This window comes from Somniosus microcephalus, chromosome 25, assembly GCF_052327205.1.
Source record: "Somniosus microcephalus isolate GS21.2 chromosome 25, FLI_Smic_1.0, whole genome shotgun sequence".
Taxonomy (NCBI): domain Eukaryota; kingdom Metazoa; phylum Chordata; class Chondrichthyes; order Squaliformes; family Somniosidae; genus Somniosus; species Somniosus microcephalus.
In genome coordinates, this window is record NC_141011.1 from 29,642,635 (window position 1) to 29,848,960 (window position 206,326).

The 206,326-nt window shown below is 46.0% G+C and overlaps 3 protein-coding genes across 8 annotated transcripts; all 3 read right to left on the minus strand.

Annotated features, from left to right (window-relative positions):
- Positions 1 to 24,453: 24,453 nt before the first annotated feature.
- Positions 24,454 to 87,936, minus strand: ano11 (anoctamin 11). Of its 2 annotated transcripts, none has more exons than XM_085967023.1 (23): positions 87,381 to 87,936; positions 85,232 to 85,328; positions 78,002 to 78,183; positions 75,869 to 75,976; positions 74,921 to 75,057; positions 72,080 to 72,137; positions 70,376 to 70,486; positions 69,955 to 70,120; positions 69,006 to 69,096; positions 59,319 to 59,415; positions 57,644 to 57,787; positions 55,849 to 55,986; positions 50,599 to 50,697; positions 48,004 to 48,106; positions 47,045 to 47,156; positions 45,436 to 45,490; positions 44,472 to 44,569; positions 41,845 to 41,981; positions 37,044 to 37,249; positions 36,041 to 36,183; positions 34,423 to 34,513; positions 33,710 to 33,844; positions 24,454 to 30,249 (listed from the first exon to the last, which is right to left on the minus strand). In XM_085967023.1, exons 1-23 carry the CDS (start codon positions 87,510 to 87,512, stop codon positions 30,223 to 30,225), a joined length of 2,667 nt encoding a protein of 888 aa, XP_085823149.1. In that variant the 5' UTR covers positions 87,513 to 87,936; the 3' UTR covers positions 24,454 to 30,222. The 2 variants fall into 2 exon arrangements, with proteins under 2 accessions (XP_085823149.1, XP_085823148.1); XM_085967022.1 differs by having other exon boundaries at positions 33,685 to 33,844.
- Positions 87,937 to 96,374: 8,438 nt separating this feature from the next.
- Positions 96,375 to 120,989, minus strand: cplane2 (ciliogenesis and planar polarity effector 2). 3 transcript variants are annotated; one of them, XM_085967026.1, is made up of 7 exons: positions 120,725 to 120,987; positions 119,787 to 119,984; positions 107,592 to 107,751; positions 105,544 to 105,696; positions 103,017 to 103,141; positions 99,617 to 99,753; positions 96,375 to 98,820 (listed from the first exon to the last, which is right to left on the minus strand). In XM_085967026.1, the coding sequence occupies exons 3-7, from the start codon at positions 107,701 to 107,703 to the stop codon at positions 98,580 to 98,582; spliced, it is 768 nt and encodes a 255-aa protein (XP_085823152.1). In that variant the 5' UTR covers positions 107,704 to 107,751; positions 119,787 to 119,984; positions 120,725 to 120,987; the 3' UTR covers positions 96,375 to 98,579. The 3 variants fall into 3 exon arrangements, with proteins under 3 accessions (XP_085823152.1, XP_085823150.1, XP_085823153.1); XM_085967024.1 differs by lacking the exon at positions 119,787 to 119,984; XM_085967027.1 differs by lacking the exons at positions 105,544 to 105,696; positions 119,787 to 119,984 and having other exon boundaries at positions 120,725 to 120,989.
- Positions 120,990 to 128,572: 7,583 nt separating this feature from the next.
- Positions 128,573 to 182,755, minus strand: fbxo42 (F-box protein 42). Of its 3 annotated transcripts, XM_085967032.1 has the most exons (10): positions 182,553 to 182,755; positions 177,176 to 177,433; positions 175,536 to 175,652; positions 171,966 to 172,100; positions 159,147 to 159,300; positions 152,830 to 152,940; positions 151,688 to 151,784; positions 149,880 to 149,936; positions 148,552 to 148,668; positions 137,633 to 145,545 (listed from the first exon to the last, which is right to left on the minus strand). In XM_085967032.1, exons 2-10 carry the CDS (start codon positions 177,420 to 177,422, stop codon positions 144,409 to 144,411), a joined length of 2,172 nt encoding a protein of 723 aa, XP_085823158.1. In that variant the 5' UTR covers positions 177,423 to 177,433; positions 182,553 to 182,755; the 3' UTR covers positions 137,633 to 144,408. The 3 variants fall into 3 exon arrangements, with proteins under 3 accessions (XP_085823159.1, XP_085823158.1, XP_085823160.1); XM_085967033.1 differs by lacking the exon at positions 171,966 to 172,100 and having other exon boundaries at positions 128,573 to 145,545; XM_085967034.1 differs by lacking the exons at positions 171,966 to 172,100; positions 175,536 to 175,652.
- Positions 182,756 to 206,326: the final 23,571 nt, after the last annotated feature.

Genomic DNA, 206,326 nt, shown 5'->3' on the forward strand with positions numbered 1-206,326 from the left:
TTTAACGTCTCATCCAAAGGACGGCACCTCTGACAATGCAGCACTCCCTCGGTACTGCACTGAAGTGTCAGCCTAGATTATCTGCTCAAGTCTCTGGAGTAGGGATAGGAACCACAACTTTCTGACTCGGAGGCAGAATGCTACTAACTGAGCCAAGTTAGCACATAGCAGCCGTGAGTAGCACTGTCATAAGCCATGGGGGTGTGATTTTTATTTGATTCCGTCCCATAACAACAAGCTGCAGCAGGAGATAGCCAAGGGCCAATTCTCACAAGTTTGATCCTGGCAGTTGCTAGCCGCACAAAAATTCTTCAAGTAATTGCGCTTGGGTATCAAGATGCAACTTGGAGATTTTCCACAGCCTAATTAATGGAGGCTTCAACAATCCTGGTCTAGCAAACAATTGGTAACTCTGTTTAAGTGTCTTCTGACAAGGGACAAGTGATGAAAGTGTCTGGGAGAGGGGAACAGTTGGGTAATGCGGTGTTGCTGGTTATTTCTAGTAGATTTTTGTGGTTTGATGCAGAGTAGCTGAGGTGTAGCTGCTCTTGTGTTCCTGTTATCAACATGGAGGCTGGGCTTCAGCATCAGCAGCTCCTCAGCTTCTGCTGGAGTCACGGGCCTGAAGTGGACTGGCAGCTCTGGCATAGCTCTGCCCTGCTGTAGAGGTGGGCCTCGAGCAGAACATTAACCTTCTTCACTTAATCCGCTGGCCTCCACCACGTTCAACCGCACCGAGGTCAGGAGCAAGAGGTAGGTTTACCTGCGGCCTGTCGCACGGGGCTGCAATATCCCCTCACTGGACAGGTACGGGTTTGTAGAACAGGGACACTGCAATGGTGACCAGTAGGACTGAATTTTCTTGAGGATCTTCTCTCTCAGCAGAATTTTCAGCTCCTTTCCCTGTCTGTTGTGTTTGACCCAGTGTAGCTCAAATGCAATTATTAAACCAAGGAGCTGATGACTGTAAGACGGGTGGGCAATATCACTGTTGGTCTTTATAGAGTTACTGACCTGATTCCAGCACTGAAGTTTCCCCCACTTATCTGCTTGATGCCCAGTTCTATCTATATTCGGCTGCAGTAACTCAGTCCCAAATTGCCCAACAGGTGAGGAGTCAACTCTTGTTCCTCCTAAGCTGCAAACACATCATCCTATTTGCTCTTTTACTCCCCACTGTGTTGAAATCAAGACTCATTGCACCATCTACTATTCTAACTCATTCTTTCCCAGGAGCTCAAGACTGTGGAATTTCTTACCTCCTTCAGACTTCCAATCCTCCTACAAGCCTCTAGCCAAGCTGTTCCAGTACAGCTACAACACTGGCATCTATCCAACAATGTGGAAAACTGCCCAGGTATGTTCTGTCCACAAAAAGCAGGACAAATCCAACCCAGCCAATTACTGCCCCATCAGTCTACTCTCAATCATCAGCAAAGTGATGGAAGGTGTCATCGATAGTGCTATCAAGCGGCACTTACTCACAAATAACCTGCTCACTGATGCCCAGTTTGGGTTCCGCCAAGACCACTCAGCTCCCGATCTCATTACAGCCTTGGTCCAAACATGGACAAAGGAGCTGAATTCCAGAGGTGAGGTGAGAGTGACTGCCCTTGACATCAAGGCAGCATTTGACCGAGTGTGGCATCAAGGAGCCCTAGTAAAACTGAAGTCAATGGGAATCAGGGGGAAAATGCTCCACTGGCTGGAGTCATACCTAGCACAAAGGAATATGGTTGTGGTGATTGAAAGTCAATCATCACAGCCACAGGACATCGCTGCAGGAGTTCCTCGGGGCAGTGTCCTAAGCCCAACCATCTTCAGCTGCTTTACCAATGACCTTCCCTCCAACATAAGGTCAGAAATGGGGATGTTCGCTGATGACTGCAAAGTGTTCAGCGCCATTCACAACTCCACAGATAATGAAGCAGTCCATGCCCGCATGCAACAAGACCTGGACGACGTTCAGGCTTGGGCTGATAAGTGGCAGGTAACATTCACGCCACAGAAGTGCCAGGCAATGACTATCTCCAACAAGCGAGAGTCTAACCACCTCCCCTTGACATTCAACAGCATTACCATCGCCGAATCCCCCACCATCAACATCCTGGGCGTCAGCATTGACCAGAAACTTAACTGGACCAGCCACATAAATACCGTGGCAACAAGAGCAGGTCAGAGGCTGGGTATTCTGCGGCGTGTCTCATCTCCTGATTTCCCAAAGCCTTGTAGGTGCACAAGTCAGGAGTGTGATGGAATACTCTCCACTTGCCTGGATGAGTGCAGCTGCAACAACACTCAAGAAGCTCGACACCATCCAGGACAAAGCAGCCCATTTGATTGGCACCCATCCACCACCTTAAGCATTCACTCCCTCCACCACCAGTGTACCATGGCTGCAGTGTGTACCATCTACAAGATGTACTGCAGTAACTCGCCAAGGCTTCTTCGGCAGCACCTCCCAAACCCACAACCTGTTCCACCTAGAAGGACAAGGGCAGCAGGCACATGGGAACACCACCACCTCCAAGTTCCCCTCCAAGTCACCCACCATCCTGACTTAGAAGTATATCACCGATCCTTCATCGTCGCTGGGTCAAAATCCTGGAACTCACTACCTAACAGCACTGTGGGAGTACCTTCACCACACGGACTCCAGCGGTTCAAGAGGGTGGCTCACCACCACCTTCTCAAGGGCAACTAGGGATGGGCAATAAATGCTGGCCTTGCCAGCAACGCCCACATCCCATAAACGAATTTTTTTTAAATCCAGACCGCTTCAAATTCAAGATGGCCTCACCTTCTGTCCTATTCTTTTTAATGTGGTGCTTTCCTGTTCGTTTTGATCCTTTACCCTATGTTTCTCAATTAAATTTAACATTCTTGAGGGCATTTCCGGAAGAAGAGTACGGTACTTTCAACAATGCAACACAAGTAACAAGGGTGAGGAACAACAGACAATGGATCTGAGAGCGTGCGAGTGTGTGTGAGAGAGTTTGTGTGAGAGAGAATGGGGTCGATTTTCCTGGAGCCGTCAGGCGGGGTTTCAGGCGTGTGGGGAGGGAAAATCCCGAATTCGGGGGTCCCGACACCATCCTGCCCAAAACCCGCCTCCGCGTAAGTTTCACAGGAGGCGGGTACCCGCCCCGCACTGGGACCCGCCAACCCGAGGTGGGAAGGGATTAGTGCCAATTAACAGGCAGTTTTTAGCCTAATCCCTATTTTGAGGGGTGTCGTGTGGGATTCCCACGTGTGGCTCCAAACCACACCAGGTTAGAGCAGGCGGGCCGTCGGGTTGAAGGACTTGGAGGGGTCGCGATGTCGGTGTTCAGGTGAGTGATGGGTGCATGAGTGCAAAGGTAAGTGTGTTTGGTGTGTCTAAAGAAGTTTAAATTACCTGTACTTACCTTAACAGCCTTTCCTCCTTTAGGTTTCGGGAGTCCATCACTCAGCCGGCACTGAAAGCAAAATGGCTGTGAGCTGTCAAAAGTGACAGCCTTCAGCTTTTAGTGCCGGTGAGAGTTCTAACTGAGTCTGTGTAGAAGGACTCAGGTTAGAAGTCAGACTGTCAGTGTTTGACAGCTTCAAACAGCTGTGAAACACTGATATTTCATCTGCCAAGACCTCTTGACAGATGAAATTTCAGTCTGTGACATCACCTGTTGCTGGGTGGCCCTTAATTGGCCTGCTGAGCCCGCTGGGCGGGCTCAACAAGGTCAATCAAGGGAAAATCGCGTGGATTGGCTGGACGTTGATGTAGGCGGGACTAAAACCCGAAAGTTGTAGTCCCGCCTCCTTCCCGACAGCTTAATGAAAATCGACCCCAATGTGTGTAAGTGAATACATGAGACTGCGAGCAAGTGCGTTAGAGAACGTGAGTGTATGTGAGAGAATGAGAGTAGGAGATAGTGTGAGACAATGTTAGAGTGTGAGTGAATGCATGAGCAAGTGTGTGAGTCTGAGAGTATGTTAGCATGAGTGAGAAAGTGAGAGTCTGAGAATACGTGTGAGAGTGTGACAGAGTGAGAGAGTGAGTGAGAAAGTATGAAATACAACAATGCAATACAACACAATACACTGCGTAATGGCATTTCTGCATTCACAATTTTATTCATCTGCACAGTGAATTTGGGCAGCAGCTAAATGAAGTACTGATAACGCACTACTGCTTGTAGAATTAATTCCACATGTGGAAAATGATATGTGTATTGCTGAACAGAGGGCACCTTCCTGAGGGTCAGACGCAGTGTCACAGTAATGAGTGAGTGAGGAACGCCACACTCAATCTGATCAGTGATGTTTACACGGGGAGGGGATCTTGGTGCTGCCATGGAGGAGCTTAAACCCACTCTTCCTCAGTTCTTGAGCTGTTAGGGTGTGATGTGGGGGTCTGGGTACACGACTACAGTACCAACCTATGGATTGCAAGCCTCATCCCTAGTCTCCCAGGTAATTATAACACAGCAGCTACCACTCTTCAAATCTCTGGTTATTTTCTTTCATGGCATCCTATATTTTGTAACAACTCCATTCATCCTTATCAAAACCGCTGCTGATTTGTGTGATGCTGAGTAACATTGAGTAACCTAATACTGACAGTATGTAATAGTGAGTCATTCTTACTAACCCCAACAACACCCAGCAATACTGTAGACTATGAAGTGACCCCTCACCTAACAGCAGGGCAAAACCTCCCACAGGACGCTAAAACATTTGGATGGACATTAGATCTTCTTATGATCTGAATGAACTCAATCTATTATAACCCCCACTCCCAAGAATGGAAAGGTAGTGCAACATATAAATGTATGTGAAGGTTGGACATATCGTATAATGCAGGGATAATCTTAATGGAAGGTTCATGGATTTGAGTTGATTTAAATAGTGTTTGTAGACTAAAAAGTACATTACTGAAAGTAACATCTAAGACCTGATTAAAAAGCACACTTTGTGTAAGTGCCTGGATTTTTTCTAGTTCCTGGGAGTTGATATTAAATAGCAGAGAGATGCCTGTCCTCCTCATACAGGCCTCAACAGGCAGCCAACAGATTAACGTCTGTTGTCTGGGTACCAGCCAAACTCTTTACATCATCACATGACAAACAGGAAGAGCCAGGGCAGAGCTGTTTAAACAGATAGCGGCAACGCGGACTTGGCTGATCCCTCTTGATGGCACCATGGTCTCAACCGAAGCCATGGTCCCATCAATCGGTCCTTGAAACAGGGGCTGCTGAAAACGGCCTCTCTGAATGGGTGATCTGATGTTTCTTAGTGTTGCTAAGCTACCATTATAATGTTAAGTCAGGTAAGTCACACCTGTGAAGTCCCTTGGGACGTTTTCCTATGTTAACAGCGCTATATAAATGCAAGTTCTTTTGTTATGAACACAGGAAAACAGAAGTAGTTGGGGGTGTGGCTTTGTTGAGCATGCTATCAGTTTCCAGCTGTCTAAACATTGTAAGAGTTTGAATATCGGGGCAATAGAAACCATAGAATCATCCACATCCTGGGATGGCTAATGGTTAAAGAAAGAAAGACTTGCATTTCTATAGCGCCATTCACGACCACCGAACATCCCAAGGTGCTTTACAGCCAATGAAGTACTTTTGAAGTGGATTCACTGTTGTAATGTGGGAAATGAGGCAGCCAATTTGCGCACAGCAAGTTCCCACAAACAGCAATGACCAGATAATCTGTTTTTGTTATGTTGGTTGAGGGATAAATATTGGCCAGGACACCAGGGATAACTCCCCTGCTCTTCTTCGAAATAGTGCCATGGGATCTTTTACGTCCAAATGAGAGAGCAGACAGGGCCTCGGTTTAACATCTCATCCGAAAGACGGCACCTCCGACAGTGCAGCACTCTCTCAGCACTGCACTGGAGTGTCAGACTAGATTTGTGTGCTCAAGTCCCTGGAGTGGGACTTGAACCCACAACCTTCCGACTCAGAGGCGAGAGTGCTACCCACTGAGCCACAGCAGGGCCTTGCAGCCTCAGAAATTCCGTGTTTGTTTTAAAATGCCTGCCATTCAACTCCCCAGTGGCTCAGCGGATAAATGCGTCACCTGTGGTACTCGCCAGACAGGCCACGAAGGTCCCAGGTTCCACCTCTGGTCTCTGGTCGATTGAAGGCGGGGTGACAGTTGGGCACTTCTAAAGGTGGGAAGGAGAAAAATTAGCCAAGGTTTCCACTTTTGATCATTATAAAGTGCCTGCTCCTGGAAAGTGCGTGTATGTGGATGTCAGGTGAGACCAGGATCAGGCTGAGCTGTGATGCCTCTTGTGGTAAAATATTCTGCTGGCATTCACTGTGCAGGCTCACATGGGAAGAATCCTAATTTAGGTGAGGTACCAGAGAGAATGAAAATTCTCATCCTCGTGTTCAAATCCCTCCACAGCCTCACCCCTCCCCATCTCTGTAATCTCCTCCAGCCCTACAACCCCCCCACCCCCAAAGATCTCTGTGGTTCTCCAACTCTGGACTCTTACGCATCCCCCCACTCCATTGGCGGCTGTGCCTTCAGCTGTTTAGGCCCTAAGCTCTGAATTCCCCCTAAACCTCTCCACCTCTCTCCCCTTCTTTAAGATCCTCCTTAAAACCTATCTCTTTGATTAAGCTTTTAGTTGCCCATCTCCTAATATCTCCATTTCTCGGTGTCAGTTTCTGTCCGATTACACTGTGAAGTCACTTGGGACAATTTCCTACGTTAAAGGCGCTATATAAATGCAAGTTGTTTTTGTTGTTGTGAGCACAGAGAACAGGAGTAGTTGGAGGAAGCTGCAGAAGTTTGAGTTTGTAGAGTGCACTATCTGGCTGATTCTTGCAGAGATCCCCAATTTACAAATAGATTGTACCCGTCCAGCCCTTGCAGCTTATCTGGGCTCACAAAGGCTGTGACAGGTGATAGTTCAGAGTTCTATGGAAATCAGAAGATCTTGTGAGCAGCCAGAAACAACATCAACCTTCAACTGGATCTCTCAAAGTCTGGCTGCTGAATGCCAGCACAATCTTCTCTTCTTAGGCAGTCCCTCGGAACCGAGGATGACTTGCTTCCACATTAAAAATGAGTTCGTAGGTGACTGATGAGTCCAATGCGGGACCTACAGTCTCTGTCACAGGTGGGGCAGACAGTGGTTGAAGGGGCGGGTTGGTGGGGTGCTTGGGTTGACGTGCGCTCCTTCCGCTGTTTGCGCTTGGCACAATAGGGCAGTGTTCACTCCCATAAGTAGCTGGAAGTAAATAACGATCTACGATCCATTCAGAGCAAATGTGAACCCCATTTCTACACTAGTCCTTCTAAGATAGGCAAGTTTGCAAATGCTCTACAAAGAGGGACAGTGGAGCATGACTGGGTGATGTGCTTATAAAGGTTTTGGTCTGTTTCCTAAGACTTTGCTTTGTTCTTCCCTAGTTAAGTACCCTGACTGAATGAATCTTAATACAAGACACTTACTTAACATGGTCAGTAAATAGTCACTGGGGTAACTCATCTCTGCTCACACTCACTCGCACTCACACCCATCATAATGAAGTGTTTCGAGAGACTGGTCCTGGCTCACATCAAAGCCAGTGTTCCCGCCTCTCTTGACCAACACCAGTTTGCCTATCGTGCAAACAGATCAACGGAGGATGCAATCACAACTGCTCTACACTCGGCACTGAATCACTTAGATGGTAAGGAGACCTACATCAGAATGCTGTTCATAGACTACAGCTCAGCATTCAACACTATCGTCCCCAACAAGCTGGCCTCCAAACTCTTGGCCTGAACACTTCCCTCTGCAACTGGACCCTGGACTTCCTAACAAACAGACCCCAGTCTGTCAAATTAGGTAACCACACCTCCCCCCCCCCCCCCCGACCCTGAACACAGGGGCCCCACAAGGATGTGTGCTGAGCCCCCTCCTCTACTCCCTCTTCACCCACGACTGTGTGGCTGTTCATGGTTCCAACACCATCATCAAGTTTGCGGATGATACCACGGTAGTAGGCCAGATCACCAACAACGATGAGTCAGCCTACAGGGAGGAGGTCCAGCATCTCGTGAAGTGGTGCGCCAATAACAACCTGGCCCTTAACACCAAGAAAACCAAAGAAATCATTGTGGACTTCAGGAAGTCTAAAGGCAGAAATCACACCCCCGTCCACATCAATGGGGCTGTGGTGGAAAGGGTGGACAGCTTTAAGTTCCTCGGAGTCCACATCACGGAAGACCTCTCCTGGTCCCTCAATACCTCCTCTCTGGTGAAGAAGGCCCAGCAGTGCCTATATTTCCTAAGGAGGCTGAAGGGATGTAACCTGTCACCCCTGATCCTCTCTAACTTTTACCGCTGCACAATAGAGAGCATCCTGACAAACTGTATCACAGTATGGTATGGCAGCTGTAGCTACTATGACCGGAAAGCCCTGCAGCGGGTAGTCAAAACTGCCCAACGCATTACCGGCACCCGGCTACCAACCATAGAGCACATATACCAGAAACGCTGTTTACGGAGGTCACGGACCATCATCAAAGACTCTACCCACCCCAGCCACAGTCTGTTCGCCCTCCTGCCATCTGGGAGATGCTACAGGTGCATTCGCACCCGAACGACCAGATTTAGGAACAGCTTCTTTCCCAGGGCTGTCATCCTACTGAACTCCACAAATAAACTCTAAAGCCTGCACATCTGCCAATGCACTTTATTATGTTTATGTTAATGTATTACAAGCCAAATGTATGTTGAATGTTTAAATGTCTTAATCTAAATGTACACTCTCGGGAGCCGCAAGCCTACATTTCGTTGTACTGCACTTGTGCACTAACAATGACAATAAAAGTTGATTTGATTTGACAGCAGCGGAAGTTGTGCTCACAAAGAAACACTTCCCCTCCCAAATACACTTTATACATAAAGTACTACATTTTAGATAAGACATTAACATTTAATGCTCTTATTTACTTTGTGACTGTAGATTAATTCTGACATCTGATGTGACATGACCCAAACCATTGTATACTTGCCGTGACACAGGGCCAAACCTTGCACTCGGTGATACAACAATACAACAACAACTTGTATTCATATAGCACCTTTAATGTAGTAAAACATCCCAAGACGCTGCACAGCAGTATGATAGGACAAAACATTTGACACCGCGCCACATAAGGAAAAATTAGGGCAGAGGACCAAAAGCTTGGTCAAAGTGGTAGGTTTTAAGGAGCGTCTTAAAGGAGGAAAGAGAGGCGGAGAGGTTTAGGGAGGGAATTCCAGGGCTTAGGGCCTAGGCAACAGAAGACACAGCCACCAATGGTTGAGCGATTATAATCAGGGATGCTCAAGAGGGCAGAATTAGAGGAGCGCAGATATCTCGGCAGGGGGGGGGGGGGTTGTGGGGCTGGAGGAGATAACAGAGATAGGAAGGGGCGAGGCCATGGAGGGATTTGGAAACAAGGATGAGAATTTTGAAATCAAGGCTTTGCTTAACCGGGAGCCAATGTAGGTCAGCGAGCACAGGGGTGATGGGTGAACCGGACCTGGTATGAATTAGGACACGGGCAGCCGAGTTTTGGATGACGTCAAGTTTACGTAGAGTGGAATGTGGGAGGCCAGCCAGAAGTGCATTGGAATAGTCAAGTCCAGAGGTAACAAAGGCATGGATGAGGGTTTCAGCAGCAGATGAGCTGAGGCAAGGGCGGAGTTGGGCGATGTTACGGAGGTGGAAATAGACAGCCTTAGTTATGCTGCGGATGTGTGGTCGGAAGCTCACTTCAGGATCAAATATGACACCAAAGTTGCGTAGTGTGTGGTTCAGCCTCAGACAGATGTTAGGGAGAGGGATGGAGTCAGTGGCTAGGGAACGGAGTTTGTGGCGGGGACCGAAAACAATGGCTTCGGTCTTCCCAATATTTAATTGGAGAAAATTTCTGCTCATCCAGACAAGCAGTCTGAAAATTTAGAGACCGTAGAGGGGTCGGGAGAAGTGGCAGTGAGGTAGAGCTGGGTGTCATCAGCGTACATGTGGAAACGGACGCCGTGTTTTCAGATGATGACGCCAATGGGCAACATACTGGTGAAAAGCTATTTGGATTCACACCAACTGCTGCTTTTCATAGCAGTAACGTCAATGCTAGAGCTGGACTGCCATTACTTCTGGTTATAGCAAACTGGGTGAGGCCATTCACAACTGTTGGGGGATTACAGTGTGCCCTTTGTGACACTCAATATCACCAAACTGGACAATGACACACTAAAGGGAGATGATTGTATATCGCCAATGAACCTAAAGGATAGACACAAATATCAAAAGATTGTGGATGGTTAAATCATTGCTTCAAGGATATTTCTGACTTTGAGCAGAACACTTCTCCAAAGAGGGTTCTTGATCTCAGGTCTACATAACAACATAAGAAATAGGAGCAGGAGTCGGCCCCTCCAGCCTGCTCCGCCATTCAATAAGATCATGGCTGATCTTTTACCTCAACTCCACCTTCCTGCCCAATCCCCATATCCCTCGATTCCCTTAATATCCAAAAATCTATCGATCTCTGTCTTGAATATACTCAACAACTGAGGCTCCACAGCCCTCTGGGGTAGAGAATTCCAAAAGTTCACCACCTCGCAGTGAAGATATTTCTCCTCATCTCAGTCCTAAATGGCCGACCCCTTATTCTGAGACTGTGACCCCTGGTTCTAGACTCCCCAGCCAGGGGAATCATCCTCCCTGCATCTACCCTGTCAAGCCCTGTAAGAATTTTGTATGTTTCAATTAGATCATCTCTCATTCTTCTAAACTCTAGAAAATATAGGCCTAGTCTACTCAATCTCTCCTCATAGGACAATCCCCCCATCCCAGTAATCAGTCTGGTGAACCTTCGTTGCACTCCCTCTATGGTAAGTATATCCTTCCTTAGGTAAGGAGACCAAAACTGTACACAGTACTCCAGGTGTGGTCTCACCAGGGCCCTATATAATTGTAGCAAGAGGTCTTTACTCCTATACTCAAATCCTCTTTTAATAAAGGCCAATATACCATTTGCTTTCTTAATTGCTTGCTGTACCTGCATGTTAACTTTCAGTGATTCGTGTACAAGGACACCCAGGTCTCTCTGAACACCAACATTTCCCAATCTCTCACTATTTAAAAAATATTTTCCTTTCTATTTTTCCTACCAAAGTGGATAACTTCACATTTCTCCACATTATATTCCATTTGCCACGTTCTTGCCCACTCATTTAGCCTGTCTATATCCCCTTGAAGCCGTTTTGCAATCTCCTCACAACTTACATTCCCACCTAGCTTTGTATCATCAGCAAACTTGGATATTTTACATTTGGCCCCTCATCCAAATCATTGATATAGATTGTGAATAGCTGAGGCCCAAGCACTGATCCTTGCGGTACCCCACTAGTTACAGCCTGCCAACCAAAAATGACCTGTTTATTCCTACTCTCTGTTTTCTGTCCGGTAACCAATCCATGCTAGTATATTACCCCCAATCCCATGAGCCCTAATTTTGTTTAATAATCTCTTGTGTGGCATCTTATCAAATGCCTTAGTACACAGAGTACTGCATACAGTTCTGGTCACCATATTATAAAAAGGATATAGAGGCACTGGAGAGGGTGCAGAGAAGATTTACAAGGGTGATACCAGAAATGTGAGGATATACATATCAGGAAAGGATGAACAGGCTGGGTCTCTTTTCTCTTGAAAAAAGGCTGAGGGGTGACCTGATAGAGGTCTTTAAAATTATGAAAGGTTTTGATAGAGTGGATACAGAGAGAATGTTTCCACTTGTGGGGAAGAGCATAACTAGAGGCTATCAATATAAGATAGTCACCAAGAAATCCAATAGGGAATTCAGAAGAAACTTCTTTACCCAAAGAGTGGTGAGAATGTGGAACATTCTACCACAGGGAGTGGTTGAAGCGAATAGTATAGATGCATTTAAGGGGAGGCTAGACAAGCATATGAGGGAGAAGGGAATAGAGGGTTATGCTGATAGATTTAGATGAGGAAAGACGGGAGGAGGCTCGTGTGGAGCATAAACGCCGGCATGGACTGGTTGGGCCGAATGGCCTGTTTCTGTGCCGTATATCCGATGTAATCCTATGCCTTCTAAAAATCCAACTACACCACATCCACTGGTTCCCCCTTATCTATTCTGCTAGTTACAACCTCAAAAACAGATTTGTCAAACATGATTTCCCCTTTCATAAATCCGTGTTGAGTCTGCCCAATCCTATTATTATTTTCTAAGTGCCCTGTTACCATGACCTTAATAATAGATTCTAGCATTTTTCCGACTACTGATGTCAGGCTAACTGGTCTGTAGTTTCCCGTTTTCTCTCTCCCTCCTTTCTTAATTAGTGGGGTTACATTTGCTACCTTCCAATCGGCGGGAACCGTTCCAGAATCTATAGAATTTTGGAAAATAACAACCAATGTACCCAACATCTCTCTAGCCACCTCTTTCAAAACCCGAGGATGTAGGCCATCAGGTCATCACAGCCTATTCTGAATCTATCTTTGTCTTGTTTTGCACACTTTGTACAAAAATAATAAATTGCAGGACAACGGAGTATTATAGTTTAAACTCTTTTAATGAAGCATCAGGTCTGTAAGCTTTCTCAATCAATCCAGCACCGTATGGACAAGATGGAGTCCGGACCCCTGGGTCTTCTAAACAATAGCAGTCCTTACAGATGCCTGTAGGCCAATGACAACTCAGCATGTGATCACGTGAATATAATAGGTATTCCTTACAGATGCCTGCGGGCCAATGATAAATCAATATGCAAATGTTACATCCCTTTTCTTTTAAAAGAAAAATGTTATGCATTACTTTTGAACCTTTCTTCTACATAATGTTCTCAGTAGCATCAACATATAAGTAAACTCAACATTTAACTAGCACTGAAAACATCTCAACGTTTCAATAACGATGTAGTTTTTTTTAGGGCAGCGATCCGCCTACACCCTTTGACAGTTCACAAGTCAAGGATAACTCTAGGCTTGACCTCTCGTCGGAATTATGGTGTTGTTCCTTGGTGTTCAGGAGGTGCCTGCGATTGCGGCGGTACACCTGTGCTTCTGGGGTGCAGACGTGATACGATCGCTCAGTGTTAGCTGGCTGGATGACGACTGCTGGCTTCCAGTAGTCATGCTCCTGGATTCTGACGGATTCTCCATTGTGTAGCGGCAGCAGTAGTCTAGCTGACCTGTCATAGTATCTCTTTTGGTGTTGCTGTCTCTGTACACGTTTTGCATGCACTTGCTTGCAGCCGACGGCCTGTCTGGGATACGGTGAGGTATCATGGGCTCTTTGACATTTGATGGGTGGCGTTCTAGACAAATGGAACATTTTTCGACAATGTCTTCAATGTGTTTGCACATTCCGGGCCAAAACATAATGTCACGTGCTCTTTGTTTGCATTTTTCCATGCCCATATGTCCAGCATAAATTTTTGTCAACATCTCCTCTGAGACTGGTAGGAATGATGATTTTCTCTCCTTTGAAGATAATTCCATTGATTTGTGACAGTTCGTCTCTGTGGTGCCAGAATTCAGATATGCTCTGAGGGCATTTCCTCCTTTCCTCAGGCCATCCTTCATGTATGACTTTGCTCAACAGTGTGAGTTGTGCATCTTTCTCTGTTCCTGCTCGGATCTCCTTCAGCTTTGAGTCACTCACAGGTAAGCTGTTGTATACCATGTGCACCTGCACATCCATGCCTTCACTGAGGCTGCTGCCCTGGTAGCTAAGAGACTTTCTGGAGAGTGTGTCTGCGACAGGAATTTCTTTGCCTGGACGGTGAATGATTGTGAAGTCATACTTCTGTAGCTGAAGGATCATTCTCTGTAGCCTTGGTGGGGCTGCGGCTAGTGGTTTCTTCATGATTGACTCGAGGGGTTGTGGTCGGATTCCACAATGACTTGTCGGCCATAGATGTACTGGTGGAAACGCTTACATCCAAACAGAATTGCATACAGCTCTCTCGATTTGAGCATAGCTGATTTCACTGTCTGAGAGAGATCTGGAAGCGTAGCCGATGGGCTTTCTTTCTTGCAGTAATACTGCACCTAGTCCGTACTTTGACGCGTCTACTTGTAGTCTGAGCTCTTTGTTGGGGTCGAAGTAGGCAAGAACTGGTCCTGGTTCTCTGGTGATTAGGTCTTTCATTTTCTGAAATGCTGTGTCGTGTTGTTTGTCCCACAGGAACTCATTGGATTGTTTGAGCAACTGACGCATGGGTGCGTTGATTTCGGAGAGGCTCGGGGCAAATTTGGCTAAGTAGTTAACCATGCCTAGTACTGTCTCTAGCTCTGCGTGGTTCTTCAGCGGCTCCATCTTCTTGATGGCGGAGATTTTCTCTGGATCCGGCTTAATGCCATCAGTTGAGAGGTGATGCCCGAAATAACTGATCTCGGTGGATCCGGATACCTTTCTCCCGTGAACTTTGTAGCATCGCACGGAGGTTCCTATCATGTTCCTCTCTATTCCTGCCATAGATGAGGATGTCATCTACGATTGCGACTACTACGTCGAGGCCTTCATAGGTTTCGTCGATTTTCCGCTGGAATTCATCCTGAGCTGAGAGAAGACCAAATGGTAAACGCAGAAATCGGTAGCGTCCAAATGGTGTGTTGAACGTTGTTAGCTTAGATGACTCTTCCGTGAGCTTGATATTCCAGTATCCCGATCGTGCGTCCATTACACTGAAGTAACGTGCTCCCACTAGCTTGGGTGTGATGTCATCTAGCGTTGGTAGAGGGTAGTGAGGGCATTTGATAGCCTTGTTCAAATCTCTGGGGTCGAGACAGACTCTGAGCTTGCCTGTACATGGTTTCTCAACCACTACTAACGCGTTGAGCCACTCTGTCGGCTCTGTTTCCCGGACGATGATTTCTGTATTCTCCATGCTCTGTAGCTCCTCCTTCAGGCAACTACATAGAGCAAGGGGTATCCTTCTCAGTGGGCAAACCACAGTGGTTGCTGCTGGGTCAAGGTGAATAGTGCACTCACCTGGGAATAGTCCGATTCCTTTGAAAACGTCAGCAAACTCCGCCATGACTGTCTGCTTCTCAATTGGTGCTGTCAATGATAGCACTAGCTTGATGAGGTCCATGTCTAAACATGCCTTTAGACCTAGCACTGGAGGTGCTTGAGTGTCAACAATGTAAAAGTTCAACTTCATGTCGCTTTCTTTGTACTTGCATTTCATCACGCATGTGCCTTTTACATTGAGCTTCTCACCCCCATAGCCGGTCAGTCTGCGTGAGGTGGGCTGTAGCTCACACGCATCCTTCAAGCTCTGATACTCACTCAGAGGAATTACATTAACCTGAGATCCAGTGTCTAGTTTAAACTTAAGCTCTTTGCCCTGTTTGCCTATCTCAATATCGGCAAAGGCTTGCTCAGTCTCTGAAATTTGTTTTTTCTGTGACACAGAATCAATAAACAGTTCCTCTGCATTTGGCTCTCTATCTGGCATTTGGCTGTCACTCACTGTGTGTACTGCTTTTCCGAAAACAGTCTTGCAAACTTTAGCAAAGTGGTTCTGTTTACCACATTTAGTACATTGCCTTCCTTTGACAGGGCAGTACTCCTTTTCTCCATGCCAGTTGTTTCCACAATATCCACAGTTTTTGAAGCATTTTATGTCTGTGTCGCCCATTTTTAGAACTCTCGCTGTTCTTTCTGTTCTGAAACACGCTCTCTGGGCAGTGTTCTTTGGTGTGTGTCTATTAACTGTGTGCACTGTCTGTTCACTCGAGCTGTTCGTGGCGCTGGTTATGGTTTTCAACTGTGCTTGGGCTATCTTGTGCGATCTAGCTATGTCCATAGCTTTGTCCAGCGTTAGCCCGGACCCAACATTCAAAAGTTTCTCTCTCACTTTAGCTGAATGTATTCCAAACACGATGCGGTCTCTGACCATCTCATCTTTATTTGCATATTCACAGTCTTTTACCAGCAGTTTTAACTCAGTCACGAACTGTTCAAACGACTCACTAGCTCCTTGTACTTTCTTCTGAAACTTGTACCTAGCGAATATCATTTTTGTCTTGGGCATCACATATGATTCAAAACGGTCAAAATAACTTTTCAGTACCTTTGCTTCATCCGCGGTGAGAGACCATGTGTTAAAAATGTCTCTCCCTTTTTCTTCGATCCACAGGAGTAGGTAACTGCATCTTTCTTCCTCCCCTTTGCTTTTCAGTGGACCCGAAAACATCAACTCCACGTGTTGCTTGAACTTGCTCCATTCTCTAGGTAAGTTCAAAGATTCCCAATTCATTCGAGGTAAGGGAGCTCCAACGATGTCCATTTCAAATCCCTGTTCTGACACCATGTCTTGTTTTGCACACTTTGTACAAAAATAATAAATTGCAGGACAACAGAGTATTACAGTTTAAACTCTTTTAATGAAGCATCAGGTCTGTAAGCTTTCTCAATCAATCCAGCACCGTATTTGAAAACATATTTGAAAGTTCTTTATCTGAATGCACGCAGCATTCGTAACAAAATTGACGAGTTGACGGTGCAAATAACTACACATGGGTATGATCTGGTGGCCATTACGGAAACAGGGCTGCAAGATAATCATGAATGGGAACTAAACATACAAGGGTATTTGACAATTAGGAAGGACAGACAGGAAGGAAAGGGAGGTGGGGTTGCTATGTTAATCAAGGATGGAATCCCTGCAATAGTCAGAAATGATACTGGGTCAAAGGATCAGGATAGTGAAACAGTTTGGGTGGAGATAAGGAATAATAAGGGGAAAAAGTCACTAGTGGGCGTAGTCTATAGGCCTCCTAACAGTTGCAACTCTGTTGGTCGGAGTATAAATCAGGAAATAGTTGGGGCTTGTAATAAGGGAACAGCTATAATCATGGGGTATTTTAACTTTCATATTGACTGGACTAATCAAATTGGGCATGGCAGCATTGAGGAAGAGTTTATAGAGTGTATTAGGGACGGGTTCCTTGAGCAGTATGTAACTGAACCAACCAGGGGGCAGGCAATCTTCGATCTGGTCCTGTGTAATGAGACAGGATTAATAAAAAATGTCCTAGTAAAGGATCCCCTTGGAATGAGTGACCATAATATGGTTGAATTCCAAATTCAGTTTGAGGGTGAGAGAGTTGGATCTCAAACCAGCGTACTAAGCTTAAATAAAGGAGACTGTGAAGGTATGAGAGTAGAATTGACTAAAGTGGACTGGGAAAACAGATTAAAGTGTAAGACGGTACAAGAGCAGTGGTCTACATTCAAGGAGATATTTCGCATCTTTCAAGATAAATATATTCCACTGAGGAAAAAGGGGAGTAAAAGAAAAGACAGCCATCCGTGGCTTAGTAAAGTAATAAAGGATAGTATTCGACTGAAAACAAGGGCATATAAATTAGCCAAATCTAGTGGGAGGATAGAAGATTGGGAAGCATTTAAAAGCCAGCAAACAATAACTAAAAGATTAATTAAGAAAGGGAAGATAGATTATGAAAGTAAACTAGCAAAAAATATAAAAACAGATAGCAAGAGTTTCTACAGCTATATAAAAAGAAAAAGGATGGCTAAAGTGAACGTTGGTCCCTTACAGGATGGGACTGGGAAACTAGTGGTGAGGAACATGGAGATGGCAAAGACGCTGAACAAATATTTTGTATCAGTCTTTACAGTAGAGGACACTAAAAATATCCCAACACTGGACAAACAGGGGGCAATGGGGGGGGGGGGGGGAGGAGCTAAAGACGATTAAAATCACTAAGGAGATGGTACTCAGTAAAATAATGGGACTTAAGGCGGATAAATCCCCCGGACCTGATGGCCTACATCCTAGGGTCTTGAGAGAAGTGGCGGTAGGGATTGTGGATGCATTGGTGATCATTTTCCAGAACTCCCTGGACTCAGGAAAGGTCCCGGCAGATTGGAAAACTGCTAATGTAACACCCTTATTTACGAAGGGAAGTAGGCAAAAAGCTGGAAACTATAGACCAGTTAGCCTAACATCTGTGGTTGGCAAAATGTTGGAGTCCATTATTAAGGAAACAGTAACAGAGCATTTGGATAAACATAATTTAATAGGACAGTCAGCATGGTTTTACGAAGGGGAAGTCATGTTTGACAAATTTGCTCGAATTCTTTGAGGATGTAACATACAGGGTGCATAAAGGGGAACTAGTGGATGTAGTGTATTTGGACTTCCAAAAGGCATTTGACAAGGTTCCACACAAAAGATTACTGATCAAGTTAAAAAATCACAGGATTGGGGGTAATATACTGGCATGGGTGGAAGATTGGCTATCTAACAGAAAACAAAGAGTTGGGATAAATGGTTCGTTCTCGGGCTGGCAATCAGTAACTAGTGGTGTTCCGCAGAGGTCAGTGCTGGGACCCCAACTCTTTACAATCTATATTAACAATTTGGAGGAAGGGACCGAGTGCAACATATCCAAGTTTGCCGACAATACAAAGATGGGAGGGAAAGCAATGAGTGAGGAGGACATAAAAAACCTGCAAAAGGACATAGACAGGCTAAGTGAGTGGGCAGAGATTTGGCAGATGCAATATAATGTTGGAAAGTGTGAGGTTATGCACTTTGGCAGAAAAAATCAAAGAGCAAGTCATTATCTAAATGGAGAGAAACTGCAAAGTGCTACAGTACAAAGGGATCTGGGGGTCCTGGTGCATGAAACACAAAAAGTTAGTATGCAGGTGCAGCAGGTGATCAGGAAGGCCAATGGAATCTTGGCTTTTATTGCAAGGGGGATGGAGTATAAAAACAGGGAAGTCTTGCTGCAGTTATACAGGGTATTGGTGAGGCCACACCTGGAATACTGCATGCAGTTTTGGTTTCCATATTTAAGAAAAGATATACTTGCTCTCGAGGCGGTTCAGAGAAGGTTCACTCGGTTGATTCCAGAGATGAGGGGGTTGACGTATGAGGAAAGGTTGAGTAGGTTGGGACTCTACTCATTGGAGTTCAGAAGAATGAGAGGCGATCTTATCGAAACATATAAGATTGTGAGGGGGCTTGATCGGGTGGATGCGGTAAGGATGTTTCCACTGATGGGTGAGATTAGAACTAGGGGGCATAATCTTAGAATAAGGGGCTACCCTTTCAAAACTGAGATGAGGAGAAACTTCTTCACTCAGCGGGTAGTAAATCTATGGAATTTGCTACCCCAGAGAGCTGTGGAAGCTGCAACATTAAATAAATTTAAAATGGAGATAGACATTTTCCTAGCAGATAAGGGAATTAGGGGTTACGGGGAGAGGGCAGGGAAGTGGACGTGAGTCTAGATTCAGATCAGCCATGATCCTATTGAATGGCGGAGCAGGCCCGAGGGGCCGTATGGCCTACTCCTGCTCCTATTTCTTATGTTCTTATGTTCTTATGGACAAGATGGAGTCTGGACCCCTGGGTCTTCTAAACAATAGCAGTCCTTACAGATGCCTGCAGGCCAATGACAACTCAGAATGTGATCACATGTGAATATAATAGGTATTCCTTACAGATGCCTGCGGGCCAATGATAAATCAATATGCAAATGTTACAATCTTCACCCAACATTTACCTCTTGCAGGAGTCACCGAATAATGATCTGCAAAAGGAAATTAAGCTGATTTTTTTCCTATTCTTAGCCCAGAGACATTGAAGCCAATTCGAGATCCCTCAGCCCCCTGCCCCCACTGCTGATCAGCTGATTCAGTTTAGGCCAGGGTTTAACCTGGGACCTTCTGGCCTGTATGGTCCACCACACACCAGGTGGTGGAAAACTCGCCGAGCCATCGGGGGAGCATTGCTTGACCTTTAATATTCCCTTCCTGTATAGAAGAGACAGAACCTGTGCAGACCTGCCTGCAGCACAGGCTGTAAAACCGACAGCTGCACCACACCTGACACAACACATTCCTGGAAGAATTTGCCACTCCTGCTCCATTTTGTACTGAACACTGTATTAAACGCTCTGCTTCTGGGGATGGCTGACAGCAGCAACCTTGTTAAACGCAAATCAGACTCTCGAATTCCATTCTAAGATGTGTGCTGGCTTCACACTGGATTGCCCTGGACTCATTTCTGCTGTGACGAGAATTTAATTAGGGCTCAATCTTAAGCAGAATTCTCTAGAATTGCACTGCAAACAATGATTCGTACACAGCCTGTTCCCATCAATCCTCCAAGCGGCAAAGCACAACTTGCAGCCAGCTATTTTGACAATGTTACAGATTTAAATGCAACAAACTGCAACAGTCAACGGGATACTGACACACGCTGGTGAACACTCACCCAGACCCTCACACACTGTACAACACCCGGACCCTCGCACACTGTACAACACCCAGACCCTCACACACTGTACAACACCCGGACCCTCACACACTGTACACGCGGACCCTCGCACACTGTACAACACCCGGACCCTCGCACACCGTACAACACCCGGACCCTCGCACACTGTACAACACCCGGACCCTCGCACACTGTACAACACCCGGACCCTCGCACACTGTACAACACCCGGACCCTCGCACACTGTACAACACCCGGACCCTCGCACACTGTACAACACCCGGACCCTCACACACTGTACACGCGGACCCTCACACACTGTACAACACCCGGACCCTCACACACTGTACAACACCCGGACCCTCACACACTGTACAACACCCGGACCCTCACACACTGTACACCCGGACCCTCACACACTGTACACCACTCGGACCCACACACACTGAACACCCGGACCCTCTCACACTGTACAACACCCGGACCCTCACACACTGTACAACACCCGGACCCTCACACGCTGTACACCTGGACCCTCACACGCTGTACCACACCCGGACCCTCACACGCTGTACAACACCCGGACCCTCACACGCTGTACAACACCCGGACCCTCACACGCTGTACAACACCCGGACCCTCACACGCTGTACAACACCCGGACCCTCACACGCTGTACAACACCCGGACCCTCACACGCTGTACAACACCCGGACCCTCACACGCTGTACAACACCCGGACCCTCACACGCTGTACAACACCCGGACCCTCACACGCTGTACAACACCCGGACCCTCACACGCTGTACAACACCCAGACCCTCACACGCTGTACAACACCCGGACCCTCACACACTGTAGTACACCCATACCCTCACACACTGTACACCCGGACCCTCACACACTGTACACCCGGACCCTCACACACTGTACACCCGGACCCTCACACACTGTACACCCGGACCCTCACACACTGTACACCCGGACCCTCACACACTGTACAACACCCGGACCCTCACATACTGTACAACAGCCGGACCCTCACATACTGTACAACAGCCGGACCCTCACACACGGTACAACACCCGGACCCTCACACACTATACAACAGCCGGACCCTCACACACTGTACAACACCCGGACCCTCACACACTGTACAGCATTCATCGAGACCCTGACACACTGGTGAACACTCACACTGGCGATCATTACCAGTACCTTCAAACACTCACCAGTACTCTCACACACTATGAGCATTCGCCACTGGTCAGTGCGCGAAGCTGCTGTTTTTCTTGTTAAGGATGAAATCTTGCTGTGGATGAAATGTCAAGGGTTCCACACTGCAACTTCCTGATATGCACAGCCAATGGACAAAGCTCCCTGCCAGTAGCACACACTAGTAAAATTGGCCCTTATATGTGTTTGTGTGCCTCACAAGTGGGGATAATCAAGCTCTAAAATAGTTTCCAAGTATACTGTAAACCAAAATAGCTGCTTGGAGATGGTTTGGCTGTTTTAGAGGACTGAGAGCTTTGATGAAGAATTCATCAAGTTAAAGGCTATCTTTGAACAAGAATGGGGGTTTGAAATGCTACTTTAATGGTAAGCATCTCAGATAGGAATGTTGTTTGCAACTAGAGTGTTGATTGTGGCACTAGCCCCCCAAAACCATAGGCCATTGCTTGATTGTGCTGGGTCACATATCAACTAAGTGCCTTAGCACCATAGGTCCAGAGAAGTTTACAGCACAGACCAAGGCTATTCAGCTCATTGCGCCTGTACTGGCTCTTTGCTAAAGCAATCCAAAACTAATTCCACTGCAATGCTCTCTCCCCACAGCCCGAAATCTTCCTCTGCTTCAAATATTGATCTACTCTTCCTTGAAATAGTTCAATGGCCTCTAACTCAAATTACTTTCATGACAAAGCATTCCATGCTCCAACTCTCTATGCAAACCTCCCTCATCAACCTCTTGGTGACAATTTTAAATTGATAACCCCTCATCACTGACTCCCCAAGTAGGAGAGATAAGCCTTTCCATAGACGCTCTATCAAAACCCTTCATTATATTAAAAAACCTCTACTAAATCTCCTCGTGGCATTCTCTGCTCCGGTGGAAATAATTCCAGTAAATCAAGTCTCTCCTAATAACTATAGTTTCTCATCCCTGGGACCAATTAGTGAATCTATGCTGTGTGCACGCTATGGCTCTAATGCTTTTTTTATAATGGGCCCCCCCCCCCCACACTATGGCTCTAATGTTTTTTCTATAATGCCCCCCCCCCCCACCCCCCAAGACCACACAAATGTATTATATTTCTTTGCTCTTGTACTCAATGCTCCTATTTATAAAACTCAAAATGCTATGGGCCTTATTATGGCTTACCATTAAAGTAGCATTTCAAACCCCCATTCTTGTTCAAAGATAGCCTTTAACTTGATGAATTCTTCATCAAAGCTCTCAGTCCTCTAAAACAGCCAAACCATCTCCAAGCAGCTATTTTGGTTTACAGTACACTCGCTTTCAAGGAATTATGTTTTTGCTCCCCCATTTTCCTCTCTTCAACCAGATCCTTCAGTGTATACTCCCATTCCTTGTTTTCCCTTCCAAAATGTATTACCTCACACTTTTCTGAATTAAATTATATCTTCCACCTGTCTGTCCACTCTGGTAGCCAGTCTATGTACTCCTGAAGTCTTTTACCATCCTCCTCACTTTCTGCCAAAACCTTTACTTTGCTGTGTCATCAGCAAGTTTCAGTATCTCACGCCTTAGGCCCAAGTCCAAATCATTGATATATATCAAGAACAAAAGTGGATCCAGGACTCACCCAGGGTGTACACCACTTCAAACCCATCTCCAATTTGAGGAATATCCAGTTATCCTAATTTTCTGTCCATCAACAGATTTTCAATACATGCTGCTACATCCCCTCTTGCATTATACACCTGAATTTTTGTAATAAGACATCCTGTGAGACACTTTCTGAAAATCCATATACACCACATCTATTGCATTGTCTTTATCTATACAATCAGTTGACTGTGTTAGCCTGTAATCTTGTCACTTCCATCTATTCAGATGTGTGCACTTTTGACTTTCAAACTACTGAGTAAACGTGTTGGACTGGGGTGAGACACTACTGTTGCTTCAGTGCTCGATGTAATCAAGTTGGGTCAGCAATACTATCTTCAAAGAAATTGTCTGAATTTCAAAGGAAACAATGTCCCTTTAACTGAAGTGCTCAGCAGTTTCTGTTCATTGTTACTGTTATAGATATGGAAGATGGAAAGAGCTGTGTGAGCAGCACTTACATACTTACTATCAGAGACTATTGTCCAGACTGATGGACAACAGGCTTGGTTGAATAGCTAACACAATTATTTGTAGAGCAACTTACTGATCATGCTGTAACTGGAGTATTGTGTCCAATTCTGGGCACTGCTCTTCAGGAAGGATATGAAGGCCTTAGAGAGGGTACAGAAAAGATTTACAAGAATGGTTCCAGGGATGAGGGAGTTCAGTTACGTGGATAGACTGGAGAAGCTGAGGATGTTCTCCTTAGAGCAGAGAAGGTTGAGAGGAGATTTGATAGAGGTGTTCAAAACCATGAGGGGTCTGGACAGAGTAGATAGAGAGAAACTGTTCCCATTGGTGGAAGGGTCGAGAACCAGAGAACACAGATTTAAGGTGATTGGCAGAAAAACTTTTTTACTCAGCGAGTGGTTAGGATCTGGAATGCACTGCAGGGCTACAGGGAAAGGGCCCGGGAGTGGGACTAGCTGAAGTGCTCTTGCAGAGAGCCGGCATGGGCTCGACGGGCTGAATGGCCTCTTTCTGTGCTGTAACCACTCTATGATTCTATTCTATCCACCCACAGTTTTGCTTCCGTGAACCATTTTATTTGTAAATACGAGATGCTTATGACATTCGCCTTGTCACCTCAGAAGACAATTAGACCACTGCGTAAAGTCTAAAACTACTTGCCCAGATAAAATACACAAAAGCAAAAAAAAATCTGTAAGATGCTACGAAGTATAAAACTTATTGACGGAATTAGATTCAATCTACAAGAGCTAATGTACCTTTTCAGAAAGTTGTTTCGTTCAGTCGCTTGGCAAGTACAGGAAACTCTTTCGTATCCGGCACCAACGGGACCGGGATGGTGCCGGTTGATTAAAAATTCCAGATAATGGAGAGGTATATCTACCGAGGCTATTTTTAACAAACAAAAATTTAAAAAAATCAAGAAATGTGCAGTATAATTGGGTACTCACCTACAGAATGTTGTGTTAAATGGATGGTGGAAGATGCTTGATTAAGTACAGTAATGCCAGTTGAGGGTAATCCATAACTCTTTAATTACTTAACAGTAAAACAAAACTTATAAACGACTGTATACTGTAGTTTTCGGAGTGAGAATTTTGCCGGTTATTAGAGAATTCCGGATATTTAGGTGCCGTTTAAACGAGAGTTTCCTGTCACAGCTCATTTGAATGAAAAAGTCAAGTTTCTCTTCCCTTGCCTCTGGTCTTTTGGGATGATGGGTCACATGCACTCACAGAGCCGGGATACCTGCAGCACTAAAAACCAACAGACACAAATGTGATACTTATCCTGTGGAACTTCTTTCTTGAAAAACCAAATATAAACAGTTTTAGTGGTAGTGGCTTGTAACTGCAGGCCTCTTTTGCATATTTTCTCCTCTGTCCCCTCCCCCAGCTGATTCTCAACTTGATCAAAATGAGAAATTACAGCTTCATTTTGTCAAACTGTATACATTAACATTTCAAACATGCTCTACCAGCATCGAAGCAATTTTATCTCACTTGATTTCCGAACACATAGCTTGCCCCGTTACTTCCTGACTGATGCTCCCTGCCGTCTGTTTGAGCTGAATAAAGAGAAAGCAACCTTTCTTTAAATACTAGTAAGATTAAAAAACATATAAAATTAAAGCAGAAATTCCTGTGCTCGTCACAATCATCTCATTGCACAGCTTGGTTTGCTATCTGTATTTCATCTTTTCTCAGCATTTGAACCTAAATTATATTTATTTTGTTCTTTGTATTGTGCTTGTCTTCACTCCAGTGTTGAGCGTATTGCTGTATCTCCCGAATAAGACAGAAATTTTGGGACTCTCAATTATTAATGAATTTTTAATATCCACCAGGAGGGCTAGGAACCCCCCTCCACTAATAAAGGTTCCGCTGTAAAGATTAAAAGTGGCATAGCTCTGTCAACATGAGTGTAATAAAGCCTCGGTATTGCACATGACAAAAATGCTGCAAAAAAAAGGAAAGAAAATTAAGCATTTTTGTCAAAGATTTAGCTTGGTATGGGGTTTTTTAAAATTCTGTTGTGGTACATTAAGGTTAAAAACCAACTTCACTCTTAGAAATCATTTACCAGCTTACTTCGATACAATATTGCAATTATTGTTCAGTAGGTTAGCAAGGAGTTTGCTTCAAGGAGAAGCCGATTCACTCAATTCAAATACAAGCGTGCTATGCTATTTGTTCCTATGTGTCTGACTGGTAGTTTTTTGAATTTAACAGACACTTATTCAAATTCTGCTTAGCTCTGGATACTGTTTCAAGGAGACTTATCAGCTGGCCTTTCTCAAATCACTGAGGTTGAACAGGGGACTATGAGGAAACGTTGTGGACTGGAACCACAAAATAGGATAAGCCAGATAACTTCCATAATTGGTGAGGAAAGGATTTTTTTAAAATCTGCATAAAAAAGTAAACACAGTTATAGTTTTAGCACTAGGTGAACCATTTTTTATTTTCAACTATACAAGTTCAAAAATGTAACAATTACTGTAAATGGTATGTTTTTGCTATTATCCATTTAATAAACCTATTAGGTATTAAAAGACCCAAACAAGGTCTAGTGTAGAGTTATTCTGCAGCTTCTGAAGATGATGAGAATCCCATGGAGGTACGAGATAGAATCAGTAGCTGAAGGAATAAAAAAAAAGGTTCATGCGATTAATTTTACCCAGACATCAGGGCAAGTGAAATAGTCTCATGGATGTAGGAAGTGCAGGTATCCCTGCTCTGTGAGTGCATGTGTCCAATCTATACTACGTGTAACAGTTCAACCCAAAAGACCACTAGCAAGGAAAGAGAAAGCGAACTTTTTCCATTCAAATGAGCTGAAACTTATGAGAACAGACTGAAATACAGAAACCAAAAATATCTAGAATAAAAAGGGCAAAACAAGTCAAAAATGTAACAGTTATCTCAGAGCATCTGCACATACTAGGTCAAAACAGGGAGAATTACAGAATAAAATGTGCTGCCCAATGATATATGAACACTGTTGGTCCTGCAATTCATGAAGATCCAAGGGGCCTAGAAGTGCGGAATAAATAAGGCAACTCGTCTCAAATAAATTAACTCAAGTGAACAAGTCTGTTGGTCTGAACCAGTTTATTCGACCAAAATAAATATGTCCAGGCCAATCTGTATCTGCAATCTAAACACTTCTGGGAACCAAATATACAACAGATACAAACCAGTTTAGCAGAGAGTGTTTTATGCATAGTGTGATTTGTAGCTATTTAGAACACAAGTTTCAGAACAAAAGGCACCAACAACTGTGGCTACATTAAAGAGGCAAAAGAACCACATCTAAACATCTTTGTGACTCTTTCTCAGGACTGTTGGAGGACAATTTATTCACGTGATTTGTCCTAAGGCTTCTGTCCGAGTGGATTTGCAATAATAATGAGTTGCCTTTTTTCCTTAAAGGATGCATAAATCATGCAAAATGGCCTGTTTATCATGATCCTCAAGTTAGTGTTGCGGCCGAAGATGTAAAGGTCAGACCAGGAATTTAGAGGAGGGAGACTTGAAGTAAGGAGCTGCAAAGAGGTCAAGATGATGCTTGTGGGCAGAATAAAGATGCTCACAACAGTGGTCACCCATTTTGTGTTTGGTTTCTCCAATGTAGAGCAGGCCGTACCACGGGCATTACACAGTATACTAGACTGGAGGAAGTATTTGTAATCCCTGATTTACATCAAGGGTTAGGGGAATCTCAGCTCTCGACAGGGACATATTTTTCAGCGGATACAACCATAATTTTCATTAGTTCAGTAACATCTCCTAAAACGCGGGCATTCTATTAGCAATCATAGGAGCAGGAGTAGGCCATTGAGCCCCTCGAGCCTATTCTGCCATTCAATGAGATCATGGCTGATCTGCGATCTAACTCCATATACTGTACCCGACTTTGGCCCATATCCCTTAATACCTTTGGTTAACAAAATTCTATCAATCTCAGATTTAAAATTAACAATTGATCTAGCATCAGTCCCTCTTTCTCCCACTTAATGGACTGACATTACTGAGAATGTGTCAGTTTAAGTGAATTGGTAGTACTCTCATCTCGGAGTCAGAAGATTATGGGTTCAAGCTCCACTCCAGGACCTGCACACAGAAGCTAGCCTAACATTCCCGTGTAGTACTGACGGAGTGCTGCATTGCCAGAGGTTCCACCTTTTAGATCAGATATTAAACCAAAATCCCATCTGCCAGTGGTTTAGGCGCAAATATCCCATAGCACTATTCGAAGAAGTGCAGGAAGTTCTCTGTGTGTCTTGGTCAACATTCCTCCCGCAACCAACACCAAAACAGATTAGCTGGTCTTCATTTCATTTGCTATTTGTGGGACCCTGCTGTATGCAAATTAGCTGCTGCGTTACAACAATAGTGCCTGCACTTCAAAAGTAATTAATTGGTTGTGAAGTGCTTTGGGACATTCTGATGATCTGATAAGACACTGCATAAAAGCCTGCACACCATACAACTTGCATTTATATAGCACCTTTAACACAGTAAAACATCACAAGGTGCTTCACAGGAGCGATTATCAAACAAAATTTGGCATTGAGTCACATGCGATATTAGGACAGGTGACCAAAAGCTTGGTTTTAAGGAGTGTCTTAAAGGAGGAGAGAGAGGTAGAGGGGCGGAATTCCAGAGCTTAAGGCCTAGGCAGCTGAAGGCACGGTCGCCAATGGTGGAGAGACTGCGCAAAATATCAGCAAACTTACCATATGACAGACCTAAATGCAGAAACTCAATCTAAACACCAGAGTTCAGAAGCAATATGTGACGCGATTGAAGAAAATAAAGCTTACTCTACCCCAGCAGAAGGGCGGAACATGTGACATGACGGTTATTGCTGAAGTGTCCATGGCAATCTCTTCATAGTACAGAAATGTGCGAGTCTTTTGTACTGAAATTTAAACATAGAAGATGTCCTAGAAAGAGGGTATGTGTACCTATGTATGAAAGTGTACATGTATGGATATATGTACAGTATAAATATTTTTAATTTTGAGTTAAAGTCAGAGATGGTGCAGTATATTCCGATTTCAACACAGTGAACATGTAGGATGAGAAAGTGCATGTCGGAGGGAAGATTTATAGCTCAGTTGGAACAAGAGAGGAAAATTCAGATGAGCACTGACCGTAGTAGTTTTGATAAAATAGAGAGAGACAAGAAAGGTTGCAATGGCTGGAGGGCAGAGGGGAGGGAGTCAGACGACGAGCCTCGGACGTGTTTTAGATTACACATCATTACTAGGTATCGGAATCTCCACCCAAAAAAATGCAGCGAAAACCAGGATCCAACTATACAAATTATGTAGGGTTGTTTGGGTCCACATTCTTTATGGAACAATTCTTCAACGTTTGTGATTGATGTTCAGTAATGAGGCAAAGTAGCAGTGATATATATTTGAATAGTTTGAGCCTCTTCCTGTTGTCATGTGTCCAAGAGGGGCACGGCTGTGCTGCTTTCTTGCTTGACTTGTAGATACCAGCCCAGCAAGGCTCAAACAAGACTTACTGCTGAACGGAAAGTTCAAGTAGTTGGCAGCACTTTCAATTACATCTGTGCACAGTCCAAGAGTGTGATTAAGCTTTTAATGACTGCATCTGTCTATTTTGGGGCAGGGCATTTAGAGGAGGGAGTGGGAGGGAGAGTCTTTTTGTTGTTGGGGTGGAGTCTGTGTCCTCACGGTGTCTGACCAGCTCGAAGATGCAGCCCGATTGCTCACCTTACTGTTATTGTTTACATGGATCCTAAACTAAACAGACAAAAGACTTCAGTCAATAGCAAACAAGCCCTGCCCAATCCATCTCTAGTCAAATCAGGCCCTGGTCATGGTTTCTATAAATTATGTTTGTACACATCAGCAGCATCCTTGGCTATATTGTCTTTTCAGGTATTTTCACATTATTTTTGTAAATGTGCTTGAAGTTCAGCGTGGACATAAGTTAGATCCCTTGGAAAGAATTGCTAGTACAAGGTGGGGCTTTGAGGATCTCCATCCTTCCTGGGAGTCAATGACTAGAACATTTCTGGTTCTAAGTCATGATCAGGGCTCAAAGGTTTAAGGATGAATTGGCAAAAAATTTACATATCTGATGCAACACTGTCCCTTTGGGGGTAGTTAGTTTGGTTGATAATTGTGGGTGGTGGCATTGTTTACTCGTCAATGGATGACACAAAGGGAGAGCAAATCAATCTGGACCTGGATAAGTTCAGGACAGTAAAGAGAGAGAGCCACTGTGTCAGGGGAAGGGAAATCACACAACATAGCCTGCAGATGAAACAGAAGTATTTGCAATCTTTAGTGGGGCGAGGGGTCAAGCCTGACCCTTTTATCCGTCGCGGATACGGAGGCGCTGCACAGCCATGCACGGGCAGCTGGTTAGGGTACAACATGCCACATCTGCAGCAGACACCAAACCAAAAGCATTGACTTGTCGGAGCGAATCAACATCGTCATCATCCTGCGGCTTCATCTCCACGCCCACCACGGTGGGAACACTTTGGCGGCTGGCTGTATAATAGGGGATTCAGCCAGCGAGCTCCTTCTTCCTGGGACAGGGCCAAGCTGCCACTTGCTGGCTTACGGTGCTGCAGGATATACCACTTCCTGTGGAGATATAATCAGTGAAATTAGAGCAAGAACTAGAAAGGAGGTGAGCACAGTTTGTTATTCCTGTCTCTCTGTTTTATCCATAGCAATGTGGCCATTGCCCATCCAAATTTTCCTCTATTGTTCCTTAAGCTGTAAATATGCCCTCTTACATACTCTCTCACCTCCCTGCATTCTCACGGTGTTGAAATTAAGACACATTACACCATCCCTTACTGTAACTCATACTACAGGAAACTGTTTTTTAATCCGGCACGGACGGGACCGACGTGGTGCCGGTTCATCAAAAATTCCGGATAACCGAACACTATAGTAAAAGATACGGAGCTGAGAGCTCCGTATAAAGCAACAAACCCAGCTTCAGAACAATGGGAACAAGTTGCAAGCGTCTCTGTAGCTTAGCAACAGCTGCAGCCACGCGCTTGCACAGCAACAAATGGAGTAATAAAAGTTACCTGAACCTACTCCTGAATTTTGCCGGTTAACCGAGATTTCCGGTTATTTAGGTGCCGGTAAATCGAAAGTTTCCTGTATTTAACTCCATACCTCCCTCAGTCTACCCTTCCTCCTAAAAGCTACAGGCTTTTAAAACCCAAGATTGGGGTCAACCACTCACTATTTGCTGATTTACCGTGCCTCATCACCGACTGTTTTTAAGCTTGCTGACGGCCTACACGATCAGCCTTGGCCTCTCGCTGAGGTTTCTCAACTTAGAAAAGTCAGTATGGAGGTTAGACGTGGAGATGGAAACAGCCTCCCTCAGCAGAGGCCAAAGCATTCAAGACTCCCACAGTCAAACCGTGCTAATCTCAGACTCAAAGGGCCCGTTCTCTGTTACAAGCATTTCATTCCTGTTAATTATTGGGGTTGAATCCAGGTTCAGTGCAGATTTCCGTATATAAAAATTAAGTTTTATTATAGCTTTAATTTAACTGCAGAAAACAAACAAACACTGTTACTCACAGCCCATAAGCTACATAATGGTACAAGTACAGCCAGGAATGAGGACGGGAGCAACACCTTGCACTTATATAGCACCTTTAATGTCAAAAAATGTTCCAAGGCACTTCACAGAGACTTCATCAAAACAAAGAAGATATTAGGAGGGGTGACCAAAAGCTTGGTGAAAGAGGTGGGTTTTAAGGAGAGGATTAGAGACACATGGGCAGTGTTAGACTGTCACTCTGTCACACACACACACGCACACACTTCAGAATACATTAGAACAATTGTGGGACTCACTCTCCTCTGTGAGAGGCAGAAAATTTTAAAATACGACAGTAACTTGCTCAGCACCTTAAACTTTCACTTTTATTGTCAATTTGCTTTCACACACCTCACTCTTTTCGACTCACACTGGAGAACCGTTCTGTGGCACTGGCCACTCTCTGGTCCCTCGTTATGGGCTGGATATTGACATGGAGGAGGGGAGGGAGCCGGGGACTGCTTTGAGGTCAGGAAACCCGGAAGAGCGGGTTTCCCGCAGGTCCTGCGGAATTTAACCGCAGGACCTGATTAGCAATTTTTATCTCCGTTTCCTGGCCACAGCCAGCCAGATTGAGAGGCTGGCTGGCTGTCGAGTGGGTAGGCCTTCGGCACCAGGCCGCAGCCGGGGAGCAGAGAGGAGGTAGGGAGGGAGGGTTCGGAAAGGCCGGGGGGAGGAAGATCGAAGGCCAGAGGCAAGATCAGAGGCTGGATCGAGGGGGGGGGGGGGGGGGAATCAGAGGCCCATGGAGGAGATCAGAAGGGTTGGGGATGGGGGAGGGGTGATCAGAAGAGTCGGAAGGGTTGGGGCTGCCCGATCGCGGGTGGGGGGAAGCGGTTGGTGAAGCAGGTAAACTGGACCCAGCAGGTAAGTGGAAAGGCAATTACCTTCTGGATCCAGCAGGCCTCGCCTCCCTTTAGCCGTGGGTTTCCAGAGACCCGGAAAACTCGGTCAGCCAGGGTTAAATTTAAAATTGTGGTTAAATATGATACACGCAGCCTTATTATATTTAAGCTGCCGCCTGGGAATGGGTTGGCTGCCCGCCCCCATTAAAACCGGAAGTGGGCAGGCTGGAATTCAGATTAACATTTTACCATCCCACCTCTTTTTTTTAAATTCGTTTATGGGATGTGGGCGTCGCTGGCAAGGCCAGCATTTATTGCCCATCCCTAATTGCCCTCGAGAAGGTGGTGGTGAGCCGTCTTCTTGAACAGCTGCAGTCCATGCGGTGAAGGTACTCCCACAGTGCTGTTAGGGAGGGAGTTCCAGGATTTTTACGATGAAGGATTGGCGATATACTTCCAAGTCAGGATGATGTGTGGCTTGGAGGGGAACTTGGAGGTGGTGGTGCTCCCATGTGCCTGCTGCCCTTGTCCTTTTAGGTGGAAGAGGTCACGGGTTTGGGAGGTGCTGCCGAAGAAGTCTTGGTGAGTTGCTGCAGTCCATCTTGTAGATGGTACACACTGCAGCCACGGTATGCCGGTGGTGGAGGGAGTGAATGTTTAAGGTGATGGATGGGGTGCCAATCAAGCGGGCTGCTTTGTCCTGGATGGTGTCGAGCTTCTTGAGCTTCCTGACCCAAACCCACCCACTTTTGGGGGCTAAATTCCCCCCCTTGTGTTAGACTGAGCCTGGTCCTGTCCTCACCCGACATGCCACATGTGGGGGGTGATTTTCATCTTTCTGCCACCTGCTTTACACCATGAGCGGCACAGTAGCAAAACGAAAATAGTAAATATCAACTAACGGCCAGCTCCCTGATCGAGGCCCGCCAGATGCCTTAATTTAGGTGGCTAGCGCGCCCAACTGGAAACAAGGAGGAGCTTCATTAGTCCATGACGTCTTTAGGAGCCCAAAGCCATTTTCAACATCACCAACAAGGCAGTAACCAGTGGTCATCCCGCCCATTACTCATGGGGGTTAAAGGGCAAGAAACGGCCTGGAAGCAAGAGTGGGAAGATTATTCATTTATTGATTTGGCAGTTTTGAGCCTTCAGGATTACCTGAATTGCCCTCTATTTCCCTTTCTAAAAGTCCTCAGCTGCTTAAATGATGCCATCAGTTGCCCCTCCACCCCCACCCATCCCATGGACCTATCCAGCTCTCCCCTGACCGAGGTACAATATAGAAATCCTAGATGAACTCCAGGGGTCCACTGGTTGCAAACACACTTGCTGAGGGAGACACAGAATCCTTGCTTGCTTACTGTGGGAACCAGGATCACAACCTGCTGTTAATTAATTAATAATACTTGGACGTTACGGGCACTTGGGCCAATGACGATGCTGCAGGACCCACTCCTTCATGTGTGCATCATTTATAGGCCATGTTGCTGTGCATCATATCAGATGGTTTACTGACTTTTATTACGGTCTCTCATATGAGGTAAACACCCTTGTTTGATCGTTTGCTGCCTCTAGCTGACACACGGCTACATCCCCACTAACCTGGAGAAGCCGAATGCTGACTCACCGACAGATAAACATCCTGGTTATCTGCTAACGCCTGCTTCGCCAGATACCGCTCCCGCTTCATCTTCACCTCGAGGGATTCTGGGATATCCGGTACCATCCAGTCAATTGCACGGAGAATGAAAAACACCACATGCTGCAGGGCCGAAACATAGCGATTCAGTGACAGAAGCTACACCGATGCTGCAACAGAAGCAATAGCGTCTAGTCGGCTTAGGGGAGAGCTACCAGGAAGTGATATCAATATACTGTGGAGGAGTATCCGAGCAGAGCCGACAAGGGAAGGGCATTAGAATAGATAGAGCTTGATGGCCGGCGTGGACACGATGGGCCGAAGGGCCTCTTTCTGTGCTGTATAACTCTATGACTATGGCATCTGAGGAGTGTCTACTGGGGAGCGGCGTCATCAACAGAAGGGGAATGGCAGAATATGATCCATACACAGGGGAATTTAAAACAAATTAACAATCAGAGGTATATTTCTGGTTTGCTAGGAACACTGAAGAATTATCTTATTGAATATTTTCAAACCTTTGCATTTCAGAACAGTGACTGATCTGTGCACTGGTCTGTGATGAGGTGACTGTACCCTGACTGAGATACACATAAAAGGACCCAACAGGTCCATTGGGCAGCAAAAGAAGAAGACTGCAGCTATGGAACACAAGTAAATGGTTCTTTTACTGAAATGACTGCATCTTGTTACTGCGTTACCTCAAAGACGATGATGAATCCGAGTCGAACAGCCAGCAGCTTCCAGTAGAACAGTGTGAGATTCCCATCTGGATCACGGAACGCTTTGTACCTGTCATTACATAGAATCACATAGAAATTACAACACAGACACAGGCCATTTGGCCCAAGCAGTTCGTGGTGTTTGTGCTCCACGGGCAGTAGTCTTAATCCCACATGTTCCAATATCCCTTGACTCCACCCCCCTCCCCCCTTTCCTTCAACCATCTGTCTAACTTATTCTTCAACGTTAACATGGTTTCTGCTTTAATCACTAACTCTGATGGTGCATTCCACAGCCTCACAACCCTTTGTGTAAAAAGGTTTCTCGTCCTCTCTGTCCTCCGAAATCTCTTACATTTAATCTTATATCTATGTCCCCATGTTCCAGACCCCTCAATCATTGGAAGCAGTCTGTTTCTATCTACTCTGTCCCTTCCCTTCAAAACTTTCAACATCTCTATCAAATCACCATTAATCTCCTCTGTTCTAATGAAAACAGTCTTTCTTCGTATTTGTATTTCCTCATCCTAGGCAACATCCTAGTGAATCTGTGCTGTACCCTCTCTATTGCCGCAGACTTCCTTCCTACATCATGCAGTCCAAAACTGCACACAGTACTCCAACTGTGGTCATACTAAGATTCCCCATCACATTTGACTTGTATTCAATACATCTTGACATAAAACTCCATTAGCTTTTTTTAATGGGCTTTTCAACTTGAGTTGCTGCTTTTAATGTCTTGTAAAACTGAATCCCATAACATCAATCAATAACCTCTTAAATTGATTATTAGACCTTGGATTAATAATAATCAAAATAGAGTCAGGGTGGGGAGAGAAGGAGAGACTTGTAGCATGTTCCCCCTTTACCTGCAGCCCTCAGGAGATTTGCCTCTCGCTGTGTCGCCGAGTCTCCATTCACAGCCTGGCCAGCTGTGGGATGTTGACCAAGCTGGATTCAGTGCTGTTTCCTGTCCTAATCTTGCTGCTTCTTTACCAACTTCATGCTCACCTCTCCCACAATTCCCTGTTTCTGCCCTGCCCACCGCACTAAGACTGCCAGGTCAAAGTCACCAAAGATATTCTCAGTGACTACAACTGTGTCATGTTAGCCCTCCCTGACCTCTCTGTGGTGTTTGACATGGTCGATTACGCCACCTTCTTCCAGAACCTATCCTCCAAGGTCCACCTCCGCGGCGCTGCCCGAGCTTCGCTCCACTCCTACAGTCCAAATGCAGCCAGAACATCTCCAGCCATGGCTTCTCCTCTTACAGATTGCGGTCACCTCCTGAATGCCCCAGGTTCCATCCTTGGCACACTCCTGTTCCTCCCGGCACCACAAAAAGAAAGAACTTACCTCCGATCCAGGAAACTGGCCTGGTGCCATGGGCAGATGTCTCACCCCAACCATCCTGGGGTGGCTTACATAGATAGATAGATAGGGGCTTGAGGGAAACCCAGCCCCCAGTCTCCAAGACATCCAACACTTCACAGTTCACGGGAAACTGCCAAAACTCACACCCTGCTGGATGTTGAGTGAAACCCACCTGCACTTTCTGTCCCATCAGTAACACTCAAGTATCCCAAGTTAGTCTCACCTGCATAGTGTGTAGTTGCTGTTAACATAGCTGTAGGGCGAGTACGCCAGCGTAAAGTTTACGTATCCATCCAGGTTACCGTTGTGTTCATACTGATAGAGCAGGCGGGGCAGGAATTCAGATGTGAATGCAATCAGGAAAGCCTGGGGGAGGAAAGGAAAGGAACACAGACAGAATTAAATGGTAGAAGGGCAATGTGAAGAAAAATGTCGCATATTGTACAAGCTCATACACAAACCGGGTATACAGAGTATACACACAGCACGAGACAGATTCTTTCCAAAGTATCTGAAATGTTTCACCTTAAGTTGGCCATCTTCGAGATCCTTTTACCTACAAGATAGACTCTAGCATTAAGATTCATACTCTCACTAATTTCACTAATCAGTCTCTAGCATTGGTACTCACAGTCTTACTAATGCTATCACTGAGCTCACAGTCACATGAATGTTCCTCGCCTCACTAGTGCTGCCAATGCTTTTAGGGAGGGGATTTTCTCTATTATCTTTAGCAAAATTTGTTATAAACAAATTTAAGATCACACTACAAATTCTAGTGATATGGTTACTGGGTCTCATCAATGCTTCTAGCTTCACTTATAGTGCTCACTGTTAAGGCAGTGAGTCGTACAGACCAGGAGGATCCCAGCATTGGCTGTAAAGCGCTTTGGGACGCCAAGAGGTCATGAAAGGTGCTATAGAAATGTAAGTCTTTCTTTCTTTTTAACTCCTGTTGAAAATGCTTGTGTGTGCACACTATGGGAAGACAGGATTGGGCATGCCCACAGTGAAATACCCTGCCAACACTCACTGACTAAGTTTATAAAGAATGGCCACTTGGATGAGCTATCAGAGGTCAGTGAGTGCCCATAGAACTGTACCCCAGCAACAGTAACACCTTCAGGAGAGAAGGGGAAAAAAAGGGTGGGGAGGGGGTTGGAGGGGACACTGATACACACTGGGTTACCAATACAGACGGACTGATCCAGTTCTCTGTTACTCACATTAATAATGACCGAGAGCTGGGCCAGTGCTTCGAGGATGTTGAGCCAGACTCCGATGTTCTGAGCGCGTTCAGCCACTGGTCTCCGGTATTCACACACAAACTTCTGGGCATCCAGACGAATCTCCACCCAGTTGTTGAGCATAGCAAAGAGAGGAGCCAGTGGAAAGGCAGCCACAAAGATAGTGATGAACCCAAATTGTAGGACTGGCAAGAGGAAGAATGGTAGAGAATCAGGAACCTCAGATCTCTGTGTATTACTGCCATCCCCTATACCTCCCGGACGCTCACTGTGCATCACTGAAAAGTTGTGAATTTTTTTGCACGAGTTAGTAAAGTAAATTCTAGCACTATTTTTATTTTAATCGCATGGCATTCAAATAGCCAATCACCCATTATAATCACCATGACGATCATACCATCACCTGTTTGCAGTGTGTTACACACAGTAATATGTCTGCGCTCACTCGGAGATCGAACTCCAAACCATTGTCAACACCTTCACCGAAGCATACTAGAGCATGGGCCTTACACTAAACATCCGTAAGACAAAGGTCCTCTACCAACCTGCCCCCGCCACACAGTACTGCCCCCCCGATTATCAAAATCCATGACAAGGCCTTGGACAACGTGGACCACTTTCCATACCTCGGGAACCTACTGTCAACAAGGGCAGACGTCGACGACGAAGTCCAACACCGCCTTCAGAGTGCCAGTGCAGCCTTCGGTCGCCTGAGAAGAGAGTGTTTGAAGACCAGGACCTCAAACCCGGCACTAAGCTCATGGTCTACAGAGCAGCAGTGATACCCGCCCTGCTGTATGCCTCAGACATGGACCATGTACAGCAGGCACCTCAAAGCACTGGAGAGGTACCACCAACGCTGCCGCCGCAAGATCCTGCAAATCCATTGGCAGGATAGGCGCACCAATGTCAGTGTTCTTGCGCAGGCCAACATCCCCAGCATCGAAGCTTTGACCACGCCCAATCAGCTCCAATGGACGGGTCACATTGTCCGCATGCCCGATACGAGACTCCCAAAACAAGCGCTCTACTCGGAGCTCCGACACGACAAGAGAGCCCCAGGTGGGCAGAGGAAACGCTTCAAGGACACCCTCAAAGCCTCCTTGAAAAAGTGTAACATCCCCATCGACACCTGGGAATCCCTGGCCCAAGACCGCACAAAGTGGAGGAGAAGCATCTGGGAAGGCGCCGAACACCTCGAGTCTCTTCGCCGGAGCAAGCAGAAGCCAAGCGCAGGCAGCGCACGTCAACCCAAGCACCCCACCCACCCGCCCCTTCAACCACCGTCTGCCCCACCTGTGACAGAGACTGTGGGGTCGATTTTAACTCAGCCGTGAGGCGGGCTTTGAGGCGTGTGGGGGGTTAAATTCGCAAAAACTGGGGTTCCCGACCCCGAGCCATTTTAACCCAGGCGTGTCTGATGGTCCCGAATCAGTCCCGCCTCCAACAGGCCCATATGGTCTTTAAGGCCCTTAATCAGCAATAATTGGCATTTATAATCCCATTTTAACAGGCCCTTGCATTTTTAACCCTTTTCCCACGTAAAACATGCCTGGTGGGGATCACGCCTGTGAAACCTGGCGTGAGCACTATTTGCTTGCTGACTATCAGCTGCAGGTCAACCATTAAAGAGGAGATTTGATCAGTCATCATTTGCAGGTGGCAGGACTTTGTTGTTTCAGGCCTGGGGCAACTTTTACCAGGCTTAACCACACCTGTGGAAGGTTGGAGCCTCACACACATCTCCAGTGTGACCTCCTGGGAAACCCCGCTCGCCACCTTCACTCAGCGCTTCCTCAATGGAGGCATATACCAGAAGCATGGGAGCCATTTATTTCCTTCCCTTCTGGGCATTAGATGAGCTCGAACACCAGCCGCGGCACCAGCAGAACCATGAGCAACAGCAGCAGCAACAGGAGCGCCAGGCTGCTGCTCACCCACCTGAAGCTGCACAGGCCAGAAGGGGCCAGCACTTGGAAGTGGCTTGAGAGCACCTTGCTGCACATCAGGGGGCCATGGGGACCCGTATCTGCACTGGCAGTCCTACTCAGAAGGACTTCCATGAAGGTCTGGTTTCTCTGTTCAATAGATGCCCATCGCTCCTCAAGAGATGTCATTCTATTATGAGCACTCACCATGTTTTCCATACCCTGGCGACTTATCTCCTCCATGGAGGTTGCCATCCTTTCTATGGTGATGCGTTCATGCGCCAATGACTCCACAGAGGCTCTGCTCATGTTCGCTATGGACTCCTCCATTCGCTCCATACTCACATCGACCCTGGAGACAAAACCTGCCAGAGACTCCTGCATCTGTTCCTGGAGTTCCAGCCCCGCTGATCTTATGGATGGACCCAGAGGCAGAGGGTCGACATGCAGCTGAGCCGAGTTGGCAGAGTCCTGCGCCCTCCGACTAGGACTCTCCACTGCCGTCCCTGTCTCCACAATCTGCTGATGCTCACTTGTGAGCTGTGATACACCAGGTGACAACACTACTCTATGTCCCAAAGGTCCCACCAAGGTGTGAGTGTCTGCGCTGGTGCTGGGTACGCTGAATTCTGCTGACGCTGCGCCCTCAGAGGTTGCAGATTCCTCTGAGGAGTCTGGAAGCTCAGGCTCTTCCTCCTGGACAGTGGGGACGGGGGCTCTCGATGGTCCTGTGGGGGAGTAAAGGAAAGAGTTAGAGATGTGAGGTCAAGGTTACATGCACATTGCATATTGCAGATGATCATAGGTCCATCTGTTATAGCTTCAGAATCATTATCAGTGACTCATGCAATGTCAATGAGAGAGATGGAAAACTATTCCGTCACCAGCTTCCTGTGATGCACCCGTCTGTCCGTCCCCCACTTGCGCCTCATCCTCCAGTCCTACGATCTCCAGGACCGCCTCCTCCCAGGGGGTGAGGTGGGCTACTGAGGGTGGCCCTCCTCCTGTCCTCGCTCGTTCTCTTTTCCTGCAATGAGGGAGACAAGTGGAGGTTGAGTGAGAATGAAGGAGTGAGTTTAGAGAATCCATAGCATAGATGCTTAGAAGGAGACAAAGATGGAGTGAGGTGGCAAGACCTGTGTGTTGTCATAGCATCAGAGTGATAGGGAGTGTGAGGGCTGCATAGTTGAATAGTTGGGTGAATGTGAGCATAGAGAGAGAGGGAATGGGTAAGGGTGCATGGATGTCAGTGTCAAGTGGGATGTGGAGGAAGAGATTGCTAAAGCTGAGTGCTGGTGAGGAGAGGCAATGGAGATCAGATTGAAAGTGATGGGAACTTCATACTCACTTTTCCAGTGTGCTGAAGGTCATGAAATCTCTTCCTGCACTGTATCCAGGTTCTGCGGGTAGCCGATAAGGAGTTGACCTCCTCTGCCACTTGCAGCCATGCAGCCTTTGTCTGCTGGGGAGGCATCTTCCTCCCTGATGAAGGGAAGAGCACCTCCTTGTGAGCTCTTGCTCCCTCCATGAAAGCCTGCAGGGCAACGTCGTCAAAACAGGGTGCAGACCTCAGTCTTTTTCTTGCCATTCTGCTTCCAGCTCAGTGTATCAGCAAATGCCAAAAGGTTGGCAGCCTGCAGAAGAAGCAAGGCTTGTTGCAGACCCTAAATGCAGCAACAATAATGACGTCATATTATGCGACTTTCTGACTGGAAATACTCATTTGCCAAGGGTTCCCACACGTTGGAAATCAATTGGCCAATTGAGTTAAAATTGCATCAATCTCACACACCCATTTAGATTCGTGTGGGAAACACCAAATTCGGGGAACCTGACAATTCCCCGCACCCGAGTTAAAATCGACCCCTGTAGGTCCCACATTGGACTCATCAGGCACCTGCAAACTTATTTTTAATGTGGAAGCAAGTGATCCTCGGTTCCGAGGGACTGCCTAAGAAGAGGACACAGTAATATAACATACTGGGGATTTGGATGATTATAACCTGCGCAACATTCTCCCCAAAGTTGATGATGTCACCTCAACCCCTCTATGTGTGCCCTGCTTGTACAGCACCCCGTATTATTCTGCATAGCACATCACATTATGCACTGTGCACCACTTGATATCAGGGAAAACCCACAGGACATCACTGGCTGTCATTGGTTATCACTGGCTATCATGGCAGGTGATCGGAACCATTCAGAAAGCGACACTTTCATTCTCTCCAGATCTTTTTATTAACATTGTAATACTCGGGCGACAAATCGCACCGCATGGAGTAAGTGTAGAAATTTGCTGGATCGGTTACAGAATGTGACACTGTGCCAAATCACTGCTACTGGTTATCACTGGATATTCTATTATTACCATCTTTGGATATTAGCATTCACTGGTTATCATTATTACTCGGTATTGTTGAATATAACTGGGTATCGCTAGACATAACTAGCTACCAGCAGATGTCACTAGACATCACTCGCTGTCACTGGATATCAATATGACTGGATATTACTGAATACCATTATCACTGATCACATGATCTTATTGAATGGCGGAGCAGGCTCGAGGGGCCGAATGGCCTGCTCCTGCTTATGTCTTATGTCCACTGGAAATCACAGAGAGACTGAATATCACTATCATTGGACATTACGAGCTATCACTTTCACTGTATATCACTCCTATGCTGTTTCAATGGTATTTACCAAATAATGTACATCTAATTAAATTACATTTGCAGCTGTAATATTCTCGGTGAAAAAATGTGTGTAATTCTTTTTATATTTACAGTATTTATGAATACTATTAAGATGTGAACAGTCCAAGAGGTAAAAAGCTTGCTCCATTCACTCACCCATTTCCAGATATTCTTCAAACAGCCCCTCACAATCGATGAGTTCGTAGTCGTCCTCCCATCGCTTGGGCTCCTGACAGATCTGGGAGCCCCTGATAATGGCCAGTTTCCGCTTCTGCCACCAGGCCTTCAGTTTCCTGACAAATGCATGCAACAACAGAACTCAGAGTCACTTGCACTGCCCCTCCTAGCTGCATAAAGGTGAGCTAAGATTGTGGGTTACAGAATGTTGCATCACTAGTGAGCTTGGATTGGTTGCAAAAGGCCCATGACCTCATCACCAGACTGTCACAGCTCACTGCCTCAATGGGTAAGATGCCTCTGTGACTAGGCTAGATAGCGTTTCTTCCTGAAGACTAATAAATACTTTAGAACATCCCCACTTCTGACCTTATGATGGAGGGAAGGTCATTGATGAAGCAGCTGAAGATGGTTGGGCCTAGGACATTGCCCTGAGGGGTTCCTGCAGCGATGTCCTGGGGCGGAAGTGATTGACCTCCAACAACCACAACCATCTTCCTTTGTGCTAGGTATGACTCCAGCCAGTTGAGAGTTTTCCCCCCGATTCCCATTGACTTCAGTTTTACTGGGGCTCCTTGATGCCACTCGGTCAAATGTTGTCTTAATGTCAAGGGCAGTCACTCTCACCTCACCCCTGGAATTCAGCTCGTTTGTCCATGTTTGGACCAAGGCTGTAATGAGGTCTGGAGCCGAGTGGTCCTGGAGGAACCCAAACTGAGCATCGATGAGCAGGTTATTGGTGAGTAAGTGCTGCTTGATAGCACTGTCGACGACACCTTCCATCACTTTGCTAATGATTGAGAGTAGACTGATGGGGCAGTAATCGGGCGGATTGGATTTGTCCTGCTTTTTGTGGACGGGACATACCTGGGCAGTTTTCCACATAGTCGGATAGATGCCAGTGTTGTAGCTGTACTGGAACAGCTTGGCTAGAGGCGCGGCCAGTTCTGGAGCACATGTCTTCAGCACGACAGCCGGGATGTTGTCGGGGCCCATAGCCTTTGCTGTATCCAGTGCGCTCAGCCGTTTCTTGATATCACGTGGAGTGAATTGAATTGGCTGAAGACTGGCTTCTGTGATGATGGGGACCTCAGGAGGAGGCCTATATGGATCATCCTCTCCGCACTTCTGGCTGAAGTTGGTTGCAAATGCTTCAGCTTTGTCTTTTGCACTCACGTGCTGGGCTCTGCCATCTTTGAAGATGGGGATACATAGAAACATAGAAGATAGGAGCAGGAGTAGGCTATTCGGCCCCTCGAGCCTGTTCCACCATTTAATGAGATCATGGCTGATCATCCAAATTCAGTACCCTGTCCCTGCTTTCTCCCCATATCCCTTGATCCCTTTAGCCTTAAGAAATATATCTAACTCCTTTTTGAATATATTTAATGAATTGGCCTCAACTGCCTTGTGTGGTAGAGAATTCCACAGGTTCACCACTCTCTGGGTGAAGAAATTCCTCCTCATCTCAGTCCTAAATGGCTTACCCCTTAACCTTAGACTGTGACCCCTGGTTCTGGACTCCCCCGCCATCGGGAACATCCTTCCTGCATCTAGTCTGTCTAGTCCTGTTAGAATTTTATACGTTTCAATGAGATCCCCTCTCATTCTTCTAAACTGTAGTGAATATAAGCCTAATTGACCCAATTTCTCCTCCTACGTCATTCCTGCCATCCCAGGTATCAGTCTGGTGAATATTCGCTGCACTCTCTCCATGGCAAGAACATCTTTCCTCAGATAAGGTGACCAAAACTGCACACGATACTCAAGGTGTGGTCTCACCAAGGCCCTATACAACTGCAGCAAGACATCCTTGCTCCTGTACTCGAATCCTCTCGCTATGAAGGCCAACATACCATTTGCCTTCTTAACCACCTGCTGCACCTGCATGCTTACCTTCAGCAACTGGTGCACAAGGACACCCAGGTCTCGTTGCACTATCCCTTTTCCCAATCTATTGCCATTCAGATAATAATCTGTCTGATATTCATGGAGCCTCCTCCTCCCGTTAATTGTTTAATTGTCCACCACCATTCACGTGGCATGACTGCAGAGCTTTGATCTGATCCGTTGATTGTGGGAATCACTTAGCTCTGTTTCCGCTATGCTGCAGCTTCCCCGGGTTGGCACCTCATTTTTAGGTACGCCTGGTGCTACTCCCGTCATGCTCTTCAGCACTCCTCATTGAACCAGGGTTGGTCCTTGACTTTATGGTAATGGTAGAGTGAAGGATATGCTGGGCCATGAGGTTATAGATTGTGGTGGAATACAATTCTGCTGCTGCTGATGATGATGGACATTGATGTTCCCCACCCAGAGTACATTCTGTGCCCTTGCATTCTGTGATGGGAGGAGTCTGAGACATTGGCTGAAAGGTATGATTTTGTGAATATGACTAGTCTGTGGGACAGAGTAATTTATTTAATTAACTGAATTTAAATTCCCCAGCTGCCATGGTGGGATCTGAACTCACGTCTCTGGATCATTAGTCCAGGCCTCTGGATTACTAGTCCAGTAACATAACCACTATGCTACCGTTCCTCTTCCTCTCAGGTTATTCCTGGCCAGATGTTGTGTGTGACAAGGAATCGGAAATGCCTACTTACGGGATGACAAACTCCTGAATGTTGCTGATTATCTGTTTCCCCACCATGATGATGAAAAGTTGCTGGGCAAGTTCGATCAGACACCCTCCTGGGCCGCACTGTTGGAATCAAACAGAACAAGTCAATTCACACACACTGCAGTCTCTGTCAGGATGAAATATTACAACAGGCAGCTAGGAGAGAGAGAGGGAGAGGTGAGGAGCAGTGGTATGGAGCGACCAGGACAGGTAAAGTAATAATGAGCCACCTCCACAATTATTTTCCCAATGAATAAATGGCAAGAACCAAAAACAGCATCAACTGGAGGCTTCACTACATCTATCCTAAAGACAGAGGACAGTGCTTGACCCTGGGGATTCAGTGCTCTGGGAAAAAATAAGAATCTTCTCACTCAGTGCTCCGATGGACCACCCCCATGCCCCTCCCCCCCACAATCCACGTTCCTTTCTGCCTGCTTCAGAATCTCCTCCCGGCTGTTGGAGATGCATTCATTATGCAGCATTTCTCCCTGCTGTTCTCACCCTCACAGTAAAAGAGATCCAGGGCATGCTATTGGGAGACAGGGCTATCCTAGCCTCCCTTACACTTTCAAGCTAGTCTTAGCTACAAATAGAAAAAGGAAAAAAAATGCAAATGCTGCAATGAAAGCAGAAAATGCTGGAGATATAGAAAAGATCAGTCAGTCTTTGAAAAAGAAATGGCAGCTTAATGTTTTAGGTGTGAATGCACATCAGTGAGAAAAACAGGGAAAACCAGGACACAGTCTCTTCATTTCAGTATATGGACCACTGCGATGATCACGCAAGATCTAGGAATGGGAGCGGGAAGTGTGTGAGCGGGGAGCGGGTGAGCGCGTGAGCGAGTGTCTCTCTATGGAACAATTTACCCACACAGTCACTACCTCAGAAAAGGAGGGAAAATTTGGGGAAAAGAAATGGCCCTTTCCAGATGGTCCTGTACTTACATCCTCGTTCCTCATCCCAAACAGCTTGCCATAATGTCCCGGGTAACCCACAAACCTTAGGAAAAACAGACAAGAAATTCTTAGAAAGAAACTTTCCACTCTCAGTCCTGAGCAACAACAACTTGCATTCATTTATATAGCACCTTTAATGTAGAAAAAGAGTCCAAGGCGCTTCACAGAGGCGTAATCAGATAACAATGTCACCGAGTCGTAGGGCTAGAGGAGATGACAAAGATAGGGAGCAGCAAGACCATGAAGGGATTTAAACATGAGGATGAAAATTTTAAATTGGAGGCTTAGGGGGACTGGGAGACTGGCCGGGAGAGCATTGGAATAGTTGAGTCTGGAGGCAACAAAGACACAGATGAGAGTTTGATCAGCAGTTGGTCTGAGATAGGGGCAGAGGCGGACAATGTGGAAGTAGGCGGTCTTTGTAATATGGGCTTGGTAGCTCAGCTTGGGGTCGAATAGGATATTGAGGTTGTGAACAGACTGTTTCAACCTAAGACAGTGGCTGGAAAGAGGAATGGAATCAGTGACAAGGATTTAGAGTTTGTGGCAAGGGCCAAAGACGATTGCTTCAGTCTTCCCAATGTTTTAATGGGAGGAAATTGCATCTCACCCAAGACTGAATGTCAGACCAGCAGTCTAACAGTGCAAAGACAATGAAGGGGTTGAGAGATCGAACTGGGTGTCGAAGCTGACCTCATGTCTTCAGATAATGTCACCAAACGGCATCATGTTTATGAGGAAGAGCAGGATGGCAAGAATACCTTCTTGGCATCTCCAGAGGTATCAGTGTGGGGTGGGAAGAGAAGCCCATTGCTGCAGATGCTCTGGCTACAATTTAATAGGTAAGAGAGGAACCAAGTGAAGGTAATTCCATTGAGCTGGACAATGAAGGAGAGGGATGGTGTGGTCAACCATGTCAAAGGCAGCAGAGAGGTCAAGGAGGAAAAATGCACCATAGTCACAGAGGATGTAATTTGTGACTTTGATTAGGGCTGTTTCAGTAGTTTAACAGGAGTGGAAACCTGACTGGATAAATTCAAACACGGAGTTGCAGGAAAGATGTGATGTCATGTACCCCAAAACCATTATAAGGGTGGCTTTAAGTTAGAACTGCAAATATATTACTGAGTACTTTGGTGCTTTTTGTAATGAGAAACCAAGGTGAAGGGAGAGAGAAATTTGGGTTTTAAAACCATGTTGATTGTAGGGGGAAGTGAAGAACGAGTGAGATAAGGGATGCCACCATTTTCAGATACTGGGTTAGAGTGAATTATAGTAAGAGATAGTGTGATGAGACTTGATTTCAATACAGTGAGGATGGAGGAAGGACATATAGGAAATATCTCCATATTTGGAGCTTAGGAGGAGCAGAAATATTGATCAATGCATCCCCACATTGCAACGGTGTTTTCACTAGGGGCTGGACCCTCAGATATTGATACATATGTCCAAATCTTTCTTTACTATCTGTATCTATCTGCTTTGCAAATTCCCCACTTTTGTTTTTAATATAGTGACGTGCTTGGAAAATTGTCTCCAAGGATCATTAACATTCTCAACTGAACTCTAAAACTACGTATTTCTATTTTTGACTCACCTGCCTTTGACAAATGCCACGTAGAACGGGGAGGAGTAGAAGTTCACAAACTGGAACACAAACACTTTAAAGGTGAAAGCATCGTCGAACTGCGTCTGCGTGCGGTGCATCTCTGCACAAGACAGAAAAACAAGTATCAATGTGTAGTCTGGGAGCAAGAATGAGCATGTGTGCACATGTGTGTAGGACAACTAGTGCATATAAATACATGCACAGACACACAGAGAGAGTCATACACCCAGTGTGTACACAAACAGCCAATATACATTCTGACTCACACTATTACACACCCAGTTTATGCACACATACATTCAGGCCTGCAATCACACATAGCCTGACCACACTCTGACACACCACGGGGCTACAATATAAATATGATTTGCTACTCTTATATAGCAGAGTATGTAATTATACAGACTTCGTGTTTAATCGGCGGCAATGCTCAGTCATTTTCAGGCCAGGGTCAGAGGGCATTTTGAGTTTGTTGCAGAGTGGCTTCAACATGTTTATACTGGCCCTGTACAAACATACTGATGTTCTACATTTGACACTTGTGCAAACTCAACTGCCCTTGTTTCAGTAAACTGACCTTTTCAAATCACTTGTAAAAGCTTAATTTGTGTCAAATTATTCCACTTATGCAAATGCACATGTTTCGATTCCATGTGCTCCATCCTTGGGGCTTCCCAAAGATCAGGGCTGTGTTTCCTATTTTAGTGCACTTTAAACTATTGGTGTATTCCATTGGAAACTGGTCACAATCTAGATTGAAACTGGATAGAATGGCGTCAACTGGGATCTATAATGGACATCAAAGGGACCAAAAGCCTCTGTGTCTGGGTTGAATCTGACTTTGGTCTTAGAGCTGACAGACAGGGGGCAGAGCCATCAGCTTCTTTACACTAGATGAGGGTTGACTCCAGATTCACTGTGCTGGTGACCGGTGATCGTTTCCTTACCCCATCTGGTGAGTTTTTCTGCCAGTGAAGTGTAGATCTGGCCCATCAGCAGGATGAGTACAAGGTTTACCATGGAGCTGCTGATGTTTGCGATGTTTCCAGCCTGTTAGGGATTAACGTAATGCATTGAGTACAGCCCCAACAATTGGAACATGTGTAATATAACAACTAAACATGAGGACTGATCGCCTGGATGAGGAACCAGAAGGCTGCCGTCACCTGTGGAACTGTACCCCAACAACTGTTAGTGCCTTCGGGAGGAGGAGGAGAGAAAATTGGATCTTGATGATGTGTACGAGGGGCTTCCCTGGTGGTCTAACCAGCACATACTTGCTGCTGCAATATTTGAAGTCCCCCCTCACCGCTAAAGATTTAAGAAGATTCAGGATCTTCTGCATGGAAATATAATCTGGATATCATGAATCGAGAGCTGCCATCACTGGAGAAATGTCAGAAGTGACATTTATCATTAGCAATAGTGACACAGATTACAAACCAATTTAAAGAAAGAAAAGAAAAAGACTTGCATTTATATAGCGCCTTTCACGACCACCGGACGTCTCAAAGTGCTTTACAGCCGATGAAGTACTTTTGAAATGTAGTCACTGTTGTAATGTGGGAAACGCAACAGCCAATTGTGCACAGCAAGCTCCCACAAAAAGTAATGTGATAATGACCAGATAATCTGTTGCTTTTGTTATGTTGATTGAGGAATAAATATTGGCCAGGGCATATTACATTTACAAGTTACACGCATTAAAAAATGTTACATACTTAAAACAAACTGAGTTAGTGACCACCTGACCTCAAGAGGTTAATCTTCAACCAGTTCTCCACTACAGATCTGCACCTTTAATATTGAAGCCATGTGCTTCACCCAAAGGCAGGGCATTTCCACTGTCTAATCTACCACCACAGCTGGCTTGTATTTGTAGCTTCCTCACTCAAGTGGTACACGCTCCCTGTTCCCCAACGCACTCAATTCAGAATTCTTGTATTCATCTCGCCTCATTTTATCTCTGAAATCTCCTACAGCCCTGTTTCCCCCCTGAACACCCTGTTCCTCTGACTCTGACCGTCTGTGCATCTTCCTTCCATTTGCCAAACCACCAGTAGTGGCATTCTTCAGTTGCCTCAGTCCTTCCCTAATCTCTCTCTCCACATTTAAAAATTTCCTCAAAATCCACCTCTTCAGCCTAACCTTCAGTCATACCTCCAAATTTCTTTCTTCCTAGTTCAGTAACTGTTTTCATTATGCTTATTTGTGAGACATTGTTTACCTGAATAGTACAATATAAGTGGAAGTTGTCACTGTTAGTGCTGGGAAATGGAGCATTTTCCATTTCAAACACCCAGCGCCAGCCTCAGTCATTTTCAGGTCAGGTACAGCATGGATTAAATGCACAATAGAGCGCCCTCTACACTGCCCCATCAAACACTCTGGGCTGGATTTTCATTGAGGAAGCATGTAGGAGGCGGGACTACAACTTTCGGGGTTGTAGTCCCGCCTCCATCGAGTTGTGGACAACCTACGCGATTTTCACTTGATTGATCTTGTTGAGCCCGCCCAGCGGGCTCAGCAGGCCAATTAAGGGCCACCCGGCAACAGGTGACATCACAGACAGACATTTCATCTGTCAAGAGCTTTTGACAGATGAAATATTAGCGTTTCACAGCTCTTTGAAGCTGTCAAACACTGACAATCTGTACACCAAGTTAATTCCTTCCTCTCAGGATGATTTAGAGATCTCTCCGGAACAGAAAGCTGAATGCTGCAGATTTTGACAGATCGCGGCCATTCTGCTTTCTGTGCCGGTGAAATGAGGGACTCCCAAGACCTGAAGGAAGGAAGGCTGTAAAGGTAAGTACATGGAAGTAAAATTTCTTTAAACACTTTACACACACCAAACACACTTACTTCTGCACTCATGCACCCATCACTCACCTGAACATCTCGACCCCTCCAAGCCCTTCATCCCGACGCTAACTTGGCATGGTTTGGAGCTGTCGGGAATCCCACACTTCACCAATAAAAATAGGGATTAGGCTAAAAGCTGCCCGTTAACTACCTGTTAACAGGCAGTTAATTGGCACTAATCCCCTTCCCGCCTCGGGGAGGTGGGTCCCAGCGCGGGTCGGGTACCTGCCTCCTTTGAAACTGGCATGGAGGCGGGTTGGGGGCAGGATGGGTTCGTGCCCCCCGATTTCAAGATTTTAACCCCCCACACGCCTCCAATCCCGCCTCAATGAAAATCCTGCCCTCCCAGTCAGGTGCAGCACTGTTACATGCAGAGTAAAACTCCCTCAACACTACCTGAACAATGTGCCTTTGCCTCAGTATCAGTAGAGCGTCTACTATTACACCAGTATGACATTTTCCATTTCTCACATCCAATGTTTCCAAATTGTAAATTACTGCTGTTAGGAGCAGTGGTCACTAGGAACTTGATTTTAGGTTAAAGACAATACAATATGATAAATTGTGTTTGGCTCCTGTAGCAGAGCTTCATGCACACGGGAACGTGAACATTGGCCTTAATTATTTAAAACAGCGCAACAGCAGTTAATACACAGGGTGGGTTACCCTTCTCTCACCTGGGTCATTAGAATGGCGTTGCCTGTGTGGTACATCATCATACTGATAATCCCACGGTACATGATCACTGTCACCAGGAAAATCATCACTACAAACAGCTGGGCAGGGCAGGAAATATGTGAAATGGAAAGAGTGATAATCGAGGGCAGAATCAAGGGATAGGAAGAGAAAGAACGGGAGAACAGCAACAGAGGAGATATAAAATAAAGAGAATGAGAAATGGAAGAACAAGAAAGACAAAAAGGAAGTTGCAAAAAGAATGAAAGTGTGAATGAGAAAAGAGTGGAAAGGAGAAAGAAAAAGCCAAAAAGGAGTGAAGAAGAGAATAGAAATAACGATTAGTATTTCATCAAAACTATTGGCATTTCATCAAAATTATTAGAAGCAATAAATCCCAGCCCAATTAAACCAGCAGAGCCCAACAAGCCTCCAACACTCCCCATTAAACCAATACAGCTGAACACACCCACTAATCCCATTAAACCAGCACAGCCCAATACCCCTCAGCATCCTCCAATAAACCAGCACAACCCATTACCCCCCTTTAACTAGGTATGTTCTTTCCCAACAGTGGAAATACAATGTGAAAACTTTCCTATGCCCAGCACGGTCTTAATCTTAATGAGCACCAAACAGGTCAGATTACACATCTTTTGCATGGGATCCTGTGTGCTGGGCATTAGAAACTATCACAATTCAATTGTCAAGAGCATGTGCAGCATAGGAGTGAATAAAACAACTAAAGCAAGCTCTACCTTCCATTTTAACATTCCGAGCCTGGAATTATTCATATTTAGGGGTGTCAGTTGAGGCATTTACTTTACGTACTGATGCTGGTGCCTGTCCCATCTTTGGTTCAGTGAGGTGGCTCTGCTGCCAGCAGTTCAGGGACTGAAGGCTGGTGTGGGAGAAATGGGTTTTGCTTCCTGGGACACTGGCACCAGTACTGGGGCAGGAGGGAGCTGTTCCGTTGGGACGGGCTTCACTTGGCCAGTGCTGGGACTAGAGTCCTGGCGGATCATATAACTAGGGCTGTAGAGAGGGCTTTAAACTAACTAGTGGGGGGGAGGTTCCTAGAGAGCAAATAATAAAAATGACAACAGAGAAGGTCATAGGCTTAGGTAGCAGTGGGGAAATTAAAAACCAGAGCGTGTCAGGAAGGGGCAGAAGGCATGGAGTAAAAGGTAAAGTAATAAAAAGGGCAAAAGCAGGAACTAAGTGTCACAAAACATATTTGAAAGTTCTCTATCTGAATGCACGTAGCATTCGTAACAAAATAGACGAGTTAATGGCACAAATAACTACATATGGGTATGATCTTGTGGCCATTACAGAAACATGGCTGCAGGGTGACAATGCCTGGGAATTAAACATACCAGGTTATTTAACGATCAGGAAGGACAGGTAGGAAGGAAGGGGAGGTGAGGTGGCTATGTTAATAAAGGAAGGAATCACTGTAATACAGAGAAATGATATTGGGTCAAAAGATCAGGATAATGAAACAGTTTGGGTGGAGGTAAGGAATAATAAGGGGAAAAAAAACATTAGTGGGCGTAGTCTATAGGCCTCCGAACAGTTGCAACTCTGTTGGACGGAGTATCAATCAGGAAATAGTTGAGGCTTGTAATAAGGGAACATCTATAATTATGGGGGATTTTAACTATCATATTAATTGGACAAATCAAATTGGGCAGGGCTGCCTTGAGGATGAGTTCATTGAGTGTATTAGGGATGGGTTTCTTGAGCAGTATGTAACTGAACCGACCAGGGGGCAAGCAACCTTAGATCTGGTCCTGTGTAACGAGACAGGATTAATTAAAAATGTCCTAGTAAAGGATCCCCTTGGAATGAGTGACCATAACATGGTTGAATTCCATATTCAATTAGAGGGTGAGAAGGTTGGATCTCAAACAAGCGTGCTAAGCTTGAATAAAGGAGACTATGAAGGTATGAGAGCGGAATTGAGTAGAGTGGATTGGGAAAATAGATTAAAGGGTAAGACGATACATGATCAGTGGTGTACATTTAAGGAGTTATTTTACAACTTCCAAAAAATATATATTCCGAGAAGAAAAGGGTGTAAAAGAAAAGACAGCCATCCGTGGCTAAGTAAAGAAATTAAGGATAGTATTCGACTAAAAACAAGGGCATATAAGGTAGCCAAATCTAGTGGGAGGATAGAGGATTGGGAAAACTTTAAAAGACAGCAAAAAATAACAAAAAGATTGATTAAGAAAGGGAAGATAGATTATGAAAGTAAATTAGCAAAAAATATAAAAACAGATAGTAAGGCCTAGAAATTGGGTTTTGGCTTAGCCAGGGCTTTAGCGCCGGAAGTTAGTGCCGGCGCTAAGTCCCCCTGCGCGCGCCAAAAATTCAGTAGCGCCGCGCCCAAACGGCTGCCGGCGCTACTGAAGGGTCTTAGCGCCTGGAAAAGGGCGCTAACTGCCGTTTAGCGCCGCAATTCCGGCGCTGCGGCACCCGATGCGGTGCGGCAGGCTGGGGAAGTGCAGGCCTCCTCCTTCCGTTAAGGAGGAGCTGCCTGCACCCGGCCGCGGCCCGCGCAAATCTGTTTAAGAACGAGCCCGGCACCTCGGACAAGTGCCGGGCTTGCATCTGTTCCGGGGGGGGGGGAGAAGTCCGGGGAGGGAGCTGTGGGCAGGCGGCCGGCGGGAAAGCAGCCGGCCACCGCGGGGCCTTTAATGCGCCGGCGCAAACACATGTTGGACTCTGTTGCCAGAGTCTTAGTTGCGGCTGCCACGGGCGAGGCGGCCGCAACTGAATTTCGGCGCTGGGGCCCGTCGGCATGGCAACCGGGACGCTGCGCACACCGATGACGTCATCGGTGCCGGCGCAGCGCTACCGGTGCAACGCCGCTTTAGGGCCCCAGGGAATTTTTCAACTGGCCATAACTCTGGCGCTAGTCCCTCTAGCGCCTCAAAAGCGGCGCTAAGGCTAGTGAATTTCTAGGCCTAAGAGCTTTTATGGTTATATAAAAAGAAAAAGGGTGGCTAAAGTAAATGTTGGTCCCTTAGAGGATGAGACCGGGAAATTAATGGTGGGAAATATGGAGATGGCAAAAACACTGAATGAATATTTTGTATCAGTCTTTACAGTAGAGGACACCAAGAATATCCCAACACTGGACAAACAGGGGGCTATAGGGGGGGGAGGAGCTAAACACGATCAAAATCACTAAGGAAGTGGTACTCGGTAAAATAATGGGACTCAAGGCGGATAAATCACCTGGACCTGATGGCTTACATCCTAGGGTCTTGAGGGAAGTGGCGGTAGGGATTGTGGATGCATTGGTAAGAATTTTCCAAAACTCCCTGGACTCAGCAAAGGTCCCGGCAGACTGGAAAACTGTTAATGTAACACCCTTATTTAAAAAGGGCAGTAGACAGAAGGCTGGAAACTATAGACCGGTTAGCCTAACATCTGTGGTAGGTAAAATTTTGGAGTCCATTATTAAGGAGACAGTAACAGGACATTTGGATAATCATAATTTAATAGGACAAAGTCAGCATGGTTTTATGAAGGGGAAGTCATGTTTGACAAATTTGCTGGAGTTCTTTGAGGAAGTAACATATAGGGTGGATAAAGGGGAACCAGTGGACGTAGTGTATTTAGACTTCCAAAAGGCATTTGACAAGGTGCCACACAAAAGATTATTGCTTAAGATAAAAAATCACGGGATTGGGGGTAATATTCTGGCATGGATAGAGGATTGGCTATCTAACAGAAGGCAGAGAGTTGGGATAAATGGTTCATTCTCAGAATGGCAATCAGTAACAAGTGGTGTTCCGCAGGGGTCGGTGCTGGGTCCCCAACTCTTTACAATCTATATTAACGATTTGGAGGAGGGGACCGAGTGTAACATATCAAAGTTTGCAGATGATACTAAGATGGGAGGGAAAGTAGTGAGTGAGGAGGACATAAAAAACCTGCAAGGGGACATAGACAGGCTAAGTAAGTGGGCAGAGATTTGGCAGATGGAATACAATACTGGAAAGTGTGAGGTTATGCACTTTGGCAGGAAAAATCGTAGAGCAAGCTATTATCTTAATGGCAAGAAACTGGAAAGTACTGAAGTACAAAAGGATCTGGGGGTCCTGGTGCACGAAACTCAAAAGGTTAGTATGCAGGTGCAGCAAGTGATTAAGAAGGCCAATGGAATGTTGGCTTTCATTGCTAGGGGGATAGAATATAAAAATAGGGATGTATTGCTTCAGTTGTACAAGGTATTGGTGAGACCGCACCTGGAATACTGCATACAGTTTTGGTGTCCATACTTAAGAAAAGACATACTTGCTCTCGAGTCAGTACAAAGAAGGTTCACTCGGTTAATCCCGGGGATGAGGGGATGGACATATGAGGAGAGGTTGAGTAGATTGGGACTCTACTCATTGGAGTTCAGAAGAATGAGAGGCGATCTTATTGAAACATATAAGATTGTGAAGGGGTTGGATCGGGTGGATGCGGGGAGGATGTTCCCGATGATGGGTGAAACTAGAACTAGGGGGCATAGTCTTAGAATAAGGGGCTGCTCTTTCAAAACTGAGATGAGGAGGAACTACTTCACTCAGAGGGTGGTAGGTCCATGGAATATGCTGCCCCAAAAAGCTGTAGAAGCTACATCATTACATAAATTTAAAACAGAAATAGACAGTTTCCTAGAAGTAAAGGGAATTAAGGGTTACGGGGAGCGGGCAGGAATTTGGGCATGAGTCTAGGTTCGGATCGGACATGGCCCTGTGGGTAGCGGAGCGGGCCCAGGGGCCGTGTAGCCTGATCCTGCTCCTATTTCGTGTGTCTAATTATGTTAGATTCAGGAGATGGTTCTGTGATAGTAGATTGGCGGTTAGGATCAGATCAGCCATGATCTTATTAAATGGCGGAGCAGGCTCGAGGGGCCGATTGGCCTACTCCTGCTCCTATTTCTTATGTTCTTATGTTCTTAAAATCCACCTCTGCTAGAACAACAATGGAAATATGTGTGGCAGACAGCATGGGCCGCCTCTATTTTATCTCTGTGCGAGTGGGCTGCCTGCTTGGCCTGCCCATATTTTCACAAGTCTTCTCTGTGCAGACTTTCCCCAGCAATTGCAGAAGGACTGTAGTCAGAAATGAAAGTCACAATTCTTGGCTTTGAAACAACTGCCCATGAATCGGAGTCTGGACCCCAGGTTCTAAGAGGCAGGAGCACCCAAAGGTCCAATTCTTTTCGATAAAATCTGAACTCTTACCATAATTATAATAACCATGGACCCTGTGATGATCCGGGACATGCGGTCTTTCTCAGGGAAATACGGCTCCTTGACCCCTGTGATTGGATTCTGTTCCATTGTTGGTGCCATTGCTGCAAACTCAGGTCTGGGACGTTCCTGCAGGAAAAGAGCTTCTGTTACAGAGCAGATCCGAGTGCTGGCCTTAACCCCCTCTGATACCTGGTAATGTCGTCCTTCATTTCACCCTGTTGTTAACACCCAGCGCCATTACTGTACACAAGCGTTGAAAAGAATGGTTCAACAATTGGTTTAGGGGGGAATCACTGATGGCCCAAACCATGACATTTTTTTAGCAAAACCTTTGCCGCCAAGTAGAACAAAGCCAAACAGCAACTATTCAAAGTCAAGCATCTACTTTCCAACTGTACGGGACCACATGGGAGAGATGCCTCTGACACCCAACTCTTCTTTCTTACATTGGAACCACTAGTGGAGACAGTCACCCACACAAACAACAGCCTTTCATCCTCCCTCAACACATCAGTATCACAGCTCCTGGACCTGTCCTCCTCTTCTTTCGTATGGTAGTAGCAAAGCAAATCAAATGTCAATATCTAAGTCAGGTATCCAGGCCAAAGCTTCCGGTGTAACAGCGTGGAGATCTTGTAGGCTGCCTGTGAATTTCCTCTGAGGGCAGCGCTCAATGATGTGCTCCAGGGTCTGATTAGGAGCTCCACAGTCGCATGATGGAGATGCTTTAATCTTCCATCTGTGGAGAAGGAGGCAGCATCTACCATGACCGGTTCTGAGGCAGTTGATGGTTGTCCACTGTTTGCGAGGAAGGTTTGATCCTTCAAGTTGTACTGTGGGGTCCTCTATAAGGAATCCATTCAGTATGTCACAGTTCGTCCAAGCATTTTGCCATCGGTTATCAAGGCTGAGGGGAGATCGCTGAAGGGCTTCGGCGACGGTCCAAAATGGCCTCCTAGATTTGAGACGGGTTGGTGGTAGGTTGTTCAAGTCAGCCTGGATCGGCATGTCTTTGTTGGGGTAGCGGTGTATTCTCTGGAGTCTGTATATTTGCAGCGTAGGTGTGGTGGTTCGATGTTTGCAAGCATGGGCAGCCAAGGTGTTGGTGCCGATAAAAGCGTACTGATGATAATTCTCATAGTAGAATTCAGCTGGACATCAACGGATTTAATATGCGGACTTGATAGCCATGTCCTTGCTAGATATATTGTAAATTGGCAAAAATCTGAAATTATGCCATTTTGTCCCCATTGCCTTCTTGATATCATTCAGCACCTTCTATTCAGATGGGCTAGAAATGCCCTGAGTATCTGGGGCTCATGATTATACTTGCAGAGGTTGGTTGGGTCAGTATCTCCAGGATGTAATGCTCAGCATAGATGTGTGTCAGTGCGTTGCCCCAGAGTACATCAGTTGTCTATAGCTGCTCAGAGAATCAACTATTTCATTAACACAATATCACTGTCCACTCCTTCTGCTTATTATGATTTTACACAATGTTTTTGATTTTATTTAGAATGAGACTGTAACAGTGCCCGGAGACATGATGGCTACCCAAACCACTATCCACAAGCCTCGAGCACCGTCCTTCCACTGGGATTGCTTTCGTGTCAGCTCCATATCATTTCAGAAGATATGAAAAATTATCTGAGATTTTACTATCAGTGGAAATGTTGAATGTGATTTGCCTTTAAAGGGAGAATTAAGCTTTCAAGGATCTTGATGTAAACAACAGGTCTGGTCTGGACTTACAGGATGAATCATATGTAATTTTTAGTCTCACCTCCTCCTCCTCAAAGTTTATGCAGTCCCAGTGATGTGCCAGAGTGGCATTCTTACGCTTCCAATACTCCAGGAAGGTTACTGCCCAGAAAGACATGAAGATGCTGAAGAAGACTGTGCCAGGATGGTCAAAGAGGTAACCCAGCTGCAGAGCACAGAGGTAATGAGACAACAACAGACAAGTCAGAGCTGTGGGGTTTCCCATTAGGAATGCAAATCTTTAAGAAATGGATCTTGCGGTCATTATTGAATTATGTTCTATTAATTAATAGAGGTCAGAACTATCAGGAAAGGCTGAACAGGCTGGGGTTCTTTTCTCTAGAAAAGAGAAGGCTGAGGGGTGACCTGATAGAGGGCTTTAAAATTATGAAGGGGCTGGATAGGGGGTGTCCAAAACTAGGGGTTATAAAGATAAGATAATTATTAATGAAGTCAATAAGAAATTCAGGAGAAACTTCTTTACCCAGAATCAGGTTAGAATGCTGAACTTGTTATCACAGGGAGTAATTGCGGCGAGTAACACAGATGCATTTAAGGGGAAGCTAGATAAACACATGAGGGAGAAAGGAATAGAAGGTTATGTTGCTAGGGTGTGATGAAGCAGGGTGGGAGGAGGCTTGTGTGGAGCATAAACACTGGCATAGACCAGTTGGGCCGAATGGCCCGTTTTCTGTGCAGTAATTTCTATGTAAAGAAAAACTTACATTATATAGCGCCTTTCACAACTACCAGACGTCTCAAAGTGCTTTACAGCCAATGAAGTATATTTGAAGTGGAGTCACTGTTGTAATGTGGGAAACGTGGCAGCCAATTTGCGCACAGCAAGCTCCCACAAACAGCAAGGTGATAATGACCAGATAATCTGTTTTTTTGTTATGTTGGTTGAGGGATAAATATTGGCCAGGACACCAGGGACAACTCCCCTGCTCTTCTTCGAAATAGTGCCATGGGATCTTTTACGTCCAACTGAGAGAGCAGACAGGGCCTCGGTTTAACGTCTCATCCGAAAGACGGCACCTCCGACAGTACAGCACTCCCTCACCACTGCACTGGAGTGTCAGCCTAGCTTTATGTGCTCAAGTCACCTAAAGGGTTTGAAGACCTGTCAGTGTTTAATGGGTTCACAATCTGCATTGGTGAAACAAAGGGGTGGTAATGAGTGAGTGACAAACTTCCTTCATGTTCGCTTTTTCTGTCCTCTCTCCTCCTTAGTATGAAGTGAGAGAGAACTCCAGTGGCAGGCAACAGCCAGCACTTCCATGTAGCAATGGTGAGTCCACTCCTGTTGAGAGAGAGAATCTGTAGTTACACAGATAGGGCAGTCCTGTGGGACCTAGATGGATTTAGGTCACAGCTCAGCCATGATCTCATTGGTTGGCGAACAGGCTCGAGGGGCTAAACGGCCTACTCCTGTTCTTATGTGGGCCATTTATTCATCACCAGACTGTCCTCAGGCAGCAATTTGTGATATCACTACAGCATGGATACTCCATGGACACAGATGTAAAAAGCTGTGGGACCCACACCAGCAATAAGATATTAAAGAATGCTGGAACCAAAGGACTCTAAATACAGTTGACCTAATGTAGACACAAAAGCAAGTAGCTACACAACCACAGGCACCAATTAAATAAACACATACACGCAAATAATAACCACAGTTTTAAAAGACTTACTTCAGCCATGGAACAGATCTCCGAAATATTCCAGGTGTCACAGGTGTCACAGAGAGGACACATGAGGTACTGGTTGCTGATATTACAAATCTCTTCTCTGCAAGAAGTAAAACACATAGTCAATGTACAGGTCTGTGTGCACAGTCTCTCTGTCACACTACACGTATCTTCTGCACAGGTTTTAATCAACAGGGTTGGTAATTGGTTACATGGGCTGAATGCCTTCTCTCTTCCCCCACATTAATTGCTCCTCCCAAGATTTCTTTCAACCTTTCCCGAAGACAATGAATCATTCTGGGGTACAGTTTCACAGCAGCCACCCTTGGGTACCTCACTCAAATGGCCAATCTGCCATGTGCAAGATTAAATAGTGAGAGTGGGTTAACTTGACCATGGTGGACATTCAGCCACATCCAAACCCAACCTCACCCGATATGTATTACGCACACATGCACACACTTTCCAACTGGGATTGCCAGCTAGTGATCAGGAGCAGGAACCGGGCCTGGTATTCACCTCCCGGGCCCAGGACCATTGAGGACAATTGTAGCATCCGCATTTTTCTGCCCTTAATGAGGTCAGCTAACTCAGCACAAACTGGGGATCGGATCCTGGAGCCTTTCCTGGTCTGTTTGACTCAGTTCCATTCTGGGCAGTGCACTTGTCCACTGAGTTACCAGGCACAGCTTTCTTACATTCTTATTCTATTTGCCCGATGTTGTCCCAAAGTTTTCCATGTCTGGTAATCCAGCACACCTGAATCTTGTCTCCGATACTCTATACTTAATTATATAACCTTTCTGGTGTTACCATATTTGCTAATTTTGCAAGCCAATATGTGCTGCTTTCCATTTCCCAACAGTAAACCTGTTCGCCAACCAATGAGATCATGGCTGAGCTGTGGTTAGCACTGTTGCCTCACAGCGCCAGGGACCCGGGTTCGAATCCAGCCTCGGGTGACTGTCTGTGTGGAGTTTGCACATTCTCCCTGTGTTTGCGTGGGTTTCCTCCGGGTGCTCCGGTTTCCTCCCACAGTCCAAAGATGTGCGGGTTAGGTTGATTGGCTATGATAAATTGACCCTTAGTGTTAGGGGGATTAAATATGTGGGGCTACAGGGATAGGGTGGGATATGTGTTGGTGCAGGCTCGATGGGCCGAAATGGCCTCTATCTGCACTGTGGGGTTTCTGTGATTCTGTGATTCTAAATGCGGTTTGCATTCATCTGCTCCTTTAAGCTTTTTATTAATTAGTTAATTAATTAAAAAAATTACAACATCTAATAACACAATTCACTACATCCTCCTCAATTCTATAAGAGCGCATTTCAAGTCTAGAGGAATTTTATCAAAAGCTTTCTGAAAACATTAATATACAAATTCCACCACACTACCATCATTCATCGACTCAAGTCACATATTCAAACTATATAAAATAAATTTCTTATGGTGCCTTTATTCTCACTAAATTTCTTTTATTGGGAACGGTTGCATAGTGGTAATGTCACTGGGCTAGTAATCCAGAGGCCTGAACTAAGGATGCAGGAGACGTGAATTCAAATCCCACCACGGCAGCTGGGGAATTTAAATTCAATTAATTAAATAAATCTGGAATAAAAAGCTAGTAACCATGAAACTATCGGATTGTCGTAAAAACCCATCTGGTTCACTAATGTCCTTTAGGGAAGGAAATCTGCCGTCCTTACCTGGTCTGGCCTATATGTGACTCCAGACCCACAGCAATGTGGTTGACTCTTAACTGCCCTCTGAAATGGCCTAGCAAGTCACTCAGTTGTAACTTGATGCGCTATCAATTACTCAAAAGACTGAGGTTAAGCGAGTAACTAACAGGCTTTTATTAACAAGAGAATGAAGGTGTGCCTCGAGTGGTCGACCAGTCCAGAATACAGAGGGACTATGGAGCAGTCACCTTTATAACTGGACTCGTGGGAGGAGTCAGCCGAGGCATGTACAGACATGTACACAGTGGAATACAAACACCTACACAGGCAGGTATAACAGTGGTTTACCACATTCACCCCTTGTTTAAAAATGAGTCCGGCGGGGTGAAGTGTATTAAAAGTTTGTGTATTGGAGTCTCTCCGGAGGTCTTGTCTGCCGCTGTGATCAACGTGGCGACGGCAGGGGTAGTGAAGCTTCCGGCGTCGAGTCCCGCGTAGGCTGGGGCACTGGTGTGTAGTCCTCGTGGGTGTCGAGCGGGTCGCGGGGCCCAGGCGTGCCGTCTGCTGGGGTTGGATATTGGATCGTGGGGGGGGGGGGGGTGGTAGTGGGTAGTGGGTTACTGGGGCCCCCGAGGGTGCGAGGTCTCGTATGGAGACTGTGTCCTCCCGCCCGTCCGGGTACGCAATGTAAGCATACTGGGGGTTGGCGTGGAGGAGGTCAACCCTCTCGACCAGGGGGTCCGTTTTATGGGTCCTCACGTGTCTTCTCAGTAGGACCGGCCCTGGGGACGTCAGTCATGGCGGTAGCGATGTCCCCGATGTGGACTTCCTTGGGAAGACAAACATTTTCTCATGAGGGGTGGCGTTAGTGGCAGTGCAGAGCAGTGACCGAATAGAGTGGAGCGCATCGGGGAGCACATCCTGCCAGCGGGAGGTCGGAAGGCCCCTAGACTTTAAGGCTAGGAGGGCGGCCTTCCAAACTGTCGCATTCTCTCTTTCCACCTGTCCGTTCCCCCGGGGGTTGTAACTGGTGGTCCTGCTTGTGGCAATACCCCTAGCGAGCAGGTACTGGCGGAGTTCGTCGCTCATAAACGATGAGCCCCGGTCGCTATGGATATAGCTGGGGAAACCGAACAGGGTGAAGAGGTCGTTCAGACATTTAATGACCGTGGCACTGGTCATGTCCGGGCAGGGGATGGCGAACGGGAAACGGGAGTACTCATCAATAATGTTGAGGAAGTACACATTGCGGTCGGAGGAGGGGAGAGGCCCTTTAAAATCAACGCTCAGGCGCTCGAAGGGGCGAGTGGCTTTTATCAGGTGAGCCCTGTCTGGTCTATAAAAGTGCGGTTTGCACTCAGCGCAGGCTTGGCAGTTCCTGGTCATGGTCCTGACCTCCTCAATGGAGTAAGGCAGGTTGCGGGCCTTGATGAAGTGGAAGAACCTGGTGACCCCCGGGTGGCAGAGGTCATTGTGGAGGGCCCGCAGTCTATCGATCTGCGCGCTGGCGCAGGTGCCACGCGATAGAGCATCCGGGGGTTCATTGAGCTTCCTGGGCCGGTACAAGATCTCGTAATTGTAGGTGGAAAGTTCGATTCTCCACCTCAAGATCTTGTCGTTTTTGATTTTGCCCCTCTGCTTGTTGTTAAACATAAAAGCAACTGAACGCTGGTCAGTGAGCAGGGTAAGTCGTTTTCCGGCCAGGTAGTGCCTCCAATGACGCACAGCCTCCACAATAGCCTGGGCCTCCTTCTCAACAGCGGAGTGTCTGGTCTCCGGGCCCTGGAGGGTTCGTGAAAAGAAGGCCACGGGTCTCCCCGCCTGATTAAGGGTAGCGGCCAGGGCAAAGTCGGACGCGTCGCTTTCCACCTGGAAGGGGATGGATTCGTCCACTGCGTGCATGGTGGCTTTGGCAATGTCTTCCTTGATACGGTGGAAGGCTAAGCGGGCCTCTGCCGTCAAGGGAAAAGAGGTGGACTTGATCAGCGGACGGGCCTTGTCCGCATAGTAGGGGACCCACTGGGCGTAATAGGAGAAAAACCCTAGGCACCTCTTCAGGGCCTTGAGGCAGTGGGGGTTCCATAAGGGGACACATCCGGTCGGGGTCGGGACCGATGACTCCGTGTTCCACAACACAGCCAAGGATGGCGAGGCGGCTTGTGCGGAATATGCACTTCTCCTTGTTATACGTCAGGTTCAGGAGTTGGGCGGTGCAGAGGAATTTTTCGAGGTTTGCGTCATGGTCCTGCAAGTCATGGCCGCAGATGGTCACATTGTCCAGATATGGGAAAGTGGCCTGCAACGCATTTTGATCGACCATCCGGTCCATCTCCCTTTGGAAGACGGAGACCCCGTTGGTGACGCCAAAGGGAACCCTAAGGAAGTGATAGAGGCGGCCGTTTGCCTCAAAGGCAGTATACTGGCGGTCCTCAGGGCGGATAGGGAGCTGGTGGTATGCTGATTTCAGGTCAATGGTCGAGAAGACGCGGTACTGCGCGATCTGGTTGACCATATCAGCTATGCGGGGGAGTGGGTAAGCGTCCAGCAGGGTGTAGCGATTTATTGTCTGGCTGTAGTCGATGACCAGGCGCTGCTTCTCGCTGGTCTTAACGACCACAACCTGGGCTCACCAGGGGCTGGTGCTGCCCTCAATAATCCCCTCCTTCAGGAGCCGCTCCACTTCGGTTTTAATGAAAACCCTGTCCCCGGCACTGTATCGCCTGCTCTTTGTGGCGATGGGCTTACAGTCGGGGGTGAGGTTAGCGAACAGTGGGGAGGGGGGGGGTGACTCTGAGTGTGGAGAGGTTTCACCTGGTGCGCGGCGGGCAATTTGGAAGCTGCTGGCTGCGGACTGTGAGTGGGGGGAGGGGTCCACCGTACGCCATCGTAACACTTTTAAGGTGGCACTGAAAATCTAACCCCAGTAGAACGGCAGCGCAGAGGTGGGGCAGGACCAGAAGTTTAAAATTATCGTACACAGTCCCGTCTACTAAGAGTGTCACCACGCAGTAGCCGCCAATGTCCGCCGACTGGGACTCGGAGGCCATAGAAATCCGCTGGTGCGCAGGCAGGACTGGGAGAGAGCAACGCCGCACCGTGTCGGGGTGGATGAAGCTCTCCGTGCTCCCAGAGTCAAAAAGGCAGGTTGTTTCGTGACCATTTACCTTAATGTCCATTGTGGACTGGGCCAGTTGGTGCGGTCTCGCTTGGTCCAGCGTAACGGAGGCCAGCGTAGGGGTCGGTGTGTCGCTGCGGGTATCAGATGAGGCGGTGTTGGGGGCCTGCTGCGTCCCGGCTGGCGTCCAAGATGGCGGCGTCCATGATCCCCATGTGGCTGGAGGTGTCCAAAGTGGCTGCTGTTCCGGTGGTTCGCACATGGCTGGGGAGGCCCAAGATGGTGGCCGCACGGCCCACACGCGGCACTGCTAGGGTTCGGGGTGGCTTTGGCCCTGCAGACGCTGGCGTAGTGTCCCTTCTTCCCGCAGCCCGAGCAGATCGCATTTTTCGCCGGGCAGCGCGCTCTGGGGTGTTTGGCCTGGCCACAGAAGTAGCATTTCTGGCCTTGGGACACTGCTGCGGTAGTTGGGCCGTTGCTGGGATGTGGCTGGGGTGGCACGGCGCTATGAGACGGTCCTACCGTGTCCCAGGCTGTCGTTCCCCGCGGCGTCCACGGTGCAGAGGAGTAGGCATCCAAGCCCCGGTAGGCTGTGTCCAATGATAGTGCGAGTTCAGAGGCCTTGTTGAGGTCGAGGTCACTCTGCTCCAACAGTCGCTGTCGGGTGTAATTGGACCTGTGGCCCGCTACAAAAGCGTCCCGGATAAGTTCCTGTGTGTACACGGCGGCCTTTACATCCTTACAACCACAGGCCCGGCCAAGCACAGACAGTGCCTGAAGGTATTCCTCGGTCGACTCCCCAGGAGGTGCCTGGCGTACACCTCGTTCACTGGGCGCGTGTACTGGTCCTTGAGGAGCTTGAGAGCAGCCGTGTACGAGGTCGCGTCCTGGATGACCGAGTACGCTCGGTGGTTCACTTTGGAAGTCAGGACATCCAGTTTGTCCTCATCCGATTTGACCGTTGCAGCGGAGGCGATCAGGAATCTTTCAAAGCACCTAAGCCAGTGAGCAAACTTGGTGGATGCGTCCGCCTCCCGATGGTCTAAGTCCAGGCATGCTGGTGTGAGGATCTTCTCCATTATAAAAAATCTTGTTAATAAAATTGATGCGCTATCAATTACTCAAAAGACTGAGGTTAAGCGAGTAACTAACAGGCTTTTATTAACAAGAGAATGAAGGTGTGCCTCGAGTGGTCGACCAGTCCAGAATACAGAGGGACTATGGAGCAGTCACCTTTATAACTGGACTCGTGGGAGGAGTCAGCCGAGGCATGTACAGACATGTACACAGTGGAATACAAACACCCACACAGGCAGGTAGAACAGTGGTTTACCACATAACTAACCGCCACAAAACAAAATAATAAGAATGAAACCGGACGGACCACCCGGCATCAACCTCGGCAATGGCTACAGACATGACAACGGCACACCCAGCCCAGTCGACCCTGCAAATTCCTCCTCACCAACATCTGGGGACTTGTGCCAAAATTGGGAGAGCCGTCCCACAGACTAGTCAACAGCCTGGCATAGTCATACTCACTGAATCATATCTATCAGCCAATGTCCCAAACTTCTCCATCACCATCCCTGGGTATGTCCTGTCCCACCGGCAGGACAGACCCACCAGGGTTGGCGGCACAGTGGTATACAGTTGGGAAGGAGTGGCCCTGGGAGTCCTCAAGATTGACTCCAGACCCCATGAAGTCTCATGGCTTCAGGTCTAGCATGGGCAAGGAAACCTCCTGCTGATTACCAACTACTGCCCTCCCTCAGCTGATGAATCAGTACTCCTCCATGTTGAACACCACTTAGAAGAAGCACGGAGAGTAGCAAAGGCACAGAATGTACACTGGGTCTTCAATGTCCATCACCAAGACTGGCTCGGTAGCACCTGTCGCAGATACATTGGTCCATGACAGTATTGGTAGCAGTGACGACCGCACAGTCACACACTGAGGACACCCTCTATCGTGCTAAATGGGATAGATTCAGAACAGATCTAGCAGCTCAAAACTGGGCATCCAGGAGGCGTTGTGGGCCATCAGCAGCAGCAGAATTGTATTCCACCACAATCTGCAACCTCATGGCCTGGCATATCCTTCACTCTACTATTACCATCAAGCCAGGGGACCAACCCTGGTTCAATAAGGAGTGCAGAAGAGCATGCCAGGAGCAGCACCAGGCATACCTAAAAATGAGGTGCCAACCTGGGGAAGCTGCAACACAGGACTACATGCATGCTAACCAGCGGGCTAAACGATCCCACAATCAATGGATCAGATCAAAGCTCTGCAGTCCTGCCACATCCAGTCGCGAATGATGGTGGACCATTAAACAACTAACGGGAGGAGGAGACTCCATGAATATCCCCATTCTCAATGATGGTGGAGCTCAGCACATGAATGCAAAAGACAAGGCTGAAGCATTTGCAACCATCTTCAGCCAGAAGTGCAGAGTGGATGATCCATATCGGCCTATTCCTGAGGTCCCCAACATCACAGAAGCCAGTCTTCAGCCAATTCAATTCACTCCACGCGATATCAAGAAACAGCTGAGCGCACTGGATACAGCAAAGGCTATGGGCCCCGACAACATCCCAGCTATCGTGCTGAAGACTTGTACTCCAGAACTAGCCGTGCCTCTAGCCAAGCTGTTCCAGTACAGCTACAACACTGGCATCTATCCGACAATGTGGAAAACTGCCCAGGTATGTCCTGCCCAGAAAAAGCAGGACAAATCCAATCCGGCCAATTACCGCCCCATCAGTCTACTCTCAATCATCAGCAAAGTGATGAAAGGTGTCATCGACAGTGCTATCAAGCAGCACTTACTCACCAATAACCTGCACACTGATGCCCAGTTTAGGTTCCACCAAAACCATGGTGAGAGATATGGAGATCGGGCGGGAAAGTGGAGCTGAGGTCGATGATCAGCCATGATCTTATTAAATGGCGGAGCAGGCTCGAGGGGCCGTATGGCCAACTCCTGCTCTTACTTCGTATGTTCTTATGACCACGTGGCTACCGACCTCATTACAGCCTTGGTCCAAACATGGACAAAAGAGCTGAATTCCAGAGGTGAGGTGAGAGTGACTGCCCTAGACATCAAGGCAGCATTTGACCGAGTGTGGCATCAAGGAGCCCGAGTAAAACTGAAGTCAACGGGAATCGGGGGGGGAAATCTCTCCACTGGCTGGAGTCATACCTAGCACAAAGGAAGATGGTTGTGGTGGTTGAAGGTAAATCATCACAGCCCCAGGACATTGCTGTAGGAGTTCCTCAGGACAGTGTCCTAGGCCCAACCATCTTCAGCTGCTTCATCAATGACCTTCCCTCCGACATAAGGTCAGAAATGGGGATGTTCGCTGATGACTGCACAGTGTTTAGTGCCATTCACAACTCCTCAGATAATGAAGCAGTCCATGCCCGCTGCAACAAGACCTGGACAATGTTTAGGCTTGGGCTGATAAGTGGCAGGTAACATTCACGCCACAGAGGTGCCAGGCAATGACTATCTCCAACAAGCGAGAGTCTAACCACCTCCCCTTGACATTCAATGGCATCACCATTGCCGAATCCCCCACCATCAACATCCTGGGGGTCACCATTGACCAGAAACTTAACTGGACCAGCCACATAAATAATGTAGTAACAAAAGCAGGTCAGAGGCTGGGTATTCTGTGGCAAGTGTCTTACCTCCTGACTCCCCAAAGCCTTTCCACCATCTACAAGGCACAAGTAAGAAGTGTGATGGAATACACTCCACTTGCCTGGATGAGTGCAGCTCCAACAACACTCAAGAAGCTCGACACCACCCAGGACAAAGCAGCCCGCTTGATTAGCGCCTCATCCACCACCTTAAACATTCACTCCCTCCACCACCGGTGTACCATGGCTACAGTGTGTACCAGGGCTTCTTCGGCAGCACCTCCCAAACGTGCAACCTCTTCCACATAGAAGGACAAGGGCAGCAGGCGCATGGGAACACCACCACCTCCAAGTTCCCCTCCAAGTCACACACCATCTTGACTTGGAAGTATATTGTCGCTAGGTCAAAATCCTGAAACTCCCTCCCTAACAGCACTGTGGGAGTACCTTCACCTCACGGACTGCAGCAGTTCAAGGCGGCAGCAAACCACCACCTTCTCAAGGGCAATTAGGGATGGGCAATAAATGGTGGCCTTGCCAGCGACGCCCACATCCCATAAACAAATTTTTTTTAAAAGGCTCTTCCATCAGAATCAACTCTAATATTTATCTAATTAAAGATGCTAAGTTGTAAGTTATAGAGCCTTGCTTTTGACCTTCTTAAGAGTTTGTGTCACATTTGCTATCTTCTGCTGCTTTCAAATTAAATCTCTGTCTGATAAGCTCCACCACATTTACGTCTCTCCACCATCTCTACTTCTCATTTCCATTAGTATCTCAGATGTTTTTACGTCAGTGTTTTATCTGCTGCTATTCATTAATCATCACTCTCATGAAATCACATGGATCCCCAAAGTACGTATCAGAGTACAAAAAGTACTGAAATGTTATGCCATAGAAATGATTGTGAAAAAAGTTATTAAAAAATTCTCCCGGCCTGACAGCCTTCTAACTATCTCACCTCTCATAAACTTAAGGGGTCCTACATGTTCCTTCACACTTCATGTACTATGAACACACCCAAAATACCCAGGTGTTCTATCAGAATAGTGATACCTGGGATATCTTGGTTTAATTCAAGGCATCCATAGGCCAGAGCCCTAGCATGTTATACGTTATGTTATATCAGGGTTGATATAACATCAGCTTGTGAAAGTTGTTCTTTCCAGTAAATGGGAGGCTGTTTTGTCTGGTAACTACATAGAGTTTGGTAGTTGTGTAGCTCCTGCAGCTCAGTGACTTACGCTGGCTTGTTCGTATTCATTGACATCAGTCCAGAGATGAAAACAAACGTCCCAACTAGAGCGGCAGGGAGAAGCCAAGCGGTGTAAAAACCTGCAGAGAAAGAGGTAAAAGGTTTCATGTACATTTTAAAATGTGGCAAACTTCCCAAGTGCTCCGATCATCAGTTGGATTATTTTGTGTCATAACATGGCCAGGTGCTGGTGGTCAATACAACCAGAGGAAATCTGTCCAGTTACCAATGGTGCGCCGTCTGCCCCACAATTTCAACATATGAATTCTGCCAATGCTTTCGGGAGAAAGAAAAGTCACAAAGACTACAGAGACTCCAGTGACTAAAATGATCCATGTGGTCTCTGGGATACAAGAAACACAAGGCAGACTCAGGCCTTATCCCTCAATCCTTTCTTACCAAATCTCCCAATCTCTACTCACCATATCCGTCAATTCCTTCTCCCTCAATCCCTTCTCTCCAAAAATACATCTAATCGTCTCCCGGCCACTTCAATGGCCTCCCCCTTGGGTGAAAAGGTTCTATCTGCCTTCCCTTCTTAATTTTACCTTCTTAATTTTCAACCTCTCTCTCTCTGCAGTTGATGCAAATATTAACTGAATGATGCAGATCTATGAAAATGCGCATTGATGACAGGTTCGATAATGCTTAGCTTCCATAACAAAGTAGCAATACCTGGCAGGAGTTTGTTGTGTTTGTAGTGTATGGTTTCAGAAATATTACCTTGATTCAAATTACCTTGCTTAACTCTATTATATAAAGTGAAGCCTGCTGAACCAGGCCTGATTACATTTATTGTTGCAATTGCATCCAGCATAGGCCTGGCCCAGATAAGAACACAGAGGAGAAGCAGTATTGGACCCATTGTTATAGCTGTATAACTCTTGACTGTTTCTTAGTCATTCCTTACACAAGGAACCAGAGAACAAGGAACTCACCCAGCCAAGCAAAGTAAATGGCAATCTTTTCTCCAAAGTACTCTCGGATATGATCAAGTGGTTGATATTTACACCAATTGGACCAACGAGCCCAGTACTTAAACAGACATTGTCTTGGATTCAGATCTTCTGGAGGTACTTCATACTCTGGCAACTCATATGGGCCCTACAGACAGCACAAGATACACCAACAGATGTCAGTACAAAAAGAGAGCATGAGTATTGAGAGAGATCATACAGAGGCTATCAGTACAGAAAGCGACAGAGAGAGAGCAAGAACTAGCTGTGGAAGAAATGACCAGACTTCGATCCAGCCTGCAGTTGACGGGCAGCCACTCGCTGGGGGACTGACACATAGTCCCCATTTTGTCACTCAAAATATATTTGAAATATAGATTTCCGTTATCCCAGTGCCTCTTACCTCATGGAGCGGGAAGGCAGAAGCAAAGATTCTTTCATTTAGCAAGCGATCAATCCCAATTTCTGCTCTTTTCCTTTTTCCGTATACTGTTTTGGCTAGAATTTCATACACCTGAAACCCAGAAAGATCCAGTGACTCACAAAACCTACGTTCGCATCTTACCCCAGAACAGCACCCCTACCCCATGCCCCTCTGACATCTCAATGCAACCCTCGCAAATATTCTACCAAATGTCCACAGCCACATTATTTCCCTTCCTAACACTCCACCCAACAACCCTAAACAACTCCACCCTATCCAATACCCCATTCAACACCTCCAAAAAACATCCTACCCAGGACTACCACCCAAGCCCAACCATTCAGGACTCATACTCACCACACCCACCCAACACCACCCAACACCTGCAGCCCATACTCTCAGTACCCAACTGCTCAGCACCTGACCATTCCCTTTCACATCACCTCACTGTTCCATTCATATGCCACATCCACCCTTAACTGCACACTAAACCCCTCAATCCCTCACTCACTCACCTTTACCACCTCCTCCAACCAACTCACTAATGCATTGCACATCCCTCTCATTGTCTGACCTCTGCGCTGTCACACCTACTTACCCTCAATTATTCTGTCTCGAGCTAAAATGAATTTCAGACAGAAATACTGTAGTTTCAAAAATGCAACAGCACAAGAGTTCTTAGGAACAGAAGGTGGCCCGTGGGTTCATCCTTTTTCAATAGATCAACCCCACCTACCCACTTTCTCACCATCCCTCAGTTCTTTTCCTGTCCACAAGCATATCTCTTGAACCCATTCATGCTGTCCACTTCAACGCCCCTGGCAACTTACTACACAACTCAACTTCCCTTCGGCACATTGCAGATTGTCAGACTCCACATACTGTTATGGCCTTAAGAGGGTACAGAAGAAAGTAACAAAGGCAATTCTAGTTAACCGGAATTTAAGTTATAGGGAGATGTGAAGGAAGTTGGGAATAAAAACAGAAATGCTGGAAGTACATAGAAGTTCAGTCAGTGGCTATAAAGAGGAAAGAGATTTTATGCCATTGTGAGGTGAAAATTCCTTTAGGCCCATTCTGGGGCCTGAAATGGGTGCTGCACATGGAGCCTGCCCCCCAACCAGGAGGCCAGAGGCCGGCCTGAAATTGGGCCGCTGGCTTCATTCATATTATTTCTGAGAGCTGCCGGCATTTGCCGTACCTCCGCAGCTCACGCACTTTAAGAAAATTACTATTTGGCCATTTGCCACAGTGGCAGTGGTCTGAAGGTATGGGGTGGGGGGGAGATGCAGAGCGGCAATGGAGGAGGAGGCTGAGAGTACTGTAGAATCGGGGGACCGTTCCTGCTCCTCCTGGCTCCACAACAATGATTTTTAAATTTATTTTTACCAAAAAAACTTAGCAGCCACTGAAGAAGCTCGGCTCGTCGCTATCCTATTTCAGCACGGGAGAAGAGGACATTTTGAGGTGGCCTCAATGAAGGGTCTGACAAAGGTGCACCAGGCAAAGAATTCAAATAAATAAGTTCCCAGGGAAGATGAATATAAATGGGTTCATGAGACAACTGATGCATTTCTAGACAGAAAAGGATTCAGGGATATAGTGAGAAGGTGGTGTCCATCTGTTAGATTATTGGGGCTAACATTGCACATTCACATTCACATATTTCAAAACAAGACTTACAATCCGGTGCCGCTGTGTGTTAGTAAAGTACGCCTCGTGGTTATTGCTTCCCAAAAACCTATAACAATAAAAAGAAACGTAATTATGTCTTTAACTGAAGTGTTATCTATTATCAAAGTCTCAACAGGAACACTGTGTACACGACACTGACATCGTCACATCAGGAAACCACCAATTCAAATTGGTTTTCATGACACTCTCTACTTCATAGGCTCCAACTTGTGGAGACATTGGGGAAAGCAGAATTGAGGTGCAGCCCGTGTGCACAAGCCAAGTCATTGGCTGAGAGCTGCTGTCCGGTTGCAATCTTTAACCAGTACCCTTCGTAAAACACAGTGGAGAACAGACTAAAGGGCCTCAAAGCTGTAGCACCCAAAGAGATCAGAGGCAATTCCCTGGCTCTTCCTCCCCAGCCTGTGTGGCCTCCAAACTTCCACCATCCCATAGTGTCAGTCCTACTTCTCTATTTCTCTCACACACACCTCGGGGACAACCACCTCGACCTCATTCTGACTCACATTCTTGGCAGCTGGATTTATACACTACGGTGTGCAGTTGTCAATGAGGAACTAGCAAAATTAATGGGACTAAAAGTCGACAAATCCCAAGGGCCGGATGACCTACATCCTAGGGTTTTGAAAGAGGTGGCCATTGGAATAGTGGACGCATTGGTTGTCATCTTCCAAAATTCTATAGATTCTGGAATGGTTCCTGCAGATTGGGGGATAGCAAATGTAACCCCGCTATTTAAGAAAGGAGGGAGAGAGAAAACGGGGAACTACAGACCTGTTAGCCTCACACCAGTAGTTGGGAAAATGCTGGAATCTATTATAAAGGATGCAATAATTGGGCACTTAGAAACTAATAGTAAGAAACTAATAGTAAGATTGGGCAGAGTCAACATGGATTTATGAAAGGGAAATCCTGTTTAACAAACCTATTGGAGTTCTTTGAGGATGTAACTAGTGGAGTAGACAAAGGGGAACTGGTAGATGTGGTGTATCTGGATTTTCAGAAGGCCTTCGAGAAGGTCCCACACAAGAGGTTGGTGAACAAAGTTAGGGCACATGGAATTGGGGGTAATATACTAGCATGGATTGAGAATTGGTTAACAGACAGAAAACAAAGGGTAGGGATAAACGGGTCTTTTTCAAGATGGCAGGCTGTGACTACTGGGGTACCGCAAGAATCGGTGCTTGGGCCCCAGCTATTCACAATCTATATCAATGATTTGGATGAGGGGATTAAATGTAACATTTCCAAATTTGCTGATGATACAAAGCTAGGTGGCAGTGTCAGTTGCGAAGAGGATGTGAAGAGGCTTCAAGGGGATCTCGACAGGCTCAGTGAGTGGGCGAGAACATGGCAGATGGATTATAATGTGGATAAATGTGAAGTTATCCACTTTGGTAGAAAAAGCAGAAAGGCAGAGTATTTCCTAAATGGTGAAAGATTGGGGAATGCAGATGCTCAAAGGGACCTGGGTGTCCTTGTACATGAGTCACTGAAAGTGACTGTGCAGGTGCAGCAAGCCATTAGGAAGGCAAATGGTATGTTGGCCTTCATTACAAGAGGATTTGAGTACAGGAGTAAAGAAGCCTTACTCCAATTATATAGGGCCTTGGTAAGACCACACCTGGAGTACTGTGTACAATTTTGGTCTCCTTACCTAAAGAAGGATATACTTGTCATAGAGGGAGTGCAACGAAGGTTCACGAGATTGATTCCTGGGATGGCGGGACTGTCGTATGAGAAGAGATTGAGTAAACAAGGCCTGTATTCTCTTGAATTCAGAAGAATGAGAGGGGCTCTCATTGAAGCATACACAATTATTACAGGGCTTGATAGGATGGATGCTGAGAGAATGTTTCCCTTAGCTGGGGAGTCTAGAACCAGGGGCCACAGCCTCAGGATAAAGGGTAGGCCATTCAGGACAGAGATGAGAAGAAATTTCTTCACACAGAGGGTGGTGAATCTTTGGAATTCTCTACCCCAGAGGGCTGTGGAGGCTCAGTCATTGGGTATTCAAAACAGAAGTCGATAGATTTCTGACGAGTAAGGGCATCAAGGGATATGGCGATAGGGCCGGTGAATGGAGTTGAGGCAGAAGATCAGCCATGATCTCACTGAATGGCAGAGCAGGCTCGAAGGGCCGAACGGCCTACTCCTGCTCCTATTTCTTATGTTCTTATGAACATTTTTTCAAAGCTATCAAAATTTTGGTTTTTGTTATGTAATAAATTGCTTGGAGGTAGGGCCCACAAAAACTGGCCTCACCCCCAGGGCAAACACAAGACAGTCCACTCCTAAACCTCTGCAGAAGCTGCTCTGGAGCCAGTCACTGAAGTACATGAGGGTGGCTGGACTGACTCAACCTCTTGCTGGAGGAGAAAAGGGTTAATGCTCCACTTGGTTTCTCTCCATGATTGCACAGCTGAGATTGGCAATTCATTCCAAGTGCAAGTTTCTAGTCCAAGTGTTAATTCTACGGCTCTTTGTACTACCACTTGGTGAGCACACGTACACTATGAAGAGGAACATATCAACCCATCATAATACCAATCCCAAGGACCCGCTCCCCTCAAATTATATCGCGCACACACACTGAAAGTAGACCTATACTGACAAATCCTTGACTGATGAGAAACCGTCTTAGCAACTACAGATTCTGCTGCAAGTAAATAAATCAGTTCCACCTCCTGGTGGTCATTGCCAATATCCATCATGTGTGCCGCTCCTCTGGCTTCCCTAGTCAGCTGTATTACAGGTTCCATGGTGCACAGAGAGAATGACGTGTCAGTGATTCCCTCGAAAAAAAGGAGCATTCCCCCGATGACTTACTTGTCCAGCTTGGATTTGCGGAAGGCACAGGTGTAGTAATCCACTGGCCTGTTGGGGACATGCTCGGACAGGACGTTCGGGATACTGAGCTTCCTCAGGATTTCCTCAGACGAATTCATGCAGGGATTGGGCTGTGCCTGTAGATTAAATGGAAAACGCTGAGCTCGTGGCTCAGCCAAGATGCACAGAAAACAAACATAACATAGCAGCTGGATAACTGAAATGGCCAAACAGGAGCATGACTGCAAAACAAAAGGCGGAGGTAGCCAGCACAGAAAGCACAGATGTGCAGTGATGTGGACTAAAGAGGCCGCAGACTCGGAGAGTAACCAGACAGTTTGGGAACTACAGGAAACTTTGTGCTATCTGGCACTGACGGGACTGAGCTGTTGCCGTCCCATCAAAACTGCCGGACAAACCAGCGCTAATGTTGAAACATACGGAGATTTTGAGCTCCGTATCTGGCAACAAACCCTGCAACAGCTTCAAAACAGTCGGCCGTACCTTGCAAGCGTCTCTGTAGCTTAGCAACAGCTTCAGCGAGACCTTGCAGAGCCTGACTGGTGAAAAAAAAGCAACGAAAAGAAAAAAAACCTAACGAAACGGCTCCTGATTTTTGCCGGTGGCTCGAGCATTCCGGACAGTTAACCTCCGGATAAACCAAAGTTTCCTGTGCACCATTTATTTTATGAGGGGGGAAAAGAGATAAAAGAAACTAACGGATTTAAACACCCCATCTGCCGTTTTTAGCATGCTTGTTAATGAGCTTGCATAAACTGCTCTCTACTGTAAGGTCAGCAAACTCAACTTAGACCTCAGCTGAAAGCTGCCGCCTTCCGGATCTGTGTGGCTCATTTCGAGATCCCATTGTGTTCTTATAAAACGTGTCTGTGAAATGTTGGTGATTGAAAGTGTTTTTGTGATATGAATGTAAAGTCCCCTACTGACCTGCAGAGGAGCCCTCATACACAACTCTTCTGCGTAATACACCAGCACATCCCAGGGGGCGCTCAGCTTCAAGTAATGGATGCTCTTCTTCTCACTGACGGTCTCATCCTAGGAGACAATTACATGAAATACCAGTAGGCTATTAACCACATGGATATCAGCTAAAGCACGTAAACCCTCACACATCGGGGGCCATTTTGCCAGCCCTGGGGAGGTGGGTCTGCCGGGAAAATGGCAGAAATTGGGAGCGGGTACCGAACCCGCCTCCGTGCCAGCTTCCCAAGTAGTCAACAGGCAGTTAAGAGGCTTATCCCCATTTTACCAAGACAAGTGCGGGCTTCCCGACGTCAGGAAACCCCGCCAGGGTCAGCGAAGCGAGCCTGCGGGGGTGAGAGGGATCGAAAAGTCCGCTGTGGAGGTGAGTGATTGGTGCAAGTGTGGAGAGGTAAGTATGGGAGGTGAGTGAAACGTGTTAGAAAAAGTTTCCTTACCTTTGTTTCTTCCTGCAGGCTTCAACCATTGGGGTTCTGGAGGCTCCTCATCTCCAGGGCAGAGATGACAGAATGGCTGCTGCATTCTCCGATGCAACAGCAATCTGATTTCTGCTCAGGAAAGAGGTTTGGTGAGTCTTGAGTACAAGGACTCACCAAAGAACAGAGACTGTCAGTGTGACAGCTTCTCAAAGCTGTCAAACAATGACAATTCATCGGTCAAAGATTTGTGTCAGATGAAACGTCATATGCTGACGTTCTCTGCCACCGGCTTTCCCTTAATTGGCCTGCTAAGCCCGCAGGGCGGGCTTAACTAGGTCAATCAAGAGAAAATAGCATGGGTTGGCTGGACGTTGTTGGGGGCGGGACTGAAACCCGACAACCAGCAGTCCCGCCCCAACGTGCCCCCATTGATAACATTCCCCCCATAGTGTTCCCTAAATCAGACACCCATCAGACACAGAGAAGCCCGTCAAACACAAGAGCATTCACACTGCCACCAAATGGGCCTCACACACTAGGAACCTGTTACAGTCACATTGCCCTGGGCCAAGTATACAGGCAACACAGAATATAAGGGTAAAGTCACCGATCCACACTCCAATGGGGAGCTACAATCAGAATCATAGAATAGAATCATGGAATCTTACCGCACAGGAGGCCATTCAGCCCTTCATGCCTGTGCCGGCTCTTTGAAAGAGCGACCAATTTAGTTCCACAACCCAGCTTTTTTCCCATAACCCTACAAATCAGTTCTCTTCAAGTACATGTCCAATTGACTTTTGAAAGTTCCTATGGAATCGGATTCCACCACACTTTCAGGTAGTGCGTTCCAGATATTAACAACCCTCTGTGTGAAGAAATTTCTACTCATTTGCCCTCTAGTTATTTTTCCAATTATTTTAAATCAATGTCCTCTGGTTACCGACCCATTCAAGGGGAGTGCGGGATGGAGAATTACCACTTCACTGTTGTGGCCATATCTCCAGCCCATCTCTCTTTGAGCACTTCGCCCCACTGGGACTGTGCGATCATTGAGTTTACCCAATCATTTGTAACCACGTCACTGGAGAATAGATTGGGGACTTGCTGGAGAATCGAACTCATGCTCCCACCAGGTAACTCCATGTCGTCATTTTTTAATAATAGCAACACTCCATATAAACTATCTAGATATGTACTTTAAAAGGAACTACCATCAGAAACGCAAGTGCATCAAATCATAAACAAAAGCAGTTTGATTTAACACTAGGTACTGCACACTGAGTCTAACTGCCTTCTGAACTAGATTCTCAACCTTGTTTCAGAGAGCTCTGGTGGCTCTCTCGCTGAAGGAACAGTGGGGTTACATTTACCTTCCACTCCCAGCAGTGTTGCATTCCCTGTCCTGCAGATGCTGAGGCCAGTCTGTTTCATTCCCCATTGACAAATCAGCTGTTTCGCCTGGTGGGGGGTTTTTTTGGAACAGTTTTTTTTTTTAAATCAGGAGGTATTCCTTGGGCCATTTGAAATTAGAAAGCGAGTTGGATTGGGCCTTTGGGCTGAACATCCCAGAACTAGAGTACTGCTGCTAATCTCCTGACAACTGTACCATGCACTCCTCTGGGAACAGGATGTTACTGCCAGTTGGGAATTCCCTCACCTTCTCCATCAAGAGCCCCACATTCTGCAAATTCTTCACAAATTTGTTCCTCCATTTCTCGTGTTTGTTGAACACATTCATTTTTGCCGTGTCTTTCTCTTCTTTTTCCATTTCCTGATATGTGCACCTCACCTTCTGCTTTTTTGGCTTTGTTTTTTTCACCTCCCATATCAGCACAAAATCTGAAATGAAGAAAATCACAGTGAGAGACATGTTAAACACGTGCTCATCAGCTGATGAATGCAGACCATGAACTGGGCACCTGTCGCTAGACCACTCTGCTCTGATCCATCTCATCCACAACTGCTAATCTGACCGTGGTAAGGAATCCCTAGCAATGACTTTTCAGGTCTTGCATTTACAGCCATCAGTATCTGCGAAGAGCTACTGACAATGTTCCTGGGGATTTACCGACAGTATCCCTGGGGAATTACTGACAATATCCCATGGGATTTACTGAGCGTATTCCTGGGGATTTACTGACAGTATTGTTGTGTCTGTGTGTTGATAGAGACACTGAAGACAGGAGTTGGTTTGATAGGTGTTTACTAAACAAAGTCTGGAGGGGAACTAACGGATACAACACAATACTCAGGCGTATATAGCCCGAGTGGCCATTACCGGCATTACAGTACACATGGGGCTCTTAAAGGCACATACACTACAATTCCTCCCCTTTTAGCTAACCAGTACATAATATTTTAAGTAATTATTAATTACATGTTACAAGAAAAATAATCTATACATTGCTGCAGTTAATTAATTATAAGTCAGTCTCTCTGGAGGCTTCCTGACTCGGTCCGGATAACGCCTCGGTGGTGTAGTAGTTTCTGGTGGTGTAGTAGGTTCTTTTGGCAAGGCTGATTCAGCTTGAATGCCAGTGTCGGGTTCATCGGGTTCCAGTATCACTGGATCGGAGGTAGATATAGGTATCTCTACTTCATCGTTAGGCGTATAGAGTTGTGGTGTAGCTTGTCCCTTTTCGGATGACTCTATGATTTGGTCAGCATGGCGCCTTATTATGCTTTCTCCGATGTCCACGGTATACATCAGCAGTCCTAGTCGTGTGCAGATAGTTCCAAGCTGCCATTTCTCGGTACGGTAGTCCCGGGCCAAAACTTGTTGACCTATCTGGAAGGTTCTAGTTGGCCTTTCATTCATGCCTTGAAATTGCCGGTTCTCCACGTCCCTTCGGATGTTGGGCTTGATCAAATCCAGCCGGCATCTTAGGCTTCTATTGAAGAACATCATGGCGGGAGTTTGGTTTGTAACCATATGTGTTGCATTCCTGTATGCGAACAAGAAGTTATCCACCTTGTGCTGAAGTTTTATGTCTTCATTACCCATGGCCTTTATGGCCTTCTTGAAGGTTTGGACAAACCTTTCAGCCAATCCATTGGTGGCGGGATGGTATGGGGCGGACGTGTAGTGCTTAACCCCATTGTTTTTTAAGAACTTCTGGAATTCTTCGGACACAAATTGCGGTCCATTATCAGAACAGATCTGTTCCGGCAGCCCATTCCTGGCAAATATGGTCCTTAATATTGTGATGGTTTTTTCCGTGGTGGTGGAGGACATCTTGATTACCTCCGGCCACTTGGAGTGTGCATCAACCGCGATTAAGAACATTGAGTCTATAAATGGACCAGCAAAGTCGATGTGTACCCTTTGCCAGGGAGATGAGGGCCACTCCCATGGATGTAGAGGGGCTTGGGGTGGAGCGTTTTGGACCTTCTGGCATCCTAGGCAGCTCTTGGTCATTTCTTCGATGTCTCCATCGATACCTGGCCACCATACAAACGCTCTGGCTAGGTTCTTCATTTTCACTCCACCCAGATGCCCCTCGTGAAGCTCCTTTAGCACTTTATCCTGGAGTTTGGGTGGAATCACCACTCTGGATCCACACATCAAGGTTCCTCGGCACACTGACAGCTGTTCTCTTCTTTGCGAGAATGCTGGCAACAGTGGTTCGCCATGTGCTGGCCATCCCTTCACCGTTAAGTCGTAGACTCGTGAGAGTCGGGTCATTTCTCGTTTCCTTTTCAATGGCAGAATTTGTTACTGGTAGACATTCCACTATGGTTGAGTGGAACATCTCCACTGGGTCTACTGTAGGTGCCTCTTCTACCATTGGCAACGGTAGGCACGATAAACCGTCAGCATTCCCATGCTGTTTTGATCCTTTGTATTCTATGTTGTATTGGTGTGCCCCTAGAAAAAGGGACCACCTCTGTAGCCTTTGCGCTGTCATAATGGGAACACCCTTTTTAGGGTTGAATATGGAGATGAGGGGTTGATGGTCAGTCAACAAGGTAAATTTTTGTCCGTGTAGGTAATGGTTGAATTTCTTCACTCCCCATACCAGGCTGAGTGCTTCCCTGTCGATTTGGGCATAGTTACGCTCAGCTGAGTTCAATGAGCGTGACGCAAAAGCTATCGGCCGTTCCGAGCCATCAGGTAATTTATGCGATAAAACTGCTCCGATGCCATAAGGGGATGCATCGCACGCCAGTCTGATTGGCAGTGATGGGTTGTAATGAGCCAAAACTTCTTTGGACGTGATCAAGTCTTTGCATTTATGGAAGGCACGTTTACAGTCTTCGCTCCATTTCCAAATTACTCCTGTTTGTAGCAGTTCATTAAGAGGGTGTAGAAGAGTTGATAAGTTCGGTAAAAATTTATGATAGTAATTTATTAATCCCAGGAACGACCTTAATTGTGAAACATTTTCAGGTGCTGGGGCTTTTATGACCGCTTCAATTTTTTCAGGTGACTTATGCAACCCTTCCTTATTAATTATGTGGCCACAATATATTTGATTTTGGAAAAATTCGCACTTGGGGCGATTTGCTCGTAGGCCCCGTTCTCTCAGCCTAGTGAGCACCTGCTCCAAATTGGCAAGGTGCTCGTTGTCGTTTTCTCCTGTTACAAGGATGTCGTCTAGGTAGCATTGAGTCCCCGGAATCCCTTGGAGGACTTGCTCCATAGCTCTTTGCCAGATAGCTGGAGCGGATGCTACTCCGAAAACCAGTCGATTGTACTGGTACAGACCTTTGTGTGTATTTATCGTGAGATATTTTTTAGAGGCCTCTTCAACCTCCATCTGTAGATATGCCTGTGCCAAGTCAATTTTGGTGAAACGTTTCCCTCCGGATAGTGAGGCGAAAATATCTTCTATCCTCGGAAGAGGATACTGTACCGTGTGAAGGACCGGGTTTACAGTCAGCTTGAAGTCTCCACAGATGCGAATTTTTCTCTGTTCTTCAGATTTATCATTCTTCAATGCTTTCTTCATGACTGGGACGATGGGTGTTGCCCACTCGCTCCAATCTATTTTAGATAATACGCCTGCCTTTTCCAAATTCTCCAGCTCTGCCTCGACTGCTGGACGAATTGCGTATGGCACCGGTCTTGCCTTAAAAAACTTGGGAATTGCTGCATCTTCCACTTTTATTGAGGCGGTGATGCCTTTCAAGGTTCCTAGTTTCTCTTGAAACACTTCCTTGGCGTTGGCCAAGATGTCTTTTAATCGTTCAGGTATGACGTCATCATCATTTTTTTCCTTACTGGTCACCGTCAGTGCCTGAATGGAGTGCCAGTCTAAACGTATTTTCCTGATCCATTCACGTCCCAACAGCGGTGGACCACCATCTTGTAGAACGTATAAATACAACTTCTGTATTTCCTTGCCGTTGTATACAACAGGCACCCTTATTTTTCCTTTGGGGTATACTTTCTGCCCCGTATATGTTTTCAAGATAATGGATGTGTCTTTTAAAGGTATATGCGGAAATAGCCGCTCGTAATCCCGTCGACTTATGACGGTCAGAGCTGATCCTGTATCTAGCTCCATTTTAACTGGGGACCCTGCTATTGTAAGGGTAACCCAAATGGTCTGGTAATCTTCTTTGGCAATTACATTATGTAATTTGAGAGAGCTTAGTCTCTTGTTCCCGGAGTCGCTATCGCTCTTCTGGTCTTCGGAGCTACTGTCCGTCATCATTTGTACCTTTCTGTGCTTTTCCTTATTGATTTTTTTCCTGTTAGTGGATTTTTTGTTTCCAGATCGGCATACACGTGTAATGTGTCCCATCTTTCCGCATTGCCTGCATGCTTTGTCCTTGAACCAGCAGTCCCTCTGGTCATGGGTGGATCTGCCGCAGCGATAACATCTCTCGAAACCCCGTGTCATTTCATGGGTGCCGAAGTCCTGTGGCTTTTGCTGTATCTCTGCAGCTCCTCTTGCACTGAAAGCCTTGTCCAGTGTTAAATCTTTCTCAGAAAATAGCCTTTTTTGTGTTCCTACACTTAGGAGGCCGCAGACGAATTTGTCTCGTAGAGAATCTGCCAGTCCTGCCTCGAATTGGCAGTGTAGGGTATCAACAATCCCCTTAAAATTCTTGTCCATCGGTTCGGCTGGAGTGATTATGTTTCGTAACAGCTTGTATGTCTTTGCGCCCATTAGATTTAGAAGTACTGAAGCTTTTTTTTCATCTTCTATTCCATTTGCGGTGCAATATACCTCCACTCTTTCCACATATGTGGTCCAATCCTCTATCTCGTTATCAAAAGCATCAATATTGCCAGAATTAGGCATCTTAGAAAAGATATGGCGCTTCCCGCGCTTTTCTTTCTTTTCTGCAGAAAAGATATGGCGCTTCCCGCGCTTTCCCGCCGCTCCTGCCGATGACAACGCTGTTTCCCGCGGTTTCCGTTCTTTTTTATTTATTTATTTATTTACAGTTGGAGACTCGTTCCCGCCGGACTCTCTCTCTAGGTCTGAACGTCGACCTGCTTGCAGCGCCGGCCGTCTCCCGAGTGCTCCCTCCCCGTCTGTTACTGCTTGCCTCCGCTTTCGCTGCTTGGCCCAGCTGTAGAGCCAGCCGCTGGAGCCCCAGCCTGACGCCCAGGAAGGATTACCGCAGTACCTGCCACCAGCTTGGCCAGCTGGTGAAACAACAGCTTCTTTCACTTCTTGATTCTTCTGGACGCCAGAGGAATCGATGTCCTTGAGGTGCTGCCGAATTGTAGGTAAGTCCGTTTCCACTTCGTCGCCACTGTTGTGTCTGTGTGTTGATAGAGACACTGAAGACAGGAGTTGGTTTGATAGGTGTTTACTAAACAAAGTCTGGAGGGGAACTAACGGATGCAACACAATACTCAGGCTTATATAGCCCGAGTGGCCATTACCGGCATTACAGTACACATGGGGCTCTTAAAGGCACATACACTACAATTATCCCATGAGATTTACTGACTGTATCCCATGGGAATTATTGACAGTATCCCATGGGATTTACTGACCGTATCCCATGGGATTTACTGAGAGTATCCCTGGAGATTTATTGAATCTGGCCTGTGCAATTTTGGGACACTTTGCTTAGGCCCCAAATCTAGTCCATCACAAGACTTTCACATCCGCCCATCTCACCCCCAATGTACCTAAACCCTCATTCATGCCTTTGTCATCAACAGACTCAACTCTTCCAATACCCTCCTTGCCAGCCTCCCAGGCTCCACCCTCCATAAACTCTAAATTGATCCAGAATGCCACTTCCACACAAAGTCCGTCTCCTCTACTAACTTTGCCCTGGCCAAACTCCATTGGCTCCCTATGCCCCAGCACATCAACTTCCAAAATCCTCATCCTCATCTTCAAATCTCTCTGCCGCCTTGCCCCTTTCCAGCTTTGCAACCTTCTTGAGCACTACAACCCTACCTGCACCCTCCACTCTTCCATCTCTAGCTTACTGTGCAGTCACCCCTCCCTTAGCTGCAACATCAGTGGTATAACCTTCAGCCATCTTTCCCCTACACACTGGAACTCAGCCTAAACCCATCCCCCTTGCTACATCTCTCTACACCTTCAAAATCCTCTTTATAACCGACCTCTTTCACTGCATCTTTGGTCACCTCCCCTCGTCCCCTCCTGCACCTGCTTGGGTCTGACCCCCAATTTTGACACACCTCGAGATGTTTTGCTTTGCTACATAAATACAAGTTTCTAATGTTGAAGAACCCCCAAGAGCTGCAGTTTGACATTCTGTATCAAACCGAAAAAGTCTTCACAGAACGCCAGCTCTGAATCCCATCAAACTGGATCAGACTCTAAGTCAGTGCTACTCTTTCCCTTGAGTGTATCACATCTTTCAGAAACATCTCAAAGTGCTTCACATACAATGAATTACTTTGAAGTGTAGTGTTATATAGATAAAAAATGTCAGTCATTTTGTACACAGCAGGACCCCACAAACAGCAATGAGATTAAAACTAGTTTGGTGGTGTTGTTTTGAGGGAGGAACGTTAGCTAGGACACTAGAAAAACTTCCTCCTCACCTTTGAACAGTGCCATGGAATTTTTAACATCCATCTGAACCACTGGAACTGTCTCATTCAAAGGGAGTCACCTCTGACAATGCAGCACTCCCTCAGTACAACACAGTAGTATATGTACTCGAGTCTCAGAGTGGGACTTCAATGCACACCCTTCAGAATGAAAAGTGCTCCCAACGGAGTCATGCTGACAGTAGGCAAAGATAAGGACCTCAATGACATAGCTATCTGCTGTTATATTCTAAATTGTGCTTCTTGTGCAACGGAAGAGGTTTTCTCATCTACATAACAGCAGTTACTGCACTTTCTTCGTAATCCACTGCATGTGATACATTTTGAGATGATTCCGAGATGTGATGATAAGTGCAAGTCTTTTTTTTTTTAAAACATGTGGTGACTTTCCACGGGGGTTCTTCCGCTTGCCCGCTATTTTTCCAGGGTTTCCGTGGCTCTTCCCCCGAAGTTACAGCGGACAAGCACGAGAACACTTGCGAAAAATTCACCAGCCTGACATAACCAACTGTGTGTCAGCACACCCTGCTGGACACAGAGAGCTCTGTTTCTGGATAAACTCCATTTCCCTGCAAAACCTGGCTGCCAGGAACCAGTGTCATTGGGCATAAATTTCCATCTGTTTCAGGCATGCACACTGACCTGAGGTAAGGCAACCTTTACTTGAATACATAGCAAGCCCACACCAACAAGGCATACTGCCCTGAGATATAAAATGCGCATATTCAACCACCATGTTTATTGTTTCCATGATGGTAATTCAAAGAATTAGGGCATTAAAAAAAAGACTGAAGAAAGGAGCAGCGTTGGGGACTGAAAATGAAATGTATGAATCCAGACACAGTGACAAACAGGATAGGACTGAGACAGAATTGAAGTTTTTACCAATTTTCGTTGTCCCATCCCTGAAATAGTTCCCTCTGCAGTCAGGGCTGTAACCATTATTGGAATTAATATACAAGTCGTCTTCATCCACGTCACCCTGCAACACAACAGCACAGATGGGATTAATCACTTAACACAGCAACCAACATGGGTACAAACCAGCAAGCACAGATATCAGCCAGTGAGAACATGTATTAAGCAAGCAAGCACTGGTGCTAACTAGCCAGCACAGGTATTAACGAGCAAGATTTTGCACTAACCAGTGAGGTTGGCATTAACCAGTGAACACAGGTATTATAGCCAGCTAGTATAGGAATTAACCAGTGAGGATGGCATTAACCAGTTAACATGAGCAGTAACCAGCAAGCAGAGTCATTTATATAGCAAGCACCAGCATTAATCAGCAAACTTCTACACTAAGCAGTGAACACAGGCGTTAACCACTGAGCATAGGCATCGCCAGTGAGCATGGGCATTAACCAATGAACCAGGGTGGTTATGGGGACAGTGCCCTTAGCCTCAGTGTCCAGGGGTTAGAGGAAGGAGGGAGGAAATCAAGCCAGGTTCCTGATTGCTAATCAATGACGCGTGCTGGAAAATCCATGTTAATGTCGGGTGAAGACGTGACTGGGCTCGGCTGCAATGTTCTCCAGCCAAATACCCTCGTGTCTACTTAGTCGAGATACAGGGGGTGGGGGGTGGTGGCGGGGTGGGCTGGTACCTGTGGAACTGTACCCCAACAGGTGCCAATGCCTACAGGAGAGGAGTGAGGAAAAAACGACAGCAGGTTGATCTGCGCCAGAGATTTCTCCACAATGACCATAAATGCTGCCCACCTCTCATCAGACGAGACACACACACACACTGGCTGAACTGCCAAATGATCTTCAACCAAAGTAAGTGACCTGGAAAGGAATCTTTAGGCAGAGGCAAACATGGCCTTTGGATAGAGGCTGAGAGAGCTGGAGTGATGAGATGTTAGGACATAGTAATGAGGCCTTTGGATAGAGGCTGAGAGAGCTGGAGTGATGAGGCGTTAGGACAGAGGCAGAAAGAGTTACAGTGGCGAGGGCTGGGACAGAGGCAAGGGAATTGAACATTTTAAAAAAGTCAAATATATAATATATAGCGCCTTTCATGACCTCAGGACGTCCCAAAGTGCTTTACAGTCAATTAAGTACTTTAGAAGTTTAGTTAATGTTGTAATGTAAGAAATGCTGCAGCCAATTTGCGCACAGCAATGTGATAATGACCAGATAATCAGTTTTAGTGATGTTGGTTGAGGGATAGATATTGGCCAGGACACAGGGGGGAGAACTCCCCTGCTCTTCTTCGAAATAGTGCCATGGGGTCTTTTATGTCCACCTGAGAGGGCAGATAAGACCGCGGTTTAACGTCTCAACTGAAAGACGGCACCTCCAACAGTGCAGCACTCCCTCAGTACTGCACTGGACTGTCAGCTAGATTTTGTGCTCAAGTCTCTGGAGTGGAACTTGAACTCACAACCTCAGAGGCAAGAGGCCTACCACTGAGCCACGGCCCATGGCTAGAGGGCCCAGACAGTCTTGTGATTGAGGATCAATTTAAAAGGTCTCTCCAGCACTTATGTTGATGTCAAGCAGGATGGGCTGCTGCCCTGTGTCTGCCATTGAGGTGCTGACAGAGGTCAAAGAGGGAGAACCAGGTTATATATGGAACAATAGAAAAGTGCTGACTGCATAGAGTGTGCAAGCTGGTGAATTCTATTCAAGGGAATCTGGGGAGGGGAGGCATCTTGTAAATTAACTGCAATTTAAAAAAAGATTTTTTTTTACAAACGTAACAAAATCTCAAGGGAGCATCACGTGCAAATAACAGGAATGTTTAAAATAATTCATATTTTAAATTTTTTCCTGAGCTGTGCTGAACACATTACTGAAACAGCAGCACTAGCAAGGATCTGCTATTTCTCCTCTATAGGATCAAAGTTATTGCATTGAAATAAATTACTTTACACGAATGTAGTTAATTAGCTCTGATTTTTTTTTTAAGAAGGTAAAGCAACCTTTTTCGATTCGAAAGTTGTGTACGCAGATGCATTTGTAAGGCCAAGAAACAGGACACTGTTAGCAGAATTATAATTAGTACTGGAATAAACAAGGTAACTTACATAGACAGTAGAGCGGTAGCCCCCATTCTGAACACTTCCGTACGTGTCCATCAAAACCCGGGATGCATCCTTCTCCAAATACATTAACACATTCCGATCCTCCCGAGTCTCAAAGCTCTCGCTCTGTAGCATCTTCCAGTCTCACAGCACATCAAACATGGCCGTAGGAGCAAAACTGTGAAACACGCAGACCCTTTCTAATGCCTCCAGTCAGTGAGGAGAACTTCAGCTCTTTTATTGAAATGAGGCCTCAGCATTTTACAGCCGCAAACCAGGGGATGTGGATCAATGCAACAGTGGATTCCTTTGCTGCTCATACAGATGTGCTGTGCACAGGCGTAATGAACTGCATTAAATCTTCAGCACTCCCATTTATATTGTTTAATAAAAACAGCTCTCTGGGGCTCTCCGCACCTTCAGATTCTGATGCAGTTCTGCATTTAAAATTTAGCTTACGCAATGCTGCCCTCCCTCCCCAATCTGCGCAAATACAAAATATTCTGGGACAGTCGTTTCGTGGGCACTGATTAAATATTAATAACATAATGTAAATATGCAGCACAGAGTGGAGGAGGAGACACAATGGAGTTAAGGAAAAGGCTGCCTTCTGCAAAGAGTCAACACAAGGCAGATGCAATATTGTATTTCCCTTTATTGTGTGTGACTGACATCCCTAATATTACATACTATCTGCCATTTAAACCTGCTAAAAAAAAAACTATTCAGATTTTACTTCTCAGTGTCACATACACATAGCCTGAAACAGAGACACTTCTATAGACATGCACAATTTCACAGAAACACAGTCACACATAAAAATACACACTCAGACACTCCCAGGTCTCCATACTCGCTGTAATTTGCTGTGGGGTACCTATTACTTCATGTTTAACTTACTCGCAGGGTTCATTATTCTCTGTGTAACACACCTAAGTTTCCATGACACTCTGTATAACTCGTTCTGTGGTGTCTATCACTCGCTGTTTAACTTGTCACTTTCTGTGTAACCCGCTTCCGGATGTCCATCACTTGCTGTGTAATTCACCCCTGGGTGTCCATCACTTGCTGTGTAACTCACCCCTGGATGTCCATCACGTGCTGTGTAACTCACCCCTGGATGTCCATCACTTGCTGCGTAACTCACCCCTGGATGTCCATCACTTGCTGCGTAACTCACCCCTGGATGTCCATCACTTGCTGCGTAACTCACCCCTGGATGTCCATCACTTGCTGCGTAACTCACCCCTGGATGTCCATCACTTGCTGTGTAATTCACCCCTGGATGTCCATCACTTGCTGTGTAACTCACCCCTGGATGTCCATCACTTGCTGTGTAACTCACCCCTGGATGTCCATCACGTGCTGTGTAACTCACCCCTGGATGTCCATCACTTGCTGCGTAACTCACCCCTGGATGTCCATCACGTGCTGTGTAACTCACCCCTGGATGTCCATCACGTGCTGTGTAACTCACCCCTGGATGTCCATCACTTGCTGCGTAATTCACCCCTGGATGTCCATCACTTGCTGTGTAACTCACCCCTGGATGTCCATCACGTGCTGTGTAACTCACCCCTGGATGTCCATCACTTGCTGTGTAACTCACCCCTGGATGTCCATCACGTGCTGTGTAACTCACCCCTGGATGTCCATCACGTGCTGTGTAACTCACCCCTGGATGTCCATCACTTGCTGCGTAACTCACCCCTGGATGTCCATCACGTGCTGTGTAACTCACCCCTGGATGTCCATCACGTGCTGTGTAACTCACCCCTGGATGTCCATCATGTGCTGTGTAATTCACCCCTGGATGTCCATCACGTGCTGTGTAACACACCCCTGGATGTCCATCACTTGCTGCGTAACTCACCCCTGGATGTCCATCACGTGCTGTGTAACGCACCCATGGCTGTCTATCATTTTCTGTGTGACAATTTCTGTGTATGACCGATGATTAAAAATGATGTCTTTTTTGTTTATATTCATATAAAGCCACAAATGTGAACGGACTCTCATATTTTTTCATCAATCAATTTTCTATTCATGTGATCAGTTTGTGTTTATATATTTATATAAAATCTGTCGAACAATATGCAAGCTTGAGTCAGTGCCTTCAGAAAAAGTGAAAGTTGGTGTCAAAGGTTACTAATGTTTTCTGCAAAGGTGACGCAGCCTCTCGCATGCTAGTGCTTGTTGTGTGTGCGTTGCTATCCAGGTGTGTGTAATTCCGAACAAGGACCCCTCAGTATTGTGCTGGAGTGTCAGCCTAGATTTTGTGCTCAAGTCCTGGAGTGGGACTTGAACGCACAACCTTCTAACTGCAGGGAATCAAATCAAAATCACCTAAAATTCAAAAGTAGTGATATTCACATTCATATGATTTTTACCACCTCCAGTTGTGTCCCCTTCTCTCCTGAAGGTGTGGACTGTTGCCTGGAGATAGGTCCAGGGGTACTCTGCAGTATCTCAATCAAGTGGCTATTCTTCATGTGTGAGCCTTATTTGACACTGGGGGAGGGGGACATCACAGCTGAGCCTGATCATGTCTTGATATAATTTCCATCAGGAACTACTGGATAGGAAGAACTGGCTGATTTTTCCTCTCCCTTGGCTGGGAACACAAAGGTCGATTCAATCACTCAGCAGCTGCCCCGATTGAGATACGCTGACTCAGCAGACTGTGGGATAGATCCTGGGACCTTCCTGGTCTGTGGGGCTCATTATCTCATTGAGCAGTACAATTACCTTCTGAGCCACAGCCTCTACATTTAATTATGCACTTTGGTATTATGATTTGCGTAATTAAGGAAATTAATCTATGTAAAGAGAGTGTTAGGGTCCACTGAGGAGACCAGTGAGCAGAGGCAAGGTTACAGTAGATGGTGTTATGTTAAAAACACTAAGAAAACAGAAGAAGAACTCCATCTACTCCTTTTGAGATAAAAATTCGGGTCTCCACGGGTGAGTACGCACGGTGTACTCACCCGTAGGCCCGATGGAAGTGCCGGTGTCCTGCATGCACGGGAAACTGGCACTTCCGTTCCTCTGAAAGCAGGGGTTCAGAGGTCGAACGCGTGCGCGGGAGAGGCTGCGCGTGCGCATCAAACTTAGGTGTGTTTTTTTTTTAAACAGGTTTTCCCGTGAGGGCAAGTCTGCAGAATTTACACATATAAAAAGCAGGCGTAAGGCCTGCTTTTTACAAGGTAAGTGGTGAATTAATTAAAATTAAAACATTTTTTCCACAGGTTTATTATTTTTAAATACTTTAAAGCAAGGTAAGTTTATTTTTAGCCCCATTAGAATATAAAATTATTTTTTTCAAAAATTTAAATTGTTTAAAAAGGTTATTTTGTGGGAGACTACAGTCTCCCGCGTAAAGAAATAGGTCTTTACTCCAACTCTCACAATACAGTACTGAATTCGTAAAGCCCGCGAGCCTCTGATGACTCACGGATTGGTCACCTGCTGGAACCTGATTGGTTTTCCTTCTCAGCAGCAGGCAAGTCTGAACATGCCTTATTCCTCTCAGCTTGCAACTGTCTTGTGGGGGGAGGGGAATACAGCAGTTAAAAGGGGATTATACAGGTTTATCTACATACACACAGTGTTTCCCCAATGTGGCAACGCCACATACGCCCCCCCAGAATCCTCGTTAACTGTAAAAGTCAGTCTCTGCGGAGGTTTGACCAAACGGCCGTAGCGGCTGTAGTAGCCATCTGGCGTGTGAGGAGGGCTGTCTGGGAGGTCGGCCGGTTGGTTCGTCGGCTGATCTGGCGGCTGGTCTGCCGGTGGGCTGGCTGGACAGGCTGCCGGCGAAGGTGGGGCGGCGGCCGGGAAGTAAGGTTCTGGCGTGTCTTGGTCCTCTTGTGGGGCTGCCGCCAACGCGGGAGGTCTGCCCCACTGTGGGGGAAGAGCCGGACGAAACGGGAAGCTGAGGTCCAGGTGCGCCGGTTTGAGGCGGTCTACTGAAATAAGGTCCGGCTTCCCGCCGACGTCGATAAGAAAAGCTTTGTCCCCCGTCTCCAATACTGAGAAGGGGCCGGTGTATGGTGCCTGCAGCGGGCCTCTGTGTGCGTCCCGGCGCACGAAGCCGAACTCCGCATGTCGTAAGTCCCGAGGCATGTAGGACGGCTGCGGGCCGTGTTGCGAAGTGGGCACTGGACGGAATTGCTGGGCCGCGTCCTGGTGCAGGGAAACCGGTCTGGCGGCTGACCACGGCTCCGTTGTCAGGGGGAGGAAGTCGCCTGGTACTCTGAGCGGTTGGCCGTAGACCATCTCGGCCGCGGAGGCGCAGAGGTCCTCTTTGGGCGCGGTGCGCAATCCCAGGAGGACCCAGGGTAGTTTGTCGATCCAGCTGGTGTCGGCCAGGCTGGCGCGGAGGGAGGCTTTCAAGGAACGATGAAAGCGCTCGCAGAGCCCGTTGGCCTGCGGGTGGTAGGCTGTTGTCCTGTGCAACTTGGTGCCGAGGCCGGCGGTGATGGCATTCCACAAGTGGGAGGTGAACTGGGGGCCTCTGTCCGAGGATATGTCGGTCGGCACGCCGAACCGGGCCACCCATGTCGAGACGAATGCTCGCGCGATGTCGATCGTGGTGGTGGAGGCGAGGGGAACCGCCTCGGGCCATCTGGTGGTGTGGTCGACGATCGTGAGCAGGTGTGTGAAACCGTGCGACAGCGGCAAGGGGCCTACCAGATCGACGTGGACGTGGTCGAAACGCCTCTCTGGCACCGGGAAACACTCCAATGGCGCCTTGGTGTGCTGCTGGACCTTAGCGCGCTGACACGCCACGCATGTGTTGGTCCAGTCTCTCATATCCTTGTGGAGTCCAGGCCAGACGAACTTGGCGGACATGAGTTTCTGAGACGCACGCATCCCTGGATGCGAGAGGCCGTGGATGATGTCGAAAACTCGCTTGCGCCAGGCGGATGGGACGACTGGCCTAGGCGAGGGGACTGAGACGTCGCACAGGAGGGTTGTGCCGGCTGCGTGGAAGTGGATGTCGGCCAGTGAGGTTGACGTCCTGAGGGCCTGGATCTCCGCGTCGGCAGCCTGGTCGCTCGCCATGCTGGCGTAGTCGACGCCCAGGTGCACTGCGTGGAGCGAGGGTCTTGAGAGGCAGTCGGCCACCAAATTGTCCTTGCCGGCGACGTGGCGGATGTCCGTGGTGAACTCCGAGATGAAGTTGAGTTGGCGCTGTTGGCGCGCGGACCAGGGTTCGGTTACTTTGGCCATGGCGAAAGTGAGCGGCTTGTGGTCCACGAATGCGGTGAACGGCCGGCCTTCCAGGAGGAAACAGAAGTGCCGGATTGCCAGGAACAGGGCCAGGAGCTCTCTGTCGAACGTGCTGTAGGCCTGCTCGTTCTTGCGCAGCTGTCGGCTGAAAAATGCCAGTGGCTGCCACGCGCCTTCGACCCACTGTTGCTGGACAGCGCCGACGGCATAATCCGAGGCGTCCGTGATGAGGGCGGTCTTGGCGCCCGGGATGGAGTGGGCCAGTAGTGTGGCGTTGGCCAAGGCGCTTGCCATCTCGCTGGACCAGGTGAGTTGCTCTTTGCCCGTTTTGCCCCGGTGGCTTCGTAGAGGGGGCGCATGAGTGAGGCGGCCTTGGGCACGAAACGGTGATAGAAATTGACCATCCCCAAAAATTCCTGCAGCGCCTTGACCGAGGTGGGCTGGGGAAAGTCCGCCACCGCCTGCACCTTGGAAGGTAGGGGAATGGCTCCCCTTGGCGAGATTCTGTGGCCGAGAAAGTCAATTTGGGCTGCTCCGAACTGGCATTTGGCCGGGTTGACGATTAGCCTGTGTTGGCTGAGGCGCTGGAAAAGAGGGCGCAAATGCGCGATGTGCTCGGCCTTGCTGGTGCTGGCCACGAGGATATCGTCCAGATAGACGAACAGGGAGCTCAGGTCCTGTAGGACGGAATCCATGAGCCGTTGGAAGGCCTGTGCGGCGTTCTTGAGCCCGAAGGGCATGCGCAGGAACTCGAACAGTCTGAAGGGGGGTGATGACCGCCGTCTTCTGGACGTCTGCGTGGTGGACGGGGACCTGATGGTAGCCGCGAATCAGGTCGACCTTGGAAAAGACAGACTTTCCTGCTAGGTGTGCCGAGAAGTCTTGGATGTGCGGAATGGGGTATCTATCGGGCGTGGTGGCGTCGTTGAGCCGTCTATAGTCGCCGCAGGGGCGCCAGCCACCGCCCGGCTTGGGCACAATGTGGAGGGGGGACGACCAGGGGCTGTTCGAGCGGCGGATGATGCCCAGTTTCTCCATCGTGGCGAATTCTTCCTTGGCCACCGCCATCTTGGCTGGGTCCAGGCGTCTGGCTTGGGCGAACACTGGTGGTCCCGTAGTGGCGATGTGGTGCTCGACACCATGCTTGGCTGCCGCGGCTGAGAAGGTCGGTTGTGAGAGCCTCGGGAAATCTGCGAGTAGGCGGGCATAGTCGTCATCCGCCGGGGCAGAGCAGGACCCGACGAGGGCCGGGCTGTTGCTCTGCTGGCAGGCCAGTGAAGCGAAAGTTGCTGCGTCGATCAGGCGCCTGTCACGGACGTCGACCAGGAGTCCGTGGGCGCAAAGAAAATCGGCGCCCAGCAAGGGATGTGCCACCGAGGCCGTCACGAAATCCCACGTAAATCGCTGGCCGTTGAAACAAACCTCGGCCCGTCGCTTTCCAAAAGTAGCGATGGCTGCGCCATTTGCCGCCACGAGGGGTGGGCCGCTGCAGCCTGCCTGGATGTCGAGCTGGGAGGCAGGAATTATGCTGCATTGGGCTCCGGTGTCGCAAAGGAATCTGCGCCCTGAAAGGGAGTCGGTTATGTACAGCAGTTTACCTGCGGTGCCGATGGCCATCGTGGCGGCGGGGGTGCGGTCGAGCGGGCCTAGACGGCGGCGCGGGGCTGGCACGTTGGGCCGGGCGGCCATCTTGGTTTTATCAAAAGAGCAGGGTGCTCTGCAGCGTTGGGCCTTGTGGCCGAAACGCGCGTGGTAGCAGCACAGTTCTGCGGCCTGGCATGGCGGCGCGCACTCGGTGGTGTCGGGGAGCCTCGCGGCTGCACAGCCGAGTTGGGCGACGGCGAAGACTTTGTCCGCGGCGGCTGCCAGTTGTACGCAGTCCGTGATCGGGGACCCCGCGAGGGCAGTCTGTACCTGCTGAAGAAGCAGGCTGAGGAAAAGGGCCCGAAACAAGAAGCACTGCGCTTCAGAGCCCAGGAACGCAAGCATCCGGCTCATCAACTGGGTTGGGGTAGAGTCGCCGAGGCCTGGTAGTGAAAGAAGCCTACGGGCCCTCTCCTCCCCGGACAGGCCGTAAGCTTGCAGCAAGCGGCCCTTAATGGTTGAGTACTTGCCGGTCTGTGGTGGGTTCCCCAGCAGGTCGAGAACTTCGGCGGCGGTGGAGCTTGCTAGTGCTGAGACTACGTGGAGGTACCTTTCTTCATCGTCTTGAACCCTGCGAAGGGTGAATTGGGCCTCCGTGTGCGCGAACCAAGCTGGTGCTTGGTGTTCCCAGAAGGTGGGGAGCTTCAAGGGCGCGGCGCCGGCCGACATCGGGCTGCTGCTGGTTGCCGTCGGGTCGTTGCTGGCCTCTGTAGGGCTACGTGAGTCGGGGGCTTCGGCCGCCGACATTCGGGGTCACCAATGTGGGAGACTACAGTCTCCCGCGTAAAGAAATAGGCAACACAGCGACCTACAAGAAATAGGTCTTTACTCCAACTCTCACAATACAGTACTGAATTCGTAAAGCCTGCGAACCTATGATGACTCACGGATTGGTCACCTGCTGGAACCTGATTGGTTTTCCTTCTCTCAGCAGCAGGCAAGTCTGAACATGCCTTATTCCTCTCAGCTTGCAACTGTCTTGCAGGGGGGAGGGGAATACAGCAGTTAAAAGGGGATTATACAGGTTTATCTACATACACACAGTGTTTCCCCAATGTGGCAACGCCACAATTTCATGTAATTTATAGTTTATTTAAAAATTTAAATTTATTTGAAGGTTTAGTGCTATTTTGGGGCTGTAGTATTTATAAGTCTTGACAGCACTTCCTGTCAAGACTTATGAATGGAGCATTCCCTGCTCCGATTGGCTGCCCCTGGCCCACGTGATCCCAGGGGACGCACCGAACTAACTGCGCTCCTGGGATACACAAGCACTGTGCGCCGGCAGCTGGACCAGGCCCCGGATCGGAATTCCATGGGGCCCTACAGCTCAACGGCCGGCGCGCAAAGTAAGTGCAGGTCGGGGGCTTGCACCCGCGGGAAGCCCCCGACCCGAATTTCTGGGCCATCTCTGTTTCTTGAGCTATAGAGACTAGGAATGTCCCTGAATAGTGGATGAGGATGGGATTGGGCTCAGTTTTGATGAGGCTCACATGAAAAATGGCCACTTGGCTGAGAACGACCATTGCCTGTGGAATGATATCCCACTAAGGAAAGGAACACCGTCAAGAAAGGGGAAAAAACTCCTAATGTTAATTAGAAAATGAGAAACATTTGATATTATTGGGCTAGAACAGAATTAGCACATTTAGTAGAAATCTCATGCAATGAATCTTCTTTTCATGAAATTCCTTGCCTCAAGATTGCACAAGTGAAATACTGAGGTTGTGTTTGTCAATTTATATATTCCTCCCTTCATTTCCCATGTGGACAGGTACAGAATTGGAACTGTTCAGTGAAAGAAAATATTTGGAATTCAGAGGGTGAAGCAATAGCCCATTTAAATAAATATTATTAACCAAAATGTTTCCTTAAGCAAATTAAATCTCAGTACACGAGTCCTTTAATTCTGACTCTCTGGGGCCCGATATTCATCTCCAGCTTAAATAGGGGGAACAGGACAACTGCCCTGCCCGGCTAACGACATCAGTAGGCCAAATCAATTTTCATGGTTGAGTGTCATTAGCATTGAATAGGTGGGGCAATCGCACTGATTATAGGCAGCTTGTCCATTTGGGAGGGTGGGAAAGCCAGAGGCGCAGACACTGATCATGGGCGTGGGGGTGGGGTGGGGGTGGGGAAGGGCAGCTTATTTCAGTATCAGAGAAATTTATTGAGCAAACCCGGCAGCAAGGAGTTGAAGTCAAGGAAGCCTTAAGGCTCAAAATTTCCAAAAGTATCAATGAAAAATGAGACAGACCTGCTTCTGGCTTTTCCTTACAGCAACTACTGATCCCTTTATGGAGCAATGGAAATGGGTATCTCCTGACCTGTACTGTCCATAATTTGTGAGCAGGTTGAGGAAGTAGTGCTGGCAGTAACATAAAATTGATGACTGAGTGACATAAAATTGCATTAACCGTCATCTGATCCCTTTTTAAATATAATCATTAGATCCCTGTCTGCAGCTCCACAGCACTGATCCCCTTTTAAATATAATCATTAGATCCCGGTCTGCAGCTCCACAGCACTAGAAACTGTTTCCTGCATGTGACTTGCAATTGATCCCTTCTCAAATATTTGTAAAGCAAATTAAATTGAATCGTAAAGCTCCAGCTAGAAAGTATAATGAGAGATTAAATATCATGCAACATATGCCACTCTGCAGTGTTCATTTAAAGCTATCTGTTATCCAATGGTTAATGCCCACACTGCAATGTACATGAGGCTGCAAAGCAGCTGTTGGGTGATAAAATACTAATATGAAAATCTATTACAATAAGGACAATTAACTTCTGTGCTGCAGGAATTGAAAGCCTTTATTGCGCTGTTCATGCTCATTGCATTGACTCAGATCTCAAGCAGATTGTCCCACTAACATCCTGTACTTACAACTACTTGGCTGCATGTCATTTCCATGTACAGTTGTAGCCAGAAGCCCTCGGCTGTGTCTTCACCACACAACCGCAATACCTTTCCATTATCTAGCATGCTGTGTTGTCATTGGAATTCACTGTCAAATCTTTTGGTTAAAATCAGTAACATTTCAAGCATCCCTGACTGCCTAATGGGTAAATGAAACATTGGTGCAATACTGACCTATACAGACCAGGAACAGCACAGGTTGGAACCTGGTCTGTGTTGAGCTAGCCGATCCGAGCCTGGGCACAACTGGCCTTTGTTGCTGGGCTAGGGAGTGGGGAGAAATAAAATCAGCCAATATAATCACTCCTGACTGCTATGAAGTGCTATCAATGTGTGGACATTGGGCAAGTACAAGATCAGGTTTGACTGTGATGCCCTTCATAGTTGAACACCCTACCAACACTCAGTAGTCAGGCTCCCACAGGAAGAAGGGTTAGTTGGGTGAGTTATGGGCAGTTTGCTACTGTGGCACCATTCCCCGACAAGAGCCGGTACCCTCAGGAGCAAAGGGGAGAAATGGAACCAAAAATAAATAAATTTCAGCTAGGATCCATAGATCCTTATCCTTGAAAAGCAGTCTCCCTTTCACTAATCTATTTTACTTTATTTGTATTTTTGTAGTGATCTGCACACTCAGGTCTCTGATAATTGCTGTGCACCCCTGGGTTATGCTAATTACTGATCTGGAAATCAGGAATAAAGGCCAGAGGCAATACCATTAGCAGCTATGTGTTGCCGACTGACTAAGACGGTTCATACCTTGGGACACCCATCTCACACGCCATTATAAAAATGTTGCACTTCCATGCAGATGGTGTGAGGATTGCCAGATTGTCCAGAGATTGCAATCTTTACTGCTAGCTGGTTGGTTTTTTAAATTACAGAACTCCTGTCAAACGTTGCGCTTTTAAACTGGGCTTCACGGGTCTGTAGCTTGCCAATGACTGTACCAAGCTGCATATGAACTCAACCCATCCAAAAATGTGGCTTGGTAGGAAATTGAACGGAAATAAAGAGTACCCCTCTTCTAGTCATGGCAGTGCACTCTGCAGTTGGCAGCTGGCTATGTGTTGTAGGCTGACTAAGACGGCTCAGAGTGGCAACATTCATCCAAGCTGAACAGATTTTTAGTCATGTTGTTGCACGGAGGTGAAACACTTCTCTTCCCAGACTTCTTTTTGAATGTTACCAGCTGAGAGAATGGAGGAAACTTTCACACACATGAGCACTGGCTGCCAATCATGGAACTGCAGGAGTAGGAGCAAGGCAATGGCTGCGGTACCAACCAAACACATCTAGCCTAGTGTTTACAGGTCACTACCTTCAAGTAGACATAGTTTAAGAAGAGTGCGCTCCAGGGGAGAGGCTGTAGTCATCTCAGCAAGGGCTGAAAGGCTCTCAACGGCGGTGTGGTGCAGGGACAAGTCCTGCTGTCACTTGGTCTTGGTACCAGAGCTGTTCAGCCATTCCATTCAGCATGTGCTCTACCTCCAGCAGCCCTGCCTTACCATCAAGAGTCTTTCCATCTGACAACCGTGGACCATTGACGCTCTTTATTTTAAAGACAGGCAGATGCCATGTCTGCTGGAAATCACAAAGTTCCCTCTCAGTGACATCTGTGTGCATGTATTGGTCAAATCTGTTCACATTCAGTTAGAGAAAATGAGTAGATATTAAGTGATATTCTCATACATCAACAGAAACTATCAAAGATATATTTACTTTTCCCTACGATTCTGTGGGTCACAGTGCCGTTACAGTCCAGAAGCTGCTCAAAACCATTATGAAACAGTGAGTTCCCTTCAAGAAGAAAAAGAAACAGAAAAGGCGTTGAAATCTTACAGCAGTGGCAGTAGGGGGTGTTACAATTGGCTCCAGTACAACCAGGCTATGGGGGGGGGGGGGGGAAATTCAGCCAGGATTCCTATTCCTGATTGCTATCCAGTGTCCCTTGCTGGAAAAACAAGTGTGTGGGCATTGGGTTAGGACAAGATGAGGCTTAGCTGTGATGCTTCCAGTCAAGTAGCCTGATGACACTCTTAAGCTCGCATGTCAGGAATGGCCATTTAAGTGAGCAGGACTGCTGGTTACCAGCAAGTGTTGGTTTTTTTTTTTTTTTTTTAAGGGGGGGGGGCGCGGTAGCAAAAAAGAACTGGAAAATAAAACCTTTATTTTAATGTGCAACTATTCTCCTGTCTTAGGTCAAAGTGCAGAGATTTGAAATTTAGTAAAAGATTTAAAAATCCTTCAACGACTGATTAGAGCATACAGGAAACACAAGTAGGTTAAAAACTTTCACAGATTAAAATCAATAAAACATTTGATAAATAGTAATTGCGACTTGCTACATAATCTGAGACACATCAAGGTTTTTCAAATATCAGCAGTCAGCTGAAGGAGTTAAAATCTGAAATGCTTTGGTAATTAAAGGATACTTTGTGCCAATAACAATTTTAACAATCTTCTCAGAATTATTCATGATGCGTGACATTTGGCTGGGTAAATCGTCGAATGATGATCGATCAGTGAAGGAGAAAAGGAACAAGATGGCATCAGCCTTGTCCTTGCAGGCCTGAGGGGAATAAAATAAATGATTCAAGGACTGCTCACAACAAACAGTACATGTGATGGTCTATTCAATCTCAGTCATTACCTTGATATCCCACTTTTATATGACTGTACAAGGGCTGCAACATTATAACTAAAACAAAAACGCAGTGACTTCTGTTCGTAAGGGAGGGAGTTACGATTTTTTTTTTTAAACTGGGCAACCCAGGTGAAGAGTCAAGGTCCACAGGTTGAAAAGATTAGGAGGGAAGTTGAGGTGCTACAGCATCACTGCTGGTGGAAGGATGCAATTACATAGGAGCTGGAGTCGGCCATTCAGTTCCTCGAGCCTGTTCTGATGGCATGTCAAGCTTATAGGTAGTTTCCATGATAAAAGTGGGCAGAGGAATTTATAAAAATAAAGGACAGAATTTGTGACTTTAAAATGGGGACTAAATTACATTAGTGTGCCTGGTCCAATTATCGCCCATCCTCTAACTCCACTTCAGCTGAAAACTACATTTGGCCTCGATTCCCTGTGCGCAGCACTACCGAGGTCAGTTAATATATTAAAAATCTTGCAAGAAGTACAACCTTCCTGTTCATAAATCTTTTGTCCTGTTGCCACAACTTCTGGTCATGCTTTTCCATCAATATTTATTATAAATTGCACAAGTTCTTTTAAGCTGCATACAGAGTGTTAAAGGTTAGACATTGAGGTATAAATTGGGTACACATTTAATTAGGGAAAAGAAGAAACAGCAGAATGCTGACTGGGTTATTCAAATCAGCCCACGTGTAAGGCTTTTAAAGATTTAATGATGCATGAAAACTATGGCTAATTTGTTGGCATTCTGAATCAGAATGTGATGATTTTCCTTGTTCTGTTTGGGACACCAATGACTTTGGCAGCTCTGTACAAGTGTGTTGTTTGTCCCCTGCTGCTTACACAATGTACAAGTTATATGGAGCAGGTTGCTGCTTGTAGTATTACAAAAGTTGCTGATAGCACAAGCTACATGGATGGAGTAAGAAATGCCAGATGGGTTTTTATGCAAGAATCGACCAGAGTTCTTCAACGAAATAACAGAGAGGGTTGATGAAGGTAGTGCAGTTGATGTTGTGTATATGGATTTTCAGATGGCATTGATAACGAAAAGAAAGACTTACATTTATATAGTGCCTTTCACGATTATCGGACATCTCAAAGCGCTTTATGGCCAATGAAGTACAATAAAGTGCTACATAACAGCTGTGTTAGCAAAATTGAAGCCCATGTGAATAAAGGGACAGTGGCAGCGTGGATACAAAACTGGTTAAGAGACAGAAAGCAGAGAAGTGGTGAACAATTATTTATCAGACTAGAGGGAAATATACAGTAGTGTCCCCCAGGGATCTGTATTAGAACTACTGCTCCTTTTGATATATATATTAGTGACCTGGACTGGGTATAGGGGGCATCATTTCATAGTTTGCAGCTGACATAAAGCTTGGAAATGTAGTAAACAGTAAGGAGTATAGTAGCAGATTTCAGGAGGATGTAGACAGGCGGGTGAAATGGGCAGACACATGGCAGATGAAATTTAATGCAGAGAAGTTTGAAGTGATGCATTTTAGAAAGAAAATAGAGGCGCAATATAAACTAAATGGTACAATTTTAAAGGAGGTGCAGGAACAGAGATACCTGGGGGTTCACATACACAAATCTTTGAAGTTGTCAAGACAAGTGGATAAGGCTGTTAAAAAAGCACACTGAATCATTGGCTTTATAAATAGAGGCACAGAGTACAAAAGCAAGGAAGTTATGGTAAACCGTTTAAAAATTGCTGGTTAGGCCTCAGCTAGAGTACGGTGTCCAATTCTGGGCAACACACTTTAGGATGCATGTCAAGGCATGGAGAGGGTGTAAGGAAGATTTACTAGAATGGTACCAGGGATGAGGGACCTCAGTTACACAGAGAGATCAGTGAAGCTAAGATTGTTCTCCTTAAAGCAGAGAAGATTAAGGGCAATTTAATGGAGGTGTTCAAAATGATGAGAGGTTTCGATGAGTAGATAAACTGCTTCCACTGATAACCAGAGGACACAGATTTAAGATAATTGGCAAAAAAGCCACAGGGGAAATGAGGAGAAATTGTTTTACTCAGCAAGTTGTTAGGATCTGGAATGCACTGCCTGAAAGGGTGGTGGAAGCAGATTCAACAGTAACTTTCCAAACGGAATTGGATATATACTTGAAAAGGAGAAATGTGCAGGGCTATGGGGAAAGAGCAAGGGTGTGGGGCTAATTGGATAGCTTTTTAAACAACTGGTACAGATACAATGGACTGAATGGCCTCCTTCTGTGCTGCATGATTCACTGAGTATATAACAAGCCAACAGAAGGCTGGTGAAGCAACCTGGGCTGACTCTCCTTATAATTTCATCATCTCCTCATTTAAGAGGCGGCAACTGGCCCCACCGCTGAAATTGGTGTATTAGATCAGTATATGTGGGGAATTGTAGGCACAAATCCATATTCTGAAACAAAGAGTTATGGTTACAAGATATTATGCCTTAAAAAAATTAAATTCTCCCCTTTCAAAGCTGCTGACCCCTGGTAGTGTATGAGTTCCCCAGGCACCAAACACCTCCAAGATACAGCCAATATCTTGACCGAGCTTCATGCATGAATCTATACCGTGAATGTTGGGAGGCTTTTCAACTGTGTGAGGCAGTCATGGCCACGTCTGATCCTGTTCTCATCCATCACTACACATATGCACTTTTCAGCAGGCGTCACTGAATTGCAATTAGCAGTGAGAAACTGATTAAACCTCTTCCTAGCCCAGCAATGCTATGACCAATGTGGAGCCCCAATTGCCAGCCATGCTGAGATCAGCTGATTCAACACAAACCAGGAATCAACCCTGGGATCACACCAGAGATGCCTTTATCCACTAAGCTTTTGGGGACAATATTACAATTCTTATTAGTACAATGGCACCCAAAGGAGACGTCTGTGCTGGTGGGTTTCAGAAGCCAACCACTGAAAGAGAAGATTATGCAGACTGGGTGGGGAAGTGAAAGAGATTAGCATCTCACAATACAACTCAGACCCATAAAATGAGACAATTATTTACTGACATGGGGAAGGAAGGGGATCTCCGAGAATACATTTCAAGTTGCCGAGTTATTTCTTTGTTGTTGTTTGGCAATCGCTTGTCCTTTTTGTGCATGAAATGAGGAATGCACCTACAGGATTCAGTCTATACATTTCTTTATACAACGCCTTTGATGCTTTCTTACAGCAAGAATGTGGTCAAACTTCTTCAACGAGGCCTCACCGCAGTCCCAGAACTGAAAACGAAACATGATCACTCGGCCGCTCTCCACCAGCTTTCCTGGCCAATAAACTGTCCTTGTCTGAATTCCTGCATTTAAGAAAATCATTAGACTTTATCTTAAAAAAAAGCACAGATGCAATCCTTCAGTAGAATCCCAAATGTTGTGCCACTTTACTGATTTTATAAAGTCTCTCAAAAAAATCCAGGGCATAGTACTGTATAGATACATCAACATAGCCAGTACAACACAGTACATTCAGTCAGTACATTGCTGTATACATAGAAACATAGAAGATAGGAGCAGGAGTAGGCCATTCGGCCCCTCGAGCCTGCTCCGCCATTTAATGAGATCATGGCTGATCATCCAAATTCAGTACCCTGTCCCTGCTTTCTCCCCATATCCCTTGATCCCTTTAGCCTTAAGAAATATATCTAACTCCTTCTTGAATATATTTAATGAATTGGCCTCAACTGCCTTCTGTGGTAGAGAATTCCACAGGTTCACCACTCTCTGGGTGAAGAAATTCCTCCTCATTTCTGTCCTAAATTGCTTACCCCTTATCCTTAGTCTGTGACCCCTGGTTCTGGACTCCCCCGCCATCGGGAACATCCTTCCTGCATCTAGTCTGTCTAGTCCTGTTAGAATTTTATAAGTTTCAATGAGATCCCCTCTCATTCTTCTAAACTCCAGCGAGTGTAAGCCCAATCAACCCAATCTCTCCTCATACGTCATTCCTGCCATCTCAGGTATCAGTCTGGTGAATCTTCGCTGCACTCCCTCCATGGCAAGAACATCCTTCCTCAGATAAGACGACCAAAACTGCACACAATACTCAAGGTGTGGTCTCACCAAGGCCCTGTACAACTGCAGCAAGACATCCTTGCTCCTGTACTTGAATCCTCTCTCTATGAAGGCCAACATATAATTTGCCTTCTTAACCACCTGCTGCACCTGCATGCTTACCTTCAGCGACTGGTGCACAAGGACACCCAGGTCTCGTTGCACTTCCCCTTCTCCCAATCTATTGCCATTCAGATAATTATCTGCCTTCCTGTTTTTGCCACCAAAGTGGATAACCTCGCATTTATCCACATTATACTGCATCTGCCATATCACCCAACCTGTCCAAATCATACTGGAGTTTCTCGGCATCCTCCTCACAGCACACACGCCCACCCAGCTTTGTGTCGTCTGCAAACTTGGAGATATTACATCTAGTTCTCTCGTCTAGATCATTAATATATATTGTGAATAGCTGGGGTCCTAGCACCGATCCCTGTGGTACCCCACTAGTCACTGCCTGCCACTCGGAGAAAGACCCGTTTATTCCAACTCTGCTTCATGTCTGCCAACCAGTTCTCTATCCAAGTCAGTACCTTACCCCCAATCCCATGTGTTATGTTCATTAATAACTAGACATTCTTATTATGAACACAGCTAGCTTTTGCTAGACCTTTTATTGAGCACATGTGGACTAGTTACTGTATCTGTGGAGGCTTCCATCTTGACTGCTGCCTTGTGGGTAGCCTAGTGCCTCATGGGTAATGTAGTCTTAATATCATACAGCTGGGTAGTGTAGTCTTATACATACAGCTATATACAGCTCTATGGCTCCACCTAGTGTCCACTATAGAATGACATGTTATTGATCGTTACACCATGTGCTTTAACTTTACACGCTAATCTCTTATGCGGGACCTTATCGAAAGTCTTTTGAAAGTCCAAATACACCACATCCACTGGTTCTCCCTCATCTATTCTACCAGTTACATCCTCAAAAAATTCCAGTAGATTAGTGAAGCACGATTTGCCTTTTGTAAATCCATGTTGACTTTGTCCGATCCTGTCACTGTTTTCCAAGTGCTCTGCTATTACATCTTTTATAATGGACTCTAGCATTTTCCCCACTACCGATGTCAGGCTTACCGGTCTATAATGCCCCGTTTTCTCTCTACCACCTTTTTTGAATAGTGGGGTTACATTAGCTACCCTCCAATCTATGGGAACTGTTCCAGAGTCTATAGAATTTTGGAAGATGACCAACAATGCATCTACTATTTCTAGGGCCACTTCCTTAAGTACCCTAGGATGTAGATTATCAGGCCCTGGGGATTTATCGGCCTTCAATCCCGTCACTTTCCCTAACACCATTTCCCTACAAATACTGATTTCATTCAGTTCCTCCCTCTCATTAGACCCTCTGTTCCCCGACATCTCTGGGAGGTTATTTGTGTCCTCCTTTGTGAAGATAGAACCAAAGTATGTATTTAATTGGTCTGCCATTTCTTCCCCATTATAAATTCCTCTGATTCTGACTGCACATTGCTGTATACTGACAAGTACACAGCCAGTACAATACAGTACTGTGTACACATGCATGTGCAACACAATGCTACATCCACACACACATACACAGCCAGTACAGCTATGTATATACACACTCACACATATAGCCAGTATGGACTCAATGATATACATATAGCTTCACCTGTGGTCTCATGATGCACGCTGGAGATTTCTAAACCGGCGAACTTAGCAATTGCTGCTGTTTTTCCTACTCCACTCTTCCCAGACAGAAAGATCTTGTAACTGGCAGTGTCAGGTGCAGCCTGTGGGGGGAGCACTGGCCGCTCAAGCAATCCTGGGTGCAAACACATTTATATCAAAGTGTTACCAGGTTGACATGAACTGAACTGATTCCTTGAGCTGGCATGAGATGATTCTAAAATAACAACAGAAAATGCTGGAAAAACTCAGCAGGTCAGGCAACATCCGTGGAGAGAAATTTGAGTTGACGTTTCGGGTTTGACCCTTCTTCAAAACTGGAGAGAAAAGGAACTAGATCGAAGGCAGGGCTGCGATCGGACAAAAGAATAAAAGAACCAAAAGAAGTAAAAGAGATTAGAAGCTAGACGAGATGGTAATATGCTGGGATTAGGTGTAAAGTGTACTGGCAGGGCAAAAGATAGCTGCCAGGTGTGAGAGAGAAACAAAAGGAAAGGGGGGGGGGGGGGGAGGAAAGGAGTGGAAAAATATAAGTGAAAATGAAATAGGGGCCGAGGTTATGATCTGAAATTGTTGAACTCGATATTGAGACCGGAAGGCTGCAGAGTGCCTAATCGGAAGATGAGGTGCTGTTCCTCGAGTTTACGTTGAGCTTCCATGGAACAGTACAAGAGGCCAAGGACGGTGAGGTCCGAGTGGGAATGGAGCGGTGAATTGAAATGACAGGCGACCGGAAGCTCGGGGTCACCCTTACGGACTGAACGGAGGTGTTCCGCAAAGCGGTCACCCAATCTGCGTTTGGTCTCCCCAATGTAGAGGAGACCGCATCGTGAGCAGCGAATACAGTATACTAGATTGCGAGAAGTACAAGTAAATCGCTGTTTCACCTGGAAGGGGTGTTTGGGGCCCTGGACAGTGGGGAGGGGGGAGGTATAGGGGCAGGTGTTACATCTCCTCCGCTTGCACGGGAAGGTGCCAGGCGAAGGGGAAGGGCTGTTTGGGGTGATAGAGGAGTGGACTAGGGTGTCTCGGAGAGAGCGGTCCCTGCGGAATGCTGAAAGGGGAGGGGAGGGGAAGATACGTTTGGTGGTGGGATCACTTTGGAGGTAGCGGAAATGCCAGAGGATGATCCGTTGAATGTGGAGGCTGGTGGGGTGAAAGGTGAGGACAAGGGGAACCCTATCGTGGTTCCGGGAGGGAGGGGCAGGGGTGAGGGCAGAGGTGCGGGAGATAGAACTGACACGGTCGAGGGCAGTGTCAACCACGGTAGAGGGGAATCCTCGGTTGCGGAAAAAGGAAGACATGTCTGAAGCACTGGTGTGGAAGGTGGCATCGTCGGAGCAGATACGGCGGAGGCGGAGAAACTGGGAGAATGGAATAGAGTCCTTACAGGAAGCGGGGTGGGAGGAAGTGTAGTCCAGGTAGCTGTGGGAGTCAGTGGGCTTGTAGTAAATATTGGTCGATAACCTATCCCCAGAGATGGAGACGGATGATTCTAGCCTGGGCTACGTCAACCCACACTTTTGAACATTAAACTTCAATTACTCAAATTTTCCCAAACTTGAACCATCATAAGGACACCAGTTCCTACAGATGTGTTCAACCAATACAAACAGCAATGACACACCTAATGAACTGAAGAGCCCGTGTCAATTCCAGAATAAACACACCAACAGGATCTGAACAGATAGATGCAATATGCCTACAACACAGTAGACTAAACCAGCTGTTTGTGTACTGCACTGTGCTCCTACCCACTCTATAGATGTGTCAGCTTCTCCTCTTGCCTAAGAAAATGCAGTGAGGATATGAAAGTATGCTAGGCAGTAAACACCACCCTCCCTGGGTAAAGGAAGCTGTGGACAGGAATTAAACAGACTAAATCCCTGAACAGGGCAGTCTTGATGGACCAGCTGGTCTTTTCCTGCCATTTTTCCCCCCCAAGTTTGTATAAAAGAGATAGTAGTTAAGAGATATGCCTGTGCTCTGTGACCTCGATTTCAGATTTGAGGATGATAAATCTTTACTTACCAAACACTTTCCTCTTGTTCCTGCGCAAGATGCTGGCCAGATATTCCCGGCCCTCCGCAGAGTTGAGCCAATTGGCTGTTACTAGAGATCCTGATTTCACAAGAACTGCCATTTCTTGGGCATGGAGTTCAAGAACAGCCAATTCCCATCAGTCAGCAAGCTGTGAAAAATTAAACAAATTCTGTTTTTTAAAAACTACATTTCTGGATGTCTGCATCTCAAAAATGTAAACCCCAGGGACTGGGTGGAGCAGTGGGTTGGAGGTTGATCGGTCATGTCTTGGATCAGAGTTTAAGTCTAGCCTAAACTAATGTGATGGCAGTCTGTTCCACGTGCTGGTTGGAAGAGTCCTGCGTGAAATGAGTTTGCGCAGTTTCGTATGGGCACGAGTCCAAAGCACAAAGCTACCCATCGCTCAGCACCAATTGGCAATCCCAGAGTGACCGCAGGGATTGTAACATACTTACAGGTCAGGTCTTTGGAGCGCTCTTTGAATTTTATCCCGGTCCCAAACACCTTAGCCACTGTTCTTTTAATATTGTCAAGAAGGTTTATAAATAGTGAAAACAAAAGTATAAAAAATGAGCCAGTTGAACGTCTCGGAGACTCCCCTTGTGGAATAAACAAACGCCTCATGACTCTAGGACTCACCCTAGCCCGGAACCAGTGCGCTACTGTCATCAGTGCGTACGCCCCAACACTGGAAGCCACAGACGAGACCAAAGAGGAATTCTACTCCAGCCTTGAACAATCCCTGTCCCGAGTCCCAACGGGCGACAAGCTGATCCTCCTTGGCGACTTTAATGCCAGAGTTGGAAAGGACACAGACCTCTGGGGAGCTGTGATCGGCAGAGAGCGGGTAAGGAAAGCCAACTCCAACAGTACCCTCCTCCTGACAAAATGCTTAGAATATGGCCTTGTGATAACCAACACCTTGTTCTGTCAGAGAGACAAGTACAAGGCTTCATGGCAACGCCCTCGCTCCAAGCACTGGCATCTGCTGGACTACAGTCCGATTCGGGAGAATATATAATGGAGAATAAGGAAATGGCAGACCAATTGAACTCATACTTTGGTTCTGTATTCACAAAGGAGGACACAAATAACCTCCCAGGAATATCGGCAAACATAGGGACTAATGAGAGGGAGGAGCTGACAGAAATTAGTATCTCTAGGGATATGGTGTTGGGTAAGTTGAGGGGACTGAAGGCCGACAAATCCCCGGGGCCTGATAAACTACATCCTAGGGTACTTAAGGAGGTGGCCCTGGAGATAGCAGATGCTCTAAGGATCATCTTCCGGAACTCCATTGACTCGGGAACAGTACCCGTGGATTGGAGGGTAGCTAATGTTACCCCAATATTTAAAAAGGGGGGTAGAGAGAAAGCAGGGAATTATAGACCAGTAAGCCTTACATCGGTTGTGGGCAAAATGCTAGAGTCCATTATTAAGGATAAAATAGCGGAGCACTTGACAAATGGGGAAAGGATCGGACAGAGTCAACATGGATTTACAAAGGGTAAATCGTGTTTGACTAATCTGCTGGAATTTTTTGAGGAAGTAACTGGTAAAATAGATGGGGGAGAGCCAGTGGATGTGGTGTACCTTGACTTCCAGAAAGCCTTCGATAAGGTTCCACACAAAAGATTATCATGCAAAATTAAGGCTCATGGAATTGGGGGCAAAGTATTAACGTGGATAGAGAACTGGCTGGCGGATAGAAAACAGAGAGTTGGAATAAACGGCTCGTTTTCGGAGTGGCAGGCAGTGACCAGCGGGGTGCCGCAAGGATCTGTCCTGGGACCCTAGCTGTTCACAATATATATAAATGATCTGGATCAGGGAATTGGATGCAATATTTCCAAATTCGCTGACGACACTAAACTAGGAGGAGGGGTGGGCTCTGATGAGGATGTCAGGAGGCTACAGTGCGATTTGGACAGGTTGGGGGAATGGGCGGATACGTGGCAGATGCACTATAATGTGGATAAATGCGAGGTTATCCACTTTGGGGGTAAAAACAGGAGGGTAGATTATTATCTAAATGGCAATAGATTGGGAGATGGGGAAGTGCAGAGGGACCTGGGTGTTCTTGTGCACCAGTCACTGAAGGAGAGCATGCAGGTGCAACAGGCGATTAAGAAGGCAAATGGTATGTTGGCCTTCATATCAAGGGGGTTCGAGTATAGGAATAGGGATACCTTACTACAGCTGTACAAGGTGCTGGTGAGACCGCATCTGGAGTATTGTGTACAGTTTTGGTCGCCCCATCTGCGGAAGGATGTTCTTGCCATGGAAAGAGTGCAACGGCGATTCACCAGGCTGATACCTGGAATGGCGGGAATGACCTACGAAGAGAGATTAAATAGTTTGGGCTTGTACTCACTGGAGTTTAGAAGATTGAGAGGGGATCTCATCGAAACATATAAAATTATGGCAGGCCTGGACAGGCTGAATTCAGAGAGAATGTTTCCAATGGCCGGGGAGCACAGAACCAGGGGCCACAGTCTAAAAATAGCGGGCAAATCATTTAAAACAGAGATGAGGAAGAATTTCTTCACTCAAAGAGTGGTGAGCCTGTGGAATTCCCTGCCACAGAGGGCTGTGAAGGCTAATTCAATAAATATTTTCAAGAGAGAATTGGATATATTTCTGAAGGCTAAGGGGATTAAGGGTTACGGAGAAAAGGCGGGGACGGGGTACTGAACTGGTAAGATCAGCTATGATCTCAGACGAAGATCAGCCATGATCTCATTGAATGGCGGAGCAGGCTCGAAGGGCCGAATGGCCTACTCCTGTTCCTATCTCTATGTTTCTATGTTTACATCATCGTCCGAGCGAGGGGCCCCAAGGACGTCCACATCACCCGCGCTATGACAGGAGCCGACGACTGCTGGACAGACCACCGCCTAATCCGCTCGGTCATCTCCATCAACGTAGCCCCAAAACAGCAGCGGCAACAGAAGCAATGCCGCAGGAAAATCAACGCTGGGGCACTCAAAGACCCTGCTAAGAAAGCCCTATTCAGCCTGCGCCTCACAACCAACCTGACGACTCCCAGTGATTCAGAGACACAGAGTGTCCACAGCGCCTGGTCTGCACTCAAGGCCTCCATAATCAGCACCTGTGAAGAGACGCTCGGTCACTCGACCAGGAAACACCAAGACTGGTTTGACGAGAATGACCAGGAGATTCAGGAGCCGATAAGCCGCAAGCGCAAGGCATTCCTGATCTGGAATCAGCAACAGAACTCGAGAACAAGAAAGCAGCTCTACAGGCGCCTGAAGGCCGAGGTCCAACAAAAAACTCTAAAGAACAGATGGTGGGTAGAGAGAGTGCAGGAGTTCCAGCAGCTAGCCGACAACCACGACGGACATGGGTTCTTTAGCGCAGTCAAGACCATCTAAGGTCCAAGCACCCAAGGTCCTACCCCACTGCGGGCCAAGAACGGAGAAATACTCATCAAGGACAGAGTCAGTGCCCGCTGGAAGGAGCACTTCGAAGATCTCCTTAACTGAGACTCTGTCTTCAACGCGAGTGTCTTCAACTCCATCCCGTAGCATGCTACCCGCCACCACCTCAGCATAACCCCAGCCCGGCATGAGGTTGAAAAGGCCATCCGGCAACTGAAGAACAACAAGGCCTCAGGAGCAGATAGAATCCCCACCGAGGCGCTAAAACATGGCGGAGAAGCACTATTGGCGCGAATACATTAACTAATTTCTCTTATTTGGAAGGAGGAGAGCATGCCAGGGGATCTCAGAGACACCATAATCGTGACCATCTTCAAGAAAGGTGACAAGTCCGATTGCGATAATTACAGAGGAGTCTCTCTGCTGTCTGCCACAGGGAAAGTAATCGTAAGAATCCTCCTCAATCGCCTTCTCCCAGTGGCTGAAGAGCTCCGCCCAGAGTCGCAATGCGGATTCCGCCCACTAAGGGGCACAATGGACATGATCTTCACCATGCGCCAACTACAAGAGAAATGCAGAGAACAGCACCAATCGCTGTACATGGCCTTCTTTGACCTCACAAAAGGCCTTCGACACCGTCAACCGTGAGGGATTATGGAGTGTCCTCCTCAAATTCGGCTGCCCTCAAAAGTTTGTCACCATCCTCCGTCTGCTTCACGACGACATGCAAACCGTAATCCTGACCAACGGATCCACCACAGACCCAAATCACGTACGGACCGTGGTCAAGCAAGGCTGTGTCATCGCACCAATGCTCTTCTCGATCTTCCTTGCTGCAATGCTCCATCTCACCCTCAGTACGCTTCCTGCTGGAGTGGAGCTAATTTACAGAACAAACGGGAAACTGTTCAACCTCCGTTGCCTCCAGTCCAGACCCAAGGTCATCCCATCCTCTGTTATCGAATTACAGTATGCAGACGATGCTTGCGTCTGCGCACTCTGAGGCCGAACTCCAAACCATCGTCAACACCTTCACTGAAGCGTACAAGAGCACGGGCCTTACACTAAACATCCGTAAGACAAAGGTCCTCTACCAACCTGCCCCCGCCACACAGTACTGCCCCCCCAATTATCAAAATCCACGACAAGGCCTTGGACAACGTGGACCACTTTCCATACCTCGGGAGCCTACTGTCAACAAGGGCAGACGTCGATGACGAGGTCCTACACCGCCTTCAGAGTGCCAGTGCAGCCTTCGGTCACCTGAGGAAGAGAGTGTTTGAAGACCAGGACCTCAAACCCAGCACCAAGCTTATGGTCTGCAGAGCAGTAGTGATACCTGCCCTCCTGTATGCTTCAGAGACATGGACCATGTACAGCAGGCACCTCAAAGCACTGGAGAGGTATCACCAATGCTGCCTCCGCAAGATCCTGCAAATCCATTGGCAGGATAGGCGTACTAACGTCAGTGTTCTCGCTCAGGCCAACATCCCCAGCATCGAAGCTTTGACCATGCTCGATCAGCTCCGATGGACGGGTCACATTGTCCGCATGCCCGACACAAGACTCCCAAAACAAGCACTCTACTCGGAGCTCCGACACGGCAAGAGAGCCCCAGGTGGGCAGAAGAAACTCTTCAAGGACACCCTCAAAGCCTCCTTGAAAAAGTGCAACATCCCCACCGACACCTGGGAATCCCTGGCCCAAGACCGCACAAAGTGAAGCATCCAGGAAGGCGTCGAACACCTCAAGTCTCTTCGCCGGGCGCAAGCGGAAGCCAAGCGCAAACAGCAGAAGGAGCGCACGTCAACCCAAGCACCCCACCCACCCGCCCCTTCAACCACCGTCTGCCCCACCTGTGACAGAGACTGTAGGTCCCACATTGGACTCATCAGTCACCTGCAAATTCATTTTTAGTGTGGTAGCAAGTCATCCTCGATTCCAAGGGACTACCCAAGAAGAAGAAATAGTGAACAGCAGAGGTTCTGGTGCCAATTGCTGGGGTCTCCGCTGGTCACAGCTGCCCTAGTAGAACTGCCACTGATCATTATCCTTTGTTCCAGATGAGGTGATTTATTATCCAATTTGCAAATTGCATTTTTACCCTTTTTAACCCCAAAAGCTTTCCCTTTGGCACAAATCACAAGTAAGGCACCTCACCAAGATCTCCGACATCTACCACATTTAATTCTGTTACATCCTACTGGATCTTCAGGTCAGCTCTGTGTTTTGGGCTCCTCTGATGGCTTTGTGGGCAAATGCACCACCTGATGCAACAATAAACCAGAAGGCCCCAGGTTGGATCCCTGGTATGGCAATCACAGGATGAGCAGCAACTGGAATGATAACGTTTGACCTGTGTCCCTGGGCTAAGGAAAGTGGAGAAGGGAAATCAGTCTGGGTTTCTTCTCCTAATCACTATTCAGTGACCCTTGTTGGAAAGTGCACCTGCACAGACATCGGCTGAGGTCAGACTCGGTCAAAGCTGTCTTCCATTGTAAAATTGCCTGCTGATATACTGTTCGGGCATATACATGAAGGATTGATACTTGGCGATACCTCGGCAAGAGTCAGTGTCTTCAGGAGAGGAGGAAAGAAAATTTGAGTAAAAAAATAAAGTGTGGTCCTTTAATTTCCTCCCTCCATCCCATAGTGTAGTGGAACATTGGACTGGCAGTGTAAATTTGGGCTGGTCAATGAGAAAGACACAAGAAACTGTGCAAGGTGCTGGAAGGCACAGGGAGAAACAAAAGTAGAATAACTTACATTTATATAGCACCTTTAATATAGGAAAACATCCCAAGGGGCTTCACAGAAGTGTAATCAGACAAAAATTGGCACGGAGCCAAAGGAGGAGATAGAAGGTGGGGGCGACTAAAATCTTGGTCAGTGGTAGGTTTAAAGGAGGGTCTTAAAGGAAGAGGCACAGAGGGGTTTAGGGAGGGAAATACAGAGCTTGGGGCCTATCCAGTTGAAAGTACAGCTGCCAATGGTAGGGCGAAGGGAGGAGGGACATGCAAGAGGCAAGAGTTGCAGGAATGCAAATTCATGGTGGTTTGTGGAGCTGGAGAAGGTTAGAGATAGGGAGGGTGCGAGGCCACGAAGGAATTTAAACACAAGGATGACAATTTTTTTAAATGATGGCATTGTCGACCAGGAGCCAATGTAGGTCAGCGAGCACAGGGATGATGGGTGACCGGGTTAGGATATGGGCAGCTCAGCTTTGGATGAGCTTCAGTTTATACTGGATAGAGGATGGAAGGCCAGTCTGAAGAACATTGGAATAGTGCAGTCTGGAGGTGACAAAAGCATGGCTGAGGGTTTCAGTAGCAGATGGGCTGAGGCAGGGGCAAAGATGGAAGTAGGCGACCTTTGTGATGGAGAAGATATGGCTTGGGTCAAATAGGACGCAGAGGTTGTGAACATTCTGGTTCAGCCCGAGACAGTAGCTAGGGAAGGGAACGGAATACAAAACTGTAAGATAGCAGTGGACTCAGCAAGGAAGAAGATAAACTCAATGGAGGGGAGATGTGAGAGAGAACATAGATATAAAATAGAAATGTAATCAAGACAAACAAAATCAAGAAAATGTGAACTAAAAAGTAAATGTCACACAAGAACAAGCATTTAAAGTAGTTTCAGCAGTGACACCAATTATTTATAATGAATGCGTGGAAACACAGGTATGAGCCACCTAGTGTCATCACTTCCTTTCAACCCTCAATACCAGCTCCCTTATGTAAAGTCTGTAGGTATTATGGCGAATTAATACACAGACTACAAGAGTAACTTTAACAGGACTTTACTATTCGAAGGCCAGGGCGAATCTGCCCAATAAATCCTGACACAGCACTTATATACCGGTGTGGTCACCGTCGGTATTACAGTATACAGCAGCCAAGATAAAGTAGTGCCACACCTAAAATAGTTCTCTTAAAGGTGGACAGTTACATACAATAGTTCTCTTAAAGGTAGAACAGTTACATACACTACAATCCTCCCTTTTTAGCTTACAACATACTTATTCCCCATTAACATAACATATATACAACTTATGCAAAACAGTTCACAGATTCACTCTCTCTGGAGGCTTCCTGACTCTGTCCGGATAACGCCTCGGTGGTGTAGTAGTTTTCGGCGGGGTAGTAGGTTCTTCTGGCAAGGTCGATTCGGCTTGAAGGACAGCGTCAGGTTCATCTCATTCCAGTATTACCAGATCGGAGGTAGGTGCTCTGGGTATCTCTGCTTCAACATTAGCCGTGTAAGGTTGTGGAGTAGGTTGGTCCTTTGTGGATGACCCTATGATCTGGTCAACATGGCGCCTTATTATGCTGTCACCAATGTCCACGGTATACATCAGCGGCCCTAGCCTTTTCCCAATAGTTCCAGGCTGCCATTTCGTTCCAGGCTGCCATTTCTCGGTACGGTAGTCCCGGGCCAAAACTTGTTGACCTATCTGAAAGGATCTAGTTGGCCTTTCATTCATGCCCTGAAATTGCCGGTTCTCTACGTCCCTTCTGACGTTTGGCTTAATCAAATCCAGCCGGCATCTTAGTCTTCTATTGAAAAACATCATGGCGGGAGTTTGGTTTGTGACCGCATGTGTTGCATTCCTGTACGCCAACAAGAAGTTATCTACCTTATGTTGTAGGTTGATGTCTTCATTACCCATGGCCTTCTTGAAGGTCTGGACAAACCTTTCAGCTAATCCATTGGTGGCGGGATGGTATGGGGCTGACGTGTAGTGCTTGACCCCATTCCTTTTTAAGAACTTCCTGAATTCTTCGGACACAAATTGCGGTCCATTATCAGAACAGATCTGTTCCGGCAGCCCATTCCTGGCAAATATGGTCCTTAATACTGTGATGGTTTTTTCCGTGGTGGTGGAGGACATCTCGATTACCTCCGGCCACTTGGAGTGTGCATCCACCGCGATTAGAAACATTGAGTCCATAAATGGACCAGCAAAGTCGACGTGTACCCTTTGCCAAGGAGATGAGGGCCACTCCCATGGATGCAGAGTAGCTTGTGGTGGCGCGTTTTGGACCTTCTGGCATCCTAGACAGCTCTTGGTTATTTCTTCGATGTCTCCATCAATACCTGGCCACCACACAAACGCTCTTGCTAGGTTCTTCATTTTCACTCCACCCAGATGCCCCTCGTGAAGCTCCTTTAGCACCTTCTGCTGAAGTTTGGGTGGAATCACCACTCTAGATCCACACATCAAGGTTCCTCGGCACACTGACAGCTGTTCTTTTCTTTGCGAAAATGCGGGCAGCGTTGGTTCGCCATGTGCTGGCCATCCCTCCACTGTTAAATCGTAGACTCGTGAGAGAGTCGGGTCATTTCTTGTTTCATTTTCGATCATCGAATTTGTTACTGGTAGACATTCCACTATGGATGAGTGGAACATCTCTACCGGGTCCACTGTAGCCGCCTCTTCTACTACTGGCAACGGTAGGCGCGATAACCCATCAGCATTTCCATGCTGTTTGGACCTTTTGTATTCGATGTCATATTGGTGTGCCCCAAGTAACACGGACCACCTCTGTAGCCTTTGCGCTGTCATAGTGGAAACGGCCTTGTTCAGGTTGAATATGGACACCAACGGCTGGTGGTCTGTCAGTAATGTGAACTTCTTGCCCTGCAGGTAATGATTGAATTTCTTTACTCCCCACACAAGGCTGAGGGCCTCCCTATCTATCTGAGCATAATTTCGCTCAGCGGAGGTCAATGATCGGGACGCAAATGCGACTGGCCTTTCCGAGCCATTTGGTAACTTGTGTGAAAGTACTGCTCCAATTCCATAAGGGGAAGCATCACAAGCTAGACAAAGAGGTAACGTTGGATTGAAATGAGCCAACACTTCCTCAGAGGTAATCAACGCCTTGCTTCTGCGAAAGGCCTTCTTACAGTCCTCGCTCCACTTCCATGGTACTTCTTTCCGCAACAGAGCATTCAGCGGATGCAGCACCGTGGATAGATTTGGCAGAAACTTGTGGTAATAATTAATCAACCCCAGAAACGATCTCAACTGTGATACATTTTCCGGAGCGGGGGCCTTCACGACAGCTTCTATCTTGTCAGGTGACTTGTGCAGCCCCTCTTGGCCAATGACATGACCGCAGTACGAGATCAGTTTCTGGAAGAACTCGCATTTCTGGCGATTAACTCGAAGGCCATATTCCTTTAACCTGGTGAGCACCAGTTTCAAATTTGTGAGGTGTTCCTCCTCGTCTTCTCCCGTAATCAGGATATCGTCCAAGTAACACTGCGTGCTTGGAATACCCTGTAAGACCTGCTCCATGGCCCTCTGCCAAATTGCTGGAGCCGAAGCTACTCCAAAAACCAGTCTATTATAACGATACAAGCCTCTGTGCGTGTTGATTGAGAGATACTGGCGCGACTCTTCCTCGACTTCCATTTGTAAGTATGCTTGTGCCAGGTCTATCTTGGTGAAGTGTTTCCCGCCAGACAATGAAGCAAAGATATCCTCAATCCGCGGAAGCGGGTATTGTGCCGTGTGAAGCACCGGATTAACTGTGATCTTGAAGTCTCCACAGATGCGGACCTTCCCCGGTCCCCCTGGCTTGTTACTTGATGAAGACTTCATGACGGGCACAATGGGCGTGGCCCACTCACTCCAGTCCACCTTAGACAGTACCCCTGAACGTTCAAGCTCTTCCAATTCTGCCTCCACAGCAGGTCGTATCGCGTAAGGTACCGATCTGGCTTTGAAAAATTTAGGGCTTGCATGTTCTGCAATCTTGATTTTTGCTTTAATTCCTCTCAGCGTTCCCAGTCCTTGCTGGAATACCTCTTTAGCTTTGTCCAATATTCTGGACAACCGTTCAGGTTTGACATCTTCCTTTCCGGAATCTACCGTCATTGTGTTTAGTGAATGCCAGTCTATCTTTATTTTCCTGATCCACTCCCGTCCCAGAAGTGGTGGACCTCCCTTGGGCAGCACATACATGTCCATCCCTTGGTGATCTTTGTCCTTGTATCTCACCTTGACTTCTATCTTTCCGATGGGGTATACTCTGTGCCCCGTGTATGTCTGCAATACTATCTCCGTATCCCGTAGGGGAATATGTTTGAATAACTTTTTGTAATCTTGCTTATTCATGACCGTCAACGCCGATCCGGTGTCCACTTCCATCTTCACTTGGACTTTTGCAATCTGTAGTGTGACCCAGATAGTTTGTCGGTCAGCTTCTTTACTCACATTGTGAATCCTCAGACTACCCAGTTCCTTGCTGTTGGAGTCTGAGTCCGAATTCTGTTCATCTGGACTCTTCCCAGTCACCTTATGTACCTTTCTGTACTTCTTCTGCGGTGACTTATTATTGCTGGTCTTCTTTCCTGACCGGCATACCTTAGCTATGTGACCAAGCTTGCCACATTTTCTACATTCCTGGTTTTTAACCCAGCATTGGTTCTGGTCGTGTGTTGTCTTCCCACAACGATAGCATTTCGTTGTACCCGAAGTCATTTGATCCACACTGAGTACCGCTGTCTTCCGCTGCATTTCCGCCGTGCCTCTCGCTGCAGCTTCGTGCGATGCTGCAATAAGGACAGCCTTATCAAGTGTAAGATCGTTCTCTTCGAGCAGTCGTTTTTGTGTTCCTTCCTTCGACATCCCACACACGAACTTGTCTCTCAGTGCCTCTGTCAGATTTACCCCAAACTGACAGTATTTTGCTAGCCTACGCAGTTCAACCAGGTACTCCGCGTTGCTTTCCTCTTTTCGTTGCGTTCTCACGTAAAATTTTGATTGTTCCGCTAACATCAGCGGTGCGGGGTTAAAATGATCCTTCAGGACAGCAACAATATTAGCGAAAGACTGATCCGCCGGTTTAGCTGGTGATAGAAGATGCTTCAATAACCCGTATGTCTTCGCACCCATTGAGTTTAGGAAGGTTAGAGCTTTGTCATAATTTGCTATCTTATTGACCTTACAATATATCTCGATGCGTTCTACATACGTGGCCCAATCTTCCACATCGGAATCGAAACCGTTGATGTTACTACGCTTAGGCATCTTCACACTCTTCCTGAGAACAACAACGAAATATTTCTTTAACTTTTTTTTTTCAAAATGGCGGTTTCCCGCGCTTGTCTTCTTTCCCCGCCCACTGGCGGCTTCCCGCGTTTCTTCCCCTGGCGGGAGGGGTAAGCTTTTCCCTCGGGCGGCGACCGCTGGCTTTCGGGGTTCGCAGCCTGCGCGTCGGCTTCAGTGCGTTCCTTGTTCCCTTTTCTCGGCAGGGCAACCGGCGCTGGGTACAACCCGTTGACGGCGAAGTTTCAGCCGCTGGGCTGGATCTCGCTCAGTCTCCCTCGCTCGGGCTCTGTCTCTCCCGCTCGCTCGGGCTCTGTCTCTCCCTCAGCGGCTTCCAATCGCGCCTCCCAGCCCTCTCGCAGTCCGGTGCTTTCCTCCCCGGCTGCGGCTGAGTTCCCCGCGGTTTATTTATTTTTATATCTTCCCGCGCCTTACGATCCCGGTCGCAGCGCTTCGTGGCCTCGGTCGCTGCCCGGCCTTTTTCGCCGGTCGCGGTCTAGCTGTCTCACGACGCCGTTGCGTCTCCCAGCCCGCTTGTACCGCGGCTTCCGTGCTCCACGCTGCCCCAGTCTCAGCGCCTCTGGGCCCGACTTCTGTCCGGCTCCTTTCCCCCGACCGTGGTCGAGTTCACCGCCCTTATCCTCCGTTTATTTTTTTTATTTTCCCTTTACTCACAGTCACCGTGGCCGACTTGCTTCTCGTGCTGATCGGCTCACTCACCACTGTGGCAGAAGGGACAATCAGTGCCTGTTGCTGATGGAAGGCTTCGTGTCTGAATTCTTCCTTCTTCCTTGCTCTGCAGACTCGAGTTTTCTCTCAGCGGAACGACGAGGGCGGGTGCCTCTTCTCGACGCTCGTTAACTGCTTCGGAAGTATTGTTGCCGCAGGGTAAGATCGAACTCGTCGCCACTGTAAAGTCTGTAGGTATTATGGCGAATTAATACACAGACTACAAGAGTAACTTTAACAGGACTTTACTATTCGAAGGTCAGAGCGAATCTGCCCAATAAATCCTGACACAGCACTTATATACCGGTGTGGTCACCGTCGGTATTACAGTATACAGCAGCCAAGATAAAGTAGTGCCACACCTAAAATAGTTCTCTTAAAGGTGGACAGTTACATACAATAGTTCTCTTAAAGGTAGAACAGTTACATACACTACACCTTACAGTGCTACCCTTGTAACCCCTGCTCCAGCAGCAGTTCCTTTTCTCTCTAGCCCCTCAGTGCCAGCCCTTTTACACTCTATCCTTGTGCCAATTCCTACCCTCTACCCACATCACCAGCCCCGTTACCCTCTGCCCACATCACCAGCCCCGTTACCCTCAGTCCCTCAGTCCCACAGCACCAGCCCCGTTACCCTCAGTCCCTCAGTCCCACAGCACCAGCCCCGTTACCCTCAGTCCCACAGCACCAGCCCCGTGTCCCTCAGTCCCACAGCACCAGCCCCGTTACCCTCAGTCCCACAGCACCAGCCCCGTTACCCTCAGTCCCACAGCACCAGCCCCGTTACCCTCAGTCCCACAGCACCAGCCCCGTTACCCTCAGTCCCACAGCACCAGCCCCGTTACCCTCTGCCCCACAGCCCCATTATCCTCACTCCCACAGCACCAGCCCCGACCCCACATATTGTTGATAAATTGTGTTGGACTCACAGTTTCCGTGCCGCGGCCCGGTTGAGGTAGTGTTTGTGTGCGAGGTAGTTGGTCCTGCCTGTGCCGAATTGATGCGCCTCTCACTGACCGGCCAGCGAAAGCCCAGGCCTCCCCATCGCATCTCCATGGCAGCGCCTCGCGCCCATCGTCGGAGCCTCCGTTGACGTCACGGCGCAGAGCGGTTCCCGCGTGCGTGCGTACGTACGTACGCGGTTTCCATAAAAACCCAAGCGGGCACGACAGCAATCTGCACCTAGGCCTGCTACCTTAGTCCTTAAAATGGTATTTAAAGCAAATTATTTCCCCTAAGATCTCCGCATGTCAATTCATCCAAACCAGAGCTCTTTATTTTTATTCCAAGGCAAATCATTCTCAGAATAAAAACAGCAAGAAAAAACAGGAACTTGCATTGAGGCAGCGCCTCTCCAGTCCTCAGGACGAAGAAACCAATGGATTGCCTTGGAAATGTGGTTGTTCTGTTGGCAAACGTGGCAGCCTTGCGCCAAACATAAGAAATAGGAGCAGGAGTAGGCCAATCGGCCCCTCGAGCCTGCTCCACCATTCAATAAGATCATGGCTGATCTGATCCTAACCTCAAATCTTCTATCACTCTGCATCCACCCGAACCCATGTGATCTCCCGGGAGAGGTGAAAAACCAGATAAAGACCCAATGGCCAATTTGGGAGAAAAAAATCTGGGAAATTCCTCTCCGACCCATCTAGGCGATCGAAATTCTTCCAGGAGATCACTCTGTCCCTATATTTTCTACAGTACTTACCTTCTGTAAAGGCGATCTCCACCCCAGCCAGGAACAGGAATAAAACCATCTCCTGAAATCTAACACAGAATTAGAACACAGTAGGAGCAGAACAAGGCTACACGGCCCCTGGGCCCACTCCACTACCCACAGGGCCATGACCATTCCGAACCTAGACTCATGTCCAATTTCCTGCCCGCTCCCCGTATCCCTTAATTCCCTTTACTTCTAGGAAACTATCTATTTCTGTTTTAAATTTATTTAATGATGTAGCTTCCACAGCTTTCTGGGGCAGCAAATTCCACAAACCTACCACCCTCTGAGTGAAGAAGTTTCTCCTCATCTCAGTTTTGAATGAGCAGCCCCTTATTTTAAGATTATGCCCCCTAGTTCTAGTTTCACCCATCATTGGGAACATCCTCACCGCATCCACCCGATCAAGCCCCTTCACAATCTTATATGTTTCAATAAGATCGCCTCTCATTCTTCTGAACTCCAATGAGTAGAGTCCCAATCTACTCAACCTCTCCTCATATGACCACCCCCTCATCCCCGGGATTAACCGAGTGAACCTTCTTTGTACTGACTCGAGAGCAAGTATGTCTTTTCTTAAGTATGGACACCAAAACTGTATGCAGTATTCCAGGTGCGGTCTCACCAATACCTTGTACAACTGCAGCAATACCTCCCTGTTTTTATATTCCATCCCCCTAGCAATAAAAGCCAACATTCCATTGGCCTTCTTAATCACTTGCTGCACCTGCATACTAACTTTTTGAGTTTCGTGCACCAGGACCCCCAGATCCCTTTGCACTACAGTACTTTCCAGTTTCTTGCCATTAAGATAATAACTTGCTCTATGATTTTTCCTGCCAAAGTGCATAACCTCACACTTTCCAGTATTGTATTCCATCTGCCAAATCTCTGCCCACTTACTTAGCCTGTCTATGTCCCTTTGCAGGTTTTTTATGTCCTCCTCACTCACTACTTTCCGTCCCATCTTTGTATCATCTGCAAACTTTGATATGTTACACTCGGTCCCCTCCTCCAAATCGTTAATATAGATTGTAAAGAGTTGGGGACCCAGCACTGACCCCTGCGGAACACCACTAGTTACTGGTTGCCAATCTGAGAACGAACCATTTATCCCAACTCTCTGCTTTCTGTTAGAGAGCCAATCCTCCACCCACGCCAGAATATTACCCCCAATCCCGTGATTTTTTATCTTGAGCAATAATCTTTTGTGTGGCACCTTGTCAAATGCCTTTTGGAAGTCTAAATACACTACGTCCACTGGTTCCCCTTTATCCACCCTGTATGTTACTTCCTCAAAAAACTCAAGCAAATTTGTCAAACATGATTTCCCCTTCATGAAACCATGCTGAGTTTGTCCTATTAAATTATGTTTATCCAAATGTCCCGTTACTGTCTCCTTAATAATGGACTCTAACATTTTACCAACCACAGATGTTAGGCTAACAGGTCTATAGTTTCCAGCCTTCTGCCTACTACCCTTTTTAAATAAGGGTGTTACATTAGCAGTTTTCCAATCTGCCGGGACCTTTGCTGAGTCCAGTGAGTTTTGGAAAATTATTACCAATGCATCCACAATCCCTACCGCTACTTCCCTCAAGACCCTAGGGTGCAAGCCATCAGGTCCAGGGGATTTATCCGCCTTGAGTCCCATTATTTTACCAAGTACCACTTCCTTAGTGATTTTAATTGTATTTAGTTCCTCCCCCCCTAGAGCCCCCTGTTTGTCCAGTGTTGGGATATTCTTAGTGTCCTCTACTGTAAAGACTGATACAAAATAATTGTTCAGTGTTTTTGCCATCTCCATGTTTCCCACCATTAATTTCCCGGTCTCATCCTCTAAGGGACCAACATTTACTTTACCCACCCTTTTTCTTTTTTTCCCACAAACAGTAATGAGTTAAATTACCAATTTATTATTCCGTTGGTTGCGGAATAAATGTTGGTCAGGACCAGGAAAACCCTGTTCTTTGAAAAGTGCCACTTTTACATCCACCTGAACAGTTGGCCTGGTTACTATCTCACCTCCAACAATGCAGTACACTCCTTCAATTGAAGTGTCGGCCTCAATTTTTTTGCTCAAATCCTAGAGTGGGACTTTAACCCATGACCTTCTAACTCACAGAAGAGCTACCACTGAAAGCAGCTGACCAGAATAGAGAGTTTTAGAAATATTTTCTAATTCCAGTTCCAGTTTTGGAGAATCAAAGATCAAGTTGTTGGTTTAGTTATGGACAGCTTATTTAAGCATTAACCCATGGCTTCCTCAATGGCTTTGTTGGTATGTGCACAGGTAACTGGTTCTCAGCTGGGTTAACAGTTTGAGCACCACCGTTGGCTTTAGTTAGAGAGGGGGAAATTAATTAATTAATTCCACTGCTCAAAAATGCATATGTATGGGGCATCAGATGTATAGGATCAGGCTCGTCTGGGTTCCCCATGCTCCCAGTCGAATACTCAATACAGGGTATGAGTGTTATAGTGAGAGGTCAGATGTATATCATAGTGTTGGAATGAGGAATGCAGGGTATATCAGAGACTATCTCCATACCCTGATCATCAATTCCATCCCTCTCCCGATCGCTGTCTGAGGCTGAACCAGGCTGTTTGCAACTTCAGCGTCCTACTCGACCCTGAGCTGAGTTTCCCTGAGGTGGAGAGTAAGGAGGGAATTTCAGAGCTTAGGGCCTAGGTAGCTGAAGGCACGGCCACAATGGTGGAGCGATTAAAATTGGGGCTACGCAAGAGGCCAGAATTGGAAGTGTGCAGAGATCTCGGAGGGTTATAGGGCTGGAGGAGGTTACCGAGATAGGGAGGGACGAGGCTATGGAGAGATTTGAAAACAAGGATAAGAATTTTAAAATTGAGACGTTGCCAGACCGGGAGCCAATGTAGGTCAACAAGCATAGTGGTGATGGGTGAACGGGACTTGGTGCAGGTTAGGACATAGGCAGCAAAGTTTTGGATGAACTTAAGTTTATGTAGGGTGGAAGATGGGAGGCCGACCAGGAGAACGTTGGCATCATCAAGTTTAGAGGTAACAAAGGCATGGATGAGTGTTTCAGCAGCAGATGAGCTGAGGCAGGGGCAGAGATGGGTGATGTCATGGAAATGGAAATAGGCAGTCTTGGTGATGGAGCGGATATGGGGTCGGAAGCTCATCTCGGGGTCAAATACGACACCAAGGTTGCAAACAGTCTGGTTCAGCCTCAGACAGTTGCCAGGGAGAGGGATGGAGTCAGTGGCTACGGAATGGAGTTTGTGGCGGGGACCAAAGACAATGGCTTTGGTCTTCCCAATATTTAGCTGGAGGAGATTTCTGCTCATCCAATACTGGATGTCGGACAAGCAGTGTGACAAATTAGAGACAGTAGAGGGGTCAAAAGAGGTGGTAGTGAGGTAGAGCTGGGTGTCGTCAGCGTACATGTGGAACCTGACGTGTTTTTGGATGATGTCACCGAGGGGCAGCATGTAGATGAGAAATAGGATGGGGCCAAGGATAGATCCTTGGGAGACTCCAGAGGTAATGGTGCGGGAGCGGGAAGAGAAGCCATTTCAGGTGATTCTCTGGCTACGACTGGGTAGATAAGAATGAAACCAGGCGAGTGCAGTCCCACCCAGCTGGATGACGGAGAGGTATTGGAGGAGGATGGTGTGGTCAACCGTGTCAGAGGCTGAAGACAGGTCGAGAAGGACAAGGAGGGATAGTTTACCTTTGTCACAGTCACATAGGATGTCATTTGTTACTTTGGTAAGGGCCATTCCAGTACTGTGCAGTGGCGGAAACCTGATTGGAGGGATTCAAACATGGAGTTGTGGGAAAGATGGGCACGAATTTGGGAGATGACAGCACATTCAAGGACTTTAGAGAGGAAGGGGAGGTTGGAGTTTGCAAGGACAGAGGGGTCAAGGGTGGGTTTCTTGAGGAGTGATGATGGCAGATTTGAAGTGGAGTCAGACATTACCTGAGGAGAGGGAACCGTAAACAACAGCAGCGAACAAAGGGGCCAGGAAGAGAAGTTGGGTGGTCAGCAGTTTTGTGGGAATAGGGTTGAGGGAGCAGGAGGTGGGTCTCATGGACAAGATGAGCTCAGAGAGGGCATGAAGGGAGATAGGAGAGAAACTAGAGAAAGATGGGAGTTCAGGGCTAGGGCGAGGGGAACCTTAGGGGAAGGGAGGGAAGCGGCAGAGGCAGATGAACGGATGGTCTCAATCTTGGTGATGAAGAAGTCCATGAGCTCCTTGCACTTGTTGTTGGAAGTGAGGGTGGAGGAGGCAGGGGAGAGGGGTTTAAGAAGACGGTTTGTAGTGGGGAAGAGAAGCCGGGGGTTATCTTTGCATTCCAGGATGAACCTGGAATAGTGAGCAGTTTTGGCAGAGCAGAGCAGCTCCCGATAGTGCTTTATGTGGTCCAGCCAGTTCTGGCAATGAAAGGCTAAACCAGTTATCCCCCATAAACATTCAAGTCTGCCTCCCTTGGACTTATGGGAGCAGAGATGAGGGGCCTTACCAAGGGAACGACCAGGGTGAGGGAGAGTAATGGTTTTAACGGGGACAAGGGCATCAAAGGTGGATGTGAGTGTGTGATTGAACAGATCGGAAGCTGCAGAAATGTCATGGAGGGCCAAAGGCTAGACAGGTGGGAATTTGAAAGTGCAGTTTTAAGTGCCTTGGGGGAAGAGTTATTTCCAGGGCTAGACACAGAAGGAAGTGGGCTTGGGAGGGGGAAGGGGGATGTGGGTGGAGAGCGATACGAGGAAGTGATTAGAGATGGCCTTATCTGTGATTGATACAATGTGAATAGCGAGGCCACGTGAGGTGGCAAGGTGAAGGGGGTGGTTGTGAATATGGGTTGGGGAGTTTACATGGAGGGAGAGATTAAGGGAGGATAAGAGGGCTGTGAACTCAGAGGAGAGCATGATGAGTTGAGATAGAGGTTGAAATCATTGTGGATGAGAAGTTGCTCAGTGCAGAGGCTGAAGGAGGAAAGCAGTGAAGATATCTCAGTGAGAAATTTGGTGAGGTACATAGGTGGGCGGTAGAGAACGAGGATTTTAAATGAGAGGCAAGAGGGGTGGAACAAACCCTTGGCTATGCCTTCATCATCTCGACTCGACAATCCCAATGTTCTCCACCATCAGTAAATTTCAGCTCATTCAAAACTGTATCCTATCCTGCACCATCCCACTCACCCATCACCCGTGTCCTCGCTGACCTACATTGCCTCTCGGTCCCCCAAGCCTCAAATTTAAAATTCTCAACCTTGTTTCAATCCCTTCATGGCCTTGCCCCTCTCAATCTCTGTAACCTCTACCAGCTCTACCCCACCAGAACTCACTGTTCCTCTGACTCTGGCCTCTTGTGGATTCCCCATCCCGTTGTCCGACCCCATTGGCAAACGTACCTTCAACCCCTCTGGAATTCCCTCCCTAAACCCCTTCTTTAAGACCCACCTTAAAACCCACCTCTTTTGCTCGCCTCCTAATATCTCCCTTAGCTTGGCGCTCATTTTTTTCTTATGCCTCTGAAGTGCCTTGAGGCGTTTCTATGCTAAAGGCATTATATAAATGCAAGTGTTTTTTGTTGTTACAGTGAGAAGTGTGGGGTACAAAGAATGTGTAGTCAGTGGGTATTTTACATTTTAAGTTTGCAGCAATAAGGCACCAGACTCTGACAACACAGATGGGCATGTGTGTTGTGAGGAGGATGCCGAGAAACTCCAGTATGATTTGGACAGGTTGGGTGATTGGGCAGATGCATGGCAGATGCAGTATAATGTGGATAAATGCGAGGTTATCCACTTTGGTGGCAAAAACAGGAAGGCAGATTATTATCTGAACGGCAATAGATTGGGAGAAGGGGAAATGCAACAAGACCTGGGTGTCCTTGTGCACCAGTCGCTGAAGGTAAGCATGCAGGTGCAGTAGGCGGTTAAGAAGGCAAATGGTATGTTGGCCTTCATAGCGAGAGAATTTGAGTACAGGAGCAAGGATGTCTTGCTGCAGTTGTACAGGGCCTTGGTGAGACCACACCTTGAGTATTGTGTGCAGTTTTGGTCATCTTATCTGAGGAAGGATGTTCTTGCCATGGAGGGAGTGCAGCGAAGATTCACCAGACTGATACCTGGGATGGCAGGAATGACGTATGAGGAGAGATTGGGTCGATTGGGCTTATATTCGCTGGAGTTTAGAAGAATGAGAGGAGATCTCATTGAAACTTATAAAATTCTAACAGGACTAGACAGACTAGATGCAGGAAGGATGTTCCCGATGGCAGGGGGAGTCCAGAACCAGGGGTCACAGTCTAAAGATAAGGGGTAAGCCAATATAGGACAGAGATGAGGAGGAATTTCTTCACCCAGAGAGTGGTGAACCTGTGAAATTCTCTACCACAGGAGGCAGTTGAGGCCAATTCATTAAATATATTCAGGAAGGAGTTAGATATATTTTTTAAGGCTAAAGGGATCAAGAGATATGGAGAGAAAGCAGGGACAGGGTACTGAATTTGGATGATCAGCCATGATCTCATTAAATGGCGGAGCAGGCTCGAGGGGCCGAATGGCCTACTCCTGCTCCTATCTTCTATGTTTCTATGTAACACATTTCCCAGCTTCTACCATCTCCTATCACTAGTGATTTTGTCAGTCGGCAGCACTCGACAACCAGCTTTAGAGCCAACTACTCCAATACAATTGAGGTGACACTCCAGGCGTCCCACGAGTTAAATGCCCTGAATTTGACCACATCGCATAAACTATTGGGTAGGACTTGGCATCTATCTGAAGTTTGACAATCTGTGTCTGGTAGTTATTTGTACTTTATTCTGCTCTTCCTACATGCTCCTATTCTTGATTCTGTCTTGCTCTTGGTAAACAAGTTGTTCGTCAGCTTGTAATGTTGAATTGTTGTGGTGTATTACAGTAAGCTGCATGGTATATTTAAGTGGCGTTATGAGAGGCATGGGCATGTTGGACATTGTTACACTGACAGATCAAGGCAATTGTTTTTTTTAGAAAAAGTAAAAAGTAGTAATGAAAACACAAGCAGCTGATATTTAAAAAAAAAAATGAAAAGATTTTAATGAAAGAAACAGCTTCTCTGTACCAAGATCTGGTCAGCACTTTACAGACACTGTAACACAGGACAGATACAAACTGAAGTCTCAACACTGGTCACATTGACTCCACTCATGATGTAGGTAACAAACACCTAATTGCAAAAACTTCAAGTAAATTCGGAATGGCCTTTTTTTTCCCCAAATAGAAAAAAAAATGGTTAGTGCACATTTAAATACAAACATTACAAAGCCCTGGAGTCTATCACTACTCTAACATCTTACCTTGGTCAAGTCAAATAAGAAAAATTAAAATCCAACAATTTCTGGCCTTTGTATTTGGACATTTAAACAATTTTCAATACTTGGAACAAAAGAAATCTGAATTTCTGTTCATATTTAGACTCCATGTGTACCTAATATGAGAGGACAAAGAACAGACAGGAAGTATCCTTCACATTACCCACTACCAAATGTTAAATTTATACGGTGAATCAGGGCACATTGATCCTTATAATACCCAACATTTGTACTGTGGGAACATCGGTGGAAACAAAGAATTTGAACACTGTGTTTGCCTGAATTGAAGTATCTTATTCTAGTGCTAATTCAAGTGGCATCATCCCCTTCAGCGCAGTACACACAAGCACTGCAGGTCAGCTAGGGGTGGGTTTGACTGTTCTAATCATATCAAATCTATCATTTCAGAGGTATTTATTTATAAGATATTGACGTTCAGAATTGTGTTGAAACAAAAGTAATGTTTTTGCATATTTTATAATCAAGGCTGTGATATCAACCTGTGATCTGTTCTGTACAGTGTGCAGGATATAGTCAGTCTGAGTTTATGAAACATTTCACCAGACACAATCCCAGATTATCACCAAAGGCACCTGATCACTTGCTGGTCTTGATTTTGCAGGCTCTTGGAGCCTGGATACAGTAAAATGGTTTGATTAGCAGTGTCTGCCCTGGTGAGCAAACCGCCACCATCACCAGTGTTTACTAATAAAATCCAGCTTGGATTTACTTCTGTCCAGATTTACAGTACTGTGTGCTCCAGAATTTCAGGCTGGGGGAGTGCATCATTGCCAGAGGTACTGTCCTTCAGATGAAACATTAAACCAAAGCCCCATCTGGCTGGCGCAGTGGTTTAGGCACAAAAAGATCCCATAACCCTATTCAAAGAGCTGGGTATTTTCCGCAGTATCCTAGGCAACGTATATCCCCTCAGCCAGCATACCAAAATCGTATTAACTGGTTATTCATCTCTGTTGTTTGAGAGAACATGCTGTGTACAAAACGGCTGCCACATTTGCCTACATAACAACAGTCATTGCACTTCAAAGTAGTTTATTGTACGTGAAGCATTTTGAAATGTTGGTGAGGTGTGATAAGGCGCTATGTAAATCGTGTTCAGTCCACAAGCGTGGTCATGAGCTTCTGGTTGCTGCCACGCTAATTCTCCATTCAGACCTCTCTGCCCGTGGCCTCTGACACTGTTCCATGACGCTCAACGTAAGCTTGAGGAAAAGCAACTCCACTTTCTACTAGGCACTTTACAGCCTTCCGGCCTTAACACTGAGCTTAACAACTTTAGATCTTGACCACAGTTCCCATTTTCTCTCAGATAGTAGGGTGCTGGTAATGGAGGATGGCTACTCCAGAACCACTGTGAGTGGAGGTGGTGTGGACACCCTATTGGTACTCGGCCAGCAGGGTGGTCCGCACCCCTGGGGTCTACCTGCCCCTCTTCCGCCATATTCCTGGGCCACAGCAATCCTCTTCGCTTTGTCAGGTTCTCTGTGCTTCCCTCCTGCTTTTATTCTGCTGTAACAATTTACACCTCCTCTGGACCCATCTTTTGTTTCTATACTTGTCCCATTATCATCTCCTTTTGCCTTGCACCATCGTGTCATTTAATCACTCCTGTCCTATCACAGACCTTTCCCCGTTGTTCTTTCCCTGCCCTCCTTTTCCCCTGGCTCTGTACTTGCTTAAAAGCTGTTCACCTCGAACATGAATTCCAGTTTTGTTGAAAGGTCATCGACCAAAAAATCTGTTTCTCTCTCCACAGATGCGGAGTGTTTCCAGCATTTTTTGATTTTACTTCAGATTTCCACCTTCTGCAGTATTTTGCTTTTGTATTACGTAAATACAAATGTCTTTCTTTCTCACTTCACAGTAAACCTAGTAATGGACATACACACTTATCTTCTCCCAGTTCACTCAGCTGGAGTGAGATTCACTCACTCTGGGTAGATTTTTATGTATCTCACTCTTGAAAATAAACCCAGCTATGTCTTTCCACCGATTAGTGATCTGTCTCACTCTTTTTGATCATGTCCTGGCCAATATTTATCCCTCACTCAACTTAACAAAAACAGATTATCTGGTCATTATCACACTGCTGTTTGTGGGAGCTTGCTGTGTGCAAATTGGCTGCTGTGTTTCCTACATTACAACAGTGACTCCAGTTCAAAAAGTACTTCCTTGGTTGTAAAGTGCTTTGGGATGTCCAGTGGTCGTGAAAGGCACAAAATAAATGCAAGTCTGTCTTTCTTTCTTTATGGGGCAGGGACTCTCTCCTACTGTAACAGAGGCATTTCTTGGGATGGGCACAGTCAGTGTCAGAAACATGCTCCATAAACTGAAATAAAAACAGAAAATGCTGGAAATATTCAGCAGGTCATCGACCTGAAACGTTAACTCTGTTTCTCTCTCCACAGATGCTGCCTGACCTGCTGAGTATTTCCAGCATTTTCTGTTTTTATTTCAGATTTCCAGCATCTGCAGTATTTTGCTTCTCCATAAACTGAATCCTGATATTAAATTCCAAAATCTTTTGATGTTCATTAGAGAAGGTACATCAGAAATAGCCATGTAATAGGAAGAGGCTGCACTGATCAATGAGTATTAATCTCCAATTGTATAGTCATAGAATGTTCCAGCACAGAAACAGGCCACGTGGCCCATCAAGTCTCTGCTGGACATTTTTTTGCACAAGTCACCTAGTCTAATCTGTCTCTTGCTTGATTTCCATACCTTTAATATTCATTTTTCAAGCAACAATAAACAGCCATTTGAACAAGTTTATGGATTCTGCTTCAATAGTTTGTGACAGAGAATCCCAGATTCTGTAATTGTGTACAGGACTTTTTCTAATCTCCCCTTTCATTCTTTTTGTAAGAATTTAAAAATTTGTGCCTCTCGTTACTGTCTCGCCGACCAGCGAAAACCTGGTAATAACCTGTCATTATTTACCCCATTATAACTTTTATTGCTGTTTTTCAGTGTTTTCTTCTATTTTCTCCCCTCCTCTTCAGATAGTGCCTGTCCGCTGATAGCTCACCCAACTCAAGTGTGAACTTCGACAATGCGTGTTGGCAGGTTGTTTAGGCTGTGAAGAGGATCACCGCTGAGCTCCACACACACTTTCCAATAGAGGGTTCCTTACACCAGGAACACTGTCAATTGTAGTATCACAGGCTACCCCACCACTGCTTGGTTAACTCAGCAGAGACCAGGTATCGAACCTGGCACCTTCTGGTCTGTGTGGTATTGTGCTATAGTGGGTGGTGCCTTTAGCCAGCAGGCCACTGGATAAGCTTTCTGGTTGACAGTATTTCCTGTGCACATATATGTGTGACGTGATGAGTTATTTCTGGAAACACTCAATAGGTCAGCCTGATGAGGGTTCAGTCCCAGTTTTTCTGTTTTTAACAGATGCCGATAGACATGTTCTCTATTTCCAACATTTTCCGTTTGTGTTTCAGATTGCCAGCTTTTTCTTTTTAATTATTCTGTTTTTCTGTAATGTCCTTCAGTGTCAACGAGACACCTTTTGATGAGATTTTTCAAACAATTATGTAATTAATTGTCCAACAGGTTTTATAAATAGGGAAATAGAGTAGTAAAGCAGAGATAAAGCTAACCAATACAAATCACTGATAGAATATTGTGTCTAGTTTTGGGCACCCTACTTTAGGAAGGATAAAGGTCATGGAGAGAGTACAGAAGATATTTATTAAGATGATACAAAGGATTAGAGGCTTTAGCTATGAGGAAAGACTAGAGAAACTGTGAATCTTTTCACTAGAACATTGAGAGTAAGAGGAGATCCGATAGGTGTTCAAAATTGAGTGGTTTCGCTAAGGTAAATTGGACAAATCTATTTCCACTGGGCGCTGAGTCAGTAACTAAAGGGTGTGAATTTAAGATTATCTCTTAAAAGAACAAACAGGTTAGAAGGATTTATTTTGGAGGGTTGTCAGGACATAGATATTCTACTAGAAATTTAAATGGACCAGCCACATCAACTCTGTGGCTACAAGAGCACGGCAGAGACTGGGTACTCTGCAATTAGTGTCTCACCTCCTGACCTTTCAAAGCCTCTTCACCATCTGCAGGGCTCAAATCAGTGTGATGGAATACTCATCACTTACCTGGATGGGTGCAGCTGCAACACTCAAGAAGCTCAACACCATCCAGGAAAAAACTGTTTACTTGATCGGCGACCCTGTCACCGATCCCAACATCCACCACTGGTGCACTGTTGTTGCAGTATGTACTATCTACAGGATGCACTATGGCAACTCACCAAGCTTACTTGGATAGCTCCTCCCAGCCTGTGACCTCTACCATCAGAAAAGATAATAGCAGCAATATCAAGTTAAGGACTTCAGTGATTCAAGACGGTGGCCTACCAACACTGTTGCAAGGCAATTAGGGAAGGGTAATAAATGTGATCTTGCCAGAACCACCCACATGCCGTGAACAAATAAAAGTAAATGAAACAATGGTGGAAACAGAGCCCATAATAATTTTTTTTTTTTTTTATATAAAGTGCATAAATATTTCAAAAAGAAAAATTGAAAAGGGTGTGGGGAAAGGGCAGCAGAATGGGACTAAGTTCTTTCAGAGAGCCGGCACAGGTGTGATGAACTGAACATCCTCTGTATTGTAAAATGTTGTGGTTCTAGATTAGGAACTAATCAATAGCACCGATATAAAGCATTTTAGAAGAATCAGTTACTCTTAAAAGAATGAACACGTTATTGGGGATCCCAGAATATTCAAATTCAACAACATTTTTCACGAATTAGTTAGCTCAGACACACACTAACGTGGGCAACTTGTATCTTACACTTCACACCATTCGAGTGTAAATAACAGTAAAAAGTAAGCAAGGCACCTCATGTCAGCTGTTCCTCTGTTCATCAATGAGTCTGATGAGTGAGGTACTTAAACTGCATAAATTGCCAGTTAAAAGCGTACATCCTTCACATTTGCCAAACTTTTTTTCATCTTTACTATTACAACTACGAGGAGGTAGTATGAGGAGAGAATCTCAAAAATATATTAAAGTATTGTACAAATTTATCAATGAAATAGCAGAGGCCCTAGGGTTCCATTGAAAGGGCAGGTGTCCTGGAGATTGACGAATATAATACCCATTTTCAAAGAGAGACAGACCTAACCCAGGCAATTACAGGCCAGTTAACTTAACATCTGTGGTAGAAAACATTATGCTATTTCTTTGCCCATTTCCCTCAGGATTCTTGGATGTGTCCAGTCAGGTCATGGCACCTTGTTTAGATCGACTAACTTCTCTAATACTTTCCTTTTATTTTTGATAATATCACTCATCTTGCTTTTAACCAATTCAGGGTGTACTTCTTCCCCGATATTCTCTTTTGTAAACAAGTACTTTGCTTTTAAGTATACCTACCAATCTCAACTTGTTCTCTACTAACAATATCCTCTCTCCTCAGGAACCCCATCTCACATTTAATTATTCTCAAGAAAATAGTCAACAGCTGTGTCGAGAGAAAATGAACAGAAAAAGATGATAGAATACACTGATGACACAACTGGAAATCTGACAAGTGTATTTGTCTGCTGTCAAGTTTTGTATCACAGCTTATCCAACTCCCTTCCTTTCTCAAACTGGCCATGTTTTACCAACAGAGCCTTTCAATGAATGAAGTATTATGAAAAAGACAGTCAATCACCAAACTCAATCCACTCCCTGTAATCCACCCGCATTAGGTCTAGTTGAGCCTCAACTCAATTACCTGAGTCGAAGCTGCATCAGACTTTCAGGTTTCTTAGAACAATCATTTTTTGATAGAAATTGTGTGAAATCACTATACACAATATGTGATTTACAACCCAATTCCTACGCCTACTTTGTCCATATAATTTTTGAACAGTGAACTCAGAATTTCTAAAACCAATATTTAAGCTGCCAATTCCATTTTTACATGGTTAGAGCTAAGGAAGTCAACCTATCAAAAAACTTCCCAGTGCCATTCATTACAAAGATATTCACAAAGAAAGTCGCCTTTAGGGAGATGCTGTTTGTGGATTCCCACCCTTGATCTCTGCTCTTCTGGTGGTTTCTGATTTTGTGATGGCAAGAATGGGAGGTCAGCTTCCTCACCACCTACATATGCAGCAGCAGCAGAATGTAGTGACAAATGCTGGACCTGGAACCTTGGCAGTACAGCAGATAGTTGCTGCATGGGACCAGCTCCTGCTTGTGATTCCCATTCTCAGTTCTTTTTTAATCAGGACAGGTTCAGCTGGCGTACCTCAGCATGGCCAATGTCCAAGAGCGTGTTACATGCAGTCTTCTCAGCTGGGGAACGGTGTGGTGCATGGAATTCGGTGAAAGTTAAGATGGAGCTTCAGTTGTGCATTATTTCCTTGCTGTCATTATTAACAAATTAAACCAAAATACTCTTGTCAAATGACAGAGATTTGATGTAGAATGCAATATTGTTTAACTTGCTGCAACAAAGTTAATCCCATATGATGCACTGATGTATGTTGAGTTCAGTGGTCCAAAGCTAGTACAAGATCAAGCAAGCTAGAAGAGTTGACTTTATTCCTAGCTTTTAAGCACCCTTAAGATCAGAAAGGATGTTGGTGAGGCAGCGAGGAATTTGTCCTGCTATGACATTAACAGACTATCTAAGGAGATTGCCTTAGTTCCATCAGCTGAACATGAAGTTACCAGTTTTCAGAAGTTGCGTCTAGCTAGCCCCACTTGAGGGAAAAGGTTCCTGCTGCTACTCAATGTGTACTCAGGTGGGTACATTTTCATTGTACTCAATAAGCCTACACTATGGAATAGTGACTGAGTGCTGGCTGTTGCTGCCATATTTATGGAAGCGCACAAATGGCCTAGCCTGAGCTCATCTGCCCAGGGAACAAACATTCTAGTTAGGGATTTGTTAATCATCAGTGTTTCTTGTTGTAAGGCTTGAAGTATGGCTAGCCCCCAAGAAGTGTGACATGAGCTCCCATGAATATCAGGTTTTGCATTAGCTGTAGCAGAGATTTTCTCATTTGTTAGAATAAATGGAGGACCTGCTCAAAAACACGAGATGTTTAGATAGGTAGATTTAGGTTGGTTTCAAAGTCCTGAAGCTCTTAATGCCAGGCAGTTAAAATGGAAACTCCTGGAACATGAGTATCCAAAAAAAAAACTCTATGCATAGCTTCTGATGTATATGGAACTGCAGTAACTTGCCATGGTTTCCCTTTATTGTATTCTTGATGTGTATGGCTTCCAGCCAATCTACCAGGCACACTGCTTGCTTGTATGTTCTGCAATTGCATAAGGTTCAGGGTCAGTCTGTAACCTCCAACATAGTGGTAGTAATAGCCTATTTTACAGCCCGAGAAAGAAGCAAAACATGTGATTTTAGAGTATCAAGTCAATTCTGGAGGTTAACTGATCTTATCAAATGGTTTGAGGGAATTGTCCACAAAACAATCCAACTGCATGATCTCTTCAACAAGGGCATCAACTGTGATGCAGTCTGCTGGTTGCAGAACATGATAACTTCTTTAAAATCTCATTGTATCTTAACAGGATTTCCCAGTACTGAAGAATTATTTTAATTAAGTCTATACATCTACAGGGAGATCAGAGGTTCAATGAAGATAACTCAACTGGTTGCTTAAATGGACAAACTAAGTTGTCTGTAGGCAGTCTGTGGCTTTCCTTCAAATCAGATTCATGACCTGATCTTGCATTAACTCTCAAACAAGCCTCCCTTCAGAGATGGCTTTGACATAGGCTGAAGATTCAGGACAAACTGCTTAGATTGAGATCAATGATGAAATGCCAAACAATTACCGATGTAACTGAAGAAATCTCAGATCAAAACTATCAAAATCACTTGTTTGTATAAAGCTTTGGCTGGGGTTGAACCTCTGGAAAAAGCATCAACTCAAGAAAAGCAAAACCTGACCTTCTGGGAAAAGGCTCCATTGTTTCAGTCCTGGGCATCAGGAACCATCATGATTGTACTCTGCCAATTACGGTATGCCATCTGCCGACAGGTGTAATATAAGGCAGCTTCTCAAACGTTCCTCAATATGAAAGGACATCAAGCCCCTTATACCCTAGAGGTTGGCCAAAGTCAATTTACTATTCCACTCAACTTTCAACAAGCAGCTAAAGATTACTTGATAATTGGGAAAAACTGGAGTAGCTTGGAGCAGATATAAACATTGTGGGAGGTGTAGGGTCACATCCAAAATTAAATATCAACGGGTCAGTCACCATGATCTCCACCTTTCTATCTCATCATTTGTGGCAGGTAATCATAGGACACACATTCATCTGCTAAGTATCATCTTGATGCTTTATTCCCACCCCCTCCCCATCTCATCTCATCTCAGTGATGACCCTCGTTGGGTTACAGGTTCCACAAGGGCTAGACATCCTCCAGTAACTTACCCAAATAGCCATTCATCATATGCGAGCCTAGGTATTGTGTGTTGGCAGGCTATTTAATCATGAAGGGTATCCCAACTTACACACACACGCACTTTCCATCAGAGGTCACTGCATAGCAACAGGAGCAAGAACCTGGTTGCTTGCCCCTCTAGGCCCATGCTGGCATTCCTATTGCTAATCTGGCTGAGATCAGTTAACAGACCAGGAATTGAACCTTGGACCTTCCTGGCTGTGTGGCTCAGATGCACATGGTATTATGACTACCCAAACAGGTCAGTACTCTGCTCAGCAGCAATAATAATTCCATTCTTTCTTTAAACAATGTCTTTTAATTAAAGGTTGGTTCAAACAGTTTTACAAAACACCTCCATTACACTCTAATTCATGGACTCAGGCAACACACCTGCTCAGCCCATAACACAAGCTACTGTTGCATCTGTGTAGGAATGCTGTGCAGATTTCACACATTAGAGAGGAAAGCTTCTGATATAAACAGAAGTTATTCTGACGGGGAGAAACCTGGTTTAAGTACAGCTTCCCAAAGCTGATTCAATCACCTGTATTCCTCACAACAGTCATTTCAGCACAAAAGCAAGTTGTACAAAATTCTACTGGCTCTCTCATTAAATTGACTGTTGTCGGAATTTGTCCAGGTCATTTTCAAACTTTCTCCTTCCACTGAAAAAGCTTGGATTTCAAATTTAGAATCTTAATACAAGAGTGCAGAATGCCAATTGTGTTTTAAACACCAACACCATTTTGTAAAAATATAAATGTGTCGAGTTTGTACCTAAGCATTGCTCTAGTGCCTGGCAATCTGTGGGGAGGGGGGTAGGGGAGAAAGGAGGGAATCTCGATCGTAACTGCAGCACCAGCTTCGGCTATTTAATCAAACCACTGGAGAAAGCTAGATAGCATTAAGGAGGTTGCTGCAAATCATTTTGGTTACTTTGGAAAGAATTGATGACAGATCAAACAGATGCTTTAGAACCAGACATAAGAGACACGGCCAGGAAAACACAAAAAGAGTCAGAGAGAGATCGGGAACAATTTGCAGCAATAGTGCAGCTATAAAGACCCAGCGTAAGACCCTTCACAGCTGCCCCAAAAGTTTATATCTTTATATTTCAGCAGGTGGCAGCAGCAGCCCCCTTGTGTCAGTGCCTGATGACCTGGCTGTTGCCGTCAGGAAACCTGCTCTGCCTCACTTGCCCAGCAGCTCCGCTGAAATCGCAGGGATTCCCTCCTTTCAAATTAATTTTACAATTCATACTTACACAAACATTCTGCATGGAAAATAGAGCAGTGGTTTGTCCACGGCAAGTCCAGAATTCCTGCTCTACACAAACTGCCAGTTGCATCTCAGAGGGGGAAAATCATTACTATAGAGACAGAGAGCAGTGACAACTCCCAGGACAAGACCCTCCGAGGTTGTGTGGAGAACTGAATCCAAAAGGAATCCCCTCTGTTCATACAGAGAGTTAAAAATAACATGTTGCTACCAGAGACCACCCTGCTGTTTGAGAAGCCCAGAGGTAAATACAAACAATAAAAAGGAACATTTTGAAATTAAATTCCCAATATTTTTTTCTGAACTTTATCCGTTCTAACACTGCATAAACTCCTCTGAACCACGCAAATGGTAACTAGCGTTAAAAATACAGCTGGTCCCAGCCCTTAACATTGAACATTCTAAACTCGTCAGTAAAAGTTAATCAGGTCATGAGCACACCATAATCTAGGTTGATCCTTCTATGCAGTACTGAGGGAGCCTGCTCTATCAGCGTTACTGGCTTTCAGATGAGACATTAAATCCAGGCCAGATCTGCCTTTTTAGGTGTATGTTAAAGATTCTATAACACTATTCAAAAGAGCAGGAAGTTTTTTTCAATGTCCAGACCAACAATCATCCCTCAACCATCACCACAAACAAAGTAAATAGTCATTTGTCTCATTTGCAAAATTGTGCAACTTTGTTGCGTGCAAATTGTCTTTGCCTAAATAACAAGTGACTGAATTTCAAAAGAATTTAATTGGAATATGAAGTGTTTTGGGACATTAAAATGTGCTATTTAAATGCAAACCTTACATTTTACAAAAATATAGAGGGGAATTGGGTGGTGCACTGGGTCAGTCACTGACCTTTAACCTTAGGACCTGGGCTGATGGAATAAGTCTCCCAATATCTGCTGGCTGTAAAGGTCCCATATGAAATAAGTTTGGCCATTCCAAGTGGACATTGGTCCACAGCAAAAGAAACTGCCAATTGGCAGTAAGTTGATAATCTCATTCAGAGAGGCCACAAGATTGGTGTAAAAGAGGGTGCTCTTTGGAGGTTGGGACAATGTTGAGGGAACCTGTGCTGTCCCTGACCTGCAAACTAGGTGTCCAAAATGGAAAGCGGTCCATCCTTTCATCTTAACAAGCATAAAATTAAGGCAAAAAATTCAAAACTGCAGCAAAAATTATATTAAGGGAAGCTGTGAAGCCAAAAATGGCACAGCAATCCAATTTAAATTATATTTAAATGGTTGACAAACAGATAAACCCTTACCCAGTGAAAATAATTTGTGTTTGCAAGCATGATAGAAACTGACAGAGGAAAAAGAAACCAATGCAGCCTTTGACTGCTCTGCTTAATACATCGATAGACAGAACATTCGCAGTGGATTATAAATAGTCACTGAACAAAGAGCTCACAGGCTGCAAGTAACATCACGACTTCCCTCCATTTTGTGTTTGGATTTGGTTGTACAAATTTGTACTGATGTTCAGTTTCACGACAGCTGAATGTGAAATCATCAGGTAGCAGCTGAAGGTAAGAAGTGAGAGCCAAAACATAGGAAGTCTCTGAATACAATTGGTTGATTGGCCAAGTGCTTTTTACCATACTGAAATCAGGCCACCCAGACAGGTCAGGGCATGCAAAGGGGGAAAGGCTATGTACCGGTAACCAGGATACCAAGAGAGCTACTGTACAGCCAGGTGTCTGACACAGGGAAACCCATCACTATACTGGAGTCTCTGAACCAGGCTACACCTGTAGTGTGTCTGTGTTTGTCCAAAATGGTGTGGACACACTCGCCCCATAGATACACACCTCATTTACTCAAGTCCAGAGAACTTAGACACAGGTTGGCAGAGCAAAGAATTAAGGACCCTCGAGTGTACACAGGGATACTTGCTGGTGCGTAACAAGCTAAAACTGCACAACTTACAAGCACGGAGTACTGGTGAGATTCCCACCGTTTGTGCAGGAGCATCCTGCCAATTCGGGTTTTCTGACGGTCAGTGGGAAAAATCGCAACCCCCAGTGAAGATCTACCCCCATCAGGTCCCATTAGTGAGATTGGCTGGTCAACGCCCTGGAGCAGTGTGGACCTGCCTGCTTTAGTTATCAGATGACCAGTGTGCTGTAGAGGGTTTGCTGGTTCAAAACATCCATCACCAGGCATATCATCTTGGAGCCACCTCGACTGCAAAGAGACCATGTTTACCTTCTCCCTCAGAAAGATAGATGCACAACTGATAGTGGCGGCATAACATGGGTTGAATACTAAAAAAAAGTTTGAGAATCAGTGGAAGGATAAACTGGAACCAGATTTGAATAGCTAAGTTTTGGGGATGAAAGTATTGCATAGAATTTAATGTCACTGTGATTTTGTGAATCAATAATATGATTAGGTGATTAGGAAAGAGGCTGACATAAATAGCACCACAGCTGTGGTTTTACTTTGGAGCGGGGGGAGGGGAGAAAATCACAAATACAAAATACATCTGCACCACAAACTTCATCAAACCAGGGCATGAATTCAATGAATTGAGGCATGAAAAGGATTCACCAGATATGTATACCCACATACCCAACAGTCTTGTCATATACCTGGAGCACATCAAAAAGTGAAAGGCTTTTCACCAGCTACATTTACTTGATTCGGAGTTTGAGCAGCATTTTAGTTCATCGTTACATTAACTAAAACCTGTAGAAAATAGATCAAAGCAGCAGGTCTGGCAAAGGATCCATATCTGTGCAATTTAAAGCCCTGATACTGCCTTCAACACATTTGTAGCCTTGGGCAGCAGTGCGCCACTGCATACACTCACTGCAGCCGATAGCTTCCAGCAAATTACAGCATTGACAGCCCTGTGACACGCTCACTTTTCTCCAGAGTGGCTTCCCTATGTGCTCAGGGACTGTGCAGAATTCCCTGGTTTTAGGGGCAACTGTCAACACTTTAAATTACTGAGCTGCATTTTTTTTTAAGGATCTGGCATTCAGAGAGAAACCAAAACAGCATAAAAATCAGCCCGGATCTCTAAACTGTGTCACATTATATAAAATGTCACGCATTATAAAGACGCACTGGTTGCAGCAGACTCCAAACCATCACATGCACAAAGACAGCTGAGGGAGCGGGTTTACAGTGTGAACTGTTGTATCCATTAGCTGCTATGTATATCCATCTCTACTGTGTGCATGCACAGGGTTGGAAGAAGCAGTTCCTCTATATTCTGGAGTCTAGATAATCTTTAGGTGGCTACGTGAATACATATTAGTAAATCAAAAGTTCACCCACCCAACAGAATTCAAGATGCCCTCGTGAGTTCCAATTTGAAAGCTACGATCTTGGGTGACTGGCCCTCTGTAGACTGAAGCAGCTCCTTTATCTAATGGCCTGTATTTACTGCCATCTGGTCTTGAACCAAGTAATTCTTCCTTTCTACTGCACTTGGGTTTAATCTTACACAAGTTCTTCCATCCTTTGTGATCAGCAGTTTGTTAGATTTGAACAATCAGTGCAAGAACAGCACATTACACCACAAATAGTCCCACTTTCCAGGGCACTGACACTCATAATACTGTGGGGTCTACTCACACCTGCCTCACTTTCACCTTGAGCCCTAAATACAGCTCCTGTTTCATGTGTCCATGGGCCTGAATGACAGCCTGCCTGGTGTGGGATGCTGCCAGAGCTGGGATTCAGTGTTGTTACCTTTCCTCTTACTGTCACGTGAGAGAGAGAGAGCAAAGAAACATTAGGAGGTAAGGTTATCTACCCACAAAGTAACTGAAAATACTCTATAAAAACTACAGGACAGATAGGTTAACTCTCTGTCCTGTGCTTTAGTTTTTCCTTTTTCAGTCTCCCCATGGCAGCTATGCAGGGTACCACATTTGAAACTGGGATCTCAGTGTGTGGGGACTTGCAGGTATAGCTCACCACTCCTTGGTGCAACACACTGGAGCAATCTCGAAAGCAATGCTGCCGGGAACCGTGGCTTGCAACAAAATGTCAGCAAATTATACCGTCTTGGGAGTCTGTGCAAGACTGAAAAATCAGCACAAAAATAATGGAGAAACAAGGTAAATAGTTCAGGAAAATTCCCCAAGTTTGCAGCTCAGTACCCATTTTCCTCGGCAACTTTGTTCTAATCTTAGCCTTGGAAAAATAGTTAGACAATTATTGGCAGTAAACTCTAACTTAGTTGATGATGGAATTACTCATAAGACAAGTTAAAAAAAAAATCCCAATGTAATCTCATTAAAACAGGATGCTGTTTATGGCTCAAGTGGACACCCATACAGAACTGATGAACATTGTGTGGCGTCAGTTAAATGGCCATAACTGATAGACTGGAACAGGCGAAAAAATAAAACAGCAGCTTTACGAAAGAAAAAAATTCCGGAAAAGAAATGGAAATCCTGCAAACGTCTCCTAACAAATTCTTTTTGTCACTGAAAAAAGTTAATTGAAGCCAGTGGGATGTGCGAGGCTCTCAATTAAACCAAGACAGCTGGACCAACTAGCTCCCTGATATAGCCATTAAAATATACAGAAACACCAGCTCCTGTTGTGCCTGGACTGAAATGAGGCAGACTGCTTTCCAAGTCAGACAACAGGCAGACTTTAATATATCACAAGGTTTCTGCAATACAATCCAACTGATTACTACCAGACTCACCAATCTTCAGCAACAAAAAAGGCCACTTTTCCTTTGGATTGACTCTATCCTATTTTACCATCTGGGTGACAAAAGACTTGACATTTGTGGGGCTTAAGTCTCTCAAGCATCTCTACATCAAGTCATTAGAACAACTCCAGAAACACCAACATTCCTTGGCTCCTCCCCCCCCCCCCCCCCCCACAACAATGGGACAGGTACACTAACAACTCAGTGCCCCCTTCTGCAACAGGACAGGTACAACGATGACTTAGTGCCCTCTTCTGCAATGGGATAGATACGAAGGCTTAGTGCTCCCCCCACCGCCATTGGACAAGTACAACGAGGGCCAAGTACCCCGTTCCCTAGTTGGACAGGTATACCCCAGGCTTAATGCCCCCCTCCCGCAGTGGGGCAGGTACTGTGACAAGTACCAATTCTGTCCATGTCTACACTTCTCTTTCTCAATACATTAGCTACACTGTTTCTCTTTAAAAATAAATTAGTTTATAAACTGCAGTAAAGAAAAAGTTTAAATTCTATACGGCACCTTTCATTGACCAGAATGTACGTGTCAACTCAACTGGCTTTGGAGTCAGCATGTGCAATTTTTGGAGTGTTTGGTTTATGACAATTAGCTGATCTGTTAAAGAATCATCACTCAGCAAATTGAAGGTTGCGACCAAAATATTGAATGGCAAAATGACCCAGCTCAGCGAAGTGCTCATGAGCTCTTATAGATAAGCTGCAACTTCAAACCAGGCATTGCAGACTCCTGCAGACCCACTGTGTCACTATCAGTGCAGCTGTATTTGTTTATAGTAAGATCTCACCTAGCTAAAGCACGTTTGCTAACCTGTAGCATACCACACACGCAGTTACTGCAATGGGTGGAAATATTCACGCGCCATTTCCTTATCCAGTCGGTATTGAAGGCAGCAGAAGCTTTTGAGAACATAGCGAGAATCAAATTAAGACAGATCAGTCCGAATGTAACAAACTCACTGGAATGGGGTAAAATTTGTGTTTTAACAAGCAAACTTTAAACCATTTCCAGAGTAGTTTTACAGATAAATGTTTTTTGAATTCACAGCTTATGGGTGTGCATCAGGTAATGTGAAATACCGTGAGGCGGTGCATTATCTCTTAGCTCGCACAAAATACAACGCATTGGTTTTTGGATAGTACTTCACATTCTGTTTCTTGTCCATCAGCCCCCCAAAAATGACCAACTCGCCCCGGCCTTGCACCACTGTGTGGAGGCTGGTTTCTGGCGGGCCTACAACTGAGCCGCTGTTGAATATTTTCCAACTGACTTTTCCCTTCTCTTTTGCATCTTTTATATCCAACACATACATTTGCATTGGCTTGCAGTTCATGCTCTGGTACAAGGGCTTCCCTACATTTAGGGACTGAGGTGGGTGGTGGCCTAACCGGCGTGCAATTGGTGGCAGAGCATGTCCATCTGCCTGGGCGGGTGCAGGGCGTAGTGGTGCATCAGTACTGTTTGAACTTTGACCTTGGTTTCCTGGCAACACAGATAAAGGAGCTGAACTCGAGCTAGCTGGCACAACGGACGTTGAACTTGGTGGTAAGAAATCCTTCACGGCCTCCAGTCCTCTTCGGAGTGCTCCTGGTGAGACTGGGCCTGAAGAAGTACTTGCAATGTGAGGTGGTGTGTGAATTCCATTTGTCTGCTCTGGAGCATTCCCAACACTAATTTCAGTTGCTGGACTTGTCCCAGTCCCTTCTTCTCCGTGGTTGCTGCTGGAAGAGGGTTTTGAGTCCCAGTTTACCGAGTCTGGAGACCTATATGGATCTAATCCTGAATCTACCTTCTGTTCCATTGGCGCGCTTTGCCTAGTGACTTGCGGAAGTCCTCCAATAGAACCTCGAAGATCGTAACCCTCCGCCACAGCCGGCGTGACAGGGGATCCTGGCTGCACTGGACTGTCCAAAGAACCAGCTAAGGATCCTGGGGATAATGTCCCACCATTTAAAACTGGTGACCTTTCCCCTTTGGCTGGAGATAGGCTGCCTTCCCGAGAACCAGATGTTGTTGGCCTGTGCGTCCTTGGCCTCAATGTACCCCAGCGTCCATTCACACAAGGTACTTCATCAGTACTCCGTACTGGGGACTGTGATCGATGCTCCCTCATTTCTACACCAAGGGCTGGTGGTGTGGCACTGATCGGAGATGGGCGAGAATGCAAGCTGGGACTGAGAGGGGCTCGACCACTGGGTGCCTGGCTGAACACCACCACACACTGTCCAACCTAGGAATTAAATGAGAACGATTAGTTAACCGTGCTCATATTTACCGTCAACATTTTAAAATAATCTGTTAAACATAACAAATTCCATTTAATTTTTTTTTTTACATTAACACAATTATCTCCTCTGCCTCCCCCAACTGAAGGATTAGATAAGACTGTGGAGATGGAGAAAGGCCACTTCTTCTGACGATTAGTTCAATGTACAGAAAATTATTTTCATCTCCTTCTAGCCTCAGCACCAAGATTACTATCAATCTGCAGTTCTTCAGCCTGGTGCAGGGTGGCAGTCTATTCAATCAAGTCCACAGTCATTATGCTGGGTGGCAGTCTATTCTGTTTAGTGATCTAACTTCTACTTAATCACCTTTTCTACTTTTAGCCCCAATATAAATTGCTCAATATTAAATATCATTTGCCAGGCAATAGTCGCCTCTCGATTATTCACCTCCTTGAAACATGCTACTACTTGCACAACTGTGCAAACTCAGATTCAATTTACAATACCGGTATTAAGAACATAAGAAATAGGAGCAGGAACAGGCCACTTGGCCCCTCAAGCCTGCTCCGCCATTCAATAAGATCACGGCTGATCTTGGGCTCAAAGCCACTTCCCTGCCCGCTCCCCATAACCCTTCACTCTCTTATCTTGCAAAAATCTGTCTATCTCCACCATAAATCTATTTAATGACCCAGCCTCCACAGCTCTCTGGGGCAGAGAATTCCACAGATTTATGACCCTCAGAGAAGAAATTCCTCCTCATCTCAGTTCTAAAAGAGCGACCCTTTATTCTGAAACTGTGCCCCCGTGTTCTAGATTTCCCCACAAGGGGAAACATCCTCTCTGCACCTACCAACATCCCATTTGCCTTTTTGATTACTTGCTGTACCTGCATGCTAACTTTTTGTGTTTCATGCACAAGGACCCCCAGGTCCCTTTGAACTGTAGCATTTTGTAATCTCTCTCCATTTAAATAATACTTTAATTTGCTTTTTTATTTTTCCTGCCAAAGTGGATAACCTCGCACTTTCCCACATTATACTCCAACTGCCAAATGTTTGCCCACTCACTTAGCCTGTCTATATCCCTTTGCAGATTCTTTTGAGTCCTCTGCACAACTTTCTTTCCCACCATCTTTGTATCATCCACAAGCTTGGCTACATTACACTCGGTCCCTTCATCCAAGTCATTAATGTAGATTGTAAATAGTTGAGGCCCCAGCACCGATCCCTGTGGCGTCCCACTAGTTACCGATTGCCAATCGGAAAATGACCCATTTATCCCGACTCTCTGCTTTCTGTTAGTTAGCCAATTTTCTATCCATGCTAGTATACTGTTATGCTAATAACAGTTGTCTCCATCTTGATCTTGGGATATTTACAATTGATAAATACCCTTCATTCCACCACTGAACCCTCTACTTCCACCCTTCCTTATTGAATATTACCGGGTACATCCCATCTGCAGCTTTACAAACTTTCAAGTGGGTCTAGCTTCCCCATTCCTCAGATTTCTCCCCTCTCTTGAAGGCAATGACTCCTCTCTGGGACAGGGTTCCACAGGTGCCGGCAGGCTCTACTGGCCATTATTCAAGTGTGGGCCTTGGCAGCGAGTGACATTTTCAAAGAATGATTGAAGACTTTACAAGATAGATAATATTAATTCCTTCATAATTCAGCTTTCTTTATGTATCACAGGATTCTAACCTGACAGAACCTCAAGGTTTCCCCAGATCTGGTGAATAGTTAGTCCATTTTGCTGATATATCTGAATATTGTTTGGTGAAGGCGTGAGGACTGTTCTATTTGGAAGTTTTGCAGGAATATTTTTGAGATTTGCTTGGGAAGTATCCATATCTAGAATGATCCTGAAGGCTTTTCTCACACAGCAGCAATGTAGAACACTTTCATCAGCCATTTGCTAACCGTAGCTTTGTGATGATATTCCAACAGTAAGTGCCCCTTAGTATACAAATAACTATCAAACGGTGGACTTTGTTCTATGTAGCAAGACAAGGCTTTAACATTCACTCTCTACAACCTTCAATAAAAGCTGTTTCCAGTGCACTGGTACAAAAATGGCAGAGAGTGCGGGCTTGCCCCTTTAAGTGAAACTCATGGACCAAGCTTTATGGATTGTTCTATTTCTACAGCTTGTGGAAAAGGACAAATAAAGGAATAGTCCAAGAGAAAACAAATGACTTTTAGAAAATGAAAAAATAAAACGGAGCTGTGGTTTTACTAGTACCCTGGTTTAATGGATAATGAGATGTAACTGATCGGCCAACTTCTGTCCCACCCCAAAGCTATCAGGATAACTATTGCTCATGGTGAGGAATTATGATTTCAAACACAGGGTGCCATCAGTTTGTGTATATAGAGACTGACCCCTGTCAGATGTGGAAGGTTCTTGCTATGATTAGATTTTCATACGCTCTCAATGAGGAATAAATCAAAGGGTGATCTCCTGCAAAGCAACCATGATAGGAGGGTGAACGGCTGCAATAAAATTTGGTTTCATACCAGGAGCCACAAAGCATTGTAAACACTCCAGAAGTGGTCCAGTCACTAATCCTTGTGATTGTTTAGTTTTTTTTAATAGCGATTTTCCCCATCTCTCCTGAAGGTGCTGACTCCTGGCTGGGGTACCGCTCCATAGATGCGGGTCATTACCCAAGAGGTCATTCTTCATGTGTGAGCCTAGACAGTGAGTATTGGCGGGCTATTCAACTACAGCCGTAACTTGTATCCTGACCATCGATGCTGAAGTATGCACACTTCTAGCAGGGATTATTGAATAGTAATCAAAGGCAAAGAACCCTGGCTAATTTGCCCTTCTTTAACCCAGAAGTGCAGTCAATTGTACCGACCTGCCAACCCCACTGAAATCAGCAAACTCGGCATAAATCAAACACCAAATGTTTTTGGTCTGTTCTCAGTTACTCAGGTTTAACCAGCTAAGCCATCTAATCTCCATGTTTAACACACAAACTTATTGTGAAGTCTTACCCTACAGGCCGGGTGACACCATAGCTCTGGTGCCCCATGCTCCTCATTCTCCACTTTTAGCTGTTGCCATGTCCAAGGGATCCTGTTCATGTGTAGCAGCCAGGCATCCTTAAACAGCTGTTTTGGAACAGCAATTCAACAGGTTAATCTATACACTAAAAGCATACTGACTTAGTCATGTAGTAGCGTGAACACAATCAGCCATAACTTAACACACAGCACATACTGTCCTCAAACCCGACCCATCGTGGCTGGGGGAAGTCTACCAAGTTTAACACCAAGCACAGGATTATATATTCAGAATAAAGTAATTAAGTGTAGCCATTTAAATAGGGTGCAGTTCCTCCATGTTACGGAGATACACCCCTTACATGTGCACAAGTTGAATGTGCTGAATTCTATGTATATGTCTTATTTAGGGGACGACACTACAGAAGTTTGTTTAAAATCTGTAAATTCGCCAGGTTCTTACAAATCCCAATAGAATCTGAAATCAAATGCATCTTTTCATGGCTGTTTCTAGTGCCATCAAATAGCACTATAGCTGTCACACATTAAAAGCCAGCAACGTAGAGCTGTAAACTGTCTAAGTGTAACGCTGTAGCCAACAGATCTAAAACACAGCCGGTAGCACTATACGCTTACATCACTATTAGGGTTCCTGCCTCCATTCCACTCCCTAGCATTTTTGACAATTTTATTTTTAAGCAATTCTTAAAAAATGGTTTAAGTATTGTTGCTCTCAAAACTGAACTAAAAATCAGAATTAGTAATATGACTTGTGATTACACGGAGTTATAGTCTGCTTTTGTCTAAAATGTTAAAATACTACCAACATATTAGCAAAAGCAGAGCCATTCAGCCTCCGGGCCTGCTCCACCTTTGTTAGCTGTAGCAGCTCGAGGTTTTTAATCCCAATTTGCCGTCCTCTCGCCAAAACCCTCAATATTCTTACTTCCCAAGTATCCACCTTCTCTTTAAACAACTCAATCCATTCTGCATTCTCACAACCCTATGTGTTAAAAGACTTTTTTTTTTTTCTAGATTCACTTTTAAATGAATGAATATTTTTTGACAACCATGGAAACTCTCCATTATTGACCCAGTCAGAATTTGCTCATTTCATTTACTAATTCACTAACGTACAGAAAGCTTGAAACTCATAACAGGATTAAGTAATTGTTCTTAAAGGCTGTTTTTCCTAATTACTACATAGCAATCTTTGTAATCCTCATCGCAGTGCTACACTAGTTGTAACTAGCACAAACTCAAGGAGCAATAGATGGGGAGTATATGCCCCAGTATAGGAAGGTGATGCTGATACTCACCGCATTGGGTCCTCCACAGCCTCCCAGGATCAGGATAGTTTCATGATCAATAATAATCTAAAATAAAAGTTAGAACTTTTTTTGTTGTTGAATTCAGGTCATTGCCCATCTGTGAATACCTCACAGAGGTTACATTACTCATGTTCTCTTGACAGCTCCTTTCCAAAGCTACTTTTAAAATACAGGGCACATTCTTTTGTGTGTACAAGCTGACCCATTTAAATCAAAGGCAGAATTGTGTTTACTGTACGACCACAAACTAACATTGCAAACCAGGACTCGTACGGTACCCGGGGCGTTGAAATTCTCTTACTTTATAGGGATCAACGCACGGAAGTGATGTATTCAGCATATCTAATTAAACTGGTAAGAAAGAACTTGCGATTATATAGTGCCTTTCACCACCTCAGGACGTCTCAAAGCGTTTTAAGTCCTTTTGAAGTGTAGTCACTGTTGTAATCTAGAAAAAGCAGCAACATATTGCGCACAGCAAGGTCCCACAGATCCCATGAGATAATGACTAGATGATCAGTTTTAGTGATTTTGGTTGAGGGAAAAATGTTGGCCAGGACACCGGGAGAACTTCCCTGCTCTTCTCATAATCATAATCAACTTTATTGTCATTGTTAGTGCACAAGTGCAGTACAACGAAATGTAGGCTATGGGAAATACTGCTATGGGATCTTTTACGTCCGCCTGAGGGCAGGCATGGCCTCGGTTTAACATCTCACCCGAAAGGCAGCATCTCTGAAAGTGTGGCTCTCCCTCAGTATTACACTGAAGTGTCAGCTTGGATTTTGTGCTCAAGTCCCTGGAGTGGAACTAGAATCCACAACCTACTGACTCAGAGGCGAGAATGCTACCACTGAGCCAAAACTAACACCTTCATACATTAAACGATGCCTGCTTTATTGGGATTGGGGGGGGGGGGGGTGAGGGGGAAAGTGCAGACAACAATCTGTTTATCAGTAACGTCTCAAAATAATGAAAATTTGTACCCATCATTTTTTTTTTTTAGCAGCGATAAGACAGCACGTGCTAAACCTGAGTGATTTCACCTTTACTAACATATATGGGTCAGAAAACAAGAGGCACGAAAGAACAAGAGCACGAAGGTGAAAAGTAGAGAAAAGGCAAGAACAGAAGAAAAGTAAATATGAGGGACAAACATTGTTGAGAGTAAAACAGGAAAAGGAAACAAATTAAAGAAATTAAGTGTCACAAAGAACAAAAAGAAAACTCTTCCTGGCATTCTTATTGAAATGGAGTGAAGTGAAACTAGGCCAAGATGGGGTTATGGTCAAGTCATTTTAGAACCTGTTACATCAGGACTACCCAACTGAATGAAGCCACCTGAATATAGGCTTTTCATTATCATTCAGTATAATGTAAATTCACAATGCCATCTCATGTCAAACATTTAAATATTTATACTTTAAATCTTCTGCCGCTTCCTCACGGGTAATAAAAAGTCTAGTTTGCATGACAAAAAGACAAGGGAATAGCTTACAAGTTAACTAGGACAGCACTTCATATCATCGGGGGGGGGGGGGGGGGGGGGGAGACAAATCCTAAATATTCCACACCCAGGTTGAATCAGTTCTGCAGTTGAGTAAATATTTAACCCCAGACAGGTTTCTGACATTCCATCAAACCTATGCATCCCTGATAAATCAGCACCAAATCTTGGCTTACAATGGCACCAATATAAACACATCTCAAATGCATATTCCCCACTGCACCAAGAAAAAAGCAGCACAAACTGATCAAAAAGCAAGGTCATCGTCAGGCCGCTCTCTCTCTCTCACCTGGGACTGCCCACCCCTTGGATGGGGCATACTGCCCGATGTTGCCGGTTTGGACCAGGCCCATTGCTCCATATCCAAGATCCACATCTCATTAGTCCTGAATGAAAGTCAGAACAGCACAGGTCAGGACAGAAATAACTAAAAGACTTCAAATTCATAAACACTGGTGCCATAAAATGCTCAACCAGAAACCGTAAAAATTAAAGTACAAACGGCAGGGAAGTAGATAATGCAAAGGTCAAGAAAGGAAGAATACATGGGTAAACCAGAAGGAGAAACAAAGTAATATTGGAGCAAAGTCGGAAGAGGATAATACTACCAACAGAATGGGATTCCACTAACAAAAAAAAGGGACTGCATTAAGAGTAATGCAACAATATCAGAGTGATAGGATCACTGGACGTCAATGGTGACAGAATGTGCACAATGTATAATGTCTGGGTGACCTGCAGTGCATCTGAATACTTACTGCACAACTTCAAGAGAATGCATCAATGCATTCAGTGTGTGGATTAGGGTTGAATCGAGGGCATTGCATCTGGTCAAAAAGAAAGGTACTGAGAGGCAGCACATGCCTTTTAACCGTAACCGCGATTCTGTCTACTGCCACATTTTCTAGTTGATATGAGGCAGCTGATCACTCAGAGTTACATTGGTTAAAGCTGCATTCAAATATCTACTCCCTACACAGATCTCCCAGCACAAAGTAGTTTTTAAAAGCACTGATATCTGTTAAAAGCTTTTCAACAGCTGATGTATGAATGATCTAACGCACCATCTGCAGCTGTAGGATGCGGGTTATGCCTGCGATTCCTCACACAGCAACCTCCCAGGTGTCACCGGGAGTGAAGCCAAGCCACTCCACAAAGAAGGAGAACGATCAAAAATCGGGTGCGTCACATCAAGCAGCTCTTGGGAACCTCTGGGAGTTAGCACAAGAGCAGATCTGCTTAGCTTTATAAACCAGGGAACAGTGCGGGCACAACATACCTTGCAGGAGGGACCAAAATAAATACAAAATGAGGGAGGGGCATAATCTGAAGGGTAGGGACAACCTAAATACAGGATCTCATTGCAAAACCTCAGCACTGAACAGTTTCTGTCTAAATTACCAGTAAATTACTTAAGGTATATATACATACATCTGTCGAGAGCCTAGCGACCCTCCAAATACAATCATCTTATTTCCTATTACAGAGGATGAATGGCCAGCCATCGGAGGGGGTCCATGAGTTGTTACAATACAGTTCCACCTTCAGAGAAAGAGAGAGAAGACGACATTTATTCAAACGAATGCGTTCACAATCCAATCCCATGTTCAGGCATACCCAAAACCACAGCAAAGGGATATTAAAAGCATTTTTCTCCAGTTGATCTCAACCAGGGCTGCAGCTAGGGTGCTACAATGGTACTCAGTGCACCTAGGCTAGGAAGAGAATCAGCTCGAGTTCCAGATACTATTAAGTGAACCCTGCTGCAAATTGTTGGGTAGACACAGGTTTGGGCTCAGGCGCCCTCCATAGTTCACTGCCTGCCAACACTTACTGTTCAGCCTCACACGTGAAGAATGGCCACTTAATGAGGAACTGGAAGGTGGCCGACATCCCTGGAATAGGACAGAGCTGCCCTATCTCAGGAAGCGCGCCGTTGACTGAAGATGCAGCACTTAGCTGGTAAGCTATACTGTGCATCTATTACTTACACTGATCTGCTGCCAGATTAAAATCTAACTTTCCCCTCCTTAGTGAAGAGGTGCTAATAGAAGCACCGAGTTCCCAAGATCAGTCCATGGTCACTAGAAGTGCAAGTCCCTAAAAGAAACCCAAACTGTGACAAAGTCACTCCCTGATAAGACACACCCATCTCTATATATGACTTCCTGGGTTCCCCCACTCTATAATTTATTTTATTGTTGTGCTTATAAATAAAATAATCCGGTAACTATAGCAAAAACCTCCATCCACTTGACTAATCATGTGGGATGTTCTGTACATGGCAGCACTGATTCTTTAGATGTCAGAAGGTGGTTCTTTTCCCAGAGACTAGTAGACCTCTGCAACAGGCTGCCATCTCGAGCGGTGGCTGCTGATTCGCTGAATTCCTTCAAGCGAGAGCTGGACCTGTTTCTGGCTGGGGTGGACATCACCTCTTACAGAGGAAAGTACTGCAGAGAATTCAGGGCCAGAGTGATCTCCTGGACTAGTTTCGTTCGGCTAGATGGGTCGGAGAGGAATTTCCCAAATTGGCCTGGGTTTTTAAATCTGGTTTTTCGTTCTCCCAGAAGATCACATAGTTTTAAGTGGGGTGGAGATTATATATTGTGATACACAAGGTATCACAGTTGGGTGGGACAGGCTTGATGGACCAGAGGGCCTTTACATGTTCATCGTTGTTCATATATGACTCCCTAATAAACACGCCATCTCTATATATGACTTCCTGGGTTCCCTGACTCTTTTCCTGTTGTGCTTAAATAAAATCATCCGGTAACTATAGCAAAAACCTCCATCCACTTATCTAATCATGTGGGATACTCTGATCATGGCAGCACTGATTCTTTTGGCTCCAGAAGGACTCCCTGGGTGCATTACAACACAAAAGCAAAATACGGCGGATGCTGGAAATTTGAAATAAAAACAGAAAATGCTGGAAATACTCAGGTCAGGCAGCATCTGTGGAGAGAGAAACAGAGTCAGACATACGAACGGTCATCGACCTGAAACGTTGACTCTGTTTCTCTCTCCACAGATGCTGCCTGACCGGCTGAGTGTTACCAGCATTTTCTATTATCCCTGGATGCATTGCTGTGTAACAATTTATTTTTACTCCAGGGAAACAGCATGACCTTGTGTTTAACGCTACTCTTCCCTCAGTTTGAGTTTGTGATGGGCCTTCAATAACCACAAAACTAGAAGTTATAGACATAAACAAGTTGGCTTTCAATCACTAAGATCAGAGCTAACATCTCAACACGCCGACTGGTTCACAGGAATGAGTCATAGAGAGCCTGGGATCTTTATGTAAGAGAAGTCAGGGGCGGAGCCAAGAGCCAAGACCTGGAACCTCCTAGGTTAGTCGGGAAAGAGGAAGTGAAACTATACACAGTGGGGGAGGGTAATATACATGAATGCAAAACGAATACAGGATCAAGACAAACAGATTTCATTACATTCACCCCTTTTATAGATTTAGTCCATCGGGGTGATGTTTCTTAAAAGTTGGTATAAGTGAGTCTGTCAGGAGGTTTTGCAGTTCTCAGTGATCGGCGCAAAGCCGGTTGGGGTGCCTCTAGGGGAGTGGATTCTGGTTCCTCCGCTGTCCGGGCCTCCGCAGTGTCTTCCAGGTTATCTGCAGTGTCCTCCAGGTTAAAGTTGGGTATTGATACCTCTGGGCGTCCTGTCTCTTTGTAGTGTAGGTCTTCATCGGGTAGTCTCCCATCGTTCTCTCCGCTCCCCGAGGGAGCGAGGTCTTTTATGGAAACAGTGTCCTCTCGCCCGTCAGAGTATTCAATATAGGCGTATTGAGGGTTTGCATGGAGCAGCTGTACCTTTTCCACAAGGGGGTCCGTTTTATGGCCTCTCACGTGCTTCCGCAATAGTACTGTCCCCGGAGACGTCAGCCACGCGGGTAGAGATATGCCCGAGGTGGATTTCCGGGGGAAAACGAACATCTTTTCGTGAGGGGTAGCGTTAGTGGCAGTACATAACAGAGACCTTATGGAGTGGAGCACGTCTGGGAGGACTTCCTGCCAGCGGGAGGTCGGAAGGCCTTTTAACTAAGGCTAATGTGACAGCCTTCCAAACAGTAGCATTCTCCCTTTCCACTTGCCCATTACCCCGGGGGTTGTAGCTAGTGGTTCTGCTAGTGGCTATCCCCTTCGAGAGCAAGAACTGGCGCAGCTCGTCACTCATGAATGACGTCCCCCTATCGCTGTGTATTTAGTTCGGCATGCCAAACATGCAGAATAGATTACAGAGACACTTGATGACCGTGGCACTGGTCATGTCTGGGCAGGGAATGGCGAAGGGGAAGCGGGAATATTCATCAATGATATTGAGGAAGCATACGTTACGGTCGGCAGAGGGAAGGGGTCCCTTGAAGTCCAGGCTTAGGCGCTCAAATGGCCGTGTGGCTTTGATAAGGTGTGCACGGTCAGGCCTGTAGAAACGAGGCTTGCATTCCGCACAGATGCGGCAGGCTCTGGTCATTGCCCTGACCTCCTCGATGGAGTGGGGCAGATTGCGGGACTTTATAAAATGGTATAGTCGGGTGACCCCTGGGTGACAGAGGTCGTTGTGGAGACCCTGTAATTTGTCCGTATGAATGCTGGCACACATTCCCCGCGATAGGGCGTCTGGGGGTTCATTAAGGGCTCCCGGCCTGTACATAATATCATAGTCGAACGTGGATAGTTCGATCCTCCACCTGCGTATTTTGTCATTCTTGATTTTCCCCCTTCGTTTGTTATTAAACATGAAAGCCACCGACCGCTGGTCGGTGAGCAGGGTGAAACGTTTGCCGGCTAGGTAGTGTCTCCAGTGCCGCACTGCCTCCACTATAGCCTGTGCCTCCTTCTCGACAGAAGAGTGCCTGATTTCAGGTCCCTGAAGGGTTCGGGAGAAGGCGGCCACAGGTCTCCCAGCCTGATTGAGGGTCGCAGCTAAGGCAAAGTCTGACGCATCGCTTTCGACTTGAAAGGGAATGCATTCGTCCACTGCACACACTGCAGCCCTTTCAATGTCCTGTTTAATACTGGTGAAAGCCTCCCGAGCTTCAGCTGATAGTGGGAAGGACGTCGATTTAATGAGGGGTCGGGTCTTATCAGAGTAATTGGGCACCCATTGGGCATAATACGAAAAAAATCCCAGGCACCTTTTTAAAGCTTTGGGATTGTGTGGCAGGGGCAGTTCCTTTAGGGGGCGTAATCGGTCAGGGTCCGGTCCAATTACCCCATCTTCCACCACACAGCCGAGGATACAGAGACGGGTTGTGTTGAAGACACATTTGTCTTCGTTGTAGGTTAGATTCAGCTTTAGGGCAGTTTTTAAAAATCTCGCAAGATTTAGATCGTGGTCTTGCTGGTTGTGCCCGCAGATAGTGACATTGTCCAGATAGGGGTAGGTGGCTTGTAGTTTATTCTCGTCAACCATGCGGTCCATCTCACGTTGGAAGACCGAGACCCCATTTGTTACCCCAAAGGGCACTCTGAGAAAATGGTAGAGGCGCCCGTTCGCCTCGAAGGCGGTGTATGGGCGGTCCTCCGTTCTAATGGGGAGCTGGTGATACGCAGATTTGAGGTCGATAGTCGAGAAGACTCGGTATTGCGCAATCTGGTTGACCATTTCTGATATGCGGGGTAAAGGGTAGGCGTCCAGCTGGGTATAAATATTAACAGTCTGGCTGTAGTCAATTACCATCCGTTTCTTTTCGCTATTTTTAACTATGACTACTTGGGCACGCCACGGGCTGGTACTGCATTCAATAATGCCTTCCCGCAGGAGTCTGTCCACTTCCGCCTTGATAAAGTGTCTGTCTTCCAGACTGTACCGTCTACTTTTGGTCGCTATGGGCCTACAGTTCGGAGCGAGATTAGCGAATAAAGAGGGCGGGCTGATTTTTAAGGTTGATAGGCCACAGACTGTGAGTGGCGGCTGGGACCCGCCATATGCTAGCGTGACACTTTCGTGGTGGCACTGGAAGTCCAGGCCCAAGATTACATTAACACAGAGTTCTGGCATCACGAGGAGTTTAAAATCCTTGTAATCCGTGCCTTTTACAGTCAGTGTTACCACACAGTAGCCCAAAATGTCCGAAGTGTGGGGCTTAGCAGCCATAGCAATTCTGCTCCGTGTAGGGGTTACCATTAATGAGTGCCGCCGTACCAGGCTAGGGTGGATAAAACTCTCGGTACTCCCACAGTCAATTAAACATTTTGTTAAATTCCCGTTTACCTGTATGTCCATCATGGATTTTGTCAACGGGTGTGGCCTGGATTGATCCACCGTGATCGAAGCCACTGTTGGGCCCTGGGCGGCCGTTGAGTCGGGAAAAGATGGCGGATCCCAAGATGGCAGCCTGCACGAGGCGGTGACGGAGTTGGAAATCGGATTCCCCCTGCAGACTTTGCTAAAATGCCCCTTTTTCTTACATTTGAAGCATGTAGCGTCCTTTGCTGGGCATCGTTGTCTGGGGTGCTTGGCCTGGCCGCAGAAGTAGCATTTCGGGCCTCGAGACATTGCCACTGTAGTAGGACTCCTGGGTGAACTTGTGTGTGGGGACTCCGGCGGCGTAGAGCTGGTCTGAGACCTGGATGGGGAAGATGGCTTATTCCAAGATGGCGGCCCCCTCGGCGCGCACGAGGGAGTGAGGGCCGCATGGCCGGAAGAATAAGAGTCAGAGTTTCTCTAGGCCACGTCCAGCGATCGCGCAGTGGCCGCTACTTTTTTTTTAAGTCCAGGACCTCCTTCTCCAGCAGTCTCTGCCGGATATAATTTGATTTGAGGCCCGTGATGAAGGAATCGCGGACCAATTCGTCAGAGTACGCGTTGGCCGTCACGGCCTTGCAGTTACAGTCCCGGACCAGGTCCTTTAGACCCTGTAAGAAATCGTCCATTGATTCCTCTGGTCGCTGCCTGCGTGTAGCCAGCAGATGTCTGGCGTACACTTCGTTTACCGGCCTCTGGTATTGGGCCTTCAGGATAGTGATGGCCTCCGTGTAAGAGGTGGCGTCCCGGATGAACGAATAAATCCGATGACTTACGCGAGTAGTCAGTAGACTCAGTTTATCTACCTCGCTAGCGGATGAGGCCCCCGCGAAGAGCTCGAAGCATTTGAGCCAGTGTCCAAATTGATTTGATGCTTCAGCAGAATGTGGATCCAAGTCCAGACGCTCTGGTTTTAGGAGTCGATCCATCCTAGTATTCTTTAGTGATTAAAATTGATGGGCCTTCAATAACCACAAAACTAGAAGTTATAGACTTAAACAAGTTGGCTTTTAATCACTAAGATCAGAGCTAACATCTCAACACGCCGACTGGTTCACAGGAATGAGTCATACAGATCCTGGGATCTTTATGTAAGAGAAGTCAGGGGCGGAGCCAAGAGCCAAGACCTGGAACCTCCCAGGTTAGTCGGGAAAGAGGAAGTGAAACTATACACAGTGGGGGAGGGTAATATACATGAGTGCAAAACAAATACAGGATCAAGACAAACAGATTTCATTACAGTTTGTGCTGGAACACTTTTGTTAAATACATTTTTAAGCACAAACAGGAAAAAGGAATTTGCCAACTAAGCCAAAAGTAGCAGTGCCATCACATACAGTGGATCCACCAATTAGGCAGGAAAACAAGTACATGCTCTTAAATTGAATGATGTTTGCCACCGTTCTTTCATTAAGTTCCAGCTTTAAGATATCTCAGAAATATAGTAGTACATTAAACAATGGTGAATTCTTTACCAGTTTTTGGAGGGTGAGTAGGTATGTATTTCATCAAAAAACCTCTCGGGTTGATGCAGAGGGTAGGGGCTTGGCCTGGTCCAGCCTCCAAACAACACCAGAAGGTCCTTGTACACAACTAACGTGGCTCCAGCCTTTGGAGAGGGATAGGAACCTAAGAAAAATGGTGAGGGAAAAATCATGTTTCTGTGTAAAGCATCTGAGCAAGCCTACAGAAAAGCTTATCTAATGTACCGTGTGTGGTGACATTACAGGTTCAATGCCTGGCCTGTGCTGAGTTAGCTGATTTCAGGGCCCGGAGTGGGGTGCGACAACTAGCCTGAGCACCCCATAACTTCTGAGAGGAGAAGGCAAGGAAAGAAACAAAAAAAATCAGCCAAGGGCCCTGCTCTTGATCACTATTCAGTGAGCCCTGTTACAAACATTGAACAAGAACAGGACCAGGCTAGGCTGCGATGCTCTCCGTAGTAAAATAACCTGCCCACACTCACTGTCTAGTCTGATTTAGGAAGGATAGCCATCTGGGTGAGGTACAAGAGGAGACCTGTGCAACTGGACTCCAGCAAGAATCAGACCCTACAGAAGTGGAGGGGGGAGGAGAAAAGGTAAACAAATCAACAAGAAACAGTTTCAAAAATGGAAAGAAAAGTTTTTTCTATTGTACATGATTACTGCAACACTACTTCTGTACTTAGAAACAAATCGGAGATGGTAACTCAGATTATATATATTTTTTTTAAATATTCATTCCCAGGGAGCAGATGATGCTGGCAAGGCTGTATTTTGTGTCCTGAGAAGGTGGTAGTGGGATTGAACTGCTGTAGTCCTTGTGGTGATCCATGACGGTATTACGGAATACCAGGATTTTGACCTACCGACAATGAAGGAATGATATGTGTTCAAGTCAGAATAGTGTGTGCCTTGGAGGCGACAGTGTTCCCATGATAGCGTAGCTCTTGCCCTTCTTGGTGGTAGAGGGTGCAGGGCTGAGAGGTGTTACCAAAGTAACTTTGATGAGTTACTGCCGTGCATCCTGTAGATAGTACACAGTGTTGGAGGGGTGGACTTTGAGCACCGATCTAGCCGATAGGTCTGTCCTGGCTGCACCCATCCAGGCCGTTGTGCCTCAAGAGGTCAGCAGCAATGCTCCCTGTAAGCTGCGCGGCCACTCAGCGCTCCAGGGATCCCGCGCAGCCGGCTTTTCAATACAAAAACCGCGCACGTGCGGTACTGAATGGCCCGCTCAGCCCCTTAAATGGGCCGCACGCGCCAAAAATGATTAGAAGGAACACTGGTCAGGAGGTAAGCCACTTGTTGCAAACTACCCAGCCTCTGCCCTGCTCTGTGGTCACGGTGTTGATACGACTAGTCCAACTAAACTTCTGGTCAATGGTAACCTCCCAAGATATTGGTGGGGGCTTCAGCGATCACGGTGTCTTTGAAGGTGAGAGGGAGGTAGTTGGGCCTTTTCTTGTTTGATGTGGTCATTGTCTAGCACTTAAGTGACACAAATGTTACCTGCCACTTGTCAGCCCAAGGCTGGAGACTGTCCAAGTCCTATTGTAAACTGGCATGGGCTGCTCCATATTGGAGGAAGTTCTGATTATAAGAAACGTACAGTATATTGACCAAGAACAAATAACCTGTTGAAGCTGTCGACAAGATGACAAACTGGATGATCCCTGGGTAGGCCAATTCAAAATTGGAATGAAAATCTGCTTACTACCTTGTGCCTTCGAAGCCATGTCACAGCCCTCATTATGAAAACAGATAGGCAAAAAGACGCGGTGTCACTTCCCATGTATGGCATTTCCAGAAAAGAGGCAGCAGATAACATAGGTATAAAAAACCAGCAGTATAAAGACCAGAATGCATCAATCATACTTGTAGCATTCACAGGTTACATAGCCCAATCACTCAATGTCGCTTTTTCTATAAATCACAGGCTAGTTAAAATGTACTGTATCACATTACATAATTTTACAACATAAAGAGCAATTATGATAAGGAATTTCAGTATGTACATTTTCTTTTAAATGAGTTACAGAAAAGTCCTCCCCCCCTCCCCAATGCACGTAAAACATTTTCAAGACACCGGGAGTTTGAGATCAGGCCCGCACTAGCATATTGGCAATAAGTATAAGACAGAATACAAACTTTTGTCTGTAAGACGCAAGGATTGCCTGTAAAGGAGTCCTTACATTTTTCCGTACCCATATTAAACAGCGTTTCAAATCAGGTTGAAGTTAAAGAATTGTGGAAGCTGAGGTAATCCAGCACTTTCACGGCTCCCAATGCTCATGCATGGCAGTTTCTGGTGAAACATTTGTTTGGTGCTCCCTCTCTTTTCAGGTCCAAATGGATCGAAGACTGGCATCTTACCGACACAGATAGAGTACAAAGTCAAAAATGAGAATATCTCCAGTAACGCGAGAAACAATGATGTCACTTTGTGGCTCGAGTCTGCAGCAAGAGGTCCACACACATCAACGAGAAGCACACCAAGCATACCAACCCGTGGTGAAAACCGAGTCTAACTACAGTACTAAGATCAGGTAAACAGCATCGAACAACTGAAAATCAAGATGTGCACATAAAAAAACTACACTGGCTATCTGGAAGGCAAGAACATGTATGAACTCAGCACCACTACACAGATGTTCTGCCTGCGATTACTGAAACATAGAAGATAGGAGCAGGAGTAGGCCATTCGGCCCCTCGAGCCTGCTCCGCCATTCAATGCGATCATGGCTGATCATCCAAACTCAGTACCCTGTCCCTGCCTTCTCCCCATATCCCTTGATCCCTTTAGCCTTAAGAAATATATCCAACTCCTTGAATATATTTAATGAATTGGCCTCTACTGCCTTCTGTGGTAGAGAATTCCACAGGTTCACCACTCTCTGGGTGAAGAAATTCCTCCTCATCTCAGTCCTAAATGGCTTACCCCTTATCCTTAGACTGTGACCCCTGGTTCTGGACTCCCCGGCCATCGGGAACATCCTTCCTGCATCCAGTCTATCTAGTCCTGTTAGTATTTTATAAGTTTCAATAAGATCCCCTCATTCTTCTAAACTCCAGCGAGTATAAGCCCAATCGACCCAATCTCTCCTCATACGTCATTCCTGCCATCCCAGGTATCAGCCTGGTGAATCTTTGCTGAACTCCCTCCATGGCAAGAACATCCTTCCTCAGATAAGGCGACCAAAATTGCACACAATACTCCAGGTGTGGTCGCACCAAGGCCCTGTACAACTGCAGCAAGACATCCTTGTTTCTGTACTCGAACCCTCTCGCTATGAAGGCCAACCTACCATTTGCCTTCTTAACCGCCTGCTGCACCTGCAAAACACACCTCTAAACTATATCCTCGAGACAGCAGTAAACCCCACACAGAAGGATATTTAATATAGCTCACTGTTGTAGTGTGGGATTCTTTTAAACAAGCATAGGCAGCCATGACAACAGGCTGGAGCTCAGTTGCTCTTTAGTGAATAAATCAACGTCCAGTGATTGACAGCAGAGTGCCCTCATCTGCATTCCCCCTTGAGGCAAGAATCTCCTCTCAGGGTACAGAATTCTTGGCTTGTGGAAGAGCTTTTTCTTGCGGCATTTCTCAAACAGGTAGACAAGGGAATCCCTGGAAAATTGAAGTGATTTAAAAAATGGCATAAACCCTCCCATCAGGCATTCCCTCACAAGCTAGACTTTAAAACGCTAAGCCTTTTCATAAACGCAGCATGTGATTAGCAAGAGATTCACCCTCCGACTTCAGGTCACATTTATATATCAATTCATTCTCAACAGTTTTTTTTTCTGGGATCGGGTTGGGGATGGGAGAAGGAAGAGAATTGAGGTCACACTTTTAATGCCGAAAACTCTGCTTGCGGAAGCAACAAGATGCAAAAATATGGCTTCAATTCTTTGTGGGTGGAGGACATGACACAATGGTATGACTTATCAGGGAAGACAAGTAATCTAGCCTTATTGTTCGCCTACTGGAATTAAAGATCTCAGTTCTGAATGACCAGAATAACTACCAACCATACGAAAGAAAAATTGATATAGTTATTGATATAGAGAGCACGAGTATGAGAAAGAAAACAGGTGAAGAGGAACCAAAATGAGTTGTGGATCGACATTCGGCTTACCAATGGTCTGTTACTTTTAGCCATAAAAATAATAGAAGATCGTAGATTCGATTTGCAGTCTATGCTGAATTAGCTGATCTTAACCGGGGTGGCAATAATTGACACTACAACTGACCTCAGACTGGGAGGGGGAAATCAACCAGGTTGCTACTCCCGATTGCGATCAAATGACACCTCCTGGAAAGTGTAGGAATAGTGGCAGATGGAGTTCAATGTGAGGAAAAGTGTAAGGTCATCCACTTTAGAACTAAGAAAGATACATCAGAGTATTTTCTAAATGGTGAGGAGCTCGGCACTGTGGAGGAGCAGAGAGATCTAGGGGTCCAAGTACAGAAATCACAAAGTTAGTGGACAGGTACAAAAAATAATTAAAAAGGCTAATACTGTAGTGTGTTAGCCTTCATCTCAAGAGGGTTGGAATACAATGGGATGGAAGTGATGTTACAGCTGTACCGAGCTTTGGTTAGATCCCATCTGGAGCACTGCATTCAGTTCTGGGCACCACACCTCAGGAACGATATACTGGCCTTGGAGGGGGTGCAGTACAGATTTACCAGAATGATACCAGGGCTAAAAGGGGTAAGTTATGAGGGCAGGTTGCATAGGCTAGGCTTGTATTCCCTCGAGTATGAAAGATTATTGGGCGATTTAAATAAAGTGTTTAAGATGATTAAAGGATTTGATAGGATAGAGAGAAACTATTTCCTCACGGTAGTAGGCCAGATCACCAACAACGGTGAGTCAGCCTACAGGGAGGAGGTCCAGCATCTCGTGAAGTGGTGCGCCGATAACAACCTGGCCCTTAACATCAAGAAAACCAAAGAAATCATTGTGGACTTCAGGAAGTCTAAAGGCGGAAGTCACACCCCATCCACATCAATGGGGCTGTGGTGGAAAGGGCGGACAGCTTTAAGTTCCTCGGAGTCCACATCACGGAAGACCTCTCCTGGTCCCTTAATACCTCCTCTTTGGTGAAGAAGGCCCAGCAGCGCCTATATTTCCTAAGGAGGCTGAAGGGATGTAACCTGTCACCCCTGATCCTCTCTAACTTTTACCGCTGCACAATAGAGAGCATCCTGACAAACTGTATCACAGTATGGTATGGCAGCTGTAGCTACTATGACCGGAAAGCCCTGCAGCGGGTAGTCAAAACTGCCCAACGCATTACCGGCACCCGGCTACCGACCATAGAGCACATATACCAGAAACGCTGTTTACGGAGGTCACGGTCCATCATCAAAGACCCTACCCACCCCAGCCACAGTCTGTTCGCCCTCCTGCCATCTGGGAGACACTACAGATGCATTCGCACCCGTACGACCAGATTTAGGAACAGCTTCTTTCCCAGGGCTGTCATCCTACTGAACTCCACAAATAAACTCTAAAGCCTGCACATCCGCCAATGCACTTTATTATGGTTATGTTTATGTTAATGTATTACAAGCCAAATGTATGTTGAATGTTTAAATGTCTTAATCTAAATGTACACTCTCGGGAGCCGCAAGCCTACATTTCATTGTACTGCACTTGTGCACTAACAATGACAATAAAAGTTGATTTGATTTGATTTGATTTGAAGGAGGGGGTATAATCTTAACATTAGAGCTAGGCCATTTACAGGAGATGTCAGAGAGCACTTCTTCACAGGAATAGTCGTGGAAATCTGGAACTCTCTCCCCCAAAAAGCTGTTGAGGCTGGGGGTCAACTGAAATGTCAAAACTGAGATTGTTAGGCAAGGGTATTAAAAGTTATGGAACCACGGTGAGTAGATGGGAGTTAAGATACAGCTCAGCTATGATCTAATTGAATGGCAGAACCAGCTTGAGGGTCTTACTGGCCTCCTCCTGTTCCTATGCTCCTAATAAGACAAGATCAAGTTTGATTGGCGGTTGTAGACTGAGTAGTCTGCTCTCTCAGGTGGACATAAAAGATCCCATGGCACTATTTCGAAGAACAGGGTAGTTATCCCCTGTGTCCTGGCCAATATTTATCCCTCAATCAACATAACAAAAACAGATTATCTGGTCGTTATCACATGGCTATTTGTGGGAGCTTGCTGTGCGCAAATTGGCTGCCGTGTTTCCTACATTACAAAAGTGACTACACTTCAAAAAGTACTTCATTGGCTGTAAAGCGCTGTGGGACGTCTGGTGGTTGTGAAAGGTGCTGTGTAAAAGCAAGTTTTTTTAAATGGTTGAATAACCTGCCAACACCCACTGTCTAGAGTCAAACCTTTCACTTCAGCAAAATCCTGGAACTTACTCCTTATGAGCACGGTGGGAGCACCTTCACCACACGAACTGCAGCGGTTTAAGGCAGCGGCTCACCACCACCTTTGCGAGGGCAATTAGGGATGGGCAATAAATGTTGGCCTTGAATGAATAATTTTTAAAAAAGTTGAAGTAACCTGTCCTCATAATCACCTTTTAAGCCCTGGTATAAATCTGGCGAACCCGCGCTGTATCCCTTCCGAGGCCAATATATCTTTCCTGAGCCTCATCGCCGAAATTTGAATGCGGTACTCCAGATGGGGTCTGACCAAGGCCCTGTACAACTGAAGCATTACATCCTCACTTTTGAATTCCAATCCCCTTGAGATAAATGTGAGAAGCCCCTCCAAAAGCAGCACTTTCCACTCCTCTCTGTGCCAGGCGTATACCTATAAATTCACTCATTTTGTATCATGCTTTCCATGCATTTTAGTAACAATGTTGTGCGAATCCAGTGATCCTCGGACAGCATCCTGGTTCAGAAAAGTCACCTCATTCTTATTTCAAGAATTTCAAGCCGTTCTACATTAACGTCTGAATTGGCAACTTACCACCTCAGCCTGTGGGTGCCACACATACCAACAAGCTCAGTTTTCCTATAAACAATAAATACTAACTACAGGGAACTTTGTGTTATCCGGAGGCTAAATGTCCGGCAAGCTCGAGCCACCGGCAAAAATCAGGAGCCGTTTTTTTTCTTTTCGTTTCTTTTCGTTGCTTTTTTCTCAACAGTCAAGCTCTGCAAGGTCTGTAGCTAAGCAACAGCTTCAGCTAGAGACGCTACAGAGACGCTCGCCGACTGTTTAGAAGCTGTTGCTAAGCAACAGGGTTTGTTGTCAGATACGGAGATGAAAACCTCCGTATGCTTCAACATTAGAGCTGGAGTGTCCGGCAGTTTTGAGGGAACGGCAACAGCTCGGTCCCGTCGGTGCCGGATAGCACAAAGTTTCCTGTAATGAGAAAAATTCTTTATCAAATTGAGTACTGCTAAACATTTTGCACTCGAGTGCTGAACAAGACGAGGTTATGGCAACAAGTATTCTCTACATTATTTACTGATTTTCTGCACAATCTTCCAGATGAAGACTTTCTATATGTTAAAAAGTGCAATACAGGTACACTATCCCTTATCCGAAAGCCTTGGGACCAGCTGAGTTTCAGTTTTCGGATTTCAGAAGGTGTTATTATAAGACTGGGAAATTTGTATTTAATATAAATTGTAAAAGTTCAGGCTACCTCTTGCGACTGTTCCGTGTCTCATTCCCCTTCCTGCTTCTCTGGAAAGCTGGATATCGGCTGACTCCTACTAAGCTGGCCCGCAAATCAGGTTTGGGGGGGGGGGGGGGGGGGAGAGAAAAGAATATCGGACGGGTCGGGGTCGGGAGAAAAGAGTATCAGACGGGCCGCTGCAGCTATCAGACGGGCCGCTGTATTGTTGGGTTCACTCTCCCGGTACCTCCTGGTATATATACACTGCCCGGCTCGGCCTGCAATCTCCTACCCAGGAGGGAACTCTGTGACCCTCTGCCCTGCTCAGCGTAAGTCGTGCGCCACTCTGGTCATGTCGTGCGCACGACTTACGCTGAAAAAAAACTCTTTCGGTTTTTAGAGGTTTTCAGTAGTTCGGATAAAGGATAGTCTACCTGTACAATTAACTGACAAAAGACTTTTGAAAAGCCCAAGTTATTTAACCTGCATTTTACCACATTCCAGACCCATCTAGAGAATATGCAACAGGAAGTCACCATAAAATCAATACAACATAGCGTAACAACCCAATGCACCATTAAATGTGCAGTGCATCGTAAAATAAAACAATGCAGCATAAAATCCAACAGAACGTGGCATAAAATCCCAATGCCGTGCAAAGTAAAACCCAATGGAGCAGAACACATAACACAATACAAAGTTTAAAACATCAACCTAAAGTAACGCAACGTAAAACCCACAACAGAAAATAAAAAGCAAGTTGGTGTAAAAACTCAGCCGAACAGTTAAAACCCTCAGAATGCAAAATCCATCACAACTCGGTATAAAAACTCAGTACAATTCAGTGTAGCACCCAAAGCAAGAGGGCGAAACCCAACGCAACACTCAACCCAACAGCAGCATAAAAGTAAACTCCATGTTCAGAAAACACAACACAAATTGACATAAAAACTCAACCCAACAAAGCGTGAAATCGAACACAACATAAGAACTCAAGCTATTGCAATGTAGAACACGAAGCAACGTAAAACCCAGTGCTCTTTGCTATTCCACTGCCGAATACGCCTGCCCTGCATGGGAAAGGTCTACTCATGCCAAGAAGATGGATGCTGTTCTGAATGCAAGCTGCCGATTTATCACAGGTTGCTTAAAACCAACAACCTATATATCCTGGCGGGTATCGCTCCCCGATATAAGAACGGTAGCCAGCAAGAAAGAGCGACTCCATCAAACATCAGATGAGAGGCACCCTCTGCATTGTCATACACCTACACCCAGCCGCCTAAAGTCAAGGAAGAGCTTCATGAACAGTGTTGTTCCATTACAATCAACCTCATCTGAAGCCCGCATCGCCTTGTGGAAAGATCGGCTCGCCAGTCTTGAACAACCCCCAGCGATGGAAATTTTACCTGATGAAAGCCTTCCCCCAGGAGCTAATTGTAACTGGGCAATCTGGAAGTGCCTTAACAGGCTTAGGACCGGTGTAGGTTGCTCAAAGGTGTCACTAAGCAAATGGGGATATTCAACCAGCCTGACAACTTGTGAATGTGGAACTGAGGCACAGACTATGCAACATCTCCTGCACTGTTGCAGATCTTGCCGAATCCAACAACAAGGCGCAAAAATGTGTCCAGTTCTGGCTGGGCTACGTATAGACTGTCCGTGGACACGATAAGAAGAAGTGCAAGATAGTATAAAACGCAACACAACACTCAATACAAAATGGAATCTACACAACGCAGTGCAGAATCCAATGCAGCACACTGTAAAATCCAATCTGGAATAAAATGTAAGAAAGCACTGTATAGAAACAACTTAATGCAGTGAAAAGCCCTGTGCAACACAGCATAAAAACACAAGAAATGATTAAAGGGTGGCTGGGCTCTCTCCTTCCAACAGGCCACACACAATTTGCACTTCAGGAACTCTTCAACTGAAGTCCAGCAGCAGGTAAACCTTTGAAAGGAAACTCAAATTCCTCTCAGATGCCCAAAATAGAGAACTCCAGGATGGCAGTGCAATACCACAAACTACATTACTCAAACTCTGACCAGCTACATTCCAGATGAAATCCCCATGGTCTCGAGGACTGGAATCATTGGGTTCCCTGCAGTATTTGACCATCCAGGCCTATACTTACTCGTAGAACCATCAATTCCATCCTTAACCAGATATTCATCCAGCTTCCTTTTTAGTATTTAGCATTTGCTGTTTTTGATCAGAGTCTGTTCCACATTAGATACTGCTCTGCAGTGGGAAAAAGTTGGGTCTAATGTCTAGTTTCACTTCAGAATTTTGAATTTCTGTCCTCTCGTTCTGTAATCACAATTTAAATTAAATTAACCTGATTACATCATTCGTGCCTTTCAGCGTTTTAAAAAGTCTTGTTCACATTGAAGAAAAAGTGGTTTTAGGAGGAAATATAACAAGGTCAATACTGTAACTCTCACTGGATTCATCCTTCCAGTCAGCTCAGCAATATTTTTCTCCTGGACAACAGCTTTACAGTTGACATTCAGTGAATGTTTAATAACCCCACCCAAATCTTTGTTTATCGCCATTAAATTCCATCTACCATTCTCCAACCCCTCTACCTAAAGAAGACACTTATTGTTAGTTACGGAGTTCAGTGAATACTGAACCATACAGACAAGGACGGTCCCAGGTTCAATTCCTGCTCTGTGCTGAGTTAGCTGGCTTTGTGCCAGCTTGGCTCAGTAGTAAAAAGACTCGCATTTCTACAGCGCCTTTAACAACGACAGGACGTCCCAAAGCGCTTTACAACCAATGAACACTTCTGAAGAGTGGTCACTGTTGTAGTGTAGGAAACGCGGCAGCCAATTTGTGCACAACAAGCTCCCACAAACAGCAATGTGATAATAACCAGGTAATCTGTTTTTTAGTGATGTTGATTGAGGGATAAATATTGGCCAAGACACCGGGGAGAACTCCCCTGCTCTTCTTCAAAGTAGTGCCATGCTTTCTTTTACGTCCACCTGAGATGGGGCCTCGGTTTAACGTCTCATCCGAAAGCCAGCACCTCTGACAGTGCAGCATGTGCTCAGCCTAGCTTTATGTGCTCAAGACTCTGGAGTGGGACTTGAACCCACAACCTTCTGACATCAGAGGCGAGAGTGCTACCAACTGAGCCACAGCTAACACAGTAGCACTCTCACCTACTGGTTCTAGGTCTTGAGCCCCACTAAAGGACCCTTACAAATAATCTAGGCTGACACTTAAGTGCAGCACTAAGAGAATGCTGGATTGTCGGAGGTGCCATCCTTTGGATGTGATGGAACCGAGGGCCCAACAACCTGTTTAGGTGGACGTAACAGAATATTTTCAAAGAGGGAGTTGTCCTGGTGGCCTGGCCAACATTCCTCCTTCAACCAACAGCACCCAAACAGGTTTAACTAGTTATTTGTCTCATTGCTATTCATGAGACCTTGGTGTGTGAAATTGGCTGCTGCATTTGCCTACAAAACAACAGTGGCTACTCCAAAAATAATTAAATGGTAGCAAAGCACTTTGGGATGAGGACATTACAGGCACTATCAAAATGTAAGTGTTTTCTTCCTCCTTTCTTTCAGCTGGGACAACAGGGGGCTAAAAGTGGCCCAATGCACCTGGGTTAGGGAGAGGAAAATTGGCCATTGTACCACTCCTAATCGCTCTCCGATGAACCCTGCTTGAAGGATGTGTGTGTGGACATCGGGCGAGGACAGGATTGTCCCACAGTTGAATATCTTGCCGACAATCATCATCAAGGCTCGTGCATGAAGAATGGCCACGCGTGAGGTGTCAGACGGCACACAACATCCACAGAACCAGAAGCAAGAATCATTGCTGGGGGGAGAGGAGGGAAGAAAACTGGAAAGAACTTTTTAAAAATCAGCTGCAAAGCATTATGATTAACACCCTTCTGCATTGTTCTTTCCATTATTGTTGATATTGCAAATATTTTTAAACCGTGAATACACACAGCATTATCAGGAGAACTTGCTTCAAGCGTTTTCAAAACTATATCAACAGCTTAATGTTATAAAAATCCTCATTCATGCATAAAATTTCTTGACAGTTATAGGATTCAACCCCATAACAAGAGTCAGTTCAATTCTGTTCTAACTGTCCCCAACGTAAATGAAATAAAGCCCGCTCCTTCTACACATTTGGGAAATACCCAGTAGGTTCAGCTGTGCTGCTGAAATTCAGGACACAGCTGGAAACCTTCACAAGGATGAGATGCTGTTCTTTCTGGAATTCAGCATCTCTGGTTAAGAGCTCCTCTGAGTTTTAATGTGGTTTGAGTCCCAATGAAGAACAAATATTTGTTGTAACGAGATTGTTTCATGTGGAGTTCTGGTTTTGCCAATTTTATTCTTTACTCTCTTGAACATGCCAACTCTTGTTGCAGAACAGGCTCCATGGGCTCCAGCAGCCCTTTGGGACGTCACCCAAGTGCCCAGTCTTCATGTTTGAACTCAGTTGGCATGCTATTTAACTGTGAAAAGCATCATGGCTGACCCCAATCTGTCCTCACCTGGGGCCACACACTCCCAATTTTCATGATGTGGAGATGCCGGTGTTGGACTGGGGTGGACAAATGTAAGAAGTCACACAACACCAGGTTATAGTCCAACAGCTTTATTTGAAATCACAAGCTTTCGGAGCGCTGCTCCTTCGTCAGGTGACGAACAGCAAGGGCTGTTGGATAGTGATTAGCATCGAGAACTCTGGCTAATTTTCACTGCCCTAGCACAAGGGGTGCTGAGACAAACCGTTGCACTCAAACTGCTGGTTGAGATCGGCTGCATTGAACCTTCCTGTCTGTATGGGTGAATAAGATCCAGTTTATTGCATTCCCCACTAGGCCACTGAAGCTTACTGTAACACTTTCAGTACACAGTGGAAGCTATTCTGCTTTGATATTGCAGCACCATTAACAAACAGTTTTTGTTTGTGTAACCATTCACTGTTTGTTACTGATTGACACAGCCCAGTGGGGTATTAACTCTGAATTACAACCATTCATTGACCAACAATCTTGTCAAGAAATGTATCCAATCCAGGCACTTCTCCTGATTTGATCTGACACCTCTAGGCAGGGCAGGCAGATTCAGTTATTTTGATCAATGTTACATTTCATTTAGTTTGACACTCTTCACCTCCTCTTTGTTCTAGGACATACCTGATGCCAGAGGTCGGATCCATTCTTTGCTGTTGAGGTCAAGCCGCCAGAGGTCATTGAATGCTGCATTACAACTGCTTTGAGTGCAACCCCCAAAGACGTACATGGACTGATTGGCATCATAGTAACAAGCACCTGGAATTAAAGACATGAACGGTGGGAGGCCTTGTTTCAGTGTGTGAGGGGAATAGAACAGCTACACTGCAATACATCTAAACTGCGACACTGCCCTTATTTAACACTCTACACTATCAAATATATTGTATCCTCAAAATAGTAAATCCCATTAAACATGACTCCAAAGTCACAAGGTGAAAACTGTAATTTGGGCATACATGGAATCAGAGATGGGTATGTGTTTACTGTTAATGATGCTGCTACCATGCCAAGCTTACAATTAAATGAGATATTAAAAAGTCTCATGTCTGCACACACTGTCAACTTTTGCCATTATAAATGCCATTGTTTACAATTATAATTATATAGGTAACGGTCTATGGAAACTTGTCATGCTGTAAGAACATCCTCCCGTCAGAGAAGGCACTGCAGTGCCACTACTTGTGGAAGGGTGTAAGTACAGCGTGAGAAGTTTACAAAGGCAGTTTCCATTAAAACGTGGACAAAGATTCCAATTAGGACAGAATGTATGATTTTAAAATAGGGATAATTTTGTCTGCATACCCTGGTCCAACTATCTCTGCCATCTAACCTTGCTTCACTTAAATACTACACTTGGTCTTGACTCCCCATGTGCAACTCCACATATTTTAGATTTAGATTTTTTTTTAGATGCAAATCAACCTTAAAATGCTTAACGCTTCCAAGCTGCAGCCTGAAACTGACAACTCCATTCCAATCTGCAAAGTTCCCTGGCCGCACAATTAACTTGGATGAATCTAACCTTGTATTTACTTAATAAATACTTTGCGGTCTTTACACGGCAGAACAGATTATGTAAAAAAAGTGCATAATCTTAAAATAATCTGTAAAATAATTCACTAAAACTTCAGAAAATTAGCATGTACTTATACAATTTTCACAAATAAAAATTGTAGCTTAATTCTGGCTCTTGTCATTTCATCTCAGGTACTTGTGTCTTTGTTTCCCATCACTAAAAAAACACAAGGGATTAAATATAGGCCTGTCATCTGGACCAGATGGCATACACTCTGGAATCCTCAAGAAAAGTCATAAATACTGTAGAAAGTCTGGTTAATATTTTTTTTAGAAGTTCCTAATTTTTAGGAGCTTTATAAATACAGGAGCTGGATCTGAATATTGGATGAACTGAGTGTTACTCTGATTCTCAAAAAAATGGAGTGCAGCATGAAAACCCAAACTAGCCAGCCTAACATGAGTAGTGGGGGGGGAAATGCTTGAGAGCAGTTTGTGTGATGCTATTGATGTTCGTCCAAAGACTGCAGCGGTCGTAAGAAACAGTCAACATAAATTTTAAAGCAACAAAGCCATGTCTCAAATACACTGGAAATATTTTTTGAGGAGGGAATTAAGTTGATCAATAAGGCACTGGATGTGATCTACTTGGATTTTCAGGTAATATTTGATAATATCCCATGTATACGGACCATTAAAAAAAAGTTGAGGCCGTCAATTGAGAACTGGCTCAGCAATAGGAAGTGATGATGAATGGAAAAGGCTCCGACAAGCTGGTCAGTAACTAATAGAGAGCCACAGGGATCTGTTCTGGTTCTTTCCTCTTCACACTATTCACAAACAATAGAATAGTGTACTACTGATAAATAAAAGTTGATGACAATATAGAGCTAGGTGGCCAGGTGATGTGTACAAGAAATGAATAGCATTGTAGCACCTTGACATGAAAATACTACCAAACGCGGCCCTGTTTAGAACAAATGTTGATCAAGCAACCACAGCCTCCAGGTCTGAGGTTCGTCTATCAGAACTACAAGTTGGAATCGACTAACTGGTTCCGGAACAGAAAAGGATCTGAAAATGTTTTCCTACTTGGAGAGCAGGACAGCAATTGAAGACAAGAGAACACAATTTGAGGACAGGCCGAGGCTTATGGGGCTCGCAAGGCCACAACAAGTAAAGGGTCATTGGCCCTGTGACTTCCCCTACTTGGTGATATCTTGCTATATACATAGGGAAAATAATGAAATGGTCCTGGGCTGCTACAGAACAGCTCCCACCAATGCTTGGATGAGGCAAAGGAACTGTGATCTGGATTTGGGCAGACTAAACTCAACTACTTTTTACAATGTGCAAGTTGGAATGGAGTTAGAAACTTTCGGTCAACTGTATAAGGCTTCAGTTTCTCCACTAAATAAACCCATTGGGGCAAATTTTTAAAAAATGATTTGGGATGCTGCATAAATTGGTTTGGAGCCTGCATTCCTGGTGCTGTAAATCAGAAAAATTAAAATTCCTCCTGTGTAAAGAAACTCAAATCTCATGTTGTGCCTTCCCCTCCCGACTCTTGAAAGTGCCAGCTCTTGCTGGGGTTCAGTTCCAATGGCATTGGTTACCCTCAACTGTCTCACCCAACACTGACCATTCTTCAGCTTTGAGATCACGCGATGGGTACTGGTGGGATATTTGTCTATGACAGCCATCACAGTTAAGCCTCACCCTGTCCTTAGCTAACATCCACTTTCCAACAGGAGTCACTAGATAGCGATCAGCAGTGGCAACCCTGGCTGCTTTTCTGTCCTTGAGCCAAGGTTACTGAGGCCAATTGTAACAGCCCAAATTATAGTTTGGTTGAGATCAGCTAGCTCAGCACAGCCTGGGGATGGAACCTAGGATTAAAGATTTTAGAGCCCAGCAAGCCTGTGCTGGTGCTAACTCTGCAATTGGAGTTATCTATTCTAATCTCATTTCCCTGCTCTGTCTACATATCTTTTTAAATAATTTCTCCCTTTTTAAATGCTTATCCAATTCCATGTTAAATTATGTTGAAGATTTCATGTCTCAACTTCCCCCTTCATTCTACTATGATAATCCTGTCCATGCCCCCTTGTTATCAATTCGCCAACCAGCGTAAACGATCTTTCACGGTTTACCCTCCTGGTACATTTAACGGAGGTGGATGACAGGATTGGAGGCGATGTTCTGCACAGCTTGCTAACACTTACTTACTATGCTAAAAAATCAAGAACAGCCATTACAGGAGAGATACTGGGGGGCGGGGGGGGGGGGGGGGGGGGGGGGGGGGAAGAAAAGGGAGTACCATCACCTGCAATCCATACTCGAGAATCAGCACCCACAGAACCCATACCCAGCAATAGTCAGCAATTTGGGGACAGAAGGGGAGAAAAGTGGAAGGAGAAGTGAGCAGCACTCGAGTACTCACTAAAATCAATGTTTCACTCTTCTTGGTAGAGCCCCCAAAAAAACAATATTAAAAATAGATTCTGACAGCGACAAGCCAGGTAAATTAGCACAGTCCCAGTGGGTTTCCTGCTTTAGCACAGTAAACTGCAGTTATAATTTATGCAGAGCAGCAATGCCAATACAGTAGCTGCTTTAATAAACACCCTCCAGTCCACCCAGCCCAAAGTAATACCATCAGGAAACTCTACTTACTGTGTGAGAAGCGCTGGGTAATCGGAGTCCCGGGATACGGATAGGTCCGGCTCTCCCACTGAATATATCCTCCCTGAACAGCTTTTATAAAACCATAGTAACACTGGTGAGCCACGCCTGGGAGTCAAAGAGACACAGAAGCTTAGTGGCATTTTTAAAAAGGGAATAAGATCCCTCTATTTGCACCCCCCACCCCCACCCCACTTCCTGTAGGGATTTCAGAGTCAATTACCTCCTTGTGACAACTTACTCACAAAGCTCTGGCAATGGTACTTTTAGGAAGACTTGCATTTAAATAGCACCTTTCACAACAACCAGACGTCCCAAAGCGCTTTACAGCCAACGATGCACTTTTTGAAGTGTAGTCACTGCTGTAATGTAGGAAACGCGGCAGCCAATTTGCGCACAGCAAGCTCCCACAAACAGCAATGTGATAATGACCAGATAATCTGTTTTGGGTGATGCTGATTGAGGGATAATTATTGGCCAGGACACCGGGGAGAACTCCCCGGCACTTCTTCGAAATAGTGCCATGGGATCTTTTATGTCCACCTGAGAGCAGACAGGGCCTCGGTTTAACGTCTCATCCGAAAGACGGCGTCTCCAAAAGTGCAGCACACTGGAGTGTCAGCCTAGATTCTGTGCTCAAGTCTCTGGAGTGGCACTTGAATCCACAACCTTCTGACTCAGAGGCGAGGATGCTGCCAACTGAGCCACAGCTGACACTCCGTTTTACCCAGTTGTGTGGCTGCATGTTTCACAGACATGGCAATTTTATTTTTGATTTCCCACACCCCCAAATAATGCAACTGAAATCGGGAACTCAGTGGAGTCAGGAAAACCCAAACGGTATTAGAGTTGCAGCAGAAGTTATAGGAAAGGCTACTAAACTGAACAGCATAAATGGGTTCAAGAGGGATCCTTCCACTCACTGCTGCTCCAGTGCATTGAGCCACCATACACCCTTCTCTGCAAGAGCACAACGAAAGGGTACAAGATCAAGTGCCGACTGCTAGTGCTTCTTCAGTATAAGGAGCGCACATAGACTGCACCAGTTTAACACTGGAGGGTTGCACTCAGTGTCAATACTGGAGGATACGAAGAATCTTGGCTCCAATGAAGGAAGATAAATTCTGTGGATCAGTTGAAGAGGATACAACAAACACCCACAGCCTTACATTCTTTACCTCATTAAAGTTTTCAAGATTGTGAAGGGATTTGATGAGGCAAATCCAGGTAAACTGTTCACTGTGAAGGGTTCAAAAATCAGGAACACAAGTTAAAGATCAGGAAGTTATGAATAGGAAGGTAAGACAGGGGGAAAGTTTTCACTCAAAGAGAATTTAGAGTTGTGGAATGCTACCAGAGAAGGATATAACTAGGACAGTATAAATGGGTTCAAGAGGTGATCACGAGACAGTCTACAGTGAGTAGGTAGGGGAGATCGATCAAAAAGGGACCAATTTATTAGGCCTAACAGCCTTTTCCTGTTCGTAGAAATTCTATGTTCTTACAGCCAACTTATGAACAATTTTTTCTTGCTGTAGTACTCATTATAACCTGCACCAAAATAACTTTCTGGTCACAATTCCAGATCTCTATCCTACTCCAAACCTTTTACCCCGAACCACGTTCCGTACCTTTAATGAGTCGATACCACTGTTTACAAACAAGAGCAGCTGTTTTGTGCTCCTGGTATGGAGACAAGAAAGACAAGATGTATTCCAGCACTTCCTCAGGCAACTCTAACATTGAGCGGTTATGCCTCATTTCCTCAACTTCCAATTCGACATGAGGTTCCTCGTCCTGCTCCATGGGCCCATCCAATACTTCTTCTGTGTCCATGGCAATAAAACTGTCATCCTCGCTGTCTGACGAGCTGGCCATCGCATGTCACTCTATATTACAAACGAGAGAAAGATTTATTCAAAGGCAAGTTGAAAGTATGGCAATTCTCAGATCCAGTATGCTCATAATACAAAGGATTAAAAACTGAACAACTCTTAATGTTCATATCAATAACATTAACTAGATGTTGGCAGTACTAGAACTGCTGGAGGTTCTGTTGTCAGTCTCCCCTTTTTCTTTCTCTTCCCTCTTAGAAACATAGTAGGAGCAGGAGTAGGCCATTCGGCCCCTCGAGCCTGCTCCGCCATTCAATGCGATCATGGCTGATCATCCAAACTCAGTACCCTGTCCCTGCCTTCTCCCCATATCCCTTGATCCCTTTAGCCTTAAGAAATATATCCAACTCCTTCTTGAATATATTTAATGAATTGGCCTCAACTGCCTTCTGTGGTAGAGAATTCCACAGGTTCACCACTCTCTGGGTGAAGAAATTCCTCCTCATCTCAGTCCTAAATGGCTTACCCCTTATCCTTAGACTATGACCCCTGGTTCTGGACTCCCCGGCCATCAGAAACATCCTTCCTGCATCTAGTCTGTCCAGACCTGACAGAATTTTATAGGTTTCGATGAGATCCCCTCTCAATCTTCTAAACTCCAGTGAGTGTAAGCCCAATCGACACAATCTCTCCTCATACGTCATTCCTGCCATCCCAGGTATCAGCCTGGTGAATCTTCACTGCACTCCCTCCATGGCAAGAACGTCCTTCCTCAGATAAGGTGACCAAAACTGCACACAATACTCAAGGTGCGGTCTCACCAAGGCCCTGTACAACTGCAGCAAGACATCCTTGTTCCTGTACTCGAATCCTCTCGCTACAAAAGCCAACATACCATTTGCCTTCTTAACCGCCTGCTGCACCTGCATGCTTACCTTCAGCGACTGGTGCACAAGGACACCCAGGTCTCTTTGCACTTCCCCTTCTCCCAATCTATTGCCATTCAAATAATAATCTGCCTTCCTGTTTTTGCCACCAAAGTGGATAACCTCACATTTATCCACATTATAGTGCATTTGCCATGTTTCTGCCCAATCACCCAACCTGTCCAAATCGTACTGGAGTTTCACGACATCCTCCTCACAGCTTACCCTCCCACCCAGCTTTGTGTCGTCTGCAAATACAGGAGTCTATAACTGAACATATATAGGAGACATGTCTGCTAGGTTCTATACCTGATGCTTCTTATATTGGACCAGCAAAAAATTCCCCTTAGAAATCTGATGGGACTTTAAAGTTTCTTTTGTGGGTGTATTATCAGCACCCCACGATTTGGTAGCTTCCATAATGTACGATACACTCTTGTAATATGGAGCACACACGATCGCCCCACTAGCTGGAATCGGGTATAACAGCAGCCACACCCAGAGAGGGCAATGTTCTTTCGAGAAAATGGAAAAATAAAGGGAGGAATACAAAGGCAAAGACTGGAAGTCAAGTCAAAGTGTTTAGGGACCTTGTCTCAATCAGTTCGAGGATCCTCAGGTTATCCGATCCTTCCCATACAGCCTTCAGCCAATTGAGGAACACCAAGTGGTTGTGAAATTTTGGAAGAGGTCCTGTATTTAGTTTTGGGCACTTATTATCCAGAACTTGATCAGTTCAATCAACTCAATAAGACACAGATCGCATTCATGTTGTCACAAGACATTTTATGTATTGACATCAATACAGTACAGTAAAAATTGAACTTAAAATAACACTAAAGTTGTGATGAGCTTCTCGTGTGATGCTCTTAACTCATCATCTCAAATTGCTTCCACCGCTAACACCAACCGCAGTGACATATCTGTACCCACCAGTGCGTCACCCCAGTGTCATTCAACTCAAAATGCCCTTTCCACACAAAGCCCTGGTTTAGAAGGACAAAACACTGCTGGATGTTTTTCACATTTCAACAATGTGAATGGTTGACGTTTGCCTACATAGCAAGCACTGCACTTTGAAGATCTACGTACAAGAATCGGCAACACAGCCCAAGCTTAGTCAATACTGCTAAAAATTTAGCAAGGCCAAAACACGGTGTGAAATCTCTCAATTCCTATGACCCACTACAGAAAGGCATGCTCATTACCTTATTTAAGAATGAAATGGTGTCAATAGTAAACTATATACAAACCAGATGGATTTCTAACCACTTTTAAAAGAACAGAACCTCCCCACTGCTCTGTAATCGCTGTGGCAGTATTGGGAGCTCTGTTGTGTACCAGAACTGAACTACCTGTCCAGTCTCAGCAAAACACTCTGTGCTCCCAGGGATACAGGGAAGAAAGCACATATTTCATTTTGTGTTACGCTGTTAGTTGTTTCTGAATTTTAAAAAAGTCACACTTAAAAAATAACCTGGATTTTCTTAATTTCAGTTACATAAAGCAGCAAAGTAAATCCCACATTGCTCATTAGATCTACTCCTTCCACAGGCCATATTATCAAGCAAAACTCCAGAATTGTCATTTAATATCCCCACTATTCAACCCTAGCCTGCTCCACGATGGCATTCCCCCACCTCGATGCAGAGGGACCATTGCTTCCATCTGATTGCACCCTATGCCTATCTCTATGACCCCCAGCATCTTGCTGAAAGAGTTTTGACTCACTCAGTGTCAGCTGCCTTTGCTGTCAATAAACTTTGTTCCTCTGTTCTATCAGTTACTGAAGTTCTTTGGTGTAAGACCCGTTTCCCTTCAAATAAGCGCAACAGCTGAAAAACATCACCTACTGCAACTTTCATAGCATACTAACTTTTCAACAACTCAATATAGGCAGCGAGTCACCTATGGAACATAGGAACAGGAGTAGGCCATTCAGCCCCTCAAGCTTGTTCCACCAGTCAATTAGATTGTGGCTGATCTGTACCCCAACTACATTCACCCACTTTTCTTCCATAGCCCTTGATATGTTTCTATGGGGTACTGAGTTTGGATGATCAGCCATGATCTCACTGAATGGCGGAGCAGGCTCGAGGGGCCGAATGGCCTACTCCTGCTCCTATCTTTGATGTTTCTATATTCTTACCTAACAAAAATCTATCTAGCTCAGTCTTGAACATTTCAACTGACCCAACATCCAGAGCCTTTTGGGGGGGGGGGGGGGGGGGGGGAGAAAAGTGTGTTCCACATTTCCACTGCCCTTTGTGTGAAAAAGCACTTCCTGATTTCATCCTAGCTCTAATTTTACAATTATGCCCTCTTATACTGGATTCCTCCACTAGAGCAAATAGTATCTACCCTATCGAATCCATTAATCATTTTAAATACCTCAATCAGATCACCCTCAACTTTCTAAACTCAAGGGAATAGAAGCTAAGTTTATAAGCAATATGTCTTCAGAATTTAAGCCCTGGTATATTTCTGGTGAATCTGCACTGTACCCTTTCCAAGACCAATATATCTTTCCTGAGGTTCGGTGCCCAAAACTGAACGCAGTACTCCAGATGGGGTCTGACCAAGGCTCTGTACAACTGAAGCATCACTTCCTCATTTTTGAATTTCAATCCCCTTGAAATAGAGGCCAACATTCCATTAGCCTTTTTGATTATTTTTGTGCCTGTAGCTTTTAGCGATGGAGCTGGCCAAATAGTTTACGTGGTATAATACAACATACTATGAAGTGGCAAGTGACAGGATGTACGTGCAATACGCAATTCATCACATTAAACTATTTCCAGCACCAGGGGGAGACCGTTAACAACCAGAGTATCACCCTAGTGTTATACAGCTCAGAGTGCACTTTCCAAATACATTTGGAAAACCTAAATCTATAATTGTGCAGCAGGGTGTTTTTCACAGCGCAAATGGACATAATATAAAAATTTCATATGCCCATCATGTGTTACTGAAGTCCTAGCAACACTGCAATGTACAGTTACTTCAATAATTGCACCTTTACTGTACAGACTCATCTCCAATAACCACACATTAAGTGATGATAATTAAACACTCCAAAGACGCATTGTACTGGTTGATTCAAAACATGACCCTTGATCTGCATTTCCAGTCAGCCAAGCATCTTTTCTAACAACAGAACTGAAATCAGCAACCGTGTGATTTTTTTTTTGGCTGAAACATTTGAATTTTCAAACTTCTTCGCAAGACGACTTTCATGGGGCAGTTTTTGCAAGACTCCAGCCCCTATTTATTTGTAAACCAGCTTGTCAGGATAGAAAATAAATTTCTGTTGAACAGGACAAATTCAATTTCATTGTTAAAAATCACGTGAGATTTGACCACTCACCTAGAACTATCCAATTATGCGGAAACAGAAATGATTCACTCCTCCCCACCCTGTATAACTCAGAGACTAACAGAACCGAAATAAAGTCAAGATCTCCTGGCTACCTGTCAGTTTCTCATGTGTTAATCCTTTGTACAGTACACACCTGAGGAGTAGTGACCTCTCCACCCCTCTTTAACCACATTACGGGTACAGTGACTTAATTGCTCCTCCTTGCTCATATTATGGGGTACATGGGACCATGCCATCACACTTTAACTCATATGTAGGTCCATGTCACCCCTCCTTACCCACATTATAGGGTGTAGGTACCATGTTGCCCCTCTTCCTTATCCATATTATGGGGTACAAGGATCATGCTGACCCTCTTCCATATTATTATGGGGTACAAAGGCCATGCTGCTACCGAACTCACATTATAAGGTTCAAAGGACTGTGCCACCCCTCTTTACCCACATTACAGGATGCCAGGATACTGCCCTCTGGAATTCCCTGCCCGGTGGTTCTGGATTCAGCTCCACGTCTCAGTAATAGTGGCAGAGGGGCTCTCAATACAGGTGCAGTTTGTGGGTTTTACACCTGACCCTGGGCCCAGGCCCTCCAAGGCTACCACTGGCATGTGGCCAATTCTCAACTCACTGGGCTCCGCGGAGGCTCCCAGTACAAAGGGCCGGATCCCGGCCCAAAGCACCGGGAATCCGCGGTGAGCAACCTGCTGAGCCCTGCTTGACTGGGGCTGCTTCCATGGACTCTCTGCTTTGTCCCACTGGGCGTTCGGCCCGAGGTGGGCCCTGCCACCTTGCTTCAGCCCCGGGAGGTGCTGGCACCTACTCCCGGGCCGAGATTTACCCCCAGCTTTGGGGGCTCCGGCCTCACTCACCGGCCTGGCTCGCTTCCCCCTGGTGCCGGCTCGCTGCGTGCTCAAGGCCGCTGCCTGTGACTGAAACCCTGGCTCTCGGCGCTTCCGTGTTTCCGCCGCTGGGCTCCCGGCGACTCCCGCTCTCAATCGCTCAGATCCGCCATCGCCGCCATCTTCCGCCAGAACCGACAAGCGCGGCGGCGCGCACGCAGCCACCGGCGTCACAGCCGCGCGCACACGTACCCCACCTGGCGGCGTCGCGCACGCAGCCTTCGGCGTCACAGCCGCGCGCTCACGTACACCACCTGGCGGCAGCACCGCGCTGCGCTCACGTGACGTGCACGCTGAGCCTGGGCCCAGCTATGCCAACCTCACTGCAAGAGCCTGTTCCCTTCCTAGGGCTCCCACTGGCCCACTGTCACATCCCATTGAGTGTATGCACTTCATGTATATTATTACAGCTGCGGCTCAGTTGGTAGCACCCTTGGCTCTGAGTCAGAAGGTTGTGGGTTCTAATTCCAGAGATTTGAGCACAGTCAACAGGTTGAGAGTCCAGTGCAGTACTGAGGGAGTGCTACACTGTCGGAGGTGCCGTCTTTCGGATGAGATGTTAAACCGAGGCCCCATCTGCTCTCTCAGGTGGACGTAAAAGATCCTCTGGCACTATTTCAAAGAAGAGCAGGGGAGTTGTCCCTGGTGTCCTGGCCAATATTTATCCCTCAATCAACATAACTAAAAATAGATTATTTGGTCATTATCACATTGCTGTTTGTGGGAGCATGTTGTGTGCAAATTGGCTGCCATGTTCCCCACACTACAACAGTGACAACACTTCAAATGTACTTAATTGGCTGTAAAGCGCTTTGGGACGTCCGGTGTCGTGAAAAGTGCTGTATAAATGCAAGTCCTTTTACATGTTATCAGTGTGTTATATATTATATAGAAGTTATGATATTTTCTTTTTTGGGCTCAGAAAGTGTAGACACCCATCACCATGTTGAAGGGTCTCCAAACCAAACTACTGAGAATCCCCCCAACAGTTTGAGTTTCTGTTGTCTCAATTTCAAATGCATACTCTCTCACCATAGGGACACACCTCATATACCTCAGGCCAGAGGGCTTAACGACAACTTGCATTTAATGTAGTAAAACGTCCCAAGGCGCGTCACAAGAGTGTAGTCAGACAAAAATTGACAAGAGACATTAGAGAAGCTTGGTCAAAGAGATAGGTTTTAATGAGTGTTTTAAAGGAGGAGAGAGGTGGAGAGTTTTAGGGAGGGTGTTCCAGAGTTTAAGGCCTAGATGGGTGAAGGCGAATGCTGGGGCGAAGGAAGTCAGGGATGCACAAGAAGCCAGAATTGGAGGAACACAGAGTTTTCGGAAGGTTGTGGGACTGGAGGAGGTTACAGAGATAGGGAGGAGCGAGGCCATGGAGGGATTTGAACAAGAGGATGAGAATTTTAAAATTGAGGCGTTGTTGGACCGGGAGCCAATGTAGGTCAGCGAGCACAGGGGAGTGCAGTTTGTCAGAGCAAAGATTTCAGGACTTACTGGCAAGTTTCTGGATTGTCCAGCCAGGACTATGTTACCCTTTAAGGTATTGGCCAGCAGGGTTATCTGGAGCAGAGTGGGAAGAATTCCAGCTCCCCAGTGACAGGTGTACCTCTCCAGGTTCCATTAATGAGTCAGGTTGGCTAGTAAATCATCAACATTGCCATGGAATACTTTGGACCCATCTGGCTCAGGTATCAAATTAACAAGTATGCCACAGAGATAGTTGACATAACTGCAATCTTCCTTTGCCAGGCATGTTATCTAGGAGTCAACCTGACTTACCTTCTGCCCACCCTCCTCTCCCACTGAAAGTGATAGTCTCTTATATCAGTAAGATGAATCGCCTTAAGACTGATTCAGATCTGCCAAGTCTCAAATTTTAAAAAAATATAAGCTATTTTTATGTACAGGAAACGCTCGATTTACCGGCACCTAAATAACCGGAAATCTCTGTTAACCGGCAAAATTCAGGAGTAGGTTCAGGTAAGTTTTACTTCATATTACTTGCCTTCCTCGATCTGTTGCTGTGCAATCGGGTGTGGCTGCAGCTGTTGCTAAGCTACAGAGACGCTTGGAACTTGTGGCCATTGTTCTGCACCTGTTGCTAAGCAACAGGGTTTGTTGCTTTATACGGAGCTCTCAGCTCTCCGTATCTTTTACTATAGCTCTCGGTTATCCGGAATTTTTGATGAACCCGCACCACGGCGGTGCCGTCGGTGCCGGATAAAAAAGAGTTTCCTGTAACCCACTCTTAAAAATAAACACGGTTCTTAGCATTTCCCCAATGTTGACAGTTCTGCTGTTTTTTCTAGCAACCCCATTTGTGTAGGGCTCTTGGAAGGTTCCTGGACCATCTGGGCCGGCACTTGAAGTTGCAGCAGACCTCCTGACTGCACTTCTTTAATTATAAAGGGTTGCAACTTGTCCTGTTTTGGACCAAATAGTCCACAAATTTCCAAAGCGAAAACTAGATACAAAATTCTCCTGGGTGCGAAATGCAACTACAACGAGAGCGCAAAACGAGTGGTAGCGAATCAGCCCCGCATTATATAGCCACACTATTTTCCTTTCCATTGAAGTCAATGAAAAGGAAAATTGGGCGGGGTGTATAACAGGCGACCGATCCGCTACCACTCGTTTGTGCCTCGCCCAGGTTAAATTTCACCCTGGGTTTTTCATCCTATAGGATTAGTTAAATTATTGCGGTTTTCAATGAATTTTCATTAGCAGCAAAGTGGGGCTACAATCACACTTTGCTTAAACTTTAAATCTTAAACTTTAGCATTATGATTCATTGTCTGGTTTTCATTTGGCAAATGGCAGCTACCCCAAGCTGCTGTCCACCTCAATCCTTCACTGTGTTACATGAATGCACTACATGAATTATGTTGTACTATAAGTGACGTAATAAAACTCACTCCGCACTTGGTTTGAGTATAAAGCAAGGCTCTAATCAACTTGTTTCAGAACATGGAGGTCTAGTTGTACTTCACTAGTTCCTGTCTTACAAAATGTCCCTGGGCAAGCTGGGCCCACGCCCGAGTATTTATACTCCTTGGACGGCGCCACCAGCTGGCCGTCCAGTGTTATTTCATGAGTGGTTTCTTTATGATGATGAGATTTATAACAATAATAAGTATATTTTATACAGTATCAAATATATGTTATATATTATCACTCCGGTTCTCACTGATACATGAGACATGTTTGGTGTGGAGTTTCATACTATAACTATGTTTCCCAGACAAATACAAAATGTTTGGAATTCAGCACTGTCTTCTCAATCTAACACCGACAGTGTTGTATCCGTGTGTTAATGGAGACACGGAATGCAGGAGTTGGTTTAACAGGTGTTTACTGAACAAAGTCTGGAGGTGAACTAAAAGATACAAGATGCTATACAGGCTTATATACCCGAGTGGTCACTACCGGTATTACAGTACACAGGGGCTCTTAAAGGTACATATACCACAATTGCTCCCCTCTTAGATAATCAGTACATAACATTTTAAGTAATCATTAATTAACATGTTTACAAGAACAATAATTTACACATTTGCTGCAGTTAATCAATTATAAGTCAGTCTCTCTGGAGGCTTCCTGACTCGGTCCGGATAACGACTCGGTGGTGTAGTAGTTTTCGGTGGTGTAGTAGGTTCTTTTGGCAAGGTCGATTCGGCTTGAATGCCAGCGTCGGGTTCACCTGGTTCCAGTATCACCGGATCGGAGGTAGATACTATGGGTATCTCTGCTTCATCATTAGGCATATAGAGTTGTGGTGTAGGTTGTCCCTTTTCGGATGACTCTATGATCTGGTCAGCATGGCGCCTTATTATGCTTTCTCCAATGTCCACGGTATACATCAGCGGTCCTAGTCGTGTGCAAATAGTTCCAGGCTGCCATTTCTCGGTACGGTAGTCCCGGGCCAAAACTTGTTGACCTATCTGAAAGGTTCTAGTTGGCCTTTCATTCATGCCTTGAAATTGCCGGTTCTCTACGTCCCTTCTGATGTTTGGCTTGATCAAATCCAGCTGGCATCTTAGTCTTCTATTGAAAAACATCATGGCGGGAGTTTGGTTTGTAACCACATGTGTTGCATTCCTGTACGCAAACAAGAAGTTATCTACCTTATGTTGTAGATTTATGTCTTCATTACCCATGGCCTTTATGGCCTTCTTGAAGGTCTGGACAAACCTTTCAGCTAATCCATTGGTGGCGGGGTGGTATGGGGCGGACGTGTAGTGCTTAACCCCATTGTTTTTTAAGAACTTCCTGAATTCTTCGGACACAAATTGCGGTCCATTATCAGAACAGATCTGTTCAGGCAGCCCATTCCTGGCAAATATGGTCCTTAATACTGTGATGGTTTTTTTCCGTGGTGGTGGAGGACATCTTTATTACCTCCGGCCACTTGGAGTGTGCATCCACCGCGATTAAGAACATTGAGTCCATAAATGGACCAGCAAAGTCGATATGTACCCTTTGCCATGGAGATGAGGGCCACTCCCATGGATGTAGAGGGGCCTGTGGTGAGGCGTTTTGGACCTTCTGGCATCCTAGACAGCTCTTGGTCATTTCTTCGATGTCTCCATCGATACCTGGCCACCACATAAACGCTCTGGCTAGGTTCTTCATTTTCACTCCACCCAGATGCCCCTCGTGAAGCTCCCTTTAGCACTTTATCCTGGAGTTTGGGTGGAATCACCACTCTGGATCCACACATCAAGGTTCCTCGGCACACTGACAACTGTTCTCTTCTTTGCGAGAATGCTGGCAACAGTGGTTCGCCATGTGCTGGCCATCCCTTCACCGTTAAATCGTAGACTCGTGAGAGAGTCGGGTCATTTCTCGTTTCCTTTTCAATGGTAGAATTTGTTACTGGTAGACATTCCACTATGCTTGAGTGGAACATCTCCACTGGGTCCACTGTAGGTGCCTCTTCTACTGTTGGCAACGGTAGGCGCGATAAACCGTCAGCATTCCCATGCTGTTTTGATCCTTTGTATTCTATGTCATATTGGTGTGCCTCTAGGAAAAGGGACCACCTCTGTAGCCTTTGCGCTGTCATAATGGGAACGCCCTTTTTAGGGTTGAATATGGAGACGAGGGGTTCATGATCAGTCAACAAGGTAAATTTTTGTCCGTGTAGGTAATGGTTGAATTTCTTCACTCCCCACACCAGGCTGAGTGCTTCCCTGTCGATCTGGGCATAGTTATGCTCAGCTGAGTTCAATGAGCGTGACGCAAAAGCTATCGGCCGCTCCGAGCCATCAGGGAATCTATGCGATAATACCGCTCCTATACCGTAAGGGGATGCATCGCACGCCAGTCTGATTGGCAGTGATGGGTTGTAATGAGCCAACACTTCCTTGGACGTGATCAAGCCTTTGCACTTATGGAAGGCACGTTTACAGTCTTCGCTCCATTTCCAAATTACTCCCGTTTGTAGCAGTGCATTAAGAGGGTGCAGAACAGTTGACAAGTTCGGTAAAAATTTATGATAGTAATTTATCAATCCCAGGAACAACCTTAATTGTGAGACATTTTCAGGTGCTGGGGCTTTTATGACCGCTTCAATTTTTTCAGGTGACTTATGCAACCCTTCTTCGTTAATTATATGGCCACAATATGATATTTGTTTCTGGAAAAATTTGCACTTGGGGCGATTTGCTCGTAGGCCCCGTTCTCTCAGCCTAGTGAGCACCTGCTCCAAATTGGCAAGGTGCTCGTTGTCGTTTTCTCCTGTTACAAGGATGTCGTCTAGGTAGCATTGAGTCCCCGGAATCCCTTGCAGGACTTGTTCCATAGCTCTTTGCCAGATAGCTGGAGCTGATGCTACTCCGAAAGCCAGTTGATTGTACTGGTACAGGCCTTTGTGTGTGTTTATCGTGAGATACTTTTTAGAGGCCTCCTCAAGCTCCATCTGCAGATATGCCTGTGCCAAGTCAATTTTGGTGAAACGTTTCCCTCCGGATAGTGAGGCGAAAATATCTTCTATCCTCGGAAGAGGATACTGTACCGTGTGAAGGACTGGGTTTACAGTCACCTTGAAGTCCCCACAGATGCGAATTTTTCTCTGTCTTTCAGATTTATCATTATTCAACGTTTTCTTCATGACCGGGACAATGGGTGTTGCCCACTCGCTCCAATCTACCTTGGATAACACGCCTGCCTTTTCCAAATTCTCCAGCTCTGCCTCGACTGCTGGACGAATTGCGTATGGCACCGGCCTTGCCTTAAAAAACTTGGGAATTGCTGCATCTTCCACTTTTATTGAGGCGGTGACGCCTTTCAAGGTTCCTAGTTCCTGTTGAAACACTTCTTTGGCGTTGGCCAAGATGTCTTTTAATCGTTCAGGTATGATGTCATCATCATTTTTTTTCTTACTGGTCACCGTCAGTGCCTGAATGGAGTGCCAGTCTAAACGTATCTTCCTGATCCATTCACGTCCCAACAGCGGTGGACCACCATCTTGCAGAACGTATAAATACAACTTCTGTATTTCCTTGCCGTTGTATACAACAGGCACCCTTATTTTCCCTCTGGGGTATACTTTCTGCCCCGTATATGTCTTCAAGATAATGGATGTGTCTTTCAAAGGTATATACGGAAATAGCCGCTCGTAATCCCGTTGACTTATGACGGTCAGAGCTGATCCTGTATCTAGCTCCATTTTAACTGGGGACCCCGCTATCGTGAGGGTAACCCAAATGGTCTGGTAATCTTCTTTGGCAATTACATTATGTAATTTGAGACAGCTTAGTCTCTTGTTTCCGGAGTCGCTATCGCTCTTCTGGTCTTCGGAGCTACTGTCCGTCATCATTTGTACCTTTCTGTACTTTTCCTTATTGATTTTTTTTCTGTCAGTGGATTTTTTGTTTCCAGATCGGCATACACGTGCAATGTGTCCCATCTTTCCGCATTGCCTGCATGCTTTGTCCTTGAACCAGCAGTCCCTCTGGTCATGGGTGGATCTGCCGCAGCGATAACATCTCTCGAAACCCCGTGTCATTTCATGGGTGCCGAAGTCCTGTGGCTTTTGCTGTATCTCTGCAGCTCCTCTTGCTGCTGCTTCGTATGATACAGCCACACTGAAAGCCTTGTCCAGTGTCAAATCTTTCTCAGAAAGTAGCCTTTTCTGTGTTCCTTCACTTAGGAGACCGCAGACGAATTTGTCTCGTAGAGAATCTGCCAGTCCTGCCCCGAATTGGCAGTGCTTTGACAGCTTTCTTAATTCGGTGAGGTAATCAGCGTTACTTTCATTCTTGTGCTGATTCCTCCTGAAGAATTTGAATCGTTCCGCTATCAGCAGCGGTGTTGGGTTTAAGTGCTCCTGTAGGGTATCAACAATCTCCTTAAAATTCTTGTCCATCGGTTTGGCTGGAGTGATTAAGTTTCGTAACAGCCCGTATGTCCTTGCGCCCATCAGATTTAGAAGTACCGATGCCTTTTTATCATCCTCTACTTCATTCGCTGTGCAATATACCTCCACTCTTTCCACATATGAGGTCCAATCCTCTATATCACTATCGAAAGCAGTAATATTGCCAGTCTTAGGCATCCTGAAAATCAAAAATGGCGCCTCCCGCGCTTTCCTTTCTTCCCTGCCGAGAAAAAATGGTGCCTCCCGCGCTTTCCCACCGCTGCCGCTGCTGACAACGCTGTTCTCCGCGGTTTTTATTTACACAGATATTTTTAATAGTTGGAGACTCGTTCTCGCCTGACTCTCTGGGACTTTTCCCTCCCTCTGCTTGGTCCGAACGCCGACCTGCTTTGCAGCGCCGGCCGTCTCCTGAGTGCTCCACCCTCCGTCTCTGTTTGCCTCCGCCTTCCGACTCGCTGCTCGGCCCCGCTGCAGAGCCACCCGATCGAGCCCCAGCCCGCCGCCCAGGAAGGATTAGTGCAGTACCTGCCACCAGCCCGGCTAGCTGGTGAAACCAGTTTTTTTTTTTCTTCGACCTTCGTCTGAGGAATCGATCTCCTTGAGGTGCTGCCAAATTGCAGGTAAGTCCGTTTCCAATTCGTCGCCACTGTTGTATCTGTGTGTTAATGGAGACACGGAATGCAGGAGTTGGTTTAACAGGTGTTTACTGAACAAAGTCTGGAGGTGAACTAAAAGATACAAGACGCTATACAGGCTTATATACCCGAGTGGTCACTACCGGTATTACAGTACACAGGGGCTCTTAAAGGTACATATACCACAGACAGAAATGTGGGTCTGATGTGGGCTGAGCGGAGGTTGGGTCACTGCAGCCAATAGTCGAAAAGAAGTATATTTTTAGACTTTATTTATCCACGTGTCTGTGATGCAGGATACATTCCTGGGAGACTCAAACTCACAGGAGTATGCGCTGAATAAATAGACCACAGAGAGGAATCAGTGATGGAGGCGAGGAAAGAGAAAAAAAATTGGTGAGAAGGAAAAAAAACTCAAAGCACTCAGTGTCTGCAAGGTGCCAGATGGTGTACACCATGCTGGATTTCACACATATATTTAAGTTATGACAGAATTTGCAATATAAAATTAGGATCTTAAACTTTAGCATTATGATTCATTGTTTTGCACCCTTCCTGTGTGGTTTTATAAGTACTGTTGTGAATGGGAACGTAAGCAAAAGTTTACTATTGCGATACTTTTGTGAAGAAATTGAGTAGCCCTTCTGGCCCGGTGAATGAGTTTACTCTGGGGGTGTCGACAAGAAACAACGGGGGTTGTGGGGGGAGTGGGTCGGAGTACAAAACTGTGAGCAGCAATCAGGTGTTTTTAAAAGAATAATTGTGTTTTATATTTTTTTCCGTTTGGAGTTAGTATTACAATAATGCTGCTCTTGGCATGTGAGGAGTTTTTATAAACTGTAATATTAATGTTTATTTCAATGTCACATTGAAAGAGGTGAAAACTTAAGTTCAGCTGGCCCAGAGAGGCTGTCATTTCCTTGGATTTGCTGGCAGTAGATTTATATCAAATTTAGCATTTGCCAAATTTCAGTTGTTTTGTTCTCAAGTGTTCAGCATTCCATATAATTCAACTGGGCGAAACTGGGATCTATGAGCTGCCAGTTTACTTGTCCATCAGTATCTTATCCTCTTTTGATACATTTTTACATAGTGGAGATTAAATTGGTTACTCCAGCTATGGCCTCTCTTCCCATTCCCCACACTATCGCCTCCCGACTCCCCCTAGGATCTATCCTTAGTTCCCTGCTTGTCTGACGTCGTCATAGATAATCACAACTTCCTCGGGAAGACAAAGCTATTGTTTATGACCCTTGCCATAAATTCTGCTCTTCTGCCACTGACTCCATCCCTACCCCGATCACTTGTTTAAATTAAATCAGACTGTATGAAACCTTGGTGTCCCGTTCAACCAAAGCTAAGCTTCAAACCTTATCCATCACCAAGACAGCATCATTGCCTGCCAATACTCCTACCACAGCTGCTCTGCCGCTGAAATCCTTATTCACGCTTCTGTCACTTCTAGACTTGATTTCTTGTGTCGTCGTGCTTGCCTTCGTTAACTCTAACTTGTCGAAAACTCAGTTGCCCATATCCTGTCCCACACTAAATCGTACTTGATCAGCGCCACCATCGTTGCTAACAGACACTGTACTCCAATGCATTAAATTTCCAATCCATCCATGGCCTCGCTACGTCCTACCTTTGTAACCTTGTCCAGTCTTATATCCTTATATTCTAACAGGACTAGATGCAGGAAGGATGTTCCCGATGGCGGGGGAGTCCAGAACCAGGGGTCACAGTCTAAGGATAAGGGGTAAGCCATTTAGGACAGAGATGAGGAGGAATTTCTTCACCCAGAGAGTGGTGAACCTGTGGAATTCTCTACCACAGAAGGCAGTTGAGGCCAATTCATTAAATATATTCAAGAAGAAGTTAGATATATTTCTTAAAGCTAAAGGGATCAAGGGATATGGGGAGAAGGCAGGGACAGGGTACTGAATTTGGATGATCAGCCATGATCTCATTGAATGGCGGAGAAGGCTCGAGGGGCCAAATGGCCTACTCCTGCTCCTATCTTCTATGTTTCTATCCCCTCTGTCTTCCAGTTCTGGTCTTTTGTGCATTTCCCATCCCTTTGCCCCACCATTGGTGGCAGAACCTTTAGCCACCTTCACCATACTCTCTAGAACTCTTTCCTGAAACACCTTTGCCTCTCCAGAGTCTCCACCATTAAAATCCTTCTCAAAATATATATTTTTGGCCAAGCTTTCTGGCATCCCTTCTAATCTTTCTCTCACATGGCTCAGCATCCATTCAGTCATCTATTTCTATTGATCTTTCATCCGAAAACACAGCGTCAGTTTCCACATGTACGCTGACGACCCCCAGCTCAACCTCACTACCACTATCTCTCCACCCCTCCACGGTCTCTAATTTGTCAGACTTCTTGTCTGACATCCAGTTCTGGATGAGCAGAAATTTTCTGCAATTAAATATTGGGAAGACCGAAGCCATTGTTTCCGGTCCCCACCACAAACTCCGTTCCCTAGCCACTGACTCCATCCCTCTCACTAACATCTGTCTGAGACTGAACCACACTGTTCGCAACCTTGGTGTCATATTTGACCCTGAAATGAGCTTCTGACCACATATCTGCAGCATAACTATGACCGTCTATTTCTACCTCCGTAACATCGCCCATCTCCGCTCTTGCCTCAGCTCATCCGCTGGCTCCCGGTTAAGCAACACCTCAATTTCAAAATTCTCATCCTTGTTTTCAGGAACAGTAGCATAGTGGTAATGTCACTGGGCTAGTAATTTCAGAGGCCTGGACTAATAATCCAGAAACGTGAGTTCAAATCCCACCACAGCAGCTGGGGAATTTAAAATTCAGTTAATTAAATAAATGTGGAATAAAAAAGCTAGTATCAGTAATGGTAACCATGAAACTATCGGATTGTTGTAAAAACCCATCTGGTTCACTAATGCCCCTTTAGGGAAGGAAATCTGCTGTCCTTACCTGGTCTGGCCTATATGTGACTCCAGACCTACAGCAATGTGGTTGACTCTTAACTACCCTCTGAAATGGCCTAGCAAGTCACTCAGTTGTAACTAACCGCTCGAAACAAAATAATAAGAATGAAACCGGACGGACCACCCGGCACTGGCTACAGACATGGCAACGGCACACCCAGCAACCCTGCAAAGTCCTCCTCATCAACATCTGGGGACTTGTGCCAAAATTGGGAGAGCTGTCCCACAGACTAGTCAAGCAACAGCCTGACATAGTCATACTCACAGAATCATACCTTTCAGCCAATGTCCCGAAATCCTCCATCACCATCCCTGGGTATGTCCTGTCCCATCGGCAGGACAGACCCACCAGGGGTGGTGGCACAGTGGTATACCGTCAGGAAGGAATGGCCCTGGAATCCTCAACATTGACTCTGGACCCCATGAAGTCTCATGGCTTCAGGTCAAGCATGGGCAAGGAAACCTCCTACTGATTACCACCTACTGCCCTCCCCAGCTGATGAATCAGTACTCTTCCATGTTGAACACCACTTGGAAGAAGCACTAAGAGTAGCAAGGGCACAGAATGTACTCTGGATGGGGGACTTCAATGTCCATAACCAAGAGTGGCTCGGTAGCACCACTACTGACCGAACTGGCCGAGTCCTGAAGGACATAGCTGCCAACCCGGCCAATTACCGCCCCATCAGTCTACTCTCAATCATCAGCAAAGTGATGGAAGGTGTCATCGACAGTGCGATCAAGCGGCACTTACTCGCCAATAACCTGCTCACTGATGCCCAGTTTGGGTTCCGCCAAGACCACTCGGCTCTCGACCTCATTACAGCCTTGGTCCAAACATGGACAAAGGAGCTGAATTCCAGAGGTGAGGTGAGAGTGACTGCCCTTGACATCAAGGCAGCATTTGACCAAGTCTGGCATCAAGGAACCCTAGTAAAACTGAAGTCAATGGGAATCAGGGGGAAACGCTCCACTGGCTGGAGTCATACCTAGCACAAAGGAAGGTGGTTGAAGGTCAATCATCACAGCCCCAGGACATCGCTGTAGGAGTTCCTCAGGGCAGTGTCCTAGGCCGAACCATCTTCAGCTGCTTCATCAATGACCTTCCCTCCAACACAAGGTCAGAAATGGGGATGTTTGCTGATGATTCCACAGAGTTCAGCACCATTCACAACTCCACAGATAATGAAGCAGTCCATGCCCGCATGCAACAAGACCTGGACGACGTTCAGGCTTGGGCTGATAAGTGGCAGGTAACATTTGCGCCACAGAAGTGCTAGGCAATGACTATCTCCAACAAGTGAGAGTCTAACCACCTCCCCTTGACATTCAACGGCATTACCATCACCGAATCCCCCACTATCAACATCCTGGGGGTCACCATTAACCAGAAACTTAACTGGACCAGCCACGTAAATACTGTGGCAACAAGAGCAGGTCAGAGGCTAGGTATTCTGCGGCAAGTGTCTCACTTCCTGACTCCCCAAAGCACAAGTAAGGAGTGTGATGGAATACTCTCCACTTGCCTGGATGAATGCAGCTCCAACAACACTCAAGAAGCTCGACACCATCCAGGACAAAGCAGCCCGCTTGATTGGCACCCCATCCACCACCTTAAACATTCACTCCCTCCACCGCCAGCGTACCGTGGTTGCAGTGTGTACCATCTACAAGATGCACTGCAGCAACTCGCCAAGGCTTCTTCGGCAGCACCTCCCAAACCCGCGACCTCTTCCACCGAGAAGGACAAGGGTAGCAGGCGCATGGGAACACCACCACCTCCAAGTCACACACCATCCTGACTTAGAAGTATATCGCCGATCCTTCATCATCGCTGGGTCAAAATCCTGGAACTCCCTCCCTAACAGCACTGTGGGAGTACCATCACCACACGGACTGCAGCGGTTCAAGAAGGCATCTCACCACTACCTTCTCAAGGGCAACTAGGGATGGGCAATAAATGCTGGCATTGCCAGCGACGCCCACATCCCATAAACGAATTTAAAAAAAATCCCTCCATGCCCTCGCCCCTCCCTATCTTTGTAATCTCCTTCAGCCCCACAAACCCCCCCCTCCCCCCGAGATATCTGTGCTCCTGTAATTCTGCCCCCTTGAGCATCCCTGATTATAATCGCTCAACCTTTGGTGGCCGTGCCTTCTGTTGCCTAGGCCCGAAGCTCTAGAATTCCCTGCCTAAACCTCTCTGCCTCGCTACCTCTTTTTCCTCCTTTAAGACGCTCCTTAAAACCTACCTCTTTGACCAAGCTTTTGGTCACCTGCCCTAATTTCTCCTTATGTGGCTCGGTGTCAAATTTCTTTGTCTTTTAATACTCCTTTAAAGCGCCTTGGGACGTTTTACAATGTTAAAGGCGCTATATAAATAAAAGTTGTTGTTGATGATCTTTCTTCCCCCTCCCCCCTCTGTAAATCTCCTTGGGACATCCTTTTCGTTAAAGGCGCTCTATAAATGCAAGTCGTTTATGCACCAAACACAGATGAGGTCAAACTCTTTTCCCTTGGCATTATAAGCTTTCATGGGCGTTCCTGAAGGGCAGCATTGTTCTTCAATTGATTAATGGGTCAGCTGTCCAGGGTCACTGCATTAATTTGCAGCAGAACCTCAGCAACATCTTGTTCTGGAACGTAGCCCGGGAAGTCCATCTCCAGGTAGCCTCATTTCTCAAGAACAGCAGTTAGCACCCTTTGAGTGAAGGTTCCATTTGTGAAGCTAGACTTCGATACCGCTGGGGCTGTCCACCAGCTCACTCTATGCTCCCGCTGGTTGATGAATTGACAAATTCACAGAACTCAGTTTGCACCATCGCCATATCTGCATGTTATTGAGGCAAACAACAAAGCATCGAGTCCCACCAGCTTTTCAATACTGTATACCACAGTTGGACTGTCAGTCTACATTTTCATAGCTTTGCATAGTGCCTGACCAATAAAGTAATTCAAGTCCAGCCAAGCTAGTCATAGTCTGTTTAAGTGCTACAAGTTCTACAGAAGGATGCCATATTCCTTGTGTCCTGGCTTCCTCCCGAGGGAGACATCTGGCACTAAGGATAATGACAGTGCAGGGGGCTCCAGCTGCAGTTTGGTTAGCAGCACCATTGGTGCTTCATATCCACTACTAGAGTGAGCAAGTGCAGTTTCATCTCTGATATCTGCGATGAAAGTAACCATAAAAAGTCTATTAATTTTCATACGGAATTTTACATCAGCCAATATACTGTGAATTGTAAATGGACTTCTGTTACAGAACTTCTTAAAGATTATCTGTGTCTTTGCAGGGAGGGGAAGCAAAACAATATACAAATATTTCTGGAGATAGCTATTAGTTTGAATATTAGCATTTGACAAAGTACCACTTGTTAGCAAAATGAAAGACCATGGGATTATAGGGACAGTGGCAGCATGGATACAAAATTGGCTAAGGGACATAGAGAGTGGTGGTAAATGAAAACAGAAAATGCTGAAAATACTCAGCTGGTCAGGCAGCATCTGTGGAGAAAGAAACAAATTTAACGTTTCAGGTCAATGACCATTCATCAGAACTGGAAAAAGTTAGAGATATAAGAGGTTTTAAGCAAGTACAGAGGCAGGGAAAGGGGGGGGGGAAGAGGAAAGAACAAAAGGGAAGGCCTGTGAGAGTGGAAAACAGGAGAGATTAAATGACAAAAAGGGATGGTAATTTTACAAAACACTGGTTAGGCCTCAGCTGGAGTATTGTGTTCAATTCTGGGCACCACACTTTAAGAAGGATGTGAAGGCCTTGGAGAGGGTGCAGAAGAGATTTATTAGAATGGTACCTGGGATGAGGGACTTCAGTTATGTGGAGAGAGTGGAGAAGCTGGGGTTGTTCTCCTTAGAGCAGAGAAGGTTAAGAGATTTGATAGAGGTGTTCAAATCATGAATGGTTTTGAAAGAGTAATTAAAGAGAAACTGTTTCCAGTGGCAGAAGGGCCGGTAGCCTGAGGACGCAGATTTAAGATGATTGGCAAAAGAACCAGAGGCGACATGAGGAAACATTTTTTTACACAGCGAGTTGTTGTGATTTGGAATGCACTGCCTGATAGGGTGGTGGAAGCAGATTCAATAGTAACATTCAAAAGAGAATTGGATAAATACTTGAAGGGAAAAAAAATTACAGGGCTTTGGAGAAAGAGCAGGGGAGTGGGATTAATTGAATAGCTCCAACAAAGAGCTAGCACAAGCATGATGGGCCGAACAGCCTCCTTCTGTGCTGTATCGTTCTATTATTCTAGTTTTGGGGGAAGACAAGCCAGTTTTCCTGGAGGGAAACACTTACAGTACTCACAAATTAATTGCGTTAGAAATTCTTGTCTTTCAAATGTTAAATGGATGCAAAACTTGTAGATGCTTGTTGAACCAATCTATTTGATATTCAACTCAAGTGCCTAAAGAAAACAAAACCGACAGACTGCCAAGGGCTGCTGTTCACATTCTACTTAACTGATTGGTAAAATTGATTAATAACATGTTTGCATCCTTATAGGGAAGGAAGCTGGCTAACACTTAAAAATAAATACTCAAGTACATCTGGACAGCAGTCTTAGGATATCCGGTTTGCCTGCATATATCTACGTGTTAGTGGCAGTGGCTCTGTGGAGTTGAAGTATTCATATAACGTACATCAAAGACTCAGTCAGAAGATTCTGAAAAGGACACTGAGGTTTTAAGCATTTTATGATTTGAGACAGTTTAAATATAGTGAACATCAAGCATTGGATTGCTGAATATTTTCTGTATTATTTTGCTTTGCTGCAATTCGAATTCTTGTAAGTTTCAATATTAGTGTTCGCCTGAATGGCATGACAGTGTGGTGTTTTCCATATTTCAGAATGGGCAAGAGAGCAGGGTGGCCAACCTGTGCAGTCAGTGTGAATGATTGGGATTAAAGGGTAATTGTTAGTCCTGTGGCATGCGATTCCTTTCTTGTCCTGCATAAAGTTACAACTTTCACATCGTAGGAGACTCAGGTCTGCTTATGGAAACTGCCTTTTGCTGTGAAGATGAGTGAAGGGGTTAGGAGCATCAACTTATAACAAACATTTCTCAGGGCATCGGCAATTGTGCTGTAATGAAATCTGTTTGTCTTGATCCTGTATTCGTTTTGCACTCATGTATATTACCCTCCCCCACTGTGTATAGTTTCACTTCCTCTTTCCCAACTAACCTGGGAGGTTCCAGGTCTTGGCTCTTGGCTCCGCCCCTGACTTCTCTTACATAAAGATCCCAGGATCTGTATGACTCATTCCTGTGAACCAGTCGGCGTGTTGAGATGTTAGCTCTGATCTTAGTGATTAAAAGCCAACTTGTTTAAGTCTATAACTTCTAGTTTTGTGGTTATTGAAGGCCCATCAATTTTAATCACTAAAGAATACTAGGATGGATCGACTCCTAAAACCAGAGCGTCTGGACTTGGATCCACATTCTGCTGAAGCATCAAATCAATTTGGACACTGGCTCAAATGCTTCGAACTCTTCGCGGGGGCCTCATCCGCTAGCGAGGTAGATAAACTGAGTCTACTGACTACTCGCGTAAGTCATCGGATTTATTCGTTCATCCGGGACGCCACCTCTTACACGGAGGCCATCACTATCCTGAAGGCCCAATACCAGAGGCCGGTAAACGAAGTGTACGCCAGACATCTGCTGGCTACACGCAGGCAGCGACCAGAGGAATCAATGGACGATTTCTTACAGGGTCTAAAGGACCTGGTCCGGGACTGTAACTGCAAGGCCGTGACGGCCAACGCGTACTCTGACGAATTGGTCCGCGATTCCTTCATCACGGGCCTCAAATCGAATTATATCCGGCAGAGACTGCTGGAGAAGGAGGTCCTGGACTTAAAAAAAAGTAGCGGCCACTGCGCGATCGCTGGACGTGGCCCAGAGAAACTCTGACTCTTATTCTTCCGGCCATGCGGCCCTCACCGCCTCGTGCGCGCCGAGGGGGCCGCCATCTTGGAATAAGCCATCTTCCCCATCCAGGTCTCAGACCAGCTCTACGCCGCCGGAGTCCCCACACACAAGTTCACCCAGGAGTCCTACTACAGTGGCAATGTCTCGAGGCCCGAAATGCTACTTCTGCGGCCAGGCCAAGCACCACAGACAACGATGCCCAGCGAAGGACGCTACATGCTTCAAATGTAAGAAAAAGGGGCATTTTAGCAAAGTCTGCAGGGGGAATCCGATTTCCAACTCCGTCACCGCCTCGTGCGTGCTGTGCGGGCTGCCATCTTGGGATCCGCCATCTTTTCCCGACTCAACGGCCGCCCAGGGCCCAACAGTGGCTTCGATCACGGTGGATCAATCCAGGCCACACCCGTTGACAAAATCCATGATGGACATACAGGTAAACGGGAATTTAACAAAATGTTTAATTGACTGTGAGAGTACCGAGAGTTTTATCCACCCTAGCCTGGTACGGCGGCACTCATTAATGGTAACCCCTACACGGAGCAGAATTGCTATGGCTGCTAAGCCCCACAGTTCGGACATTTTGGGCTACTGTGTGGTAACACTGACTGTAAAAGGCACGGATTACAAGGATTTTAAACTCCTCGTGATGCCAGAACTCTGTGTTAATGTAATCTTGGGCCTGGACTTCCAGTGCCACCACGAAAGTGTCATGCTAGCATATGGCGGGTCCCAGCCGCCACTCACAGTCTGTGGCCTATCAACCTTAAAAATCAGCCCGCCCTCTTTATTCGCTAATCTCGCTCCAAACTGTAGGCCCATAGCGACCAAAAGTAGACAGTACAGTCTGGAAGACAGACACTTTATCAAGGCGGAAGTGGACAGACTCCTGCGGGAAGGCATTATTGAATGCAGTACCAGCCCGTGGCGTGCCCAAGTAGTCATAGTTAAAAATAGCGAAAAGAAACGGATGGTAATTGACTACAGCCAGACTGTTAATATTTATACCCAGCTGGACGCCTACCCTTTACCCCGCATATCAGAAATGGTCAACCAGATTGCGCAATACCGAGTCTTCTCGACTATCGACCTCAAATCCGCGTATCACCAGCTCCCCATTAGAACGGAGGACCGCCCATACACCGCCTTCGAGGCGAACGGGCGCCTCTACCATTTTCTCAGAGTGCCCTTTGGGGTAACAAATGGGGTCTCGGTCTTCCAACGTGAGATGGACCGCATGGTTGACGAGAATAAACTACAAGCCACCTACCCCTATCTGGACAATGTCACTATCTGCGGGCACAACCAGCAAGACCACGATCTAAATCTTGCGAGATTTTTAAAAACTGCCCTAAAGCTGAATCTAACCTACAACGAAGACAAATGTGTCTTCAACACAACCCGTCTCTGTATCCTCGGCTGTGTGGTGGAAGATGGGGTAATTGGACCGGACCCTGACCGATTACGCCCCCTAAAGGAACCGCCCCTGCCACACAATCCCAAAGCTTTAAAAAGGTGCCTGGGATTTTTTTCGTATTATGTCCAATGGGTGCCCAATTACTCTGATAAGGCCCGACCCCTCATTAAATCGACGTCCTTCCCGCTATCAGCTGAAGCTCGGGAGGCTTTCACCAGTATTAAACAGGACATTGAAAGGGCTGCAGTGTGTGCAGTGGACGAATGCATTCCCTTTCAAATCGAAAGCGATGCGTCAGACTTTGCCTTAGCTGCGACCCTCAATCAGGCTGGGAGACCTGTGGCCTTCTTCTCCCGAACCCTTCAGGGCCCTGAAATCAGGCACTCTTCTGTCGAGAAGGAGGCACAGGCTATAGTGGAGGCAGTGCGGCACTGGAGACACTACCTAGCCAGCAAATGTTTCACCCTGCTCACCGACCAGCGGTCGGTGGCTTTCATGTTTAATAACAAAGGGGGAAAATCAAGAATGACAAAATACTCAGGTGGAGGATCGAACTATCCATGTTCGACTATGATATTATGTACAGGCCGGGAGCCCTTAATGAACCCCCAGACGCCCTATCGCGGGGAATGTGTGCCAGCATTCATACGGACAAATTACAGGGTCTCCACAACCTCTGTCACCCAGGGGTCACCCGACTATACCATTTTATAAAGTCCCGCAATCTGCCCCACTCCATCGAGGAGGTCAGGGCAATGACCAGAGCCTGCCGCATCTGTGTGGAATGCAAGCCTCGTTTCTACAGGCCTGACCGTGCACACCTTATCAAAGCCACACGGCCATTCGAGCGCCTAAGTCTGGACTTCAAGGGACCCCTTCCCTCTGCCGACCGTAACGTATACTTCCTCAATATCATTGATGAATATTCCCGCTTCCCCTTCGCCATTCCCTGCCCAGACATGACCAGTGCCACGGTCATCAAGTGTCTCTGTAATCTATTCTGCCTGTTTGGCATGCCGAACTACATACACAGCGATAGGGGGACGTCATTCATGAGTGACGAGCTGCGCCAGTTCTTGCTCTCGAAGGGGATAGCCACTAGCAGAACCACTAGCTACAACCCCCGGGGTAATGAGCAAGTGGAAAGGGAGAATGCTACTGTTTGGAAGGCTGTCACGTTAGCCTTAAAGTCAAAAGGCCTTCCGACCTCCCGCTGGCAGGAAGTCCTCCCAGACGTGCTCCACTCCATAAGGTCTCTGTTATGTACTGCCACTAACGCTACCCCTCACGAAAAGATGTTCATTTTCCCCCGGAAATCCACCTCGGGCATATCTCTACCCGCGTGGCTGACGTCTCCGGGGACAGTACTATTGCGGAAGCACGTGAGAGGCCATAAAACGGACCCCCTTGTGGAAAAGGTACAGCTCCTCCATGCAAACCCTCAATACGCCTATAACGAATACTTTTGACGGGCGAGAGGACACTGTTTCCATAAAAGACCTCGCTCCCTCGGGGAGCGGAGAGAACGATGGGAGACTACCCGATGAAGACCTACACTACAAAGAGACAGGACGCCCAGAGGTATCAATACCCAACTTTAACCTGGAGGACACTGCAGATAACCTGGAAGACACTGCGGAGGCCCGGACAGCGGAGGAACCAGAATCCACTCCCCTAGAGGCACCCCAACCGGCTTTGCGCCGATCACTGAGAACTGCAAAACCTCCTGACAGACTCACTTATACCAACTTTTAAGAAACATCACCCCGATGGACTAAATCTATAGAAGGAGTGAATGTAATGAAATCTGTTTGTCTTGATCCTGTATTCGTTTTGCACTCATGTATATTACCCTCCCCCACTGTGTATAGTTTCACTTCCTCTTTCCCAACTAGCCTGGGAGGTTCCAGGTCTTGGCTCCGCCCCTGACTTCTCTTACATAAAGATCCCAGGATCTGTATGACTCATTCCTGTGAACCAGTCGGCGTGTTGAGATGTTAGCTCTGATCTTAGTGATTAAAAGCCAACTTGTTTAAGTCTATAACTTCTAGTTTTGTGGCTATTGAAGGCCCATCATGTGCAGAACAATGGGTTCACTTTTTTTAATATTCATTGACAGGATGTAGGCATCAGCATTTATTGCCCATCGCTAGTTGCCCTCGAGAAGGTGGTGGTGGGCCGCCTTCTTGCGCCATTGCAGTCCATGTGGTGAAGGTACTCTCACAGTGCTGTTAGGTAGGGATGTACAGGATTTTGACCCAGCGACGATGAAGGAACGGCAATATATCTCCAAGTCAGGATAGTGTGTGACTTGGGGAGGTGGTGGTGGTGGTGGGGGCTAGGCAGTGATGGTATTCCCATGCGCCTGCTACCCTTGTCCTTCTAGGTGGTGGAGGTCGTGGGTTTGGGAAGTGCTGTCAAAGAAGCCTTGGCGAGTTGCTGCAGTGCATCCTGTAGATTGTACATATTGCAACCATGGTGCGACGTTGGTGGAGGGAGTGGATGTTTAAGGTGGATAAGATGGTGGATGGACTGCTGATCAAGCGGACTTGTAGGAACTGCAGGGAGAAGAGTGGTTAAGGGCCCATGTACAGTACATGGCATCAAGCCAAATAATCTGTCAAGAGCCTGTACCCTGCTTAAATCAGAGCATTCTGCCCGAGTCTGGTGAGAAAGAGATTATGCACTCCCTAATTGGATTTACTAATTAACCGGTACAGATAAACATGCAGCTTTCTCTACTAGACAGACTGCCACAATAAATAAGAAACTTGGTAAAGAGCTTGGATATATGGCAATGTGAATGGCAATTCTTTGTAAATAGGCAAGAATCCAAAGCTCAGCTGTGACCGTATCCCTTCTCCCACCTTCAAAGGGCGGGGTTGCAGAAAAAGGGATAAAATTGAAAAAAAACACAGGGGAAAAAAGGCTTTTGATATCATGGAGTTCTGATGAAAGGTCAGATCTGAAACATTTCTCTTTCTCTTTCAGATGCTGACCAGCCTGCTGTTCATTTCGTTTTTCTTTGTGTCTTGTAATTGAGGCTAGTCTCATGTTGGCAATGTTCTAACAGAAACTGACCTGTCTACTGGAAATGCCACTTTGGGAGTTCCCAGTGACCAGATTTGTTTGAATAAAGTTGTAGACTTCACCAGGACATCTTGCAAACAAGGCTGAATGTAATAGCAGACAAGCCAAGTCATATCCTGATGCACAATAACTATTATAATACATCAATGACTGATCAAAAATTTGTGTTAATGAATCAGTCAACCAACAACATTGGTCAAGAAAGGCCATTGCCAAGGGTACTAATAACTTGGTGACACGGAAGCCAGCTGCCAATGGCATTCGATATTTATGACAACCTTCAATTCACAATAGCTAGTTGACACTGAGGAATTTTAAAACATTCGATTTGGGCCTTTGTGGCCTAGGGCTGTGCTCAGTAAAAACTGGTGCAAAGAAACTGATGGTCTTTGATGCAGAAACTAACCTATGACCAAATAAATGGAGGTAGAAAGCTGACATTTGCTAATGATGCCAGGGAATTGGTCCTGGAAGGAGCATGCCTTGTTCAGCTTTAATATGGTAGGCCCTAAAGTTTCGTTCTGATTCACTGAATTCTCCCAGGCTGATCCTACCTAGTGCAATCATCTTTGAGGATCACTCCCTCACACTACATATAATCTTCCCGCCCCTCAGATCGAGGTTATGGCACATGGGATGGGTATACTTACCATGTCTTTTGGAACCATTATGGTTTTCTTCTGGATTGTGAATATTTCTTATGTTCGCTTTAGAAACCAAGAAAATTGGCAAGTTTCCAACCTGAAAATGGCTAAAATAATACAGCAGTCTGTTACTGATGAATGCACCTTTATGTATGCCATGTGAGAGGTCATAAGAAAAAAAACTCAAGAATGAGAAAAGACCATTTGGCCAAAGCTCACCCTTTAACTGTCCCAGCCTGGCATTCAGCTGTGTTTTAACCACCTACAGTATATGTTACTCTTTCCCGGACTATCACAAACTTTTCCCGTGTGTGTGAAGAAGCTCCTTTTGTTATTAGATTTACATTCATTTTTTTATTAATTTATATTTGTGATTCTGGTCCCACTAAGCAGCATTATTTTAACCTTATCCAAGCCATTTAATATTTCTTGTAATTCAAGAAGCTTCCCCGGTGACCATTTTCTCTCTAGGTTGTGGAGACTGAGCTGTCATAGGTTCTCCTTGTGGCTCATCAGCTCATCCCCCTTACACTTGAATCATTTTTGGTGATGTCCCAACAGCATGATCTGTATCAGAAAGGGCATGTGATCCTCCCTATTGGCGAGCCTGGCTTGTCCAAGTGAACGTGAGGGATGCAAATGAAGAAATGTAACTCTTCGAAGGCACCATCTCTTGCTGGGATCCAAGGGGGTAGATGCCCACTGGAGCCACACCCAAGTGCCCGTTCTTCATGTGGCAATCTGGACAGTGAGTTTTGGCAGGTTTGTAAGAATCCTGAGAAATCTCCATTTCAGATTCACACTAACTAACATGGACAAAACAAAATAAGCATTAATAGTTGTAGGTTTAAGTTTGTATTATGTAACTATTAGTCAATACACGCCAATTCTTGAATAATCATGCTTTTAAACTAGTGTAATATGCCTTGGGTAGACCCGGTTAGATTTAAAATGGAAAAAAAAGAGGCCTGCTTGACCAAATATTAAAAATGCAGACTCCAACAAGCCTTGTTAGCAAAGCGACAGTCAGCCTGTGAGAAAAGTTGAGAGAATTAATGGAATTCCAGAGACCGAGATAAGAGGCAGGGACTGTAAGATTGTTATGAATTGCATGTTAGTTGTTTTTTTGAATACTTGCTTTACTATCTTATAACCATTAATAATATCTTAGCATCATCAGTAATAGATCTATAATCGTGTGTAAGAATTAAATGTAGACATTTGTAATCATCAACTGCATGCAAATATAACCTGAATTATGTACAACATGTAACCCTTTTTCTTATAATTAAAAGCCTGTGAGTAAGCTGTAACCATTCAACCAGAGGTGAGAACGAGATTGCCATGGACGAATAGACTGCAGTTAGCCTGGGAACCAAGGTTAGCTGTAGTTTACCATTGTGCTGGAATGTTAGAACATCCGCAGTGAATTATAAAAACAAAGGCCAACAGCAGTGGCCGTATCTCAACCGATGGAGACATGTTCTTTTGTGTTGACATAACTACCCCAGATATGAGTCTTGATGGTCAAAAGCAGATGATGTAAGAGTGTCATCAGACCAAAAACCTGCGTAAGCCAGGGTGCTACCATCGTGGCATCTTTATGATTGGATTTTGGGTTTGGGTGTCGGCCAGTATTTGGTTCAGGA

Excerpts from the sequence above, each read along its gene's own strand:
- ano11 (XM_085967022.1), bottom strand. The coding sequence starts at position 87,512 with ATGCTACAGAGCGAGAGCTTTGAGACTCGGGAGGATCGGAATGTGTTA. Across the intron at positions 69,097-69,954 it reads CATTTACTTTGCTTGGCTGG|GTTTTTACACCGCTTGGCTT; the intron begins GTGAGTTCCTTG and ends CTTTCTCTGCAG. Across the intron at positions 33,845-34,422 it reads GATTCATCATCGTCTTTGAG|CATGTGGTGTTTTTCATTCT; the intron begins GTAACGCAGTAA and ends TCGGCCCTGCAG.
- cplane2 (XM_085967024.1), bottom strand. The coding sequence starts at position 107,703 with ATGGCAGTTCTTGTGAAATCAGGATCTCTAGTAACAGCCAATTGGCTC. Across the intron at positions 105,697-107,591 it reads GAACAAGAGGAAAGTGTTTG|GATTGCTTGAGCGGCCAGTG; the intron begins GTAAGTAAAGAT and ends GTTTGCACCCAG. Across the intron at positions 99,754-103,016 it reads AGTTTGACCACATTCTTGCT|GCCTGCAAGGACAAGGCTGA; the intron begins GTAAGAAAGCAT and ends TATTCCCCTCAG.
- fbxo42 (XM_085967032.1), bottom strand. The coding sequence starts at position 177,422 with ATGGCCAGCTCGTCAGACAGCGAGGATGACAGTTTTATTGCCATGGAC. Across the intron at positions 175,653-177,175 it reads GTGGTATCGACTCATTAAAG|GCGTGGCTCACCAGTGTTAC; the intron begins GTACGGAACGTG and ends TTTGACTCCCAG. Across the intron at positions 148,669-149,879 it reads GCTGTGGAGGACCCAATGCG|CTGTTTAAGGATGCCTGGCT; the intron begins GTGAGTATCAGC and ends GTTCCAAAACAG.